Source organism: Thalassophryne amazonica, chromosome 17 (genome assembly GCF_902500255.1).
Source record: "Thalassophryne amazonica chromosome 17, fThaAma1.1, whole genome shotgun sequence".
In the NCBI taxonomy this organism is placed as follows: domain Eukaryota; kingdom Metazoa; phylum Chordata; class Actinopteri; order Batrachoidiformes; family Batrachoididae; genus Thalassophryne; species Thalassophryne amazonica.
In genome coordinates this window covers 15727207-16015564 of record NC_047119.1, presented here as the reverse complement: position 1 = coordinate 16015564, position 288358 = coordinate 15727207, and the positions used below count along the sequence as shown (strand labels likewise).

Below are 288358 nucleotides of genomic sequence, written 5' to 3'. Positions count from 1 at the left end.
CCATGAAGTCTTTGTGAGATAGCACATTTTAATTAAACAACGCTACATGGGTAAAGTTAATCATTTTGGCTAAAACGTCCCCGGCAGAAATGGTGAACTACTTGTACATAACGCTGCTTTAAAGCTTTTACACCAACTTGATTACGCCTCAGAAGTTGAACAGACTGATTTTTGTGCCTGATAAAACACTTCTTACAAGCAGAATCAGAGAGAAAATTGTATTTATTTGCCAAGTAGGTGTTTATGAATTTGACTGGAAATATTACGTCTCAGTGTGTCTGTGCAGCAACAACACACAGCAGTGTTTAGACTGATTCCTATGTGACAACTGAGGAATTATTACATAGTAAAGGAATGATAATATACATACAGGGCAAAAGGTTACATGGCAGAATAAGCTAAAAAAAAAATTACAAAAATAAATATATACTGCAACTGGAGTTTGTTTCTCAGGCAAAACTCACCATTTATCACTGTTGTTTAAGTTAAGGCTCAAAACAATTAACAGACTTTCGCCGCCATGAAGCTTAAAGTTGTCGTCCCTTTTCCACCATTGGACTTTCTACAGCACCAGTACATTTTTGTTCAAGTATTCAAATAAAGCATTCACAATCTTATAATCATTAATATAATCAAAAGAGTGGCCCAGTGTTTAGCACTCTTTCCTCAGAGCAAGATGCTCTGGGATTCAAGTCCACCAAAGTAGGGTTTTTCACTAAAACACCTTTAAACAGATATAAACAACTTAAATAACATAGAGATTCAATGGGAAGACCATTGCAGGTCACAGAAAACTAATTTGTGCCAAAACTAAATTCATTCATGGGTTTAAGATTCAAAATGGCATCCAAAATGGCCGCCAATAGACCCTTATCATGAAAATAAATAGTAGGAACAAACAGACTTAATGACAGAAATCATTGGTGTTGAAGTGAAAAAACCCTATTTTGGTGGCCATCTTGGAAAACTGGCTTGAGGCCAGTTTTTATTTTTGGGAACATCCTGATTGTGTTTTGGGATCATCTAAGGAACCTAAAAAAGTTGGTTGGGTTTAGTCCTGGGGGGTGGGTGCAAAGGTAGTGGTCATAGCTCCCCTAGTATCTTGAAACAGTTTAGAATTTTGACCCATGGTGATGTCATAGGTGATATGAGGGTGGTCGGGCAGATCAGTAATGTAACCTGTTTTCTCAGGAGTTCTGGGGCCTCATTTATAACAGGTGCACACACACACATACACACACTGGTACCTAAACGATGTGCATGACAATATTAACGGTGAAGTTCATTCCTCTTCAACTGCCTATCCGGGATGAGGTCACGGGAGCAACAGCTCCAGCAGGGGACCCCAGACTTTCCTTCCTGGGCCACATTTACCACCTCTGACTGGGGGATACTGAGGTGTGCCCAGGCCAGTATGGAGATAATCTCTCCACCTAGTCCTGGGTCTTCTCTGGGGTTTCCTCCCTAGGGAGGTGCCCAGGAGGCATCCTTACCAGATACCCAAACCACCTCAGCTGGCTCCTTTCAACACGAAGGAGCAGCAGCTCTACTCTGAGCTCCTCACCCTATCTCTAAGGAAGCCCATTTCGGCCGCTTGTACCCACAATTTAGTTCACTTTGGAGAGGGTTAAAATGTGAATGGCAGCATTAAACATATGAGGTCTGTTAGAAAAGTATCCGACCTTTTTATTTTTTGCAAAAGCCATATGGATTTGAATCACATGTGATTGCATCAGCCAAGCTTGAACCTTCGTGCGCATGCGTGAGTTTTTTCACACCTGTCGGTTGCGTCATTCGCCTGTGAGCACGCTTTGTGGGAGGAGTGGTCCAGCCCCCTCGGTGGATTTTCACTGTCAGGAAAATGGCCAAGCGACTGCCGCTTTCCTGCATCAAAATTTTTTCAGAAACTGTGAGAGACAGCCAGGTGGAAACACTTCAGAAAATTCAGATGGCTTTCGGTGAAGATCTTATGGGCATCACACAGATTAAGGAGCATTACAACCGGATTAAAGACGGCCCACAGTGGCTGAGGGCGCGCCGCGCTTTGAGCGACCATCAACAGGCTGAAACAACCAGATCATTTCCAAAGTGAAGGCTGTGTTGATCCGGGACGTCGTCTGGCTACCAGAGAAATGGCAAGAGAGGTGGACATAGCACTTTTTTGGCACATTACACTTTTTTTGTAATGAAAGACGTGCGGCGGAATTCACACATCAGGACGGAGCCGCGTAATGGCGCAGAACAAAAAGCACCTCCGTGTTGGAAGTCTCACAGAACATGCCCAGCTCTTCCACCATTCGGAAGATTCAGACAGCTTTGGGTAGCTTTTCAGTTGAGTGAGTATCCGAGAAATTGTCAAAGATCTGGGCATGTCACAACATGTCCTGTGAGACCAACATGTAGGTGCTTTCGTTCCGCACCATTAGCGGCTCCGAGGCGAATTCCTCCGCTCCTGTTTTCATGACAAAATCTCCTTTAACAGTGTAATGTGCCGAAAAAGTGCTATGTCCACCTCTCTTGCCATTTCTCTGGTAGTCAGACGACGTCCCGGATCAACACAGCCTTCACTTTGGAAATGATCTGGTCATTTCAGCCTGTCGATCGCCGCTCAGAGCGTGGCGCGCCCTCCGTCATTGTGCGCCATCTTTAAACCGGCTGTAACACTCCTTAATCTGTGTGATGCCCATAAAATCGTCCCTGAAAGCCATCTGAATTTTCCGAATGGTGTCCACCTGACTGTCTCTCACAGTTTCTGGGAAAATTTGATGCAGCACTGCTCCAGCCGTTCAGACATTTTCCTGACAATGAAAATCTGACGAGGGGGGAGGACCAGTGCTCACTCAAAGCCTGCTCACAGGTGAATGACACAACCGACAGGCGTGAAAAAACTCACGCATGCGCACGAAGGTTCAAGCTTGGCTGATGCAATCACACGTGATTCAAATCCATATGGTTTTTGAAAAAAAAATAAAAAGGTCGGATACTTTTCTAACAGACCTTGTATAATTATGCTGTATGCAAGTGAGCTATAACTCATACATTTAATTCCACGTGTCACATACACATGCATTGTACCATAAATTGTTAAATCAAGATTCAAAAATTCTTTGTCATCCCAACCATCTCAAACATGGAAGAACAAAACTGTGTACTCAGGTATCTGCGGTCCTAATGATCATTAATAGTAAGTAGAAAATGCAGTAGATAGAACAAACATAAAAGGAAACAACGTTAAATGTGATTATGCCAGAGTGACTGTTCAGTTCTCCCTTCTGCATAGTATTTGTTTTTTGCCTGAACTTGCTGAGATTCGCCAACCAATGTATTTCTGACTCAAGCACCTTTATAACCCATGGTGTTTTCAGAAAACAAAAACAACAAAAAAAATATATCAATTACATATAAATAACACTGGATTACCACAAGCAAAGTAGTAATAAATACATACCCTGAAACAGCCGCGCTCTGCTGATTTTACTTCTGTGTTTGCACCCAGTTGAAATTAAAGAAAATTAAATGAAATAAAGAATGAAAATGACATGAAAGACTCAAACAACACAAATGGGAAGACAGCAATCAGATGTTGACTGACCATCATGTGGAACTTCTAGAATTCAGAACTATCGAAAGGAGATAACTGTTTTATACGAAGCTGCTGTCTCCTGTTGATACTTCCAAATTCTGCAGGATGCAGGATTATAATTCTAAATTTCGGAATGTTGTACAGCCCTGATGTGTAGGTGGGCACAGGAACTGCCCATGTGAAATCAAATTTACCAAATGTGAGTCATTTATGGTTTTTCAGCCTGATTTACACCTGACGTGGCACACATATGGAAGTGGGTTCCAGAATTGCCCAGCAAGGACAAATTTGCCAAATGTTTATCATTTTTGGCCAAGGTCATGTGAAGAGTTCAGATGCAAAACTCAGTATTTTTTTAATGGATGTAATAACCTGATTTTTATTAAATCAGTTTATTTTATTTTTTTTCAAGGTTTATTTTATTACAAAAAAATTAATGAGTACTAGGTGGTTAATGTTTTCTCTTTGTAAAATAACTTACATTATTTCATGGTTTAATGATAAAATATTCACTTTGGTTCATGTTGAAAAAACATTGATAAATATTAAGGAATTCATAAAAAAAAAAAATTCATAGTTCAGTTGTAAGAAAAAAAAAAAAAAAAAAGGCTGAATTCCAGATCCATTTAATTTCTTTATTAATCTTTTAGGTTGTGATACTTTGAGTGCCTTACGTTAGACCGGAAGGGGAAAGAGAAAAAGTGGGACTTGCGATGCGGAGGAAGACGGAAGGTGTCGTGCAGGTGCAAGCAGGAGACATGCGTTTGAAGAGACTGAAAGTAATTAAAAGCAGAAATACCTTGAGCTTGGGTACGAGTTCCTCATATCCGTGGACTGCAGAGGAGTTTTTTGAACGACCCGCAACAAAAAGGAGTGAGTTTGAGCTGCAGTTCCAGGACAGAGCTGAGCAGGCTAGGCTAAGCTAACACTGAAGCTAACGCTGCTGCTTTGAAGTTTTACCTCGTTAAGAGTCGGGAGAAGAGACGGTTTTGTTCCCAGTGAAACCACCCTCACCTGCGTGGAGGACCAGGGAAAGGAGTTTCTGCATGCACATGGTCACTCTCTGGGTCTTGAGGACGAGGATTTGCTCCAGACTGGTAGGATTATTGTTTTCCAAAGGGTTCTTCAGTGGATATGAGCTCCAACGCGCCAACAGTCCTAATTCGTCTATGGATTGAGGATTATATTGTATGATGTACTGGAACAGGTCTTTGATCTCTGTACTGACAGGCAGGTTGGTGTATTCTGCAGGGTCGTACGCCCCCTCTGGGGCCTCACTCACTGGGTTCATCGTCATCATCAGTCTCTTCTTCATCAGAATCATCCTCCTCATCCTCCTCTTCTTTAGGACTTGCCCCAGCATGCCCACGGGTCGCATCTTTGGCATTTTTGGGCGTGCTGCCACTTTCGTCGCTGCTACTGTTGGCTGACATTAGGCCACGCCCCTTCATGCCCATCTTCCTGGGTTCTGCCTGATCCTGGCTGCGGGGAGTCGGACTGTAGACACTGGCCACTTCCTCGGAGTCCACGATATCCAGGCTCTCATCATAGGGCTGGTTCTTCACCAGCCTGGTCCCCCTTAGCTGGTCGGCCCTCTCCATAGGCCTCCAACACGGGAAAGTATCTGGGTTTTATTTCTTTATTTAAATACGTTTTCATCTAACAGCTGGCAAACTAAAGAAACTCGGTATCCAATAACGACGTGATCTCACACGTCACTCGCTGAACTGCATGTTTAAAAAAGTTTGTTTTTCTGAAACGATTGTTTTTATTAAAACAGTTGTAGTTCAAAGTCTCAACAAACATCAAAAATGAATCACTTAACAGCACAAAGGAGTAATAACAGGTGCAAAAAACAAATATGTTTTTTGTTAAGTAGATTAAATAACTAATCCTATAAATTGTATCAACAGAATTACAAACTAAAAACAATTTTATAATTATTAAATAATTTGCAAATAAACACACATTGCGGTAATGACAACAGTGTTTCGGAAATGAAATTCACTGTTTCGGAAATGAGACTCAGTGCAACACATTCATAGATCAGCAGTGATTCATATTTAACACAGAATGGCACTATTTATAGAATATATTTTTCTAAACAAAAACATTTCCATTCAATTAATTTCATTCATTCAATTCATTTAGTTGTATATTCAGTTATGAGTCAGTTGTATAACATACGAGTCAGTCACACAACATACAACAATTAAGCAAAAACAGTACGTAAACAAGTAATTTCAGTGTATCACAATCATACAAACACAACATTCAGTGCAAAATAGAACAGTAATGAATCTTAACCCATTTTTTATTTAGAACTATAGATTTAATGGAATAGTAGGCCAATTCATTTATGTACGCCTTTTGTGCTTTGCCCATATATCAGGCAAAACACAGAAATGGCGGGCAGAGGAGGTGACAGGAAGTGGTTCCGGAATTATGTCCCTAATGTAGTACCAGACCCTTTCTTCTGGAAATCTTATGCTTGGGACAAGGAACCGGTTTTCCCCAGCACAGATCATGGTGTCTTCATATTGGCCATCAGTGACCTGTTTTTATAAGTAAAACAAAAACATTTTAAAAGAGTGGCTTGATCGAGCATTTGCAACACAATATTAGAACTGGACTGACTAAGCAAGTCTAACAAGAATTAAGATGTATTTTTCCATTGATATAGAAATCCTGAAAGGAAATTCAGCTGTGTAACTATACCAGGGAACAACTCTGCATCATATTCAACTCGGAGCCACTGTCCAACCTCTATGTAGCCTCGGCAAAGATGTTTGTGTGAGAATGTCCTAAATGTGAAATTAACTTATTTATTAACTTATCAAACTTATTTATTTATAGTAATATTTAACTTATCAACCTTTGACTTACTTGATGTATTTTCCTGGTTCTTGGAACTGCTTTAATTTGTGGAGGAACCAATTCAGTGCTCTTCTTAATTTTTTCCTCTGACACCTAGTAGAGAGTCACAGATTAATTATTTTGTAGTTGTTCAAATAGAGAATCAGCATCTGGAATGCTGGTTTCATATGAGACGATTCTATCTGCCAAGTTTTTTAAGGCCCCACGAATGCCGTCTGGTGCACCTTTTCCATGTGAGGCCTCTGTGAAATTCCATGTTATCCACTGAAACCATACATGAACGGCACAGTGTAGGCCAGATAGAACGAGGTCTTGTTTCTATAATGAGAGGTTGGGCCATCTGATGTAATGTATTGTATTGTAATATATAATAATATATTCAATTCCTGATACTACGTTACATGTAATGCCAGTGCTACTTAAAAAGGGAACACTAGTGACCACTGCTGGAGAATTTGTAAAAACTATATATAGCAGTTACAAACTCTCCCGCAGTGGTCGCTAGTGTTCCCTTTTACTTTTTTATTAAGAGTTTTAGACAAATATCATGTTATATCAGAAATACACACAAGTGTATACATGTATACATCTATTTCTCATTACCGAAACAGTGAATCTCTCTACCGCAACCTGTCCTCAAGTGTTGCAGTGTATGATAATGCTGTTGCGGAGTATGAATGACCTTGAACTTTTCCTGCACTCTTTCAAGGCACTATGAGGCCTAGCTAAACTTTACCTAGCTGTTTATATTTAGACCATGATGAGGTAAATATTAATCAAGAATTTTAAAAAATTTTAAATGTTAAAAACTTTGCGTATCGGTAATGAGACATGAAAAGTTGTGTAGGCACTCTAACAAACGAACTTTCAAATTTTATTTGGAGAGAAATAAAATGAGGTGCTTAGCTGGTGGCCATATTGGGTGTCACTGGAAATTATGTCCCCCCATTCTGAATCCCTTGATTATAAAAGTTCCTTGTGGATTTAAATGATGATTAAAAATTGTTGCGGAGGATGAGAAAATTGGTGGCGGACAAAGTTCTTTTACTTAAAATTTTCACTTTTTTTTTTTTACAAATGAATACCAAATATCACGTTTATTTACTGTAACTATTTGTAGTATAACATGCACTGAAAGTTTATCATGTTTATTTTTATTAAGTATTAAAATTAGTATTTCGAAGAACCTAAATTCAGTAATGGACTAGTTATAATTGTGATAACATTTACTTTGATTGTCAAAATGCTTCATGCCACCAAGTAAGTCTGATTTCATGAGAATCACCCAACTGTCAAACTTACCTGTGTTTCGGCTGATACCAGAAGATGGAAATGGGCCTGTCAAAGTCCTTCACCGTAATCATATTCTGCCTCTGGGACAGGAAGTGTGTTTGGAACCAGCGCAAAACCCAGACATTGTCCCAAAGAGACGATTGAGAAGGATGAAAAGACACCAAACCAAAGTTGATGAAAAAGGCACAGTCAAAGTCCCTGAAGTGTCAGGACAAGAGGACAGGAATGATGAATACACAGATTCAGAGGATGGAACATTTTACATGCCATTCACAGTGCAACATACCAGAAAATCTGATGAAACACCAGAACCATTCAGTGTAGATCTCGATTTGCAACCTGAAGATCACGCTGAACATTTGCAAGCTGGTCAAGAAGCGCAAAATGCTGACAGAGAGGTTAGACCTGACCTGATTGAACAGTCTGACTACCAAGAGACTTGCACTACAGAGACAGAGACTCAAGACACAATACCTCTTTGTCCAGAGACTGACTCAGGAGAAGACTTGGAGACTGACAGTGAGACCAGAAGATCTCAAAGACTTAGGAAAGCTCCATCCAGAATTACTTACGGCACACTGGGTAATCCTAGTGTTTGTCCAGTGAAATTTGTTTCTTGTTTTTACAAGTGGATAAGCACCCTTTTCATACCTTAGTTGGGTTTCTCTTGCCTTATTCCTTACCAAGCCATGAGGGCATGACTTTTTTTGGTGAGGGGAGTGTGTAAAATATTCACTTTGGTTCATGTTGAAAAAACATTGATAAATATTAAGGAATTCATAAAAAAATTCATAGTTCAGTTGTAAGAAAAAAAAAAGTTGAATTCCAGATCCATTTAATTTCTTTATTAATCTTTTTGGTTGTGATACTTTGAGTGCCTTACGTTAGACCGGAAGGGGAAAGAGAAAAAGTGGGACTTGCGATGCGGAGGAGGACGGAAGGTGTCGTGCAGGTGCAAGCAGGAGACATGCGTTTGAAGAGACTGAAAGTAATTAAAAGCAGAACTACCTTGAGCGTGTGTACCAGTTCCTCATATCCGTGGACTGCAGAGGAGTTTTTTGAACGACCTGCACCAAAAAGGAGTGAGTTTGAGCTGCAGTTCCAGGACAGAGCTGAGCAGGCTAGGCTAAGCTAACACTGAAGCTAACGCTGCTGCTTTGATGTTTTACCTCGTTAAGAGTCGGGAGAAGAGATGTTCCCAGTGGGCAGCTGAAGTAATTACCTTGTTAAGAGCCAAACGGGAGGAGAGACGGTGTTGTTGCCAGTGAAACCACCCTCACCTGCATGGAGGACCAGTGAAAGGAGTTTCTGCATGCACATGGTCACTCTCTGGGTCTTGAGGACGAGGATTTGCTCCAGACTGGTAGGATTATTGTTTTCCAAAGGGTTCTTCAGTGGATATGAGCTCCAACGCGCCAAAAAGACAATCCTAAAACTGCATTTATTGTGTGTTTATTATTCCTTTGGTTTCAGCTGTATTCATTTACTTATTCACTGATTTATTGTTTCTGGGAGAACCCCTTATTATTAGTTGTGTGAGAGAGAGTCATAATTAACCCTAGACAAAAGTTATTTATACATCGGAATGTCTCTTTTACCATAGAATTCAAGGAAAAGGGGTGTACAATAAGAAATTAATCCCTTACCATAACGAGCCGGGTGGTAAAAGGGTTACATGGAGAAAAATGCAGTTGAAAATGGAGATTTAAAGGAAACCACATTTGGAAATGCACCAACTTTCATCAATAAAATGAAAACAGTTTAAATTCTTTAATATTTTGCACACTGATGGTCCTGTTGACAGCCAAGTACATGGTGGCCTCAATTAAAATTTTATGGTTTTGGAGATACTGGGTTTTGCATCTGAACTCTTCATATTTGCCTATATGTTTGATGTCCTACTGCTCCCAAGTCCAGGTGCGAATTTCTACCAAACTTGATGTGTTAATGTAGCTTGACCTCAAAACTGGCCTTAAAGGATTCATTTTGATGAATACATTTTGTTTTCAACTCCATTTGGACTGTTACGCATGTTGGTTTTGCCTTGCCTCCACGTCTCAGATCCGCCCAGCTGATCAGCCACACTGCCAGCTGATGCCCACCCGAGAGTATAAAAGTCCAGTGTGCCACATGCCCCAGAGCATCTGGGTTTCTTTTGCTGCAGCCTGTTTTTAATCTTTGTCGTCTTTTCTTTTCTTTTGTTATATTTCATTTATAATAGTGTTATACCTTTTTTTTGGAGCACCTTCCACTCGCGTTTTTTTTAATTTTTTAATTTTTTTGTATCTGTCAGTTGCGTTGCCAGTGCCCTAGACTTTGGCACGTAACAGAGTTGGGGGCTCGTCCGACATTGCCGTCAGGTTGGATCGGATCGGGGGCTGGTTTGTACGGCATTTTTCTGTCTGTGTGTGTGTGTGTGTGTGTGTATGCGCTCCGGTGTGGGCGTTTTTGTGCTTTTGTGGCTTTGTTTTTTTGTGAATCCCAGTTAGATTAGGGGGTGTCCAGCTTGGTGGATTTTTGTTCACCATTCCATCGGGCACCCGTTTTTTGTTTTAGTTTGTTATTTTCAGGGCGAATCCTGGGCGGTGTGTATTCACTGGCGGGGGCTTCACAGTGGCCTCGAGCCTGGCAAGCTCCAGAAGATAGACTAGGTTTTTTTTTTCCTCCTTTTTTCTGGGATTCTTTTATAATTGTTTGGGCTGCTGAGTAGTTATAGTGTACTGTTTTTGTCTTTTGTGGCTCTGTGTGAGTGGAGCGCGGGTGCACGTAATTGGCGTGATGTGGCTTTGCGCGCAGCGTTTTTTGTGTCAGCTGTGTGCGTAATTGGCTGTGGCGTGTTTGGAGACGGTTTGGTGAGGGATGGCTACGTTTAAGTTGAAGGAGTTTGTGGCACAACCGTCAATTTCTGTGTTTAACTCTTGTAGAAAGTGTGTTTCTGTGTAGGCTCTCAGTTGTCCAGGTGGTTTCCATAGTAGAGAAGCTTGAATCTTTGACTGGACTGGGTTGCTTGACACGAGGACATTTCGCTTCAAATCGCAGAAGCTTCCTCAGCTAAAATTCTTGCTCTGGAAGTCTGACTTCTGTCTGACTCTTGTAGAGAAGAATAAAACAGAAGCCAACAAAAGCTGGAGTTTTAAACCTAACCAGACCCCTCCTACTGAGAGGCAGACTGCTATAGGCTAGTGACTAAACAATAGCTCTAATTAGCAACTATTGTGCTGTAGTTAGCACACCTAATGGCAGGACAGCTGTCCCTCTAATGATGGGATGGATACCTTTTTTTTGGAGCACCTTCCACTCGCGTTTTTTTTTTTTTTTTTTTTTTTTTTTTTTTGTATCTGTCAGTTGCGTTGCCAGTGCCGTAGACTTTGGCACGAAACATGGACCAAATCTGGCACACACTTGGTGGATTACAGATTTACCCTGGCAAGCTCAGCCTGAGGTCAATCATTTGGGTGAAGGTCTCTGATTTTTACCGTCTTCATGTCCATGGGCACCATGACTGAGTAAACTGAATTGAATCTATGCGTGATTTGGTCAATACACATTATTTACGACTAATAACATTCTGCTATAGTATCTAAACATACCTTTTCAAACTTTAAAGTCGAATTTTGGATTTGTTTTTTTTTTTTTTTTTTACTTTTTCAACTCTTTTTAACCCACAAAGTGAAATTTGTTTTGAGTTTCTAATAGAGCCCGACCGATATGGATTTTTTGAGGCCGATGCCGATAACGATATTTGGATGAAAAAATGCCGATAATCGATAAATCGACTGATTTGCCGATAGCCGATAAATCAGCTGATATTTTTTATTTTTTTTTAATGAAGAAAATGTTCTTTTCTTGGACCCTTAACAAAAAAGGTATGAGCTAAAAGCTGAAGCTTTGTCCTCATATTGATTAACTTTATAACAGAAGAATTTAAGTTCAAAAAATGCAATGTGCTGGTAGAATATTTTAACAATAAAACATGGACCCTGATATAACATGTGAGGAAACTATCATATAACAGCAAAATAAGATTCTTTTCACAAGACCCTGTAGTATGTTTGTGCAATTTTCAAGATCAGTAACAAAGAACTGTCTAGTACAAAAAATTATGTGCAAAGTTGCATTAATCTCTAAGGAAAAGATAAATAACATTACAAAAAAAAACCCTCAACTCTACAAAAGTTATTAAACAAATCTTGAAACATTCACACTTCATTCTTGATCCCTTTGGGTGGAAATCAAACAGACGATAGGACTGGTAGGATATTTTTCATTATGTAAACATTATGTTAACATAACATTATGTTAACAGAACGGAATGGAAAGGGGGGCAGCTTTTGAAAATTTAAAGCTAAAAATTAGCCATTCTAGGGGTACCCAAAGGGGAAAAGCCAGGTACGACAGCCCAAGTCCCTTCATCATGTCCAGAACGCTGTGGAAGTTTGTTCAGTGGGCAATCTCATTCTGGGTTAGCCAGTACATGGCCCATTTTTAAGTCAAGACTTAAAACATATTTATTCACTTTCTTATGAGTAATTTTTATTTTATGTTTTATTCTTTTACTTTTGTTTTTAATTAGGTATTTGAATTTTTCTTTATTTAATTTTTTTATGTTGAACTGTTCTGTGTGAGGCACCTTGAGATGGCTTTTGTTGTAATTTGGTGCTTTAAAAGCTGATTACATTGAAATTGAACAACATTTTATTGAGTCTTAAAGTAAATAAATATGAAATTGGTTACTGGATCCTTAAACTCTGGACATAAACAGAAATAAAATCTGTTAGTTTTTGCATTTCTTTCAGACGTTATGAATGTATTCTATACCTATGAGCTGAGTTCTAGACGTCTCATTTTTTTGGAAAAAACATTTTAGTCGATTGTAGTTTATTGTCTGTATTGTAGTGAGCCTCCCAGGGGACATGGTGTGGAAAAAAATTAGGTGAGGGAAAAAAAAAAAAAAAATTCTCGAGAAAGTTTTGCGTTATCTCGAGAAAGTTTTGCGTTATCTCGAGATATCTTGACAAAGGTTTGCGTTATCTCGAGATATCTTGACAAAGGTTTGCGTTATCTCGAGAAAGTTTTGCGTTATCTCGAGAAAGTTTTGCGTTATCTCGAGAAAGTTTTGCGTTATCTCGAGAAAGTTTTGCGTTATCTCGAGATATCTCGACAAAGTTTTGCGTTATCCTGAGAACACAAAGTACTTCCTGTTTTTATAGTGTTTCCGGGTCAGTTGACAGGAGCAGCCATGGAGGAGGATGTCCTGCATTTTCTAGACTCACGACAGATCCCTAAAGAGGATATCATCTGTATGCAAAGGGACAAGGTGACAAATGTTCACGTGATTATGGCACATTTTAAATTTGCTCATTAATGGCAATCTAGTTAGACATTAGCGGACAATGAAAGAGCGTGTAGGTGAAAACTAGTGCTAACATTGTAGCCTCAAGGCAAATGAGATACTATCTTATTGTGTATATTTTAAATTACATAACTTTAAAATGAATGTTACATTACTACCACTAACTAGCTACAAATAGTACTATTTCTAACGGACTTTAGGCACTCGACTACAGAGGAGATCGATGGTAGACCATCATAGACATGGGAGACGTAGATTAACAACAAATCGGACCTTTTATTCGCTTTATAGTAAACACAACAAAAAGCTGGTACTAGACATACGGTGCACATTTTCGTTCAGCGGTTATGGCTGCTGCGCTACTAGGGTCTCAAGAGCAGCCACAGCCGCAATATGCTAAAAGCTAAATAAAATTGCTTTCTTTATTTTTAGGTTTTACTGGACAAGCACTTATAGAAATGTTGACAACCACAAATAGTTTGTCGGTGTCTGCTCAGCTTTAACCCTCCACTCTTCACAAATCCTACTTTCTCAACTTTAGAAAATGTAACAGACTGGCAGATCTTGAAGCTAACAATTCAGTGGATTATTTCGCAAATATATATATATATATATATATATATATATATATATATATATATATATATATATATATATATATATATATATATATATATATATATATATATATTTGCTGTTCCAGAACGTTGTATTTAATGTTTTTAGTTTACTCCCTTATTAAAATGAATGGTAAAGAACGTTCATTTGGTAGCTATGGCTTACAGAAAATTACAATTCTGTTTGTTCCACCTTCTTAAAGATACATGCTGCCCTAGCAAAACAGGCACAAAGATGTATGCCCACTAAAAAGAGAAGGCTTCAATTTACAGTTACACTCACTACACTATCCATACATAAATATATATATTGGTACTTTATTACATAACTAGCTGAAAACCTCCTCTGTATGAACTCTGATTATTGTGTTCTAGGATCAGTGTGGCATAGAACAGTCTACTTATCTTTTATTGAGCTATATATCTTATTTTCTTTTGTTCTAACAAGCCTATGTGTATGTGTTTCTTGTGTATTTTGCAGATTGATAAGGCAGTGCTGACCATCATGACGGATGAGCAAATGGCTAAATATCTCCCCTCATATGGTGATAGAGTTGCCACCCTTTCCTTTTGCCGCCAAAGAAATAGCAGCACCAACACTGACAAAGACATTCTACTTCAGAGACTGAAAGAAAAAATTGGAACACGGAAAATGAAATCAAAAACAAAAAGAGCACTCACTGACACACTAAATGCACCACAAACTAAAAAGGACATGACACGATCCGGGAATACCTCAGCTGAGAAGACTACCAGGAAGATTGAAGTTGGGTGGCTTCATTTTAGCAGTAACCAATATAATCAAGTGAGGACCAGAAATGGTGGTGGTACGAGACATACAACAGTGGAAAAAAAACAACTGTTGCCCAGATTTTGGAAATGGCAAAAGGACTATTTTTTCCAAATGGGAATTCAACGAAAGGACCTGTTGAGGACTTTACTTTCACTATCTGTGATTTTAAAAGAAACCAGATACCTATGGAGGACACTGTTGGCAACATCTATGAACAAACCAAACTGAGGCTGCTTAGATTTTATCTTTGCTCAAAAGAAGCAGAAGTGGATGAAGATGGAGTTTTTTCTTCTGAGGTTTTCAGTGAGGAAGAAGATCTGCAGGCCGCTGTACATGATGTCAGTGATCCCACTGGAGATGTGCTGGAACTGAGATCGTCATCTGATAGTGACAATGAGGAACAGGTGGATTTGAAAAATAAAATAACATATTGAAATCTGTTTAAACTTTAGAAGGTCTACCTGTAGGTGTATGTCAAACAGTGACTATTTACTAGCAACTAATAAAACATACTATCCTATAATATTTAAAGCTTTTTTGTTTTTTTGCTATAGGCTGTGGATTTTCCAGTACTACATCCAATTTCAAGAAAACAAAGAACATCTGAGACTGTGGCTTCTCAAAGTCCAGAGAGATTACATCATCTTTATTCAACCCCAACACACACCAGTCACAGTAAGAAAATTAAGTGCTTATGATGAACGTTCTGAATACTTAGTTATCTGTCATTTTTTTCTAAAAAAGTGATTTGACCATCTATCCCAAAGGTTCCAAACAATTACAACCTAACGATGGATGTTCTGAAGGTTTTGAGGTTCTAGGAATGGATGAAACTGTGGAATGGGACCCAGAAGATCACACCAGCAGAGAAAGTGATGACAACGTAGTTGTGATCACACTGAATTGTGACCAAGAGTATGAAGCACAGGTAACGTAATGTAAAAAAAAAAAAAAGGAAGATGATAAGGCAAGAGGCAAAAATATTAATAGTTATAAAAATAAAATGGAGCCCAGAAAAACATGTGATTTCATTATTATTGATTACTTTCCAGTCGGAAACATTAAAAAAATACATTCTGTTGAAATTTGTAGAATACTTTTTCAGAATTACGAGTATAATTGTATGTAATAAGTGAATTAATTAACACTTTGTCAATCCCTCAGAGTTCCCAGCACAGTGAATTACTGCTGAAAGGCTTACATTTCCAGCTGTCTGATGACCTGTATACCGTACAGAAGCAGTCCGCAGAGGAATCAGTCCAAAATGTACAGGTAAACTGCATGCATCATCACAGCATGATTCTACACACCGCAAATAACAGATGTCACTTTCAGTACTTTGCAAATGTTTGAGATAGGTTTGCACACATGTAGGGCTGCAGCTATCAATTATTTTAGTAATCAAGTATTCTATCGATTATTCTGGCGATTAATCAAGTAATCGGATAAAAAGTACTTTTGCGTTTTTAAACAACATCGATAGTCCAGGGCCAGGGCCGGTTGTAGCCTATTATGTGCCCTAGGAAAAGAAAATTATTGCGCCCCCTTCTGGCGCGGATGACAAGGCCTGAAGGGCTGCAACACTATGACAGTCATGTACATGTATACTGTAGGCCTATATCATCAAAATTTAGTGATTTTTATAACTGAATCCAACATACATATAAATGCATTAAATGCAAATGCATGTTACTAGATTCAATCTTTTATGTATTTTAAACATTGTCATATTATTATGTAATAGTGCCTTATGAGAATGGATTTCCAGTGAATTGCACTCAAAATATGTAATAAATTTCTGTAATAATTATTTGACAAGAACATCAAGAAGGTTAATATTTCTAATTAACTGTTAGTAAAGCTTTGCACACTAGCTCAAAGAGTCACAGAAAAGTGTCTATGCTCACAGTTATCTTAGTCAATAGTAATGGCTCATGTTATCAGCCTTAAAAATGAACTTTTCTGGCCTTGAGCTTAGCAAATTTTGCTACAAGTTCTTTGGTGTCTAGCTCAGATGCTAGAACATGCTCAATAGATATAGTGGCTAATCCAACTAATCTTTCCTGGCTCATGGTTGAGCGCAGTTTTTAATTAGTTTAAGCTTTGAAAAGCTACGCTCTCCTGTTGCTACTGACACTGGCAGGGTCAGTAAGATTCGCAGTGCTACTGCCACATTAGGAAGTGTGTCCAGTAGCTTGTTTTTCATCATGAAACCGAACACTTCCTGGGGGCTCATGTGTGACCTTGGCAGTCTTCTTGCGATTGCTTGCAATTCTCCACACAGTTCTTCTGCATCTATGTCTCTGGACTTGTTATCATCACTCAGAGCCCTTTCAAGTGCCTTGCAGGACTCTAGGATCTTTTTGACTGGCATGCTTACAAGATCACCTATATCATATAGGAACCCAAACAGAGCTGTGTGGTCTTCCATCTGCTTAAACCTCTCTTCAATAGAGGTAATTGCTGTGTCCAGCACAGCATAGTAGAATTCAATCTTGAATTTAAATGTTGGGTCTTCAGTGGTTTCATCTTCAGCTTTGTAATCAAACTGGTGCTTCTTTTTCCTTCTTCTTGTGGTCTCTAGCACCTCAAACTGTGCTGTCTACTACTGAAGTGACAGAGGCTGGATTGGCAGAGGCAACTGGTTTTGCAAGATATCTATGTAAGGAGCCCTCTTGTTTAGCTAATTCTTTAGCTCTTTCTGCCCGTTTTTTTCTGTACATAGCACCTGAAGGCCGTTTTCCAGGTTTACCTTCCATTGCTACCTAAAAGTCAGCACAATTAAATATCAATATTATTATCAATGCATATCATATTAAGACAACAAATTAAGTATATTTATTAGGGTGAAACAATTAGTCGAGTAACTCGAATAATTCAATTACAAAAAATGTTCGAGGCAAATTCTGTGCCTCGAAGCGTCGTTTAACGTTGTAGTACATATGCCAGACCTGTGTGTGGCGCTGCAACGTCCGCAGAAAAAAAACAGAAGAAGACTGGAGCATAACAGCTAACCAAATTAGCAATGATAGCTACCACTTTCCAACGTGACAGAGTAAAATAAAGCCTTTTAAGAGAAAGATGGTCCACGATGATCATCTGAAATAGACTTACTGTGCATTTAAAGGAGACCTGCATTGAAAAAAATGCAGGTCTGTTTTAAAGCGAAGCAGTGTGTTTGTCTATTTTTAAAAAAGCACAGTTTGCTCTACGTGGGGAGGGACTGTTGACCTGGTTTTGCTCAGACTCACACTGAGTGTTTGACTTTTTAATTTTTGCTTTTTTGGGCAACACACAACACTTCACAAACACAGTAACTTAAATAAAATAATAATTTAAAAAACTGTGAGGCTTGCATGTTCAACCTCCAGCTGAAATGCATCTGCTGAATTGCAGAGAAAGAGTGTTTAAAAACGCAAATGTACTTTTTTATCCGATTACTCGATTAATCGGCAGAATAATCGATAGAACACTCGATTACTAAAATAATCGATAGCTGCAGCCCTAATATGTATGTGTTATATAACGTTTACCAAGATATTTACAACTTTTCCCTTATTTTTATAGGGGCCAATTTTATCTTATTTTCAAATTAGGATTGTTTTTTTTTTTTGTTTTTTTCCACAAGTTTGCGCGCCTACCAGCTCTGCGCCCTAGGCGATCGCCTACTTCGCCTATAGGCAAAACCGGCCGTGTCCAGGGCTCTCCCTAAGCAATGACACAATGTCACTGTGCCAAAGTGTTGGTATTTTGCTGAAATGGTGATGGGATGTGGCTTTCTGTTTTGTTTTCTTCAACTTATAAAATGTAACCATTTTTAGGGCCCGAGTAGGCAACGTCCTCCGAGGACCCTATTGTAATTGCGCTGTTTATTATTATTATTATTATTATTATTATGACTTTTGAAATCGAAATTTCGGCCTCTTCCCATGCTCAAAAACTCACCAAACTTTCCAAAGTCGTCCGGCCGGATCCGAAATTTGATATTTTGGGGGCGTCGCACATGGTCGCAGAAAAATCGCAAAATAGCGGCCCCTAGAAATTTTCTAAAACCCCTCCGCATTGGGCTTTTTTCATCGTAGCCTCACAAAATTCAGTACACATATTTACCATGCCAGGACGCACAAAAAAGTCTCTTACTGTCATGGTGAAATATCGACAGGAAGTCGGCCATTTTGATTTTAAGTTTCGATTTTGAGCAAATTTTTGCCATTTTTGGCCATTTCCACTACTTACATTTGAACGAACTCGTCCTAGGGATTTCATCCGATCATCTTCAAATTTGGTCAAAATCATCACAACACAATGGTGATCAAAAGTTATCAAAAGATTCTAATTAAGTCAAAAGGCGTGGCTGCTAGGGTCGTCAAACTTTGGCGAGCTTTTGAGGAAAATGAGGTGGGCTTCATAGATAATTGGCAAAGCTTCTGGGGAAAACCTGGTCTTGTTAGGAGAGACGGCATCCATCCCACTTTGGATGGAGCAGCTCTCATTTCTAGAAATCTGGCCAATTTTCTTAAATCCTCCAAACTGTGACTATCCAGGGTTGGGACCAGGAAGCAGAGTTGTAGTCTTACACACCTCTCTGCAGCTTCTCTCCCCCTGCCATCCCCTCATTACCCCATCCCCGTAGAGACGGTGCCTGCTCCCAGACCACCAATAACCAGCAAAAATCTATTTAAGCATAAAAATTCAAAAAGAAAAAATAATATAGCACCTTCAACTGCACCACAGACTAAAACAGTTAAATGTGGTCTATTAAACATTAGATCTCTCTCTTCTAAGTCCCTGTTGGTAAATGATATAATAATTGATCAATATATTGATTTATTCTGCCTAACAGAAACCTGGTTACAGCAGGATGAATATGTTAGTTTAAATGAGTCAACACCCCCGAGTCACACTAACTGTCAGAATGCTCGTAGCACGGGCCGGGGCGGAGGATTAGCAGCAATCTTCCATTCCAGCTTATTAATTAATCAAAAACCCAGACAGAGCTTTAATTCATTTGAAAGCTTGTCTCTTAGTCTTGTCCATCCAAATTGGAAGTCCCAAAAACCAGTTTTATTTGTTATTATCTATCGTCCACCTGGTCGTTACTGTGAGTTTCTCTGTGAATTTTCAGACCTTTTGTCTGACTTAGTGCTTAGCTCAGATAAGATCATTATAGTGGGCGATTTTAACATCCACACAGATGCTGAGAATGACAGCATCAACACTGCATTTAATCTAATATTAGACTCTATTGGCTTTGCTCAAAAAGTAAATGAGTCCACCCACCACTTTAATCATATCTTAGATCTTGTTCTGACTTATCGTATGGAAATAGAAGACTTAACAGTATTCCCTGAAAACTCCCTTCTGTCTGATCATTTCTTAATAACATTTACATTTACTCTGATGGACTACCCAGCAGTGGGGAATAAGTTTCATTACACTAGAAGTCTTTCAGAAAGCGCTGTAACTAGGTTTAAGGATATGATTCCTTCTTTATGTTCTCTAATGCCATATACTAACACAGTGCAGAGTAACTACCTAAACTCTGTAAGGGAGATAGAGTATCTCGTCAATAGTTTTACATCCTCATTGAAGACAACTTTGGATGCTGTAGCTCCTCTGAAAAAGAGAGCTTTAAATCAGAAGTGTCTGACTCCGTGGTATAACTCACAAACTCGTAGCTTAAAGCAGATAACCCATAAGTTGGAGAGGAAATGGCGTCTCACTAATTTAGAAGATCTTCACTTAGCCTGGAAAAAGAGTCTGTTGCTCTATAAAAAAGCCCTCCGTAAAGCTAGGACATCTTTCTACTCATCACTAATTGAAGAAAATAAGAACAACCCCAGGTTTCTTTTCAGCACTGTAGCCAGGCTGACAAAGAGTCAGAGCTCTATTGAGCTGAGTATTCCATTAACTTTAACTAGTAATGACTTCATGACTTTCTTTGCTAACAAAATTTTAACTATTAGAGAAAAAATTACTCATAACCATCCCAAAGACGTATCGTTATCTTTGGCTGCTTTCAGTGATGCCGGTATTTGGTTAGACTCTTTCTCTCCGATTGTTCTGTCTGAGTTATTTTCATTAGTTACTTCATCCAAACCATCAACATGTCTATTAGACCCCATTCCTACCAGGCTGCTCAAGGAAGCCCTACCATTATTTAATGCTTCGATCTTAAATATGATCAATCTGTCTTTGTTAGTTGGCTATGTACCACAGGCTTTTAAGGTGGCAGTAATTAAACCATTACTTAAAAAGCCATCACTTGACCCGGCTAAAAATTCTTGAAAGGGTAGTTGTAAAACAGCTAACTGATCATCTGCAGAGGAATGGTCTATTTGAAGAGTTTCAGTCAGGTTTTAGAATTCATCATAGTACAGAAACAGCATTAGTGAAGGTTACAAATGATCTTCTTATGGCCTCGGACAGTGGACTCATCTCTGTGCTTGTTCTGTTAGACCTCAGTGCTGCTTTTGATACTGTTGACCATAAAATTTTATTACAGAGATTAGAGCATGCCATAGGTATTAAAGGCACTGCGCTGCAGTGGTTTGAATCATATTTGTCTAATAGATTACAATTTGTTCATGTAAATGGGGAATCTTCTTCACAGACTAAGGTTAATTATGGAGTTCCACAAGGTTCTGTGCTAGGACCAATTTTATTCACTTTATACATGCTTCCCTTAGGCAGTATTATTAGACGGTATTGCTTAAATTTTCATTGTTACGCAGATGATACCCAGCTTTATCTATCCATGAAGCCAGAGGACACACACCAATTAGCTAAACTGCAGGATTGTCTTACAGACATAAAGACATGGATGACCTCTAATTTCCTGCTTTTAAACTCAGATAAAACTGAAGTTATTGTACTTGGCCCCACAAATCTTAGAAACATGGTGTCTAACCAGATCCTTACTCTGGATGGCATTACCCTGACCTCTAGTAATACTGTGAGAAATCTTGGAGTCATTTTTGATCAGGATATGTCATTCAAAGCGCATATTAAGCAAATATGTAGGACTGCTTTTTTGCATTTACGCAATATCTCTAAAATCAGAAAGGTCTTGTCTCAGAGTGATGCTGAAAAACTAATTCATGCATTTATTTCCTCTAGGCTGGACTATTGTAATTCATTATTATCAGGTTGTCCTAAAAGTTCCCTAAAAAGCCTTCAGTTAATTCAAAATGCTGCAGCTAGAGTACTGACGGGGACTAGAAGGAGAGAGCATATCTCACCCATATTGGCCTCTCTTCATTGGCTTCCTGTTAATTCTAGAATAGAATTTAAAATTCTTCTTCTTACTTATAAGGTTTTGAATAATCAGGTCCCATCTTATCTTAGGGACCTCGTAGTACCATATCACCCCAATAGAGCGCTTCGCTCTCAGACTGCAGGCTTACTTGTAGTTCCTAGGGTTTGTAAGAGTAGAATGGGAGGCAGAGCCTTCAGCTTTCAGGCTCCTCTCCTGTGGAACCAGCTCCCAATTCAGATCAGGGAGACAGACACCCTCTCTACTTTTAAGATTAGGCTTAAAACTTTCCTTTTTGCTAAAGCTTATAGTTAGGGCTGGATCAGGTGACCCTAAACCATCCCTTAGTTATGCTGCTATAGACGTAGACTGCTGGGGGGTTCCCATGATGCACTGTTTCTTTCTCCTTTTGCTCTGTATGCACCACTCTGCATTTAATCATTAGTGATCGATCTCTGCTCCCCTCCACAGCATGTCTTTTTCCTGGTTCTCTCCCTCAGCCCCAACCAGTCCCAGCAGAAGACTGCCCCTCCCTGAGCCTGGTTCTGCTAGAGGTTTCTTCCTGTTAAAAGGGAGTTTTTCCTTCCCACTGTAGCCAAGTGCTTGCTCACAGGGGGTCGTTTTGACCGTTGGGGTTTTACATAATTATTGTATGGCCTTGCCTTACAATATAAAGTGCCTTGGGGCAACTGTTTGTTGTGATTTGGCGCTATATAAAAAAAATTGATTGATTGATTGATTTTCGGAGCACGCCATTTCACTTCGAATGGCTGTCACGCCCACATACTTCATCGTAGATCCTTCAAACTTGCTGAACATGATGAGGGCTCCGCCCTGAACGTCTACATATCTTAAGTTCCCACCTGCGCCATAGCGCCCCCCGGTGGTGGCGGGAAATGTCCTATTTTTACTTTAAGAGGTCCTGATGTCACATACTTAACCCAATCAACTTCATTCCACTTTTAAAACATGCAGAACAAATTGGTGAACGTAGGCGATGAACGCCGTGAAGTTACGAGTAACGGTGTCCGTGTGGCGGCGTGCCGAATATTGCCCATTCGCCGTGAAATTGCTTTCTTCATTTTGACGGCTTTAATTTTGTCACATCATCATGAAAATTGATACACAGGTCGAGCACGACAACCTCTTACAATTCATAGGGGGGTCGCAAAATGCCTCAATAGCACCCCCTTGAAACTTTCAAAAACCCCTCCCCATAGGGTTTTTTTGGAGTAGGGAGATGAAAATTGGTACACGTGTGACTTGCATAGACGTACAAAAAAGTCTCTTGCACGATGGGTCTACTCCAAACAGGAAGTCGGCCATTTTGAATTTTCTTCTCAGTTTGGCGTGATTTCCACATGTTGTATTTTAACGAACTCCTCCTAGAGATTTTGTCCAATGCACTTCAAATTTCTTTGACAGCATCCAAAGATGATACTGACCAAAAGTTATCGAAAGCTTTTCTCTATGTTGAAGGGTGTGGCCGCTATGGTGCCGCCATTTTGACCCTTTGCCATAGAACATCAAGTCATGATAACTCCTTCATGCCTTGCCTGATTGACTTGAAACTTCACATGTATGACGACGGTTGGCCCCTGATCACACCCAGCCCCTCTGTTTGTACACTGAGCGCCCCCTAGTGGATGAACAATCAACATGTCATAACTCCTTGATGCATTGTGTGATTTGTTTAAAATTTTAACTGTGTGATGAGTGGTTGCCCCTGCATGCACATGCCCACATGTGCTCACAAGGGCACCCACTGGCCTGGGTAGGCAGTTGCGCGGAACGAGGGCCCGTATATGACTGCTTGCAGTCCTAGTTAAGTTTTGTTTTTGTGTTTTGTTTTTTTTTAAGGTTGATGTACTGGGTCCCTGTGTGATTTTTTTTTCCCCCCCCCCCTTCTTTCTCTGCAATTCAGCAGATGCATTTCAGCTGGAGGTTGAACATGCAGCCTCGCAGTCAGTTTTTAAAATTATTATTATTATTATTATTTTATTTAAGTCACCGTGTTTATGAAGTGTTGTGTGTTGTCCAAAAAAGCAAAAAATTAAAAAGTCAAACAGTGTGAGTCTGAGGGAAACAGAAGAAAGAGTGGACTTCTGCTGTTTGTCAATGTAGCCGGGGACAGAGCTGTGACTCGCCCGGTCTGAGAGCCCCTCACACCGGGCAGAGAGCAGCCGGCCACCGTCCCTCCCCACGTAGAGCAGACCATGTGTTTTTTAAAACTACACAAACACACTGCTTCGCTTTAAATGCACAGTAAGACTATTTCAGATGATCCACGTGGACCATCTATCTCTTAAAAGGCTTTATTTTACTCTGTGTCACGCTAGAAAGCGGTAGCTATCGTTGCTAATTTCATTAGCTGTTATGCTCTAGTCTTATTCTGTTTTTTTTCCTGTGGACGTTGCAGCGCCACACACAGGCCTGGCATATGTACTACAACGTTAAACGAAGCTTCGAGGCACAGAATTTGCCTCAAACATTTTTTGTAATCGAATTATTCGAGTTACTCGACTAATCGTTTCAGCCCTACACACATGCTTTTAAATATACATTTATCTCCTTACTAAAGCCTACCCTATTAACCATCTTACATCATACAACATGGACAGTGGCCAAGGACAGATCACTAACATCCAGTGACTATAGGCAATTATAGTGACTATTGGCAATTACACTGTCCCACTGTAACACAAGGAAGACATGTAAACTTTACTCATAACTGCCAGTCTGATGATCAAGCTCACAACCTGATTATAGTATTATTCATTAAGCAATTAAGTGAGTTTATCTCAGAATTTCATCAGTGGTTTTACGCTGTTCACATATTTTTGACTCTCATGTTAATCCCAGACAGATTCTTTCATGCTGAGATTAGATTTATGAATCTAAACCAGATGAAGATACTAGGCTCACTAACTAGAGGCCAGAATAGACAACATACCGACTGTATTAAGGATCTATGTTTAAAAATGAATAATTTATTTCTTTGTATTCTGTTACAGAACAGAACCTGCATTTGTTGACATTACTTTTGGCTAATCATGTGGGATTGTTATGATGAATATTTTGTTTATAAGAATTTTCTTTGTATTTTAGGACAATGGACAACTTCCCGGACCACCTGATTTGCCTTTAGATTCAAGCAGCCAGCTCTCCCCATCATCTACAGCTGACAATTTGGAAAATTCAGGGAACTCACAATGTATATCAGTTCGCAGAATCAAGGTTGTTGATGATCTTTTGTCTGTCTTTATGGATAGCAAGATAATGAATATTAATCTTAAAATGGTCATTGTAAATGAAAAAGCTGTTGATGATGATGGAGTCTCTAGAGAAATTTACACAGCTTTCTGGGAACAGTTTCTAGACTACTGTGAAGGGGAAGATGAACGGGTCCCCAGATTGAGGCCAGATTTCTGGGATAGTGAGTGGCAGGCTGTGGGTAGGATCTGGGTGAAAGGACTACTTGACCATGGTGTGCTACCTGTGAGGCTGTGCAAGGCTTTCATTTTAGCCTGCATTCATGGCATTGACTATGTTGATGAAGACATTTTAATGTTGTCATTCCTTAACTATCTCCCTTTAGTTGAAAGATCAGCTGTGGAAAGTGCCCTTCAGGGTACAATGGATGACAGTAATGAAGATGATCTGATGGATTTGTTCACTAGAATGGGGTCTCATTCCCTCCCTCCAAAGAACAACTTTAAGGCAGCTATTGAAACAATGGCACATAAAGCAATCTTACAGGAGCCTAAATACGTTATTGACTGTTTCGCCATACCCATGGCACAGGTACAGCAAAAACTGTCAGACAAAACTAGTGTGCTCTGCCTGTATGACTCTAAACAGCCAACAGGCAAACGAGTGGCACAACTGTTAGAAACCACAAATGTAATGCTGTCCCAACGAGAGCAGACAACATTTAATTATCTGCAGCGTTATATTAAAAATGCAGACCAATCTAAAGCAGGCCAAATCCTCAGATTCTGCACTGGTGCTTCTGTCATTTGTGTCAGCAAAATAATGGTGTGTTTTAATGTTGAGACTGGGCTAAACAGGAGGCCTATTGGTCACACATGTGGAGCTACTCTGGAAGTGCCCTGTACTTACAGCTCATACCCTGAGTTTCGCAGTGAGTTTGATAACATTCTGTCAAGTGACTACTTTGAAATGGACATCCTATAAACTCTAAAGCCTTATGGATCTATATTGTGTGTGTGGCATCAGTGTTATTTTACTGTTATATTTATTCTTTGTTCTGTTGCATTCAACCTTGATGTAAGAAGTCAAGACTTCCTTTTGTCTGTGTTGTAGTTCACACGGTTGACACTTTTGGCACTGTTCGATGTCCCATGAAAAAGACTCATTAGATCCAAGGCTGAGGAAGTGGTTCTCAAACTATGGTTATAGGAACAACTGTTTGTATACGGGCCTCTGTTGGTACTCTGAAATCTTTAGCTGCTCTTCTGGTTTAGATTAATGTCAAGCCAATGTCAAGTTATATTACTGTTTTATTCCTGCTTTCTGGGCAGGTTCTGGTTACATCTTGGTTTTGACCTGGTTCAATCCTGGGCTAGTTTAAGGTGGTGCTTTGAAAGCCAAATATGTTTTTAGATGGTTCATGGTTTGAAACATCTGTCACAAAATCTGATACCTGTGTTTTTTTTTGTTTTTTTTACAAATTTGTTGGATTTATTTACAAATTCTGCGGTTTGTGTTATTAAAAAAAAAAAATCCACACTGTTCACATATTATTTTTTCTTCCTATGGGATATTGCCCTGTTTGTTACTACATGTAGCCTGCAATAATAGTGACTGACAAAATAGTTGTATCCCAATTCTAAACAGAAGCCATCACTTGTTACTACAAAGCTAGACAGTAGCTAGTCAGTCAATGGATTACATAATATGAACTGCATTCACAATTAAACCCTCTGTACTAATTTTAATAACTTGGCTTTACAGAGATGCTCTCACAGATTCTCTTAGGTGCATGTATAAGTTCACAGCTTGAAATGGATCAGTTGGTAGATTGAGATGGGACTCTGTCATTAAAATGTTGCACAGTCCATATACGTCTGGATCACAAGGTACTGTCAGTCTGAAGACACACTGACTTTTGCATAATTCAATATGCTCATCCTCAACTGGACAAAGGAAGTCTCTTGTCCCATACAGTTCTGGAAATGCATACATAACACTTGGCTGTCCACTAGGGACATGTACATTTTTTTGATGGCCTAATGTTGTGTGCGTTCCACACCTGTGCGGTGTCATCTAGTTCATCCTGTAAATAACAAAAGGATACAGTTAGTGATAATAGTACACGTCATCTTCAACAGCACAATGCTAAAGGCTAATTTAAAATGTTTGTCATATGTAATGTTAAATTATGGAATGGAGGTGTCAACTGGAGCAAAACTGGGTTAACTTTATGAAAAAATAGGTTTTGTAGTGAGGGATAGAATAAGTCTGAGCATACAATGAAAAAAGCTATCAACATCGTCAACATTTCTCTAAGTATTTGTCCAGTAAAACCTAAAAATATATATAATATATATATAATTTTTGTCACCAGCCAAAATGCTGAGTGAATACTAATTGGTACATTAAATAAAAATACAATGTGAGGTACATTCACTAATGCTTTCTAACCAGGCTCTGATTATACCTACAGCTGTTGGCATCTTAACTTGAAATATTTTGTGGCTAAATCTAATTTCTCCATTGTAGATGTATTATAATCTGCATTCAGTTGCCTCCATTCCATAACTTTCAGGGCCTGTACAGTACACACAGTTACAGTATTCATAAGGTATTCATTTGCACAGTGTTTATTCATAAATAAATAAATAACCTGCCCATGGCCTCTAGTGGGCGAGCCCAGCTATAGAGGCATCTATACTGTCTGTAGGACAACGTTAGTAAATTCTTTCATTAATGGATAGCGCGTCCTTCTGGTTATGTAACGTAACTATGTTTTATTTCTGGTTTTGTTTTGGACCTGGTTTTGCCTTGTTTAGGCAGACAGTGACACCAATGGTTCCAAAATTAAAAATATAAAGATAAACTCACCTGTATAAGTGCCATACAAGAAAACTGGAGAAGGTTTTTGTCAAGAAACCCGCCATCAAAGAACCCGTTGTGTCTCAGGTCTCCAAACAAGCACAACCAAAACTCCACACACTGCTTGCGAAGAAATTCCCACCAATATTCGATCCTCTGGTTGGCGGTACTTGCTCCCTCCAAGTAGCTATCCAGAGTGTCTTGTGTGGGCACGAGAAAACGCTGCAAACCTCTGACATGGCCATTTTCAGTTCCAAGATCACCTCTCACAACTCTGGGACAGCCCCCTAAACGTTTTACGGCCTCTAAGTAATAACCTCCAATCAACTTCGGATCGCTGCTTGTTCTGTAGGCATTAAGCCAAACTATTTTTCGTGAATAACCGTCAATACATCCATTCACACATATGCCATACGGCTTCAGTTTATCATAAGAGTCCAAGTGCCAGATGAAATTGGGCCCTTTTGAGAAGTAGTTTCGTCGTCTGAGACATCTGGCCTGCCTCATTTCCACACCTCTGGGATCTAGCTCCTTTAACACAAGTCGTACATCCTCTTTTCTCACGCGTAGTCCACTTTCTCTGCATTTGGCGTACATCCAGCGGTAGCCATGAAGCTGCCCAGAGTATTGCAATTGGTTGCTAACGAACTCAACCAGATCCACTAGTTCAGAATACTCTTTACGACGCGACAGTCCCTTTGAGCGCAGAATCCTCTTCAGATGTCTCTCACTTATATGAAAACCGTGTCTACAACTAAGCACTGATTCGCTCATTTCGCTGTCAATCAAAAAGATTCAGCCTAAGACAGATCATCCAATCATCATACAGAAGCTGGGCGTCCGGGCCAGCCCACTGCTCCATAGACCCCCATACACACTGAGCGTCCGATGGGCGGGACAAAGCCCATCATTTATCCAATGACTCGTCTCGTTTCGCTGCATGCTTTGTTTCGCTATTAAAGCACTGTGAAGCTGCGAGAATGAGTGAGAGGAAAGCCGCGTCGTTACCAGTGATAAGAAGCTGATTCTGAACAAAAGTTGAGCGCGTTGTAGCGCATATTTAGTCAATGACATGTACACACAACAGTATATATTTGATCAGTTATGTTTTGACATTTTAGGGGAAGCTGAACTTCCCTTGCAGTCTTAGAGCAATCACCTCTGAGACGGCGAACTACGGGGGTGGTGACGAACACATTTAAGCAGGGGTGTAAGCAGCTCTCAGCTGAATGGAGTCAGAGCTCCATCTACTGGACAAACAGTGCAAGGACATTTTACATGACCGACACAAACATTATTTCAGTAACTGTTCTGTTTATGAGAAATCATCGGCGTTGTATCGGCAAAATTTCGGCCGATGGTGAGTACTTTGAAAAGGGCTTATATCGGCCGATGTATCGGTCGGGCTCTAGTTTCTAATGCATTTTCCTCCTCTGCTGAATGTTCAAGGATGCGCCCTACCTGTCGAGTAGCCCCCAGGGTAAACAGCGTTTGAGACGTCTGTCCTTTACTGTGTAGCAGCAGGACCGCAGCACAAAATGAGTGCCCTCCCCTCCCAGTTGCAGCGCTTTCAGTAATTCAAGGGCATTCTCATTATTTTTCCACTGCAGCAACAACCGTTTGGAAACGTCAAAGTCATCGCTGTGTGTGTGTAATTGGCGCCCACCTGTCTTTGTGATTTTTGCTGGGCGATGGTGCAGAGATACAGCGGCTGAATGTGCTGTCATCTAAAACTCTTGTTAAAGTACAGTGCAGCTGGGTGATTTAGAAGGCCTCCATGGCGCTCGGGGCTTTAGGAAATTGATCATAGGGGCTGAGGATCAGTGACGTCATATATCATACACATCTCTGCACAGAATATTACAGATTTCAGCTTGAAATCTCTGAAAGTTTATACCTGAGAAAGACTTTATAACCTTGCATTGTGTCTTTACACTGAAAAAGACATTGCATTTTAAAGCTATAGTTTGCTGGATTTGTGGTGTTTATTAACAAAAAGAGTATAGCTTTCATAGCCATCTGATCATTCATGGATATTTACCTAATACAGTGAAACAGTACATTTTCATGAGTTTAGAATGAGCTGTTCATATCTATATGGGTGTGGGCCCCCTCATGGAGGCAGCCATGTTTCACCGCCATGTCGATACACTAGCACAAAAGAGATGGCTTACTGTGACTTTTGCATTTTTCAAAACAGCTGGAAGACTAAAAAAAGAAAAAAAAAAAGGAGGAATCTGTAGTTACTCCCCTGTACACTGTGTCCTGGTTGCCAGTGCAGGCTAATAACTCTGAGAACCCTCATTTTTGTTAAATGGAGAATCATGCGTACTGCACATCACAAGAGAAAACGAGATCATTGGCAAAGAAGTGAAAATGTGAAGTGACACAAAATCAGGATTGGCAATGACATAATACAATCTGCAGCTTCACCACTAGATGACACTAAATCCTATACACTGTAGCTTTAAATCACATAAGTCTTTTTCTGATTGTAAAGTCAAAATAAGAAAATTCAACATTCCACATTATGAAATTGTAATATTATGCAATGGAAACTAGTGCTGGGTGGTATACCGGTTCATACCGAATACCGGTGTTTTTTTTTTTTTTCCTATAATATGAATTTTAGAAATACCTCCATACCAGTGAGTGCGTTGCGCAGAGCGGCGGAACGCCATGCCCGCAGGGCAGGGTCGGACTGGGAACAAATTTCGGCCCTGGCATTTTTCCTCTGGACCAGCCTACTATTGGCCCGACGAATCCACCCCCAAACATGCACACCCACCCGTCCATACCGAACCCCCAATGAACAAATACTATACACCTAAACACCATGAACACACACTTTCACTGTCATTTCACCTTGATCATAGTACAAAATGTGGACCCGGCGCCACGAGGGGGCGTCCTGATAACATTAAAGGCAATTACATATTTTGATGAAATTACAAGTTTAAATGACTATATCTATATATATATCTATCTATATATATATAGATAGATATATATATATAAAAACATGAGGGTTATGTCACAGAAATCGTACTTTACAATCACACTGCAGTCATTGTTAAATTATTTCCTTTTGCATTTATAATAAACACTTGTATTTATTTAGTGTTTGTTTTTCTGGTTGAAATAAGATATAAATAATCTACCAGACTTCAAAAAATATACAAGTTTCCATGTTATTTTATTTGTCTAAAAATAAATGTCTGAGGTTCCTTATGTTAAACAAGAAATTATCTAATCTGAAATAACAGGTGGTTTTAATACAGATGAAAGGTTTCTAAAGAACCATTTATTGATTTATTTAGCTATTATAATTACAAGTGTTCTAAACTTTTTTTTTAACAGTAATCAGAAATTTTGAGGTAACAACAACAAAAAAAACATTTCCAATGATTTTTCTTCAGAAAACTGTTCTATAAATGAACAGTCCTGTCACACGTTAATGTTTTGTACAGATCAGTGGTTTCTGCACCAATCGGATTGGTCCGACCCCGCCCCCTGTGATATACTCAACGCCCCCTTAATATATATATTTTTTTTTTCTGGCGCCGGGTCTGACAAAACGGAAGCAAATGCACACAAGCGGAAAAAAGTTTTTGTGTCTCCAAAGTGTGTGTGTGAGAGAGAGAGAGAGAGAGGTAATGTGTAACCACTGCTAGGATTCACACAGCAGCTGTTGCATTTAAAGATTAACAAAAGTAAAGCACAGTTAATTAAGATAAAAGAAACGATTCCAACCTTGTATCAGTAGAAGAGCGGAGAGAAGTCCAGGCGCCGAGGACTCAATCCATTCACAGGGGCGGGAGCGGCTGCCTGCACTTCCTGCAATCTGATTGGCCACCCTGTATGCTTCTCCATTGTCATTGGCTGTTGGTCATGTCAATCATTGTGCTCGACGTAAGTCTCCGTTGTGTGATCAAACGGAAACAAACAAACGGTCCACGCACGTCTAAACATGCAGCGGCCCACCGGGCAAATGCCCAAAATCACAGATTATCAGTCCGAGCCTGCCGCAGGGCATTGTTTGAGTGGGGACAGTTTAGCGGTGACACCAAACAAGCAGCATGAGTACAGCCCGTCTAGAGTGAACGGATGTTTAGTGGTGAGCATAATGGCAAAACAGGGGGAAAGTTCTGAAACTAAACAACCAGAACGAGAAACTGAAACGGAAGTACTTGTACCGAAACGAGGAGCTGTGTCCGTTGTTTGGAAGTACTTTGGGTTTAAAAAGTCCGACGTCGATCAAACTACAATACTATGCAAATGCTGTCGCGCTAAAGTTGTAGCAGGAGGAGGAAACAAGAGCAATTTACTCCACCACCTCAGCAGCAAACATGCCCTGGAATATCAGGAATGTAAACTACGTGCTTCGTCCTCCTCGTCTGCAGGTAAAGTTAAAGCAAGCTGCACACCTTTTCTGTTTATTTATTTATGGATGATTTCTTACTGAATGTTCAGGGAATAAAGAAGTTTTACTTCAGTTACTTTGGAGTTACTAAGTTTACTTTGCAGTTACATGAGTCATATAGTTTACATTGTTTTCAAAAGATGTTTAAAGGAGACCTGCATTGAAAACATTGCAGTCAGATTTTTTGAACAAAAAATGACTTACATTTACACATGAGAGCCTTCTGAATGTAGTAAAGTAAATCTGCAAGCCCAGATCTGTCATTCAACAGAGAAATCTTAATTTGAAAATGACAAATTTACAGCTAACATTTAGCCCTCCGCAAATTGTCCCTCACATCATGGATGCTGCAGAGACATCACGGACAAGACCCTCTCCCAGCATGCACTGCGCCAATTGTAATTTGTGGCTTTACGTCAGTTTGCATCTGCACCTTTTTCTTGTCTTATACGGAAGGATCTACTTTTTTTTAAAACTTCATATTGTCTTACAGCATGTTTGGTGAGTACACATTTCTTTTATTTGTGCTTGAAAATTATTTTGGGGGACTTTTTCATACGCCCGTTTGACTGAGTGGTGTAGCATTGAAAATCTACTGTCTTTCGCCTCCGGTACCGTCACGGGGTACGGAGGCAGGACCCGCAAAGAATCCAAGTCATTAAAAAGTTATAAACCTCTCTCAGTGGCCACAGAGCTCTGCGGCTCCGATTACCGAGACGTGCGGCGCTGCGGAAAGTCTGTCCTTGCAGCAACAGGTATTACCGGCCGCTCGCATCAAAACAGCGAGCGTATTCTCTGGACTTGTGCCAAGTTGGCTGCACCTCCATTCAGTAGAGAGGGACGTGGTGCTGGCTGCACAAGACACGGGCGATGTGAGTGGCCTGCTTCTTTGTTTACCGAGCACGACTCAGTAAACGCAGCGGAGGCAGAAAGCGAGGCGTCGGTGAAGAACGGCGCCCACTGTTGACGTCGTTGCTGATCTGAGCACACAGATCTGTATCTCACATTCATTGCAGCTTACTTTTGGATGTTGAAACCAAGACGTGTATAAGTAACATTACTAACAGATTTAAAATCAATTTCAATGCGGGATCGGACTGAAGGCGGGAGCGCGTTGTCTTGTCCATGACGTCATGGAAATGATACGGCTGTACAAACTGTTTTCACAGAGGGCTAAATTTTAGCTGCAAATTTGTCATTTTTAAACGAAGATTTCTCAGCTGAATTACAAATTTGGGCTTACAGATTTACTTTACTGCATTCACAAGGGTCTTATAAATACATATCAGCTATTTCTTTCTGAAATCTGACCACATTTATTTCAATGCAGGTCTACTTTAAGTTGGAAAACTTGCATAATAAAAAGGTCTTCATTTTTAATACAACAATCAAGCATTCTGATTCCTCTTCATTAATACTAGTGTGGACATTCATTTTTCTACAATATTCACTCCTCATAACAGTGGAATACGCCATTCAAAGCCATTTTATTGCAGTAATTATTCTCTAAATCATTAGAAAATAAGGCAAACACCCAGTTGTGCTTGAAAAGAAAAAATACTGTCAAATACCGTGAAACTGATATAATTTAGGAAAATACAGTGATATACATTTTTGGTCATACCGCCCAGCACTAATGGAAAACCATGTATTTTCAGTAGATCCTGATGAGAGGTTTTGGTAGATCTCTAATAAAAGATTTCCAGATGAAATTAGTAGTGAGAAACCATTTATTAGATCTATATAAGCTCCGACTGTGAAAAATGCTGTCAAAGCCAGCTGTATTTTATTTTTCCTCAGTGGGACACAGTGGGGTGCTGATTATTTATTGATGGAGTGACATTTAGATAGACACTTTACAGTGCATATGAATATTAACATGCATTTTAAAATGATAGTCACCTTTTACAGCTGTAGTCATATTTTAACATTGTTAGCAATCATGCCTCTAATGCTCAACTCACAGTTGCTGATTACTTTGTGAGAAATAGAGATGGGATTTATGGCTCTTTGGGGGGATCCGGATCTTTATGGCTCGTTCCTTTCAAAGAGCCGTTTAAAAACTGGCTCATATGGCTCTTTTAAAAAAAAACGTATTTTAGGCTTAATTATCAATTTCTGCTATGTGTGCATTCGTGGTGGTGCATGCTGCAGCGTGCATGTGCACTTTGCCATTACAATGCATTCTGCATTCTCCCTCACCCACCCCCTCCCTCACAGTCTGCAGCCTGTTGACTCCGTGCACGCGCACACACACACACACCGACAGCACCTTCTGTAAACTCCGCATTTTAAACAGCTTTGAAGAAGACGGTCACTTTTAATCGGCCGTTTTATCCAAACGGCAGGACGGATCGCTCCTCAGCCTCCATGTTATTGTCCTGAGCGAGGCTGCAGCACAATGACGTCAGATTCTGAGTCGTTTTATGCTTTGTGAATAAAATAATTTGCGGTAATCGCGAATATGAAAAATAATTGCGATTTGCTAATATTGTAATAATTATTTGTGACTGCCCTACTCATGTGAAGGCACATGCTACCTGTGCCCCTCCTCCTGTAGCTCCTCTCTTTCTATGCGGGGGGGGCCACAGCCGCAACCGCATGTTCGGAGAGCTGTGTGAAACAAACACGCATGGCCACAACGGAGGACTGACAACATCTGGACTGAAAAAATCAACAAACCAGAAAGATGAGTAAGTAAATTCTTTTTTGGTTTAACAGGGTCTAATTTGACAGGGTCAAATTAGAAAAACAGTTACAGGGTGACTGTTAATGACGTGACAGGGTCATGTCAGTAAAATCTTTTATGGACTAACAGGGTCAGGACTAAAATTTGACAGGGTCAAATTAGAAAAACAGTTACAGGGTGACTGTAAAAGACGGACAGCGTCACGTCAGTCTGACAGGGTCAGAATAAAAAGTCCACTATACGACCAAACAGTTACAGGGTGACTGCAAAAAACATGACAGGGTCATGACAGAATAAAAAAGTCCACTATACGACCAAAGACGTAACAGTGTTACGCCAGAAACATCAAAGTCCACTATATGACCAAATTAACATCAAAAGACCACTATAAGATCAAAGTATTATCAAAATACCATCAACGTAACATCAAAAGACGTCTAACAGTGTGAAAAGTAATAGTGATCAAATTTACGCAGGATTTTATAACAGGATGTGACAAAATACAGCTGTCTGAATGAATGTGATTTGTATGACTGTATGGATGGAATGACAAACAATTTCAGGGGACAAAAACGAAGAGTCTCTGTAAATTGTAAAATCATTCATACGCACCACACCTGTTTGTGTTGAATGACGTGACTGAAAAGAGGCACTAGGCAAGGTCACCCACCTCCTCCGGGAGGTTGAAGTGGTTGACATTTTTCAGTCAAACTGTTGACCAAACAGTAAAAAAGGGAAAAAATAAATCGTCTGTTTAGGATTCCCTAGGAATCGAACCAACAGACGACCAAAATGGGGAATACACAATCGTGTTGCTATTGTTGCACAAAAAACAATTCAGCTGAAGGTGATGTCAAATTTATGATAAAATGCAATCCAGAAGGACAGAAATATGTGGAAAAATGGAAGCGAAAACACGACTTCAAGGGCAAACTGATTGTGTCGGAGTGTGAGACACTATCAAAGTAAATGAGGAAAAGACTGAAAATTCATAGAATATACTAATCTTATATGGTGTGTGTGTGTGTATATATATATATATAATATGCTAAATGAACAGGTTAATAGGCGTATTAAAACCAAATTCCAATGTAAAACAAATTATGATATTGCTTCAACAAAAAGGTCCATTTCAAAGGAAGGGCCCCCGCCCCATCAGCCCCTCCCTTTGAATAAAGACTAGAAGCTGCAAAAACTGCAGTATTTAAATCAGATGACATTCCTGTCACACCAACTAACAGGCAGGATAACTGATGATTCTGACAATGACAATTTGGATTCAGTGGACATTTGTTGAGGATGGACAATAGAGTATGAAAGACAAACCCACCATCACTTTGGTGGTAAATGATTTTCCTTTTGAGTTCTTGTGTGATACGGGCGCATGTAGAACAGTGATGAACACACTGCCCCTTAAAGCAAAAGAGTCACACAATAAAATTTATGTGAAATCAGCTAATGGTATGACTAACCAAGAAGTAATGTAACCAGTGAACATTACTGATCCAGACACCCACCGTGAAATAAACAAACCCATTGTCTTTTCTCCAACATGTCCAGTGAATCTCCTGGGACGTGACTTGTTACAAAGTCTAAAGATTGGCATCCTCCCAACTTCAGGAGGAATGAAAGTGGTCAGACTGACTACAGATGACATTTTATGACGCCACAGAACCGACTAGATGCTCATTGGACCAGACGGACATGACACAGGCTTCATGCCTACTTCAAAAAGTCTGTAAAGCAATTGACTGATTTACAGCATGCACTCCATCCTGAACAATTGTTGTTACAGTGTGAAAAATACATTTTTTTTTTCTGAGAAATTTACAAAAAATCCTTCAGAAATATTGACTGTTTGTAGTAAAACTTTGAAAAGTAGTAAGTTTCCTGACATATGATAGTGTTATAGACCTTACTAAACCGTATTGTTACTTGATATCACCTAAAAAGCTAAATGTCTAATTTTTTTTTTTATATGCTGCTGTGAAATTGCCTGACCACATTGTTGAAGCACGTCAGCTGCTGCCACACATCTGCAGAACTGATTGCACACTTGCACAAGGACAACCAGTACTGATTATGTTCCCAATGGCAACCGTTTAGCTGACAGTCGCCAAAACAGCTCCCTTCATTGACCTCGATGTACTCAAATCTCATCAATATGCTGCATCACACAATGAAAAACATTCATGATTGACAAAAGGTGCTCCCCTTCGTGATAACTTATACACTTATCAGGACTTAAAAGACGGACACTATTTGTGAGACCAGAAGACAATGAGACGTTTTAACTTTTTCTGAGCAAATTTATTTAAATGTTTTGTGGACGGATACATCAAACTTTTATTTTTGAAAACACAAAAGTGAATTCTTTTGGCTCCTATATGCTTCAGCCAAGCTGGAAAGCGAACATGATTTATGGACCTGTGACAAGCTACAGCCTCATATCGACGCGCTAAAAAGCAGCCAAACAACTATTAGCCGTTAACACGCGAGCTAACTTACCTTTAAAATAAGAAACAATTAAATTCGTCAGCGCAAACTGTCAATCAATTGAAGGGAAGCTAACGAACAGAAACGTCGAGTCCGCCTACCAATTTTAAATTTATAACACGCTAAAATTTAACAGCACATGGGCTAAGCTAGGCCACGCTACGCTAAGCTAACTCTGCTAACTCACTCGTAAAACTTCAGAAAGTCACCAAGCCCCTGTTGAAGAGCATTGCAGAAGGTTGCATTCCTTAAACACAGTCGTAGACCAGACCATAGCAGCCAGAAGATAGTTTTCCAAATTTATTTCTTTTCAAAGTATCGATTAAAAAAGCCCGCTTGCAACTGCGGACAGAACAGGAAGCGAGTGGGGGAACCCTCCCCCTTCCTTGAGACTCCAAGCCTATTGAACAAGTGATCCCACCTACAGGTGGAGGACCACATTGCATCCTTTTTGGCTTCAAAGGCATTGAGCCGAATTTGTAAATAGTTGACAAGCTTCCTTTTGTAAATACTTGACAGTGATCAGTGAAACTTATTGCGTCGTTTAACGATTTTTTAACCACTTTTAAACTGATTAAGCTGGTACGATCCTGATTCCAATTGAAAAATAAATAAATAAAAGTGTTAGTGATTAACTCCTTCACTTTAATAAATTGAGATAACACATCTTTAAAATCAAATTCATTTGGATTCTAATTTAGGACAATTGTCTAATTTTGGATTTTTACTGTTTGTGATTTTCCAGACTAATTCTTATTTAAACAGTTCTTTTTATCAAGGCCATAAAAAGGAAAAACTGGTCCAGCCCACGGTGGGAAGGCCCATTCCAAGTGTTGCTGACCACACCAACAGCCGTGAAGATCGCTGAAAGACCATCATGGATACATCTAAGTCACTGTAAGCTGCAGTGTGTGCCTGTTACCACAAATGAGTAAGGGCAAGTCTGACTACAAAGGGGATTCACCGTATAGAGGTGTCTCGTCTCAACGTCAGTGAAGCAGGGAGATCCTTACTCACTTAGAGTGGTCTATAGGTGGCGCTGCGGCCTAGCACCAATGACTGATCCGCAGAGTACACCCAACCCACGTGCCAAGCGCCATGGTTGTGGGTGAGTCTGGCAGACAGTCTGGTGTGTTGTGATCTCAGCATGTTCCTGTCTACTGGGACACCTCTTCTGGCAGATGTGGGAACGACATCCTCCGTCTGAAACCGCTCCTGATGAATCAGCTCCCGTTCAACCTCTCACCCGGAGGGAAATACAGTACATTGACCACCCTGATGAACCACAACATCCTTACCACACCAACATGTGGGGGTGCTATGTAAATTACACTTCACACCTAGTGAACCGTACCAACTGTAATGTCTGTACACATATGCCGGTTTCCACCACACATAATGGACTACATGTTACTCCAACGTCTCGAGCTAATACTGATTGTTTGATAGGCCTGTCAACCTACCCAGGAAATTATTCTGTACCTCTGAACAAAACCACTGCGTCTCCCTTGGAGGGAAAGAATTGTACCTGTTCCGGTTTACCTCCTATGTTATCATGGCCCCAGATGCAGGACCCCTACTGATAACTGATTTAACGCCTTATCATAGCTTTGATTATTGCGTAATTGGGAATGGCTCAAACCTACTTGGGTGGCTTCCACCTCACTCCTGCAATTTAACCTACACCTTCTGCGATTAAGTAAATCAAACAGCAAAAAATGAATGCAACAGAAATAAAACCAGTCAACAGGATAAGACCCAGTGGAACAAGGCCCACCTCGTCAGGGACGTAGACCGTTTCTGGTGTAACACCACCCAGGCCCCTTACATTAAAGCGCTGTTACTGTGCAGCCATAGCACCAACCCAGAAGGGCACTAGAGCCCTCACTGATTATTATTGGCTATGCGGGACCAATGTTTACGTTCACCTTCCTCCCAGTTGGGGTGGAAGATGTTGAATGATTAATTTACACGAACCAGTAGTACATATTCCTAAAGATCAATGATCCAAAGCCACCATCAAGTTCCGTGAACCACATAATGTTCGCATTAAACGAGAACTGTCTGATACCAGCCATATTCCTAGTGATAAAAGAATATTCAATCAGGGATGGAGGATACTATTCGGCATGCTTCCACATGTTGGGGTCAACCTCGTAGCTCTAGAAGTTGAGTTCACCCGCTGGAAGTTGCTGAAACTGTGGAGACTTCTAATTATGCAACCTTTCATCAAATTTCATGCAATCATTCTGTAAAGCGTCCTGTTACTGTGACTACAAAATATCCTTAAACAGATCAAGTAATGGGACACACCTCTGAGAACAACGTGCACCCAAGGTCTGGGAAATCTGGGAAATTCCTCATAATCTTGATAAGTTTCCACTGTAGCTTGTCCTATACAATCAGACGCACTTAGCTCAGATGTTGTTGCCACCCTGTTTGCTGGGAGCTGCATATTGTGAAGTTTTGCGAGTCGTTTCATTAATTTTGTCTTACGGTGAACTTGAATTCTCGGTGCAACAACTGAGCAAACAGCCTGGCTGCTGAATGATAAACCATCTTGAACGTAAAATTTACTCATCTACTGCATCATTTCTGAAAAAGTTCTAAACTGCCTTTTGGAATATTCCCTCAGGTCATCAGACTGTCCAACTCCTCACTCAGGGACAGGAGGAGTAACAGGAAGACAGAGGACAAGAAGGAGAGGAACAGTAGTAGCTCGTAGCGAGCAGTATTTAAATTTGTATTTACATTTTGCAAATTGTTTTTTACTTTTGATATTCTGTGTGCTTCTTACCCTGTGTGCTGCTACACAATGCTGCTGGAATCTCAGTTTCCCTGAGGGATTCTTCCCAAGGGATTAATAAAGTTCTATCCCATCTACATTGCCCAGCAACCTTAGTTTTAAGAGTGACAATCATGCAGTCAACATAGTTTTGGTCATATAGTAAAAGTAAATTCCCGTAGAGGATTAGCAATCTGTGCAGAGTGCGCCCCATGTCTGCTCAGTGTATGCTAGTGGTGTTTAATACTGCAAGATTTGGTATTGATCCGATACTAAGTTAATACAGGGCCAGTATCACAGATACCAATACTTAATAGTTGAGATGGCTGCATCATCAAATTGCTACATCTGAATGAATTTTAATGGACCTCTAACTGTTTTTTTATGGGCAAAGTTTTATAGATCAATAGAAAATACTTCATTTGCCATCTCAAGTCGGTTACGACGATGAACTGGAGTCAGGTCGAGACCCCGATGAGGACGATGAGCATGCAGATGAGCTTCCCTGAGACGGTTTCTGACAGTTTGTGCAGAAATTCTTTGGTTATGCAAACTGATTGTTCAGCAGCTGTCCGAGTGGCTGGTCTCAGACGATCTTGGAGGTGAACATGCTGGATGTGGAGGTCCTGGGCTGGTGTGGTTACACGTGGTCTGCGGTTGTGAGGCTGCTTGGATGTACTGCCAAATTCTCTGAAACGCCTTTGGAGACGGCTTATGGTAGAGAAATGAACATTCAATACACGAGCAACAGCTCTGGTTGACATTCCTGCTGTCAGCATGCCAATTGCACGCTCCCTCAAATCTTGCGACATCTGTGGCATTGTGCTGTGTGATAAAACTGCACCTTTCAGAGTGGCCTTTTATTGTGGACAGTCTAAGGCACACCTGTGCACTAATCATGGTGTCTAATCAGCATCTTGATATGGCACACCTGTGAGGTGAGATGGATTATCTCAGCAAAGGAGAAGTGCTCACTATCACAGATTTAGACTGGTTTGTGAACAATATTTGAGGGAAATGGTGATATTGTGTATGTGGAAGAAGTTTTAGATCTTTGAGTTCATCTCATACAAAATGGGAGCAAAACCAAAAGTGTTGCATTTATATTTTTGTTGAGTGTATGTGACGCAGAGAAATGCCTTTGGTGAGATGAGCAGTAGTAATATGAGGAGAGAGGATCACACCCCACTCCTGTCAGATTTAATATAGCTTCCATCCTGCACTTTTAAAGAACATTCCCACACCTGTAGTCGTCTTTTGTAGCAGTATACACAAAGTGTGGAGACAAACTGGACACAAACACACAGCACCAAGTCTTCTTCCTGAAAGGACCTTCATTAAAATGCAGGGTTTCCTTGTTTGAATTCTATGTTCTCAGCAAACAATCCAGTATCACAGTGCTCACACACACCTGCCTGCAATGGAAATGTGAATTGATGAAAATGCCTCCTCCCACACATGCACACACAAAGCTTATCGTGCCGCTGCCAGGCAACAGCGTACGAGTGTGTGTGTGTGTTTACACACCGAATGCATGAAACTTCCCATCAAGTCTTCCACTGTGGAAACACTGATGTTTGGTAGCAGATTGTAGGTTGTATTTACTTTGTACTTTTAGTGTAGAATGTTCTCATATCTTGGTTGAAGGCAGCCGAGCACCACTTCTACTGCACTGGTTAGCAGAAAGTAACATAACGAGATAAATGATTCATTTCTGCCACACCCCATCTTTATAGGCGCATCTGGAAACTATTCACTCCGCTTCACTTTTTCCAGGTTTTATGTTATAGCCTTATTCCAAAATGGATGAAATTCACCCCCCCCCCAACCCCTCATCAAAATTCTAATATAAAAAAAGTTTTGAGATTTTTGCAAATTTATTAAGAAGAAGAAAAACCGTATTCACAGCCTTTGCCAAGAAATTCAAAATTGAGCTCAGCTGCATCCTGTTTCCACTGATCATCCTTGAGATGTTTCTCCAGCTTAATTGGAGTCCACCTGGGGTTAATTCAGTTGAATGGACATGATTTGGAAACACACCTGTCTACATACAAGGTCCCACAGTTGACAGTGCATGTCAGAGCACAAACCAAGCATGAAGTCAAAGGAATTGTCTCTAGACCTCTGAGACAGGATTCAGGTTACTTTATTCGTACCCGTAGCTAGATTTGACTTGCAGCAGATTGTCTGGAGGTACACATCTGGGGAAGGGTACAGAAACATTTCTGCTGCTTTGAAGGTCTCAATGAGCACAGTGGCCTCCATCAACTTAAATGGAAGAAGTTCAGATCCACCAGGACTGTTCCTAGAGCTGGCCGTCCGTCTAAACTTAATGATGGGTTGAGAGAACCTGATGGTCATTGTCAGAGTTCCAGCATTCCTTCCAGAAGGATGGCCATCTCTACAGGAATCCACCAGTCATGGTAGTGACCAGACAGAAGTCACTCCTTAGTAAAGGCACATGGCAGCCTGTATGGAGTTTGCCAAAAGTCCCCTGAAGGACTCAAAATTCTCTGGTCTAATGAGACAAAGCTTGAACTCTTTGGTGTGAATGCCAGACGTCATGTTTTGAGGAAACCGGACACCATCCCTACAGTGAAGCCTGGTGGTGGCAGCATCATGCTGTGGGGATGTTTTTCAGCAGCAGAAACTGGGAGACTGGTTTTGAAGCGGGGTAGTGGTCACGTAGTTAGTAGGGATGGGTATTGATAAGGTTTTATCGATATCGATTCTGCTTATCGATCCGATTCCTTATCGATTCCCTTATCGATACCTCGTGAATTTTGTACTAAAAGTAGGCTTTACAGGTTTTCTATGTATTTCCTTGAGTCTTAAAGTAAATAAATATGAAATTAGTCACTGTATCCATGATTTCTGGACATAAATAAAAATAAACAAAACTGTGTTTCGCTTTGAAGTTATTAATTCAGACTGAATTCTATCATTCTATCTTGACTTGTCAGAGAGCCGCGCAACATTTGGAACTGTGTGAACAGAATGGAGGATGATTCTTGTTTCTTTCTCGCAACAAGACAGGAGTCCCAGTTAGTAACTTTAATCCGCACAAAGAGTGAATCACAACTCATTCAGGGATGAAAGTGGTGAAAAACAAAAAAAGCTGAAACCCAAAATTACCCCCCAACACCACCTGCACGAAAATGTTTGAATTCTAGAAGCTCTGAAATGCAATCTGGGACTATTCCAGACAATAAACGAGTGAGTGCAGCATCCATTTAGTGAGAAAAAAAAAAAAATACAACTTTCCTTTGAAGCAGCAGGACCTTCGTGGCCGGGACGACGGTGGGGGATCAAACCTACGTGGCTCGCACCAAAAGACCGTTCCTCTACCAGGTCAGCCAAAGGGGAACTCCCCGTTAGCCAAGCTAGCGGGAACATCTTTTCAACTGGGACCCGGGACTTTCATCCAGCTACACATCTCCCCACCATTTTTGACTTCGTCCCGAAGTCACAGGTGCATGTTAGCATACTCTGTGATCCACATCCTGTTCGTGACGCCAGATTGAAGCAGCAGGACCTTCGTGGCCGGGACGACGGTGGGGGATCGAACCCACGCGGCTCGCACCGCTGGGACCCGGGACTTTCATCCCGCTACACCTTATTCAAATTCATTCCAGTAGTATTCTGCTCTTACTAGGATGCAGCAGTTTTCTAGTTTGGCAGATAGTTCTGGAGGAAATCACTGAAGAAATTAACAAACTAAAAATATGGTTTGACCGAAACAAACTGTCATTAAACTTAAATAAGACAGGTATGAAATGGAGGTGTGAGAGTCACGAGGTGTTCACAGAAAACATTTATTTCTGTATGTATTTATTTATGTTAGTTGCTATTATATATTTTCTGTTGTGTTTCTATTCAGGTTCTTTTTGTCTCTTTCTCTAAAATTGTATATAATAATCATTAGATTATTAATATATAAGCAAAAATAAATTTAAGGAATATTACAATTTGAAAACAAATGCACCCGAACGTGATGACGGCTGCAATTGCTAAATGCTAACTTTTAACATTGAAAATGCCATAGACATGCTAACGCGTTAGCATCGCTCCCGTTTTTAAGTTATAAAATACATCTATCAACTGTTTCAGAAGACCATAACAGGTCGGTTTAACATAGAAAAGGTAAATAATACTCACAGACGTATGCTCTTTAGGGTTTTAGCGGGGAAAAATTAAGCGAAAGAAAGAAATAAACGAAGCAATCGACCGAAGCATTGCTTCAATCTGCGAACCACGCTTCGATTGGTTCAAGGTTCAAAGCAAAGCCGCGCTGCAGAAAAGTTGATTAAGGACCCGCTGCAGGGTCTGTAATCAATGTAAAGAAATGATCATTTTCCTGACAAACACCCGCCAAAACAACGGCCACTCTGAAGGACCGATAACAGAATCGTTAAGCACAAAGCTTATTGACGTCGGTGGATCGAATCATTTCTTAACGATACCCGAAAGGAACCGGTTCCCGATACCCATCCCTAGTAGTTAGTGTGCTTAGTCTCAATGCAGAAGGTTCTTGGTTCAAACCCCACCCCTGCCATATTTTTCCATATAATATGGAGTTTCTTCTGGTGTAAAACCTGTGCCAGTTCAGCAAGCCGATCTACCTTGGGTTTGCTATGGCGACCCTGAGTGTAAACAAGGGAGCGGGCGAAGGGACTTACTCATGATGTCTTTGAACTGAATGACTGTACAGTTTACATCATTCATGGACTTTAAAAAACAAAGTGTATGAGTTTGAATTTATTTTGGATCTTCTCTAATCCACACAGGGTCCAAATTATATGAACAGGCTCAAATATATACATACAGCCCACTATTCAGTTAAATACCCCTTCATGACGAGTGTGTGAGTGTGACACATCTGACCACAACTGTAAAGATGTTACAGCCTACATCTGACCGATCGAACGGCAAAAAAAGCAACCTACAGTATAACAACCAACATCACAGCAGATGCACATAATAAAGACACCAAACACCATTGGTGGCTTTAAAGGAGTCATCTGTCATTGACGAGTCACATAACAATGCTTATTCAGTTAGAACTTGCTTGATAGTATGCTTCTGCACTGGTCTGAGAAAAGCTGAACTTCTACAGTAAAGACTCTGAGACTAGAATACTTAAAGATTTTAATCCATAGTGATAATGTACAGAATGTAAGAACAGTCTCTGGCAGAGATGTCATGGTGTAAGGGAATGTAGCTCTCCAATACTGCCATCAGAAGGTGGCAGGGGTGGAGATTACCCCTAGGCATCAGGCAGGGACCGACTGATGGCGGTGCGGTGGAGGAGGCACCGTTCAGGTCAGTGACTGCAAGCATCAGAAAGCTGAGTGAGAGCTAGCTTTTTTAAAATTACATGTTTCCTATCAGTCGTGAGTTGATGACTGAAAGGGGGACCAGCTGCGTCCTATCACAGATCACAGCCGTTATTAGTTAGGTGAATCTGAGGCTTCCTGGAAAAAAAAAACATTGCTATGCAAAATTTCTTGGAGATTGTTCCGGATTTGAAAAAGCACCTACTACTTGCAGCTTGTGATGATTTCAACAAGTACCAGGGAACTGCATCTTATTCTTGGAGTGTCTTCACCACCTGCTCTTCCTTGCTAGCATTATGAGCAAGCATAAACCTCTGCTTACTCTGTGGTGATGTGGATGTGGCGAAGCGTGGCACCAGCTCTCACACTTGAACTGACTTGGCTTACAAACTGTGAGCTGGTTCACAATGCCCAGTTGCGCAATCTGCTTCTATACACAACAAAATTGAACTGAAAAAACTAAATAATCTTAACGTGTCAACACTCCGCAAAATTTAGCGCACTATTCGCCGATCCATTAACTCGTAGAAAGCCTTTCACTTGAGTTCACTGGTGAAATAGCAGTGCATCTGATTGCAGCACACCCCAGCTCTTAAAGGGAATGACAGCTGAAAATCGGATTGTTTATATTGTGTTTCAGTTTTCAATTTCAATTTATTTTCATTTAAATAGCACCTAATCACAACAAGGTTGCCTCAAGACGCTTCACACAAGTAAGGGCTAAGCTTACCAACCCCCAGAGCAACAGTGGTAAGGAACAACAGTGGCCTCTACTGGTGGTTGGCTCTCACTGCGGTATTGTATCACTTCCTGTTCCGGAGCACAGCGGTGTTTTGCTGTATCTGTTAGCTGTTTAATCTGCGCAGTTAGATTGATCTAGATAACTAGATAACAGTGTAATCTTCACGTGCCTTAATTAAAGCACTCCCTCTGCTGAATCACCTCTAAATTATTTACACATTATTCACTTTGTGTGTGTTTAGGAATCCGCTATCTTAGCGCAGCTACTAGCTCTTAGCCGGTTTAGCATGGCGGTATTGTTGTAAATTTAAAGTGATTCCTGTATTTTCTTTCTTAACACTTATATTTTATAACTTGCTTAATTTTCCGAAAGTTTTCATTCTTAGGGATACTTTAGTAGGCCTACCGTCTCGATGATAGTCTAGTCCGGATTGACCGGTCGATCGCGTTGGGGGAACTCCCGCGGTTCATTCTATCTGCGCATGCGCAGGGTCAAGAGGTCGTGAGGAGCTACAGTGGAGAGTGACGGGAGCGTGTAATGGCGGAGGAAAAAGATCCCAAACTTATCATTTTTCATCCAGAGTGGGAGGAAGATTATTTTTTCGTTTATTCAAATGGAAAATCCATCTGCCTTATCTGCAATGCAAATGTGGCATTACCGAAGAAAGGGAATTTGGAGCGGCAATGTAAGACGATCCACGAGAGCTACGATGCTAGCTTCCCAGCTAAAAGCCGGCTTGCAGCACAACAGGCCGTTTTCCCCCGGACAAATACCACCAGTAAGCCTGCAACCACAGCTTCTTATCGTGCCAGCCGTGTTCTGGCAAAAAGAAAGAAATCATTCAAGGATGGTGAAATTGTGAAAGCAGCTTTCATGGAAGCTGCAGATGTACTCTTTGCCGATTTTAAAAATGAGAAGGAGATCGTGTCTGCAGGATGTGCAGCTCTCAAGAAAGTCTGTTGCACGACGATGCGAGTTAATGACGAAGGATATTGATCGGCAACTGAGGAATGATATTGAGGTATGTCAGTGTTTTTCTCTGCAATTCGATGAATCCACTGATACTGTGTACGTGGCTCAGCTGTGTGTTTTTATTAGAATGTTTTTTGACAACATGAATGTAAAAGAAGAACTGCTGAGCATTTTACCTTTGAAAGGCCACACGAGAGGCACAGATATGTTTCAGGTTTTTATGGAATTTGTTAATAAGAGCCAGCTGCCCCTCTACAAACTCATTTCTATAACCGAGCTGCCAGCTCGATGCCATCTTAATAATGTATTTATACAAACAACCATGTCATCAAATTTCATTGCATGAGAGGCCTATTAACTGATAGAGTAGTTCTGTTGTGTTTATATACGTGTTCCTGCTTTCAGCAGCATTGTAGCTGTTTCATGTATACTAAACTTGAAGCAACTTTGTAACAGATGGTACACAGCAACGACTCGACAGACTGGAGTCAAAGGTGGACCGCATACTACAACTACTGGTGAGGAATCAGGCTGCTGAAGAAGCTGACTGCATTGGAGATATTGCAGGCCAGACTTAAAACAACGGAGGAACTGGACCAATTCAGCAAAACGTTGGAGGACCAGGAGTTTAGGAGGACAGTGGTAAATTATTGTTCCTAACACTTTTGCAGAAGTGGTTATTTTCATGAAAGTTGCATATTGCCATTGCACACATACTTCTTTTTACTCTGTCGTAGGTGAATCTGCTAAAACAGCTATCTGGATCAATGCTGAACTCCTTTGCCAGGACGATGCTCGGTGAAATTGGGATGTGGCGGTTGTGGGCTGGCGTCAGCCTCAAAGGATGGAAAGGGAAGAAAGCCCTGCAGCCTCTCACTCTCTAGAGTTTTGAAGAGTAAGTTATCAAGGTGTCTCACTGCATCATTTAATTTTAGTTAGCAATTAAAAAGAATTTTATCATTTCTCCAGTTAAAAAAGAGGAAAATACAAGACCATTTTGTTTTTGTGACAGAAGCCTTCAGCAACAAGATGGAAATTTTACCAGATGCTATGGATGATGCGTTAACTGAAACACTGCGCCATGCCACAAAGAGGGTAAGTAGTTAAACGTTTATGGCATCAGCAACTCACAGGTGACTTGTACTAGCACCATGGCCACACCTAGTCATTCCCTTCAATCAAATCCCGGTCCAGTGTTGACTGTTTCAAGAGTAAAGACCGTGACCGGCTCACATGCACCCCAGCTCTTTAGAACAATCTCTCTCTCTCTCTCAATCTGTTCCTCACATTCTGTATTCTCTTTCCGCAAACATCTTAAAACCTATCTGTGTGGGCTCACCTTCCCTCCATAGTGTAACTGTCACTCGGCTGTGTTGACAATTGGAATTCATTCATTCATTATTGGTTTATTTGACAGGGACAGTGCATATTAATGAACGTACAATTGTTTATAGACAGTATATATACGAGGTCTGTCAATAAAGTATAGGTCCTTTTTATTTTTTTCAAAAACTATATGGATTTCATATGTTTTTACGTCAGACATGCTTGAACCCTCGTGCGCATGCGTGAGTTTTTCCACACCTGTCGGTGACGTCATTCGCCTGTGAACACTCCTTGTGGGAGGAGTCGTCCAGCCCCTCGTTGGAATTCCTTTGTCTGAGAAGTTGCTGAGAGACTGGCGCTTTGTTTGATCAAAAATTTTTTCTAAACCTGTGAGGCACATCGAAGTGGACACGTTTCGAAAAATTAAGCTGGTTTTCAGTGAAAATTTTAGCGGCTGATGAGAGATTTTGAGGTGATACTGTCGCTTTAAGGACTTCCCACGGAGCGGGACGTCGCGCAGCGCTCCCAGGTGCCGTCATCAGCCTGTTTCAAGCTGAAAACCTCCACATTTCAGGCTGTATTGATCCAGGACGTCGTGAGAGAACAGAGAAGTTTCAGAAGAAGTCGGTTTCAGCATTTTATCTGGATATTCCACTGTTAAAGGAGATTTTTTTTAATGAAAGACGTGCGGGCGGATTGCAGCGTCGGCTCGCAGCGGCTGCGATGCTCCGCCACAGGAAAAACACCTCTGTTGGAAGCCTTAAGGACAAGTTGGAACATGTCCAACTGTTAAACAATTTCTCATATACTCACTCCACTGAAAGCCATCAAAAGCCGCCTGGATTTTACAAATGGTTATCAACACAGAGGTGTTTTTCCTGTGCCGCCGCACCGCGCCGGCTGCATCCCGATGCGCGGACCTGTCCGCACGTCTTTCATTAAAAAAATCTCCTTTAACAGTGTAGTGAATGATGATGCCATGGACGGCAGTGCCATGAGTGATGATGCCACAATTAGTCATGGGTCAGATGAGAAGTGATTCATTTTATACTGAGAACTTATGCCTCCCCCTCTGTAAGGTGCAGGGGAGACATGAAATAAGTGCCCAATTTTCCTTGCACAACTTTTTTCCTGGATGTCATGATCATCAACTCGACTGGACTGACGCTATGTTTGTTTTGATCCACCTTTGTGATCCACCCACCATTGTGGGAACAAATCAAAAGCTGTGTTCACCACGGGGATACGTTCGGCACTATTCAGGATTATTTGAGTTTTTTTTTTTTTTTTTTTTTTTTTTTTTTTTTTTTTTTTTTTTTTACCGATGACGAACAATGTGTAAAAAAAAAATCTGACCGATGCAACTACATCGGTCCAAACCGGTCTGGATCCGGGACTGATGTTGCTGCTTTAAAGGGTGGGCGGTGGAGACATCTTCAGTTTTTGTTTCTAGTTCTTCTAGTTCATTTTATACTGAGAACTTATCCATGGCTTAATGCTATTGTAACTGTAATATTACTGGATGATGTCACCTGGCTTAGTACCTGAAAGATTGGAGTGTATTTTACCTGTTTCTATGACTGTATTATTTTATGTGTTTGTTTATTTATGTAAGGTAAATTATTCTATTGAAGTTTTATTGCACTGAAGTCACTGATTGAGAAAAGAAATTTCATTTTCTAGTGTATACAACCCCTGGCAAAAATTATAGAATCACCGGCCTCGGAGGATGTTCATTCAGTTGTTTAATTTTGTAGAAAAAAAGCAGATCACAGACATGACACAAAACTAAAGTCAAATCGCAACTTTCTGGCTTTAAGAAAAACTATAAGAAATCAAGAAAAAAAAGATTGTGGCAGTCAGTAACAGTTACTTTTTTAGACCAAGCAGAGGAAAAAAATATGGAATCACTCAATTCTGAGGAAAAAATTATGGAATCACCCTGTAAATTTTCATCCCCAAAACTAACACCTGCATCAAATCAGATCTGCTCGTTGACATTGGTTGGCAACGTTCTTGGCAACATTCCTGGAACGTTCTGGAGAGTCTACAAATGAACGTTCCTACAACGTTGTGATGCAACGTTACTGCTACTTTGATGTAACGTTCAGGCAACGTTCCATTGTTAGCTGGGTATTAACAGTATTCCCTGAAAACCCCCTTCTGTCAGATCATTTCTTAATAACATTTACATTTACTCTGATGGACTACCCAGCAGTGGGGAATAAATTTCATTACAGTAGAAGTCTTTCAGAAAGCGCTGTAACTAGGTTTAAGGATATGATTCCTTCTTTATGTTCTCTAATGCCATATACCAACACAGTGCAGAGTAGCTACCTAAACTCTGTGAGTGAGATAGATTATCTCGTCAATAGTTTTATATCCTCATTGAAGACAACTTTGGATGCTGTAGCTCCTCTGAAAAAGAGAGCCTTAAATCAGAAGTGCCTGACTCTGTGGTATAACTCACAAACTCGCAGCTTAAAGCAGATAACCCATAAGTTGGAGAGGAAATGGCGTCTCACTAATTTAGAAGATCTTCACTTAGCCTGGAAAAAGAGTCTGTTGCTCTATAAAAAAGCCCTCGGTAAAGCTAGGACATCTTACTACTCATCACTAATTGAAGAAAATAAGAACATCCCCAGGTTTCTTTTCAGCACTGTAGCCAGGCTGACAAAGAGTCAGAGCTCTGTTGAGCCAAGTATTCCTTTAACTTTAACTAGTAATGACTTCATGACTTTCTTTGCTAACAAAATTTTAACTATTAGAGAAAAAATTACTCATAACCATCCCAAAGACGTATCATTATCTTTGGCTGCTTTCAGTGATGCCGGTATTTGGTTAGACTCTTTCTCTCCGATTGTTCTGTCTGAGTTATTTTCATTAGTTACTTTATCCAAACCATCAACATGTCTATTAGACCCCATTCCTACCAGGCTGCTCAAGGAAGCCCTACCATTATTTAATGCTTCGATCTTAAATATGATCAATCTATCTTTATTAGTTGGCTATGTACCACAGGCTTTTAAGGTGGCAGTAATTAAACCATTACTTAAAAAGCCATCACTTGACCCAGCTATCTTAGCTAATTATAGGCCAATCTCCAACCTTCCTTTTCTCTCAAAAATTCTTGAAAGGGTAGTTGTAAAACAGCTAACTGATCATCTGCAGAGGAATGGTCTATTTGAAGAGTTTCAGTCAGGTTTTAGAATTCATCATAGTACAGAAACAGCATTAGTGAAGGTTACAAATGATCTTCTTATGGCTTCGGACAGTGGACTTATCTCTGTGCTTGTTCTGTTGGACCTCAGTGCTGCTTTTGATACTGTTGACCATAAAATTTTATTACAGAGATTAGAGCATGCCATAGGTATTAAAGGCACTGTGCTGCGGTGGTTTGAATCATATTTATCTAATAGATTACAATTTGTTCATGTAAATGGGGAATCTTATTCACAGACTAAGGTTAATTATGGAGTTCCACAAGGTTCTGTGCTAGGACCAATTTTATTCACTTTATACATGTCTCCCTTAGGCAGTATTAGACAGCACTGCTTAAATTTTCATTGTTACGCAGATGATACCCAGCTTTATCTATCCATGAAGCCAGAGGACACACACGAATTAGCTAAACTGCAGGATTGTCTTACAGACAATCAGGTGACCCTGAACCATCCCTTAGTTATGCTGCTGTAGACTTAGACTGCTGGGGGGTTCGGAGATGCTGGACTTAATCCGACATGATGAAGTGGCATAGCTATTGGACCAGGATCTTATCTGACATGGTGGAGGGGCAGTGGACTCAATGCATACTTTTGGGGTGTGTCACCTCTTTAAAATACAGGCTACAAGTTGGCGTAACATTAAAGTACTGTTGACCAAAAGCCAACTCCAAACTAGAAGAGCACGCATACATTCTGAACTCTTCCTTATAATTGCAGTTAGTGTAGTACATCTTTGCACATTCCTCGTATTTTGTATATTGTGTACGGTTTCTTGCTTTCCTTCATTCTTATTATTCTGTTCTACTTTATTTCAACTCTATCATTTATTTATCATCAACCACTGCACTGGTAAGAGAGCGGCTACTTTTTAATCTCATTATATTTTGTACTGTGTACACTGTAAAATGACGAAAGAAGGATTCTGATTCTGATTCATTCACCCAGGTTTGTTTATGTCGCTGTTAAGGTCTTGTCTTTTTTCATCCTTTGATCCCTTCTCCAACATTCCCATATCGTGTTTTTGAACCTTTGATTGTGATTAATAACCTTTGATCTAGAGCCCGACCGATATTATCGGCCGATATAAGCCCTTTTCAAAGTACTCACCATCGGCCGAAATTTTGCCAATACAATGCCGATGATTTCTCATAAACAGAACAGTTACTGAAATGTTTCTGTCGGCCATGTAAAATGTCCTTGCACAGTTTGTGTAGTAGATGGAGCTCTGACTCCATTCAGCTGAGAGCTGCTTACACCCCTGCTTAAATGTGTTCGTCTCCGCCCCCGTAGTTCTCCGTCTCAGAGGCGATTTAGACTGCAAGGGAAGTTCAGCTTCCCCTAAAATGCCAAAAAATAACTGATGAAATATATACTGTTGTGTGTACATGTCATTGACTAAATATGCGCTACAACGTGCTCAACATTTGTTCAGAATCAGCTTCTTATCACTGGTGACGCGGCTTTCCTCTCACTCATTCTCGCAGCTTCACAGTGCTTTAATAGCGAAACAAAGCATGCAGCGAAACGAGACGAATCATTGGATAAATGCTGGGCTTTGTCCCGCCCATCGGACGCTCAGTGTGTATGGGGGTCTATGGGGCAGTGGGCTGGCCTCGGCTGGCCCGGACGCCCAGCTTCTGCATGATGATTGGATGATCTGTCTTAGGCTGAATCCCTTTTTGATTGACAGCGAAATGAGCGAATCAGCGATCTTTTGGTGTAAACATGCGTGGGAGCATTTTTATTCTTTTCTGAGTTGAAACGGAGACTTTCCTAATCCTCTTAGCGGCATTCTCTTTGTTAAAAACGACTAGCGACAAATCGAGCTTCTATTTCTGGTGGGGTTTTTTTTTGTAGCTGCTTGTGTTTGGAGACTGACTTCTATCGCAGTTTCTGTCCCTACCGAGCAGCGGGTGCTGCTGAGCTCATCCACCGTCACAAAGCACTCACAGGCGGACACACTTCACACTAGCCTCACGCCAGCTAGCGAGCTATCGTAACAGGCGTTACGGCCCGTTACGATATAATTTTGGACCGTTACGCTTATTTTGGACCGTTTAATCAACCGTTTCTGAATCACTGAAGCAATGGTTCGATTTGGCTTGTGGCTCTTTGATTCGCTGCTCTTCAGAAGCGTTAAGTCCACTTCTAACCGCTCTCAAAGCCATTAAAATATCATGAGTCATTTTTGTGTGTATTAAAGTCATTTACTAGGACTGTTGTCTTGTTGCGGTCAACAAACGAGAATCATCCTCCGTTCCTTTCTCGCAGATTCAAACGATGCGCGGCTCTTTGCTGAGAGTCCGCTCGGAATTAATAACTTCAAAACGAAATGACACCTCTTACAAAACGTTGCAATACAGACAATAAACTACAATCGACTAAAACGCCCCCCCCCCCCCCCCAAAAAAAAATGAGACGTCTATGAGCTGTAGAACTCAGCTTATAAGTATGGAATACATTCATAATGTCTGAAAGAAATGCAAAAACTAACAGATTTTATTTCTGTTTATGTCCAGAGATCAAGGATCCACCATGTAGAGTTTATGTCCAGAGTTTAAGGCTCCAGTAACCAATTTCATATGTATTTACTTTAAGACTCAATAAAATGTTGTTCAATTTCAATGTAATCAGCTTTTAAAGCACCAAATTACAACAAAAGCCGTCTCAAGGTGCCTCACACAGAACAGTTCAACATAAAAAAAAGAATAATTCAAATACCTAATTAAAAACAGAAGTAAAAGAATAAAACATAAAATAAAAATTACTCATAAGAAAGTGAATAAATATGTTTTAAGTCTTGACTTAAAAATGGGCCATGTACTGGCTAACCCAGAATGAGATTGCCCACTGAACAAACTTCCACAGCGTTCTGGACATGATGAAGGGACTTGGGCTGTCGTACCTGGCTTTTCCCCTTTGGGTACCCCTAGAATGGCTAATTTTTAGCTTTAAATTTTCAAAAGCTGCCCCCCCCCTTCCATTCCGTTCTGTTAACATAATGTTTACATAATGAAAAATATCCTACCAGTCCTATCGTCTGCTTGATTTCCACCCAAAGGAACCAAGAATGAAGGGTGAATGTTTCAAGATTTGTTTAATAACTTTTGTAGAGTTGAGGTTTGTTTTTTTTGTAATGTTATTTATCTTTTCCTTAGAGATTAATCCAACTTTGCACAGATTTTTTTTTTTTGTACTAGACAGTTCTTTGTTACTGTTCTTGAAAATTGCACATACTACAGGGTCTTGTGAAAAGAATCTTATTTTACTGTTATATGATAGTTTCCTCACATGTTATATCAGGGTCCATGTTTTATTGTTAAAATATTCTACCAGCACATTGCATTTTTTGAACTTGAAAATTCTTCTCTGTTATAAAGTTAATCAATATGAGGACAAAGCTTCAGCGTTTAGCTCATACCTTTTTTGTTAAGTGTCCAAAAAAAAAGAACATTTTATTCATTAAAAAATAATAATAATTACGGCTGATTTATCGGCTATTGGCAAATCAGCCGATTTATCGATTATCAGCATTTTTTTCATCCAAATATCGGCATCGGCATCAGCCTCAAAAAATCCATATTGGTCGGGCTCCACAGGAGACAATCTGGGGCCTGTTAAGAATCTCTCTAGTTCCACCAACTTGAAACAAACAAAAAATACAACTACTACTACTAATAATAAGAAGAATAACAACAGCAATCCAGATACAGATCACCTCCAAAATTCAGTGGAGTACTCCATGCCCTAATATCTAGCTGTGGCTCAAATTTAGTGAGACTCTGTGAAGTAGTTTTGACATAATCCTGCTGGCAAACAGGCAGAGAGACAAAGAAATAAATAACACCAATGATTTTATTACATCCTTGGTGGACATAATAATTTATTGTAAAATGCCACTTTGATCAAAGTAAAGAATTGTCAGCTTCATTTTAAGATAATTGATTCTATGCTGCCTTTGGTGTTTGCAGTTCACAGATATTGCCTTTAATATAAAATGTGTTTAAAGCTACTGACTAAAGGATCTGCTTTTATCTTTGTAAATACATATATTGAAGTATACATGTATCTCCATAAATCTTTTTGACGTGTACTTTGCTGTCTACTTTAATCTTTTTGAACTGTGTGAAGCTGTCCTTTCATCATCATTGCTTTGGTTTTGATTAAAGCAGCAGTAATATCCTGATCTCCTGCATCTGAACTAAATCACTCTATTGGACTTCAACTCAGAGTTTTATATACAAATTGTCAATCTTTACTAAGTGGAAAGTGGACTTTTGGAATTTTACACATTCTATTTAAAATTAGCTAAGTTAGCAGCACCACACAGCAGCAAAAACATCTTTGACATTTTCATTTAGCCCTGAAGATAACATTTGCTTAGCTCTTCTACTAGTTGATCCAGATTTATTTGAGGTAATCTCATGAATGCAGTTTTTTTTCCAGAAGTAGTTTTTTTTTTTTTTTTTTTTTAATGTTGGGTCTTTGTCAGCTTCCGAGCATTCTGAACGCAGCCTTTTTTCTGTGGTTATGTTCATTCTCAGCAAGTGCTCCAGCTTCCTCTCAAAAACATGCATGTTCTGTGAACTGGTGACTTTAAATTGGCAGCAGCAAAAAAACAATTACAATAGGGTCCTCGTAGGACGTTGCCTACTCGGGCCCTAATAATAATAATAATAATCAGCGCAATTACAATAGGGTCCTCATAGGACGTTGCCTACTCGGGCCCTAATTAGTTCACAAACTTCAACCAATATAAAGCAACTGTGCACCATAAAAAACACACACCTCTGGACTGCAACTGCAAGTCACTGAGAAAACAGAGCTAACTAAGCTACAGCTAACCGAGCTAGCTAAGCTACAGCTAACAGAGCTAATGCTAACAGAATTAACTAATCTACAGATAACACAGCTAATTAAACTACAGCTAATAGAGCTAACTAAGCTACAGCTAACAGAGCTACTGCTAACAGAATTAACTAATCTACAGCTAACCGAGCTAACTAAGCTACTGCTAACAGAATTAACTAAGCTACAGATAACAGAACTAACTAATCTATAACTAATAGAGCTACTGCTAACAGAATTAACTAATCTACAGATAACACAGCTAATTAAACTACAGCTAACGAGGTGTGAGTGCACTCACTCTGTCACTATTTCCCAGAATCAACAACAGTGCAGAGCACATACTCTGACAGAAAACAAGCCACTCACTTTAAACACAGTTTTAACTCACTCATATAAATGATTAAATTGGTAACCTGTCCCGGCTGTACCCTGTCTCTCACCCAATGTTTGCTGGAACAGGCTCCTGTCCCTCCATGACCCTTAATTTGAATAACTGAGTTTGGAAAATGAATGAAAATTTCAGAGGAGAAACATGACCACAACACATTGATTCCTGCAGTGTGCTTATACTAAAAAAAAATACTGACAGTTGTGTAACTACTCTTCACCCGGGCGAAAACGGGTGCCTGTGTTATTTTTAATGTTTGCTAAGGCAGTGCTAGAGTAATACTCATGTTTATCCATATTATGTTTTATTTATGTTTTTGGTTATTTTTCCATTTGTGTTCATTGTTTCTTTAGAAAATGGACAGATTGAAAAAAGCACTGAAATTGCCAAAGCTTCCCATTGGAGCCAAAAGGAAGAGCATCAACGCGAGCAAAATCACTGAATCTGTGTTCTATGGAAAGGTGGAGGACGTGAAGAAGCTCGCACAAGAATATGCTCATGAGAAGGAAACATTTAACAGGTAAGTGAGTGTAATACAGCTTAAACTGGTATCCTCTTATGCTCTGATACTTTTTCTGATATCATTAAATAACACACAGTGCAGCTTGAACGTTTGTGAATCCCTTGAGCTTTTACATATTTGAAAATTTTTAAATTTAGTGAAGTTGTTTTTGAAGGAAAATGTTTATATTTCATATTATTGCCTTTGCTATTATAGAATAGCACTTCATTGTGCCTGTCAACATGGAAAAGTTGCCGTGGTTCGGTTTCTGGTGGAAAACAAAGCCGACCTCAATGCTTGTGACGACTATAATCGGAGTGCCCTCATGAAGGTAAGACTAAATGATATGATATTTTAGACAAAGCATGTCTTAATTATGAAGACAACACTCTGTGTTGAAATGAGCATAATTAAATATTTACATCATGCATTTATTTCTTTATATCTGATTTCCACATTCATGTCTGTATTCCACAATGTCAGGCAGTCGAGCACCAGAGGGAGTCCTGTGTCAGGATACTACTGGGCAGTGGTGCTGACATAAACCACGTGGACAGTGATGGTCGAACTGCTCTGCATTTAGCAGTGGCAAAGAAAAGCATGCGAATTGTTGAGCTGTTGATTAAGAAAAAGGCTGACATCCATGCAAAAGACAAGGTGAGCTTCCACTCACATTGAGTTAGCGCACACTCATACAGATACCGCTTCCATCAAAAAGAGGAATCTGGAGGTTATGCAATCACACTTTCTAACCCTGACTATTCTTTTTATGCAAAGTGAGGATCACCTCCCTATGAAAAACGTTTGCTCCGCCCTACCCCGATAAAATGTCGGATTTATATATAAAAGTTTGGACTCCTTCCCTGCTAGACAGGCAACGTTTCGCATTCCAAAAGTTAATCATAACCTGGTGTCAGTCCAAATGGACATTTGTCCCTGTCTACTGCCCGTAACACAGCGTCCCACAGTTGCACATATACGCGGTTATATTTCTTTGTTTCTGTTGTTGCTGCAAATCAGTCAACAAGATGCCGTTTGCCAGGTTTATTTACTATGACAAACATTCATGAACATTCAAAAATAAGACATCAGAGCTTCTTCTGCAACCTGTGATATTTAATTGTTGTCTTATTGCCTCCTCTGATTCCCAATGTCCAAGTGAATATGTTACTAATTGTGATCTGTTTTTTAGAATGGTCATACGCCTCTGGTTCTGGCTGTTCTCGATGGTCAATATGAGGTGGTCAAGTATCTCATCGAAAAGGGTGCTGACGTTGATGTTAGGGACCAGCAGCTAAGGTAACTAGTGAACCATGGTACTCTGTTGATCCATGTGAAATCATGTTTCAGACTTAACTGTACGTTTACACTTGATTTTTCTTGCAGGACGCCACTAATGTTAGCAGTAGTCGGTGGTTGTCAGAAGACGTGGCAGTTGCTGCTGGACTCAGGAGCTGATCGCACACTGAAAGACATCAGTGGACAGACCGCTGATGACTACATAGCTGATCTCCCCAAATTTTTGTGAGTTGTGCTTCTTAACTTATTTTTTTAATCTAGTGGTGTTACCTTTGTAACTCATCTGCGGCATGTGCTTGAAAATTTGAATTTACTTTTTGATTCTGTGAGTTTTATCTATACTGTGTAGAATGTGTAATGGTCAAAGTTATCATTGCTTGTTAAAATTACAATTGAATTTGTTACAGATTTATGGAAAATGGGAAAGATTTTATTGTATCATGTGTATATTCAGGTTGATAATTCATATAACTTTTGTGTAGTTTAGAAAATAATAAAATACCAATACACAAAGAAACCAAGGAGCTAAAATGTTACAAATGTTTTGATGCTGTAGTTGCCATTTCTGCACATTACAGGGTGCTTTTCTGACAAATATACCTGAGTGCCAAATTAATCCAGCTTTTTCTCTGTGAAAACACTCAGGATGAGTCATTATTCAAATCAGAACTTTAACAAATCCAACATACAAGAATCTCTTGTTTACAGTTTTTCTCAATTGTTAATTGTTTTCTCTGAACTGGCTTCTTGTATATGTTCCCTCACATCATTGGCCACAAGTGTGATCAATTCTGAGTTGTTGTGTTCAACCGGTGACACCAGTGCTTTAACTGGGTTTGACTTTTTTCATGATGCAACACAGGTGCATCACAATGAAAATGTCTTGGCAAGTTGTGTCCAAACAGATGAAAAGTACTTATGGTTTTGCCAAAAGAGCGACTGATTCAATCAGTGGGTTCAGTGTGTTAGAAATTGAGAAAAACTGTAACCACATTTCAGATTTTTTTTAAATTACCAGTAATATATATTTCGTTCAATTCTTTTTTTCCATCCTTTGTTCATGTAAACAAACCCCTTAATTTTTGCAGAAGAGACAAAAGCATTTTCAGGCTTAAGTTATTATCATATTTTGCTGTTCTGAATCTGTTATAATTTTATGACTGACCGCAGATCAGTGAAGAAACCTGCATCGCAAGAGTCATCAAACACGAGCACCAGGTCATCAAAGAGGAACACTGAGTCAAAAAAGAGGAGCACTAAAAACAAAGAGTGTGACAATTCTTGTGAAGTCCAGGAAGGGTTATTTGGAGGATTGGCCAGTGACTCAGATGGTAGGGAGACCATTTTTAATCATCTAACAATGAGTCAAAGTTATTCTTTATCACTGGTGTGATTATTTGTTATTGATGATTGTTTGATTTCTTTTTTCTTCATGCAACCTTCACTCCATCCAGAGCTGACAACACGTGAAGTAATGAAAGGTAATATTTCACACTATAGAACATTTCTTATTATTATATGTGAAGGATTGTTGTGTTGTTTGTGCACTCCATGGGAGTGACTCTGCTGCTGCTTTCCATTGGTGGACATGTGAGCTGATAAAATAATGTTGATGTAAATAGTGTAGTACTCTAGGGCAGTGATTCTCAACCGGGGTGCCGCGATCGATCGTCAGGGGTGCCGTGGGTATTTTTCATATTTGCGATTACCATGAATTATTTATTTTATCCATAAAGCATAAAACGACTCAGCCTCGCGTGCTGCAGCCTCGCGTGCTGCAGCCACGCTCTCGTCTTAAGGCGGGACAATAACAAGGAGGCTGACGGCCGATTAAAACAGTGCCGTCTCCTTCAAAAGCCGTCTAAAATGCGGAGCTGTTGGTGTGTGTGTCAGTGCCTGTGTGTGTGCGCGCGTGCGGAGTTAACAAGCTGCAGACTGCGAGGGAGGGGGTGGGTGAGGGAGATTCCTGAATGCAGGCGCGACACGTTCAGTGCGCATCGAGCGCGGAGCAGAGAGAGGATTTTAACCCAAGTGAATGTTAACAAAACGGAAACATGAATCTGCCTTTACTTCTCTCTGAACTTTCTCTAAAGGTGTGATTCTGCCGTTACCATCCTGTTCACACCATGTGCGCGTCGTATGCTGAATTTATGAGATCATGAGATGAAATAAATGGTCAAATATCTTTAAAAACATATTTAAAAAATGAGAATATATGAATGAACTGAGCCACAAAAAAAAAAAAAAAAATGTTCAGACGCAGAGATCACAAAAAGCAGGTGAGAACTCTGAACTTTAACAGCTGTTATTTTCCAAAGGTATTTATTTGTTCAGTCTTGAGCTTAATGCAGTGTTTAAGCACCAAACGTGACTGATGAGAAACAATTTCAGAAATGCAGCAGAAACAACCACAAATCAGAAAAAGTTGGGACTGTATGTAAAATGAAGATAAAAATAATAAAAAATTGCACCATTCCCAGTTTCTCCACTCACAGAAGCCACACATTCTTCCAGAGTTGTGTAATTATACTACAATAGTAGAATATAAAGAAGCGAAAAAAAAGAAAAAAATAGACAATATATTCGTCAATCGCAATTATTTGTCTGACAATTAATCGTCTCCAGAAATTCGTAATCGTGACAGCCCTACTTGAGATCAGAGCGCAAAATGCTTGAGGATTTTCAAAATGCGGTGTTTTCTGTATCGATTTTCTATTGCGATAATTGGGTTCTGCGCAAAACCAGAGATAATAGCATTATAATATTATTTTGGTTGGTGGTGTGCCGCAGGATTTTGTAAATACAAAAAGGGTGCCGCGGCTCAAAAAGTTGAAAATCACTGCTCTAGGGTAAGTCTGTCTGGACTCAGCAGATCTCAAAAACTAACTGATCATGACAGAAGACAAGTGAGAAAATCCACCAAGACATTTTTGAAGGTGTTATAGGTAAAAAGCAGTCACTGCTTCATGGTGGAGCGGAGGATTTGAAGACAAAAAAAACACATCAAATCTCAGCTTTTGTCTCCCATTTGTCTTTTGACAAACTATAGCTGAAATGTTTTGTGTTCTTTTTCAGACAGGCCTTCACTGTCTCGTCTTGCAAATACGTCAACAAAATGATTGTTCTTGATGTTGTTCACATACACTTGACCTTCCTCGGACAAATGTTTAATGCTAATTAAAAACCCGTCTAAGTAATTTTTCACATTTTTCATTTGTAACCTTCACTAATGCTGTTTCTGTACTATGATGAATTCTAAAACCTGACTGAAACTCTTCAAATAGACCATTCCTCTGCAGATGATCAGTTAGCTGTTTTACAACTACCCTTTCAAGAATTTTTGAGAAAAAAGGAAGGTTGGAGATTGGCCTATAATTAGCTAAGATAGCTGGGTCAAGTGATGGCTTTTTAAGTAATGGTTTAATTACTGCCACCTTAAAAGCCTGTGGTACATAGCCAACTAATAAAGACAGATTGGTCATATTTAAGATCGAAGCATTAATTAATGGTAGGGCTTCCTTGAGCAGCCAGGTAGGAATGGGGTCTAATAGATATGTTGATGGTTTGGAGGAAGTAACTAATGAAAATAACTCAGACAGAACAATCGGAGAGAAAGAGTCTAACCAAATACCGGCATCACTGAAAGCAGCCAAAGAGAACGATACGTCTTTGGGATGGTTATGAGTAATTTTTTCTCTAATAGTTAAAATTTTATTAGCAAAGAAAGTCATGAAGTCATTACTGCACGTGAAAACAAGCCTCAGGTGTTCAGGGTGAGGTCCTAATGCTCAGCCACTCAGTCCTGAATGCATACCACCTGGTGGGAAAAACAGAAACCAAGCCAGCCAAACACCCCAGCACACAACACCTTCAGTTAATTCAAAATGCTGCAGCTAGAGTGCTAACAGGGACTAGAAGGAGAGAGCATATCTAACCCATATTGGCCTCTCTTCATTGGCTTCCTGTTAATTCTAGAATAGAATTTAAAATTCTTCTTCTTACTTGTAAGGTTTTGAATAATCAGGTCCCATCTTATCTTAGGGACCTCATAGTACCATATCACCCCAATAGAGCACTTCGCTCTCAGACTGCAGGCTTACTTGTAGTTCCTAGGGTTTGTAAGAGTAGAATGGGAGGCAGAGCCTTCAGCTTTCAGGCTCCTCTCCTGTGGAACCAGCTCCCAATTCAGATCAGGGAGACAGACACCCTCTCTACCTTTAAGATTCGGCTTAAAACGTTCCTTTTTGCTAAAGCTTATAGTTAGGGCTGGATCAGGTGACCCTGAACCATCCCTTAGTTATGCTGCTATAGACTTAGACTGCTGGGGGGTTCCCATGATGCACTGAGTGTTTCTTTCTCTTTTTGCTCTGTATGCACCACTCTGCATTTAATCATTAGTGATTGATCTCTGCTCCCCTCCACAGCATGTCTTTTTCCTGGTTCTCTCCCTCAGCCCCAACCAGTCCAGCAGAAGACTGCCCCTCCCTGAGCCTGGTTCTGCTGGAGGTTTCTTCCTATTAAAAGGGAGTTTTTCCTTCCCACTATTGCCAAGTGCTTGCTCACAGGGGGTCGTTTTGACCGTTGGGGTTTTTCCGTAATTATTGTATGGCCTTGCCTTACAATATAAGGTGCCTTGGGGCAACTGTTTGTTGTGATTTGGCGCTATATAAATAAAATTGATTTGATTTGATATAATAAGAAGCAGTGTTCTATAGTGTGAAATATTACCTTTCACTACTTCACGTGTTGTCAGCTCTGGATGGAGTGAAGGTTGCATGAAGAAGAAAGAAATCAAACAATCGTCATCAATAACAAATAATCACACCAGTGATAAAGAATAACTTTGACTCATTGTTAGATGATTAAAAATGGTCTCCTAACCATCTGAGCCACTGGCCAATCCTCCAAAAAATCCTGGACTTCACAAGAATTGTCACACTCTGTTTTCAGTGTTCCTCTTTGATGACCCGGTGCTCGTCTTTGATGACCCGGTGCTCGTCTTTGATGACCCGGTGCTCGTCTTTCGTGACTCTTGCGACGCAGGTTTCTTCACTGATCTGCAGTCAGTCATAAAATTGTAACAGAATCAGAACAGCAAAATATGATAATATCTTTTTTAGCAGTTTTTCTCAATTTCTAACACACTAAACCCTGTTGTATGAATCAAATACTCAGTTGCCTGAACCCACTGATTGAATCAGTCGCTCTTTTGGCAAAACCATAAGCACTTTTCATCTGTTTAGACACAACTTGCCAAGACATTTTCATTGTGATGCACCTGTGATGCGTCATGAAAAAAGTTAAAGCACTGGTGTCACCATCAAAGACCAGGTCATCAAAGACGAGCACCGGGTCGTCAAAGACGAGCACCGGGTCATCAAAGAGGAACACTGAAAACAAAGAGTGTGACAATTCTTGGATTTTTTTGGAGGATTGGCCAGTGACTCAGATGGTTAGGAGACCATTTTTAATCATCTAACAATGAGTCAAAGTTATTCTTTATCACTGGTGTGATTATTTGTTATTGATGACGATTGTTTGATTTCTTTCTTCTTCATGCAACCTTCACTCCATCCAGAGCTGACAACATGTGAAGTAGTGAAAGGTAATATTTCACACTATAGAACATTTCTTCTTATTATTATATGTAAAGGATTGTTGTGTTGTTTGTGCACTCCATGGGAGTGACTCTGCTGCCGCTTTCCATTGGTGGACACGTGAGCTGAAAATATTTTCCTCTGGTCTGTTGCAGATATGGAGAAGAAAAAGGAGTTAAAGTCATTCAAGTGGTGAGAACATTTTCTTGTTATGATCTAGAAATTACACACACACACACACACAAGTATATATCAGATTTAACAAGTCACCTTCCTCCTCAGGACAAATCCTGACTCAGACCATTGTTCATCAGACATCATGGAGTTCAAACCAGTTCCACATCAACAGGTTAATGCAATTTGCTTATTCATTCAGACATTGTGTTCATATACTTTGCAGTGTTTTCTAAAATTCATTCATTCTTATTTGTTGTGTTACTTTTTTAGAAACTACCAGAGGAAATGTTGGAAATTGATCTTGGAAGTGATGAAAGTAAATCAGATCTTTTTAGTTTATTTTCTTGTATTTCTTCTTGTTTTGTGTTTGCTTGGTGATAATGTTAATCTCACTCTCAAAAAAAAAAAAAAAAAAAATCAAACCTGTTCATTTTGGAATGTGTACAATGGTATGTATCTAAAGTAGATGTAATCTTCAGCTGAAAAGAACTTTCTGTGATTTGCTGCAGAATCTGTAGTGGAGTCAGAACCACAAGAACCTGACTCATCGTCATTAGAAGAAGATGAGGTTTGTAGACCAAATATTCTTATTATTTACTTATTTATTTATTTGCTCACACTGTGCTGATGTACAGTATCATGTTCTCAAAATCTTTCTGTTCCTTTTTTCTTTTTTGGTTTTGCAGTTTACTCTGAAGTGCCCAGAAGGGCTCCAAAGCCTTGTACCTCAGAAAAACATCTCTCAAGGTTTGTATTGACATCAAAGACTTTCTGACAGCAAGAGTTGAAATGAAACAAATAAGATAAACTTATCTAAGTGTGAATTTCCACTGTAATTCAAGGGTTTAGCCAAAAAGTAACATTAATTATTTATGTATTCCAGCCATTTTTTAACACAGTCGCTCCATTTTCAGAAGCTATAAGTAATTGGACAAACTTAAATATAAGGATTATTAAAGCAGCCATCACTTTTACAACCAGACACATCAGGGGATGGACATGTGAATGTTTCCTAGTCAGTGAATATGTCTGGTCTTTATTCAATAATTAAAAAATGTAAATAGTGTAGTAGTGTAGGGTAAGTCTGTCTGGAGTCAGCAGATCTCAAAAACTAACTGATCATGACAGAAGACAAGTGAGAAAATCCACCAAGACAGTTTTGAAGGTGTTATAGGTAAAAAGCAGTCACTGCTTCATGGTGGAGCGGAGGATTTGAAGACCAGAAAACACATCAAATCTCAGCTTTTGTCTCCCATTTGTCTTTTGACAAACTATAGCTGAAATGTTTCGTGTTCTTTTTCAGACAATCCTTCACTGTCTCGTCTTGCAAATACGTCAACAAAATGATTGTTCTTGATGTTGTTCACATACACTTGACCTTCCTCGGACAAATGTTTAATGCTAATTAAAAACCCGTCTTTAAGTAATTTTTCACATTTTTCTTATTGATCAGACCCCATAAACAAGATGAAGCAGCCAAACCTTTCTCCTGATGTTGAGGCCTCCATCCAAAAGAAAAAGAGCAGCCCTCCACCATTACAGACGAAGTTTCAGCCTAAAGTCAGAAGCACCAAGTAAGAACAAATTATTCAACTGAAACTTTGAACTCTTTCCTGCTTTTTCTTACTCATTATCTTGTCTTTTTTTTGTGCATAACTCTTGTGTCTCTTGATGGCAAAAATTACAAATATTTTAATGACTATATTCCTTTATTTTAATATGTATTAATACCTTTTGTTTAGAGTCCCACTGAAACAGGAGGAGGACAAACCACGCAGTGGCACCAAAATGGACCAGACCAGAGAAGACCAGAGGAAGGTGGACAAGAATCAACAGTCAAAGATTCAGGTAAAAGTAGGCAAATGTGACACTTACCCCAAAATTCTGTCTTTGTGATGTCATACGACATGTACTTTAAATTAGAGAAGAGGAAAAAATATTGCTCAATACTAATCAATGTCACTACTACTTGTTGAGTTTTAGAGTCTGTAAACAAATATATGAAATCATATAATCTTTGTCATCTAAGTCAGACAACAACTTTAGCAACATCAAACGCATCACAAAAAAAAAAAATATTTAGCTGTTTAGACAAAATGTGCACTGATTTTATTAGGACTTTTGATATAAATAGTAATTACATATACATATTTAAAAAATGTAACAATACTTTGGGACATTAGTAATCACAGTTTTATGACATTCATGTGGAATATATGAGGAGGTGATAAGATACGCAAAGTTGTATTGATAAAATTTTCAGTATGTGCACATATGTAGGTTATAACACCAGGCTGTGTCTTATATGTATCAATTATGCAGCTTTGTGTGTTTCAGTGACACACAAACAGCTGGAACAGGAGAACATTGTGCAGGACAACGCGACAGAGCGAGTGGATTATAAATGTTCAAAATGCTGTGTCACCACAGATTTTGTTGATAAACTAATTTAGCATTTTGTTATGCACAGTGCAGGCTGATCAGCATGGGGCTGCTAAATAAAAAAACATATTACTTACTTACATATTACTTTGGGAACTACTGATATAAAGTATACAATAGAACGAACAAAAGTGTAAAATAATGTTGATTTCCTTTTGTTCGTTGGCTTTGTTTCAGATCCCTAAGGTCTCTGAGAAGGAGAAGATGCTCCAACAAATTGCTTTGCAGAAGGACCAGCTTGAAGCCCTGAAAGCTGAACTTGAAAGTTCACAGGCCAACAGTCTCCTCAAAGAACAAGGCCTTATGGAGGAGATTGAAGCACTCAAACAGCAGGTACAACATGTTAAATGTTCAAATTTTTAAGGATGTTTATGTTGTAAGGAAATGTTTTACACGAAAACGTCCTTTAAAATAAATAACAAAGCTGAACACGTTTTAAAAAAAAAAGTTGTATGCAATGGAACAGAATGAACCAAAGTGTAAAATAATGTTGATTTCTTCTTGTCGGCTTTGTCTCAGATGGCTGTGTCCTCTCAGAAGAAGAAGATGAGGCTCCAAGAAATTGCTTTGCAGAAGGACCAGCTTGAAGCCCTGAAAGCTGAACTTGAAAGTTCACAGGCCAACAGTCTCCTCAAAGAACAAGGCCTTGTGGAGGAGATTGAAGCGCTCAAACAGCAGGTACAACATGTTAAATGTTCAAATTTTTAAGCATGTTTATGTTGTAAGGAAATGTTGTTTTACACAAAAACTTCCTTTAAAATAAATAACAAAGCTGAACACGCTTTTAAAAAAAAAAGTATGCAATGGAACAGAATGAACCAAAGTGTAAAATAATGTTGATTTCTTCTTGTTCGTCGGCTTTGTCTCAGATGGCTATGTCCTCTCAGAAGAAGAAGATGAGGCTCCAACAAATTGCTTTGCAGAAGGACCAGCTTGAAGCCCTGAAAGCTGAACTTGAAAGTTCACAGGCCAACAGTCTCCTCAAAGAACAAGGCCTTATGGAGGAGATTGAAGCGCTCAAGCAGCAGGTACATGTTCAATGTTCAAATTTTTAAGGATGTTAATACTATAAGGAAATATTGTTTTACACAGAAACTTTATTTAAAATAAGTAACAAAGCTGAACACAGTTTTTAAAAAAAGTTGTACACAATGGAACAGAATGAACCAAAGTGTAGAATAATGTTGATTTCCTTTTGTTCGTCGGCTTTGTCTCAGATCGCTAAGCTGTCTGACAGGGAGAAGATGCTCCAAATAAATTCTTTGGAGAAGGATCAGCTTGAAGCCCTGAAAGCTGAACTTGACATTTTACAGGTCACCAGTCTCCTCAAAGAACAAGGCCTTATGGAGGAGATTGAAGCGCTCAAGCAGCAGGTACAACATGTTCAGTGTTCAAATTTTTAAGGCTGTTTATGCTGTAAGGAAATGTTGTTTTACACAGAAACTTTCTTTAAAATAAATAACAAAGCTGAACACACTTTTTTTTTTAAAAAGTTGTATGCAGTGGAACAGAATGAACCAAAGTGTAAGATAATGTTGATTTCTTCTTGTTCGTCGGCTTTGTCTCAGATCGCTGAGCCCTCTGACAGGGAGAAGAAGCTGCTCCAAAGGAATACTTCACTGCAACAGCGGGTGACCTCCCTGGAGATCAAGCTGAAGGATTCAAAGAGGAGCAGAGGACTCAAGGAGAACCAACTTATGGAGGAGAACGAGGCCCTCAAGAAACAGGTAGGAGATGCTGACTGTGAGCTGTAAGGAAATGTTGTTTTACACAGAAACTTCCTTTAAAATAATTAACAAAGCTGAACACACTTTTTAAAAAAAAAGGTGTACACAATGGAACAGAATGAACCAAAGTGTAAAATAATGTTGATTTCCTTTTGTTCGTCGGCTTTGTCTCAGATCGCTAAGTTGTCTGACAGGGAGAAGATGCTCCAAATAAATTCTTTGGAGAAGGATCAGCTTGAAGCCCTGAAAGCTGAACTTGACATTTTACAGGTCACCAGTCTCCTCACAGAACAAGGCCTTATGGAGGAGATTGAAGCGCTCAAGCAGCAGGTACAACATGTTCAGTGTTCAAATTTTTAAGGCTGTTTATGCTGTAAGGAAATGTTGTTTTACACAGAAACTTTCTTTAAAATAAATAACAAAGCTGAACACACTTTTTTTAAAAAAGTTGTATGCAGTGGAACAGAATGAACCAAAGTGTAAGATAATGTTGATTTCTTCTTGTTCGTCGGCTTTGTCTCAGATCGCTGAGCCCTCTGACAGGGAGAAGAAGCTGCTCCAAAGGAATACTTCACTGCAACAGCGGGTGACCTCCCTGGAGATCAAGCTGAAGGATTCAAAGAGGAGCAGAGGACTCAAGGAGAACCAACTTATGGAGGAGAACGAGGCCCTCAAGAAACAGGTAGGAGATGCTGACTGTGAGCTGTAAGGAAATGTTGTTTTACACAGAAACTTCCTTTAAAATAATTAACAAAGCTGAACATGCTTTTTAAAAAAAGGTGTACACAATGGAACAGAATAAAATAAAGTGTAGAATAATGTTGATTTCCTTTTGTTCGTCGGCTTTGTCTCAGATCTCTAAGCTGTCTGACAGGGAGACGATGCTCCAAAAAAATTCTTTGGAGAAGGATCAGCTTGAAGCCCTGAAAGCTGAACTTGACAGTTTACAGGTCAACAGTCTCCTCAAAGAACAAGGCCTTATGGAGGAGATTGAAGCGCTCAAGCAGCAGGTACGACATGTTCAATGTTCAAATTTTTAAGGCTGTTTATGCTGTAAGGAAATGTTTTACACAGAAACTTTATTTAAAATAAATAAAGCTGAAAAAAAAGGTGTACACAATGGAACAGAATGAACCAAAGTGTAGAATAATGTTATTTCCTTTTGTTCGTCGGCTTTGTCTCAGATCGCTAAGCCGTCTGACAGGGAGAAGATGCTCCAAAAAAATTCTTTGGAGAAGGATCAGCTTGAAGCCCTGAAAGCTGAACTTGACAGTTTACAGGTCAACAGTTTCCTCACAGAACAGGGCCTTATGGAGGCGATTGAAGCGCTCAAGCAGCAGGTACAGCATGTTCAATGTTCAAATTTTTAAGGCTGTTTATGCTGTAAGGAAATGTTTTACACAGAAACTTTCTTTAAAATAAATAACAAAGCTGAACACGCTTTTTAAAAAAAGTTGTATGCAATGGAACAGAATGAACCAAAGTGTAAAATAATGTTGACTTCTTCTTGTTCGTCGGCTTTGTCTCAGATCGCTGAGCCCTCTGACAGGGAGAAGAAGCTGCTCCAAAGGAATACTTCACTGCAACAGCAGGTGACCTCCCTGGAGATCAAGCTGAAGGATTCAAAGAGTAGCAGAGGACTCAAGGAGAACCAACTTGTGGAGGAGAACGAGGCCCTCAAGAAACAGGTAGGAGATGCTGACTGTGAGCTGAAGAGAAAAGCTGAAAATGAAACTGGCTTCAGGTGCAATGAACAGGTGTTCACCTTAATGTTACAGCTGGAGACAGTAGCAGCTGAGCTCACGCAGGAACAGAAGACTCGTCACCTGCTGGAGACAGAGGTCAAGTCATCTCAGACCTGCTTGTCTGAAGTCATACAGGAGGCTGAACGGTCCAAGGCAGCCCAAGAAGACAGAGAGAAAAGTCTGCTGAAGGAAATGGACGAGCACAAACAACTGACAGGTTAGATATGCTGAGTGGAGCATAATCCAATCAAAGAATTTCTTAAAAATGTTATTACTCTATCAGCATCAATCTGTCCAACATTGTGATTTCTGGTACTAAATTAAATTGTCATGTCGTCCTTTCCGGGCAGCATGGTGGCTTAGTGGTTAGCACTGTTGCCTCACAGTGAGAAGGTCATGGGTTCAGTTCCCACCTGTGGGAATTGAACCCATGGAGTTTGCATGTTCTCCCCGTGTTTGCATGTGTTTCCTCCGGGTGCTCCAGTTTCCTCCCACGTCCAAAGACATGCGGGTTAGGTGGTTTGGAATCTTTAAATTGTCCGTAGGTGTGTGTGTGTGACTGTGTTTGTTTGTCTGTTTGTGGCCCTGCGACAGACTGGCACCTGTCCAGGGTGTACCCCGCCTCACGCTGTATGACTGGTGGGATAGGCTCCAGCCCCCCCGCGACCCTTAATTAGACTAAGTGGTTGAAGATGCGTGTGTGTGTGTGTGACTGTGTTTGTTTGTCTGTTTGTGGCCCTGCGACAGACTGGCGTCCTGTCCAGGGTGTACCCCGCCTCACGCTCTATGACTGTTGGGATAGGCTCCAGCCCCCCGTGACCCTTAATTGGACTAAGTGGTTGACGATGTGTATATATGTGTGTTTGTGTGTCGTCCTTTCCAGCTGAAGCTGCCAGTCTGCGTGAGTCAGTCAGAAGTTTGTCTCAGCAGCTGATTAGTGCAGAGGAACGTGCAACCAGCCTGGAGAAGGAGATCCATCATTTGACACAGCAGCTGTCAGAGAAAGACCTGCTCCTGGACACCCTGCAGCAGGACAAAGACCAGGCAGCTGCAAGTGTCAAAGAGCTGGAAAAGGCTCAGAGGGAGCTGGTCAGTGCACCAAAGGAGGCTGTAAACAAGCTGCTCACCCAAGCCCAGAGGGAATATCAGTTGCTATGGCAACATCTGGAGATCGCCCAAGAAAAGGTAACTGAAAAAAACAGTGGCACCTTGTGGCTTCAGATTCTCACAGAGTCTGATAGAAGCATTGGTAATGATGTGTTTGACCCATCCCATTTTTTCCCCTAAATGTAGAACTGATCTGACCTAAAAAATTCTGTTTTGTAATGTCTGCAGATTGATGAGCTGCAGCGAAATCTCAAAAAGAAAACGTCACAGTGCAGCCATCTCCAGGAAGAGAATAAGCTGCTGGAGGATGAGTTGGCCTCCCTGAAGAACAAGAGCAACAGAATTGAGCAACTGGAGAACAAAGTGAGGAACTTGGAGGATGAGTTGGCCTCCCCAAAGAACATGAGCCACAGAATTGAGCAGCTGGAGAACAAACTCAGTAAGTTGGAGGATGAGTTGCTGGTCCTGAGGAGTCAAGCGGAGGCTGCCAACAGGGAAAAGGATCAGATGACCCAGTACTGCAGTGACCTAAAGGAGAAGGCACGGAAGACGATCCAGAAAAAAGAGGATCAGATCAGCTTGCTTAAGGTAAAATCTTTGACTAATTTTATGAACCTGTAACTGGTCTGAGGACGACTTAGAGTCCAGGTCCCACTTTAAGTCACAGGATGACATCACTGTGTTGCTTAAATAACTCTGTTTATGTTCTCAGTCCCAGGCGGCGGCCCGACAAAGCCCGAACCCACAGAATACCATGTACCTACAGCTTTCTAAGAAGAACAGAGAGCTGGAGGGTGGGTCGGCCTCCCCGAAGAATGTGAGCTTCAGAAAGGAGCAGCTGGAGAAGAAACTCAGCAAGTTGGAAGTTGAGTTGCTGGTCCTGAAGAGTCAAGCGGAGGCTGCCAACAGGGAAAAGGATCAGATGACCCAGTACTGCCGTGACTTAAAGGAGAAGATATGGAAGACGATCCAGAAAAAAGAGGATCAGATCAACTTGCTTAAGGTAAAATCTTTGACTAATTTTATGAACCTGTAACTGGTCTGAGGACAACTTAAGAGTCCAGGACCCGCTTTAAGTCACAGGATGACATCACTGTGTTGCTTAAATGACTCCGTTTATGTTCTCAGTCCCAGGCGGCGGCCCAACAAAGCCTGAACCCACAGAATCCTGTGCACCTTCAGCTTTCTAAGAACACAGAGCTGGAGGATGCTACGTTTAACGGCTACACCACCTACGAGGAGCTCCTCAAACAGAGAGACTCTGCACGAGCTGAGGTGGCACAAGTGAAGGAGGTCTATTCACAGGAGATGCAGGTTCGCCTCGCCGCAGCTAACCAAATCGATAGGTGAGAACACATTGTTCCTTATGCCTTCATGCCAAGTTTTACATGTGGATGTTGGTCACAGGTGTCAATATTTTCACAGGTTCTTATGTCATGATAGCGCATCAAAACAAAAAGCTCATCTGAAAAGTCACAGATTTGAGTGTTTTGAAGCGCCACAATGAATACTAAGAGTGACGACAAGATCACTCCATGAGTGTACTTTGCCGATCAGCACCTCTCCTCAATGGATGATTTTCAAGTTGCTGCTAGACAGCGCCTCTGCTCATGCGTGATGATGTCACAGCTCTGGTGTTTCTAATGACACCAAACACGCGAGCGAGGCTCCCTAACCAGAAGTCTCGGTTTCAAGATGGCGACACAACTTGGAAATTGTCCATTCAAAGTGGTTCTCATTCAGAGTTGGTCACCTGCAATATATACCTGGTTTACATTTGATCACTTGGTGTCCAATCTCAATTCACTGATTTATTCTTTAAGTATTTGTTCTTCAGTGTTACTGAACCTTTGCTGTGTTTTCCGTCTGCAGTTTGGGCCTTCAGCTCGGAGAATTGGCACATGAGGTGCAGCGGATGGTTGCAGCAGGTACCAGCAATATGAAGAAATCATAAAGTGTGAAGGGCAGAGCAACAGGAAGGACGACCATCTATCCAGAATAAAGCTTGTGCCAAATCTGCACGCAGTGCTTGCTGTATCAGTTGTGGTGACGCAAGAGAAGACTGGGAGCAGCCAGAAGACTGAATCTAAAGAACCTTCATGAGTTAAATGTGCAATAAAAATTTTAGGTTAAAGAAGTCTTTTATTCCCTTTGTGAATATTTTTACAAAGTGGTTATTGACGAAGTGGCAGACCACTTCATCATTTTAATCATAAAGATTTTATCTGTAAATAACCATGTTAAAAATCCCACAGGGGCTTTGGATTAGAGGTTGGGTTATGGTTTATCCCATAGTCATTCATATGTGGCATGTATGATAGCTTCAAGGTATGATGCATTCCAGACTGTGACTGCAGTGTGGGGTAAGGTGTCTGACGTTTGAGCCAGACACCCTGGGTTGGAATCCCAGTCATAAGCATTTAACATGGTTCACATCCCCCAAGTGGCATTGAGTACTTCTGTGTACAGTACCATAACAATGGAAATACTTTAAAAATGGGAACTCTAAACATGGGATCCATACATACAAGTACCTGAATGAAATGCTCCTTTTAATAATGCCTGATATATTTATGAGTAGATTTGGAGCTTTCACTGTAAATACCTTGTAACTCAAAAGCCAAATTCAAAATGAAGCTTTCTTGATATACACTTTGGCACTTTACCATCAAATATTGTTTATATCCAGAATGGATTATAATGGAAATTGCATATTTCAACCTTTTTTTTTTTTGTCAGTGGTGGTTTCTAAGTAACTTAAAATATTTTTTAAATAAAGGATTAATAAAGAAAGTTAAAATGATAAATGAGAGTAAAACAATTTAATGCAAGGGGAATACATTAAAAAAGTGGAATATATATATATATATATATAGTTGGGTTTGCACCCTGTTTTTAAAGAAATGAGAGGCACAAACACTGAAAAGAAACCAGTCAGAGAGACAAATATATATTTTTTGCTCTGCGCAGAGGAGGAGAACAATGAAGCAGCTTGTAAGTGCTCAGCTACAAAGCTCTCCTAAAATCTCCTCCTCTGGCCCAGCCTTTTATTTAGTTCAACATGAGAAAAAACAAGGACAGTCGGGAGAGGTTACACATGAGTCATGTCTGCAAGAGGGAGATATTGGGACAAGGTGACTGCTGGAACCTTCCATTCCTGCGACATGAACCTTGCGGCTCCCACAGCAGGATAAAATGAAAAAGTTTGCTCACTCATGAAGAATGCAGTCAACAAGTCTTTCTAAAATCTCTTCTCACAAAGAGGAAAAATAAGCATAAACTATAAGAAAATAAGCATAAACTAAAGAAAATAAATGATAAGAGCATGAACTATATAAAATCCTTGACATAATCCTCCCTGTTTATCGTTTATTTACATAAGTTTGTCATGTCCAAAACACACTTCAATAGAAAATTTGTCCACTTTAACCACTTGTCTTTACATTTTCAGCTAAAGCTTCATAGGCTAAGAGTGTGTTAACTCATCACGTCAACAGTTCAAGCTTGAACTGGAGTTGTGAACTTTTCAATATCATCATAATTCTCAACACAGTCATTATAGTTTTCTCCACTAAGGTCTGACTGTTTCAATGCTTGATATTTTGGCATAGTTTGTTGGAAAGCCAGATTACACTGTACAAATGTATTTGACACCATTTTGCCAACCATTGTTTTGATACAAGGATCACACAACACATGCAAAGTCCAATCAGAATTAGGACTATAATAACTGGTGTCACCATTTTCAATAGTAACTGCCACCATGGTCCTGAAGTCAACCAGGACCAGGGATTCCACCGGTTCACGGCTAGGGTGTCTTTATGCATTGCATCACAAAATTTATTCAGCTCTTCCAATGTGTCCTGCACATCCACTGAATGACTGGAGTCTGGGATGAAAGTACAGCATGTTGTGTTCAGCAGAACACAAACTCCTCCCTGTGAACCAGTAAGCAAGTCTAAAACCATGCGATTTTGCATCACCATGGTACGTAAAGCATCTATTTCAGTATTTTGAGCTGTTACTATTTTCTCAGTTACATTCATGAACAGACCCAATCGATAATTCAGAGTTTCAATCATTAATGAATTTTTTACCACTCCTATCCAGGGGAACAGTGAATGTGCTATTTTATCTCCTACAGACCACAATTTTTGGTCCTTTGGTACATCCGAGCCCCACATGTGATCATGTGGTAACACATCTGGGTATATCAATCTCCTCCGTCTGGTGCTGACATTCTTCTCTGTGGAGGTCCTTGGCACTACCACATATGTATGGTCAGTCACCTGGGTAGGTGCACACACACCACCCCAATTTGGTGGGAGACTCATGTACAGTCTGGAACCACAAAGCCAACAATGTCATCATACACCGGAGTACCATTTACAGGTGGTAGCAAAAACCTACTAACATAAGCACATGATTCATCCGTTCCCCATGGACAGGAGCCTGTATAATTACATCCCCGTCCAATGTGATGAAGATAAGTACCATCCACATATGTTTTGGTTAGGCTTAAATTATTTGATAAAACATATGTTTGGGTACACAGACGTTTCTTAATTTTACCTACAGTTTTATTCCCTGTCCCGTAAAAGCAAATCGGGAATGGCCGTTGTGATGACAATTTAACGTGATGATATTTTTGCATTTCCCTTCAGTCTAGTCAATAGAGCAGCACTTGGGCACGCTTGTACGTCCTCTGTTGAAATACCTATCATATAAGTGGTTGCACTGAGGCAAGTGGTGTTACATCTTATCAGATTTGCTGAGAACTGCTGCCCCCGAAATAGTTTGATTATGCATCCGTATGATAAGACATTCTGTCACCCTAGCAGGGTACGGTTTAGCCGTCAGAGCTGGGTGTGTTGAGGATATAGGCATTTGCGAACAAACATAACAATTAGTAACGTAATTCCATAGCCAATAAATGAACATATCTGTACCACATATTAGTATGGTATATATGAGGGTGTCCATCTGTCTCATTCACATTATGAATAAACCTCTTCTGACGTTGCTTGCGTTGTTCTCTGGCTCGGTCCACAGTGAGCTGCAATTCTTGGGTCAACCACCAGGCCAGGAATCTGAGGAGCACGAAACACACTAAGATCACAATGCAACCGGCTGCCCTACCAACAGTCCGGCAGCGGTGGCACTGAGCACGCCGCTCCGGGGTCTGCTGTAGTTCAGTCATGATTGCTAGGATACAGTGTTGTTAACCAACCTCACCTAATAGTGCAAGGATCTCCCTGCTTCACTGGCGTTGAGACAATCTATTGCTAATTAAATAGACTCCCTTTGTAGCCAGACTTCCCCTTACACTGTGGAGGCAGCCAACACACGCTGTATCTTTCAGTGACTTAGATGTATCCACGTTGATCTCTCCGCTATCTTTACTGCAGTTGGTGTTGTTAACAGCACTTGGTATGGACCTTCCCAACGCGGACTGGACCAGTTCTTCCTCTTAATCACTCTGATGAACACCCAGTCTCCTGGCTGGACTACTGGAAGGCCGTCCTGTGGAAGATCAAAATTATTCGGCAGTAAATGTGTTTGAGTTATCTCTTTCTGTGTTAATGTCTTTTTCATAAAATCTGCTAATGTTTGAACAGTATTTGGTAATTGAACAACAGCATAGCCTGTTAATGTCTGTCCTTTCTGATCTTTGAAACATGAGCCATCCACAAAGTAATATAGTCCATCTGTAAATGGTTCGTCTGTTAAGTCTGGTCGAGGTAATTGTTGTTTCTGTGTGTCTGCCAAACAATCATGCGGTTCACCGTCTGTCTCAGTAGGTAGGAGCGTGGCGGGATTCAAGGTGTTGCATCTTTCAATGGTAATCTGTGGCTGAGACAATAGCATTGCTGTATATGCTATCTGTCTAGCAGGCGATAAGAATGTATCCAAACGTTTGGAATAATAGCCAACTGGTTTATTTTTATTACCGTGTTGTTGTAGCAAGACTGCACACATGAATCCCTGTTTTGTGTCCACCATGAGAGTGAATGGCTTGGCATAATTGGGCAGAGATAATACTGTGGAACTCACAAGTTCTTGTTTAAGAGCTGTAAACTGTTCTTCAGCTTCTTTATTCCACTGTATTTTGTCACTCATAGCCATTGGTATAGAGTGTATTAAATCCTGCAATTTCTGCACCTTCTCTGCATAACATGGAATCCAGGCTCTGCAATAATTACAGATACCTAAAAAAGTCATCATTTCCTTTTTCTGCTTCAGGTTTTAATGGATATTGTTTGATCCATGGTCTCCAATCAGTTCGTGGCTTCATTTTGACTGGCGGAATATTTTTCAACAGTCCTACATCTGTGGGTGCATTCACCCAGAGATGAGGAAGCAGTTTGGCCAATAAAGTCTCATCTTCCTGTGTCAACAACACAGATGTTGTTAAATTTCAATCGTCCAGATCTACTTCATATATCACCGGTGTCGTCCAAGCACTTACAAACATGTATTTCCGATACAAGCCTGTGGATGGACTGAAATCCCACACCGACATTGCATCTGCTTCATGCCAATCAGTTGCTTCCTCAGCTATTTTAGCAATTCCTCCAAGGTCCTTCCAGGACTGAGTGTCTGCCCTTATCAGTGAAATATGCGGCACAGCCTCAGGTTTTCCTCTGTACCATTTGTCTGCACTTTGGGTCAGCACTACACTACACACAGAGGTGGTTTTTCTGTCTGTGTATAGGTGTGCTACTGTCTGTAATTCTGATGGAATTTTCAGAAATCCTGCTCCATACCTTTCATCCTTTTGTGGAGTGAATAGCATAGTTATGTGTAGATCTTTTGGTGACATCATTACTACGTGTTCTCTGTTTTCACAGGTCATCAGACCTTCCTCCAATAATTGTTCAGTTTGTCTCAACTCCGACAGATCCAAAGAGTACTGCCAGGCCTGGGCCAAATTTGTATATACAGTAGCGGGCTGTCTCACAGCTCTCATACCACCTACTGTTGGCGTGACTCCTATAGATAAGGCAGTCATCAAATCTCGTCCCAGTAAATTTACTGGACAATGGGGCGAATAAACCACAGAGACACAAGCAGTTTGGTTCGTTTCAGGATCTTCAAAATTGACAAACTTCAATATTTTCTCTGAATTCACCTGTCCATTTGCAGAATTTACCCAAACGACTTCTTTTGCAAATTTAGTTCCAGGAGGTCTGTCTGTTATCACTGTCCTACATGCTCCTGTGTCACAGAGAAAATCCATGTCCTGTCCATTTACCTTTAGAGTCACCCCAGGTCTTTCTTTCAGGAGTGGTAATGACCATGCTCCATGAATATCCACTGTGATTGTTATCTGTTTTTCTGGTAACTCATTAATGTTGTCACTTATTGGTGTGTTTGTTGTTACGTCCAGTATTTTAATCATATCATCTGAGTCAGTGGTCTCATTGTGCTTTCTAATCCATGCACTAATTTCTGGCTTCAAACCATTCAGGAGGGCTTGTTTCAGCTGATTTTGATATGCTCCCGCTTGATCATTATTATGCGGTATACCGCTGTTTGCACGGAAAACTGTCCCTAAACACTGATTATAATCATCCACATCCTCATCTGCCTTTTGTTTACACGCATTTATTTTACCATAGTCCGCTTTCTGTTTAAACTTGTTTTTAACTCTGGTCATTAGATCAGTTATTTGAGCCTGTAACACCGCTGCCGGATCTTCCTCATTCCCGTACGGCAGGACCGTGCTGTCTGCAGCACGTCCTGTAAATGTCCCTCTCACGGCCATCTCATTATCTTCAGGTTTTACAAACATTACTTTCCCCTCTGACTTTCCTTTCTCATCTTTCTTCCTCTTTATAGCCTCTACTCTCATCCGTGCTTCACTGAGCCATACTTTTGCACTTTCTCTCTCTCCTTTTCTACTTTCCTGTTACCCTTTTTATTTGCTGCTGCTGCTGTAAGCTTTAACACCTTTAAACCTTCACAATCTGGCATGACCAATTTACCTGAAAAGCCGTATTTCTTTTTTCATTTAATTATGTACTTCAGATTTTCTGGATTGCGTTTGTGCATGTATTTTTTGTCGCCAAAATAGGGGTTTATTTTCTGTGCATGTGTTTCCCATGTTGTTCACCTATTCCCCTTCACTCTGCAAAGTTCAGGTCAAGCTTCTACCCCGTGGGGCGGACCTTCCTTGGAATCCCCCTCTTTGCAGACTCGTCGGGAATATGAGTGTGGTGCATATGGACTTAAAATGACCTACTTTGCAGACAACGGCTCCACTTTTATCCCCTGATAAAATGGGATATCAAGCTGTCCGTGCTTCAGTCACTCACAGTCTCATTCTTTTATCATTACTAAGGAATACTCAGTCAAACAATACCACACATACAGTCCGACACTGTCACACACACATACACTCCCACAACCGCTCCAACTCTCACATATACAAAATAAATTACAGATTTCATCAATGATTACAATTACAGACAAGCCCTCATCTAAAAAAAAAAAAAAAACATAACAACAAAATCCTTACAACAAAACAACAGAATTTTCTCTCATTCATACCACAAACAGTTTCACTTTTGAAATAATCAATTAATTTGCGTCTCTCTAACTGCTTCTCCTGAAATTTATTCTTACTCCTCCTGTATTTCTCAGCCGGATGGGGACTCGAACCCCTCCGCCACCTGTGCCGGCAGGACCGGAGACTCTAACTCCCTCCCCCGCACGTTATTCTGGATGGGGACTCTAACCCCTCCTCAACATATTTTCCTCACAGGCAGGCAGTAATTACTTACGTTAATTTGTTGCGCCCCTCATTTGGTTCGGAGGCGTCGTCAATCTACTGCGGCGAGCGGAGGTGGACGTCTAGTCACCGGCCCGACGGAGAATTCACTCCTCAGGACTTTCCTTCGATCCCTCTAGTGGAATCGGCTGTGCACGGTCTGCGGCGTGTCTCCCTCCGTTCGCTCGAGAAGATCTGTCGACGCCCCACGTTGGGCGCCAAGAAAAAACTGTTGGGTTTGCACCCTGTTTTTAAAGAAATGAGAGGCACAAACACTGAAAAGAAACCAGTCAGAGAGAGACAAATATATATTTTTTGCTCTGCGCAGAGGAGGAGAACAATGAAGCAGCTTGTAAGTGCTCAGCTACAAAGCTCTCCTAAAATCTCCTCCTCTGGCCCAGCCTTTTATTTAGTTCAACATGAGAAAAAACAAACAAGGACAGTCGGGAGAGGTTACACATGAGTCATGTCTGCAAGAGGGAGATATTGGGACAAGGTGACTGCTGGAACCTTCCATTCCTGCGACATGAACCTTGCGGCTCCCACAGCAGGATAAAATGAAAAAGTTTGCTCACTCATGAAGAATGCAGTCAACAAGTCTTTCTTTCTAAAATCTCCTCTTCTCACAAAGAGGAAAAATAAGCATAAACTATAAGAAAATAAATAATATAAGCATAAACTAAAGAAAATAAATGATAATAAGAGCATGAACTATATAAAATCCTTGACAATATATATATATATACACACATAAAATTTATTCAACCAGGTTAGTCCCAGTGAGTTCAAGACATTTTTGCAAGGAAGACCTGGACAATTATAAAGTTTCCAACTCACTTAACCTGTATGTCTTTAAATGTGGGACAGAACCAGAGCACCTGGAGGAAACCCACGCAAACAGGTTGAACATGCAAACTCCACACAAAAAGGCTACAGGTGGGAATAGTAAATTCATGTTTTCTCTCAAAATTCTACTCACCACACCCCATAATGACAACACCTATGTTTGGGCAGTTTTGTCCATTTGCTCTGGTGTAGAGAAGCTTGAATCTTCGACTGGACTGGGTTGCTTGACGCGAGGACGTTTCGCGTCAAGCAACCCAGTCCAGTCGAAGATTCAAGCTTCTCTACTATGGAAACCACCTGGACAACTGAGAGCCTACACAGAAACATTTGCTCTGGAGCACATTTTCATGCCTGAAGCATGATGCTGCCACAGACCTGTTTCACTGTAGGGATGCCACCTGGTTTCCTCCAAACATGACACCTGGCATTCATGCCAAAGAGTTCAATCTTTGTCTCATCAAAACAGAGAATGTTGTTTCTCATGGTCTGAGAGTCCTTCAGGTGCCTTTTGGCAAACTTGAGGTGGGCTGCCATGTGCCTTTTACTAAGGGAGTGGCTTTCATGTGGCCACTCTACCATACAGGCCTGATTGGAGGATAGCTGCAGAGATGGCTGTCCTTCTGGAAGGTTCTCCTCCTTCCACAGAGGAATGCTGGAGCTCTGACAGAGAAATGTTTATGTGCCCTTCCCCTTCCCCAGATTTGTGCCTCGAGACAATCCTGTCTTAGAGGTCGACAGACAATTCCTTTGACTTCATGCTTGGTTTGTGCTCTGACATGCACTGTGGGACCTTAGATGTATTATAGTGGGGACAGAAAATGCCTGAAAATTTCATTAGGAGAGATTTTATCTGAATAAAGACAGCAGATTGGTGATGTCACATGAGTGCAAAGGATTCTGGGACAACTTTCAAATTGGGTATTTTTAAGTTGAGGGGTGGAACATAACCAGAAGAAGAGTAAACAAAAATCCCACATTAAAACCAAAAAACCAGTTGAAATGTACACTCAGCAAGTATAAAATAACATGACATCACTCCACACTGCTCAGCTGTGCATGTGCCCCACAGAGGTCACAGAACAACCAAATTTAAAGTTGACATGGAAGACATCAAACTGCAGATGCTGGTGGGTGTGTTTCACTTCTGCAAGTTTCTCCTTGCACAAGTGAGTTGCATCAGGAAATGTCCAGCGTAAAAGTTGTGTCACATCACAATGCAGATCTGTTGTTTTGAGCCACAACAAACTGCAGTCAGCTTTAAAGTTGATATCAATCGGTCACTGGATTTTTACAAAGGCGTAGTGGAGCAGATAAGTATGACTTTTGACCAGAATTGTTCACTTGGTGATACAAGCAACAAATTTTGCATTTAATGTTTTTCGTAAATCAGCTTGAGAAAAAAAAAAAAGTGTTGGGCACTTGAAAATCCAATATGGTGGCCAGTAGGGACCAATGAAGAATTACACAGGGGTCAAAATTTAAAAGTGCTCCAATTATATTGAAAATTATACCACATTATTTGGCTGATCATAAATATTCCAGAAAAGGTATAGTTTGGACTATCTATGACTGAATGTTATGAAGTTATGGGGTAAAAACAGCAAGAATGGTGACAAAGGTCAATTTCAGTTTGTACAAAGGTCAAGAGTTAAAGTTGCTCTAATGAGAAATGTGATGCAAATTATTGGTTAATAGGGTCTTAAAAAAGATTAGTTTGCACGAGTCATGCTTAGTTGTCACATTACGGCGTAACATACGTCACATGCTGTAGAATCCAATGGACGTCGACATTGTTTGACCTTTACTTTGCAAATAGAGCGTTCAACAGTCAAAACTACTCCGTGGCGTGCACAGTGCACTATGACTATGCATGTATAATGTAATGTCACTGCACAAACACTGGACAGGTTAGGGAAAAAAACAACTAAAAATACAAGAGGAAAAAAAAAAAAAGATAATTCATGTACTGAAAGCAATCATGATCTGAGAGTTGGCATAATATTCATTTGCAGTGTGCACTTCAATGTGAATAAAATGGAAATTAATTCTTGTGACATCTGTCAACTTCAGATGCAACTGAATGAGCATGTGAGGAGGTGAAATGTAATCTTTTCCAAACACCCTTGTCCTGGTATCCATCTGTCTGCAGGAGACGATGGTGTAGCATCCAGTTTGTTCTGTTTTTTGCTTTTTTGTTTGTTTTTATTGAGGATACAATGATGCTGCGGGAATTATTTGTAGTTGTCTCTATACAGCAGCGGCGTATCCAATAAAATCATTCACTTTACTTTCTTGGCCAGTTTCCTCATCACTATACTCTTGCTTCCAAGTTCTCCCCCTTTGTTGATTTAGTTCACTTGTTTTCTTCCTGCAATAAAACTGCAGTCGTGCATTGAAGAAATTACTTATAAGTTTTTCCTTGAGATTGTGACATGCTGGTAGAGAAATGTCAGAACACAGTTCCTGTGCCTTTTCCATCAACATCTTCTTGACATTGTTCTTGTTCATGAGGCCGTTCTCTACCCTACGAAACATAAGTTCAACTCTGTAGACCATGTCGAACACAGAATCAGACACCTTAATGAGGTTTCCTTCTTCGTACTCTTTTAGTTGGGTAAGCTTTGAGGCCTGGTGTGCTTTGTCATGTGAGTTTTTCATCACTGCCTGGATGCATGACTCACATGTTTTTTCATTTGCTCTTACATTACTCACACAGTATCCTGTCAAATTATACAGGCTATCACGCTCAGCCTGCCCAAGTTCAGGTACCCCTTCTTGGTCAACTAAGAATCTGATGCTTTCAGTGTTCAGTTCACACGGGACCCGCGAATGCTGATCGAGGAAGTCAGCAAGAAACTCTCCATCATCCTGTTGGGAACTACCCGTTCGCATTTGACTAAGGAACTGTGCGCTGCTTATCAGTTTCAGTGCATGTTTAAACTCCAATGGAGATGGTACTGGCTTCCTCAAACCCACGACGGAGAAGATATTTTCAAGGCAATCCTGTGTTAGCCTGGATGTCAGCAGGAATTTGTATCCAGCATCTAGTAATTCTTCCGCCAGTTCAAGTACTGAAATTGTAGACAGGACAACCCCTGTCTGGAGTGGCTTCCAGTCTCCATTCCCAATTCTGGCCCCATTGAACAAGCAGATCACAGTTTGAAGACAGGTGACAGCCTCCTGGTACTTCTCTTCATTTAACCTGCTCAGTGCAAGCACTGGATGGCGACTCGTCATTAGCTGAAACCATTTGTCCATGAGTTCGATGAACCATGCGGTTGTTAGGTAGCTCTCGTCACGCTCCTCTCTTTCCACAAGATATCTTAATGCACTGCTAATGTCACGGCTTAGTACGCGTGTTGCATTCCCTATTTTCATTTTGTCAAAATGAGTAGGGGTCAGAGCTGCCTTTGTAAGCTTTGGTGCAAGCTTCAAGTCCAGGTCATCTTGAAAGTCAACAAGGTCTTTCAAAGGCTCAATGCTCACATGATGCGAATTCAGCCCATGCTCCCTGACGAGGCTGTCTGGCAACGTGAAGGTTTGGCCGTTCACGAGTGAAGCTTTAATGTTTTTGAAAACATGAGGTACATCGGCTAGAAAGTAGAGCCACATGTCACTTGCTTGAGGATGAGGAATTCTGTTGACACTGTTATGTTTACTGCAGACAACTCCAAAGCTCGTCCACATAGCACGATTTGCACTACCCATGTTGCTAGTAACAGCTGCTACATGTAAACCAATGTTGGAGGCCAGCTGAATGATGTCCAACACGATGTCATGAAAAACAGCGCCATCTGTGGAGCTGCCGGTGAAGTGGTAGGCGACTGTCTGCTTCCAGTGACTAGTGATGCTTCCCAACATGAAAACAAGTGCATGATCTGCATTCCCAGAGTGTTGAGGAAGAGTTATATTTCCTAACAAATCTCCACTGTCTAGATCGAATTCTACCTTTGACGTCAGTGACATTTCCTCAAGAGTGAGGCAACATGTACGCTCCTCTTCTCGCATATCTTTCACTTTAATTTGCAGAAAATCAAATACCTGTGCCAATACACCTGGCTCAAAGGGCATCTTTTCCATTCTTTTTTGTATTGTCCTATCTGATTCGAGAGGGAAGTTCTGCTCAAGGAGAAGTGCAGTACCACCTCCGAATCTCAATTGCAGAGCTTTTTTCACATCACCTGTGGTCCATTTACATTCTTGTATTCCCCCTCTGGATAGGCTTTGAAGTTGGTCCCTCCTGAAGAGTCTGGATATTTTAGCCTCTTGTTTCCCCTTTGCCGTAACAGTTGTTCTGTACTTCATCTTTGTTTGATGGAACTTAGCTTTCCGTCCCTTGATTTGAGTCTGCATCTTTGTCTGGCGTTTTGAAGTTCTGCACCTTCCACATAGCGCTGGAATGTTTTCAGATTCAGAAGCTCTGCCTTCAGCTGCAAGAAAAGAAACAGTGGGGAGAACAATTAGGAAGGATAGTCAGCTATATACAAACAGGGTTGATACATTTTAACCTTTCATTTTTTATAGAAACAAGTGAGCTGATAACAAAATAAGGAAACAAGTTAAAGAAATAATGAATAAAAGAAAACAAGTGGAGTTCTTACTGTCCATTTTCATCATTTGAATATTTCATCAAAGAAAAAAGATTTAAACTGATTTAAACTTTTATCTGGAAGGGGAAAACATTTTCAGTTCAAATTCAAACAAGCATAACCTTCTGGTCTTAAAACTAAAAAACAACAACAAAAAAAAATTAAAAATTTAAACAAGAAACATGTACATACAAGAAACTGAACATCTCTGAAGTTGTGGGCCAGCAACATAGTTATGGTCTTCAAGCATAGGTGTCACATGTTGCTTGGGTGAACGTATTCCTTTTGTAGGCTGACCACCCTTTTTTGGAAACTTTCGTGACTTTGGGGTTCTTTGCTGACAGAAGATGGTAGGCACTGCAGAATTCTTCAGCTTCTTTTTCTGATCAGCACGCCCATTTTCAAACTGATGAGGATCAAAATGTGCCTGTTTATTAAAACAGAAGAAAATTGACTTTTAATGGACAGTAATGTGTATTCAAGATGATCCAGGCTCCATCCCATAACAGGTTTATACAGAAAACCTAGGTCATCCACGTTTACACCGGACCAAGACCTATTTAAGTCTACAAGATCATGATATTTTGTCAACTCTCACAGATCTTGACTAGTTTCCATTGTGATCTGTTATTTGTGTTTACACCAAAATTGTATTGCAAGTGAAGTGTGTGAGTAAAAAATCTGTTAATATCCACGATCATTGATGCAACCCCATGCAGAGTCAACTGATTCTATTACGACCCGCAGGATCCAGTTGAGAGTGAGTTGAGATGTGAGTTTATCAAGACCAATTATGAAGCCCATGTAGGGATGGGTATTGATAAGGTTTTATCGATATCGATGCCATTATCGATTCTGCTTATCGATCCGATTCCTTATCGATTCCCTTATCGATACCTCGTGAATTTTGTACTAAAAGTTGGCTTTACAGGTTTTCTATGTATTTCCTTGAGTCTTAAAGTAAATAAATATGAGATTAGTCACTGTATCCTTCATCTCTGGACATAAATAAAAATAAACAAAACTGTGTTTCGCTTTGACGTTATTAAGTCAGACTGAATTCTATCATTCTATCTTGTCAGAGAGCCGCGCAACGTTTGGAGCTGTGTGAACAGAACGTTTCTCACAACAAGACAGGAGTCCCAGTTAGTAACTTTAATCCGCACAAAAGTGAATCACAACTCATATTCAGGGATGAAAGTGGTGAAAAACAAAAAAGCTGAATCCCAAAATGACCCCCCAACACCACCTACACGAAAATGTTTGAATTCTAGAAGCTCTGAAATGCAATCTGGGGCTATTCCAGACAATAAACTGGAGTGAGTGCAGCATCCATTTAGTGAGAAAAATAAATAAATAAATAATAATAAAAAAACTTTCCTTATTCGGATTCATTCCATTAGTATTCTGCTCTTACTAGGATGCAGCAGTTTTCTAGTTTGGCAGATAGTTCTGGAGGAAAACACTGAAGAAATTAACAAACTGAAAATATGGTTTGACCAAAACAAACCGTCATTAAACTTAAATAAGACAGGTATGAAATGGAGGTGTGAGAGTCACTGGGTGTTCACAGGAAACACTTATTTCTGTATGTATTTATTTATTTATGTTCATTGTTAATTGCTATTATATATTTTCTGTTGTGTTTCTATTCAGGTTCTTTTTGTCTCTTTCTCTAAAATTGTATATCATTAGATTATTAATATATAAGCAAAAATAAATTTAAGGAATATTACAATTTGAAAACAAATGCACCCGAACGTGATGACGGCTGCAATTGCTAAATGCTAACTTTTAACATTGAAAATGCCATAGACATGCTAACGCGTTAGCATCGCTCCCGTTTTTAAGTTATAAAATACATCTATCAACTGTTTCAGAAGACCATAACAGGTCGGTTTAACATAGAAAAGGTAAATAATACTCACAGACGTATGCTCTTTAGGGTTTTAGCGGGGGAAAATTAAGCGAAAGAAAGAAATAAACGAAGCAATCGACCGAAGCATTGCTTCAATCTGCGAACCACGCTTCGATTGGTTCAAGGTTCAAAGCAAAGCCGCGCTGCAGAAAAGTTGATTAAGGATCCGCTGGAGGGTCTGTAATCAATGTAAAGAAATGATCATTTTCCTGACAAACACCCGCCAAAACAACGGCCACTCTGAAGGACCGATAACAGAATCGTTAAGCACAAAGCTTATTGATGTCGGTGGATCGAATCATTTCTTAACGATACCCGAAAGGAACCGGTTCTCGATGCCCATCCCTAGGCCCATGTATCTGTTAATTGGTCGCACAACTTGAGACCTATGGAGAGTGATGGCGACCAAGAGGGATCTTTATTCTGACAATGCATCCTACCGAGGTTTCAAATTTCACAAAATCTCAGAGAGATGGCTTTCACTGCAAGATGTGAACAACACTGGGAACTGCACTGAGAAACTCGGATAACGATGCAATTTAACAGCTGCACGCAGCCAATGGCATTAACATTGCAAGGTAAAACTCTTTGTATATTGTGCCTAAAACTCTCATGAATATATTATCTACGTCTTTAGAAGTTGTATTGTGTTTGTTTTATGTAAACATGCGAGAATTTCAAGTGATTTCACCATTATTTTCCAATGGGAATTGCTGTGAGCTGCGATTGCTTCCTATTCATGTTATTCTGGCAGAAAGTGAAGTTTGCTCTTAACTCCCTGCTTATTGTCCCGTTTGTTCTAGAGTAATATATACAAGATGTCTGAAATTCAGTTTGCATTTATGAAGTTCCATGCTGGTAAATGTAGCAGACATGCAATATTTGGAATATTTGTTTTAGCAAGTTTGCAGGGTCTCATGCATACAGTCTCTTAATAACGTGATGAAAAGCATAAAAAATTACATTTTGGTAGTATAATTTCATTTGTAATTGTTGTCATGTGGATTCTCTATATTGTTTAAACTGCTGCGACTCTCTGGCGCACAAGGGATTATAGGGCGAATGTTTTTATGTTTATATCAAACGCAATATAATCAGCATGCGCACTGCAAAAACTCTTCAAATATGATGGGAGACGGAGTGAAAGCAGAAAAGTGTCAAATCAGCCTTTTGCTGTGTCTGATTTAACAGGGGCACGGCACGCCCAGGCTGCAGGTCCAAGTCTCGGTCGGGCTTTGAATCACGGAAATGACTCTGGTCCCACATGCGAGTGGTTTTAATGGAAATACACTGCAATCGGACGGAATATTTTATCCGATGTAAGTGAAAAATCCGTTATATACGGTGTTTATTACATGGAAAACAACACAAAAACAGTTTGTTCGGTGACTGCAACTGTCTGGTTTATACGATGACTGTTTAGGTGAGTTTTACTGTCCATGGCACCGAACATTAAGTTTACCTACCTCGCAAAGCTTTGACGATGTCGTCGGCTTCCATCCCACACGGTTGACTTTATTTTCCCAAATTTTTCTTCTGTTTGGATCTGAAGGGAATCTGTACATCTTGAAGCCCTTGCTGTGTCTATTTGTGCATCCAAGCGCACAACAACCCGTCATCTTCAGCGAATAAATAAATAAAAAGATGGATTTACATGCAGATTAACAGCAAACGCTATTTTGAACCCAAGATGGCACCACAGTCACGTGGCCGTTGTGTTCCCCAGTTGTGAATCTCGCGCCGTCTCGCGGTCCGAGACTCACGCGAGAGTTCGGTTTCAGCAGCGTTCCGGTTTAGGGTACACAGTATTCACGTTTACATGGGCACTTTCTTGTTGATGTGATTGAATTCTGTCCGATTGGTTTATTAGACTGTCCTGTTTACATGAACGTGCCATAAAGTGATTCGCTTGCTGTGCGGGGTTACGTGCACCGTGAGCAATCCCATAATGCTTTGCGTTGTGACGTTTGCCGTTTGTGTACCCGGAAGCCCGCTCGTATAAACAATTTATCTGGAGTAATCAAGATTATTATTCTTTGCGCGTTTCTTTTGAAACTGCAGCATTAGAGGAACATACTTCTTCAGGACTTGTTTAGAAAGATTGAGCGTGACGGAATGTGTTTTTACGCGATGTGGCACAGAGCACGGTTACATCATGTACATGTTTTGTTAAAGCCCTAATGAAAAGACCGTTCGATTAAACAGCCGATTTACGTGCCAAAGAAAAATGAGCCTTGCAGATCGGACGGAGCTTTGGGGAAACGCATATTGCTTAAATAATGGGACAATTGAAGGGACACAAAGCCACATGCAGGTAGGTTATTTCGTTTTCATGGTCCCACAAATCATATCACATCTAGGGCAGACGGGGGTAATTCCATACCCTACTTTTATAAATTTGGATATTTTAACCATGTGGAAGCAGAATCATTTCAGATTCATTCTAACAAACAATACCTACTAAACAAAAACATAAATGAACTACACCTTTGCACATGCACATAATATTTATTCATTAAAATTACAAAAATCTCAATAAAATTTGGAACGGGGCAATTCCATACCCCATTAAAGTTAACAGTAAAACATTCAACAATGTCAGAAATTCAGTCATATATCTTTGTCAATCTTGAAATTTAAATTCATAATGTGTAATATGATTGTATATAACGACACATCTTAACAAATCATAACATAACAATAAAAACAGCTATTAACAATTTTAAAATCTGGTGGCATTCATTATACTGTAATACAGATCATAATTTGCTTTAAAAATATCTGTACTCGAGGATAAGATCACTTCAGGTGGCAAACTATTCCAAATCTTTACTGCCCGGTTACTAAAGAAATTTTTTCTCACATTCAATCTAGATCTATTAACTTCCAAGCACAATTCATTGCCTCTAAGGCCAGTATACCTTCTCATTTCAAAAAAATACAGCGGGGTCAAATCTCAAAGCTATGCAAAATTTTATTTTATATATTTCAATCAAATCACCTCGGGTTCATCTGTCTTCAAGACTTGTGAGACTCAGATGCAAGACCCTATCCTCATAAGGCAAATTTTTTAATTCTGGAACCAACTTAGTGGCCCTTCTCTGTACTTTCTCTAAAATATTTTTGTCTTTCTGCAAATATGGTGACCATGCCTGCACACAATATTCAAGGTGAGGACGAATGAACGTTTTGTATAAAAGAAGAAAGGAGTCTCTGTCAAACAAAAAGGCCCTTTTTATCATGCCAAGAATTCTATTAGCCTTAGCCGCCGAAAGAGCAATGTGGCACGAAAAGGACAAGTCCTTAGAAATCAACACTCCTAGGTCTCTTTCTTCTGAAACCGCTTCTAATTGTTTTTCATTCATAAAATAACCGTAACATGGATTTTTTCTACCAATATGGAGAACTTTACATTTTCCTTCATTAAACCCAAGAAACCATTCTTCAGACCAACTTTAAGGAAACAACTAGCTAAACCCATTTTGGTTTCACATTCCAATAGAATATCAAAACATATATTAAACACACAAAACTTTGAAAGATAGAAAAAAATAGTAATTTAAAAAGACAAAATTCACATTTTTTAATCAAATGTATGTGTGAGTAATCCCATATCACTTAATGTATTCCTAAGAAATTAAGTGTTTCCCAACAACAAATTGTTTACCTCTGGGGTAATTCCACACCCAAGGATATGGATTTACCCCGGTCAGTGTCGAGAATATTTCAAATCATTTTATAACAGTCTGTAGGTCAAGATGTAATATCTACTTTTACATTATTAGATCCTTTATTTTGAAAACATATCAATTCTATACAATTATTTGAGCGTTTATAAAACATACTTACCAAAATGCAAGCTTGGATGGTGTAGTTTTGGACCCTAAAAATATGGAGTTTTTTTTTTTTGTTGTTGTCTGCTCAGCTGCCATATTTTTGGCCAGACAGGTTCAAAGGTCAACAGCCAATCAGAAGACTTGTTATAAAATATACCTGAAATATAACTTTCTCCCCTCCAATCCTAAAGACCCATAACCAGGAGAAAAGAAATCTGGTTATGGAATTACCCCAGTCTTTCCTACCACTTTTTATGATTTCTGCTCAATTTTTTTTTTTGTGGCTTTTCGGTAGATAGCCCACTATGAGATCTCACAAAATTTATTTTAAACAATGACCCATTTCAAAATATGACAATAAAGCAGTTTCATGAATAAATGAAACAAACCTTGTGTATGAGGTCTTTTTACATTTCCTACTTACTTTACTCAATGAAAACAAGTTATGTTCGCTTTTAGATTTTGGAGCATCAGTTGCAAAATGCCTGTAAATGCCCACAGTACCACTGCCAATGTTTTGTACCATTCTGTCCTTTTTGAGAGCTCATCTTCTGCCGAAAGTTACCTTTCAGACTTTTAAGAGGAAAAAAAAAAATGTCATCCACTACATCCTGTACTCTTTTCCTGATTTATTCTTAAGGATATAACAACTCATTAAACATCAGAATAAAAAAAAAAAAAACCATTTTCTGTTTTAGGGTGTGAAAAACATTGAGAAGACTTACAACTACTAATAATTGGTGACCCTGCCTATCCACTCCTCGACTGGTTGCTGAAAGACTACATAAATTGTACATATCTGACCCCAGAGAAGAAATATGTTAACATGAACCTCAGCTCACTCTGTAGCAGAAGAGAACACTTTAGGGATTATAAACTCAAGGTGGAGGGGGGCTACTGAAAAGAGAATTTCAGTTCTCCTTTTCACCAGCTGCGATAGCAACCTGCTGTGCACGTCATAATTTCTGTCAAAATGAGAGGAACAAGGCAAGCAACAACTGGTTGGAGAACGCTGGTCACTTTGATGGCATCTTTCCACAGCCTGGACCACAAGCCTGGATGCAGAGCAGTTCCGGTGGTAGCAGGACAAGGATGGCATTTAAGGAATACATGTCCAATCACTTTCCTCTCCGAAATGGTCATCTCCATTAAGAAGAAAAAAAAAAGAAAAAATCTGCCAAACACATTTTCATCTTTTTTTTAATTATTATTGAAGTGAATACAACTTTCTTCCATACACAGATATAAAATAAAAACCTGGCAGGACCACAACAATCTGATTAAAAATAAAATATAGTGCTAAAACCTTTTATTCACTTACATCAGAGCTTGGCATTACTTCTTAAACTGGGGTTACTGTGATGTTAGAACATAAAACCAAGGCCTAAAGTCATCTCTTTTTGTCAGCACAATAACATTCTGCCAGGAAAGATTGGAAGAAACTAAACATCAGGGCCAATTTCTTATATTCAATTTCTACACGTTGTGTGGGCTGTAATCAAAGTTTCCACTGTTATTTTGATTATTCTGAATGTATATTAGGGGTGCCGAAAAAACAAAAAAAAAACAAAAAAAGATTCACGTCAGAATCGCGATTCTTATTTATTACGATTCTGAGTCGATCCAAAATGTCCAAGAATCGATTTTTAAAAAACTACTACAGCGTCCCCGCGAGGGGAGGGTCCAATGTGCTTCAAACATTCATGAGCTGCAGCTTAGCATGGCGGAGGAAGAGCTAATTAAGCCAGCACCGTCTTTGCTGAAGGCAAATGTTTGGGCGCATTTTGGATTTTATTATTTGCTGCATAAGAAGGAGCTTGACATGACTTATGCAGTGTGCAAAATCTGCAAAATGAAAGTCAAGTACTTCGGAAACACTTCAAATCTGCAAGCCCACATGTGACGCCATCACCCGGAGCTAAAAGGGGAGCAGCAGTCTCTGCCGACTACTGACCAGCGCTTCGCTAAACTGCCAGCCAACTCTAAACGAGCAAAGCAGATAAGTAAATTTACATCTAGAATCACTTGATTAACCTTGTAAAGCTGCATTTTCTTAAACATAAACATTTTTAAGTAATATAACTTTCTCAGAGCTCTCTGAATCGAAAATCGATTCTGAATCAAATCGTCACCCGAAGAATCGGAATCGAATTGAATCGTGAGTTGTTGTACGACTCACATCCCTAGTGTAGATGTGGCAGGTGGTAACTTGGGTTGGGTGGTCAGGTGGCTCACTGTGATTGGTGATGAAATAGTGGACTTAGTAGAGGACCTGGCTGAGATGTGTGCACATCATTTACGAGAGGTTAACTCACCTGTTCCAGACTAATATGACCCCAATGAACAACTTGAGATATGTGCCAAAGTCTCTATCCAGGACAAATAGCCCAAAAATTGCCATGTCCATTTTCATCCTGTTACTTCAATTACAGCTGTATTTTCTAAACAGCAGCAGCTATAGATTTTCCAAGGTTCTCAAAATGTTCAGAATGACCAGTACATGTTTTGGAGGGTCAAAGAAAAGTGTGAAATTTCTATTTTGATATTTTAAGAGAAATTGTCTAAAATAAGTGGGTCAACATATTACGTACATTGAAAGAAAATGAAGATTTTCCAAATTTGAAATTTTTATTTTCAGTCATAGTGTTATCAATGGAATATTCATTTAAATTGAAAAATATAAAACAAACCTTGTTTCTTTGGCAGACAGCAGTATCTAAAGGTCTTAAATATTTTAAAGATTATCAGGAAACATCCACAACAGAAAATTTAAGTTACTAAATATGTATGTATGTCGTTTGACCTAATGTTTTTTCTTAAAATACCAAAATTAGAAATTTTACACTCTTCTATGACCCTTCTAAACATGTACTGGTCATTCTGAGCATACTGAGTATGCTCAGAATGCTCTTACTACTCATCACTAATTGAAGAAAATAAGAACAACCCCAGGTTTCTTTTCAGCACTGTAGCCAGGCTGACAAAGAGTCAGAGCTCTATTGAGCCGAGTATTCCTTTAACTTTAACTAGTAATGACTTCATGACTTTCTTTTCTAATAAAATTTTCACTATTAGAGAAAAAATTACTCATAACCATCCCAAAGACATATCGTTCTCTTTGGCTGCTTTCAGTGATGCCGGTATTTGGTTAGACTCTTTCTCTGCGATTGTTCTGAGTTATTTTCATTAGTTACTTCCTCCAAACCATCAACATGTCTATTAGACCCCATTCCTACCGGGCTGCTCAAGGAAGCCCTACCATTAATTAATGCTTCGATCTTAAATATGATCAATCTATCTTTATTAGTTGGCTATGTACCACAGGCTCACAGGTGGCAGTAATTAAACCATTACTTAAAAAGCCATCACTTGACCCAGCTATCTTAGCTAATTATAGGCCAATCTCCAACCTTCCTTTCCTCTCAAAAATTCTTGAAAGGGTAGTTGTAAAACAGCTAACTGATCATCTGCAGAGGAATGGTCTATTTGAAGAGTTTCAGTCAGGTTTTAGAATTCATCATAGTACAGAAACAGCATTAGTGAAGGTTACAAATGATCTTATGGCCTCAGACAGTGGACTCATCTCTGTGCTTGTTCTGTTAGACCTCAGTGCTGCTTTTGATACTGTTGACCATAAAATTTTATTACAGAGATTAGAGAATGCAATAGGTATTAAAGGCACTGCGCTGCAGTGGTTTGAATCATATTTATCTAATAGATTACAATTTGATCATGTAAATGGGGAATCTTCTTCACAGACTAAGTTTAATTAAGGAGTTCCACAAGGTTCTGTGCTAGGACCAATTCACTTTATACATGCTTCCCTTAGGCAGTATTATTAGACAGCATTGCTTACATTTTCATTGTTACACAGATGATACCCAGCTTTATCTATCCATGAAGCCAGAGGACACACACCAATTAGCTAAACTGCAGGATTGTCTTACAGACATAAAGACATGGATGACCTCTAATTTCCTGCTTTTAAACTCAGATAAAACTGAAGTTATTGTACTTGGCCCCACAAATCTTAGAAACATGGTGTCTAACCAGATCCTTACTCTGGATGGCATTACCCTGACCTCTAGTAATACTGTGAGAAATCTTGGAGTCATTTTTGATCAGGATATGTCATTCAATGCGCATATTAAACAAATATGTAGGACTGCTTTTTTGCATTTGTGCAATATCTCTAAAATTAGAAAGGTCTTGTCTCAGAGTGATGCTGAAAAACTAATTCATGCATTTATTTCCTTTAGGCTGGACTATTGTAATTCATTATTATCAGGTTGTCCTAAAAGTTCCCTGAAAAGCCTTCAGTTAATTCAAAATGCTGCAGCTAGAGTACTGACGGGGACTAGAAGGAGAGAGCATATTTCACCCATATTGGCCTCTCTTAACTGGCTTCCTGTTAATTCTAGAATAGAATTTAAAATTCTTCTTCTTACTTATAAGGTTTTGAATAATCAGGTCCCATCTTATCTTAGGGACCTCATTGTACCATATCACCCCAATAGAGCGCTTCGCTCTCAGACTGCAGGCTTACTTGTAGTTCCTAGGGTTTTTAAGAGTAGAATGGGAGGCAGAGCCTTCAGCTTTCAGGCTCCTCTCCTGTGGAACCAGCTCCCAATTCGGATCAGGGAGACAGACACCCTCTCTACTTTTAAGATTAGGCTTAAAACTTTCCTTTTTGCTAAAGCTTATAGTCAGGGCTGGATCAGGTGACCCTGAACCATCCTTTAGTTATGCTGCTATAGACTTAGACTGCTGGGGGGTTCCCATGATGCACTGAGTGTTTCTTTCTCTTTTTGCTCTGTATGCACCACTCTGCATTTAATCATTAGTGATTGATCTCTGCTCCCCTCCACAGCATGTCTTTTTCCTGGTTCTCTCCCTCAGCCCCAACCAGTCCCAGCAGAAGACTGCCCCTCCCTGAGCCTGGTTCTGCTGGAGGTTTCTTCCTGTTAAAAGGGAGTTTTTCCTTCCCACTGTCGCCAAGTGCTTGCTCACAGGGGGTCGTTTTGACCGTTGGGGTTTTTCTTTAATTATTGTATGGCTTTGCCTTACGATGTAGAGTGCCTTGGGGCAACTGTTTGTTGTGATTTGGCGCTATATAAATAAAATTGATTTGATTTGAGTACCTTGGAAAATCTATAGCTGCTGCAGTTCAGAAATGTATTTGAAGTAACACTTGGGATGAAAAAGGAGGTGGTCATTTTTGGGCTGTTACATGCATGTCTCAGCTAGGTCCTAGACTAACTTTGTTCATGTAAATGTGGAGCTGTTGAGTAGGATTCAGGAAGGACAGCCTGAAGGCCAAACAGCTGCCCTAAAATGAGTTCAGTCGAGTGGGTACTTTCTTCCATAAACCTCTCTTGTCTTTCCAGATTCCTCTCATGCTGCTGTTGCATATTGTCCAGGAAAGATCTCTGCTGAACTGACCGATCACCCAGGAGCTTGGCATCACCGGATGATTGCTTTCGTTCTAGAACGAATGTATAATTTCAGTTAGCAAAGAAAAATAATGTTCTTCATATTTTTCTCGTTGTGGTTCTCTCACAGTCCTGTCTAATACCAAAGAATCATCCTACTTCTGTATTCAAATATGTTGAAACTCATCCACACAGGTTTTGATTTCACAAATTTCAAGAACTCACTGGTTTTATTTAGCAATATGATATTACTCTTTAAAAAAAAAACCACACTTTTTTTTGGGCTGGAGCCTCCTCTGTGTCATCTTCAGGTTGTGGAGAGCTGCTGACATCAATTTCCTCCGACGTTCTTTGTGCATCATCTATATATGAGAACAGTAATTAACGTGACACACCAAAGTGAATGAGGAAAAAGAGCCTTGGCTAATTCGATGACAGACTGTGTTCATGCACATTACAGTATCACTCTGCTAATAAACTCCTGCGATAACTTAACATGAACCACCAACATTAACTTGAACTAAATACACACATTTGACTAACAGTAAGTCTTGTAAAAAAAAAAAAAAAAAAAAAGGAATGATGCGTTTGCGTGATTTTATCAGGACTTACCTCCAGGCTTTCCGGTGTTTCGGGTGAACTTTCCTCCGGTGGAAAACAAACATCTACTCCAGTGTCCTCCTTGGCGAGCGGTCGTCCTCCAGTTATTACTCCATTAATTAATAATAATAATAATAATAATCCAGAAGCTGGTTGGAGCTGTGCGCCGCTTCTGCTTGTTTTAAGCTTCTCCTTGTAGAAAGCGCTCTTCATTGCTTCCTAGCGGTTTTTAATTTTCTCACCTGACCTGACTTCGGACACAAGTCTGTGCTGTGAACTTTACGTCCGTCAAGCTTTTCTACTATTTTAAATTCTTTTAATACATTGAGGAGCGTTGTCTCTCGTAAAGATAAGATAAGAAAAGCCTTTATTCATCCCTCAATGGGGAAATTTCAGTGTCACATCAGAGCACAGAACAGTAGGAATAGAAGGGCATGCAATAAAACAAACAAGTATCTCTTAAAAAACAAGAACTAAAAAAAAGCACTGAGTGCCGGGTAATGCTAAGGCTACCATTGTTCAGTTCAATGCTGCACTGCCGGGATGATATACACTGTCGGGATATAAAAGTGATCAGATAAAGTGACTTCAGCGTGAAATGTATGATAAGTTACTCTGATATTTACAATATGGACAGGTTAAAATATAGTAGGTAAAGTGACTTAAGTTTGCACCATAAGTTAAATTATTGCACCTAATAAATACAGCAGGTAATGACATGGTTATTGTCCTGGTTGCTATGGTTACCACAGTACTAGCTGTGTCCAGCTGTGTTTTGCCACTGCCATTTTCCCGAACACAGAGCAGGAAGCCTCACATGGTGATGTGATGTAACAGACATTTGCAACAAGGCTCCACAGGGGCGGACAACCTGGCCGTGCTGTTTACATGGAAGCCGATCAGATTACAAAGAGGCTTACACCACCTCCTCTGACCCGATCGTAATTTCGATCGGATTGGGCCAATCTAATCAGATGGAGTTGTTTACATGGCGTGATTTTGATCTGATTGTTCAATCACATTACTTGTGGTCCATGTAATCACAGCTAATGTAAACACACCTCGTGAAGCGTGGACAACAAGACAACATCGGGGCACGGCAGACGTTTATCATAGGTGCTACACTTCTTCTAGCTAACCCTCTCAACTTGAGAGAACGTGTCATCATCATAAGCACTCGTGAACTCGCTGATTTGGTGCTTTGCCATTGTTTACGTGCGTGGTGAGACGCTGGAACTTAGCCCAACAACCGGCCCGGCTATGAATTGGGCTGGATACTGGCCTCCATTTTGGAGTGAGATTTCCCACTCCTAAATGGCTAATAGGAGAGCAGCACTGGAATTCTCTCTCCTAAACGACCAATAGGAGAGCAGCACTAGCACCACATCAACATGTGGCTGATGCATGGGCTGACGTCAATGTCTCGGCCGACAACCAATCAGGCTAGGAGAGAGAGGCCAGTATCTGGCCCAATTCAGGGCCGGTTGTCGGGCTAGACGGAACTAGAATGCCTTGATTGGAGAGTGGCGTCAACTCAGAACATGGTGCCATTTTTAAAGTTCTCCGTCTCTGGATTATCCTTTATTCTGGACTAATTTGACCCTCAACAAGTTTCTGTTTCTACAGTCATCACCTCCAAATCAAAGGTAAGCTGTACAATTTCCTCTTTTACCGGCTTTGTGCTGTAAATGTGATGCAGACTTTTCTGATCCATTTATCAGTGTGTGTGCGCTATATAATATGATGGCAGACGAAGGATTAAAAACAGAAAAGTGTCAAATCAGCCTTTTGTGTTTGATTTAACAGATGCACGTTAGGCTGCGGGTACGAGTCTGAATGCTGTTTGAGAAAACTAAATGGTCGGACTTTTAATCACAGAAATGATTCCTGTCCCACTTTCCACAAATCGGCAAGTGTCAGAGCTGAACTTTAATTTGTACCTCTGCACGTCCAGACTGCTTGGAGTTTTTAATGGCAATACATTGTGATCGGATGGGACATGTTAACCGATGTGAGTGAAAAAGCCGCTACACAAAATCCGTTATATACTGTTTTTATTACATGGAAAACTATACAAAAATTTGGGGACTTTTTTTTTTTTTTGGTCTGGTGACTGCGAATATCTGGTTGATACGATGACAGTTTAGTTGAGTTTTACTGTATATGGGACTGAACAATAAATTTACCTACCTCGCAAAGCTTTGATGATGATGTCGGCTTCCATCCAATACGGCTGACTTTATTTTCCCAAAGTTTTCTTCTGTTCGGATCTGAAGGGAATCTGTACATCTTGAAGCCCTTGCTGTGACTATTTGTGCATCCAAATGCACAGCAACCCGGCATTTTCAGCAAATAAATAAATAAAATAGCTGGATTTACATGAAGACACATTAACAACCAATGCTATTTTTGCCCCAAGATGGCACCATGAGTCACGTTTTTCGAATCGTCATGTCGCCACTCTGCTGGCGCCGCGGTGCATTCTGGGAAGCGCAAGGGGATTATGGGAAGGGACTTTGCTTCGCACCCTTGGCGCTCGGTAAATTCAAATTTTAGCAGGTGAAAAAAAGACAACCGTGTCCTCTTAACATTCAAAAGACTAAACTTTTGCCGTGTCTACTTATGAAGCAGAAATTTAAACACTAAATGCACCTACCTCACAAAGCTTTGAAGACGAAGTCAGCTTCCAGCCCACACGGCTGACTTTATTTTCCCAAATTTGACGTCTGTTGGGATCTGAAGGGAATCTGTACATCTTGAAACCCTTCTCATGTCTATTTGTGCATCCAAATGCGCAGCAACCCGGCATTTTCAGTCAATAAATAAACTCGATAAACACCCAAAGCAAAGGCGAATATGGCCCCAAAATGGCGCGCATCGCGTCACGTGACCGTATTTTTTTTCCGCCTGTGTAAAGGGACTCGAAGCTAACAGGCGGTGTTCGTGTATGTTTTTAATAAGTGGAGAGTAACTTTGTTGTAGTTTGTTTTGCGCCATTGCTAGAACCTTGTGAGCGAATGCTTGTTATTGTTAGTTACATTTATTGCTCAGCGGCAGCTGACGGTGGTGCGTTTCAGCCTCAGCTAGCCGGGGTTAGCTAGTTGTGACGGACAGAGAGGCGGTGAGAAGAAGAGACAAAAAGAAAAGAGGTCTTTTAAAAAAAAGTTTAAATGACTTGTGATATCACCAGCGTAGACCGTTAAGTTGTAGTAAGTCAGGAGTTGGTGTACCGAGACGAGCAAAGTCGTATTTATTTAGTGGTCTGAGGGTGTCGCTTTAGCGAAATTAGCCAGAACAAACAATGAGCTCTGAAGAGGCTACAGCCAACAACAAGAGCGTCCCGGAGGACGACGGCATGACCTGGTGGTACCGATGGCTCTGCAAAATATCTGGAGTTTTGGGAGGAATATGTAAGTATATTGTCGGTGTAACTGTGCAGCGTGCTGTGTGGTTCCGAGTCAACTCGCAAACTACCAACTCGCCCACCCCTAAGTCTTGTTTTGTTTTTGTCTCGTCCGATACCAACTCGTATCTTTGCCAATTTCTCCTCAGAAAGGAGCGCACACATGATATACGTAACCCACTCAATGAATTAATAAAATGATCTTCACGCAATGATAATTTAATGATGTCATTTTTGGTGAGTAGTCGAAGCTAATGTGCGACCAGCGAACTCATCCAAACCTGATTGATTGATCTATTGGAGTTTACTTTGTAAAATCAGTATAAGCACAGAAAGGTGAATATATCAATGATACCCGAATGACACAATAAAGCATAAACGGTTATTTCCATTGTGGTCCTTGTGCACACTGAATCTCATCCATTAATATAAGTAGCAATAAATATGTAATTGGTAGAGGTGGGCGGATCAATCCTAATATCGATAATATTGATACCAACGCTGGTATTGATATTGAACGATCCTCGTGTAAAAAGATCGATACTCAAGCTTTTTTTCTCTCCCGCACGCACTGACTGCTGCACATGCAGATTCATCAAAGTCTACTCTGTAAGAGCAGCGCTGCGCTGTCACACAACACGGAGCAGTGCACCCTTGTATTGTGGTTTGTCAGCCTTCTACCTCAGGAGATTTTGTTTTAAGTTGTGTTGAGTGATATTTTTTAAACAAAAAATGTTGATTGTGATAAAGTATTTATAAAAGTGTAGCCTACAACATATTTAGCACTGAGATTTGGGCTAGAAAATGATGGAAAAGAAGATAAGCTAGTCTTCTGGACTAAAAATCACATTAAAAACAAATTAAAGGGTTGAATTCCTCTTTCATTAGCTGACAATGAAAATGACTGTCTTTCATCCTAGCGTGTACAATGCATTTGATTACTCACGTGAATTACTTTCACCATTAATTACTCTTTTTGGCAAATGATCTGGCTTCATGGGCAATTGCATGGAAAAATATAGCATAGCAGTATATCAGACAAGATTAAAAAAAAAGATTACTTGGGAGTGGGCGAGTTGGTAAAATGGTGAGTTGACTGTGCACTCTCTGTGTCAGTGTAATGGTGGGTTTAAAATGTACTTTGCTTCGGCGGCTGTAGTTTTGGTAACCTGGCACCTAATTGGATGACATGGAGTTTTGCATATTCTGTTTTTTCATTGTATTCTCAATTTCAATATTCCATGATCCTTTGCGCATGTATAGAGTGGTTCCAGTGTCACGTACTGAGATGATCCCCATATACCAGATTTTTGTGTTCATTATCTGCGCATGAGAAAGAATCCGTGACACCGGTCGCGTACGAACCTGGCATTGTCAATGTTTGTGGTTGTTTCCTAACAATTATCAGGAAATTAAGGCCCTTCTTGAAAGGGGATATTGATGGCATGTAACCTGGATGTGATTTGTCCTGTGATTTCATACCTCAAAAAGGGGAGGGGGGGATTCATTTATTTTTGTCAATTGCCAGGACCCGGGCCAATGAAAGCTCTCTTGTGTCCTGTTGTTCCCACACTGCAGCACTTGTTGCTGGATACTGTTTTTTCACTCACTTCTTGAACACCTGTTCTAAGATTAACACCAGACTCACAGGTGCTTTGAGTCCCTCCATCATATCGGCAGTTCAAGGAAATTGCTGCTGGCTTTATAGTTTTTCCATCAGCATTGTAGTCCTCTTTCCTTGGCCTCTGTTCTTCTTTCCGTCAGTGTGATACCAGAGTAGACAGTACCAGTATCACATTCACCCTTGCAGTACTGCATATTCAATAGGCTCTGCATTATTAAGGAGGCTGGATGGCGTTGTGCTGCTGACAATTCATATTAGCGCCAAATATATTTATGTTTTAGTGTTTTATTAGTTTCAGGCTGGCACGCCCAAATGTGAGAGTTCTTCAACAATTGTGATTGCTTCACCTCCAACAGTCCATTTTTTTTGTCCCTGGATTCGATGGTGTAATGGTTTGAGAAAAAAAATTTTTGAGGATGAATACTACTTTGCAAAAGCCGCTGACTCTAAACTTTAAAGCATCGTTTCCACCGAGCGTTCTGGGTCGGCACAGCACAGTTTGGAATGGTTATGCATGGCTTGGCTTGCATTTCCACTGCTAGCAGTACCCTTTGTTTGGTAGGTGGAGCATGGTAGATGTCAACATACATATCATTGAGAGTGCGTAAGCTGTTGTGCGGCCCTGCCCCGTCCACATGAGTGCTTGTTTAGGTCAGGTCAACGATAAACCATCTGCATAGGTTTTGTATCGTATAGGTGTTTCGTCCACACAGTGTAATTTAACTTGTTTTTTTTTTTGTCTTGGTGGATCATTAATAAAGGATTGTTAATCAAGTGAGAGGTTTGATGTCCCCGTACAGACCGAGCAAGAAGGGTTAATAATTTTATTATATGGCGCATTATATATATAGCCCAGCCCTAATATATATATATTAGGGCTGGGCAACGTTAACGCGCTAACGTTGCGTTAATTAAGGTCATTATCGCCGACAATTTTGTTCCTCCCCTTAACGCTGCGGGTTTTTTTGTATTTTTTTTTTTAGCCTTTTATGACTGTTGCTCGTTGCCTTTTATTTTGAAAGCGTCAGTCGGGGGCGAGCTTATGCTGCTGCTTCCTGCTGATAGCTGAGTTCACACAGAAAACGACACGAGGATCGAGAAAAGTACAGGCTATGCAATGCACAACAAAACAAAATGCAGAAAGTCGCCGAACTTTTGAATGGACATTTTCGGTACAAAGTTCTACAGGATCAGGCCCGGATCCAGACCGGTTTGGATCGGTCAAATTATTTTTTTACGCATAGTTCGTCATCGGTAAAAAAAAAAAAAAAAAAAAAACTTGAATAATCTCGAATAACGGAAGGTGTCCCCGCGGTGAACACAGCTTTTCGGTGGTTTTCATGTCAGGCTATAGTCCGTAAATTATACGTATTTTTCCGAGTTTGAGTCATACGGACGTACAAATAAAGTCGGATATTCAGGGTTTGGTCTGTAATAAACTATTACTGCAGCGCGGCTCCACTTTGAAACCATGAACCATTGAAGCAATGCTTCGATCCAGTAGCTCGTAGGTTCTTTGATTCACTGCTCTTCAGAAACGGCAAGCCGCTTCTTAACCCCTCGCAAAGCCATTAAAATATCGTCAGTCACTTTTGTGTGGATTAAAGTCACTAACTGGGACTCTTGTCTTGTTGCTGTCAAGAAACGAGAATCGTCCTCTGTTCCGTTCACACAGCTCGAAACGCTGCGCGGCTGAGACAGTCCGGTCGGAATTAATAACTTCAAAATGAATCGCCGCTTTAAATAAAATGACACCTCTTTCCAAATGTAATACAGACAAGAAACATGAAATCGACTAAAACGTTTTTTTTCCTCCCAAAATGAAACGTGATGTATTTTCTTTTCAAATTACATCCTGAAGTGAAGCACAGCAGCTCTAAGCTCAGATATATGGAAACACATTCATGCCAATGTCTGAAAGGAAATGCTTTTGACAAAAACTACAGATTTTGTTTATTCCTATTTATGTCCAGAGATCAAGGATTCACCATGTAGAGTTCATTATGTACAAAGTTTAAGGATCCAGTGACCAAATTCATATTTATTTACTTTAAGACTCAATAAAATGTTCAATTTCAATTCAATTGGCTTATAAAGTGCCAAATCACAACAAAATCTAAATATACTAAAACAAATACATCACAATTGTACACATATCAAATTGTGATAATTGTGACGTATTTGTTTTAGTACATTTAATCTTGGACATGAATATTATTTTGATATGAAACAAGATAACAAATGACCTGCCAGTGGTTTTATATTTGATTTCATTAGTGTGTTTCAGTTGAAATTTACATTTTCAAATTTATGCAATGTTCATTTACGTTTTCAAATAAAACTGCTTTTAAGCGGCTTTTGAATTCATTTTTGGGTTTCACATATACCATGCAATTAATCATGATTAATCAAAGAAAGTCATTGAGTTAATGCGATTAAGATTTTTTATGTTTGCCCACCCCTAATATATATATATATATATATATAAAAACACACAAACTTACAGTATCGCCTGAATATGCTACTGACGGTGTGGAGTTTGTTTGCTTTCTTCATCTCCATGAAGAACTTGATAACAGATGGTCTGGTCATTAGCTGGTAAGATTTCAATCTGTATTTTTTTTTTTCGATGCTGTGTTGATATACGCTCACGTCCAACTTGGTTTTTGTAATTGTATTTTTAGCTTCCTGGTTTGTAATGAAAATGCACTTTGCGGGCCGAATGTCATGGTAACCAGACCGATATGGGAAAATATCAATCGGTAATCAGCAAATCAGAATGCGCATAGCGTGCCAGCCATATAATAATAGGATTTATTTTCATTGTGAGCAAAATACTGAACAGACGACAGATGGCCAAATGCTGGCTTAAATAAATGGAGCACTGTGATGCTTTTAAAAAAGTTATTTTTCTTCTTGTTGATTGGACAGAACACTAGCGTCCTCTGGTTAAAAGCTGAGAAACACACCCAGAGCAGACAAACATAGAGGACTTCATTAAAAATGCTATGTTTATTCAGTAATTTCCCCAATAAGGAATTAAAGTATTTCCCGATGTTGTCTTCCAAAACTAGGGCATCTTATGTGGATAACAGTTCTCATCAGGCTCTGATGATGGCATTTGGTCAGTTATAACGGCGCTGTTTTGTCTTTTTAAAAAAAAAAAATACATTCATCTCCTTGTTGATTTTAGCCATTTTATGCTCCTGTTATGTGATTGTAGCGCAGTGGTAAACTTTCCATCTGGTAATCTGAGCTTTTGTAAATTGCAGGTTTGAATCCCGTGAGTGGCAGTTATTTTTTATTTAACGGGGTTAATTAACCACGGGGTTCTGTATTCCGTCCCCTTTTATTTATTATATCAACCCAGTGATATTCACTAATTATACAGCTGGTTTCCATCTTATTTTTCTCCACATCAGCCGCGCGATGTGGTGCGACACGTCCCATCTGCTCACACTGTGTTTGTGGTTCCCCATTTCGTTTTTCGTTCGTGGATTTTCTTCTGGTTTCTGTGTCTTTCATGTGTGAAGGGACCCTGAAGAACGTTTGTGGAAACACTGAGAGAAAAACTGACTTCATTCATCCTGTGTTTGCCCTGTTAATCAGGAGCAATGTGTGCCACAGTCTTTGTTATCTGACAAGCAGTCTTCTTGGTCTGTTTACATTCTGTCTGTCCTTTCTTGCAGCCTGTGCCATCTCAGGCGTGTGGAACTGTGTCACTGTGAACCCTTTAAACATTGCTGCCGGAGTGTGGATGGTGTAAGTTTCTAACTATAACAGCATATGAAGTTAGTTCATTCACCTTCAGTTGGTCTCTGTTATATGTAAATATGGTACTAAAATTAAATTCAGTTCAAATAAATTAGTGTTTTTCCTTTAAACTCTGCGCCAGATCTGTTTTGTTTTTTCTTTGGCTGATCATTTATTTCATGTAATGTCTAAGAGGACATTGTTTTGTTTTGTTTTTTTTTCTTCTTTTTTACAGTTTGACAACCTATTATCCTAAGTCATAGTTGTAATCTCATGGATATTTCAAATTGACACATCAGAGCATCACTGTGCAAAGTTACAATTTTTGTAAATGCATCATGCACCTGTGTATAATTTTTTACATCTCTGTGTGGAATTTTTTGTGACAAGATAAAGTTTCTGCTTGGGACTATAAATAAAGATTGAAAAGTTGACATTTTTGCTTGAAAGAAGTTGAACTTACTATCCTTGGTTGGTTGGTAAGGTTAGATCTTACTCGTGTGAAGCACCTAGAGGCAGCTTTTTTGTGATTCGGTGCTATATAAATGAAATAAATTTAAATTGAATTATTCTCGCTACATTTTAAGGCTGTAGATTTTACATAGTTATCGAGAATATACTGACATGTTGCTTTTCTGTCACTGTACTATCTTTGATGGAGAGCCTGGCTCCACTCAATAATTCCACGTACTTCTTAAATATGTTGAATAGTGATGATAGAATTCTTTTCTAAGCAGGTGCTGTGTTTATTTGAAGATGACTCACTGCTGTATCGTCATCCTGTCTCAAGGTTGAACGCCTTTGTGCTCTTCCTGTGTGAAGTACCGTTTTGCTGCCAGTTCGTAGAGTTTGCTAATGCCGTTGCAGCCCGTGCAGACAAATTCAGACCCTGGCAGAAATCCTTGTTCTACTGCGGGTAAGAACAACTACACAGTGTATAAGATTTACATCAACAGAGTCGGTGCTTCATGGACTCATTTAAATTTAGAAAGAATTTCTGAATATTAACATTGCATAAAGTCGTTGGACCTGTTCTGAGAATGTTTGTTTATCTAGAGTTGGGTTCATCAGAATTTGGACAGTGGCACAATTTTTGTGGTTCTGTCTCTCTACAACGCCACAGTGGAGTTGAAATGAAGCAACCAAAAAGTGCTCATAGTGTAGAGTTTCATGTTTAATTCAACTAGGTTTAATACAACCCCTGGCAATAAGTATGGAATCACCTTGGAGGATGTTCATTCAGTTGTTTAATTTTGTAGAAAAAAGCAGATCAGACATGACACAAAACTAAAGTCATTTCAAATGGCAACTTCCTGGCTTTAAGAAACACTATAAGAAATCAGGAAAAATAATTGTGGCAGTCAGTAACAGTTACTTTTTTTAGACCAAGCAGAGGGAAAAAAATATGGACTCACTCAATTCTGAGGTATAAATTATGGAATCACCCTGTAAATTTCATCCCCAAAACTAACACCTGCATCAAATCAGATCTGCTTGTTAGTCTGCATCTAAAAAGGAGTGATCACACCTTGGAGAGCTGTTGCACCAAGTGGACTGACATGAATCATGGCTCCAACACGAGAGATGTCAATTGAAACAAAGGAGAGGATTATCAAACTCTTAAAAGAGGGTAAATCATCACGCAATGTTGCAAAAGATGTTGGTTGTTCACAGTCAGCTGTGTCTAAACTCTGGACCAAATACAAACATGGGAAGGTTGTTAAAGGCAAACATACTGGTAGACCAAGGAAGACATCAAAGTGTCAAGACAGAAAACTTAAAGCAATATGTCTCAAAAATCGAAGATGCACATCAAAACAAATGAGGAACGAATGGGAGGAAACTGGAGTCACGTCTGTGACTGAACTGTAAGAAACCGCCTAAAGGAAATGGGATTTACATACAGAAAAGCTAAATGAAAGCCATCATCACCTAAACAGAAAAAAAACAAGGTTACAATGGGCTAAGGAAAAGCAATCGTGGACTGTGGATGACTGGATGAAAGTCATATTCAGCGATGAATCTCGAATCTGCATTGGGCAAGGTGATGGTGCTGTAAGTTTTGTTTGGTGCCGTTCCAATGAGATTTATAAAGATGACTGCCTGAAGAGAACATGTAAATTTCCATAGTCATTGATGATATGGGGCTGTATGTCAGGTAAAGGCACTGGGGAGATGGCTGTCATTACATCATCAATAAATGCACGAGTTTATGTTGATATTTTGGACACTTTTCTTATCCCATCAATTGAAAGGATGTTTGGAGATGATGAAATCATTTTTCAAGATGATAATGCATCTTGCCATAGAGCAAAAACTGTGAAAACATTCCTTGCAAAAAGACACATAGGGTCAATCTCATGGCCTGCAAATAGTCCGGATCTTAATCCAATTGAAAATCTTTGGTGGAAGTTGAAGAAAATGGTCCGTGACAAGGCTCCAACCTGCAAAGCTGATCTGGCAACAGCAATCAGAGAAAGTTGGAGCCAGATTGATGAAGAGTACTGTTTGTCACTCATTAAGTCCATGCCTCAGAGACTGCAAGCTGTTATAAAAGCCAGAGGTGGTGCAACAAAATACTAGTGATGTGTTGGAGCGTTCTTTTGTTTTTCATGATTCCATAATTTTTTCCTCAGAATTGAGTCCATATTCTTTTCCCTCTGCTTGGTCTAAAAAAGTAACCGTTACTGACTGCCACAATTTTTTTTTTCCTGATTTCTTATAGTGTTTCTTAAAGCCAGAAAGTTGCTGTTTGAAATGACTTTAATTTTGTGTCATGCCTGTGATTTGCTTTTTTTTCTACAAAATTAAACAACTGAATGAACATCCTCCGAGGCCGGTGATTCCATAATTTTTGCCAGGGGTTGTAAAAAAAAAACACATTCACCATTTCAGAATTACAGCTTTTTCTGTGCTCAGTACATCCATTTTTAGAGCCCATAAGTAACTGGAAAAAGTAAATATTAAGGATTAATTTTCAAACAAATCAGTTTTCTTTAGGTATGTCAGGAACATTTTCACGTCACTGAATATGTCTTTGACCTTATGTCAGTCATTAAGAAATATAAACAGTATGGTGTTCTGTGGTATGTGTAAACATTCTCAAAAGAGACAAGTGAGGGAAGCCACAAAGAGACCTATGACGACTCTGAAGTAGTTATAATTTTCTGGTAGTGATTGTACAAACTATGCATTGTGCAGTTTTTTCCTGTTGACCACCAGTTGCAGCTTCATGGTGGGCTGGCACAGAGACAGATTGTCTTAAAAAGAATATGGGAAATTTCAGCTGCAATTTGCTAGAATGCACATGGGAGACCTGAGATGAGATATAATCTGTTTCTTCGATTAAATCCTTCTGTGTTCAACACCACTTGTGCTGTAAATAGTGCAGGAAGCATTAAAAATACATCCAATAAGTGTAAACCAGATTGGACAAACTAAATAATGAATACATACCTTGCAACACAACCACAGCCTGCTGATTTTAGTGACAGCAATTACAGAGAATATCATACTGCTGTCCAACATTGCTTCCTGCTTTACAGGGCTTCTTACGCTTTGATATTTCAAAGTTCCACATGACTGGCATTAAGTCTCTGATTCCCATTGTCACCTTTGTGTCTTTTGATTCTTTCATTTGTCCAGCCACAATCAGTAAGCTGATAACAGCTTTAAAGTGTCTCATGTCTTGTTGAGATCTCTAACCCAGTGTCGCTTCCTCTCCAAGCCTTCATGGTCACACTTGCAAAATCATATAAACCTGTGCAGCTTTCTGCTAGACACGCGAAAATAAAATGTGGACATCAAGCACAGTAAACAATGGGACTCAGTTGTGGTGGTGTACAGAGACAGAGTTGTTGTCCAAACACTTATGGATCTATGGATTCATCTCTACAGCATAAATTGTATGTGGTTTTTATTGACTTCGGTTTTTGTCTCTTGTTGGCTGCGGCCGGCTGGGTGTCGACCCTTCAGGATGGCTCTGTTTCCTGTGTTCTTGAGTTTCTCCTTTACAACCTTGTTTGGAAACGCCATCGCCTTTGCCACAGGAGTCCTGTATGGACTTGCTTCTTTAGGCAAAAAGTAAGATATTTGTAATTTGTTACAAAAATTAGTAATCAAAGAGCATTTAAAATACTGTTGTTTAGGTATTTTTACATGCTATAACAGTGGTTTTCAAACTGAGGTGTTCTTCGGGGGTGCAAGAAATGGGTGTCGAGAACCAGTTCTTTTCGAGAATCGTTAAGACATGATTCGATCCCCCGACATCAATAGCCTTTTGCTTAATGATTCCCTTATCGATCATTCAGAGTAGCTGTTTTTTAGGGTGTTTATCAGGAAAAATTATTATTTCTTTACATTGGTTACAAACCCAGCAGTGGGTCTGTCATCAACCGCTTCTGCAGCGGCTGTTCTTGAAGTTTGAAGCAACGAAGCAGTGGGTCGGAGCACTGCTTCGTTGGTTCATTGCTTCGCTGCTTTTCCGAAGTGGCAAGTTCGCTTCTTAACCCCTCTGAGCCATTTAAAAATGTCAATCATGAGTCGCGTTTGTGTGGCTTATAGTCACTTACTGGGACTCTTGTCTTGTTGCTGGCAAGAAATGCGAATCATCCTCCGTTCCATTTGCGCAGCTCCAAACACTGCGCCGCTCTGCTGAGTCAAGTTAGAGTCCGTCCGGAATTAATAACTTCAAAGCAAATCATGGTTTTAAATCAAATGACACCTCTTTCCAAATGTTGGAACACAGACAACAAACTACAACAGACTAAAATGTTTTTTCCTCCAAAAATCAGACGTCCTGCGTTCTTTATGAATTTCATTGATGTTGACTTGCAGTGCAGCCAGCAAGAGCTCAGCTCAGAGGTTTGGAGTGACTTTCATGCCATTAATGTCTGAAAGGAAATGCTTTTGAGAAAAACTACAGACTTTGTTTATTTTTATTTATGTCCAGAGATCAAGGATCCAGTGACCAATTTCATATTTGTTTACTTTAAGACTCAATAAAATGTTATTGACATAGAAAACCTGTAAAGCCTACTTTTAGTACACAGAAAATTTGCAGGAGGTATTGATAATGGAATTTAAATGTTTAAAAAAAGCAATGTTTAAAATATGGTAAAAGGTAAAAATAGAATAGAAGGTTCTTTTAAAAACACGTTTAAAATGTTTACAAAGGCTGTAAAATGTGTAAATGCGTAGACAGTTTCTTAAAAACACACACATACTTTTAAAATGTGTTTAAGATGTTTAAAAGAATAAAAAGAAACATATGAAGATGTTGAAATTGTGTGTCGTGGGGGGGCAGCTATTCATTTGTTCTGAGGGAGGGCTCACGCTCCCACACTTTGAAAACCCCTGTGTTAGAACATTTCACTTTCAAAAATAATGTTGTGCAATACAGCCTATAATTAATTACTGATGTATTTTGATGTCCTCTTTTTATAACCAATCTCCTAAAACTGGACCTCGTATTAAACCAATTATTCTACAATTTATAGCAAACTAATAAGATTTTGATTTTATGTTTGGATGGTCTCACAAATTTAAGGAGCAACTTTAATCCTGCAAATTAACTTTTGACAAAATAACCCTTGTCATAATGTTTTCATTAACAGTGTCATGTACTCATAACATACTCGCTGTTCCTTTTCTGCTTCTCCTCCCTCTGCCTAACTTTGTATTACCGTCCTTCTCCTGCGTCTTTTCTTTTGCTTGCTTTTCTTTTTTAGGGGAGATGCAGTCACCTACGCCAGACTGCAGCATCAGAAACAGGATGAAGAGAGAATGACGGGGACGACAAACGGGGCCCCAGAGTGAGGCTTCTGCCTTTCCTGTAAAATCTTCCATCCACCATATGTGTACCTCCTTCATTTCATTTTTTGAACCCTCATTGTGGCAGTACATAATTTATTTATTTATTTACTGGAACTCTTGACCTCCTGGTGTTCTGACTTAATTTAATCCACACAGTATGATGTTGGAATCATGTTCGGTACTGGGAGTTTAAGTGGAATTTCTTATTTTGACTTCATACATTAAAGGGGGATTTAGCTTTAATGATTTTTGATTCTTATTTATTTTATCTCCCTTTTGTTTTTTTCTGCTTCGTCTCATGATAACAGGAAAATAGAAGGGATCTCCTCATCGCCTGCTGAGACTTTTGGTAAATCTGAACAGAATTTAATGTGACTAAGAGGTGTTATTTCATGTCACATCATTCAGCCAGATTTTGAGGCTGTGATTTATTTATTTTTTTTTCCCTCTGTAATCTCGCGTGTGAACTGATACTGTAGGCACACTGCAACTTTAGAATCAGACATCGGCTGTGCAACTCAGACAGGTTGTGCACAGAACGCTGTGTGGTCACATCTCTCCTCACACACTTCATCAGATCGATTCTCTAACCGTGTGCACGTCTCTGTACCCACAGCTGCATCTGTGTTAGGGTCGGCATGCAGACACAAAATATACCTCAGGTCTTTGCTTATTTTATCATATTTGAAGAGGATCTAAGACCTAATGTTTTATTTCCAAGGAGAGTGGAAACACTAGTTTTTCGTAAAAGTAACTTGACACACAGCAAATTGTGGAATGTTTGCAAAATTATTTGTTTTAACCTGATCTACCAATCAGCTTTTATTTACAATGTTGTACAACTACAAACAAAATTTAGAGTGGACTTGCATTTTAACAGGTTATATTTAATAAATTTTAGGCCGTGGGTGTTCACAGAGCATCCAGAAAGATGTTTCTCTAATCTTAAAGGGGCACTTCAGAATAATTTGATGTGAAATTTTCACATTTTTCTTCTTTCAAAACAAAAGCTACAGTGGGGCTTAAACTGGATTTTTCTTCAGTATGTGATTATGAAATAAAGCCCCTTCATCCCATAAAGATTTTAACGTGAACTTCACGGATGCAAAAATTTAATTTGACGGTCAACTATTGTGCTCTTCTGATTTTCCGTCTTGATTTTACCTAAATAATAATTTTAAAGTAGCTTTGACTTTGATTACGAGTTATAGGCCTCTACATTTTTATTGTATGAATTCTTGAACAGTGTCTGTGGTGAAAAGATGGGATTGAGACCTTTTTAAGGAACCTGTGGTCTTTGCTTTTCCCTCTTTATTTTCTGTCTTAGTGGGACTGCAGTGAACCACTTTGGAGAATCTGGGAGTTACCTGTGTTTACAAAAAGTTACTGAAAATAAAATGCACACAAGTATACGTATATGATAAAAGCAATGAGCTGCAGATGCTGAAGTGGACAAGTGTGAAGGTATGACCTTTGATAGGTCATAATTTTGATAGGCAGTATGTAGGGGATATAATTTAGTAATTAAAGAATTTGTCTCCTCAGATTAACATGAGCTGCTGAGAGGTAATGTAGGCTCTCCCACATGTGGCTCACTTTGAGATATTGGGCTTTAAATGTGTAGTTCACTTTGATTACTTAATGGTGAAATCAGTTTATTTATAAAGTTCCTTAATTTCTGTGATCTATCATGAATTAAAGCTAATTTTACTGCTGGTAAGTATATCCTGAGAAATGAGGGGGAAAAGTATCTTTCAGTTTTACTTTTTTGTTTACTGTAGAGGAATAATGAATGGTGGGTCTCAGAAGGATATTGGGGGATTCTATGGCAAATACAATGAGGTTTTTTTCCCTTGAGATCTTGCAGACAGCATGGAAGTGCGCGCACACGGTTGAAAGTCTGATGCATTTGATGGAATCTGAGAGTTCAGAATTTCCAATTCCAAAAAATACATGGGTGATTCTTAGACTACGGGCACTTATGTCCTTTGATCATATTGTATGAAAAACAGAAAAAAGGGGAAATTTCACACTTTTATAGTTATCTTTTACAATGAAGTGTGTTAAGAAATGTTCTAGTAGTCTACTTTCAGCATCATTATATGCAAATATTGCCGTTTTGTGCTTGTCCCACACCCCAGACTTTTGATCTTCAATGATAAAAATGAATGGTAAAGAAACGTTTTTCTAATGTTTTAAAATATCTCTGAATAAAATATCAGTAAAATAATCAAAACATAATTGGGGTATTCAATGTCATACAACTGTTGTGATTTTATTAAACAAAATGTAGTTGTCCCACACTATTGCCAGAATTTCCACCACAACACTGTAATGTCCCTTTAAACAGTTTGTACAACCCCTGGCAATAATTATGGAATCACCGGCCTTGGAGGATGTTCATTCAGTTTAATTTTGTAGAAAAAAAGCAGATCACAGACATGACACAAACTAAAGTCATTTCAAATGGCAACTTTCTGGCTTTAAGAAACACTATAAGAAATCAGGAAAAAAAAAATGTAACCGTTACTGACTGCCACAATTTTTTTTCCTGATGTCTTATAGTGTTTCTTAAAGCCAGAAAGTTGCCATTTGAAATGACTTTAGTTTTGTGTCATGTCTGTGACACAACTGAATGAACATCCTCCGAGACCGGTAATTCCATAATTTTTGCCAGGGGTTGTATGAAAGATTGTTTGGGTAGTTTCTATGGAGATAAACAGTGACATCAGAGCACATGTATATAGCGCCAAATCAGTCCGAAGGCGCTTTATATTGTAAGGCAATGGTGTGGTGGAAATTACATTTACAAGGCAAATAGTGCCCATAGTTAAAGAATCACCCACATATCCTCATGTCAATGCCTTTGTGGTGAGGAAAATCATTTTTTGGTCGATTCCTGGATGGGATGGTAGAATTCTATTTCCAGGGTTGATCCAGAGATGCCTGTGCATGGGTTTAACGTGGAAATGTCCTTGCATGCCATCAAACACAGCCCTTGACAGATCCTTAGCCTGGTCTGGGAAATCCCAGATGATCAGGGTCTGAGGACCTGCTGCAGCCTTCACAGCCGTTGTTACAGAACATCACCCCCTCTGCCTGAGCCGCTGTTGAGGATGTCTTGTTTCACCGGAACCCCCATTACCCATCTCATGTTCACGGTTCCTGTTGAGCCTTCATGGGTACCATAGCGGCTGCAGGGCATACATGGTCCCCACTGTAGTTTACCCCAACAGGCTATCCCCCTACATGAGCCCATTTGAGGGCTTAGATTTTAACACATTTATAGAGTTGAATAAGGCTATGAAAAAGTGTTTGTCTCCCCACTGAATCTTTTCTGGGGAACAAAGTAAAAAACACTGTAAATACTTGTACAATTGTTAGTACTGACACTGCAAACCCCTTTGAGAGACGCCTTACCTGTCCAGTGGATATCCAGCAAAATGTTTAAATGTATACAGATTTTATCCTGAGTGCTTACCAATGAGGTCTGTGTGGTGGACTGTTTGTCTGTCACTTTAAGGCTCCAGTGTTATGTCTATTTGGTACTTTCACTTAAAATTGAAGGTCTACGCTGGAATTCCTTTGGCTGCATCATGCCGATGCTGGCAGTTTGCTGTTTGAGGGTAGGAAAAGTCCATCTGAGTTATTATTGCCTCAGAATGTGTGATTTTTATCATTTTGGCCATATAAGTTTGTGAATCTTTTATAAGAATACTGAGGAATAAAATTATAGTAGTGCTGAAGAAAACCTTTTATTTAAATACTAAAAAATGAAAAGGGGCTGCACCCTTTAAAAAATAAATTTAATGACATCTTTTAGGGTTAAAAGAAAGTGGAAGCATAACATTCTCTCATTTTAAATCATTGGAAATATTAATTTTGTGGGATGGGCAATGTTACCTCTCAGTTGCTTCAGAATGGGAACAGTTGCTAATCTGTGCTTGAATGTCCATCAAAAAAGCAACTCCAAATCATTTAAAATGATCTTCAGCTGCTACTTTGAGTCTTAATTTGTGCACATCTGAGCTTGTCTCTTAAACTGTGGGCATTATGGACATGTTTACCAGTTACATACTGAAAAATGAACAGTTGGACTTGACTTTTCTTTGCATTAATGTGAACTCCCACCCACCCACATTTTCCTGAAATTTGGAAATATTCCAGTATTGGTATTTGGGTGGCATGAGTGATACAGATGACATGTTTTGTGTACATGGCTGATAGGAGTTGTGTGTCATTCCTAATTAGAAAGCAGCCAGTAGCGATGTTTTTTGACTGCAGATTCTGCAAAAACTGGTGATGTGTGCTTTTTGTGCTCATTTTTAATCCATATTGCACCTATTTGTATTTTTTCCTGTTGAATATCTGTTCATCACTTCGAGTTTGCGAGTCTGTTCAGAATAAGCAAGTTCTAATGAGAGTTGTTGAAATTTAATGTGTCTTGATTTCGGGAGTAACTGCCCTGTTCCTCACAAACCATGATTTGCCTTCATCACAAATGAGATATGCAGCATTGAGCTTTGTGCGATTTGTGCTCTTGCCTTTGGTGTGTCATTGCTATGAAAATGATTTGAGGAGAAAAAAAAGATGATGCGTGTCCTTATAGTTGTTACTATGTTGAATCTCTTACTCGCTGGTCAGCGATTTGGTCAGTTAGCTATCAGATTGTCAACAGCTCTCAGGTATCATAATCAACAACAACACAAAAGTTGCTCATGCAAAACGTGACTATTTGGCGGTTAATGTGAACTTTGTGATTGGAGCAGAAAAGCATTTGTTTAACAGTTTAAAGACAGACATTTTATTACATCTAAATTCAGTTTTGAAACATGTACACCAGTGATATGCTAAAATGTGACACTACTCAGCAATTCACTATTTAAGTAAACAGTGTTGTTAAAATGTTTTACTGGTGTTTTTTTCCATGTTGGTTTTATTTCAGTGCAGTGACGTGTTTTCAGGATTTACTGACTCCACCTTCAACTGGAAGGCATGTATGTTTTAAAGTATGTTGTGAATCCTGATCCTCCTGGGAATTGGTGCATTAAACAAGTTTGCTCCTACAGATATGATGGCCGTGTGTGTGTGTGTGTGGGGGGGGGGGGTTATATTTGAACTGTTAAATTATGAAGAGAGCACACTCCAGGGTCAAAGTTGCCCAAGCTAAAGCCTCAGGGATGTGACAGTATCATGAGATTGTCCTTCACAAACTATTAACATTTTTTTCCAACAGACAGCCAGCAGAAGGCAGAAAAGTGCTTCCAAAAATTTTTTTTGGCATTTTTTGTTACAAGTAGGCATCTATGCTAGATCAAGTCCTTATATAGTAAGGTTTCACATCAGGGCAATGCCAAAAATAAAAATCATTTTGGGCCAAAATAATAAAAAAAATGGTCCAATCCTTTTGATATGCATATCAGAGTTCAAAAATATATAGTTTGACCTATTTCTGACCTTGCGTTATGTCACAATGACCAAAAATGTGAAAAGGTCAACGCACTTTTTGTGAAGGGTCAAATTCATAAAATCTGTGATGAGGTCCAATTATGCAATTTTATGTCTATGTTTCTTGCACAAGAAAACCAATAAGACAACTACATTGTCAATTTGGTACTAACAACAAAAAATAATGTCAGTGGGTGTATTGAACTTATTTTAAATGGTTCTGATACTTGAGGTATCAAGTGTACGTATGTTGTGTAATGGAAACAATGAATCATAAAAAATGATTTTAATAAATTACTATAGTGTACTCTAAAATGTCTGTCCTCTTTGCTTTTGTATTCTGATTTTCTTTATATTCACAAAAAAACATACTTATGCAGTTTTTATATTGTGCTTGATGTAAAAGAGGCCAATTATCAATTTTGATGTCATAACCATTTTGAAGTTGGATAAAGTTAATCAATAGACCCATCTTATCTGACATAATTGTATTTTCATAGCTAAGACTGGCATAATGGTCTATGTAAGTTCTCTTATTGGTTTTTGTGCAAGAAAACATATAATTAGACAGTAAAATTGTCATAATCGGACCATCATAACAGATTTTATGAATTTGACCCTTCACGAAAAGTGCGTTGACCTTTCCACATTTTTGGTCATTGTGACATAACGCAAGGTCAAAATAGGTCAAACTAATATTTTTACTCTACTCGTAAAGACGAGTAATTTGATATGCATATCAAAAGGATTGAACCATTTTTTAATTTTGACCCAAAAATGGGGGTTTTTGGCCCAAAATGGCCAAAAATTATTTTTATTTTTGGCATCGCCCCTGATGTGAAACCTTACTATATAAGGACTTGATCTAGCATATATGCCTGCATGTAACAAAAAAATGCAGAAAAATTTTTTTTGAAGCACTTCACTGCCTTCTGCTGGCTGTCTGCAAGTAGAAGTAGATTTTATGCCACGTTAAAATCACAATAATGATCTCTAAAGGGTGAATGAATTGGTTGTTAAAGTATTCCTGTATGATCTTAGTTATTTAATTAGGGCTGCTTTTTAACATATTCCAGAAGAGCTTTTTGTGCAGTTCTGTTGTAGCTGCATGTATGATAAATCGCCACCAGGTGGCAATATTGCTCTATTTCAAGAACCTTGGATACAGGCTGCCAAGGGGCATGGCAAAGAACCTGGCGCTCATAGCAGTAGTAGATGAGACTGAGATTACCTACTAAATCACTCACAATAGTACAACAGGCAATAATCAACATTTTTGTAAAAAAAAAAAAAAAAAAAGTACATTTGTTGCCTCTGATCAACATCTAATTGTAGGGTGGCTTGCTAACATCCCATTGTGAGATTATGATAAAGTGGTGGCATAAAATTTAGCGATGTGGGCTTGTGATCATGACATCATAGATTCAATTTGCCCTCAGGAAAGTTTTAAGGTACATTAGTGTTCAGAATAATAGTAGTGCTGTGACTAAAGATTAATCCAGGTTTTGAGTATATTTCTTATTGTTACATGGGAAACAAGGTACCGGTAGATTCTCACAAATCCAACAAGACCAAGCGTTCATGATATGCACACTCTTCAGGCTATGAAATTGGGCTATTAGTACAAAAAAAAGTAGAAAAGGTGTTCACAATAATAGTATTATGGCATTCAGTCAGTGAGTTTGTCAATTTTGTGGAACAAACAGGTGTGAATCAGGTGTCCCCTATTTAAGGATGAAGCCAGCACCTGTTGAACATGCTTTTCTCTTTAAAAGCCTGAGGAAAATGGGACGTTCAAGACATTGTTCAGAAGAACAGCATAGTTATTTTAAAAAGTTGATTGGAGAGGGGAAAACTTATACGCAGGTGCAAAACATTATAGGTTGTTCATCTACAATGATCTCCAATGCTTTAAAATGGACAAAAAAAAAAAAAAAAACAGACGTGTGGAAGAAAATGGAAAACAACCATCAAAATGGATAGAAGAATAACCAGAATGGCAAAGACTCACCCATTGATCAGCTCCAGGATGATCAAAGACAGTCTAGAGTTACCTGTAAGTGCTGTGACAGTTAGAAGACGCCTGTGTGAAGCTAATTTATTTGCAAGAATCCCCCGCAAAGTCCCTCTGTTAAATAAAAGACGTGCAGAAGAGGTTACAATTTGCCAAAGAACACATCAACTGGCCTAAAGAGAAATGGAGGAATATTTAGTGGACTGATGAGAGTAAAACTGTTCTTTTTGGGTCCAAGGGCCGCAGACAGTTTGTGAGACGACCCCCAAACTCTGAATTCAAGCCACAGTTAACACTGAAGACAGTGAAGCATGGTGGTGCAAGCATCATGATATGGGCATGTTTCTCCTACTATGGTGTTGGGCCTATATATCGCATACCAGGTATCATGGATCAGTTTGGATATGTCAAATACTTGAAGAGGTCATGTTGCCTTATGCTGAAGAGGACATGCCCTTGAAATGGGTGTTTCAACAAGACAATGACCCAACCACACTAGTAAACAAGCAAAATCTTGGTTCCAAACCAACAAATTAATGCCTCGCAGATGTGAAGAAATCATGAAAAACTGTGGTTATACAACTAAATACTAGTTTAGTGATTCACAGCATTTTGAAATAGTTTTGAGTTTGTAGCGTCAACAGCAGATGCTACTATTAATGTGAACATCCCCTTTTCTACTTTTTTTTACTAATAGCCCAAGTTCATAGCCTTAAGAGTATGCATATCATGAATGCTTGGTCTTGTTGGATTTGTGAGAATCTACTGAATCTACTGGTACCTTGTTTCCATGTAACAATAAGAAATATACTCAAAACCTGGATTAATCTTTTTAGTCACAAAGCACTACTATTATTCTGAACACTGCTGTACTTTTGAGTGAGGTCCTTACACCTGAAGTTGCTCCAGGTGTGCAGTTGTGTGCCTTATATGGGAGCAGTATGTGTAAAGTGCATTGAACATTTCTATCAGATGGAAAAGCTCTACAGAAATACAGTTCTTTTATGAAATTGTTTGATAATATAGCAGAGGTATCCTGACAGTAGCTCAAACATTCAAGCTGCATGACAGACAAGTTTAAGCCAAGATGAAAAAGAAATGGAAAACTGCGCAAGTTATGTTCCTTTGTCATTCTAAATAGTTATTTGGTTTCTTGCCTGTGAGTTACAGTCTGATTTGGCTTCTTTGGAGCTTTAATTGCTATTGTTATAAAAACTGACATATTGAAGTGCTTCTTTGGCCGCCTCCTTTTTCCACTAATAAATGCTGTTAATTTGCACCAACCTAATGTGATCCACTTTGTCCTTAATGATGATTAAAGAGGCAGCATAATGAGATGTTAAAATACATTACAAACTGTGACATGAATACTTGATTACTGTGAGGGACATTATTGGAAATGAGTTGTCCTTTGATCAGCCAAATGGGGCGTATTTACTAACAGAGATGAGCCAAATGTATTGTATTCTGCCGGATTACTTTTCAACAGGATTCTTACATCATAATGAGGAAAATAAAAAAGAAATCAATTAACTGATCAAATTAATAATGTGATTAATTATTCATTACCATTTATAGCTGATGTGTTTGTTGATAATGTTTAGCACATTATACACTTAACAGTTTGCAGGTGCAGCATAATTTAAGGATTTTTTTTTTCCCCCAAAATTTCTTGTATATTTGTGTTGTCAATCCTGTTGGTAGCATGGCCCAAGCAGAGGGTCACCCCTTTGACTCTGGTCTGCTTGAGGTTTCTTCCTCAAATCATCACAGGGAATTTTTCCCCTTACTGCTGCCGCCTGTGTGCTTGCTCTTGGGGTTGTGTGAAGCACCTTGAGCCAACTTTGTTGTGATTTGGCACTATATATAAATGAAATGAAAAGATGAAAGATGATTTGTACATGAAAAAAAAAATCAAAGAACATCTTGCATATCTCAATCACGTCACAATCTTAAATTTTTATGCTTCCAGGTTGTCAAAGATTATTTCTTTTTGTGTCCTTTATGATCAAAGAGCTAAATGCAAATGAGGATTTTCAGGAGAGGCAGAGTTGTGACACGTCTCTTCAAACAAATCCAGGCTATGCTAAAGTTATTTTTGTTTACAGTCTGTTGCATCATTTTACATTTGATTGATACCTCAGTAGTTGTCATGGAGATGATCTGTGTAATTTAATCTGACTTGACATACCAGCAGCCTTTCTGGAAGAGCTTCCCAGAGTGTAATTACCAAGACTTGAAATATCGGCACCAGGCAAATTTGTCATGTACAAATATTACTTTAATGTTTTTTTAATTGTTTTTGAATCTTCAGGTGAATCTGCCTCATCACCTTCTGCCTCCAGATTGTGCAGACTCCAGCTCTGTTTTATCACTTTCTTTGATGAAATGTGTGAAACCCAGAACAGTGAGGTTTGTTAAAAGTGTGCAATAAAGCCATCTGCTCCACTACACCCACTGCCATTCTGACAGCATCTCATCCACTGCTGGTGGTTACACACATGCACAGCGGTAGTGCATGTGCCCATGTTTTCCTATGTGTGTGTGTGTGTGTGAACAAACTTGAGAATTTTGAGTCAATGTGGAAGAAAAACGGTGGAATAGTTAAAGGTCATCCAAGGACAAAGTGCTTTGATATTGAGAAAAATCTGTGAAAAGTCAAGGTCAGACCAAGGTCAAAATTTGGTACCGCTGCATAAAGTGTATATCAGGGATATTTTCAATGGCTAATCAAGGAATGGGTTCAAGATACATCTATGGTTTCTGTTAATGACTAGCAAGCAGTCAAGCATCTCTTTTCTGTTGGTCATAATTAACACATTTTGTGCAATATGACATTGTTATTCATGTAACAGCCATATTTGCAAAGTATAATTTATGTGCTAATAAGCAAACTATTTCTATCAACCTTTTTTTTGTCTGTCTGGTGCACTCACCACTTCACAATGATGCCGCCGTTGTCGTGCGTTACCTGTGCTGCTCCACAGCCTGTCTAGTGGATTTTTATTTCATTTTTTGCCGCCGTTGTCGTGCGTTACCTGTGCTGCTCCACAGCCTGTCTTATTTATTTTTTTTTTACCACCGTTGTCGTGCGTTACCTGTGCTGTTCCACGGCCTGTCTAGTGGATTTTTATTTTTTTTTATTTTTTTTTTACCACCGTTGTCGTGTGTTACCTGTGCTGCTCCGCAGCCTGTCTAGTCTGTTGTCGTGTGTTACCTGTGCTGCTCCACAGCCTGTCTAGTGGATTTTTATTTTATTTTTGCACCGTTGTCGTGCGTTCGCTGTTGCCGTGCGTTACTTGTGCTGCTTCATGGCCTGTCTGGTGCCTTAACTAAAGCACTCCTTCTGCTGAATCACCTCTAAATTATTTACACATTATTCACTTTGCGTGTTTTTAGGAATCCACTAGGTTGCGTAGCTACTAGCTTTTAGCCGATTTAGCATGGCGGCTTCTCCTGTCTCTCCCGCACTTTTCTGCTCTGGTTGTGAAATGTTTAGCTGTTCCTCGGCCTCCTTTAGCAGTAACGGTACTTGTAATAAGTGCAGCTTATTCGTAGCTTTGGAGGCCAGGCTGGGCGAATTGGAGACTCGGCTCCGCACCGTGGAAAATTCTACAGCTAACCAGGCCCCTGTAGTCGGTGCGGACCAAGGTGGCTTAGCCACCGTTAGTTCCCCCTGGCGGATCCCGGGCAGTCGGGAAAGCAGGCCGACTGGGTGACTGTGAGGAGGAAGCGTAGCCCTAAACAGAAGCCCCGTGTACACCGTCAACCCGTGCACATCTCTAACCGTTTTTCCCCACTCGACGATACACTCGCCGAGGATCAAACTCTGGTTATTGGCGACTCTGTTTTGAGAAATGTGAATGTTAGCGACACCAGCAACCATTGTCAATTGTCTTCCGGGGGCCAGAGCAGGCGACATTGAAGGAAATTTGAATTGCTGGCTAAGGCTAAGCGTAAATTTGGTAAGATTGTAATTCACGTCGGCAGTAATGACACTCGGTTACGCCAATCGGAGGTCACTAAAATTAACATTAAATCGGTGTGTAACTTTGCAAAAACAATGTCGGACTCATACCATGCAATTCATGATTAATCAAAGAAAGTCATTGAGTTAATGCGATTAGATTTTTTATGTTTGCCCACCCCTAATATATAATATATATATATATATATATATATATATATATAATATATAACACAAACTTACAGTATCGCCTGAATATGCTACTGACGGTGTGGAGTTTGTTTGCTTTCTTCATCTCCATGAAGAACTTGATAACAGATGGTCTGGTCATTAGCTGGTAAGATTTCAATCTGTATTTTTTTTTTTCGATGCTGTGTTGATATACGCTCACGTCCAACTTGGTTTTTGTAATTGTATTTTTAGCTTCCTGGTTTGTAATGAAAATGCACTTTGCGGGCCGAATGTCATGGTAACCAGACCGATATGGGAAAATATCAATCGGTAATCAGCAAATCAGAATGCGCATAGCGTGCCAGCCATATAATAATAGGATTTATTTTCATTGTGAGCAAAATACTGAACAGACGACAGATGGCCAAATGCTGGCTTAAATAAATGGAGCACTGTGATGCTTTTAAAAAAGTTATTTTTCTTCTGTTGATTGGACAGAACACTAGCGTCCTCTGGTTAAAAGCTGAGAAACACACCCAGAGCAGACAAACATAGGGACTTCATTAAAAATGCTATGTTTATTCAGTAATTTCCCCAATAAGGAATTAAAGTATTTCCCGATGTTGTCTTCCAAAACTAGGGCATCTTATGTGGATAACAGTTCTCATCAGGCTCTGATGATGGCATTTGGTCAGTTATAACGGCGCTGTTTTGTCTTTTTAAAAAAAAAAAAATACATTCATCTCCTTGTTGATTTTAGCCATTTTATGCTCCTGTTATGTGATTGTAGCGCAGTGGTAAACTTTCCATCTGGTAATCTGAGCTTTTGTAAATTGCAGGTTTGAATCCCGTGAGTGGCAGTTATTTTTTATTTAACAGGGGTTAATTAACCACGGGGTTCTGTATTCCGTCCCCTTTTATTTATTATATCAACCCAGTGATATTCACTAATTATACAGCTGGTTTCCATCTTATTTTTCTCCACATCAGCCGCGCGATGTGGTGCGACACGTCCCATCTGCTCACACTGTGTTTGTGGTTCCCCATTTCGTTTTCGTTCGTGGATTTTCTTCTGGTTTCTGTGTCTTTCATGTGTGAAGGGACCCTGAAGAACGTTTGTGGAAACACTGAGAGAAAAACTGACTTCATTCATCCTGTGTTTGCCCTGTTAATCAGGAGCAATGTGTGCCACAGTCTTTGTTATCTGACAAGCAGTCTTCTTGGTCTGTTTACATTCTGTCTGTCCTTTCTTGCAGCCTGTGCCATCTCAGGCGTGTGGAACTGTGTCACTGTGAACCCTTTAAACATTGCTGCCGGAGTGTGGATGGTGTAAGTTTCTAACTATAACAGCATATGAAGTTAGTTCATTCACCTTCAGTTGGTCTCTGTTATATGTAAATATGGTACTAAAATTAAATTCAGTTCAAATAAATTAGTGTTTTTCCTTTAAACTCTGCGCCAGATCTGTTTTGTTTTTTCTTTGGCTGATCATTTATTTCATGTAATGTCTAAGAGGACATTGTTTTGTTTTGTTTTTTTTCTTCTTTTTTACAGTTTGACAACCTATTATCCTAAGTCATAGTTGTAATCTCATGGATATTTCAAATTGACACATCAGAGCATCACTGTGCAAAGTTACAATTTTTGTAAATGCATCATGCACCTGTGTATAATTTTTTACATCTCTGTGTGGAATTTTTTTGTGACAAGATAAAGTTTCTGCTTGGGACTATAAATAAAGATTGAAAAGTTGACATTTTTGCTTGAAAGAAGTTGAACTTACTATCCTTGGTTGGTTGGTAAGGTTAGATCTTACTCGTGTGAAGCACCTAGAGGCAGCTTTTTTGTGATTCGGTGCTATATAATGAAATAAATTTAAATTGAATTATTCTCGCTACATTTTAAGGCTGTAGATTTTACATAGTTATCGGAATATACTGACATGTTGCTTTTCTGTCACTGTACTATCTTTGATGGAGAGCCTGGCTCCACTCAATAATTCCACGTACTTCTTAAATATGTTGAATAGTGATGATAGAATTCTTTTCTAAGCAGGTGCTGTGTTTATTTGAAGATGACTCACTGCTGTATCGTCATCCTGTCTCAAGGTTGAACGCCTTTGTGCTCTTCCTGTGTGAAGTACCGTTTTGCTGCCAGTTCGTAGAGTTTGCTAATGCCGTTGCAGCCCGTGCAGACAAATTCAGACCCTGGCAGAAATCCTTGTTCTACTGCGGGTAAGAACAACTACACAGTGTATAAGATTTACATCAACAGAGTCGGTGCTTCATGGACTCATTTAAATTTAGAAAGAATTTCTGAATATTAACATTGCATAAAGTCGTTGGACCTGTTCTGAGAATGTTTGTTTTATCTAGAGTTGGGTTCATCAGAATTTGGACAGTGGCACAATTTTTGTGGTTCTGTCTCTCTACAACGCCACAGTGGAGTTGAAATGAAGCAACCAAAAAGTGCTCATAGTGTAGAGTTTCATGTTTAATTCAACTAGGTTTAATACAACCCCTGGCAATAAGTATGGAATCACCTTGGAGGATGTTCATTCAGTTGTTTAATTTTGTAGAAAAAAGCAGATCAGACATGACACAAAACTAAAGTCATTTCAAATGGCAACTTCCTGGCTTTAAGAAACACTATAAGAAATCAGGAAAAATAATTGTGGCAGTCAGTAACAGTTACTTTTTTTAGACCAAGCAGAGGGAAAAAAATATGGACTCACTCAATTCTGAGGTATAAATTATGGAATCACCCTGTAAATTTTCATCCCCAAAACTAACACCTGCATCAAATCAGATCTGCTTGTTAGTCTGCATCTAAAAAGGAGTGATCACACCTTGGAGAGCTGTTGCACCAAGTGGACTGACATGAATCATGGCTCCAACACGAGAGATGTCAATTGAAACAAAGGAGAGGATTATCAAACTCTTAAAAGAGGGTAAATCATCACGCAATGTTGCAAAAGATGTTGGTTGTTCACAGTCAGCTGTGTCTAAACTCTGGACCAAATACAAACATGGGAAGGTTGTTAAAGGCAAACATACTGGTAGACCAAGGAAGACATCAAAGTGTCAAGACAGAAAACTTAAAGCAATATGTCTCAAAAATCGAAGATGCACATCAAAACAAATGAGGAACGAATGGGAGGAAACTGGAGTCAACGTCTGTGACTGAACTGTAAGAAACCGCCTAAAGGAAATGGGATTTACATACAGAAAAGCTAAATGAAAGCCATCATCACCTAAACAGAAAAAAACAAGGTTACAATGGGCTAAGGAAAAGCAATCGTGGACTGTGGATGACTGGATGAAAGTCATATTCAGCGATGAATCTCGAATCTGCATTGGGCAAGGTGATGTGCTGTAAGTTTTGTTTGGTGCCGTTCCAATGAGATTTATAAAGATGACTGCCTGAAGAGAACATGTAAATTTCCATAGTCATTGATGATATGGGGCTGTATGTCAGGTAAAGGCACTGGGGAGATGGCTGTCATTACATCATCAATAAATGCACGAGTTTATGTTGATATTTTGGACACTTTTCTTATCCCATCAATTGAAAGGATGTTTGGAGATGATGAAATCATTTTTCAAGATGATAATGCATCTTGCCATAGAGCAAAAACTGTGAAAACATTCCTTGCAAAAAGACACATAGGGTCAATCTCATGGCCTGCAAATAGTCCGGATCTTAATCCAATTGAAAATCTTTGGTGGAAGTTGAAGAAAATGGTCCGTGACAAGGCTCCAACCTGCAAAGCTGATCTGGCAACAGCAATCAGAGAAAGTTGGAGCCAGATTGATGAAGAGTACTGTTTGTCACTCATTAAGTCCATGCCTCAGAGACTGCAAGCTGTTATAAAAGCCAGAGGTGGTGCAACAAAATACTAGTGATGTGTTGGAGCGTTCTTTTGTTTTTCATGATTCCATAATTTTTCCTCAGAATTGAGTCCATATTCTTTTCCCTCTGCTTGGTCTAAAAAGTAACCGTTACTGACTGCCACAATTTTTTTTTTCCTGATTTCTTATAGTGTTTCTTAAAGCCAGAAAGTTGCTGTTTGAAATGACTTTAATTTTGTGTCATGCCTGTGATTTGCTTTTTTTTCTACAAAATTAAACAACTGAATGAACATCCTCCGAGGCCGGTGATTCCATAATTTTTGCCAGGGGTTGTAAAAAAAAAACACATTCACCATTTCAGAATTACAGCTTTTTCTGTGCTCAGTACATCCATTTTTAGAGCCCATAAGTAACTGGAAAAAGTAAATATTAAGGATTAATTTTCAAACAAATCAGTTTTCTTTAGGTATGTCAGGAACATTTTCACGTCACTGAATATGTCTTTGACCTTTATGTCAGTCATTAAGAAATATAAACAGTATGGTGTTCTGTGGTATGTGTAAACATTCTCAAAAGAGACAAGTGAGGGAAGCCTACAAAGAGACCTATGACGACTCCTGAAGTAGTTATAATTTTCTGGTAGTGATTGTACAAACTATGCATTGTGCAGTTTTTTCCTGTTGACACCAGTTGCAGCTTCATGGTGGGCTGGCACAGAGACAGATTGTCTTACAAAGAATATGGGAAATTTCAGCTGCAATTGCTAGAATGCACATGGGGAGACCTGAGATGAGATATATAATCTGTTTCTTCGATTAAAACCCTTCTGTGTTCAACACCACTTGTGCGTAAATAGTGCAGGACGCATAAAATACATCCATAAGTGTAACCAGATGGACAACCTAACTACTGAATACATACCTTGCAACACAACACACAGCTGCTGCTTTTAGTGACAGCAATTACAGAGAATATCATACTGCTGTCAACATTGCTTCCTGCTTACAGGGCTTCTTACGCTTGATATTTCAAAGTTCCACATGACCTGGCATTAAGTCTCTGATTCCCATTGTCACCTTTGTGTCTTTTGATCTTTCATTTGTCCAGCCACAATCAGTAAGCTGATAAACAGCTTTAAAGTGTCTCATGTCTTGTTGAGATCTCTAACCCAGTGTCGCTTCCTCTCCAAGCCTTCATGGTCACACTTGCAAACTCCTATAAACCTGTGCAGCTTTCTGCTAGACACGCGAAAATAAAATGTGGACATCAAGCACAGTAAACAATGGACTCAGTTGTGGTGGTGTACAGAGACAGAGTTGTTGTCCAAACACTTATGGATCTATGGATTCATCTCTACAGCATAAATTGTATGTGGTTTTTATTGACTTCGGTTTTTGTCTCTTGTTGGCTGCGGCCGGCTGGGTGTCGACCCTTCAGGATGGCTCTGTTTCCTGTGTTCTTGAGTTTCTCCTTTACAACCTTGTTTGGAAACGCCATCGCCTTTGCCACAGGAGTCCTGTATGGACTTGCTTCTTTAGGCAAAAAGTAAGATATTTGTAATTTGTTACAAAATTAGTAATCAAAGAGCATTTAAAATACTGTTGTTTAGGTATTTTTACATGCTATAACAGTGGTTTTCAAACTGAGGTGTTCTCGGGGTGCAAGAAATGGGTGTCGAGCAACCAGTTCTTTTCGAGAATCGTTAAGACATGATTCGATCCCCCGACATTCAATAGCCTTTTTGCTTAATGATTCCCTTATCGATCATTCAGAGTAGCTGTTTTTTAGGGTGTTTATCAGGAAAAATTATTATTTCTTTACATTGGTTACAAACCAGCAGTGGGTCTGTCATCAACCGCTTCTGCAGCGGCTGTTCTTGAAGTTGAAGCAACGAAGCAGTGGTCGGAGCACTGCTTCGTTGGTTCATTTGCTTCGCTGCTTTTCCGAAGTGGCAAGTTCGCGTTCTAACCCTCTGAGCCATTTAAAATGTTCAATCATGAGTCGCGTTTGTGGGCTTATAGTCACTTACTGGGACTCTTGTCTTGTTGCTGGCAAGAAACTGCGACTATCCTCCGTTCCATTTGCGCAGCTCCAAACACTGCGCCGCTCTGCTGAGTCAAGTTAGAGTCCGTCGGAATTAATAACTCAAGCAAATCATGGTTTTAAATCAAATGACACCTCTTTCCAAATGTTGGAACACAGGACAACAAACTACAACAGACTAAATGTTTTTTTCCTCCAAAAATCAGACGTCCTGCGTTCTTTATGAATTTCATTGATGTTGACTTGCAGTGCAGCCAGCGAAGAGCTCAGCTCAGAGGTTTGGAGTGACTTTCATGCCATTAATGTCTGAACGGAAATGCTTTGAGAAAAACTACAGACTTTGTTTATTTTTATTTATGTCCAGAGATCAAGGATCCAGTGACCAATTTCATATTTGTTTACCTTAAGACTCAATAAAATGTTATTGACATAGAAAACCTGTAAAGCCTACTTTTAGTACACAGAAAATTTGCAGGAGGTATTGATAATGGAATTTAATGTTTAAAAAAAGCAATGTTTAAAATATGGTAAAAGGTAAAAATAGAATAGAAGGTTCTTTAAAACACGTTTAAATGTTTACAAAGGCTGTAAAATGTGTAAATGCGTAGACAGTTTCTTAAAAACACACACATACTTTTAAAATGTGTTTAAGATGTTTAAAAGAATAAAAAGAAACATCTGAAGATGTTGAAAATTGGTGTCGTGGGGGGGCAGCTATTCATTTGTTCTGAGGAGGGCTCACGCTCCACACTTTGAAAACCCTGTGTTAGAACATTTCACTTTTCAAAATAATGTTGTGCAATACAGCCTATAATAATTACTGATGTATTTGATGTCCTCTTTTTATAACCAATCTCCTAAAACTGGAACCTCGTATTAAACCAATTATTCTACAATTTATAGCAAACTAATAATGATTTTTGATTTTATGTTTGGGATGGTCTCACAAATTTAAGGAGCAACTTTAATCCTGCAAATTACTTTTGACAAAATAACCCCTTGTCATAATGTTTTCATTAACAGTGTCATGTACTCATAACATACTCGCTGGTTCCTTTTTCTGCTTCTCCTCCCTCTGCCTAACTTGTATTACCGTCCTTTCCTGCGTCTTTTCTTTTGCTTGCTTTTCTTTTTAGGGAGATGCAGTCACCTAAGCCAGACTGCAGCATCAGAAACAGGATGAAGAGAGAATGCGGGACGACAAACGGCGGCCCCAGAGTGAGGCTTCTGCCTTTCCTGTAAAATCTCCATCCACCATATGTGTACCATCCTTCATTTCATTTTTGAACCCTCATTTTGGCAGTACATAATTTATTTATTTATTTACTGGAACTCTTGACCTCCTGGTGTTCTGACTCTAATTTAATCCACACAGTATGATGTTGGAATCATGTTCGGTTACTGGGAGTTTAAGTGGGAATTTCTTATTTTGACTTCATAACATTAAAGGGGGATTTAGCTTTAATGATTTTTGATTCTTATTTATTTATCTCCCTTTTGTTTTTTCTGCTTCGTCTCATGATAACAGGAAAATAGAAGGGATCTCCTCATCGCCTGCTGAGACTTTTGGTAACTCTGAAACAGAATTTAATGTGACTAAGAGGTGTTATTTCTGTCACATCATTCAGCCAGATTTTGAGGCTGTGATTTATTTATTTTTTTTTCCCTCTGTAATCTCGCGTGTGACTGATACTGTAGGCACACTGCAACTTTAGAATCAGGACATCGGCTGTGCAACTCAGACAGGTTGTGCACAGAACGCTGTGTGGTCACATCTCTCCTCACACACTTCATCAGATCGATTCTCTAACCGTGTGCACGTCTCTGTACCCACAGCTGCATCTGTGTTAGGGTCGGCATGCAGACACAAAATATACCTCAGGTCTTTGCTTATTTATCATATTTGAAGAGGATCTAAGACCCTAATGTTTTATTTCCAAGGAGAGTGGAAACACTAGTTTTTCGTAAAAGTAACTTGACACACAGCAAATTGTGGAATGTTTGCAAAATTATTTGTTTTAACCTGATCTACCAATCAGCTTTTATTTACAATGTTGTACAACTACAAACAAAATTTAGAGTGGGACTTGCATTTTAACAGGTTATATTTAATAAATTTTAGGCCGTGGGTGTTCACAGAGCATCCAGAAAGATGTTTCTCTAATCTTAAAGGGGCACTTCAGCATAATTGATGTGAAATTTTCACATTTTTCTTCTTTCAAACAAAAGCTACAGTGGGGCTTAAAACTGGATTTTTCTTCAGTATGTGATTATGAAATAAAGCCCCTTCATCCATAAAGATTTTAACGTGAACTTCACGGATGCAAAAATTAATTTGACGGTCAACCTATTGTGCTCTTCTGATTTTCCGTCTTGATTTTACCTAAAATAATAATTTTAAAGTAGCTTTGACTTTGATTACGAGTTATAGGCCTCTACATTTTTATTGTATTGAATTTCTTGAACAGTGTCTGTGGTGAAAAGATGGGATTGAGACCTTTTTAAGGAACCTGTGGTCTTGCTTTTCCCTCTTATTTTCTGTCTTAGTGGGACTGCAGTGAACCACTTTGGAGAATCTGGAGTTACCTGTGTTTACAAAAGTTACTGAAAATAAATGCACACAAGTATACGTATATTGATAAAGCAATGAGCTGCAGATGCTGAAGTGGACAAGTGTGAAGGTATGACCTTTGATAGGTCATAATTTGATAGGCAGTATGTAGGGGATATATTAGTAATTAAAGAATTGTCTCCTCAGATAACATGAGCTGCTGAGAGGTAATGTAGGCTCTCCCCACATGTGGCTCACTTTGAGATATTGGGCTTAAATGTGTAGTTCACTTTGCTTTACTTAATGGTGAAATCAGTTTATTATAAAGTTCCCTTAATTTCTGTGATCTATCATGAAATTAAAGCTAATTTTACTGCTGGTAAAGTATATCCCTGAGAAATGAGGGGGGAAAAGTATCTTTTCAGTTTTACTTTTTTGTTTTACTGTAGAGGACATAATGAATGGGTGGGTCTCAGAAGGATATTGGGGGATTCTATGGCAAAATCCAATGAGTTTTTCCCCTTGAGACTTGCAGACAGCATGGCAGTGCGCGCACACGGTGAAAGTCTGATGCATTTGATGGAATCGAGAGTTCAGAATTTCCAATTCCAAAAAATACATGGGTGATTCTTAGACTACGGGCACTTATGTCCTTTGATCCTATTTGTATGAAAAACCGAAAAAGGGGAAATTTCACACTTTATAGTTATCTTTACAATGAAAGTGTGTTAAGAAATGTTCTAGTAGTTACTTTTCAGCATCATTACTATGCAAATATTGCCGTTTTGTGCTTGTCCCACACCCAGACTTTTGATCTTCACTGATAAAATGACTGGTAAAGAAACGTTTTTTCTAATGTGTTTAAATATCTCTGAATAAAATATCAGTAAAATAATCAAAACATAATTGGGGTATTCAATGTCATACAACTGTTGTGATTTATTAAACAAAATGTAGTTGTCCACACTATTGCCAGAAATTTCCACCACAACACTGTAATGTCCCTTTAAACAGTTTGTACAACCCCTGGCAATCATTAGGAATCACCGGCTGGAGGATGTCCTTTCAGTTAATTTTGTAGAAAAAAAGCAGATCACAGACATGACACAAAACTAAAGTCATTTCAAATGGCAACTTTCTGGCTTTAAGAAACACTATAAGAAATCAGGAAAAAAAAAAAGTAACTGTTACTGACTGCCACAATTTTTTTTTCCTGATTTCTTATAGTGTTTCTTAAAGCCAGAAAGTTGCCATTTGAAATGACTTTAGTTTTGTGTCATGTCTGTGACACAACTGAATGAACATCCTCCGAGACCGGTAATTCCATAATTTTTGCCAGGGGTTGTATGAAAGATTGTTTGGGTAGTTTCTATGGAGATAAACAGTGACATCAGAGCACATGTATATATGCGCCAAATCAGTCCGAAGGCGCTTTATATTGTAAGGCAATGGTGTGGTGGAAATTACATTTACAAGGCAAATAGTGCCCATAGTTAAGAATCACCCACATATCCTCATGTCAATGCCTTTGTGGTGAGGAAAATCATTTTTGGTCGATTCCTGGATGGGATGGTAGAATTCTATTCCAGGGTTGATCCAGAGATGCCTGTGCATGGGTTAACGTGGAAATGTCCTGCATGCCATCAAACACAGCCCTTGACAGATCCTTAGCCTGGTCTGGGAAATCCCAGATGATCAGGGTCTGAGGACCTGCTGCAGCCTTCACAAGCCGTTGTTACAGAACACTACCCCTCTGCCTGAGCCGCTGTTGAGGATGTTTGTTTCACCGGAACCCCCATTACCCATCTCATGTTCACGGTTCCTGTTGAGCCTTCATGGGTTACATAGCGGCTGCAGGGCATACATGGTCCCCACTGTAGTTTACCCCAACAGGCTATCCCCCCTACATGAGCCCATTTGAGGGCTTAGATTTTAACACATTTATAGAGTTGAATAAGGCTATGAAAAAGTGTTTGTCTCCCCACTGAATCTTTTCTGGGAACAAAGTAAAAACACTGTAAATACTTGTACAATGTAGTACTGACACTGCAAACCCCTTTGAGAGACGCCTTACCTGTCCAGTGGATATCCAGCAAAATGTTTAAATGTATACAGATTTTATCCTGAGTGCTTACCAATGAGGTCTGTGTGGTGGACTGTTTGTCTGTCACTTTAAGGCTCCAGTGTTATGTCTATTGGTACTTTCACTTAAAATTGAAGGTCTACGCTGGAATTCCTTTGGCTGCATCATGCCGATGCTGGCAGTTTGCTGTTTGAGGGTAGGAAAAGTCCATCTGAGTTATTATTGCCTCAGAATGTGTGATTTTTATCATTTTGGCCATATAAGTTTGTGAATCTTTTATAAGAATACTGAGGAATAAATTATAGTAGTGCTGAAGAAAACCTTTTATTTAAATACTAAAAAATGAAAAGGGGCTGCACCCTTTAAAAAATAAATTTAATGACATCTTTAGGGGTTAAAAGAAAGTGGAAGCATAACATTCTCTCATTTTAAATCATTGGAAATATTAATTTTGTGGGATGGGCAATGTTACCTCTCAGTTGCTTCAGAATGGGAACAGTTGCTAATCTGTGCTTGAATGTCCATCAAAAAAGCAACTCCAAATCATTTAAAATGATCTTCAGCTGCTACTTTGAGTCTTAATTTGTGCACATCTGAGCTTGTCTCTTAAACTGTGGGCATTATGGACATGTTTACCAGTTACATACTGAAAAATGAACAGTTGGACTTGACTTTTCTTTGCATTAATGTGAACTCCCACCCACCCCACATTTTCCTGAAATTTGGAAATATTCCAGTATTGGTATTTGGGTGGCATGAGTGATACAGATGACATGTTTTGTGTACATGGCTGATAGGAGTTGTGTGTCATTCCTAATTAGAAAGCAGCAGCCAGTAGCGATGTTTTTTGACTGCAGATTCTGCAAAAACTGGTGATGTGTGCTTTTTGTGCTCATTTTTAATCCATATTGCACCTATTTGTATTTTTTCCTGTTGAATATCTGTTCATCACTTCGAGTTTGCGAGTCTGTTCAGAATAAGCAAGTTCTAATGAGAGTTGTTGAAATTTAATGTGTCTTGATTTCGGGAGTAACTGCCCTGTTCCTCACAAACCATGATTTGCCTCATCACAAATGAGATATGCAGCATTGAGCTTTGTGCGATTTGTGCTCTTGCCTTTGGTGTGTCATTGCTATGAAAATGATTTGAGGAGAAAAAAAAGATGATGCGTGTCCTTATAGTTGTTACTATGTTGAATCTCTTACTCGCTGGTCAGCGATTTGGTCAGTTAGCTATCAGATTGTCAACAGCTCTCAGGTATCATAATCAACAACAACACAAAAGTTGCTCATGCAAAACGTGACTATTTGGCGGTTAATGTGAACTTTGTGATTGGAGCAGAAAAGCATTTGTTTAACAGTTTAAAGACAGACATTTTATTACATCTAAATTCAGTTTGAAACATGTACACCAGTGATATGCTAAATGTGACACTACTCAGCAATTCACTATTTAAGTAAACAGTGTTGTTAAAATGTTTTACTGGTGTTTTTTCCATGTTGGTTTTATTCAGTGCAGTGACGTGTTTTCAGGATTTACTGACTCCACCTTCAACTGGAAGGCATGTATGTTTTAAAGTATGTTGTGAATCCTGATCCTCCTGGGAATTGGTGCATTAAACAAGTTTGCTCCTACAGATATGATGGCCGTGTGTGTGTGTGTGTGGGGGGGGGGGGGGGGGGGGGTTATATTTGAACTGTTAAATTATGAAGAGAGCACACTCCAGGGTCAAAGTGCCCAAGCTAAAGCCTCAGGGATGTGACAGTATCATGAGATTGTCCTTCACAAACTATTAACATTTTTTCCAACAGACAGCCAGCAGAAGGCAGAAAAGTGCTTCCAAAAATTTTTTTGGCATTTTTTGTTACAAGTAGGCATCTATGCTAGATCAAGTCCTTATATAGTAAGGTTTCACATCAGGGGCAATGCCAAAAATAAAAATCATTTTTGGGCCAAAATAATAAAAAAAAATGGTCCAATCCTTTTGATATGCATATCAGAGTTCAAAAATATATAGTTTGACCTATTTCTGACCTTGCGTTATGTCACAATGACCAAAAATGTGAAAAGGTCAACGCACTTTTTGTGAAGGGTCAAATTCATAAAATCTGTTATGATGGTCCAATTATGACAATTTTACTGTCTATGTTTTCTTGCACAAGAAAACCAATAAGACAACTACATTGTCAATTTGGTACTAACAACAAAAAATAATGTCAGTGGGTGTATTGAACTTATTTTAAATGGTTCTGATACTTGAGGTATCAAGTGTACGTATGTTGTGTAATGGAAACAATGAATCATAAAAAATGATTTTAATAAATTACTATAGTGTACTCTAAAATGTCTGTCCTCTTTGCTTTTGTATTCTGATTTTCTTTATATTCACAAAAAAACATACTTATGCAGTTTTTATATTTGTGCTTGATGTAAAAGAGGCCAATTATCAATTTTGATGTCATAACCATTTTGAAGTTGGATAAAGTTAATCAATAGACCCATCTTATCTGACATAATTGTATTTTCATAGCTAAGACTGGCATAATGGTCTATGTAAGTTCTCTTATTGGTTTTCTTGTGCAAGAAAACATATAATTAGACAGTAAAATTGTCATAATCGGACCATCATAACAGATTTTATGAATTTGACCCTTCACGAAAAGTGCGTTGACCTTTCCACATTTTTGGTCATTGTGACATACGCAAGGTCAAAATAGGTCAAACTATATATTTTTACTCTACTCGTAAAGACGAGTAATTTGATATGCATATCAAAAGGATTGAACCATTTTTTAATTTTGACCCAAAAATGGGGGTTTTTGGCCCAAAAATGGCCAAAAAATTATTTTTATTTTTGGCATCGCCCCTGATGTGAAACCTTACTATATAAGGACTTGATCTAGCATATATGCCTGCATGTAACAAAAAAATGCAGAAAAATTTTTTTTGAAGCACTTCACTGCCTTCTGCTGGCTGTCTGCAAGTAGAAGTAGATTTTATGCCACGTTAAAATCACAATAATGATCTCTAAAGGGTGAATGAATTGGTTGTTAAAGTATTCCTGTATGATCTTAGTTATTTAATTAGGGCTGCTTTTTAACATATTCCAGAAGAGCTTTTTGTGCAGTTCTGTTGTAGCTGCATGTATGATAAATCGCCACCAGGTGGCAATATTGCTCTATTTCAAGAACCTTGGATACAGGCTGCCAAGGGGCATGGCAAAGAACCTGGCGCTCATAGCAGTAGTAGATGAGACTGAGATTACCTACTAAATCACTCACAATAGTACAACAGGCAATAATCAACATTTTTGTAAAAAAAAAAAAAAAAAAAAAGTACATTTGTTGCCTCTGATCAACATCTAATTGTAGGGTGGCTTGCTAACATCCCATTGTGAGATTATGATAAAGTGGTGGCATAAAATTTAGCGATGTGGGCTTGTGATCATGACATCATAGATTCAATTTGCCCTCAGGAAAGTTTTAAGGTACATTAGTGTTCAGAATAATAGTAGTGCTGTGACTAAAGATTAATCCAGGTTTTGAGTATATTTCTTATTGTTACATGGGAAACAAGGTACCGGTAGATTCTCACAAATCCAACAAGACCAAGCGTTCATGATATGCACACTCTTCAGGCTATGAAATTGGGCTATTAGTACAAAAAAAAGTAGAAAAGGTGTTCACAATAATAGTATTATGGCATTCAGTCAGTGAGTTTGTCAATTTTGTGGAACAAACAGGTGTGAATCAGGTGTCCCCTATTTAAGGATGAAGCCAGCACCTGTTGAACATGCTTTTCTCTTTAAAAAGCCTGAGGAAAATGGGACGTTCAAGACATTGTTCAGAAGAACAGCATAGTTATTTTAAAAAGTTGATTGGAGAGGGGAAAAACTTATACGCAGGTGCAAAACATTATAGGTGTTCATCTACAATGATCTCCAATGCTTTAAAATGGACAAAAAAAAAAAAAAAAAACAGACGTGTGGAAGAAAATGGAAAACAACCATCAAAATGGATAGAAGAATAACCAGAATGGCAAAGACTCACCCATTGATCAGCTCCAGGATGATCAAAGACAGTCTAGAGTTACCTGTAAGTGCTGTGACAGTTAGAAGACGCCTGTGTGAAGCTAATTTATTTGCAAGAATCCCCCGCAAAGTCCCTCTGTTAAATAAAAGACGTGCAGAAGAGGTTACAATTTGCCAAAGAACACATCAACTGGCCTAAAGAGAAATGGAGGAATATTTAGTGGACTGATGAGAGTAAAACTGTTCTTTTTGGGTCCAAGGGCCGCAGACAGTTTGTGAGACGACCCCCAAACTCTGAATTCAAGCCACAGTTAACACTGAAGACAGTGAAGCATGGTGGTGCAAGCATCATGATATGGGCATGTTTCTCCTACTATGGTGTTGGGCCTATATATCGCATACCAGGTATCATGGATCAGTTTGGATATGTCAAAATACTTGAAGAGGTCATGTTGCCTTATGCTGAAGAGGACATGCCCTTGAAATGGGTGTTTCAACAAGACAATGACCCCAACCACACTAGTAAACAAGCAAAATCTTGGTTCCAAACCAACAAAATTAATGCCTCGCAGATGTGAAGAAATCATGAAAAACTGTGGTTATACAACTAAATACTAGTTTAGTGATTCACAGCATTTTGAACATAATAGTTTTGAGTTTGTAGCGTCAACAGCAGATGCTACTATTAATGTGAACATCCCCTTTTCTACTTTTTTTTTACTAATAGCCCAAGTTCATAGCCTTAAGAGTATGCATATCATGAATGCTTGGTCTTGTTGGATTTGTGAGAATCTACTGAATCTACTGGTACCTTGTTTCCATGTAACAATAAGAAATATACTCAAAACCTGGATTAATCTTTTTAGTCACAAAGCACTACTATTATTCTGAACACTGCTGTACTTTTGAGTGAGGTCCTTACACCTGAAGTTGCTCCAGGTGTGCAGTTGTGTGCCTTATATGGGAGCAGTATGTGTAAAGTGCATTGAACATTTCTATCAGATGGAAAAGCTCTACAGAAATACAGTTCTTTTATGAAATTGTTTGATAATATAGCAGAGGTATCCTGACAGTAGCTCAAACATTCAAGCTGCATGACAGACAAGTTTAAGCCAAGATGAAAAAGAAATGGAAAACTGCGCAAGTTATGTTCCTTTGTCATTCTAAATAGTTATTTGGTTTCTTGCCTGTGAGTTACAGTCTGATTTGGCTTCTTTGGAGCTTTAATTGCTATTGTTATAAAAACTGACATATTGAAGTGCTTCTTTGGCCGCCTCCTTTTTTCCACTAATAAATGCTGTTAATTTGCACCAACCTAATGTGATCCACTTTGTCCTTAATGATGATTAAAGAGGCAGCATAATGAGATGTTAAAATACATTACAAACTGTGACATGAATACTTGATTACTGTGAGGGACATTATTGGAAATGAGTTGTCCTTTGATCAGCCAAATGGGGCGTATTTACTAACAGAGATGAGCCAAATGTATTGTATTCTGCCGGATTACTTTTCAACAGGATTCTTACATCATAATGAGGAAAATAAAAAAGAAATCAATTAACTGATCAAATTAATAATGTGATTAATTATTCATTACCATTTATAGCTGATGTGTTTGTTGATAATGTTTAGCACATTATACACTTAACAGTTTGCAGGTGCAGCATAATTTAAGGATTTTTTTTTTTCCCCCAAAATTTCTTGTATATTTGTGTTGTCAATCCTGTTGGTAGCATGGCCCAAGCAGAGGGTCACCCCTTTGACTCTGGTCTGCTTGAGGTTTCTTCCTCAAATCATCACAGGGAATTTTTCCCCTTACTGCTGCCGCCTGTGTGCTTGCTCTTGGGGTTGTGTGAAGCACCTTGAGCCAACTTTGTTGTGATTTGGCACTATATATAAATGAAATGAAAAGATGAAAGATGATTTGTACATGAAAAAAAAATCAAAGAACATCTTGCATATCTCAATCACGTCACAATCTTAAATTTTTATGCTTCCAGGTTGTCAAAGATTATTTCTTTTTGTGTCCTTTATGATCAAAGAGCTAAATGCAAATGAGGATTTTCAGGAGAGGCAGAGTTTGTGACACGTCTCTTCAAACAAATCCAGGCTATGCTAAAGTTATTTTTGTTTACAGTCTGTTGCATCATTTTACATTTGATTGATACCTCAGTAGTTGTCATGGAGATGATCTGTGTAATTTAATCTGACTTGACATACCAGCAGCCTTTCTGGAAGAGCTTCCCAGAGTGTAATTACCAAGACTTGAAATATCGGCACCAGGCAAATTTGTCATGTACAAATATTACTTTAATGTTTTTTTAATTGTTTTTGAATCTTCAGGTGAATCTGCCTCATCACCTTCTGCCTCCAGATTGTGCAGACTCCAGCTCTGTTTTATCACTTTCTTTGATGAAATGTGTGAAACCCAGAACAGTGAGGTTTGTTAAAAGTGTGCAATAAAGCCATCTGCTCCACTACACCCCACTGCCATTCTGACAGCATCTCATCCACTGCTGGTGGTTACACACATGCACAGCGGTAGTGCATGTGCCCATGTTTTCCTATGTGTGTGTGTGTGTGTGAACAAACTTGAGAATTTTGAGTCAATGTGGAAGAAAAACGGTGGAATAGTTAAAGGTCATCCAAGGACAAAGTGCTTTGATATTGAGAAAAATCTGTGAAAAGTCAAGGTCAGACCAAGGTCAAAATTTGGTACCGCTGCATAAAGTGTATATCAGGGATATTTTCAATGGCTAAATCAAGGAATGGGTTCAAGATACATCTATGGTTTCTGTTAATGACTAGCAAGCAGTCAAGCATCTCTTTTCTGTTGGTCATAATTAACACATTTTGTGCAATATGACATTGTTATTCATGTAACAGCCATATTTGCAAAGTATAATTTATGTGCTAATAAGCAAACTATTTCTATCAACCTTTTTTTTGTCTGTCTGGTGCACTCACCACTTCACAATGATGCCGCCGTTGTCGTGCGTTACCTGTGCTGCTCCACAGCCTGTCTAGTGGATTTTTATTTTATTTTTTGCCGCCGTTGTCGTGCGTTACCTGTGCTGCTCCACAGCCTGTCTAGTGGATTTTTATTTTATTTTTTACCACCGTTGTCGTGCGTTACCTGTGCTGTTCCACGGCCTGTCTAGTGGATTTTTATTTTATTTTTATTTTTTTTTTTACCACCGTTGTCGTGTGTTACCTGTGCTGCTCCGCAGCCTGTCTAGTGGATTTTTATTTTATTTTCTACCACTGTTGTCGTGTGTTACCTGTGCTGCTCCACAGCCTGTCTAGTGGATTTTTATTTTATTTTTGCACCGTTGTCATGCGTTCGCTGTTGCCGTGCGTTACTTGTGCTGCTTCATGGCCTGTCTGGTGCCTTAACTAAAGCACTCCTTCTGCTGAATCACCTCTAAATTATTTACACATTATTCACTTTGCGTGTTTTTAGGAATCCACTAGGTTGCGTAGCTACTAGCTTTTAGCCGATTTAGCATGGCGGCTTCTCCTGTCTCTCCCGCACTTTTCTGCTCTGGTTGTGAAATGTTTAGCTGTTCCTCGGCCTCCTTTAGCAGTAACGGTACTTGTAATAAGTGCAGCTTATTCGTAGCTTTGGAGGCCAGGCTGGGCGAATTGGAGACTCGGCTCCGCACCGTGGAAAATTCTACAGCTAACCAGGCCCCTGTAGTCGGTGCGGACCAAGGTGGCTTAGCCACCGTTAGTTCCCCCCTGGCGGATCCCGGGCAGTCGGGAAAGCAGGCCGACTGGGTGACTGTGAGGAGGAAGCGTAGCCCTAAACAGAAGCCCCGTGTACACCGTCAACCCGTGCACATCTCTAACCGTTTTTCCCCACTCGACGATACACTCGCCGAGGATCAAACTCTGGTTATTGGCGACTCTGTTTTGAGAAATGTGAAGTTAGCGACACCAGCAACCATTGTCAATTGTCTTCCGGGGGCCAGAGCAGGCGACATTGAAGGAAATTTGAAATTGCTGGCTAAGGCTAAGCGTAAATTTGGTAAGATTGTAATTCACGTCGGCAGTAATGACACTCGGTTACGCCAATCGGAGGTCACTAAAATTAACATTAAATCGGTGTGTAACTTTGCAAAAACAATGTCGGACTCTGTAGTTTTCTCTGGGCCCCTCCCCAATCAGACCGGGAGTGACATGTTTAGCCGCATGTTCTCCTTGAATTGCTGGCTGTCTGAGTGGTGTCCAAAAAATGAGGTGGGCTTCATTGATAATTGGCAAAGCTTCTGGGGAAAACCTGGTCTTGTTAGGAGAGACGGCATCCATCCCACTTTAGATGGAGCAGCTCTCATTTCTAGAAATCTGGCCAATTTTCTTGGATCCTCCAAACTGTGACTGTCTAGCGTTGGGACCAGGAGGCAGAGCTGTGGTCTTATACACCTCTCTGCAGCTTCTCTCCCCCTGCCATCCCCTCATTACCCCATCCCCGTAGAGACGGTGCCTGCTTCCAGACCACCAATAACCAGCAAAAATCTATACTCAACAAAAATATAAACGCAACACTTTTGGTTTTGCTCCCATTTTGTATGAGATGAACTCAAAGATCTAAAACTTTTTCCACATACACAATATCACCATTTCCCTCAAATATTGTTCACAAACCAGTCTAAATCTGTGATAGTGAGCACTTCTCCTTTGCTGAGATAATCCATCCCACCTCACAGGTGTGCCATATCAAGATGCTGATTAGACACCATGATTAGTGCACAGGTGTGCCTTAGACTGCCCACAATAAAAGGCCACTCTGAAAGGTGCAGTTTTGTTTTATTGGGGGGGATACCAGTCAGTATCTGGTGTGACCACCATTTGCCTCATGCAGTGCAACACATCTCTGTCGCATCATCCGTGAAGAGAACACCTCTCCAACATGCCAAACGCCAGCGAATGTGAGCATTTGCCCACTCAAGTCGGTTACGACGACGAACTGGAGTCAGGTCGAGACCCCGATGAGGACGACGAGCATGCAGATGAGCTTCCCTGAGACGATTTCTGACAGTTTGTGCAGAAATTCTTTGGTTATGCAAACCGATTGTTTCAGCAGCTGTCCGAGTGGCTGGTCTCAGACGATCTTGGAGGTGGACATGCTGGATGTGGAGGTCCTGGGCTGGTGTGGTTACACGTGGTCTGCGGTTGTGAGGCTGGTTGGATGTACTGCCAAATTCTCTGAAACGACTTTGGAGACGGCTTATGGTAGAGACATGAACATTCAATACACGAGCAACAGCTCTGGTTGACATTCCTGCTGTCAGCATGCCAATTGCACGCTCCCTCAAATCTTGCAACATCTGTGGCATTGTGCTGTGTGATAAAACTGCACCTTTCAGAGTGGCCTTTTATTGTGGGCAGTCTAAGGCACACCTGTGCACTAATCATGGTGTCTAATCAGCATCTTGATATGGCACACCTGTGAGGTGGGATGGATTATCTCAGCAAAGGAGAAGTGCTCACTATCACAGATTTAGACTGGTTTGTGAACAATATTTGAGAGAAATGGTGATATTGTGTATGTGGAAAAAGTTTTAGATCTTTGAGTCCATCTCATACAAAATGGGAGCAAAACCAAAAGTGTTGCATTTATATTTTTGTTGAGTATATTTAAGCAAAAAAATTCAAAAAGAAAAAATAATATAGCACCTTCAACTGCACCACAGACTAAAACAGTTAAATGTGGTCTATTAAACATTAGGTCTCTCTCTTCTAAGTCCCTGTTGGTAAATGATATAATAATTGATCAACGTATTGATTTATTCTGCCTAACAGAAACCTGGTTACAGCAGGATGAATATGTTAGTTTAAATGAGTCAACACCCCCGAGTCACACTAACTGTCAGAATGCTCGTAGTACGGGCCGGGGCGGAGGATTAGCAGCAATCTTCCATTCCAGCTTATTAATTAATCAAAAACCTAGACAGAGCTTTAATTCATTTGAAAGCTTGTCTCTTAGTCTTTTCCATCCAAATTGGAAGTCCCAAAAACCAGTTTTATTTGTTATTATCTATCGTCCACCTGGTCGTTACTGTGAGTTTCTCTGTGAATTTTCAGACCTTCTGTCTGACTTAGTGCTTAGCTCAGATAAGATACTTATAGTGGGCGATTTTAACATCCACACAGATGCTGAGAATGACAGCCTCAACACTGCATTTAATCTATTATTAGACTCTATTGGCTTTGCTCAAAAAGTAAATGAGTCCACCCACCACTTTAATCATATCTTAGATCTTGTTTTGACTTATGGTATGGAAATAGAAGACTTAACAGTATTCCCTGAAAACTCCCTTCTGTCTGATCATTTTTTAATAACATTTACATTTACCCTGATGGACTACCCTGCAGTGGGGAATAAGTTTCATTACACTAGAAGTCTTTCAGAAAGCGCTGTAACTAGGTTTAAGGATATGATTCCTTCTTTATGTTCTCTATTGTCATATACCAACACAGAGCAGAGTAGCTACCTAAACTCTGTAAGGGAGTTAGAGTATCTCGTCAATAGTTTTACATCCTCATTGAAGACAACTTTGGATGCTGTAGCTCCTCTGAAAAAGAGAGCTTTAAATCAGAAGTGTCTGACTCCGTGGTATAACTCACAAACTCGTAGCTTAAAGCAGATAACCCGTAAGTTGGAGAGGAAATGGCGTCTCACTAATTTAGAAGATCTTCACTTAGCCTGGAAAAAGAGTTTGTTGCTCTATAAAAAAGCCCTCCGTAAAGCTAGGACATCTTTCTACTCATCACTAATTGAAGAAAATAAGAACAACCCCAGGTTTCTTTTCAGCACTGTAGCCAGGCTGACAAAGAGTCAGAGCTCTATTGAGCTGAGTATTCCATTAACTTTAACTAGTAATGACTTCATGACTTTCTTTGCTAACAAAATTTTGACTATTAGAGAAAAAATTACTCATAACCATCCCAAAGATGTATCGTTATCTTTGGCTGCTTTCAGTGATGCCGGTATTTGGTTAGACTGTTTCTCTCCGATTGTTCCTTCTGAGTTATTTTCATTAGTTACTTCATCCAAACCATCAACATGTTTATTAGACCCCATTCCTGCCAGGCTGCTCAAGGAAGTCCTACCATTATTTAATGCTTCAATCTTAAATATGATCAACTTATCTTTGTTAGTTGGCTATGTACCACAGGCTTTTAAGGTGGCAGTAATTAAACCATTACTTAAAAAGCCATCTCTTGACCCAGCTATTTTAGCTAATTATAGGCCAATCTCCAACCTTCCTTTTCTCTCAAAGATTCTTGAGAGGGTAGTTGTAAAACAGCTAACTGATCACCTGCAGAGGAATGGTCTATTTGAAGAGGTTCAGTCAGGTTTTAGAATTCATCATAGTACAGAAACAGCATTAGTGAAGGTTACAAATGATCTTCTTATGGCTTCGGACAGTGGACTTATCTCTGTGCTTGTTCTGTTGGACCTCAGTGCTGCTTTTGATACTGTTGACCATAAAATTTTATTACAGAGATTAGAGCATGTCATAGGTATTAAAGGCACTGCGCTGCGGTGGTTTGAATCATATTTGTCTAATAGATTACAGTTTGTTCATGTAAATGGGGAATCTTCTTCACAGACTAAAGTTAATTATGGAGTTCCACAAGGTTCTGTGCTAGGACCAATTTTATTCACTTTATACATGCTTCCCTTAGGCAGTATTATTAGACGGTATTGCTTAAATTTTCATTGTTACGCAGATGATACCCAGCTTTATCTATCCATGAAGCCAGAGGACACACACCAATTAGCTAAACTGCAGGATTGTCTTACAGACATAAAGACATGGATGACCTCTAATTTCCTGCTTTTAAACTCAGATAAAACTGAAGTTATTGTACTTGGCCCCACAAATCTTAGAAGCATGGTGTCTAACCAGATCTTTACTCTGGATGGCATTTCCCTGACCTCTAGTAATACTGTGAGAAATCTTGGAGTCATTTTTGATCAGGATATGTCATTCAAAGCGCATATTAAACAAATATGTAGGACTGCCTTTTTGCATTTACGCAATATCTCTAAAATCAGAAAGGTCTTGTCTCAGAGTGATGCTGAAAAACTAATTCATGCATTTATTTCCTCTAGGCTGGACTATTGTAATTCTTTATTATCAGGTTGTCCTAAAAGTTCCCTAAAAAGCCTTCAGTTAATTCAAAATGCTGCAGCTAGAGTACTGACGGGGACTAGCAGGAGAGAGCATATCTCACCCGTGTTGGCCTCTCTTCATTGGCTTCCTGTTAATTCTAGAATAGAATTTAAAATTCTTCTTCTTACTTATAAGGTTTTGAATAATCAGGTCCCATCTTATCTCAGGGACCTCGTAGTACCATATCACCCTAATAGAGCGCTTCGCTCTCAGACTGCAGGCTTACTTGTAGTTCCTAGGGTTTGTAAGAGTAGAATGGGAGGCAGAGCCTTCAGCTTTCAGGCTCCTCTCCTGTGGAACCAGCTCCCAATTCAGATCAGGGAGACAGATACCCTCTCTACTTTTAAGATTAGGCTTAAAACTTTCCTTTTCGCTAAGGCTTATAGTTAGGGCTGGATCGGGTGACCCTGGACTATCCCTTGGTTATGCTGCTTTAGACGTAGACTGTGGGGGGGTTCCCATGATGCACTGTTTCTTTCTCTTTTTGCTCTGTATGCATCACTCCGCATTTAATCATTAGTGATCGATCTCTGCCCCCCTCCACAGCATGTCTTTTTCCTGGTTCTTTCCCTCAGCCCCAACCAGTCTCAGCAGAAGACTGCCCCTCCCTGGGCCTGGTTCTGCTGGAGGTTTCTTCCTGTTGGGAGGGAGTTTTTCCTTCCCACTGTTGCCAAGTGCTTGCTCACAGGGGGTCGTTTTGACCGTTGGGGTTTTTCATGATTGTTGTATGGCCTTGCCTTGCAATATGGAGCGCCTTGGGGCAACTGTTTGTTGTGATTTGGCGCTATATAAAAAAAGAGTTAAGAGTTAAGGTGTAAGGTCATGTGGTGTGATTGGGGAATTGAACCTGTGACCTGGGTACAAGCCTGTATCTCTAACGTTAAGCCTTCCTGATCGTAGATGAGGTGAAATAATGAGCAGGCAAGAAAACATGCCAGACTGCCATTCGTCATGACTTCTAAAACAGGAGAATTTGTTCCTTCTTTATTTTTCTTCTCACTATAAATTTGGAATCTTGGTTTTTGGACTGTAAGTATGGAATCTGAAGGCATGTGTGTGTGCTTACATTTTTGAATGTTTTGTGTGTGTGTGTGTGTGTGTGGATGAGTGAAAGAAATGGGCATGTTTTTATTTTTTATTTTTGTCACCAAATGACAAATCAAAAATTTAATTTATTATAAACATAATATTGAAATGGGATTAGTTGTGGCTTGTAAAGTGATCGGCCTGCATCTTTGTCACATTAACACGTGCGTTTTATTATATTATCATGGATTAGGTTGGGTAGCAGTGTTTAATGCTTCTGGCAAAATAAATTAGAAAGCATTATAAAAATACTGAAAAATGCTTCACTTAGTTGTTATAGTTTAACCAGCAGAGGTCGCAATTGTGTTTAAGCGGTTCCAAAATACCTAATTAAATATCTACCTATCTGTCTCTTCATATGGAAATACACTTGACATCCAATTGACCACATGTGTTATTTGATTAAAAATGGAACAGGTGCTAGGTCAGGTTTTAGATCATGCACTTGTGTCATGCATCCACACTTGGGTTCTGTGCAAAACTACCTGGTCACACAACTGGTGGAAAACTGAACTTGAAAGATTAGAAGTATGGAAGCATATCACTGCATATCTCTACTGTTGTTGTATGACACAATACCCTGTGCCAGTAAAACCTGTGTGTTTATTCTGGACTTGCACGTGTATGGCGTAGGTTTAATGTTAATACCAGCAAAAGCAGTGGTGGCAACAAAAACAGACAACAGCACACAGTGTTGCAAATCTGATAGTCGAAGACTGAATATGATGAGCGGTGCGTTGCATCACTTCCACTTTATAACAAATCATTTGTGTCTTGAGGGAGCTGTCATTGTGTTTGGGTTTGTGCATTGTGCACTATTGTTTGGTTGCGTTTTGAAATTTTAGTTCTTTGATTAAGTTATATTGCTCATGCAGACTTCTTTGGTATTTGTTGTTATGAGTATATATATTTATATATATGTATACATTCTTTATTTTTTATAGTATAAGGGCTGGGTATTTCGGCCACACGGGTACACTGTTAAGTTGTTCTTTTTATGAGTTTTTGTCATTGTGATCTGTGTGCCGAATAAATAAAAGTCATTCATCCATTCATTCTTCACTCATATGACTTGTCATACAGGTAACAGTGACTGAACTCTCTGTCATCTGGTCAGAGACTTTCATCACCATCCTAAACTTACTGGTCCACTGATCAGTGGCAGAATAAAACACTGTAGGTTGCGAATACAGCACAAGGGCGTAGCTAGGATTTCTGGAATGGGGATGGGGGGTGTGGCTAACTGAGCTTTAAATGTACACAAGCTTGCAAAATAATGATTATTCAAAAATAATGATAATTAAAAACAAGTTTCATGTAGAGCAGGTGAAAATGTACTAGAGTTTATTCTTCCATGTCTGGCTGAGAGTCAAAACGACTTTTTTTTTTTTCGAAATTTTCTTACAAAGAAGTTAAATTTCAAGTGCAGATTTCCAGAAAGCACATGTAAGACTCAAATTTAGATTTGACCTGTTTTGTATAAAAATCCTCTGTTCTACTGCAGTGTTTATTTTTTTTTAATTAATTTTCAGTATTAATGAAACGTTTTATCATCCCGATCCACACGTTGTCAATTTTTTAGTTATCTTGTGTCATGTTTTGACCACAAGCCAGAAGTAAGCATCAATAGAGTCAGAGGAAACCCTACTGGAAGAAAAAAAAGTTGCAGTTCCTTGACTGGCCACTTGAGGCTGGCTCTAAAAGCAAGCAAGTTCCGATTCAAGTCCATGTTAAAATGTCCAACTTTACAGCAGAAATAAACGTGTTTACAATCTGGTATGAACACAGATTGTCTCTAGATAGTTTCCTCACCATGACAAGTCTACAGTTGTGAATTTTTTCTAACTTCTTAGTTTAAGACAGCCCTATGGCTGACTACCATCCTATCCAGGGTGTACCCCGCCTCACGCCCAGTTGGGGTAGGCTCCACCCCCGTCACCCTTATTTGGAGTAAGAGGTTGAAGACAAGTGAGTGTAGTTTGACATTATAAGTGACAAAGTTATGTATAATTGGGGGCATGGTCGCTTTGACTGACAGTTTCTGAGCCAAGTTCCGACTCACTGTGTCCGTAACTTGTGTGTGTCGTTTGATGCATTAGAAGAACGGTCGCACAGTCCCCAAAAATATTTCATAGACACCCAAATCAAGGTTAGCCTGTTAGCTTAGCTGTTTCAGATTTGAAGAGAGGCCTGTTCAGGCTTCTCTTGTCACACACCGAGTCACCCATGTTCCACCTCTTCATGCATTAATGAGTTCATTGTGATGGAGGCAGAATCTGCGCTACCAACATGGTAATGGCCAGGCATGGACTTCATGTCGGCTATTCCGGGTCTATAGAAAACGTATGGATAACGCCATAAAGGTTTTGTCCAGTCTATGGAAAATTTTCACATTTAAGATGAAATTGGGCAGTTTGTACATTTAAAAAACACAAACTATAAAATGATTAATAAACTATCAAAGTAGTTGCTGATTTACTTAACAAAATTAGTTGTTTAATCATTGTAGCTCTACTCGATATATTCTTGTAATTTTATGAAGATGATGGCTTTGATTGCTTTGAGTTTACACAAGTTGGCTGGATCTACCACACACACACACAAGTTAATTTATACTTTTGTGAGTGTCTTAAATTTTAAGGGTCCAGACAGGACTGGACCGTTATTTGGCGATGGACTTAAACGCAGGGAACAATACAAGACGGAATGCGAATGAAAGAAGATTTATTATTGAAAACTAAAAAGTGGTCTGCTGAGGAGAGAGCTGGCCTGCCTTCTAGCGGTGGAAATCCAGGTGCTGCTGGATACAGGGGCAGTCTTGAAGGAATGTGTCAACTAAGGATTCTAGGACCAGAGGGACACTTGATGCCCAGGCCAGTGTTAACTCAGTATAAGGGCACTTCGGCGTCTGAGCACACAGCTGGTGACGCGTTAAAGGTCACGGTGCAGCAGTCAGGTAAAATCCTCTGACCTCCGTCTGGAGCGTGGACGAGGCGTGGAGGCTGGAGAGGCTAACAGTTAAGCAAGGCACAGAGAACAGACGAAGTCTACAGTAGTATCTGGCATCGACTGGCTTGATAGCACGGAGAACAATCAACCATAGCATGGACAGGACATGTACCAACCACCTGGCTTCATGGCATGGAGAAACAATCAAGAATCCAGCAAACATGAACTGAAAGCCCAGGTTTAAATAGTCTATCGAAATCAGTCACTCATGTGATCCAGGTGTTCTCTCAGAAATCAGTTACTCAGATAATCCAGGTGTAAAACAAAAACTGATGGCGCCATCTGGTGGACAAAACAACACATGACAATGGAATCCTGACTGCAGAGTAAATACAGCCAGATGAACAAAGATTTACTTGAAAGAACAATTGTACAAGATCATTTCAGTTGTGAATGGGGTGTTGCTACTGTAATCTTACTATTCACGGTTTGAGAGTATCCCAGAATCCTTTGCACGCTGGGGAAGGAGGCTTTTTGGTCACACATGTCACTGCTGAATTGTCTTGTGTATCAGTTTTTGTTATTGTCAAGTTTGTGTGCCAAAATAAATAAGTTCAAGTTCAAGTTGATGATGGCTCAGCTTAATGCTAACTTTAACACTGAAAATGCCATAGACATGCTAATGCGTTAGCATCAGTCCCGTTTTTAAGTTATAAAATACATCTATCAACTGTTTCAGAAGACCATAACAGGTCGGTTTAACATAAAAGGTAAATATTACTCACAGACATATGCTCTTTAGGGTTTTAGCGGGGAAAAATTAAGATAAAGCGAAATAAAACAAAGCGCCAACGAAGCAGCAGATCGAAGGTCGAAGCACTGCTTCACTGGTTCAAGGTTCAAAGCAAAGCCGCGCTGCAGAAATGATTGATTATACAGACCCGCTGCAGGGTCTGTAATCAGTGTAGAGAAATGATCATTTTCCAAAAACAACGGCCACTCTGAAGGACCGATAAGGGAATCGTTAATCAAAAAGGCTATTGATGTCAATGGATCGAATCATTTCTTAAGGATACCCGAAAAGAACCAGTTCGCAACACGCAACCCTAACAACAACACGCTTTTTTTTAGTTTTATTTATTTATTTTTTTTATAAAACTCACATTAAAGACTCACGATTATCTTAGTTAAACACCTAAATACATATTTTGGTTGAACTCACCTCCATAACGACGTAATGTTGCAAACAATTTGCCACAAACGCTTGTTTACACTGACAACGAAATCTCGGCCTCCCCAGCGAGAACGTGATTACGCGTGAGATTTGACACCATAAAGACCACCCTGCTCAGAGTGCCGCTCTCACTGGACTGACATCTCTGCTAATTTGGAATTGTGGGATAATTTGCACCCACAGATTGAGTTTGCCGGACTACTTTCGCCTGCTCAGCGCGCCGTTCTCGTTGGAGCAACAACACACAGAATGTGTCTCTTTGTCCCAGATAGTTCTCTTTCAGTGCAGCTTCTTGTTCTGACTTTAACACGAAGTTACCACCTAAGTCTTTCATCGCCAACTGTAAATGGTAATCAAACCATTCCAATCGTATCTTTCTGAACTCTTCCGCGTCAAACTCCATCGTGTCAGTGTTTACAATGTGCTTGAGCAATAACAGGTGAAGTTGCTCATAAACTTTAAGTTTCTTAAATATTTATTATGGCCACTCTTAAAATTTCAGTTATCTTTATAATTTTATTACTACTAAATTTTAGAATTGATTTATTTGAGATATACTCATTATCTCACAGGAATACATCACAATTATCTGGGAACTACTTTTTGCGCAGGAATTCTTCAAGTGTGTTGGTGGGCGCGTACTAACACAGAATACCCAGAAACTGGACAGTTGTTCGGCCATAACGAGAGCGTCCACTTTTAGCTTGCCATAATGCCAGCAATGCCATAATATATACTTTTTTCTTGAGCTGCTTGGGTGGGTAGGGAGAGTTCCCATGGGATAAAAAAGCTTTTTAACCTACCATCCCTGGTTCTCAAGACCAGGCACCTAAGTGCCCTTACCAAAAAATAGTACTGATAAGTATATAAAAAGTAATCTAGAAGTATACTTGAAACATACTTGCATATACTACTTTTTGGTAAGGGTGGCTCTACTCTACTCTTCTCTACTCTCCTGTTTTACTCTTCCTTTTTAGATATTTAGATATACCTTTGTATACTGGCATAGTTCCACCTTAGAATTGGAATATAATATATAAGATATACCTTACTGAATTTTCACAAGCTAAGATAGTGGCGCTCGTGAAAGTATGCGTAAAGCCGGGCAGACACTGTACGATATTTTCAATTGTTGTACTCAGCTCCAAGTCAAACTGTATGACAAAAGTGCAGGGTGTAAAAGTTCAGAGCGCACGATTTATGTTCTCACACTGTACGGCCCGATGCTCTGATGCAATCTGACTACTCACATTGGGCCTCATGTATCAACGTTGCGTACGGCGATATTTGAGCGTATATGGGGTGTACGCCAAAACGGCTGCGCTACTTGGCATTTATCAATGTGGTCGTTGGCGTACGCTGCGCTGAAAATATACACCAGGTCAAGAGGTGGCGTAAATTATACACCAAAATGAACCAGCGCTGGAATCCACATAAAAATGAAGATGATCAACATGATAAACAGTGCCATTATACAAATCAATGCATATGTTAGATAAATAACACTTTCCTGATTATACTACATAATAATCAATAGGGATTGTTATGGAGCACGAACCGTGGCCACAGCGCTGACTGCAAAGAAAGCGCTGCTCGCCTTTTTCTCCAGACTTCGAGCCTGGAGCCAGAGCAGCGCTGAGCTTAACTTCATGTAGTGTGATCGTTTTAGACTATGAAACTGATAATAACAACTGTAGTTTCGTCATTCCCTTAATTCGTCCGTGCTGCAACCAGGTTTTGTCGTCTCCATTCGGTTGTCACAATAAAATAAATACAGAAATACATTTAAAAAATAAAGAAATCTGACAGATTAGGCGTGTCTTATTAATTGAGCGAGCAAATATCCACATGTCAAGAATTACTGACATGTGAAAAGAGAATACAGTGGTCCCTCGCTATAACACCGTTCACCTGTCATGGCCTCGGAGTCTCGTGGAGTATTTAGTCCAATTTTGCATGCCTTTTTTTTTTTTACAGTGTTCTGTGTTCTGCGTATCTGTTTATAAGAATCTTGTCGCCCAGAGGAAAAAAGAGCGCCAACAACCACTCATAACTGTGTTTGTTACACGGAAACAAACACCTGCTGCAGCGAGATGTGAGTGGAAAAAGGTGTAGCGTCAGGACGCAGAGGAGCGATCTGTGAAATACTGGTCAGTCACTATTAATTTCTTATGTGTCCGACCTCGTTTGTTGATCGTTAAAATTAATTTGTTAGTTCTAAATGCCATCATAATTATTTATAGGAAAACGTTCTATTTTTATTTCTCAAACAAATGTTTGGGCCTGAAACAGTTTGGTATTATTTTCCTACTAAGGTTTGAACTTTGAGAGTGTTTACACACGAGAGAAAAGTGAGAAAATGTCCATGCCTGATTGAGAAAGTGTATAAACTGTGTAGTGAGGGCTTTTACAGCTTTGAAACGTCTATAATAATTGTAAAAAATAACGCTGACTACGTCGCGGTTTCGCGTATTACGGGCTATTTTTTAGAACGTAACTCCAGCGATTAATGAGGGACCACTGTAACACTTTATTGATTATATACTACAAAACAATTGATACGACGGCCGCTTTTGACGCTCTATTGGCACGCGTCGTGTTTGGTGGAGTTCTTTTTCATTGCCGTCTTCCTGGCTTTCATGTCGTAAAATGAGGGTGTGTCTGAAGCGGAGTCTGAATATTTATGGGCGTGTTTATTATAATTACGATCGTTTCCACCCACCGCATTTATCAAGATCACGTCAGGCGTACGCCAGAAATGGGCAGGTGCGCACTGCTTGATACATGTCACGGCGACTTTGGTGTATTTCAAGTTTACGCCGTAAATTTACGCCACAAGTGCGCAACATTGATACATGAGGCCCAATGTACTTTCAAAAACCACACATCGGACTTGTGTTTCCGGAAGCAAAATGTAAACAGAAGCTTTTTTTCTTTTAGACTTTATTTACATTTCTTATTTTTACAAAAACTCTCCATTGGAGACAACAAATTAACAAAAACAATAACAACAACAACAACAACAAAAAAACAATACAAGACTTTACATGAGTTGAAGAATAAGGGGAAAGTAACAGAAGCTGCTCTCCCAAAGAGATGATCACTGTTTATGCTCTCTCCGGTGTTTGCACATGCACAGTGTAAGAGGTTGGGGTAAATCAGCTCGTAGATGCTTGTAGTGCTGCTTCAACAGCGCGATACCCTCACGAGGGCAGACCAGAATATCAAACAGGTTTGATTTTCATCCAACCATACGATTGCCGATCGGGAGGTGGTCATGAGAGGTTAAACGTAGCTCCTTACTCCATGTATACTACACGATGCAGGATTAAGCTGAAACTTGGCGCGAGCCAAAAAATTCTCACACGAGTGAAAAATCGACTCAAAAAGGGCCAAAACTCGCACAGTGTAAACTAGAGGTGAGCGTATCGATCCTAATATCGATACCAACGCTGGTATTGATATTGAACGATCCTCATGTAAAAAGATTGATACTCAAGCTTTTTTTCTCTCCCGCAAGCAATGACTGCTGCGCACACAGATTCATCAAAGTCTGCTCTCTGTCTGTAAGAGCAGCGCTGTGCTGTGTCACACAACACGGAGCAGCGCACCCCTGTATTGTGGTTTGTCAGCCCTCTACCTCAGGAGATTTTAAGTTGTGTTGAGTAATATTTTTTTAAACAAAAATGTTGATTGTGATAAAGTATTTTGTTGTCATGTCATTCTATCCTAGGTCTTTTGGATCCTTTGGGTCTATGAAGCTTAAATATGAAAAGGTATCGGTATCGATATTGGCAATACTGGGCCTGTATTTACTTGGTATCGGATCAATACCAAAATTCCTGGTATCGCCCACCTCTAGTGTAAACCCAGCTTAAAGGCATCAACTGGGGTGAGGGGGGCGTGCGGACGTGGTGAGCTCCCTCAACCCACCCACCCTTTCCCCTTGCTACGCCCCTGCAGTAGATGCATTTCCAACATGATTCCAAACACGTAGTAACGCACAAGAGAGACCATGCCATTTCACACTGTAAATGTATTAAAATAGCGCCATTAAACGATTTTCGAATGCGTATTTGAAGCATTTAGGGGAACTCCGGTTTATCAGAGGGTTGCATCATTCCTGGGAATGGGAAGTTTACTCCAGCAGGGAGTAGCTGCTTTATGTGGAAGGAGGAACAGGACGGGACTCAAACAACCACTACTTCGCCCCCCCCCCCCCCCCCCCCCCCCCCCAAAAAAAAAAAACCCCCAAACAAACAAACAACAACAAAAAAAACGAACATTCTAACGTTCTTAAGTGAATTTCCAATCGTGAAAATCCACACTTGTATGCTGTTTCTGGCGCCTAAACCTGCGCCCCCCCCGCCCTCCTCCCCACCTCGACAACAGGACGTTTGGGATCCAGAGAAACAACAATGCGCCGGGAAGCCGCTTCCCAGCAAAAACTCCGAGGACCGCACCGTGTGTAAGCCGCGGTGCTTCGGTGTTTTAGCCGGTTACGGAGCGCTGTTAGCGGCTATGCCCGCCAGGAACAGGTACAACCTGGTGGAAGATGTGGCGGATTCCAGGCTGCCGCTCCACAACGAGGAGGCTTACCAGCAAGGCATCTGCTTCCAGGCAAAGGTAACACACACAAAAACTACACTTTTCCTGCCGGTTTGGCTTTATAGGACGCCGTTTTCTAGTACATTTGGACTATCCACTATCATGAAGTTTCAGCACATGGTGTCTGTTCCATCTGGATTCTTGGCTTCCAAACTCCACAGTTTTAGGATAAATCTGAATAAAACTGACGTTTCATTTGTAAAACATCCGTATCTCTTGGATTTGAGTTGGTTTGTTTCCTTATAAACAATTATTCACAGTACAGCTAAAACAAATTACAATAAAATTTAATTACTAAGGTTAAAAATACAATAACACTAATAAAATATTTGGACAAAAGAAATTGATAGATAAGGAGCACCATGGACTAGAGCCAAACCGATATGGATTTTTTGAGGCCGATGTCGATAACGATATTTGGATGAAAAAAATGCAGATAGCCGATAAATCAGCCGATATATATATTTTTTAAATGAATAAAATGTGCTTTTTTGGACCCTTAACCAAAAAAGGTATGAGCTAAAAGCTGAACCTTTGTCCTCATATTGATTAACTTTATAACAGAGAATTTTCAAGTTCAAAAAATGCAATCAAGAATTAAACCTTTGTGAAATTAGCAAATACATATCCTTAAAAAGAGTTGTGAAATACATCTGATCTTGTACCTCTTGTTGCTGCAACTTAGACATAGGTTCAGGATAAGGATATAGATCCTTATAAACTTACTTGCATGCTTTTGTCAGCCAACCAGTGCAGTGTGACGGCGAACTACGGGGGCTGGTGATGAACACATTTAAGCAGGGGTGTAAGCAGCTCTCACTTGAATGGAGTCAGAGCTCCATCTACTGGACAAACGGTGCAAGGACATTTTACATTGCCGACACAAACATTATTTCAGTAACTGTTCTGTTTATGAGAAAATATCGGCCGATAGTGAGTACTTTGAAAAGGGCTCATATCGGCCGATAATATCGGCTGGCCAATATATCGGTCGGGCTCTAAAATATACCATACATGTGCATGATAATGTTTCCACCTAAAAGTCTGATTTCACAATAAAAGCATTTGTAGCAGCGTATTTGTTATATACATGCCAGGAGGTGTGTGGATGAACTGTTAATGGTGCTGATTTTACACTGACAAAGAGAGTTAAAACCCCCATTTTCCTGTGAGGAAACCGTTCCTCTGCAGCTCTGACTTTATAACAACTCCAGCAGTCTTGTCTTTCCATTTGTCAGCTCTTTTGCTGTCATTTGTCCAGCTGCAGATAATTTTGTCCTGGCTATTCACACATTTTCATCCACAGATGGACACGAGGCATCCATCATCAGTCACATTGTGAATTTTTCCACCAATGATCCAGGTGCAGACCAATAATAAGGGTATAGTTTTTTGTTATGAAACCGCCGTCTGATTCAATCCGCTGCCGTCGTTACCTTCTTTTTGGATTTGAAGACATTACATCGGAAGGAGTTGCTGGAGCCGTCTCGTGCAATATAGCTGAAGATCTTTAAGTCCTGAGAGTCATGAGACACGTAGAAAATCCTGAGAAATATGACAAAGTTAATGAGACATTAAAGGTTTTACTATCAAAACTTCAAAAGACAAAGGACACTTTACCCACAAGTCCAGCAAAGCTGTGTGGGTTTTGTCATCACGTTGATTGGCTAATTAACTCGAAAATTTCAGGATAATTCTGGGACAGGTTAGCAGTGTTTAGAAGGACATAAGAGCAAAGCTTTTTTCAAACTACTAATTGTTTGAGCGCAATAACTCCTGCTGTACAAAAGTGATCGTGACCAAACTTGGTCTGAATAAACAGAAACCCAAGTCTATTAATTTGAGGGTCAGAGGTCAAGGCCAATGGAAGCATTTCATAGTTATGTTAACAATCCCATTGATATGACGATCACAGGGTCAAAGGGTAAGGCCACTGGAATGGTCTTTTTTTAAACCCCAAATAGATTGATAAGATTCCCTCTGCAATGCCTATTTTTTCATAGCTCACCACTTTGTTCATTTGATCCCAAAATGACAAACAGCAATTCAAATAAACAGATTTTTACAACTTTAAATATTTGCATTATTTATACGAACAAGCATGTACATGATAGTACACATACAGACTTTGCACCGACTGCAGCGTTTCAATATTAATTTCATAATCTGACACAAATGCACAATTGTGAACTGTCCAACAGGTGCCAGTGTTCAGCATGTCTTCATTTTCATGCAGACTCTGGGCACAAAGATGTTGCAAAAGTTTCAAAATGTTGCAAAACAGTGTTTTGAGTTCGCCATCACTAATTTACAATATCAGTGAAAGGTTTTGGGATCATTCCCAGCCTGCACCAGCAAATCATCTGGAAAATTTGAGAGTAGCGCCTTCAGTGCATAAAACCTCCATCACAGCAGCAAATTTCATTGACAACAATGCGAATGTGTGTGTGTGAGAGAGAGAGAGACATTGAGAGAGAGAAAACACAGCAATGGCTGAGAGTTAGTGTGAATGAAAAGAGAAACCATTGCAATATCATTGACACAACCTGGCTGAGACAGATTGACTCACATACTCACTCGTCTACATTTTTGCTGCATAAGCCCGAAGCTGTTACCAGGGCAGAGAATATGCAAATATATCCTAGAATACCTTCATATACTGTAACCATACTATGCACCTACGCTGTCCTACCTGGGTTTTGTCCTTGACTACAGTCCGGCTATGAGGCTCTATTTGTTCTCTGAGGGGGGGCTCACTCTCCAACACTTTGAAAACCCCTGAGATATACAAACCACCTCAGCTGGCTCCTTTCAGTGTGAAGAAGCAGCTCCTCCTGTCCAGGAGTGTAAGCCCAGATACCCGACGGAGGAGTCTCATATCCCTGCTTGTATCCATGACCTTATTTTTTTCAGTAATTACCCAAAATTCATGACCAAAGGTGAGAACAGGAGCATGAATTGACTGGTAAATTGAGAGTCTTGCCTACTGGTTCAGCTCCTTCTTCTTGACCATGATGGTCTGGTGCAGAGTACATTAAAACAACAGATCTCATCGCAATTTGTCTATAGATCTCACACTCTACCTCCACTCATGAACAAGACTCCTCCACTTGGAGCAGTAACTCTTCCCTGACCCAGAGGGGACATTCCAAAGTTTGCTGACAGAGGACCGTGGTCTCAGGTTTGGAGGTGCTGATTCTAATCTCAGATGCTTCACCCTCTGCCTCAAACCTGCTTAGTGAGCATCGGAGGTCACTGCCTGATGAAGCCAGCAGAACCGCATCATCCACAAAAAGCAGAGATGCATTTCTGAGGTCACCATACTGGACACCCTCCAATCCCTGACTGTGCCTTAAAATTCTGTCTGTGAACCTCATGAACAGGACTGGTAACAACACAGGAACCAAATGGTTCCTGTGTTGTTACCAGTCCTGTTCATGACACAGTTCCATTTTGAGAGCTCATAAATAATTGGACAAGGTAATTCTAAGGATCCATTCATTCTCTATACCAGGGGTGGGCAACTTGTTCCAGAAAGGGCCAAGAGGGTGCAGGTTTTCTTTGCAGCCACTGATTCCACCAGGTGATTTCACTGATTAACTGATTCCATCTGCTCAAAATGATATTAATCAGTGAAATCACCTGGTGGAATCAGTGGCTTCAAAGAAAACCTGCACCCTCTTGGCCCTTTCTGGAACAAGTTGCCCACCCCTGCTCTATACCCATTTATTGCAGTTAAGGGTCAGAGGATGGGTATGTTCCATTCAGTTTGAAAATCAGAAATATTCTTGGAAAACACATGAATTCTGCTGTAATACAAGACCTCTGGATGTGCGGACAGTCGTGGTCCCAAAGCAGAAGTATTCAAATTTTCCATCTTATTTTGCCTTTCAAAACACTTTAACCCAAAAAATAACTCTTTTCAGATAAAGTAATTTCCAAGGTTGTTAGGTGAGACATCAGCTTTGGAGCCTCGTTTGGCCTTCCAGGAATGTCTGCCAGTTTTGGTAGTGCAAAAAAAAAAAAGTTTGCTTGTCCCAGTTATCATACTGCATGAAACACATACATAAACATTTTTAAATCAGTGGGTGTAGATGACTGGCATCAATAAAATAAATAGAAATAATCAGATCAGAATCAGAATTGAATTTATTGCCTAGTAATTTCGCACATACATGGAATTTGATCTGGTGTTATTGGTGCATCAACAGTAACAAAAGAAAACACTTCTGTAAGAAGTAAAACACTCATATAGGAAAAACTATATTCATTGTTAAATATAACGCAATGAAATGGGAGTGTACAAAAACAGGTGACTGGAGTACAGATGTACAGTACCTTTCACTGCATAGCTGCTGTTTTTGTGTCGAGGTTTTGATCCTGATGGACCTCAGCCTCTTCCCAGAGGAGAGGGTGACAAAAAGTTTGTGTCTTGGGTGGGAGGGATTGAGCACAATCTTCCTTGTTCACCTCAGGGCCCCAGAGACATACAGGTCCTGTAGGGATGGCAGACTGCAGTCGATCACCTTCTCTGCTGCGTGGATGATACGCTGCAGTCTGGTCCTGTCCTTAGTAGTGGCAGCAGTGTACAAGATGGTGATGGACTCAATAATGGCAGTGTAGAAGTTCACCATCATTGTTTTTGGCATGTTGAACTTCCTCAGCTGCCACAGAAAGTACATCCTCTGTCTGTTGTGCTCTCTTGAGAGAGCTGACGTTCAGCTCCCACTTGAGGTCCTGGGTGATGCTGATCCCCAGGTAGTGGAAGGACTCCACACTTGTGACTGGAGAGTCGCACAGGGTGACAGGGTGGCCAGGACTGGGTTCTTTCTGAAGCACATCTCCACTGTCTTGAGAGTGTTGAGCTCCATATTGCTCTGTCTGCACCAAGACACCAGGTGGTCCATCTCCCGTCTGTAGGCAGACTTGTCCCATCACAGATGACCCACTGACAATATGGTGCTGTATGGAAAATCTGTCTAGAGGAGGCAGTTTTCAAAAACAGAGTGATCGTGCAAGAAGGAGATTAGTGATGAATCCACCAAGACAACCATGACAACTCTGATGGAGTTATAGGCTTTTGTCGATGTGATTGTAGAAAGTGCATAGTTCAACGTTATTCGTTTGTTGCATCACTGGTTGTACAGCTTCAAGGTGGAGTGGAACAGAAAAGTGTTTTCTTAAAAAGACGTGAATTGTTATCCAAAGTTGGCCAGAAAGCACATGCGAAGCTCAAGCGTAGTTTAGCTTTGTCGTCGTGTATGAAAGTCCTCTGTTCTCTGTTTTTCTTTCTGTACAAAATTGGAATTCCGATATTGCTCATGATGTCCAGAAGTGAGAAAAGCTGTTGTATTAATCTGAAAGTGGCTGTACACAGTTTCAGGACTTGAACCATAGTGCTCTTTGTCAGGTTCTTTTATCTTTTTATCTTGTAGTGGTTATGAATAAAGAACATTTTGTGTCAAATTGTCTTTATCTGGGCATATTTTAGGGTCTCCACATGATTTTTATCATAAACTATTTAAATATGATGGTGGATCTGCCAAAAAAGGGTGGAGCCAAGAAATCTTAAAGACATGTTTATTATTGTACGCTTGCTCTCATAAAAAAAAAATAAAATAAAATGTCTTATTTGTAATAAGCTACTCGTACAATCTCCATATGGCTTGGAATCATCAACTAAATTTATACTTTACTGTTACAGTAAGCAGGGCCGCATGGTGGCTTAGTGGTTAACACTGTTGCCTCACAGTAAAAAGGTCATGGGATCGATTCCCATCTGTGGCATGTTCTCCCCGTGTTTGCGTGGGTTCCCTCCAGGTGCTCCAGCTTCCTCCCACATCCAAAGACATGCAAGTCAGGCAGATTGGAAACTTTAAATTGTCCGTAGATGTGCGTGCGGGTGTGAATGTGTGTGTTTGTCTATACGAGGTCTGTTAGAAAAGTATCGGACCTTTTTATTTTTTGCAAAAACCTGATGGATTTGAATCACGTGTGCTTGCATGAGCCAACCTGGACATGCTGTGACATGCCCACCTCGTCCAACATTCGGAAGATTCAGACGGCTTTCGGTGGCTTTTCAGTCATGTGACTATCCGAGAAATTGTGGAAGAGGTGGGCATCATTTTTCAGAGTCCAGCATGTCCTGTGAGACTTCAACATGAAGGTGCTTTTGCTCCACCGTCAGCTTCGGCATGAATTTCACCACCACTCTTTTCATGGCCAAATCTTCTGTCACAGTGAAATGTGCCAAAAAATTGCTGATGTCCACCTCTTTCGCAATTTTTCGGATAGTCACATGACAGTCCCGCATCACCACAGCCTTCACTTTGGAAATGATCTGGTCATTTCAGCATGTTGATGGCCGCCCGGAGCGTGGCTCACTCTCCACCGTTGTGCGGATGTTTTTAAACTGGTTGTACCGCTCCTTAATCTGTGTGATGCCCATAGGATCGTCACTGAAAGCCGCCTGAATAATCTGAATGGTTTCCAGCTGGCTGTCGCCCAGTTTCTAGCAAAATTTGATGCAGTCGCGCTGCTCCAGTCGTTCTGCCATTTTCTTTGCAGTGAAAATCCGACGAGAGGACTACACACAACCTCACACAAAGGCTGCTTACAAGCAAATGACGCAATCGACAGGCAGGAAAAAATTCACACATGCGCACGAAGGTTCAAGGTTTACTCATGCAAGCACGCATGCTTCAAATCCATCAGGTTTTTGCAAAAAATAAAAAGGTCTGATACTTTTCTAACAGACCTTGTATGTGGCCGTGCGTCAGACTAACGTCCTATCCAGGGTGTACCCGCCTCACGCCCTGTGGCTGCTGGGATAGTCTCCAGCCCTCCCGTCACCCTTAATTGGAGTAATTCTGCTAAGTGCTTCAAATAAATAAATAATTTCCCGTCTTGCCTCAGCATGGCCGAACTCTCTCGTTGAGTCCACTGAAGGAGCCTCAGATTTGGTAAGAGAGCTGTGAATGTTGAACTAGCTACACATTCTGAGGGACTTTGTCAGGTTTTCCAAGTGAGTAGTTGAACACCTTCTTGACGTTGCTCAGTTTATGATGGGAGGTGTTACGCACTGCTGCAATGAGCGCTACAGTGTCTCTGATGCTCCGTTCATGTGATTGTTCACTACAGTACGTGGGGAGTCTTGACATACCCAGACCCAACAGTCGGATGGAGATCGTGGCAGCGATGAGGAGGATCAGGGTAAGACCAACACAAACAAAATTATACACCAGGCTACGAATCATTACTTCCAACTCTTTAACTTGTGTGGGGGCTGATAAAAGTAAAATTAGCCTGCAAAATTAACAGATTCAGAGCTATTAGCTCTATTAGCTGCCTGAACTGAAGGTGAGTGGCAGTTACAGCCCACTTCATGACTTCCACCAGTACACACACAGTCAGTCTGGGCTGTTTTTTTTTTTGTTTTTTTTTGTCTGCAAATGTAATATGGCTTTAATTTTGCTTTCAGGTCAAATTCTTTTATTTTGGGATCAACATATGTCCGTCTCCGCCTCTTTGTAACCCGCGGTGTATTCAGAAAAAAACAAAAGAAAAGCTATCACATACGTCTCAATAAGACTGAATAATCATGATGATTACATACTGTGAAAGTGGTGTCGCTGATTTCACTCCTGCTGTGTTCAAACACAGAGCCATGTAGAATTATTGTTCCACCGTGTGGCGGTGTATTTTTGTACACAGAAAAACTCAGCCTTCTCCAGACTTGCCGGTGTCACTGACACCGGGGCTGCCTGTAGCGTTTAACTTAGCCATAGGTTTAGCTCAGCTTAACCAGTAACTCAAAGGGCTGCGAGTTGGTCCACATCACAGGTGTCCTGCTAACAGCGATCACTCATCGTTGCCCTTCTGTCCAACTTTGTGGTTACAGAAGTGGCTTCCTCAGCAAGACTCGCCAGCGTAACTCATGTAGCATCATAGCTTAGCTTAGCATGAGCCCACGGCACAAACCACAAACGTGGCCGGTTCCACGCTTTCGGGAGACGAAATACGTTTTTTCTCCTGGCCACACGAATGGAAGGAATAAATTTTGTAGTTTGATGCATATTTTGAAAAAAAAAATCTGTCTCACTTTCCTCCTCAAAATATTATCTTTGGAAAATCTGTCCACGTAATAAGCAGCACTAGTCGTTTTAGTGCATCCTCATAAAACACACATTTTAACCATTTTGACGTATTCACTGCCAAAGTCCACAAAAACAACATTGATTTCACACTGTAATAAAATTCCATTGTTCCCATTCTTTTCAAAAGAGGCCCTCGAGGGGGCGTTACTGTACGTGATGTCATCAAAGTCCAGTTTTATGGGAGGTTCACCAGCAGGTGAAATCAGGCTGAATTCCCCATGTTTGTGACTTAATTTCTCTGTGCATATGGAACCAAAAATAAAATGCAAGTCATCAATATTTTCACAATTCTTTATTTATTTAGAATAGTTAGCTCATTTTGCAATTTTTTTTACTAGCGACATGCACTTTAATAACAGCAGTTCTCTTGTGATTAAGACCAGAAGAACGCACATGCTTTTTTTTACTCCTGTGGGGAGTGTTGCTTGGAGAAGTGGAAAAACACCATGGAGTGTGTGTGCTGTTAGATTAAAAGGATGTTTACAAGAAATCAGTACCTCTAATCTGAAAAGAACACACACACACACAGCTTGTTTCCCTTTTTAATTTAGAGTGTATTATAGCCGGTCCTGAACGTATTTGTGCACATCGTCACTGTGGTTGTAGTAGTTCTGCTTGGTGCTTACTACTTTTAATACCTGTTGAGTCGTCTTCACTTGACTGAAAGCAACAACTGTTTTTGTAAACCTTTTGTGTTAATCAGCTTCAGGAGACTTTAACTCTTTCACCCCACTTGGACCAAGGGCCCTTACTTATTTTCCAGTCAGGCTGGGATTTGAACCGAGGATCCTCTGGTCTCAAGCCCAACACTTAACCGCCAGACCATCACCTCCCCTGATTTATCACAGTGATTTCAAAAGTGTGGGCTGCAGGCCCTGGAGAGTTCTAAATGTATTGCAGGTGGCCCATGAGAACTCATTAAACATAATTACATAAAAACATCTTTGATTTGCAGTTTTGTAATAAAGTTTAAGAATACCTAAAAACATATGAATTTGATATGTATTTCCCATAAAAAAGTGCTCATATCCTTTTGGCTTTCCAAGTTTTTATTATTTTTTGACAAAAACAATCAATCGTTTGTGTATAAAATAATAATAGTAATAATAATAATAATAATAATAAAAAATCATGTCTTTTAATCTCAGTGACAACATGTAGGTCGGGGAGTGGCCAAGTGGTTAGTGCACTTGGTTTTTGTGTGATCAACATGCAGATCCACCTCGGATTTGCTGTGGGGACCCCGAGTGAAAAACAAGGGGGCAGTCGAAGAGACTTACTAATTAAGCTCAATGAAAAATCATATCTTGTGTAAGTATTTAATACTATTTTAGCTGTTATATTTTGACTGTTCATGGTTACTTGGGGTCACCACCACAGATCTGCAGTGGGATTTGGCACAAGTTCTACACCGGATGCCCTTCTGACTCCGCCTGCTGCACTGTGTGAACAGACAGAATGTTTCAAAGAGATACTGCAGTGGTGAAACCTCACAGCAAAGGAAGTGCGACTGTCTTCAACTTTAACAAAAAATGTGAAACAGTCAAAGAAAACATTATTTTGGGATTGTTTCACAAAGATTAAGATGTAAAAACAAGTAAACATGGAAACGCAGACAGGGAAAAGTTCTTGCTTCTGTCTTTCTGTGGCTGTCCAGCTGCTTGTGCAGGGCTGCCCAATGTGTGGCCCGCAGGCAACAAGCAGCCTGCATTTCCTTTGTTTTGGCCCTCTTTAGCAACTGACAAGCTTACTGTTAAGCAAATGAAATAGACAGGATTTTATGGTGTTGAAACTTCATGATAGATTCAGAATGATAATTTTATATAAAATACAATGCATTTAATTGAAATTGCGTGTAATTCACACAAGATAAATATTTGTGGGCTGTCGCCCTTCATTTAGGTTAATTTATAGCCAAAGGGAAGAATTTGATCACATCTGTTTTAATGGAACAAAACTAATTAAAATGAACAGAATCATATCACACACTTTAATTTATTTTTTCATAATTTTCTTGGAGCACCACCTAGGGTGAATTCCAGGCTCCGCTCCGCTCAGTTATACAACACTCTGCTGTGCTGTAATACTACTGTAGTACTGTTTAATATTTTTCTTTCTGTCCCACATTGTTATTCGGGTTCAGGGGTTTTGGGGGGGGGGGGGGGGGGGGGGGGTGGTTCCAGAACAAGATTAAGCAGTCTCAGATTTTGGTCCTTCTGCAGTGGTGGGCACAGCTAACCGAAAAGTTAGCTTCCATGACCATTGAACCACTAACTGAAAAGTTAACTTTTATAACGCTAAACTGATAAAGAATTTAGGAGAAGTTACCCCTAACCACTGATTTTTAATATTGACTCGGTACACTGTCGGCCACTGATAAGCCAGTTTCCAGTTTAAGCACCATCGGGGCTGCTGGGTAAATTCAAAGGCGATCACAAACACAAAGTGAACATACAAAAAATAAATATATAAAAAATAAAACCCCAAACACTGTCATCATCTTTATCAAAAGCAGTAAATTGCAGTATTAGAAGTCACAGTTTATCTCTGTTATATATTTATAAGCCATGAACAGAGCTACGGGTCACCCGTATTGCGTTCACAAATACAAAATAAATGCATGAAAAATAAATAAATAAAAATACTGACTTTTGAGCTGCTTACATCCTGTTTTTGTCCACAGTGTAACTTCCTGTCTTCTTATCAGCACTTGTGTACTTTGACCTGTGAACTGGAAGTGTTAGCTAGCTCTCGGCATTCATAAACAGGAACTAACATGTCTGATTTTAGGGTTTACAAATCTTTTTACTGTTAAATTTACTCACTTTACCTGTAAAAAAAAATGTTAGCGGAAGCTAATTGGGCCACTGATGGTTTTCAGTTAGCTGAAAACCTGATGAAAATGTTAGCTTTGCTAATTAGCGATTAGCAGATTAGCACAACTGTGCCCACCACTGGTTGCCTGTCATCTGTCTGTCAGTGGGTTAGTGAATCAGATAGATACCTTAAAGGATATGAATGGATTTGATTACAATTTGTTGATGAAGACAAGTTGAAGCTGAAGTCTGAAGGATATTTACTGATTTGGCAACATTCCGTCCCCTGACTTGTCTGAAGCCAGCTGGCTACAAAAGTGATGATTTAGAGTGGACCCTTATGCAGTTCCTGATGCTGTGTTTGATTCATTTAGATCATGTTGTTGTGATTCGCTTTTGCTTTGAGAGTGAAGTATAACAATATTTTACATAAAAAGATGTTTGTTTGATGATTTGATTTCATAAAACAAATACATGCAGAGCTTCCTGGAGATGAAGAGTTTTTATAGGTGCATCATATCAGTGTGAGTCATCAACTTGGCTGATGCACAACAAGGTTCTTAACCCAAGATGACTGACTGCAAAAACTACATCTGCAGTTGTTTTTTAAGTGACATATGTAACTCTTCCATTTGTTTTGCAGATCCCTAATTGGGTTCTGTCATGTACCAGAGCAGGTTGCTGCAGAGTGTGTGTGAGTGAATTCCTGCCATTGACAAACACTCCAGCAAGGCAGAAGAAAATATTGTGGGCAAACTAAAGCGACCTGCAGAAAGTAGGTCGTAGGTCTGCAGAATAGAGGCTGAGGCAGACTGATGATGAGTCTGTCTTCCTGTGTGTTTGGGCTGAGTGTGCAGATTGAACTATCTTACACCTCCTTTGAGACCAAACTGACGAGGTTGTAAACATATTTTGATCAAGTACAAATAGAAAAGGAAGATTGACAGACAGCTTGAAGTAAAAAAAAAAAAAAATCATTCTTAAAGCTGTGCAAGCCGGTATCACTGACCGAATGGTTCCCCCTAAAAATCGGTCCCCCTGCCTTCACTGTGCATGCGTCAGCAGCGATTCATGAATATCACCTTGTTTCTGTTTCAAACTGCACTCCAGTCATCATCTATCTCAGTGACAGATATCTAAAGCTTTTGTACAACAATAATTTCCACATAAATTCAGCATTATTTCATCATAAAAGACAGGGGAGCGATCAGAGCGCCACAGCAGCACGTCTGAGTCTGACGCTCTGAGTCTGACTCTCTACACCCAAAGCGATTAAAGGGAATAATGTTATTATTAACCATCAGATGACAAAATAAAACCTCTTAAATCAGGGGTTTTCAAAGTGTGAGAGAGTGAGCCCCCCCCTCAGAGAACAAATGAATAGCTGTGCCCCCCACCGGCACACACACAATTTCAACATCTTTGTATGTTTCTTGTTATTCTTTTACAGACACATTTTAATTATATTGAATGTGTTTTTAAGGAACTGTCTATGCATTTACACATTTTACATCCTTTGTAAACATTTTAAACATTTTTTAAGAACTTTCCCTTTGTTTACACGTCTGTTTCAAGTCAAGTCTGGGAGCATGTGGTGGTGTTGCTCTTCACTGCATCCAAGACACCACAGCAATACTTGACTTTGGTTCTGGCTGGCAACCACCCAGGCAGACAACCAGTCCATCCCCACATCTTGAAAGTAACCACCACGGCCAGGTGAAGGGTGGGCGTGGCATCGGCCTTCTTGAACTACCAGGGTCCTTACCTTGGGCACCCAAGTGCTGGGTCATGCACAGAGAAACACGCCATGTGGCCAAAATTTCAAAGCGGACTCGCTTTCATGACTTTCATCTGTGTTCACAAAACTAAATGCTTCATCTTCAGATTAGAAATGCAGCCTCTTTGTGAAGTTAACGGTGCAAAGAATCCAAAGCTGAGTGGGACTGAACAGAGTGAGAAATGCACTGATTGCACAGAGACAGGAACTAGACAGGCAAACTGGGAGCTGGGGAAGCGTTGTGCGCTAGAAGGCAGAGCCGGCGTGAGTTCATCTCCTTTGGTGAATCTAATAGGAGTAAACCGAAAACAGACTGATCACCTGTGAGCGAACGTTGAATTGGGATTGCTTTAGCCCTTTTACAAACACACATGAAGACACACAATTTCTTGTCCTGTGGATCTTTTCCCAGCGGTATTTGTTGAACCGTCTCCTATTATGGCTGAGTGGGCCTGCCGTGCTGCTTTATAGGAATTTGTTCCATTCATTTTGTTCAGCGACATAGAAACCACCGGAGTGCTGTGTGCATTTCTGTGCAAATGTGCACGTGTGCGTACCATAATATTGAGAGCTTCGTGCACTTCAAACAGCCTCTGTAATCAGTTAATGAAGCTAAATGACAAAGGCTTGTGTTGCAGAGAGTTTGTGTAAAGCATCCAAAGCTCAGGGGCTCAGAAAACGATGTGTCTATGCGGTGGAATGTCTTATGCAAACAAGCACACTATTTACAGCAGGCCGCTTTCTCCACAAAAAGAAACATGTTAAAGGACTTTCCCAGTCCACTCCCACCTCCCCAACAGTGATGCTTTTGTTCCATCCCTTCCACTCTCCTCCTACCAAAATAGAAGGTCTTGATTTAGCCCATCTCCAGCTATCTGCTCAGAGCTGACAGGAATAGATTTCAGGCTGAGGGCAGGATATGCATGCATCTCTTTGAATTTTGATTGGCTCTAATGGGATTTTAAGCCTCTCTCACATGTCCGTCAGAGTGCCGTCTCTTGCCTCGGAGTGCTGAGATCTCCCTGGAAATTAGTTTCTCTCCCTCTCTCTCTCTCTCTCTCTCTCTCTCTCTCTCTCTCTCTCTCTCTCCATTTGTGCTCATGTTTGTCTAAAATATCTTGTGAGAAAGTCTATCCGTGTAAGACTGTCAAGAATTTTATATAGTTCATGCTTATATTATCATTTATTTCCTTTTATGACTACGTGTACTTTTCCTCTTTGTGAGAAGAGGATGATTTCAAAAGAAAGACTTCTTGTCTGCATTTTTCATGATTGAGCAAACTATTTTTCATTTGCACAAGTGCCTTATCCTGTTTTTGACAAGCCACAAGGCTCATGTTGCAGGAATGGAAGGTTCCAGCCGCTACCTTGCTTTGCTATCTCCCCCATGCAGACATGACTCATGTGTAACCTCTCCCTGACTGTCCTTGTTTGTTTTTTCTCATGTTGGTGAACTAAATAAAAAGCCGAGCCAGAGGAGGAGATTTTAGGAGAGCTTTGGAGCTGAGCACGTACAAGCTACTACTGCCCGCTCCTACTCTCCTCCTCTGCGCAGAGCATAAAATATATTTGCATCTCTCTGACTGGCTTCTTTACAGTATCTGTGCCTCTCATTTCTTTAAAACAGGGTGCAGACCCAACAAAGACCTAAGGGCAAACCTTCTGTTTTTCCATCCGTGCTATTTCTAAACACCACATTTTGAGTCAGCATCAGTCTTCAGAGATCCCGCTGAACTTCTGTGGATCAGTCAGGAGCAGATGCTTGAGTTTGCTGAGCAGGCTCTCCAGACCTGTCCATCCGTCCATCCGTCTGTCCAGTTCTATTACCACCACAGTCTTCAAATTTACAGGGAACATTCTTGGGACACAGACCTTGGACAAGTTTGAAGATGGCTAACCTTGACATATGATAAGAGGTATTTTTAAAGGTTAAAAATAGAGCCCGACCAATATATCAGCCGGCCGATATTATTGGCCGATATAAGCCCTTTTCAAAGTACTCACTATCGGCTGAAATTTTGCCGATAGAACGCCCATAATTTCTCATAAACACAACAGTTACTGAAATAATGTTTGTGTCGGCAATGTAAAATGTCCTTGCGCCTTTTGTCCAGTAGATGGAGCTCTGACTCCATTCAACTGAGGGCTGCTTACACCCCTGCTTAAGTGTGTTCATCACTGGCCCCTGTAGTTCGCCGTCACACTGCACTGATCAGCTGACAAAAGCATACAAGTAAGTTTATAAGGATCTATATCCTTATCCTGAACCTATGTCTAAGTTGCAGCAACAAGAGGTACAAGATCAGATGTATTTCACAACTCTTTTTAAGGATATGTATTTGCTAATTTCACAAAGGTTTAATTCTTGATTGTATTTTTTGAACTTGAAAATTCTTCTCTGTTATAAAGTTAATCAATATGAGGACAAAGTTTCAGCTTTTAGCTCATACCTTTTTTGTTAAGGGTCCAAAAAAGAACATTTTATTCATTTAAAAATATAATAATATCGGCTGATTTATCGGCTATCGGCAAATCAGTCGATTTATCGATTATCAACATTTTTTTCATCCAGATATCATTATCGGCATTGGCCTTAAAAAATCCATATCGTTGGGCTCTAGTTAAAAACTCACAATCTGTGTGAACCTGTTCCCTTTTGTTTTTGAGTGACGGGTGTGACAGCCAGAGTAGAGCTGTACAGTGAGGTCAGTGGCCAGTTTATCAAAAAACTGCTTTGCTTTGTGTGTTTATATACGTTTTTCATACCACCCCAATTCCAGTGAAGTTGGGACGTTGTGTGAAATGTAAATAAAAACAATACAATGATTTGCAAATCCTCTTCAACCTATATTCTATTGAATACACCACAAAGACAAGATATTTAATGTTCAAACTGATAGACTTTCATTTTCTACTTCTTATTGGTGTAAAATTCATGAGCCAGCCAACCAATGAGGAAGAAGGAGTCATATTTCTTCCCACCGCTGTCGCTGCTGCAGTAGAGAAGGAAATGATCCTTTTGGCTGCATGTGTGTACATAAACCCGTGGCGAAAAATGACAATAATATTCATGAAAATGCATGGCGTAAAAAATACTCATAAGTCAAGTTATACTAGGCCTATTAACAAAATTTAAGAAGTGCTGTAAAGGTTGAAGTCTCCACGTTTAACACGCATTTAAAGGGAGCCTCAGAGTGGAGCAGATTGAGTGTAATGTCCACTTAATTACGTCATGTGACTTTTTACGCGAGGGCGCGTCAGTTGACTCCAGAGGGTTAAAGGACTTGGAGCCTTATTTTAGTGGGGATCAGTTACCACAAAATGTGGATGAATATGGAGCAGGTGCAGAGCTGCCAACCGTCCCGCATTGGGCGGGATTTACCCCTGTGTCCTGCATCGCATGAGTGTGTGTGGGATGCATATTAGTCTCACAGTTGTGTGGGACCGGGCATGCCCCAGATCCCTAGTTACACTTCATGCCATAGTTTCTTAAAATACTGAGCAAAAAAGTGGCTCATACCTGTGAATAAAGTGTATAATCGATTAGACCCGGTCAGTAGCCAGAACCAGGAGCGGATGAAAGCACAGGTTTGACCGGGCGGAAGAATAATAGAATACTATCACTAGCAACTACCAGTCATTGCAACAGATTGTATCAAGGAGCAATAGTTCAGAGAGTCTGAGTGAGGCCACGAGGAGACTAAATGGTATAGCCATTTATATGAAAGTGTATGAGCTGACTTGTATGTTGTTTGGAATTTGCACTTGTGCGTATCTGCATTTTTTTTCTTTTGAATGGGTGTGTGGCTAATCAACTTTACAACTTCACCATCCCTGGTTCTCAAGACCAGGCACTTAAGTGGCTCTACTCTACTCTTTTCTACTCTCCTATTTTACTCTTCCTTTTTAGATATTTAGATATACCTTTGTATACTGGCATAGTTCCACCTTAGAATTGGAATATAATATACAAGATATACCTTACTGAATTTTCATGTGGCTAACAGTTTTTGTACTCCAGAGAGAGCCCTGAATGCGTATGCACAACTATACAGTTTTATGAATGAACTCCCTGGGGTGTCTTAGATTTATTTATTTATTTATTTATTGTTTGCCATCAACATTTAAAGGCAGAAGATTTTCTACCTGTTCGTCATAAGGTCAAGTGCACATAAGTCAAGATCCAACATTCTATCAGTCTGTTGTTGTTTTGCATCATAATAGCATAATTTCTCTGTCCCACAAACCCTCAAGAGAAGTGAGAGCAGGGCTTAAATCCTCGGGGTGCAGGTCTGCAGCAAAGTGGGGTCAGCGGGGGGGTGTTTTGTGCTGTGTGCGTTGTGTCTGCATAGAGGGATGAAGACATAATGGGGGTCATTGTTGATGCAGTATAATGGCAGATGATTGTATTGACCTATATGTGTAGTGGATTAAATGTGATAAGTCATTAAAAAGGTTACCGTTACCCCCTGTTTATCCAAGCACATGCAGAATGAGTCATTGTTTATGTACATATGTTAATTTTTATAAAATTCGGCAACTCTGTTTTGGCGTGTGAAGAAAAAATTCAGATGATCTCTCATTTTAATTTCTGACTTGCTAAATCCCATAAACATCACAGCGTGAGACATCTTTCACACTGAGGTGGGAATTTCTGTTTTACCTTCCAATTTTGTATCAGCTGGCATTTACCTGACTGTGACGGTACAGTTTAGGTTTGTGTTTCATTCTGTTGTTTTTGGTCTTAAAAATGAGAGTGTGGCTAGAAACCGAAGGGACGGCAGATCCTTGCTGACAGAGATGCTGAGTGGTTCCTGCATCTTCTTCCAGCATCATGTCGCTTAGAAAGTCAGGCAGCGTGTACCAATAAGCCATGCCATATGTCTCATTTTGACAAATCATGATTGTTCTCATCTCACTGTTCTCAAACTCAGTTGCTTACAAACTCAATCATCTTTCTGAGCCTGAAGGCACATTTTCTTTACAGACATTCTGACCATATTTTGATCACTGAAAAAACCAGGACACTCGGCCCGGTAGTGAGATACTCGAGGATTACTCAAAGATGAAAAACAGTGAAACCCAGAACATTGTCATCACTTTCTACAAAACCCAGGACGGCCAGGATGGGACGTGAAAACAGGACATGTCCTGGGAAAACAGGATGTTTGGTCACCCTATTATGCATAGACTTTAGTGTTGCCACTATAAACCAATTTATGGAGGAGATACAAAAAAATTGTTGATAATCAGTTAAGTGTTTTTATCAGTCAAAGCCAAATAGTCTGTGGTTCCATATTGCAGTGTCCATGATTTGTTGTTTTTCTCTGTTTTAAATAATTATGAATTTAATGCTTTTCAGCAGAAAGAAAAATTTAGATTGAAGAAATCATTTTCAAATTTGGGAAGTTGTGATGTGCATTTATATACATACATACATACATACATACACACACACACACACACACACACACACACACACATATATATATATATATATATATATATATATATATATATATATATATAAAATCTCAGACTCAAAAAGCGTCTTATTGAGAATTTAAGCTTTTAGAGGTTTTGTTATAATGGTAACAATTGATTAGTGGGTCATATTTTTTAATTAATTGTTAAAAAAATACTCTTAGAAACATGTAAATTTCAATGGTGCACATTCATATTCCCAGATTTTAAAAAATCATGCCCTTTTCCCTACTTTGATTAAGAAATACATGTATTTTGCACAAGTACAAATAACCCTAGTGTTTCTTTATAAACTTAGTTTCTTTGATAGTTTTTCCTGCTTACTATCTCAACAACCCTGTGAAACCCAAGTATAGTAAAGTGAAACTCCAGAAACAGTCAAAACATGCAGGTTTTGTTCCTTCTATTACTTCCAGGAACATAATGTGTAAAAAAAAATGAAACAGAAAAGAATTACATTTTAGATTCTAAGTAATAATTCAGTACAATTAAATTTATTTATATAGGCCCTAATCACAGCAACATAAGTCAGGTCAAAGCCAGGATGGAAAGCAAAGAAATCAGGCCTAGTGTTAGTACACTTTTCTAATCAGTGAATCAACAGGAATAGTTTATATGACAAGAATAAAAAAAGATAAATAAGATAAATACACACCTTCTATGTCTTAAATCAGTTGGATTTGCTATTTTGGCAGGTGTAGAAAAGCAGCTCCTCTTGGCCCTCATAATTTAATTTTGACAGTAGACCTGTATTCTATTTTCACTGTTCAATCTACAATAGGAAAGATTTCTATCGTAAAAGGAGAGCAGTGAAATCACACCATCTGGTTGTTCTCTCTTCTTTCTCCACGTCAGACCAGACTCTGCAGCAGGGATCGGTGGTTCATGTACATTACTGAAGTCCTCCTTCTGTTTGTTTGTGGCCATTGACATTTTTAATTCTTTTAAACCTCTGTCCTCCCTCGTCCCTTTGAGTGAAAGAACTTTGCAGACCCTTAAACACAGAAAGCCTCCTCAGAGAATAAAGTCTGATGTCACTGTGGAACTTATGATCATGCACACAAAAAGTTCCAGCAGTAAACGGCATCTTACTAGGTGTTTACATGGCTACTAGCTGCCAATAAATACCTTTTTAACAGGTTATAAAGATGTTGTACCATCCTTGTAATTCTGATTGCAATTCTCATCACATCCAGTTATTTCATTCTTATTGAGTTTAAATGACTTTTCCATTCAGTTTATCAATCAGTCTTTAACACACTGCAACACCCGTTTTAATCTGAAGTTGCTGTAAGGCACTCAAGAAATGTTTGCTTCTAAATGTACATGTTAATTTCCGCAACACTGATAGTCAAAGCTATTTTGTGTGTAATCAGATATACTCTAGAGATAATTGCAGCCTAAAGTTGTTAAGCCCCGGTCCTGATCTGGCTCTGAGATGGGAAATATCAACCAATTCATATCAGCTTGGATGTATATTTGATTATAAGTATTCACAGAATGATCTTATAATAAAACAGTATTCCACAGACGTTATATTTGTGTAATTACACTTGATTGAAAAACTGAGTCACTTTCTCGTTGTACCTGCTGTTTTCTGTTCTCATGTTCACGTACCTCAAACCAGAACTGTATTTTTTCCCCTGCAGCCTTTTATTGATCCTGTATTTTGTAAAAATCCAATTTATCTTCATATCTGTTCAACCAAATAGCAAATAGAAATATTCTCTTTATGGTGCACATAAAGGTTAGAGGTGATTAGGCAATGGATTGAGTTGAGCATTTTTTAAATATGACAGTCACAGTATCAGTTGCTTAAAGGTGCTTCTTCTGAATAAAGTTTAGCCCTACAATCCCCTGAGTAAGCACATTGGGAATAGTGTTAAAAAAAACTTCCTTAAGAATTTTGATTATAGCAAGGAACCTCAAGCACACCAGACTCAGTGTGGTGACTGTCCTTGCACATATCATGCAGCTTCCTCATATACCTCTCTGCCACACCAGACTTCCTTATACAATACCACACCTTTTCTCTTGGCACTCTGTCATAAAAAAAAAACAAACAATGCAACTTCTTCTGGGCTTCTCTAACTTCTCCATGAGCACTTTGAGCAAATGTTGCATCTGCAGTGCTCAGTACTTCTTCTTTAATCATTACTGATCTTTGATGGTATAACTCACAAACTCGTAGCTTAAAGCAGATAACCCATAAGTTTGGAGAGGAAATGGCGGTCTCACTAATTTAGAAGATCTTCACTTAGCCTGGAAAAAGAGTCGTTTGCTCTATAAAAGCCCTCCGTAAAGCTAGGACATCTTTCTACTCATCACTAATTGAAGAAAATAAGAACAACCCCAGGTTTCTTTTCAGTACTGTAGCCAGGCTGACAAAGAGTCAGAGCTCTTTGAGCCAAGTATTCCATTAACTTTAACTAGTAATGACTTCATGACTTTCTTGCTAACAAAATTTTAACTATTAGAGAAAAAAATTACTCATAACCATCCCAAAGACATATCGTTATCTTTGGCTGCTTTCAGTGATGCCAGTATTTGGTTAGACTCTTTCTCTCCGATTGTTCTGTCTGAGTTATTTTCATTAGTTACTTCATCCAAACCATCAACATGTTTATTAGACCCCCATTTCCTACCAGGCTGCTCAAGGAAGCCCTACCATTATTTAATGCTTCGATCTTAAATATGATCAATCTATCTTGTTAGTGGCTATGTACCACAGGCTTTTAAGGTGGCAGTAATTAAACCATTACTTAAAAAGCCATCACTTGACCCAGCTATCTTAGCTAATTATACATGCTTCCCTTAGGCAGTATTATTAGACGGTATTGCTTAAATTTTCATTGTTACGCAGATGATACCCAGCTTTATCTATCCATGAAGCCAGAGGACACACACCAATTGGTTAAACTGCAGGATTGTCTTACAGACATAAAGACATGGATGACCTCTAATTTCCTGCTTTTAAACTCAGATAAAACTGAAGTTATTGTACTTGGCCCCACAAATCTTAGAAACATGGTGTCTACCAGATCCTTACTCTGGATGGCATTACCCTGACCTCTAGTAATACTGTGAGAAATCTTGGAGTCATTTTTGATCAGGATATGTCATTCAAAGCGCATATTAAACAAATATGTAGGACTGCTTTTTTGCATTTACGCAATATCTCTAAAATTAGAAAGGTCTTGTCTCAGAGTGATGCTGAAAAACTAATTCATGCATTTATTTCCTCTAGGCTGGACTATTGTAATTCATTATTATCAGGTTGTCCTAAAAGTTCCCTAAAAAGCCTTCAGTTAATTCAAAATGCTGCAGCTAGAGTACTAACGGGGACTAGAAGGAGAGAGCATATCTCACCCATATTGGCCTCTCTTCATTGGCTTCCTGTTAATTCCAGAATAGAATTTAAAATTCTTCTTCTTACTTATAAGGTTTTGAATAATCAGTCCCATCTTATCTTAGGGACCTCGTAGTACCATATCACCCCAATAGAGCGCTTCGCTCTCAGACTGCAGGCTTACTTGTAGTTCCTAGGGTTTGTAGAGTAGAATGGGAGGCAGAGCCTTCAGCTTTCAGGCTCCTCTCCTGTGGAACCAGCTCCCAATTCAGATCAGGGAGACAGACACCCTCTCTACTTTTAAGATTAGGCTTAAAACTTTCCTTTTTGCTAAAGCTTATAGTTAGGGCTGGATCAGGTGACCCTGAACCATCCCTTAGTTATGCTGCTATAGACGTAGACTGCTGGGGGGTTCCCATGATGCACTGTTTCTTTCTCTTTTTGCTCTGTATGCACCACTCTGCATTTAATCACTAGTGATCGATCTCTGCTCCCCTCCACAGCATGTCTTTTCCTGGTTCTCTCCCTCAGCCCCAACCAGTCCCAGCAGAAGACTGCCCCTCCCTGAGCCTGGTTCTGCTGGAGGTTTCTTCCTGTTAAAAGGGAGTTTTTCCTTCCCACTGTAGCCAAGTGCTTGCTCACAGGGGGTCGTTTTGACCGTTGGGGTTTTACATAATTATTGTATGGCCTTGCCTTACAATATAAAGCGCCTTGGGGCAACTGTTTGTTGTGATTTGGCGCTATATAAAAAAAAAATTGATTGATTGATTGATTGATGGATAAGTTGTTGAGATATGAATTTTATGCATTTCTATACATCTAATTTCATATTACTTCTCTGCTTGTGGCACCAACTTGTGACCGACGACTACAAAATTTGACAGGCAGCTTTTGGTTCATTTTTCTTTGTCACTGGACCATTTTTCATGTTTATTGGACTTAATCATCTTAATAACAAACATGTGAGTGTCCATTGAATGTAAGTACAGGTTGTGGTACGTACACGGACCGCCTCCCAAACCCGTGCAAGGGTCATTTGATTCCCTTCAGTTCAGATATTGGGATGTCGGTCTTACCTACAGATCCACATGGGTGATGGCACTATCACAAGTTTAATGTCAAGAGGACAAAATTAAACCAAGATGTCCTTTTTTTCTCAGCACATCCACTGAATAACAGTGGTCAGCATCCTGTGGTGGGTCCTTCTCTCTGTGACTCTTCCGAGACACTCCAGTTCAGTGTTCACATCACATGCCACCTTCCTTACAAGCGTGTCCACTCATCCAGTGTCACTTTTTTTTAGGCTTTCTCGTCAGCACACAGCAGCATAAAACAGGAGTGTTGTTTGCATAATAAGGCATGCCCCCTTTATGCAGTCATCACCACATTGTCGGATTGAACTGAGATGTAATCCACAATTACAACATAGTGAACTTAATGCAATTCGGTGCATGTATTTTAAGTCAATTTTTGCCATTTTTCCATTTGTGGTGCCCCTTAGGGACCTACGTCTACCAAATTTGGCAGATGCTCATTGCTGTGTATCATTATGCAAAGTGTCATGTTTATCTCAAGTAAAGCTGGGAAGATGTGCTAGATTTTCTGTTTTGACTTCTCCTTGCAGTAGGTTCTTCTGTATAAAGTTGCCAGCTTTTGACCTATCAAGCTCATTTTAATAACTTACGCTCCTAATTGTCCAAAGATTCCACTTGGAAAGACTAGTGTTGATCAAGGTGACAGCTTGGTACAAGTTAGATTTTAGAGGTTTTACATATTTTGCAATACTACTTAAAAATGGAAAACAGAAATGGTATGGGCCACATTGTAGCCCATATCGGAAGATTTGTCCCATTCCACAGAATCTGGATATGTATGAATTTTGATTGTACAATGAACCGTTTAAGACAGTGGTGTCCAAACTATTCCAGAAAGGGCCGAGAGGGTGCAGGTTTTCCTTGCAGCCACTGACTCCAGCAGGTGATTTCACTGATTAACATCACTTTGAGCAGGTGGGATGAGTTCATCAGTGAAATCACCTGCTGGAGTCAGTGGCTGTAAGGAAAATCTGCACCCTCTCGGCCCTTTCTGGAATAGTTTGGACACCACTGGTTTAAGAATTCTGTTTTTTTTTTTAAAAAAGGTTAAGAAAATATATTTTTCTTCATGACAGTGTCACCTGGAGGCACAAAAATGTAAATTTTGTTGTGGCCCTACCTTGTTGGTCTGTATCATCCCTGAAAATGTAAGTTTGATAGGTTGAATGGTGTGAGCCACACCCACTTTTCCAATTTAAAAGGCAATAGGTCACAACCCTTTCAACAATCACGATGTTCTTAAGCTTTTCAACTAAGACCTTTCCCAAGATTATCCATGTCAAATTTGGTACAATTCTGAAAACCTAATTTTGAGATATAATTTATAGAGTTTGATGGCGCCTCCTAGTGTTCAATCGAAAGTATTTTAATCAGGCTGGCTCTCTGTACTATCTGCATTAACCACATAGGTTTTGTGCAGATTGGTGTTACCGTTACGAAAGTAGGTCCAACTTCCCGTGTCCTTTATTTCTCAGGTAGGTTAAGGCCCATCAATCTCATATTAATAACATGAACGGTCTGGGTTGCGTCTCAAAAACAAAGTTTTGGTATATTTTACTAATTTGTGAAACACTATATTTTCTGCTTTGCCAGTGAAAGCATCCATGTAAGGCACTTGAATATGATCTACAGTTTGGGAGTTATAGGCCAAAACTCAAACGTGCTGCTATAGCGCCCCCTATTGTTGGATTTATTAAATTTTTTTATTTATGTGCAGGGTTTTGTACTGCCACGTTCACACCGGGCGCGACGAGACGCCACAAATTTGCCACCATCGCCCGGTGTGTCGCTCTGCTTTCGGTGCGAAAATTCACCCCAGTGTGTCATCAAATAGGAGGAGCTTCCATTCCGGTCGCCAGCTCCGGTTGTCAGTCAAGTTAACATGACGGACCTTGATCACACGGAGCGGGTTGCTGTGCTCTATTTGTTGTGGAAAGCTGACAAATGTCGCCAGTGGCGCCGTTGCTGGTTTCACAACATCCTCATGAGACGTTCCCAATTCGGGGAGCATCATTATTTGCTGCAGGAGCTGCATCTGGATGACGGCCGCTTTCAGCGGTCCTTCTGCCTCTGCAAGATCCAGATGTAAACATGTAAACAATTAAAAAAGAAAATTAAAAAATGTTTGCTGCCCCTGCTGCAGTGCTGCTGCTCGCTCTCTGTCATAATTGTGTTTATAAACCAGTCACCATTTGTTTTATTATACATCTGTGTAGTTAAGAAATAAAATAATCTTCACGGACGATTCGCTCGCGCATGCATGTGAAGAAAAAAAAACTCCACTGCTGCTGCTGTGGGGCTGCTGCTCGCTCTTCCCCCAAACTCTGTCATAATTGTGTTCATAAACCAGTCACCATTTGTTTTATTATACATCTGTGTAGTTAATAAATAAAATAATCTTCACGGACAATTTGCTTGCACGTGAAAAAAAAAAACTCCGCTGCCGCTGCTGCGGGGCTTCAGCTCGCTCTTCCCCCAAACTCTGTCATAATTGTGAATTAAAGGACAAAAGGGACACAAGTCCTGCTCACAGGCTGGCCACCAGAGACAGGACATGTTCACATCCAACTCAGTCAAACTCCAGACATCTCCACGTCACTACATATCCAGTCCCTGATTGGTCATCGCGGCGCGACAAGATGAAAAAGTTCAGATTTTTCAACTTGGGGAGGAGGGCAGCGCGACACGATATTGCACCACAAACCTGCCAATCGCTCAAAATCGCTTTACTCGCATTGCTTCATTCGCGTCCGTCGCGTTGCGTGGCTTGGCGCCACAATGCCTCCTTCTATAGGGATTACATGGCAACCTGTTGCTGCTGTTGCTTGCGTCGCACCCGGTGTGAACGCGGCATACCACTTCTTAAAGTGGCACTTCTTCAGCTTGGAGGGTTTAAGGTCCAGTAAAAATAATATTTTTTTAGAATAATAATTATTTTATTTTATTTTTTTAAAAATTAATGAAAACAATAGGATTCACAGCCCCGCTGGGACTGGGGACAGCGGTGCTTTGCAGCTACTGTCCCCAGCCCTCTTCGGGCTTGGACCCCTAAAAATACAAAAACAATATGGTTCCCAGCCCCGCTGGGACTGGGTGGCTTTGACTGGCAGTTTATATTTGGACCTGTTGGGACTGGGAACACCTCTGTTTCCAGCCCTCGTTGGGCTTGGACCCGTAATGATTCAAAATAAACATGCCAGGTTTGTACGCTCTGCTTCTCTGCCTGAGATTTCTTTCTTTGCATGAGTAGACCATATAAACGAGCCGTCTTGTGTTATGATATCGTTTGTTGGCTAATGATTGAGTAAAGTGCTGCAGGCTTCTGAGTTGGCATATAGGCTGCCCTACTTCCAAATATGATTTGGAGTTTGTGTGTGTGTGTGTGTGCATCTCGCTCCTCTCATCTTGTTCCAGCGTGCTACATATAGAGCCTCAAGGTCTCATTCTCTGGCTCCCGCTATGCCTCTCCTCCACTCTGATTCTGTTTATGTTGCACTACAGCTCTTTCGTTGTAGATTTATTCCTCTCCTGTGCTTTCTTTCTCCTGAATGAAGTTGGCTTTCGTTGGAAAATGCAGCGAAGCAGCTGAGTTTTGATTTCTGTCATGTCCAACAGCTGTGATGTCAGCACTTCTATGAGCTAGTTACCTGGTTTTTCCATCTCCTGACTGATCTTTCATAATAACTTTATCTCTGAAATTAAGAAATGGTTATTAGCTCCATTAGAGCAAGTAGCTTAGAAGGATAAGGAGTTGAGTCATCAATATGTAGACTTAGGTTTGATTCACGCTTGGATGAGACACTTCATTTGCATTCTCTCAGACCACCCAGCTGTAAATATATCAGCCTTGGCTGGGCAAGAAACCTGCATCAAGCTGAAGTCCTATCCAGTAGGAAACGTGGACTCTTTCTTTTCACACTGCAGAATCCCTGGATTAGCACCAGCACCAAAAAGCCTCAGAACCTATGAAGGATTTACTTTGCAAATAGTCCAGAGGCTGCAAACATGCAAATTCTAATTACAGGGCTGCAAATAATTATTATTTTCATTATGAGTTGAAAGATTAGAGCCAAAGAAGCATGAATATTCACATAAATAACATTAAAATATAAATCTACTTTTGATGGACGACATGTTGTTGAGATTTTTCGACTTTGATCTGCGTGATAATGCAAGTCCATCCTTTCAAGATGGAATTTTTAAGCATATTCAGACATTGGAATTGGAATGTGAAACATTAAAATACACTAAATATATAAAACAAATAAAAATACACATTCACCACAATAAATAAAATTGACAACTGACAAATATTGTACTTAAATGGACAGGTGATATAGTGGCTAGTTCCAGTTTCCAGGTTCTACTGTCTCATTTTGCTTGACTTCAAAATGTTTTCACACTGGTGAAGTTTTTGACTGGAATTGTGCAGTTAATTGTTAACAAAACACACCTATTAGCCTCAAATCACAAGTTATTTTCACTTAGCCTAGTTCACTGTTGGACAGCATGGTGGGTTAGTGGTTAGCACTGTTGCCTCACAGCAAGAAGGTCATGGGTTCAATTCCCACCTGTGGCCTTTCTGTGTGGAGCTTGCATGTTCTCCCCTTGTTTGCGTGAGTTCCCTCCGGGTGTTCCGACTTCCTCCCACATCCAAAGACATGTAGGTAAGATGGATTGGACCTTATCAGCCAGGCAGAGAATTGGTCCATCACACTTGTTGAAAGTAGCCATCTATCTACCAGGTGAAGCATGGACATCCTCTTGGCTTTCTCCAGTTGCTGGGATCTTCAACACTAAAGCACCTGTGTGCTGAATCAGGTGCAGAGAAACATGCCACCTGGCCTCAAAATAAAAGTGATACTCCTCATCTTTATCACCCTAATTAATAGTTACATTTTACATGACGTCATTCTGGCGATACCAAAGGATCCTCTGAAGAGACTAGGACCAGAGTTATCCAGCCTTATGTCACTGGTTAGTGTTCAAGTCTCACAACCTCTCCTACAAACATCTCAGCATCGTGAAACACCTCTGATGAGCAATCCTCAGGGCTTGCAGACCAAACACTCAGAGACGTGACTGTCACTGCAGAGATAAATGAATGCCTCTACAAGTTCAACATCTATACTGCATACAGGCACACTTCTGATGGCTGATATACAGATGAAAGCCAAAATAACTGATGTCCTTAGATCGTTCAATAAATCAATAATTATATAAACTGCATACACATGTCCCCTTTCAATAAACTTGCTGACCCTGAGTGACCTTTCATATATGCATTTTTACTTGAGGCTATTAAATATGGCCATCGGGTATTGCAAAGATTTTGCGTCTGTCTGTCTGTCTGTCTGTGCTCAGCATAAGTCCAGTCCAATTACTGCCACAGTGTTCAAATTCACAGGGAACATTCTTGGGACACAGACCTTGGAGAAATTCAGAGATGAATAACCTTGACCTATTTTAAGAGGCTAAAAAGTCACATTCTGTTTCATTCTGTTCCGATTTATTTATGTATTTAATTTTTTTGAGGAGCGGGGGTGACAGCCAATCAGAGTAGAGAGGCACCATGACATCATTGGCTGAGCTAGCTAGCTGCAAATTCCATTTCATTTGTGTGTAAATAAAATATCTTGTCATATACAAGGTCTGTTAGAAAAGCATCCAACCTTATTATTTTTTTAAAAAACCATATGGATTTGAATCACGTGTGATTACATCAGCCAAGCTTGAACCCTTGTGGGCATGCGAGAGTTTTTTCACGCCTGTCAGTGATGTCATTCGCCTGTGAGCACGCCTTGTGGGAGGAGTGGTCCAGCCCCCTCGTCGGAATTCCTTTGTCTGAGAAGTTGCTGAGAGACTGGCGTTGTGCTTCATCAGAATTTTTTCAGAAACTGTGAGGCACATCCGAGTGGACACCATTCGACAAATTAAGCTGGTTTTCGGTGAAAATTTTAACGGCTGATGAGAGATTTTGGATTGTTTCTATCGCTGTAAGGACTTCCCACGGAGCGGGACGTCACGCAGCGCTCCGAGGTGACGTCATCCTGTTTCAAGCTGAAACCCTCCAAATTTAAGCCTCTGTTGACCCAGGATGTCGTGAGAGAACAGAGAACTTTCAGAAGAGGTCGGAATCAGCAGTTTATCTGGACATTCCACTGTTAAAGGAGATTTTTTTAATGAAAGACGTGCGGACGGATTGGCGCGTCGGCTCGCAGCCGGCGCGGCGCGCCCGCCACAGGGAAAACACATCCTTTAGAATCCTTAAGGACAAATTGGAACATGCCCTGCTGTTAAACAATTTCTCAGATACTCACTCAACTGAAAGCCACCAAAAGCCACCTGGATTTTACAAATGGTTATCAACACTGAGGTGTTTTTCCTGTGGCAGGCACGCCGCGCCGGTTGCGAGCCGACGCGCCAATCCGTCTGCACGTCTTTCATTAAAAAAATCTCCTTTAACAGTGGAATGTCCGGATAAACTGCTGATTCCGACCTCTTCTGAAAGTTCTCTGTTCTCTCACGACGTCCTGGTTCAACAGAGGCTTAAATTTGGAGGTTTTCAGCTTAATGTTGGGAAAGTGTCGGTACACGGACCCACAACAGGGGGCGCAAAGGAACGGACAATGGAGTAGGTCAAATAACAACACTTTACTGTTGTGAATGTGCACAACAAATACAACAGATTACAACAATAGATCAGAATCAATTCACAAAGGTGTCGTGTGGGCAGGCTCGAAGATAGGAGACACCTGTCCAAAGCAGAACCGGAACCACACGATTTCTTCCGCCACCAGACCCCGGGAATACTGGAGCCGCCAAGTCCCGAATTCCCAGGTGGCCACTGCCTCCGCGTGTCGGACCTGGTACTGCTGGCGAGGAACAAAAACACAATTAAAGGTGGGCGCGTTTGCACCCAGTAATCCGCACGGCAGGAAAGCTACCTCCACCTCTCGTTGGAAAAAGGTCTGTTATCACTCACAAAAATCACAAAAGGTTACTGTCAAGCAGTCAGCTGAGAATATTACCTTCCAGGTAGAACGATATCTCGGCAAAGAGGTGGAGACGTCGTCCTGCTGATGTATCCCTGCTGATTGGTAACAGCTGTTGCAGGTGATGCGTGACAGCTGTCACCCTGGCTGCTCCTGTGAGGCGGCTGCGCCCTCTGGTGCCTGGAGCCCGCACTCCAGGCAGGGCGCCCTCTGGTGGTGGGCCAGCAGTACCTCCTCTTCTGGCGGCCCACACAACACTTAAAACAGGATGACGACGTCGCCTCGGAGCACTGCGCAACGTCCCGCTCCGTGGGAAGTCCTTACAGCGATAGAAACAATCCAAAATCTCTCATCAGCCGTTAAAACTTTCACCGAACACCAGCTTAATTTCTCGAATGGTATCCACTCGGATGTGCCTCACAGTTTCTGAAAAAATTTTGATGAAGCACAGCGCCAGTCTCTCAGCAACTTCTCAGACAATGAAAATCCGACGAGGGGGCTGGACCACTCCTCCCACAAGGCGTGCTCATAGGTGAATGACGTCACCGACAGGCGTGGAAAAACTCACGCATGCGCACGAAGGTTCAAGCTTGGCTGACGTAAAAGCATATGAATCAAATCCACATAGTTTTTTAAAAAAATAAAACGGTCGGTTTCTTTTCTAATAGACTTTGTATTATGTAAAAGCTCGCAAGAAATAAACACTTCTAAAACCGAAAACTCTGTTTTTGGGACCTGATAACACCTCTGAAGTGATTTACAAGACATTTTGCGGATGTTAGCGTGCTGACGTTATAGGCTGGTCTAGCTAAGCTGCAAACTCCATTTCGTTTTTGATTAAATATAACCTCTTTGTCATATATTATTTAAAATCTAGCGAGGAATAAACACTTTGAAAACTGAAAATGCTGTTTTTGTAACCTGATAACACCTTTGGAGTGATTTACAAGACACTTCGCAGACGTCAAAGTGCATGCTAACGTCTGCTTCTGCAAAGCAAAGTTCCGCTCATGTACACATAACATACACGTCAAAATGTAAATATGGTCTATGATTGATTGATTGACTGACTGATAGAGGGGCTTTATTGAACATGTACAAATTGTACGTAAGACAATAGGATCTTAACCTGTTTTGCCCCACTGGCAACAATTGTTGCCAAAGTGTATCACTGTCATTTTCTACTCGCAATAAAAAAATCTCAAAGGTACTAATGCAACTTTTTCCACTTATAAAAAAACAAATCTGGGCATAAATGGGTTAATAATTAATGTAAATGACAATAAATGCATAGTTATATACATATATTTTTACATGCTTTGCTCTGTATGCACCACTCTGCATTTAATCATTAGTGATCGATCTCTGCTCCCCTCCACAGCATGTCTTTTTCCTGGTTCTCTCCCTCAGCCCCAACCAGTCCCAGCAGAAGACTGCCCCTCCCTGAGCCTGGTTCTGCTGGAGGTTTCTTCCTGTTAAAATGGAGTTTTTCCTTCCCACTGTCGCCAAGTGCTTGCTCACAGGGGGTCGTTTTGACCGTTGGGGTTTTACATAATTATTGTATGGCCTTGCCTTACAATATAAAGCGCCTTGGGGCAACTGTTTGTTGTGATTTGGCGCTATATAAAAAAATTGATTGATTGATATATATATATATATATATATATATATATATATATATATATATATATATATATATGTATAGTCAAGAATTTTCAATATATTATCAATTATTAAAGTCTTTGCTTTGATTTGCTGTCTTTGATTATATATATAAAAAGTGTATTAATAGTGTATTAATATTATATTAGTGTATTAAAATTGTGTATTAATATTATATTATAACATTATAATAATTACTTACTATACATACTTATAAATTGCACTGGGATACCAATTAAACAATTGCAAATTATAAAGAAGGTAGTGCTCCTACTGCTGAGGGTATTTTAGCATTGCGTTATATTTGAAGAAGGTAGAAGTGATCACCCCTGCCAGTTGGTGCTCAAGATATTTCAAAAAACTACTGGAATCGTTTTTAACAGATGTTTGTGGGTTAGAATAGTTGATTAAATTTTGGTGGCAATCTAGATCTGCCTCACCATTTTTTTCCCATCTTTGTTTGACATTGCAAGATCTGGTATTTTTCAAGAAATCTGCCTTATAATGTCATAAATATCAATCAATATCATACTTACAACCGGACTGATGAGTGTTGGCAGAGGTATGCACTCTGTGAGTGCCATGTGATGCTAACCATGGCTGTGTCACAAAAGGTGAGTGACTTTAGAAGTCCAAAGAAGTTGTTTTTCACTTTAGCCCACTGTACTGCAGTTGAAGTTTGAAAATGTTGCTGGATTCATTCTTATCTACATCAGCATTGGGGCAGAAAAACTGAATGGATAATGAAGGGAGAGACAGCTCATGGGCCGATTAAAAACACGCATCAGAGTCATTAGCATGTGTTTGGGGCAGAATCCCAATTTCCAAAATGCCTCACTTTTTCATATTTACTTGTGTTTCTCATAAATAATTTGATCCCAGTTGGATTTCAGTGTAATTTTGAAGCCTTTAAATAGTCGACTGATCCAGTTTCTTGCTTGTGTGTGCGCGCGTGTGTGTGTGCGCGTGTGTGTGTGTGCGTGTGTGTGTGTGTGTGTGTGTGTGTGTGTGTGTGTGTGTGTGTGTGTGTGTGTCAGAGGGTTAACAGTTTAAGCAGTTCCTTTATGCAGCTTTATGCCAGCGAGTCCTGGCCTTGTTACAGTCAGAGAAAATAATATAAAACTTAAGAACTCATTCTGGTGAAGGGGGCTGTCTTTAGTCTTTACTGTGGCACATTTTGGCACTTTTTTGTCGTAACACGAGGAGTTGTCTGTCCTGTCATATGAGAATTTAAAGACTGAGTTTTATAAAAGCTCCTGTACACACTCAAAGTCTTGTCAAGGTCAGTTTTGGGGACATTTGCATATGAGGACACAGATGGCGGCACTGATTCATGGGACACGTTTACCCGCATTAAACGGTTAACTGCATGGGCCTTGAACGTGGTGTTGTGTCCTTCTGGTGTACCTTGGCTTAACATCGTAGTCATACAGAAATTTATTTTACAGCAGAAGAAAATATTGTAAGGAATGAATAGTTTCCAACAAAGGAGGTGTATGTTGTTCACCCATTTTCAGTCACAAGCAGCAGATTCTAGGTTATCTTTAATCTCCTTTTAGGAACCGAAAGAACAAAGTACAGTGTGCATGCTTAATCCACTATTGTTCTGTTTTTTTAAAAGCCAGTTTTCTTTTAAAGCTGTAGTATGTAGGATTTAGGGGCATTTATTAGCAGAACTGGAATATAGCATCTGTTTGTTCGTGTATAAATTACCTGCAACAATGAATCAGTGTGCTTTCATAAGCTTAGAATAGAGCCAGACCGACATGGCCAATACGATACCGATATTGGGGAGTAAAAAAACTTCTGATACCGATATATCTGCTGATACATACATAAACTATGCAGTGATTCCTAACATTTTGTTGTTAAATCCTTATGACAAAGAAATATAACTGACATTTCAAATCAAATCAATTTTATTTATATAGCGCCAAATCACAACAAACAGTTGCCCCAAGGCGCTTTATATTGTAAGGCAAAGCCATACAATAATTACGGAAAAACCCCAACGGTCAAAACGACCCCCTGTGAGCAAGCACTTGGAGACAGTGGGAAGGAAAAACTCCCTTTTAACAGGAAGAAACCTCCAGCACAACCAGGCTCAGGGAGGGGCAGTCTTCTGCTGGGACTGGTTGGGGCTGAGGGGAGAGAATCAGGAAAAAGACATGCTGTGGAAGAGAGCAGAGATCAATCACTAATGATTAAATGCAGAGTTGTGCATACAGAGCAAAAAGAGAAAGAAACACTCAGTGCATCATGGGAACCCCCCAGCAGTCTAAGTCTATAGCAGCATAACTAAGGGATGGTTCAGGGTCACCTGATCCAGCCCTAACTATAAGCTTTAGCAAAAAGGAAAGTTTTAAGCCTAATCTTAAAAGTAGAGAGGATGTCTGTCTCCCTGATCTGAATTGGGAGCTGGTTCCAGAGGAGAGGAGCCTGAAAGCTGAAGGCTCTGCCTCCCATTCTACTCTTACAAACCCTAGGAACTACAAGTAAGCCCGCAGTCTGAGAGCGAAGCGCTCTATTGGGGTGATATGGTACTATGAGGTCCCTAAGATAAGATGGGACCTGATTATTCAAAACCTTATAAGTAAGAAGAAGAATTTTAAATTCTATTCTAGAATTAACAGGAAGCCAATGAAGAGAGGCCAATATGGGTGAGATATGCTCTCTCCTTCTAGTCCCCGTCAGTACTCTAGCTGCAGCATTTTGAATTAACTGAAGGCTTTTCAGGGAACTTTTAGGACAACCTGATAATGAATTACAATAGTCCAGCCTAGAGGAAATAAATGCATGAATTAGTTTTTCAGCATCACTCTGAGACAAGACCTTTCTGATTTTAGAGATATTGCACAAATGCACAGTATTACTAGAGGTCAGGGTAATGCCATCCAGAGTAAGGATCTGGTTAGACACCATGTTTCTAAAATTTGTGGGGCCAAGTACAATAACTTCAGTTTTATCTGAGTTTAAAAGCAGGAAATTAGAGGTCATCCATGTCTTTATGTCTGTAAGACAATCCTGCAGTTTAGCTAACTGGTGTGTGTCCTCTGGCTTCATGGATAGATAAAGCTGGGTATCATCTGCGTAACAATGACAATTTAAGCAATGCTGTCTAATAATACTGCCTAAGGGAAGCATGTATAAAGTGAATAAAATTGGTCCTAGCACAGAACCTTGTGGAACTCCATAATTAACCTTAGTCTGTGAAGAAGATTCCCCATTTACCTGAACAAATTGTAATCTATTAGATAAATATGATTCAAACCACCACAGCGCAGTGCCTTCAATACCTATGGCATGCTCTAATCTCTGTAATAAAATTTTATGGTCAACAGTATCAAAAGCAGCACTGAGGTCTAACAGAACAAGCACAGAGATGAGTCCACTGTCTGAGGCCATAAGAAGATCATTTGTAACCTTCACTAATGCTGTTTCTGTACTATGATGAATTCTAAACCCTGACTGAAACTCTTCAAATAGACCATTCCTCTGCAGATGATCAGTTAGCTGTTTTACAACTACCCTTTCAAGAATTTTTGAGAGAAAAGGAAGGTTGGAGATTGGCCTATAATTAGCTAAGATAGCTGGGTCAAGTGATGGCTTTTTAAGTAATGGTTTAATTACTGCCACCTTAAAAGCCTGTGGTACATAGCCAACTAATAATGACAGATTGATCATATTTAAGATCGAAGCATTAATTAATGGTAGGGCTTCCTTGAGCAGCCTGGTAGGAATGGGGTCTAATAGACATGTTGATGGTTTGGAGGAAGTAACTAATGAAAATAACTCAGACAGAACAATCGGAGAGAAAGAGTCTAACCAAATTTAAGTTGTATTCCTTTAAAGTTAAAGGAATACTCGGCTCAATAGAGCTCTGACTCTTTGTCAGCCTGGCTACAGTGCTGAAAAGAAACCTGGGGTTGTTCTTATTTTCTTCAATTAGTGATGAGTAGTAAGATGTCCTAGCTTTATGGAGGGCTTTTTTATAGAGCAACAGACTCTTTTTCCAGGCTAAGTGAAGATCTAAATTAGTGAGACGCCATTTCCTCTCCAACTTAGGGGTTATCTGCTTTAAGCTGCGAGTTTGTGAGTTATACCATGGAGTCGGGCACTTCTGATTTAAAGCTCTCTTTTTCAGAGGAGCTACAGCATCCAAAGTTGTGCTCAATGAGGATATAAAACTATTGACGAGATAATCTATCTCACTCACAGAGTTTAGGTAGTTACTCTGCCCTGTGTTGGTATATGGCATTGGAGAACATAAAGAATGAATCATATCCTTAAAGCTAGTTACAGCGCTTTCTGAAAGACTTCTACTGTAATGAAACCTATTCCCCACTGCTGGGTAGTCCATCAGAGTAAATGTAAATGTTATTAAGAAATGATCAGACAGAAGGGGGGTTTCAGGGAATACTATTAAGTCTTCAATTTCCATACCATAAGTCAGAACAAGATCTAAGGTATGATTAAAGTGATGGGTGGACTCATTTACATTTTGAGCAAAGCCAATCGAGTCTAACAATAGATTAAATGCAGTGTTGAGGCTGTCATTCTCAGCATCTGTGTGGATCTTAAAATCGCCCACTATAATTATCTTATCTGAGCTAAGCACTAAATCAGACAAAAGGTCCGAAAATTCACAGAGAAACTCACAGTAACGACCATGTGGACGATAGATAACAACAAATAAAACTGGTTTTTGGGACTTCCAATTTGGATGGACAAGACTAAGAGACGAGCTTTCAAATGAATTAAAGCTCTGTCTGTGTTTTTGATTAATTAATAAGCTGGAGTGGAAGATTGCTGCTAATCCTCTGCCTCGGCCCGTGCTTCGAGCGTTCTGGCAGTTAGTGTGACTCGGGGGTGTTGACTCATTTAAACTAACATATTCATCCTGCTGTAACCAGGTTTCTGTAAGGCAGAATAAATCAATATGTTGATCAATTATTATATCATTTACTAACAGGGACTTCGAAGAGAGAGATCTAATGTTTAATAGACCACATTTAACTGTTTTAGTCTGTGGTGCAGTTGAAGGTGCTATATTATTTTTTTCTTTTTGAATTTTTATGCTTAAATAGATTTTTGCTGGTTATTGGTGGTCTGGGAGCAGGCATCGTCTCTACGGGGATGGGGTAATGAGGGGATGGCAGGGGGAGAGAAGCTGCAGAGAGGTGTGTAAGACTACAACTCTGCTTCCTGGTCCCAACCCTGGATAGTCACGGTTTGGAGGATTTAAGAAAATTAGCCAGATTTCTAGAAATGAGAGCTGCTCCATCCAAAGTGGGATGGATGCCGTCTCTCCTAACAAGACCAGGTTTTCCCCAGAAGCTTTGCCAATTATCTATGAAGCCCACCTCATTTTTTGGACACCACTCAGACAGCCAGCAATTCAGGGAGAACATGCGGCTAAACATGTCACTCCCGGTCCGATTGGGGAGGGGCCCAGAGAAAACTACAGAGTCCGACATTGTTTTTGCAAAGTTACACACCGATTCAATGTTAATTTTAGTGACCTCCGATTGGCGTAACTGGGTGTCATTACTGCTGACGTGAATTACAATCTTACCAAATTTACGCTTAGCCTTAGCCAGCAGTTTCAAATTTCCTTCAGCGTCGCCTGCTCTGGCCCCCGGAAGACAATTGACTATGGTTGCTGGTGTCACTAACTTCACATTTCTCAAAACAGAGTCGCCAATAACCAGAGTTTGTTCCTCGGTGGGTGTGTCGCCGAGTGGGGAAAAATGGTTAGAGATGTGAACGGGTTGGCGGTGTACACGGGGCTTCTGTTTAGGACTATGCTTCCTCCTCACAGTCACCCAGTCGGCCTGCTTTCCCGGCTGCTCGGGATCTGCCGGAGGGGAACCAACGGCGGCTAAGCTACCTTGGTCCGCACCAACTACAGGGGCCTGGCTAGCTGTAGGATTTTCCAAGGTGCGGAGCCGAGTCTCCAGTTCGCCCAGCCTGGCCTCCAAAGCTACAAATAAGCTACACTTATTACAAGTACCATTACTGCTAAAGGAGGCCGAGGAATAACTAAACATTTCACACCCAGAGCAGAAAAGTGCGGGAGATGTTGTGTGGGCCGCCAGAAGAGGAGGTACTGCTGGCCCACCACCAGAGGGCGCCCTGCCTGAAGTGCGGGCTTCAGGCACGAGAGGGCGCTGCCGCCACGGACACAGCCGGGGGTGACAGCTGTCACTCATTATCTCTTGACAGCTGTCACCCATCTACACTACATCATCTCACTCCATAAAACCCGGACGTCATCTCCACCTCATTGCCGAGATATCGTCGACCTGCTAAACCGGCTAAGAGCTAGTAGCTGCGCCAAGCTAGTGGATTCCTAAAAACACACAAAGTAAAATAATGTGTAAATAATTTAGAGGTGATTCAGCAGAGGGAGTGCTTTAGTTAAGGCATGTGAAGATTACACTGTGAAACAAATCGTTAACTAGATCAATCTTACTGCACAGATTAAACAGCTAACAGATACAGCAAACCACCGCTGTGCTCCGGAACAGGAAGTGATACAATACCGCAGTGAGAGCCAACCACCAGTAGAGGCAGCAAAAGGTTAGTGCAAAAAATGTATTAAAAAAATACATTTAACATTAACTTTATCATATAACTACAATATATATATAATAAAATCAGTCAATGTGTTTCACACTGACTACGCGCTAGGGCTGTGCGCAATATATTGTTTGAACAACTTTTCCATGTGGAATAATTAAATTAAGTCTGCACATTTACATTGCCAAGTGATAAGGGTAAAAATCCGCTTTTGTTTTTCATGACTAACCAGCAAAAGACACTGAAGATGTTGAATTTACTCGAATAAAGGAATCTGGTTTCTCCCTCGCTGCATGCTTCAGTCACCTTCTCAGCTGAAAAAAGACAACTTGTCTTGTTTTCGGTGCCTGAAAACAACGCACACACAACACTGTATTATAACATAGAGAGTTTAGCTCTCCCTCTCTCTCTTTCAGCTGCATTTGGTCTCAAATTTCAGTGGAAAGTTGAACAAAGAGAAAAACGCCTGAAAAGCAGAGCAGTGATAAAAAGAGTAAATCCTCCACTGTCCGTAACTGCACGTTCCGTGTGTTGTAGGCGTCGTTAAATGGACTGCTGCTGCACAAAGAGGAGGGGGTGGGAGGAGGAGATTTGGGCTGGGTGGAGCTTCACGTCAGAACATGGCGCTATTTTGGTTCCAACTGCGCTGAACTACTGAATGAACCTTTTATGTTTTCAACATTTTTTTGTAATCATTTAACCACATACAGCAACACACCCAGGTACAGGTGCTATCAAAATAAGTATAAAAATAGTTAAGCTATCAAATTTACAAAAATTTGCAATTTATGATGATTTATTTAATTAATTTAAAGCCTGATTTATGCAGCTGCACAGCTGTAATTCCGTGTCATGCAATGACGTGCGTGACAGTTTTAAAGTTCTCTGTCGCTGGATTATGCTTTATTCTGGACTAAATTGACCCTCAACAAGATTTTCTTTCTACAATCATTGCCTCCAATTCGAAAGTAAAATGAACAATTTCCTCAGAGTGCGCACTGCAAAAACTATTTAAAATATGAAAGAGTGAAAGCAGAAAAGTGTCAAATCACAACCTTTTGTGGTGTCTGATTTAACAGGTGCACGTCAGGCTGCAGATCCAAGTCTGAGTACGGTGTGAAAACACAAATGGTCGGACTTTTAATCACAGAAATGACTCCGGTCCCACTTTCCTCAAATCAGCGAGTGTCAGAGTGCTGGACTTTAATTTGTACCTCTGTTACTGTGCATGTCCAGACTGCTCGGGATTTTCAATGAAATTGCTTTGCGATCGGACAGGACATTTTATCCGATGTGAGTGAAAATCTGTTATCCAAAATCCCATATATACAGTGTTTATTACATGCAAAACAATACAAAAACATTGGGATTTTTTTGTCCAGTGACTGCAAATATCCGGTTTATACGAAGATGGTTGAGGTGAGTTTTACTGTACATGGGTCTAAACAATAAATTTACCTCGCAAAACTTTGACGATGATGTCGGCTTCCATCCCACATGGCTGACTTTATTTTCCCAGATGTTTCTTCTGTTCAGATCTGAAGGGAATCTGTACATTTTGAAGCCCTTGCTGTGTCTATTTGTGCATCCAAATGCACAACACCCCGTCATTTCAGCGAATAAATAAATAAAATAGCTGGATTTACATGCAGATATATTAACAGTGAATGCTATTTTGGAACCAAGATGGCACCATGACTCACGTGACCGTTTTTTTTCTCTGACTTGTCATGTCGCCACTCTCTCAATTAAGGCAATCTAGTTCACGTTATGTTTATCCAATGTTAATATCTTTTGAACCTTTTACGAAATATGACATTTGCATCATATCTAACTTGCTCTTACTACAACGTTTTCAGACAGTTTGAATGTTAAGACACTGGCATTGAGAACAAAAGTGAGATTTCGGCCTTGTTCACAAAATAGACATGATAACATTACAGTGACTGATGACATCACCAAGAACATGTTTAAATGGTCATGGCTGGAGAAAAAGGAGGAGCTTGGAGATTATTTCTTGGAACTACAGAGGATCTTCAGACAGCACAAAATTCCAGTTTACTTTAAACTTTTTAACACCTTGAGACAGAAATTAGTTCACCTTAAGGACAGGATCCCTAGTTACAAACAGAGCAATGTAGTGTATTCTATCAGATATCAGGAAAACTGTAATGAACACTACATAGGTGAGACTAAGCAGCCGTTACACAAAAGGCTATACCAGTACCGCAGAGAGGGCGCCAGTGGACCTCAGTCTGCAGTTCATCTCCACCTTAAAGACACTAACCACACGTTTGAGGACAAGGAAGTTAAAATCTTAGCCAGAGAGAAGAAATGGTTTGAGAGAGGGGTGAAGGAGGCATTCTTTGTGAAACGTTTGAAACCCAGCCTTAACCGGGGAGGGGCTCTGAGACACGCTTTGTCCCCTGTTTACAATGGAGTACTCAGGTCAAAGCAGTTTCAGTCTTTTGTTCATGGTAATGAGTCCTTCACGTCATCAGGAGACTCGTCAGGAGAGGCGTCAGGAGAGACGTCAATCCCGTCCCGTACAGCTACCCTGTCATTAGGAGGGTGCTAACTAGAGCACAATAGGTGCTAATTAAAGCAGTTGTTTAGTTACTAGCCAATAGCAGTCTGCCTCTTGGTAGGAGGGGTCTGGTTATGTTTAAAACTCCAGCTTTTGTGGCTTCTGTTTGTTCTTCTCTACAAGGCTCAAGACAGCAGTCAGACTACCAGAGCAAGAATTTTAGCTGAGGAAGCTTCTGCGATTTGAAGCGAAACGTCCTCGCATCAAGCAACCCAGTCCAGTCGAAGATTCAAGCTTCTCTACTATTATTTCTTGGACTACGTGAGGAACCTGAATGCTTCTGGTGTTACAACCACTTGAAGTAGGCTTCACATAGAAAACAGTTCCTCCATCACCACGACAAAATGGTGAAACACAAAGTTTCCCAAAAGTTCGTGCAGTCAATGCAACAACTTCCAGCAGTGTTTCTCACCACAATGAAGGCCATCAACGATCAGTTCTTTGTAAAAATTGATTCTTGAAAAATATTATTTCCTCAATTTCTTGTTTTCATGAAGTGATGGTTTTCCCTTGGATACTGGTTTTTTGCTGAAAGACGGATCATTTGTTTTCCATGTGTTGCCAGTGCTTAAAAAGCTTGTCGCCCACTCGCTTAATGCAACCTGATTTTACTGTGAGCAACCTGGAAATGGCTGTGAATGACTTAAAGGACATGTTGCACCAAAATCATAACAACTTAGATTTAGGGTGTTAGTGACCATCTGAATACATCAGGACTACTTTGTGCAGTTCTGTGACTGGTCTCAAAGTATACAGCATTCACAACAAGCAGCTACGGAGACTGACAAAAACAGAGTGCTCATGAGTACTCATTTTTCTGAGTGTTTCCAACAGTGTTTACAATTTCCGACAGTGTTTAGCTTTGAGGAAAATGTTCCAGCGTGTGCATAAATGGTAAAATGGTAAATGGACTACATTTATATAGCATTTTCCATCTGCATCAGACGCTCAAAGCCATTTACAATAATGCCTCACATTCACCCTGATGTCAGGGTGCTGCCATACAAGGTGCTCACTACACACCGGGAGCAACTAGGGGATTAAGGACCTTGCCCAAGGGCCCTTACTGATTTTCCAGTCAGGCTAGGATTTGAACCTAGGATCCTCTGGTCTCATGGCTAACACTTAACCACTAGACCATCACTTCCCCCTGCTGAAATGCAAAATTAATCTTAAGAACTGAACCGCAGATTAATTCCAGAGTTTAAATAAATGTGATGTTGTGTTATGATGACTCGTTTATAAGTGATAACTGTTCATTTTGATGCAGTCATGGTAAAAGCAGCAGCCACTCTCCAATGTGATAAGACTTAGTGGGCATGCACGTCCATTAGTCATAAATGCAGCCTGTTTAAAAACAGTCTCTGCTGGAGGCTCCAGCAGTTATTTTTTAACCAGGAAAATGAAACGCACCTCGTATTTAACCGTTAGGATTTTAAAAGATTTCTGTTGTTTCTGATTGTTTTCTTAGCTGTCTTCACCTTGCTTTACCTTAAATCCTAGGACACGATTGCAAAAGGGTTTCTACAAAAAAGGTAGATGGTGAGCAGCTTATGATTTAGCCATAAAAAATTCTAGTCAGAAGATTTTTTTTTTTTTAATTTTTGCTTTAATCCTCATGCATTGAAGCAAAAGATTAAAGCTCAAGGGTCAAATTAGGGTTCTCAAGCTTTCACAAGAGAGGGTTCTCAAGCTTTCATTCTCAATGCTTTTCACAAGAAGAGAATGAAGCATGAATCAACTTTGCCACAAAACAAAGGGAAACTATGTCCTGATTGGCAGTGGTATAATGCAGACTGCAACCTCACTACTACATGACACTAAATCCTACACACTGTAGCTTTAAGTATTTTTAAGACATTTGCAAATATGTATGTCTGGAGCAGCATTTTGACACTTCTGAATTTTGAAATCCTGCATGTTAGAGTTTTTACAACTGGGCAGAGACATTTTCCTCATATGCCAAAATGCCCAAAATGCAAAGTGTGTCCTGTCATTACTGGAATGTTTGTGTATGGATGTAGATCAGCAATTGTCCTGCACTGAGTGTTAAGGGGATTTTGAAGGCATTCGTTCCACTAAGCTGAAGAAGGAGTCCTACTTACCTGTGGGGTGTGCTCCGGGAGTACGGGGTCCAGGGTCCTTTGCTAAGGGCTATCCGGTCCCTGTACGACTGCAGCAGGAGCTTGGTTCGCATTGCCGGTAGTAAGTCAAATCTGTTTCCAGTGCACGTTGGCCTCCGCCAGGGCTGCCCTTTGTCACCGGTTCTGTTCATTATTTTTATGGACAGAATTTCTAGGCGCAGCCAGGGTGTAGAGGGGGTCTGGTTTGGGAACCACAGAATCTCGTCTCTGCTGTTTGTGGTTCTGCTGGCTTCGTCAAATCAGGACCTTCAGCGTGCACTGGGGCGGTTTGCAGCCGAGTGTGAAGCGTCCAGGATGAAAATCAGCACCTCCAAATCCGAGGCCATGGTTCTCGACCGGAAAAAGGTGCTTTGCCCTCTTCAGGTTGGTGGAGTGTCCTTGCCTCAAGTGGAGGAGTTTAAGTATCTCGGGGTCTTGTTCATGAGTGAGGGACGGATGGAGCGTGAGATCGATAGACGGATCGGTGCAGCATCTGCAGTAATGCGGTCGCTGTATCGGACTGTCGTGGTGAAGAGAGAGCTGAGTAGGGGGGCAAAGCTCTCGATTTACCGATCGATCTACGTTCCGATCCTCACCTATGGTCATGAGATTTGGCTCATGACCGAAAGAACGAGATCGCGAGTACAAGCGGCCGAGATGAGTTTCCTCCGCAGGGTGGCTGGGCGCTCCCTTGGAGATAGGGTGAGGAGCTCGGTCACTCGGGAGGAGCTCGGAGTCGAGCCGCTGCTCCTCCACGTCGAAAGGAGTCAGTTGAGGTGGCTCAGGCATCTTTTCTGGATGCCCCCTGGACGCCTTGCTGGAGAGGTGTTCCGGGCACGTCCCACTGGGAGGAGGCCCCGGGGAAGACCCAGGACACGCTGGAGGGACTACATCTCTCGGCTGGCTTGGGAACACCTTGGGGTTCCCCCGGAGGAGCTGGGGGAGGTGTGTGTGGATCGGGAGGTCTGGGCGGCTTTGCTTGAGCTGCTGCCCCCGCGACCCGACTCCGGATAAAGCGGAAGAAAATGGATGGATGGATGGATTGTTCCACTAATCCTATTATTCTGACTGCTGCTTTGACAGACAACTGCATCAAAGACACATCTCCATATCACCCGTATTGTCAGGTATCCATATCACTCGTCCCCGTATTGTCCAGTATCCTGGTGCATGATGCAGTGTTTTGTTCTGCACAATTAATCAGACAACTAATCAGAAAAAGCAGAATCAATCTAGATGCAAAGCCATTTGATATTATTAACCATGAAAAAGAGATGTCTTATTGTAAATTATTGGTATACCTGTGGCTGAATGGATGTTGAGATCCAGATTCCAGACAGCCTTGTTTATTGAGCCAACAAAGCGCTTTATGAATGATGTTACATTTTATGAGTTTTATAAGAAAGACTACATCACTGTTACAGCACATCTGATGGTGAACATCCATACAAGTGTACTTAGTCAGATTGCTGTCTGCTTTGTTTAATCACATGCCTTGTTTTAAAGTTAAGCATGACATAAAAACTTATTTGGCAAGGTGTAGTTACGATTAATGACAAATAAAGCTAATAAAAATAGCAGAAGACTTATAATTATTCAATCAATCAATCAAGTTTTATTTCTATAGCACTTTACAACAGTTTTCACTGAACCAAAGTGCTTTCCAATAGCACCAGCTAGAGATAAAATAAAAAGAAAAGTACGAAAAAACACAATAAAACACAATAAGAGCATCCAAAATAGAATAAAAATAGACAAAAAAGTGTCAAAGCAATTATGTGCAAAAAGCTGCCCTGAACAAGTATGTTTTTAACTTAGCTTTAAACAGAAGCAATATATTAATGGACCTCAGTTCAGGAGGTAATGCATTCCACAACTTAGGACCTGCTACTGCAAAAGAACGGTCACCCCATTGTTTGGACCTGGACCTGGGAACCTCAAGAAAGTTTTGGTCGGCAGACTGAAGTGCTATGACAGGGTTGTGTGTTTTTAACAGGTCACATAAATAAGAAGGTGCAATGCCATTTACAGCTTTAAAAACAAACATTAACAGTTTAAAATCAACTCTAACCAGTTAGAGTCGGTTTAGAGAGCCTTGAGTGATACCAACATAAAGTGCATTGCAATAGTCAATCCGGGAGCTGATAAAAGCATGCATAGCCTTTTCAAGGTCCTTTTGGCTTAGAAAGGGTTTGACTTTTGCCAGGAGTCTCAGCTGGAAAAAAAACTGGCTCTTACAACACTGTCAATTTGTTTCTCAAATTTTAAACAGTCATCAAACCGCACACCAAGGTTCCTTACCACAGCCATACGATAAGGAGCCAGGGAGCCTAGATCTGGATTAGAGTTAGTTTTAGCTCCAAACAGAATACACTCTGTTTTGGCTTCATTAAGGGGCAGAAAATTCTGAGCCAGTCTGTCCTTAATATCCTTAAAAAAGCTATGTATGGAGTCCAAAGCACTTGTATTATTAGGCACAACTGGCATATAAATCTGGAGGTCATCGGCATAAAAATGAAACTGAAGATTGTGTTTGGTGATGACTGAACTCATTGAAAGCATGTACAAAGAGAACAAGAGCGATCAGAGGATACTGCCCTGGGGCACACCAGTGGTCAGAGGAACTGTGGAGGAGGAGAAATCATTAACCATCACCCTGAAAGTCCTGTTGGTCAAATAAGACTGAAACCACTCCAAGACAGTCCCCCGGAGGCCAACCTGCTGGGACAGACGTGTGAGGAGGATTGAGTGGTCCACAGTATCAAACGCAGCTGTTAGATCCAACATCACCAGCAGCACAGGTTTTTTAGAGTCCAACGATAAAAGAATGTCATTTTGTACTTTTAAAAGAGCTGACTCAGTGCTATGTCGAGATCTAAAACCCGACTGAAATTGATCTAAAACAGAGTTGTGTTCTAAAAACGATTGCAACTGATTGAAAACAACTTTTTCTAAAACCTTAGATAAAAACGAGAAATTTGACACTGGTCTAAAATTAGATAAAACTGAGGAATCTAGGTTGGGCTTTTTAAGAAGAGGCCTAACTACAGCATGTTTAAAATGGGCTGGAACTGTCCCGGAGCTGAGGCAGCTATTAATAAAAGAGAGCAAGCTCGGACCCACAGTGTTAAAAACCTCTTTAAAAACCTTTCCTGGAATTATTGTTATTATATGAACAGTTTTGAACTCTCACACAGTGGTTGCTAAACTAAAATGAGTGGAGAGAAACAAAAAAGTTAAGTGCAGCAAAAGTAGAATTAATCAAATGTAATGTAAAGTTTCCAATTCACCTAACCTGCATGTGTTTGGATGTGGCAGGAAACTAGAACACCCGGAGGGAACTCACACAAACACAGAGAGAACATGCAAACTCCACACAGAAAGGCTCCAGGTGGGAAGCAATCCCATGACCTTCTTGCTGTCCGAATCACAAAGACACTGTGCTCCTATATTGACTACAAAAATAATTATTGGTTAATCATTTTAAAATTCATTTGAATTTGAAATGTTCAGTACCATATTTTCTGGAGTATAAATCTCTAGGTTTTTTTTTTTTTTTTACTAGTTTGAGAAGCTCTGCAACTTATATGCAACTTGTATATGGGGAAAAAAAAAATCACGATTCACGACCACAGATTTTTTTTTACACTTGAAATGAGAAACACGCCATTAAACTGCCTTTTCATTTTAAAAAACGAGAGAGATGGAAACGTCCTAACAGGGCTTGATTATTTTCAGCACGTGTTTAAAACTGAGACGGGTCACACTTAACACGCTCTTTAAACGAGCGATCGTCACGGCGTTACTATTTTGAGCTTTTTCTCATGTCGGGCTCCAGATAAAATACAATTAGCAGTCATGCTCACTTCAAGCAAATAAATATTTTTTATTTTGTTTAAATTTTTTTCCAAAGAGGCGTTTTTCGACCGGTGTGACTTATACTCCCGAAAATACAACAAATAAAGTATGTCCTCCTTAATTGAAGACATCCCAGCTTTAATAGTCAGAGAACTATGAGGGCAGTCCACAAGAGACATATAAAATAAATATTTTTTCATGAACTGTAATCAAGGTGAAAGTATGAAATTATCCTGATATTGACTTGGAGGCATATCGCCCAGCCCTAGTTTACCTGAACAGCAATTGAATTGTTCAGAAACCTGCATGTCCGGCATATTTTCTACCCTGCTGTGCTTTGTGCACCCCTGATTATACAGTAATTAGAAGCCAGGTGAGTGCTACCTCACGTGCCAGTTTTTTTTTTATTTTATTTGTATTCTCATCTTCAGATGATGGTTCAGATGAGGTTGTGTCCATGCAGTATTTCTTTTTGTTTTTGTTTGTTTTTGCGCTTCAGCAGACTGAAGGTGTGAGTATTTCACTTTTGTCGTCTTTCCAGCAGTTCCAACTTGCCTGTTGACTCATTTTGAAGCCCATTTTGTGTATACAGTAGAAATTACATTGTTATATCACCTTGATTTTTTTGAAGTAATGTAAATAATTTCTGATTAAATGTCTGCACATTATGGGTGAGTAAATGTTTATTCTGAGCGAACGTGTGTCTATCTGAGTGGGAATGCCGACCTTATGAATGCGATTGTGTAGCACATTCAGTTTGCGGGTTTGTATGTCTTCTGCTTCCCGTGTGACTAACCCTGAGTGGCCTCTGTTGGTGCTCTGGGACTGGCTGTCCTTTCACTGCCTGTCAGCAAGTTGCTCAGGCGTGGATCCATTCTTACTACAAGGGCAAAGACGCTGGAGGAGTGTCTGTCTGGACCCGCACTGGGGCTTAGCTGTTTCCTCTGACAAGCCTGCGTCAAGTGGAGTGCATTTAATTGTGTTCCAAAGCTGCAGGTTGACTCATCCCATCATGTTTACCGTTTCCATCAGATGCAGATTTTCTTCTTGAACCTCAGCTTTAATTGCTCCCAAGAGCTGATGTGCTTTGACTCTTTGCTTGCATGTGTCCAGACCTACAGTATGAATGCGGGTGATGTTTGATCAGTTCTTTGTCAGACTAAATAAACACAGTTGCAATAATGAAACTCATTTATCTCAACACATTGCAGCTGTTGTTGTCGGAGCTGGTGCCGTGTGGGCGCCAGACGTTTGGCACTGCAGTCAAGAATAATGGTGTGAGGTAGTCGCAGTGATGAATGCTTTTGTGCATTCTTTTTTGAAAACTTATACAAAAACTTCATATGGTTGTTAATTCATGGAATAACCCCCTTCGGTTATTCCAGAGGAAGTTCCCATTTATCAGCCCTGTGCGTTCTTAGCAGCTTCAGACTGCTTCTCACGGAAGGCTGCTAAGACTGGAGATTTAGGAGTCCAGTCCATGAAATTTGTAGTTCAGAGGAGCTCAGTTACACAGGCGTTAGAGTCCAAACAGACTGTGTTTGGTCTGTGGCTTTCTCAATATCTTGGTGTTCCTCAGACAAAGCAGTCAGTGTGTGCAAACAAGAATCATTTTATTATCTTGGCCAAGGTCATCTAGCATACTGCTAAAGGTTCCTACTGTCTGTATGTACCGGTACTTCGTAGGGGTGTAACAAAATCTGTACAAAGTACATATTGGTCATCCTTGCACTGAAAGGTACTGTACACCTGCACACTAATCATATGCTTTTGCACAGCCCCATTCCATGACATATTTATTTAACAGCAAACATATTGTTGCCTATTGGACTTTTACCTTTTTATTATTGTTGTTTATAGACCAATAACACCAGATCAAATTCCTTGTATGTGAGAACTTGACAGTAAATTTGATTCTGATTCTAGTATACAAATAATGAATGTTTATGAGTTCAATGAAACAAATATTTCATGAGGTGAAAGCTGGAACAAACCATTCAGCGAGGCTCATTGAATGGTTTGTTCCAGCTTTCACCAAATTAAATATTCGTTCCATCGAAATAATGTAAAAATAGTCACTATTTGTTTTATATAACGGCTAAAATAGATCCTTGTCATTTGATATTTTATTAATTTATAAACCACAGAAAAGGGACTTACATTTTGGTGTTCCACTGCTGCTAAAGACCAACACAAACTTTAAATAGTTGCCCAAATTGTGACGTGTAGTCCGGTGATGACTGACTTCATACTTCCATTTAAAAAAAAAAGACTTAGTGTAGTTCCTCAGTCCAGCCAAAAATCACGTCAGCTTTTCATCTGAACAGCTCTTCATGCAAGCAGACAGCTTACAGTGGAGTGGATTTGTGTGTGTGTGTGTGTGTGTGTGTGTGTGTGTGTGTGTGTGTGTGTGTGTGTGTGTGTGTGTGTGTGTGTGTGTGTGTGTGTGTGTGTGTGTGTACGTGTTAGAACTAGCACTGTCAGTTAGCTCACTCACACAACTGGGACAGCACTTTTGTGTGCATATATTACCAAAAAAAAAAAAAAGACTGTACTTCCTTGGTGGAGCGAAAAAAATCATTTCAGAAATTAGTCCAGCTTTCATTGTAACGACCTACTAACAGCCTCCAGATGGCTTACAGCGCAGTGGATTTGTTTTGTGTGTGTGTGTCTGTGTGTGTGTGTGTGCGCAATGGTACCAAATGTATGGAACCAAATTTGCACTCTAAATGGAACCAAACTGCACTCTAAATGTAATGCAACACAAATGGGACGAATAATCCATGTCACATGACATACAAAGCACCAATCAAATGACAAGGATCCACTCAGTCGTTATATAATATAGTATAGTACTCTCTTATATCTTCATCCATTGGGCTGAGGAGAATATCTGTACATCCTACTCAGATGATAGGAGACTATTTTAGCTGTTGTCATTATTTATTTTTATTTATTTAACCAGGTTAGTCCCATTGAGATCGAGAGCTCTTTTACAAGGGGGATCTGGACAATTATAAAGTTTCCAATCCATCTAACCTGCGCCTTCAGACGTAGGAGGAAGCCAGAACACCTGGTGTAAACCCACACAAACATGGGGAGAACATGCAAACGCCACACAGAAAGGCTACAGGTGGGAATCGATCCCATGAACTTCTTGCTGTGAAGCAACAGTGCTAACCACTAAACCACTGTGCTGCCTGTCATTAGAACTGCAAATCACTGAGAGGACAGCACACAAGTTCTAGTATTAAAAAAAAACACCCACAAATGGAGTATAAGATCAAAAGCAATTTGCTAATTTATCTTTAAAAGTCTTGCACCACTTTGATTTCCAATAAGTACCCTCTCAACCGAATAGTCAAGCTGTTGGGCAGCTGTTGTGTTTTTCAGCTCTACTTCCAACAGTCGTGTCTTTGTACGCTGGACGGCCCAATTTCATTTAAACTTCTCAGTCCTGAGAATTGCAATGAAGTGGTTGCTAGGCTGCGATCTATAGGGCCTATTGTGGAATCCAGTATGGATTTAGTTGTAACAGGGAGCATCAATGACCCACAATGCACTCTGCATTCCTTTGCCTTTCAGCATCACTAAAGAGGAATGGGGGTCGGAGAACACTTGTTATTTCTTTAATTGGGTGGAAAAAGCGCAATGATTGTGGATTGTTCCTCCAAGAAAAAAAAAAAAAAAGAAAGCCAAAGGAAACAAGTATGCTAAATTCCAGTTTTTTTTTTGTAAAATGTCTCTGAAGCTTGAAACAAATAAAAAATTCATAGAGCATACAACAGTCATCGGATTTTCATGACATTTTTGTTTTTGTTTTTGCAGACAAGAAAATTATTTATGTCAAATACAATCACCACTATTTGGAGCTAGAAGATTTACTTCCTGTGTGGGAACTGTCGTTTTTGAACTGCTCTGGCTTCAATGAATGATAAAAATGTTGTAGAGCAATATAATAAGATATTGCTCTACTATAAATCAAAATATAGTAGGGCGATAAGATATTGCTCTACTATAAATCAAAATATAGTAGAGCGACATAAGATATTGCTCTACTATAAATCAAAATATAGTACAACGACATAAGATATTGCTCTACTATAAATCAAAATATTGTAGAGCGATATAAGATATTGTTCTACTATAAATCAAAATATTGTAGAGCGTTATTATAAGATATTGCTCTACTATAAATCAAAATATTGTAGAGCGACATGATAAGATATTACTCTACTATAAATCAAAATATTGTAGAGCGACATAAGATATTGCTCTACTATAAATCAAAATATAGTAGAGCGACATGATAAGATATTGCTCTACTATAAATCAAAATATAGTACAACGACATAAGATATTGTTCTACTATAAATCAAAATATTGTAGAGCGATATAAGATATTGTTCTACTATAAATCAAAATATTGTAGAGCGATATAAGATATTGTTCTACTATAAATCAAAATATTGTAGAGCGATATGATAAGATATTGCTCTACTATAAATCAAAATATTGTAGAGTGACATAAGATATTGCTCTGCTATAAATCAAAATATAGTAGAGCGACATAAGATATTGCTCTGCTATAAATCAAAATATTGTAGAGCGATATAAGATATTGCTCTACTATAAATCAAAATATTGTAGAGCGATATAAGATATTGTTCTACTATAAATCAAAATATTGTAGAGTGATATGATAAGATATTGCTCTACTATAAATCAAAATATTGTAGAGAGACATGTTAAGATATTGCTCTACTATAAATCAAAATATATTAGAGCGACATGATAAGATATTGCTCTACCATAAATCAAAATATTGTAGAGCGACATGATAAGATATTGCTCTGCAGGCCCCAGTTTGCACTTCAGCATGATCAAGCAGCAGAATTGTGCAAAAGGTCAGAAGGTCAAAAGGTCCTGTAGTGTACAACTTTTGAAAATTTGAGATGTTAGTGAGGAATTCTGGGAGCATTTTTAATGCAACTTTTTTGCCACTGTGTGAAATGATTTTAAACACAACAAAGTAAATGTCAAAATTTGCATCAACATTGCTACAATGCAAAGGTCAAAAGACTGCGCAGTCAGCCAAGCTTGTACGTATGTACAGCTTTCTAAACTTTGCAATGACATCGCAGTAGTGAAGAAAAAACTGGCAACTAATCCCTTGTGATTGCGCTGCTGAACCTCTTCACTCGTACTGTAGTTTTCAGCTTTTTCTAGTTGACTTTATTTTTGTAGTATTTGTCGACTTTTTGTCAAGCAAGAAATGTACTTACTCGCAGAAATTTAAAGGTCTTCACTGAGAAGGTGCTGTTAGCTTGTCATGCAGCAAACCTGAGGTACAGCATCCAAGAAAAAAAAAAATTGAGATTTATTATATATTAAATCCCTATCCTTTAACATTGAATGAATTTTCAAAAATTCATAACTGTCAAAAAAGATCCACCCCTGCCACATTTCTCCATGCAAAGTGGAGTTGCGTCAGGAAGGGCATCTGGTGTAAAACTTGTGCTAATTCAACATGCCGATCCACCTTGGATTTGCTGTGGTGACCCCAAGTTAAAACAAGGGAGCTGTTGAAAGCTTTTTTTAATTACTATTATTGAGGTTGATGTTTTGAGTTAAGGTTTGTGAAAGTTGTTCCACAAACCTTGAATTGTATTTTTCATGGTTTAAAGCCTGAATATTTCAAAATACTTTGCACTTTACAAAAAAGAAACATAAAAACTTAATACCTGCATGAAATAGCAAAATCCCATTTTGCTTCAGCTGAGAGCTGACTTGAATTGTAAATTATAAAGGCGCTCGTGTGTGCTTTGACACAACATGTGGCACTAAACGTGTGCTTGACTTTAGCAGGAATGTAGCACATTGTGCATAAATGGTAAATGGGCTGCATTTATTTAGCGAGCCGCTGCTCCTCCACATCAAAAGGAGCCAGCTGAGGTGGCTCGGGCATCTTTTTCGGATAACCCCTGGACGCCTCGCTGGAGAGGTGTTCCGGGCACGTCCCATCGGGAGGAGGCCCCGGGGAAGACCTAGGACACGCTGGAGGGACTATATCTCGCAGCTGGCTTGGGAACGCCTCAGGGTTCCCCAGGAGGAGCTGGGGGGAGGTGTGTGTGGATCGGGAGGTCTGGGCGGCTTTGCTTGAGCTGCTGTCCCCGTGACCCAACCACGGATGAAGCAGAAGAAAATGGATGGATGGAAATGGATGAATATATAGAGTTTTTCCATCTTAATCAGAAGCTCAAAGCGCTTTACAATAATGCATCACATTCACACAGACACACCGATGCCAGGGTGCTGCCATGAAAGGCGCTCATTAATTACACACTGGGAACAACTTGAAGATTAAGGTCTTTGGCCCTTAGTGGGTTTTTTTTTTTGTTTTTGTTTTTTTGTTGATGTTTTTTTGGTCAGGCTGGGGTTTGAACCAAGGATCCTTTGGTCTAAAGCCCAACACTTAACCACTAGACCATCACCACCCCATAAAGTTGAAATTTGGTTTTGTTGTTTTGTTTTTTTTTCTTGTGAACACATTCATAAGCATTCATAATAATTGCACAACAGAAACAGGTGAAATGTGTTATGTCCATGATTTGAAAGTACAAAGTGATTTTACTCTTCCCTCAAATCACAAGTACTCGTAGAATTTTTACATGAGAAAATCATGCAGAGTGGCAGATAATATTTACATGACGTCTGCACCCACACACCCCTGAAACGTTACTCAGGTGCACGTAGACTTCAGCGAACATGTAGTTTAGTCTAGTAGTAAGTTTATCTCATGATAAAGTCTGCAGTTGGGTTGGGAGATATCAATTTAATAAGGAAAACATGATCTACAGTAAAATGGGAGGGGGTATGTTTTGTGCATACTTTTACTTTTTTAGATCTTACATGGTTTAAAATGTCTACTCATAAATTAAATCATAAATTTGTGTATTTACTGTTATTGCTGCACTAATTTACCTAAGCAGGTCAAGTAACACTGCACCTCAGCTGATCTTCACAAGCAGCTGTTGCATGGCTGAGTTAATCAGGGAATATCATTAATCTCCAGGCAGCTAAACTCTTCTTGCTATCAGAATATTTTTTTCTGTGCCTAGCAAGAAAGGTGTATGCTGAGTTTTGCTGACAGTGCCTGCCTACTTTTATCCTGCACACATGGATGGCATTTACAGTATATAGCACTTTTTTACATCTGAAGCAGATAGTCAAAGCCCTTTACAATGATGCCTCTCATTCACCCATTTATACTCATCAGTGGTGGGCACAGGTAACCAAAAAGTTAGCTTCGACAACTGCTAATCAGCTAACTGAAAAGTTATCTTTTATACCGCTTAACCAGTAAACCACCAAAAAATTTATCGGAAGCTACAGCTAACCGATAACTTTCAGTATTGTCTCCGGTACACTCTCAGCTACTGACAAACCGATTTTGAGTTCAAACACCACCAACGCTTCTGATAGAATCAAAGGCAATCACAAACCCAAACACAGCCAATGAGTCAGCGCTTCTGTCTTCCCACTGCTGTAGGGAAGTGTCATTTACCTTGACAGCATGCAGCGGTCCAGCTGTGAGGCAGACATCTTGAAAAGGAAAGCAGGTTTGACTTATTGTTTGGATTTATAAACCAAATTAATCCAGATAGTTTAACTACATTAATGCCAAGTCTGTCATTTGTACAAAGTGAAACTATAACACATATCTTTTAATTTTAAAATAATGAACTAATTCTGAAGTTTTAAAATAATAACACACACAGATGCCAAACTGCATTATGGGTAAATTGAGCCTCAGTTTCAATTCAATTTATTCACTTTATATAGCTCACAACAGAGTTGCCTCAAGGTGCTTCACACAAAACAATTCAGAAAACAAAATACAATGAATTAAAATATTACAAGGCATAGTAATAGAGAAAAAACTAAAAAGCATAGTAACATAATATGCCAGTATGTAATATGCCATCCAGTAGATGGGTCAAAATGCATAGAACACTGCCATCTATTGGATGGCAGTATGAATGACGCCTGGTTATATCACTTGATTGTTGTTGCCTGGCTGAATCACAACTTAAACAGAATTTTCAGTTTTGCAAATGCCTTTTTTAACAAATGAAAAACATTACATATTTTACAAATACACATTTATTTGTAAAAACCAACACGTGAAGTTTTGTGTTGGTTAAATTAGTCAACCAATCGGTGATCACAGGTCTCACGGCTATACCGCTGTATGCTGTAAAGGGTAATGACTTTTGTTTTTTGTTGTTGTTGTTGTTTGTTTGTTTTTTGTGGCAGTATGGCAGCCAGGCTCCTTCTGCTGGGGTAGAGTTGAGCTCAGCTCCTCTTAGCTGCCTCATTGCTGCAAAATGCATAGCAGACAGGAGCCAACAGGGTTTATAAATGATTTTCACCATTACTACCTATGTTAAAAAAAAACAAAAAAAAAACGTTAATGGTCTAAGAATTATCGGAGCTATATTTATCGGAAGCTAATTGGTCCGCTGATGGTTTATGAAGTTAGCTGAAAAACTTATTCGCGAACAAAAAAATTAGCATCAATAATTAGTGGATTAGCAAAACTGTGCCTACCACTGATACTCATACACCAATGTCAAAATACTGCCGCTATGCACACTGAGCGCAGCTTCATCTATCTGCCCAGCCCTCGTCTGGAGGTCTTGATTTACTTTAAATGATCAGCCAGTTGTCATATCACATCACAGCTGACTTAAAAGGTCATAGTTTGCAGGAGGCTGCATTTGTATAGCATGTTTCCATCTAGCAGATGCTGAATGCCCTTTACCATGATGCTTCACTTTTACTTCCCTTTTGTTGCTGTTTGTCTGTGCATCATCCTTACTTTGATCCTTATTACTACACCTAGATTGCTGATTGCTTTGACACTGTAATTGGGATCACAGGAAGCAGAATCAAGAAGCAGATCTTGAACTTTAATCCTTATTGCTAAAGTTAAATGATGATTGCTTTGATCCTTTAATTAGGATCAAAGGGTTCAGGATCTATGGACACATCCTCACCTTTGATCCTTGTTAGTAAACTTAACCCTGTAATCAGGATCAAATGAATCAGTGTCAGAGGGCAATGCCTGACCTTTGATCCTTACGGGGGTACTTCAAAAAGTACTGAGCCTCACCCAGAAAGTTTCACAGGAGAAAGATTGCTCTTGCATTATTTTTCAGCACAGTCTCTCTTAATGTCAAGCTTCACTACCTCTTTGAGGAAGAAGGTCAAATTTTAAGCATCCAGACACTTTTGTTTCCAGGTGAGGCAGAGAACCTTTTGAAGTACCCTCATATTGCTAAGTTTAGATCCTGATTGCTTTGACCCTGTAGTCCGTGTCGCCGACTGAACGATCTGCCCCTAAAAATCTGTCTGCCTTTTGCATCTGCACATGCGTCATTTCGGACCACAGCAGCGTGTCTGAGACGGAGTCTCTTCACCCAAAGCAATCAAATGGATTAATGGGATTATTAACCATCAGATGATAAAGGTAAAACCTCTTAAATCATTCTAAAGTCAGTTTTAAGCAGAAACTCTATGAAATTCCGTGACGCTTTGAAATGACTGATGCACAGTGAACACATCACCTAGCAGCTCGTGTAGCTGTGGCGCTCTGATCGCTTCTGCCACCTTTTATGATGAAATAATACTGAATTTATGTGGAAATGATTGTTGTACAAAAGCTTCAGATATCTGTCGCTGAGATAGATGATGACTGGAGTGCAGTTTGAAGCAGAAATAAGGTGCTACCGCACCTTATTTCTGCTTCAAACTTTGGGGGGGACCGTTCGGTCGGTGACACCTGATTATAGGAATTAGGACCAAGGGGCAGATCTGTCAACTCCTTTGATACGTATTGGCAATAATGCTGATTGCTTTCATACTGTATTCAGAATAAAAAGAAACAGGATAAAAGGGAAGATCCGATCTTCGATCCTCATTGGTAAACTTATATCCAGATTGCTTTGACCCTATCACCAAGATCAATGCAGTCAGGGTCAAGAGGCAGAGCCTAACATTTGATCTTTATTGCAAAATTTAGGTCCTGATGCCTTTGACCGTGTAATAATGTTAAAAGGAATCAGGATTAAGTGGAAAATCTGTCTTGACTTTTTATCCTTATTGATTAGGTGGAGGTGATGGTCTAGTGGTTAAAGTGTTGGGCTTGAGTCCAGAAGATCATGGGTTCAAATCCCCACCTGACTGGAAAATCACTAAGGGCCCTTGGGCAAGGCCTTTAATCCCCTGTTGCTCCCGGTGTGTAGTGAGCGCCTTGTATGGCAGCACCCTGACATCGGGGTGAATGTGAGGCATAATTGTAAAGTGCTTTGAGCGTCTGATGCAGATGGAAAAGCGCTATATAAATGCAGTCCATTTACCATTTACTATTGATCAAGTTAGATTCTAATGTTCTTACCCTGTAATCAGGATCAAAGAAATCAAGATCAAAAGGCAGAGTCTGCCTGTCTCTTTTTGTTGCTAAAAACTTCCTGATTGATTTGACCCTGTAATCAGGATCAATGCTATAAGGCTCAATGATATTCAGAATGAAAGGAGTCAGGCTGAAAATCAAAGGCTTGTTCCACTCCTTGATCAGCATCAAAGGGCACTTTTAATTTACTTTGTTACAGGTGCCAGTATACATTCACTTACTTTCAAGCTAAACAGTTAAGTTACTTCCTGAGTGTGATTTTAGGTGCCTTGTTTAAGTCACTGAGGTGGTTACTCTCAAGGTGTCCAACCGCTGTTATTCATTCAGCTAACCAAAACCAACCAGATAATTAACGAAGGTATTGGTGCTAAGCTACTTTGAAAGTGATCCTCACATTCAGTTCCTGTTATTTTTAGGTAATCAAAAGCAGTACCAGCCTCTTGATCCAGATCAGCACCAAGAATTATTTAGCTCTTCCTTGGCCTAAGATCTACATCTCTACCGAGCTACATTTAAATTCCTTGAGCGTTTTTTTTTTTTCCAGATACCCTGCTGACTGACTAACAGAAATAAAGATAAAACCTCATTAGCAAAGGTAATGACAAGATTTGGTGTTGTCAGTCACTTATAATAGGAGTCACACTACACAAGAATTGGGGGCTTGACTTGTACTTTTAACATCCTTGTCTTTGGTCCATACTATCACACGTGTCTGTCTGTATGTCACTCTACTCTCTTATCCAGATGGATTTCTTTTACTGTGTTTTCTCAGTATGAATTCAAGGCCAAGAACATCAAGAAGAAGAAGGTCAGCATTGTGGTATCTGTGGACGGCGTCAAGGTGACGCTCAGGAAGAAGCAGAAGGTAAATATAAAGGTACATTAAAAAGTCATTTTATGACTTCTTCTATACACTCAACAAAAATATAAACGCAACACTTTTGGTTTTGCTCCTATTTTGCATGAGATGAAATCAAAGATCTAAACCTTTTTCCACATACACAATATCACCATTTCCCTCAAATATTGTTCACAAACCAGTCTAAATCTGTGATAGTGAGCACTTCTCCTTTGCTGAGATAACCCATCCCACCTCACAGGTGTGCCATACCAAGATGCTGATTAGACACCATGATTAGTGCACAGGTGTGCCTTAGACTGCCCACAATAAAAGGCCACTCTGACAGGTGCAGTTTAATCACACAGTTTTATATTTTTGTTGAGTGTACTTTTCCACCCATGCACCTCATCGGTATACACAGAAGAGTCCCATGAGGCGCTTTAGTTTATCAATAATACGAGGTCTGTCAATAAAGCAACGGTCCTTTTTATTTTTTTCAAAAACTATATGGATTTCATTCATATGTTTTTACGTCAGACATGCTTGAACCCTCGTGCGCATGCGTGAGTTTTTCCACGCCTGTCGGTGACGTCATTCGCCTGTGAGCACTCCTTGTGGGAGGAGTCGTCCAGCCCCTCGTCGGAATTCCTTTGTCTGAGAAGTTGCTGAGAGACTGGCGCGTTGTTTGATCAAAATTTTTTCTAAACCTGTGAAACACATCGAAGTGGACACGGTTCGAAAAATTAAGCTGGTTTTCAGTGAAAATTTTAACAGCTGATGAGAGATTTTGAGGTGATTCTGTCGCTTTAAGGACTTCCCACGGTGCGAGACGTCGCGCTGCGCTCTCAGCCGCCGTCGTCAGCCTGTTCAAGCTGAAAACGTCCACATTTCAGGCTCTATTGATCCAGGACGTCGTGAGAGAACAGAGAAGTTTCAGAAGAAGTCGGTTTCAGCATTTTATCTGGATATTCCACTGTTAAAGGAGATTTTTTTAATGAAAGACGTGCGGACGGGTCCGCGCGTCGGGACGCAGCCGACGCGGTGCGGCGGCACAGGAAAAACACCTCCGTGTTGATAACCATTTGTAAAATCCAGGCGGCTTTTGATGGCTTTCAGTGGAGTGAGTATATGAGAAATTGTTTAACAGCAGGACATGTTCCAACTTGTCCTTAAGGCTTTCAACAGAGGTGTTTTTCCTGTGGCGGAGCGTTGCGTCGGCTGTGAGCCGACGCGCGGACCCGTCCGCACGTCTTTCATTAAAAAAATCTCCTTTAACAGTGGAATATCCGGATAAAATGCTGAAACCGACTTCTTCTGAAACTTCTCTGTTCTCTCACGACGTCCTGGATCAATAGAGCCTGAAATGTGGAGGTTTTCAGCTTGAACAGGCTGATGACGGCGGCTGAGAGCGCTGAGCGACGTCTCGCACCGTGGGAAGTCCTTAAAGCGACAGAATCACCTCAAAATCTCTCATCAGCCGTTAAAATTTTCACTGAAAACCAGCTTAATTTTTCGAACCGTGTCCACTTCGATGTGTCTCACAGGTTTAGAAAAAATTTTGATCAAACAACGCGCCAGTCTCTCAACAACTTCTCAGACAAAGGAATTCCGACGAGGGGCTGGACGACTCCTCCCACAAGGAGTGCTCACAGGCGAATGACGTCACCGACAGGCATGGAAAAACTCACGCATGCGCACGAGGGTTCAAGCATGTCTGACGTAAAAACATATGAATGAAATCCATATAGTTTTTGAAAAAAATAAAAAGGACCGTTACTTTATTGACAGCCCTCGTATATGTTATGTCTTGATTGTCTTTCTCATACACAGAGAAAAGAATGGACATGGGATGAAAACAAGATGCTGATCATGCATGACCCCATATACAGGTCCGTTACACTTCTAAGTATGTCAACATTTAATAATAATATTGTCTAAGAAACATTATTAATGAAGGACATCAGAGAACTGATGAATACCCTGTGCACTCTCCACACTACTACATAAGTGTACAAGTAAATATACATGTCTGTAATGGTGTTTTTGACTATGTAAGACTTAATTATGAAGGTGTTCATGCCAGTCAATCGTAAATATGTTGCCGATCAATACATGCTTTAACGTAATCCATGTAGGTTTCTTGATTGTTGAGATATATAAAAATGGGGGTTTTCAGACCATGTTTTCCTTGATCTTCATCTTTGAATGAACTAGTCCAGAATTTAACCCTCTGGGGTCCAAGGGCATTTTTTGGACAGTTCACTCACCTGGCATAAATTATTTATTATTGCTGTTAACAACTCTCCCTGCATCCCACAATCAACTTTTATAAGACTGCGCAACAAAAAGGTTCAAACAATAAACACATAGACTCATTTATATTTGGTTTTATAGTGGGAGGGCTGGTGCTTTTTGGTTTATGTGCTGCCCTGAACTACCGGAGAAGTGGCAAGACGGCTGCTACCAGAACCACAACCCCTCACCTGTTTGTCATGATTAATGAGTTGAGCAAGGCAGTACAGTCTCAGACTGCGTTAACCCTTGAACTCAGACGTAAGTTGGAAAACATCTTGGAGCAAATGTGCGCAAATGAAGATGTCGGAGACCAGGGAATACTGATAAATTGAATTTGGTCGCTCAGAGGAGATGTAAATGGTGTGTCTCTGCTTAACCCTAAACATTGCAGGCTTATCAGCCTCCGAAGGTCAAAACGCCCTGCTGTTTTCCTCCAGAAGAATCTCTATGGCCTTGGTGAACCATTCGGCTACCCCTGTTATCTTTCTGCACGGTTGCTTCTCACGATCTCATTTCCCAACTTCCTCTCTCACCACTGTCTTTCTGGCTCTCTCCCACCATCTTCCCTCTCTCGCTCCTTCCCCCATTCCACATTCACTCACTCTGTCTCCCCTTTCTCTCTCTCCCTCTCTCTCTAAGACATCACAGGATAAAAAACAAGCACTTACAGTGAAGTAACCTCTGGGTGAAACTGAAAACCACAGAGATTCCTCAGAAGTTCTGTATAAAAAAAATAAACAATCCACAATTAACATCAGTAGTTATCGATCAACTGAATGAATTACCACAGCGTTTGCTCCCAGTCTGTGTGTGATTCCGTGATCTTAAAGATTTCAGTGTTGTGTGTTTTAAATCATGTATCTGTCTGTAGGAGGATTATATTCGGCAAAGTCACAACTTACTGAGGAACAGTGTGTTTTTGTGTCGTCTGAGATTATATGTATCTGTGTTCATGCACAGTGAAGAGATGTAGGTTGTGCACATTCTGTAATGTGCCTTTCAGTAATAGACTGCCATAATTAGTTCGGCTGGTTCCCAGTGGTGATGTTTTATAGCAGTGTAACTACAGATGGAGATGCAGGTCCGACTACTGCAGAGCCTCATAGCCGGACTGTAGTCAAGGACAAAACCCAGGTAGGACAGCGTAGGTGCATAGTATGGTTACAGTATATGAAGGTATTCTAGGATATATTTGCATATTCTCTGCCCTGGTAACAGCTTCGGGCTTATGCAGCAAAAATGTAGACGAGTGAGTATGTGAGTCAATCTGTCTCAGCCAGGTTGTGTCAATGATATTGCAATGGTTTCTCTTTTCATTCACACTAACTCTCAGCCATTGCTGTGTTTTCTCTCTCTCAATGTCTCTCTCTCTCTCACACACACACATTCGCATTGTTGTCAATGAAATTTGCTGCTGTGATGGAGGTTTTATGCACTGAAGGCGCTACTCTCAAATTTTCCAGATGATTTGCTGGTGCAGGCTGGGAATGATCCCAAAACCTTTCACTGATATTGTAAATTAGTGATGGCGAACTCAAAACACTGTTTTGCAACATTTTGAAACTTTTGCAACATCTTTGTGCCCAGAGTCTGCATGAAAATGAAGACATGCTGAACACTGGCACCTGTTGGACAGTTCACAATTGTGCATTTGTGTCAGATTATGAAATTAATATTGAAACGCTGCAGTCGGTGCAAAGTCTGTATGTGTACTATCATGTACATGCTTGTTCGTATAAATAATGCAAATATTTAAAGTTGTAAAAATCTGTTTATTTGAATTGCTGTTTGTCATTTTGGGATCAAATGAACAAAGTGGTGAGCTATGAAAAAATAGGCATTGCAGAGGGAATCTTATCAATCTATTTGGGGTTTAAAAAAAGACCATTCCAGTGGCCTTACCCTTTGACCCTGTGATCGTCATATCAATGGGATTGTTAACATAACTATGAAATGCTTCCATTGGCCTTGACCTCTGACCCTCAAATTAATAGACTTGGGTTTCTGTTTATTCAGACCAAGTTTGGTCACGATCACTTTTGTACAGCAGGAGTTATTGCGCTCAAACAATTAGTAGTTTGAAAAAAGCTTTGCTCTTATGTCCTTCTAAACACTGCTAACCTGTCCCAGAATTATCCTGAAATTTTCGAGTTAATTAGCCAATCAACGTGATGACAAAACCCACACAGCTTTGCTGGACTTGTGGGTAAAGTGTCCTTTGTCTTTTGAAGTTTTGATAGTAAAACCTTTAATGTCTCATTAACTTTGTCATATTTCTCAGGATTTTCTACGTGTCTCATGACTCTCAGGACTTAAAGATCTTCAGCTATATTGCACGAGACGGCTCCAGCAACTCCTTCCGATGTAATGTCTTCAAATCCAAAAGAAGGTAACGACGGCAGCGGATTGAATCAGACGGCGGTTTCATAACAAAAAACTATACCCTTATTATTGGTCTGCACCTGGATCATTGGTGGAAAAATTCACAATGTGACTGATGATGGATGCCTCGTGTCCATCTGTGGATGAAAATGTGTGAATAGCCAGGACAAAATTATCTGCAGCTGGACAAATGACAGCAAAAGAGCTGACAAATGGAAAGACAAGACTGCTGGAGTTGTTATAAAGTCAGAGCTGCAGAGGAACGGTTTCCTCACAGGAAAATGGGGGTTTTAACTCTCTTTGTCAGTGTAAAATCAGCACCATTAACAGTTCATCCACACACCTCCTGGCATGTATATAACAAATACGCTGCTACAAATGCTTTTATTGTGAAATCAGACTTTTAGGTGGAAACATTATCATGCACATGTATGGTATATTTTAGAGCCCGACCGATATATTGGCCAGCCGATATTATCGGCCGATATGAGCCCTTTTCAAAGTACTCACTATCGGCCGATATTTTCTCATAAACAGAACAGTTACTGAAATAATGTTTGTGTCGGCAGTGTAAAATGTCCTTGCACCGTTTGTCCAGTAGATGGAGCTCTGACTCCATTCAACTGAGAGCTGCTTACACCCCTGCTTAAATGTGTTCATCACCGGCCTCCATAGTTCGCTGTCACAATGCACTGATCGGCTGACAAAAGTATACAAGTAAGTTTATAAGGCTCTATATCCTTATCCTGAACCTATATCTAAGTTGCAGCAACAAGAGGTACAAGATCAGATGTATTTCACAACTCTTTTTAAGGATATGTATTTGATAATTTCACAAAGGTTTGATTCTTGATTGCATTTTTTTAACTTGAAAATTCTTCTCCGTTATAAAGTTAATCAATATGAGGACAAAGCTTCAGCTTTTAGCTCATACCTTTTTTGTTAAGGGTCCAAAAAAGAACATTTTATTCATTAAAAAAATATAACAATATCGGCTGATTTATCGGGTATCGGCATTTTTTTCATCCAAATATCTTTATCGGCATCAGCCTCAAAAAATCCATATCGGTTGGGCTCTCGTATATTGGTTCGCTGATGTTTCATTGCTCACCCCATTTGTGTCCCATTAAATAATCGATTAAACTGTCATTCAGCTGTCATACACTGTAATTATCAGCAAACTTTGGGCCGTTCTTCAGTCTGAGCTGTTTTTATCTTTCTTGCTGTAATTGTTGTAGGTGCTCTTTGGTGTCATCAATCAGCATGAATGAGAACTGTCCCATCAGCTCTGTCCATCCCTGGGTGACTCAGAGTGCACGTTTGCAGTCCATCCAGATACACATGATGCAGTTTGACAGATGAACTCATTTTGTAGCCGACAAAAACAGCTAATAACTGAAATTGTCCTGCTGTGCTATTTTGGTGGGGTGAACAGAATTTAATGCTTCTTCTGGACTTTGACCTTCAGATCTTTTTGTTCGACTCTCCTCTCAGACTCAGGCCATGCGCATTGTGCGGACGGTGGGTCAGGCCTTTGAGGTGTGTCATAAGATCAGTCTGCAGAATGCTGAGCAGGATGCAGATGGAAAGGCGGATGGAGAGAGTGACAAGTCCACAGAGGATGCCAGCGATCACGGTGAGGCCTGTATGATCTACAAAAGCAAATACAACTTGTACAGAAATGTACAGTTTGATGACTTTTTTCTGGCTTTGCTGTCATGACACCACGTTCTGTAACTTTAGCTATGAAAATGCAAAAAAAAAAAAGCCGTCTTTTTGCTCAGCAAAGAGCAGGCATGTGCTGTTTGTGTCAGATGTTCAGCTGAGAGGTAAAATATTTAATCCAAAATACTTTGTCACTCTGTTGTAAAATTATATTTTATGGATTATTTTAATGTAATTTTCTACATCAGGCACTCGTTTTTGTGCACCTTCAACTCTTTGGTGCTATTTTTTCAACATTTGTTGCTTAATATTTGTATTGCAAACCGTTTTTCTTTTTTGCTTTCAATTTTGATACTCTTTGTGCTTCTTACCCTGTGTACTGCTATACAATGCTGCTCAGTTTCCCTGAGGGCGTCTTCCCAGGCAATCAATAAAGTTCTATCTAATCTCTAATCTAATATATTTTCATTTGCATGTAATCTAGAAAATGCAGAGGCTATTGATAGATAATAGATAAATGGATGGATGGATAGAAGGACGGATGAATCAGTCTCCTCCAGTTTGTTAATACAATGATTAAAAAACAGTACGTGTTAACATCTTGTACTTCTCCAATTTAAAAGGGCAGATAATGAGGATAAACCAATTAAAATCTGTAGAAATTTGATGTACCAGATCCCATCAACCTGCCTGCCACACGCTGCATCGTCACTGGATTTTGGGTAGATGGTAGAAAATTAGGAGCAGGTGTAAATCTCAGTGAGAGCAAAAGATACCGTTACTGCACACACATTTATTAATCAGAGGAATCCAATCCACCCTGTCCTGATTGTTTAACATCGTTTACATTCTAAAATGCAACACAGTCACACATCGACACAACCCTTCAGAAAGGACTTCATATGAACGTACAAAAAGCAGACACTTCTTCTTTCTGTCTTGTTCTCTCTCAGCATATGTGTTGTTTTGAAGTTACATCTAACTTAAGATGTGCTTTTAAGATGACGATATCAACAGAGAATGTGGCATTTTATTCATTAGTGATTGTGGAATAGTTTTTGAATTCAAATTTAAATTCACCATATCAGATTTTAATTTTATCCTTTATTTAACCAGGTTAGTCTCATTGAGATCGAGCTCTCTTTTGCAAGGGAGAACTGGACTATTATAAAGTTTCCAGTTCACCTAACCTGCATGTCTTTAAATGTGGGAGGAAACCGGAGCACCCGAAGGAAACCCACGCAAACAAGGGGAGAACATCCAAACTTCACACAGAAAGGCCACAGGTGGGAATCGTTCCCATGACCTTCTTGCTGTAAAGGCGACAGTGCTAACCACAAAGCCGCCGTGATGTAGACATGAACAGTAGCCTGGTGGAATTTATTTTGGCTTTGGGACAATGTGGCCCACCAAAGCTTATTTCAAATCCAGTACATGTAGCCACGGCCAACAATGGTCCAAAATCTTTATGTCTAGAGGTCAGTATATTCCTGCTGGGTGTCACAGTGGCTTCGTGTTTGCCATCGTTACCTCACAGTGAGAAGGTCTTGGATTTGCTTCTGACCTGGTCCAGTCTGTGTGTAGTTTGAATCTTGTCCCTTGTGCCTGCGTGGGTTCCCTTCAGGTGCTCCCACGTGCTCTCACTTCCAAAGACTTGCTGGTTGGATACACACACATTTAGTATATTTTCAAACTGAAGTAATTTAGAGAAAATATCAGGTCCTGGTGGAATCTGTTTTCTGTGAATCCAGTTTAAAATCTAACCAGGCCTTATGGAAACCCCTCAGTGGCAACAACAGCAAAGGAGCCACTGTTTTATTTTTGGTAGAAAATGTTTACAGTTCATACATTTTTCAGGTTATTGCTGCTGCTTCATTTTATTGCATAAGTGACTGCATGAACAGTCAAGTAGCCTGCAGTCATACATTCATCAAGACAAAAGATTTATCACCAACCTGTCAAGGGGGCTGGGAGCACGTAAATTTAAAGGCTGCCACTAATTCTAAAAGGCTCACTGGCTTCCTGAGCCAAACACTTAACGTTTGGTCTCTGTAGGCCATAAAAAGTAATAGACAAAAATTTGCGGTACTCTCTTGGTGCATTTACACATAGGCAGGACGTGTTGCGAATGTCATATTTGCGTCATTCTTGGCACATTAATGACATTCTTAATGTGACTTAATGCACCTGAATAGGTTTCTTAATAGTGTGTGTTGGTGTGTGATATTCGTGAGTTTAGTGGAGGATGTTTTTGGCTGTCAAAAAATCTCCCACGAATGTCACACACCACCCTCATTTCACCTCATGTCAACTGAGCATGTTGATCTGCCTTGATTAGTGGTGATCCTTAATAGAGTGTGACAGCATTCTTCTCTGATGTGCGCACAATTAAACCCTGCTGCACCGCATTCAGTTTCATTGCTGCAGTATGCTGAAGAAGGACATTGATGCCAAGTCAGCTAAAAGTCTTGTTCCAATGCTCCTCAGCACGCTCCTGCAGGTGGTCCACCTGCTGCATGTGCCTGATGTTTGGGAAAATGTACGAGACGAGAGCCTCCTCTCTGTGCCACTCCATGGCACAGAGCCCAACTAAGCATGCAGTCACAAAGTTCTTCTGCTGTGGATTTTGAGGAGCAAACTGGAGTGATCTGAATTGTTCAGCAGCTGATGGATGAGTATGGGTGTGTGTGTGGAGACAATTTGCCTCATTCACAACGCGACAGAGCGTAACGATGCGCTGTTACGTGCAATAGCGTGAAACAGCGCGAACATTGTTCTTGACCATGCCTAATGGTTCCTGATAATTCTCCAGCAAGATGTGCCAGTTCCTGAGGACACCTGATGCCTCTGCCTCAAATCATCACATTTGTGATCAGCGGCCAAGAATGTATAATTCATGGCATTCGTGACTTGTCATCATTATGTGTAAACGCAGCATTAGCTGCTTTTTAAATTTTTTATATATAAACTTAATAGATGTTTTCTATTTCAAAAGTTGTCAGTGTTGTGGCAGCCAAATTTGGAGTCACTTATTACAGGAATTATTGCAGCTGTTGTTCACAGTAGAACATGGTTATGAAATTACATTTGTATTTTAACACCGAGTGTGAACATTGTTAAGTACAAATCCTTGCATTGGTGAGTCATATGGCTGCCGTTGCACTCTGGATTCTTCCCAGATAATGTTTGACCTTCCTCGTGTTCGCGACTATTACATGCCTCTTTATGGCTTAAATGAAATTGTCAAGCCTCGGTGCCTCTTTAATTTAATTCCTACAGTTGCAGCACAGATGTCCAGTTACTCAGGATTGTCAACAGGTTTTAGGACTACAGGACTATTCTCTTTGGCATCATGCAGCATTTAACCGTGGGACTAATTCCCACAGTTACAGCTAATAAGCGTCCACTTTAAGAAACAGGGGAAAATTTGTGATTGTCAGGGGCACCAGTAATCAAATAAATAATTATCCCATGTTGGATGATTAGTGGAAAGTTGGTGTGCATATTCAAGTTACGTTAGCATAGATTAGGATTGAATTAGCTAAATTAATGCATCAGTATTTGTTATTTACACATGGTGATGGTTGTAATGGAGCTGTCAGTCAAATCTTAAAGTTTCAGTTCTAGTTTCACTCTGTTTCACTTTGGATAAGCAACAAATGTGTTTTGGACAGATATTCCATCTGTTATTTTTGTGACTGGCCAATCAGGCAATAATTTCCACACAAATTCACAAATTTTTCTTGTCATCCTATCTTGTCCAAGTATGGTACAGGCCCGTAGCCAGGGGGTGTGGTAGTTGGGCAACACCCCCTTCCTTTTTTGGTAGGGGGGGGAGCTGTCCTGCATCAAGTGACTATTACAGCATGAAAAAGAATTTGGATTTTCAGATGAGAGCCCACTTAATACCGGTATCTACATGGGTGTGTACAGTCCTGATAGTTCCAGATTGAGCTTTAGTGTCAGAGCTTGTGGTGGCTTGGCACAGAAAACAGTTGGAGGCAAATGTAGACTCCCAGACATGATTGGTTTGGATGAATAGAAGGCTTTTTCTGATAAATTGGCAGGAGATTCAGTACACAGGAATTCAGATAAAGAGGCAGAGGTATCAGGCAAGGTATAAGCAGGGAAGGGGTCCAAAAAAATGCACTGAGGTCAAATACATGGCATTGAGGAGTACAGCAGGCAAAAACAGAGGCAGAATCCAAAAACAAGCAAAGTTCAGGGTTACGGTGAGGCGGAGGTCAGAGCAAACAAGCAAGGTAAAAAACAAACAAACTACAGAGCAAATAGGACATAAATAAGAGGCTGTAAAGTGAACAAAGTCAACAATCAGGTGAGGAACTGTGGGGCCATGAGGGATTAAATACTGGTGGACTAATCAGGGCATGAAATGAGGAACAGGTGTGCAGAAGGTTCTGGAATGGATGTGACTTTCAAACACTAAAGCAGGTGCAAGATTGTGAAGGGAAACGAAAGCAAAGCAGACAGGACCAAGAGAACTAAGTGACAGAAAAAACTAACGGTGAAAAATGTGACCAGCTCAAGACAATAATTAACGTGAGCAAAGCAAAAGGGGCAAAACTAAAATAACGTGACTAGTCTAAAAAGTGGAAAACAAGAGAACTACTGATTATAACCAAAACTAGAACGGCACTGATACTGTCTGAAACATAAAACCGAATACAATAAAAATTGGCAAAACAAGCTATGGGTAAAACAGAATTAAATGATGAACAGAAAACAAAACCGGTGACTACAGAATAATGCAATCAATAACTAAACAAACTTGGACAATAAGAAACTGAAGATGAATAAGAAATAAAACTAGAGAACACATAATCACTAAGAGAAGACCATAAATAAATGAATGACTACAAAATAAATGATAACCAAAGATTGAAACCTGTGACTAAAGCATAACCCAAAGAAAAGCAATAAACAGAACCAAAATATGAACAATAAATCCACAGTGGAAATTAAGCAGTGAACCCAGACATAAACCCTGAGCCGAGGCAGAACCTGACATTTAGCAGCACTGAATATGGTTTCCTTGACAATATCAGTGGCATTGTGGGTAAATGCCAGACATTAAAGCTAAAGTTGAAACTTGCCAATTATAAGTGTAGAGGTGCAATAATCATTAAGTCATTTTTAGGGTTGACCCTGCAGCAGCTCTGTAATCAACCGTTTCTGCAGCGCAAAGCGAGAACCAATGAAGCAGTGCTTTGCTCTGGTGGTTCATTGATTCTTTTATTTGCTGCTCTTAAGAAGCGGCAAGTCCGCTTCTTAACCCCTCTCAAAGCCATTAAAATATGACAATTGTGAGTCACTTTTGTGTGGATTAAAGTCACTAACTGGGACTCTTGTCTTGTTGCAGTCAAAAAATGAGAATCGTCCTCCGTTCCTTTGGCACAGCTCTAAACGCTGCGTGACTCTCTGTCGAGACAGAGTCTGGTCGGAAGTAATAACTTCAAAACAAATTGCCTCTTTAAATAAAATGACACCTACAGACAATAAACTACAATTAACTAAAACTTTTTTTTTCGCCCTCCCAAAATGAGACGTCCTGCCTTCTTTATGAATTGCATCCTGACGTGGAGCACAGCCGGCTGCAAGACCTCAGCTCAGACGTATGGAAAGACATTCATGCCAATAATGTCTGAAAGGAAATGCTTTTGACAAAAACTACAGATTTCATTTATTTCTATTTATGTCCAGAGATCAACGATCCACCATGTAGAGTTTATTATGTCCAGATTTGAAGGATCCAGTAACCAATTTCATATTTATTTACTTTAAGACTCAATAAAATGTTGTTGACAGAAAACCTATAATGCTTACTTTTAGTACACAGAAAATTCACAAGAGGTATTGGTAAGGGAATCGATAAGCAGAATCGATAATGGAATCGATATTGATAAAAGCTTATCAATACCCATCCCTAGTTGTTTTGGTTGTGAAATGAATATCATAACACTTAGCCTCCTTAGGAAAAGGCTGATTTCATTATTCCGATAGATCATCGTACTTAACCGAAATGTTAAATTCTGTTTTGCTTTTAATAAATTAAGCTGTAATGTATGTGCATTTGTGTACGTGCACTCATACTCCATACCACCCCTGCAAAAATCAATGCCCCCCACCCCAGTTACATGAGCCTGGACACTCCATTTGCTTTAGATACTGAAAATGGCACACTTTCTATCTGCATTGGTCTTCAGTTTGTAAACTGACAGGAGCAGAGCCAGGAGGTGAGGAGGTGACTAGGCACGGAGGGACACAAGAAGAAGAGACACCTCCCACTGCCACATCAGTGTGTGAAAAAGCAGTCAGTGAAATTCTCCAAAGTCTGGCTGAGCTGAATGTCCTCAAACCTGGACAGACCATTATGGTAAGACACACACACACACACACACACACACACATAGTCGGACTCATTACGGTTATTTCACAGCTGACAACAGGAAGATTCTAAGTGTTTCGATGTTTGTAGTCTTGTACTCAAGTGTCTTCTCAGTCTGTGACTTTTCCCCATGTTTTGGAGCCATAGTCGGGGATCAGACCCGAGTACCCTCCAGCTAGTGGACTGCTTATTTTTCTTAATATATTGCCAACTTTTTGTAAGTTTTGTAAGTCCCTTCGGTTGCTCCCTCGTTTGCACTTCCAAGGTCCAAATTCCAAATCCAAGGTGGATCTGCATGTTAAATTGGCACAGATTTTACACCGGCTGCCCTTCCTGACGCAACTCTGCATTACATGGAGAAATGTGGCAGGGATAGGATTTGAACCGGGAACGTCCGCACTGAAACCAACAGCACTATAACCACTTGGAATAACAAGTGGTTTTAACATTCGCTAATTAATTTTTCCAGTAACTACAAATTTCTGTGTTTTATATTACTGAGCATATTTCAAATACAAAATACTAAAATGTCATTCTGTATTTTATATTTAATCTAATACATTTCTTATTATTATAGATGCTTTTCTGTTGGGGAGGGGGGAGCATTGCCATATTCCTCTTTAGTGGCTGGCAACTACAGCATTTAAATTAGCAAGCGAAATAAATAACGGTGCCCTGACACTTGCACAACTTTGATCCTCGCACTTGCACGCACTCTGCCGTGCACGAGAGTAAACTTGTCTCAGACTCATTGTAAACCGTTGTAAACTGTGTGCGGCCTCGTGCACGTACGCAAAGAAAATTTAGAAATGTTCAAAATCTCCATCACACATTCATGATGTGAACTTCAAGTGATCATTATGCAAACAATTCAAAAACACTGCGTGTGAGTGCGAGTGATTGCATCAGCGCACCGCATCAAAGCGCAGCTCATCTGAACGATTGTAATGAGATTTTATATGTCATAAACATACTTTTACAGCTGCACATAAGAAGGAATGAACAGGCAACTGTTTTACCAAGCCAATACAATATAAACATTACGAATAATTATGGGAGTAGGTGTGTGTGTGTGTGTGTGTGTGTGTGTGTTTGTGTGTTTGCAGTACTTATGGCCCAGGGGGGAGAAGCTTTTTATCAGCCTTTTTTAAATTAGAATTATTTACAGTTCTCCCGGGAGCTCTTGTGCAACCTGTCCCCGTCGGAGTCAGTACCTCAGGTGACAGCTCTGTCAGCTTCTGTTGTCCCCAAATTAGGTCTGGGAGCATGTGATGGTGTTGTGCATCACTGGCTCCACCACACCACTTAACTGCCCTGGGTCCTGAATAGAAACCAACCAGGCAGACAACTACTCCATCCCTACAGCTCAAAAACAACCATCAATCTGCCACAGCCAGGTGAAGCATGGGAGTGCCTCTGGCTTCTCCAGCTGCCGAGCCCCTCAGTGCTGACCTGCATGCTGAATCATGCAACTGATGCATCTCATCCGAGTCTCCATCTTCTTTAACACAAAGTCCTTGCAATGATACCCAAGGATCCTGTGAAGAGACCCGGTACCAAAGACATTCATTCAGTCACTGCCTTAGATAACAGGTTAGTGTACAAGTCTCACAACCTTTGCTCTCCTGCAAAATGATTGGAATCACCAAACCCTGACCAGCGACCTCATGACTCCATAGGTTTTTTCCATGGATCTCTCCATCTCCACGACTGAAGTCTCTGTGCCATTTTATTTCAACAATGGACCTGTGGTATTTTTGCTGCTCAAACTGCATCAAGAGACATTTTCTCTTCATAAAAGATTGCAGCAGAATAACACTACAAAATGCACTTTTTACCTCTGTGTTTTTCTCCCTCAGACTCTACAGCTGCCCCTTCTACAGAGTTCATGGACGTTAAGTAACAACTCCTCAGTCTGATTGTTGTTGCCTATCAAAACAGCTAAAGATTTGTGTTTAAACTTCCTTAACATTTTAACATCCCTTCACTGAATGAGCAAAGTGACTGATGCATCCCCAAAATACTATCTGTGAGGACATTTTGGACCTGGTGATTCATCTATTAGAAAACTCCTGCATTGCAAAAAAATGTGCTTTTCTGAGTATTATGTTAAAGTAAATTTTGTAAAAAAAAAAACAAAAACAAAACAGAACATGTTTCACAAAAAAAAATGAGTCTGTGTGGGTTTTGTCTTATGACCAGAGCCCTGTCATATCCAGGTTATTATTGTATTTGCTGCTTTGTAACTTTCTGAACCCACTCTCTTTTTCCATCCTTACGATTTATTTTTTTTTTTTCATATTGGACAATAATTGTTGCAAACGCTAAATGCATTTCTGGGTGCTTTCTTACACTTACAGTGTATCCAGAAAGTATTCACATTGCATCAATTTTCCACATTTTTTATGTTACAGCCTTATTCCAAAATTAAGTAAATTCATTTTTCCCATTTTTCTACTCACAACACACAAGTACATAAGTATTCGCACCCTTTGTTCAGTACTTTGTTGATGTACCTTTGGCATCAATTACAGCCTCGAGTCTTCTTGAATATGATGCCACAAGCTTGGTGCACCTATCTTTGGGCAGTTTTGCCTATTCCTCTTTGCAGCACCTCTCAATATCCATCAGGTTGGATGTGGAGCGTCTGTGCACAGACAATTCAGATCTCACCAATGCAGAGATCTGGGCTCTGGCTGGGTCACTCAAGGACATTCACAGAGTTGTCCTGAAGCCACTCCTTTGATATCTTGTCTGTGTGCTTAGGGTCATTGTCCTGCTGAAAGATGAACTGTCGACCCAGTTTGAGGTCAAGAGCGCTCTGGAGCAGGTTTTCATCCAGGATGTCTCTGTACATTGATGCATTCATCTTTCCCTCAATCCTAACCAGTCTCTCAGTTCCTGTCACTAAAAAACATCCCCACAGCATGATGCTACCACCACCATGCTTTCTGGTTTCCTTCAAACTTGAGACCTGGCATTCACGCCAAAGAGTTCAATCTTTGTCTCATCAGACCAGACAGTGTTGTTTCTCATGGTCTGAGAGTCCTTCAGGTGCCTTTTGACAAACTCCAGGTGGGCTGCCATGTGCCGTTTACTAAGGAGTGTCTTCTGTCTGGCCACTCTACCATACAGACCTGATTGGTGGATTACTGCAGATGGTTGTCCTTCTGGAAGGTTCTCCTCTCTCCACAGAGGAATGCTGGAGCTCTGACACAGTGACCATTGAGTTGTTGGTCACCTCCCTGACTAAGGTCCGTCTCCCCTGATCACTCACTTTAGATGGGCGGCCAGCTCTAGGAAGAGTCCTGGTGGATCTGAATTTCTTCCACTTGTGGATGATGGAGGCCACTGTGTTCATTGGGACCTTCAAAGCAGCAGAAATGTTTCTGTACCCGTTCCCAGATTTGTGGCTCGAGACAGTGCTGTCTCAGCAGTCTACAGACTATTCCTTTGACTTTATGCTTGGCTTGTGCTCTGACATACACTGTCAACTGTGGGACTTTATATGTAGACAGGTGTGTGTCTTTCCAGATCATGTCCAATCAACTGAATTTACCCCAGGTCGACGCCAATTAAGCTGTACAAAAATCTCAAAAAAATCATCGGAGCCAGCCTGCCCTCCATCCAGGACTTATGGCAGTCCAAGACCAGGAAGCGAGCTGGTCTGCAAAATCTATTTAAGCATAAAAATACAAAAAGAAAAAATAATATAGCACCTTCAACTGGACCACAGACTAAAACAGTTAAATGTGGTCTATTAAACATTAGGTCTCTCTCTTCTAAGTCCCTGTTAGTAATGACATAATAATTGATCAACATATTGATTTATTCTGCCTTACAGAAACCTGGTTACAGCAGGATGAATATGTTAGTTTAAATGAGTCAACACCCCCGAGTCACACTAACTGCCAGAACGCTCGTAGCACGGGCCGAGGCGGAGGATTAGCAGCAATCTTCCATTCCAGCTTATTTATTAATCAAAAACCCAGACAGATCTTTAATTCATTTGAAAGCTTGACTCTTAGTCTTGTCCATCCAAATTGGAAGTCCCAAAAACCAGTTTTATTTGTTGTTATCTATCGTCCTCCTGGTCGTTACTGTGAGTTTCTCTGTGAATTTTCAGACCTTTTGTCTGACTTAGTGCTTAGCTCAGATAAGATAATTATAGTGGGCGATTTTAACATCCACACAGATGCTGAGAATGACAGCCTCAACACTGCATTTAATCTATTATTAGACTCAATTGGCTTTGCTCAAAATGTAAATGAGTCCACCCACCACTTTAATCATATCTTAGATCTTGTTCTGACTTATGGTATGGAAATTGAAGACTTAACAGTATTCCCTGAAAACTCCCTTCTGTCTGATCATTTCTTAATAACATTTACTCTGATGGACTACCCAGCAGTGGGGAATAAGTTTCATTACACTAGAAGTCTTTCAGAAAGCGCTGTAACTAGGTTTAAGGATATGATTACTTCTTTATGTTCTCTAATGCCATATACCAACACAGTGCAGAGTAGCTACCTAAACTCTGTAAGTGAGATAGAGTATCTCGTCAATAGTTTTACATCCTCATTGAAGACAACTTTGGATGCTGTAGCTCCTCTGAAAAAGAGAGCTTTAAATCAGAAGTGCCTGACTCCGTGGTATAACTCACAAACTCGCAGCTTAAAGCAGATAACCCGTAAGTTGGAGAGGAAATGGCGTCTCACTAATTTAGAAGATCTTCACTTAGCCTGGAAAAAGAGTCTGTTGCTCTATAAAAAAGCCCTCCGTAAAGCTAGGACATCTTACTACTCATCACTAATTGAAGAAAATAAGAACAACCCCAGGTTTCTTTTCAGCACTGTAGCCAGGCTGACAAAGAGTCAGAGCTCTATTGAGCCGAGTATTCCTTTAACTTTAACTAGTAATGACTTCATGACTTTCTTTGCTAATAAAATTTTAACTATTAGAGAAAAAATTACTCATAACCATCCCAAAGATGTATTGTTATCTTTGGCTGCTTTCAGTGATGCCGGTATTTGGTTAGACTCTTTCTCTCAGATTGTTCTGTCTGAGTTATTTTCATTAGTTACTTCATCCAAACCATCAACATGTCTATTAGACCCCATTCCTACCAGGCTGCTCAAGGAAGCCCTACCATTATTTAATGCTTCGATCTTAAATATGATCAATCTATCTTTATTAGTTGGCTATGTACCACGGGCTTTTAAGGTGGCAGTAATTAAACCATTACTTAAAAAGCCATCACTTGACCCAGCTATCTTAGCTAATTATAGGCCAATCTCCAACCTTCCTTTTCTCTCAAAAATTCTTGAAAGGGTAGTTGAAAAAAAAAAAAAAACTGATCATCTGCAGAGGAATGGTCTATTTGAAGAGTTTCAGTCAGGTTTTAGAATTCATCATAGTACAGAAACAGCATTAGTGAAGGTTACAAATGATCTTCTTATGGCCTCAGACAGTGGACTCATCTCTGTGCTTGTTCTGTTAGACCTCAGTGCTGCTTTTGATACTGTTTACCATAAAATTTTATTACACAGATTAGAGCATGCCATAGGTATTAAAGGCACTGCGCTGCGGTGGTTTGAATCATATTTATCTAATAGATTACAATTTGTTCATGTAAATGGGGACTCTTCTTCGCAGACTAAGGTTAATTATGGAGTTCCACAAGGTTCTGTGCTAGGACCAATTTTATTCACTTTATACATGCTTCCCTTAGGCAGTATTATTAGACGGCATTGCTTAAATTTTCATTGTTACGCAGATGATACCCAGCTTTATCTATCCATGAAGCCAGAGGACACACACCAATTAGCTAAACTGCAGGATTGTCTTACAGACATAAAGACATGGATGACCTCTAATTTCCTGCTTTTAAATTCAGATAAAACTGAAGTTATTGTACTTGGCCCCACAAATCTTAGAAACATGGTGTCTAACCAGATCCTTACTGTGGATGGCATTACCCTGACCTCTAGTAATACTGTGAGAAATCTTGGAGTCATTTTTGATCAGGATATGTCATTCAAAGCGCATATTAGAGGGAGCGTGCAATTGGCATGCTGACAGCAGGAATGTCAACCAGAGCTGTTGCTCGTGTATTGAATGTTCATTTCTCTACCATAAGCCGTCTCCAAAGGCATTTCAGAGAATTTGGCAGTACATCCAACCAGCCTCACAACCGCAGACCACGTGTAACCACACCAGCCCAGGACCTCCACATCCAGCATGTTCACCTCCAAGATCGTCTGAGACCAGCCACTCGGACAGCTGCTGAAACAATCGGTTTGCATAACCAAAGAATTTCTGCACAAACTGTCAGAAACCGTCTCAGGGAAGCTCATCTGCATGCTCCTCGTCCTTATTGGAGTCTCGACCTGACTCCAGTTCGTCATCGTAACCGACTTGAGTGGGCAAATGCTCACATTCGCTGGCATTTGGCATGTTGGAGAGGTGTTCTCTTCACGGATGAATCCCGGTTCACACTGTCCAGGGCAGATGGCAGACAGCGTGTGTGGCGTCGTGTGGGTGAGCGGTTTTCTGATGTCAATGTGGTGGATCGAGTGGCCCATGGTGGCGGTGGGGTTATGGTATGGGCAGGCATCTGTTATGGACAAAGAACACAGGTGCATTTTATTGATGGCATTTTGAATGCACAGAGATACCGTGACGAGATCCTGAGGCCCATTGTTGTGCCATACATCCAAGAACATCACCTCATGTTGCAGCAGGATAATGCACGGATGGCCCCATGTTGCAAGGATCTGTACACAATTCTTGGAAGCTGAAAATGTCCCAGTTCTTGCATGGCCGGCATACTCACCGGACATGTCACCCATTGAGCATGTTTGGGATGCTCTGGACCGGCGTATACGACAGCGTGTACCAGTTCCTGCCAATATCCAGCAACTTCGCACAGCCATTGAAGAGGAGTGGACCAACATTCCACAGGCCACAATTGACAACCTGATCAACTCTATGCGAAGGAGATGTGTTGCACTGCATGAGGCAAATGGTGGTCACACCAGATACTGACTGGTATCCCCCCCCCAATAAAACAAAACTGCACCTTTCAGAGTGGCCTTTTATTGTGGACAGTCTAAGGCACACCTGTGCACTAATCATGGTGTCTAATCAGTATCTTGATATGGCACACCTGTGAGGTGGGATGGATTATCTCAGCAAAGGAGAAGTGCTCACTATCACAGATTTAGACTGGTTTGTGAACAATATTTGAGGGAAATGGTGATATTGTGTATGTGGAAAAAGTTTTAGATCTTTGAGTTCATCTCATACAAATGGGAGCAAAACCAAAAGTGTTGCGTTTATATTTTTGTTGAGTGTACATGCCCGTGCATAGAGATTGCAGCTCAAACCGGAGTCAAATTCTTTGTATTCTTGTGGATACAAGGCTATTCTGATTCTGATTTTGATTCGTGTGATCAGTGGAAACAGGATGCACCTGCATTTTGAGCTTCATGGTAAAGGATGTAAATACTTATGTAAATGTGATTCCTTAGTTTTTAATATTTTTCATAAATTCGCAAGAATCTAAAAATAAATAAATAAATAAATACTTTTTCACATTGTCATTATGGGGTATTGTGTGTACAATTTTGAGGGGAAAAAATGATTTTCATCCATTTTGGAATAAGGCTGTAACATAAAAAAATGTGGAAAAAGTGAACTACTGTGACTATTTTCCAGCTGTACTGTACATCAATTCTTGTCACATTCGCATAATTCTTTTCTTTTTTCTGTCACAGCTGCAGTGAACAATTGTCACTAACGGGGAGACAACAGCAATATTTTAGATACAGCAGATTTTGCTGCAGATTCCTAGTGACCTCACAGCTACAGGACCTATCCTTGGCCCTGCCTTGACTTACTGCTTTGGCTATCCAAATATTTTGATGACGTCATCTTAGTGTACTGCTGCCAAATACCCGACACACACACACGCACGCACACATTTTGGAATACAGTGTAGTGCTGTGTCATCTCCTGCAGCACCTGAGCTGGTCAGTGTCTGCAGCTCTCAGCTTCAGATTAGTCTGCATATTCCTCTACACACATCCTACTGTGTGTACAATAAGTTGGTCGGTGTGATGAGGTAACAAATGGTTCAGTGTGATTGGATGTTACGTTTCATTAATATTTTGACTATTGCAGAAAACTTTTTAAACACTATATGTCACAGCATATTTCTTTGAATTTGTCACCAGAATAGCTGTGCATGACAGTTTTCTCATCCACTCTGTTGACACTATGAGTGAGCAGAAGAAGAGCGAGATTTAATTGGAGAACCTGAATATTCTCACTGACACTGAAGGGGGGAGGATTAACTCCCCCCACACTCCCGAAAAAAGAAATCCTTTGATTTTTTTTTTTTATGTATGAAACGTAGCCAGGAGCCCATTGAGACGTTCACAAACATCTGTTCTATGGAGATAAGCACAGAGCAAGAGATGGAAAGAATGAAAGAAGAGGAGGGGGAGGGATGGATTAGGATAAAGGGGAAGAGGACTGTCCAAAAGCTACATTACAGACGACACACAAGGTGGCGGTTGGGTTGTGTGGAAGTCAAACTGACAATCCTCTGTCTCAGATGAACTGTAAGGAACCGAGCCAAATGTGCAGGGCTCCCTCCAGAGGCCTGACGTCAAAGTTATAATATGCAGCCTGTTGGTGATCGCACTGTCATCATTTCAATTTCAATTTATTTCAATTTATTTTCATTTATATAGCACTAATTCAAATCAAATCAATTTTATTTATATAGTGCCAAATCACAACAAACAGTCGCCCCAAGACGCTTTATATTGTAAGGCAAAAGCCATACAATAATTACAGAAAACCCCAACGGTCAAAACGACCCCCTGTGAGGAAGCACTTGACGACAGTGGGAAGGAAAAACTCCCTTTTAACAGGAAGAAACCTCCAGCAGAATCAGGCTCAGGGAGGGGCAGTCTTCTGCTGGGACTGGTTGGGGCTGAGGGGAGAGAATCAGGAAAAAGACATGCTGTGGAGGGGAGCAGAGATCAATCACTAATGATTAAATGCAGAGTGGTGCATACAGAGCAAAAAGAGAAAGAAACACTCAGTGCATCATGGGAACGCCCCAGCAGTCTAAGTCTATAGCAGCATAACTAAGGGATGCTTCAGGGTCACCTGATCCAACCCTAACTATAAGCTTTAGCAAAAAGGAAAGTTTTAAGCTTAATCTTAAAAGTAGAGAGGGTGTCTGTCTCCCTGATCCGAATTGGGAGCTGGTTCCACAGGAGAGGAGCCTGAAAGCTGAAGGCTCTGCCTCCCATTCTACTCTTAAAAATCCTAGGAACTACAAGTAAGCCTTTATGTCTGAGAGCAAAGCGCTCTATTGGGATGATATGGTACTATGAGGTCCCTAAGATAAGATGGGACCTGATTATTCAAAACCTTATAAGTAAGAAGAAGAATTTTAAATTCTATTCTAGAATTAACAGGAAGCCAATGAAGAGAGGCCAATATGGGTGAAATATGCTCTCTCCTTCTAGTCCCCGTCAGTACTCTAGCTGCAGCATTTTGAATTAACTGAAGGCTTTTCGGGGAAGTTTTAGGACAACCTGATAATAATGAATTACAATAGTCCAGCCTAGAGGAAATAAATGCATGAATTAGTTTTTCAGCATCACTCTGAGACAAGACCTTTCTAATTTTAGAGATATTGCGCAAATGCAAAAAAGCAGTCCTACATATTTGCTTAATATGTGCATTGAAGGACATATCCTGATCAAAAATGACAAGATTTCTCACAGTATTACTAGAGGTCAGGGTAATGCCATCCAGAGTAAGGATCTGGTTAGACACCATGTTTCTAAGATTTGTGGGGCCAAGTACAATAACTTCAGTTTTATCTGAATTTAAAAGCAGGAAATTAGAGGTCATCCATGTTTTTATGTCTGTAAGACAATCCTGCAGTTTAACTAATTGGTGTGTGTCCTCTGGCTTCATGGAACCTTGTGGAACTCCATAATTAACCTTAGTCTGTGAAGAAGATTCCCCATTTACATGAACAAATTGTAATCTATTAGATAAATATGATTCAAACCACCGCAGCGCAGTGCCTTTAATACCTATGGCATGCTCTAATCTCTGTAATAAAATTTTATGGTCAATAGTATCAAAAGCAGCACTGAGGTCTAACAGGACAAGCACAGAGATGAGTCCACTGTCTGAGGCCATAAGAAGATCATTTGTAACCTTCACTAATGCTGTTTCTGTACTATGATGAATTCTAAAACCTGACTGAAGTTCTTCAAATAGACCATTCCTCTGCAGATGATCAGTTAGCTGTGTTACAACTACCCTTTCAAGAATTGTTGAGAGAAAAGGAAGGTTGGAGATTGGCCTATAATTAGCTAAGATAGCTGGGTCAAGTAATGGTTTAATTACTGCCACCTTAAAAGCCTGTGGTACATAGCCAACTGATAAAGATAGATTGATCATATTTAAGATCGAAGCATTAATTAATGGTAGGGCTTCCTTGAGCAGCCTGGTAGGAATGGGGTCTAATAGACATGTTGATGGTTTGGAGGAAGTAACTAATGAAAATAACTCAGACAGAACAATCGGAGAGAAAGAGTCTAACCAAATACCAGCATTACTGAAAGCAGCCAAAGATAACGATATGTCTTTGGGATGGTTATGAGTAATTTTTTCTCTAATAGTTAAAATTTTATTAGCAAAGAAATTCATGAAGTCATTACTAGTTAAAGTTAAAGGAATACTCGGCTCAATAAAGCTCTGACTCTTTGTCAGCCTGGCTACAGTGCTGAAAAGAAACCTGGGGTTGTTCTTATTTTCTTCAATTAGTGATGAGTAGAAAGATGTCTTAGCTTTACGGAGGGCTTTTTTATAGAGCAACAGACTCTTTTTCCAGGCTAAGTGAAGATCTTCTAAATTAGTGAGACGCCATTTCCTCTCCAACTTACGGGTTATCTGCTTTAAGCTGCGAGTTTGTGAGTTATACCACGGAGTCAGGCACTTCTGATTTAAGGCTCTCTTTTTCAGAGGAGCTACAGCATCCAAAGTTGTGCTCAATGAGGATGTAAAACTATTGACGAGATACTCTATCTCACTCACAGAGTTTAGGTAGCTACTCTGCACTGTGTTGGTATATGGCATTGGAGAACATAACAAAGAAGGAATCATATCCTTAAACCTAGTTACAGCGCTTTCCGAAAGACTTCTACTGAAATGAAACTTATTCCCCACTGCTGGGTAGTCCATTAAAGTAAATGTAAATGTTATTAAGAAATGATCAGACAGAAGGGAGTTTTCAGGGAATACTGTTAAGTCTTCAATTTCCATACCATAAGTCAGAACAAAATCTAAAGTATGGTTAAAGTGGTGGTTGGACTCATTTACATTTTGCCAATTGAGTCTAATAATAGATTAAATGCAGTGTTGAGGCTGTCATTCTCAGCATCTATGTGGATGTTAAAATCACCCACTATAATTATCTGAGCTAAGCACTAAGTCAGACAAAAGGTCTGAAAATTCACAGAGAAACTCACAGTAACGATCAGGTGGACGATAGATAACAACAAATAAAACTGGCAAAGACACACGACAAAGTATTCACAACAAAGTTGCCTCATGGCACTTTACACAAGTAAGGTCTAATCTTACAACCTGGTCTCACGGCAAGTTGTGATTCAGCAGCACGAAATATACATTAATCTATTGGTTTGTGATATTGTGACAAAAAGCGCCTCATTTTCGACATGGCAGCACAAATTCATTCTAATTCATTCCATGATGGCTGCACGAAATTAAAAGTGAAGCAGGGGGGTGAGGGGTGGTTATGGTTAGGGTGCTGGGAAAGAGTAAGATTACGTTATGGTTAAGGTTAGGGTCGGGGTAGGAGTTGTGTTAGTAATAGTTAAAAAAAAAAAAAAAAAACCCCCGTCAAAAATTTGACTCAATTCGTCACGGGAGCACAAAAAAAAAAAGGGAGACTGGGCTGAACCTTACCAGCCTCCAGAGCAAGCACACAGGCGACAGTGGTAAGGAAGAACTCCTTCTGAGGAAGAAACCTTAAGCAGACCAGACTCAAAGGGGTGACCTTCTGCTTGGGCCATGCTACCGACACAATTTACAAAACAGTTCACAATACAATATCCAGGAAATGTTTGATACGATCATGTTTGACACTTCATATTTAGCATATAACAGAAGTGAGTTACTTGATAACTGTGCCAGGTCCTTATTAATTTGGTTTTGCACATATATATATATATATATATATATATATATATATATATATATTATACAAATAATGAATGTTTATGAGTTATAAATAATGGTACAAATATTTCATTAGGTGAAAGCTGGAACATACCATTCAACGAGGCAAAGTCCAAATTGTGACATGTAGTCCATGATGCTGTGCACTGACTCTGGACTTCCATTAAAAGAAGACTTTGTGTAGTTCCTCAGCCCAGCCAAAAGTCACATCACCTTTTCATCTGAACAGCTCTTCATACATCCAGATGACTTACAGCGGAGTGGATTGTGTGTTCCACCGTCTGTTCCTCTGTAGATGACCCATGGTCACAGACATACTGTCATGAAGGGGCTGTTAAATGACCCTGGTTAAATAAAAACAAAAAACATCACAGGATTCGAACCCACACACTCTGATTACCAGATGGAAACTTTACCACTGCGCTACAATCACTGTCTTGTAACAGGAGCATGAAATGGGTAAAATCAACAAGCAGATAAACATATTTTTGAACAAAAAAGTGCTGCGATAACTGACCAAACATTGTATGATACGGTGGATTTCTGCTGATACATGACTGAAAGTGGCGTATTTGTCATACTGCTGGCTTTTCCTGGTGCTGCGGTGAGCCGCTCATGGCCTGACACACATGTCCTGTCAGATTTGACATTCAGATCTGCATGTCCATGGACTGACGGCCCGTTTCTCCTCCCATCGCAAAAGCCATATATGTTTTTATGTATTTCCACACAAGCACACACGCAGGTCTCTGTCAAAACATGGGATGTGTGGTGCAGCTTTGACAAGGACTGGTGATGTCAGCTGCGGACAGCCAGCCACGCCCCCTGTCCTGTCAGTGCATAGACCAAGATGTCACTCTGTGATCAGATGAGAGATACTTCGCCTGCAGGGGGGAATCACATGCACAGATGTCTTGGGGGGTGGCGGGGGAGCGCGCGAAACACACCCACACTTGTTGTGGGGGGAGCCAACACTCTGGCACGCCACATGTACACTCGGCAACTTCACAGTCGTGGGGCACTTAGACAAATTTCACTGCCAGCTCAACAATGATTGTCTGCAGATTGTTTTCATGATGATAGTATGAATGGCCACACATTCTCTAAGTGCCATGGGAGCGTTGTAGGATGTTTGTGCGTTTGTGCGAATTTGGCTGACTCCTGCCGCGAGAGGGATCGATGGGCTCGCACAGCGCACACTCTGTCTTTCAGCCGCTGGTGTGCTCAAATAGTTGTAGCAACAGGTGTACGAAGTGTTGGAAACAGCTCCGAAGTTACACGTTTTGCACCCGATTCCTGCTTCATGCGCACTTTATGCGTAATTCGACCAAATTCATACTATGCATGAAGGGGCCCTGAATGTGGTTCATGTCAGTTTAACAGTGTTGTTAGTGCTATTGATTTATTGTGTTTTTGTAGTTCAAATAGATTAGTCAGTTTGTTAGTTTAGTCAGTTTAGTTAAGTCTCATGTTGCCGGTACCATGAGTGAAAAGTGTATTGCATTTGGATGAATGCCGCCAAAACCGACCATTGATAGACCTAATATTTTTGGAGAAGGTACGGATATTAGCTTAGAATACTGAGCAATGGACATTGCTAACTACATTCTGGACTCACACGCCATTCCAGCAAGGGGCGATAAATCATCTATATATTAAATTGCATGTGTGCGTGATGTTATTTAGTAAGTTCAGTGTAAGTACATAATATAATTGTAAATACATTAAAAATACATGGATGACACAAGAAAGTGAAAACACATTTCCATTGTGGTCCATTTAAACATCAAATGACAAGATAGAAATAATAATGAAAATAATAATAGTGTGTATATGATAACAAGAACCTAAACAATTTATAAATACATTAAGATGGTAAATTAACATTTAAAATATTACACAATTAACAGGAAATAAAAAGGGTTGAGTTCCTCTTCTAAAAATTGTTGAGGTCTAAGGTTCTAAAAACATTCTGGACTCACACGCCATTCCAACTCATTATAGAAACTTAATTTATTAACACCCTTGACAAATATCAGCTACCTATTTTGTAAACACTACCCAGTCTAGAGCCTGTGGATCCCCACAGGCAACACACCAGTTCAGTTTTAATCCTCTTCTCTTTTGCTTTGTTCCTCCTGTATTTTCTGTGAGCTCTTTGAGAAAACCTGCACATCTTTAGCGCCACACACATCTGCATCCTTTTGTGGCTAAAGATGGGAGTAGACAGCAGACATGCACACATTCCCATGAAGGGGAACCACGTGTGCACACAGTGTTATTACTCTGGTGAAAAGAATACGTGTGCATGTTTCTGCTTTTGTGTGTACACAGAAATTTGGGCCTGTCACTTTAATGTAGCAGACGGGTTATGGGATTTATCATATTTAAACGAGATCCATGGAGTGTTGCAGGATTATGGGGTGCTGAGCGATCCGGTCTTGTACACCCACAGTGAGGGTTAATGACTGTGTCCATGGCAGAAAGTCAAACATTTTCATGGTGGATATTTGGCTCCAACAGAGAACTGCAAAGTCACCCATGTTTTTTTGGCTTTTCATTCATGAGTGACAGAGCAGGAAGGTGACAGTTGATCAGACTGCTGCAACACAGGCTTTGCTTAAACTTGCTACGCCCACAGCCTCTGCAGCTTGGACCCAGCTTAGTCGTGGGAAATGAATGAATGGTTGGTTGGAAGTGCTTAAAGAATAGTTATTCATGTTGTCTTTCAGAATAATCAGGTGTTGGCGGTTTTAACAAAGCAGAGAATTTCTTCTTCACAGGGCTGACGATGAAAAAGTGACATGTGAATCAGGGGTTGTTGTCAGGCAGGATCAGCCCACAAATTTAAATTGTAATTCTTTGCATTAACAGCCTGTATCATAGCCATACCAGATAAAAAAGAAATAAAAATCAGATGCCAAATGACTGTATGCCTGTCAGAGAAAACACTTCTTTTTGCCGTTTTCCTTTCATTAGTAAAATGATTGTGTATTTTTTTTTCTTTTCTGTGTCTTTGTTTTGCAAGGACTTTGATCGAAGGTCCCGTTTCACTGTGACATCACAAGGCATTTCTCCCAGCAGCCCTTGCTCTCCATCACTCACTCCACTGGCATCACAGCACTACCTGCAGTTTCTCCAGCAGCAGCTCCAGCAGCAACAACAGCAAACACAAGTGGCCATCGCACAGGTAAACCACACAAACACACACTGGCTCTTACACAGCCCAGTCTCATATTTTTTGTTTGGTTTGTTTTGTTTTGTTTTCGTGATCCCATCACATAATATATTGCATTTTCATGATATGGTCTCCCATTGCTGACTAGTTTAACCCTAACCCTAAATGCAATGGTTTTCCCTTCATTGCTTTGTTTTTACATTTGAAACAGATTCTCCAGTCATTCATCCATTTTATATACCCACTTACTTCAGTTAAGGGTCACTGGAGCCTATCCCAGCAGTCATAGGGCATGAGGCGGGGTACGTCCTGGACAGGATGACAGTCTGTCGCAGGGTCACATACAGTTGTGCTCAAAAGTTTGCAGAATTTTAGATTTTTTTTTTTTTTTTTTTTGGCCACTTTTCAGAGAATATGAATAATAACAATCTTTTTTTTTCACTCATGCTTAGTGGTTGCATGAACCCATTTATGTTTACTCCTTTTAGATCATAATGACAACAGAAACTACCCAAACAACCCTGATCAAAAGTTTACTACACTGATGATTTTGGCCTGATAACATGCACACAAGTTGATACAAATGGGTTTGAATGGCTACAAAATGTAATTGTCCTCACCTGTGATCTGTTTTCTTGTAATCAGTGTGTGTATGTGTATATAAAAGGTCAGGAGTTTCTGGGCTCCTGACAGACCCTTGCATCTGTCATCCAGTGCTGCCCTGACATTTCTGGTTTCTGAGTCACAGGGAAAGCAAAAGAATTGTCAAATACAAAGTAATTGAACTGCATGAAACAGGAAAGGGATATAAAAATATATACAAGGGACTGAGAATGCCAATCAGCAGTGTTCAAACTCTAATTAAGAAGTGGAAAATCAGGGATTCTATTGGAACCAAACCACGGTCAGGTAAACCAAGAAACATTGCAGCAACAACTGCCAGGAAAATTGTTTGGGACGCAAAGAAAAACCCCCAAATAACTTTAGCTGAAATACAGGACTCTGAAAAAAAGTGGTGTGGTTGTTTCAACATGCCCAAGGACCTAATTGTCTACTTTCACCTGGTTTTACACAAAATTATTCCCCTGATCTGTACTAAGTAAATACAGTTTTTCACTTTTGTTAGATTAGAATTCATCCCAATGTCACAAATTATTGAAATATGTTTAAAGCTTTCCTGATTGCACATGTTCCACAACAGTACTTTCATCACCAATTACACCTGATTTCAGCAACTCCCCCCTCAAAATCATGGACACAAATTGGTAATAGGAGATAGGTTTTAGCCATCTTGAGGGAAATAGCGTTTCAAGACATCGAGTCACTTTGTAAAGTCATTTCCTATGTATTATGTACAGGAGTGATTAATTTCTACAGCAGTTCATTCATACACTTAAAACTTTTAAAGACCTTCATGTGGATTATTTGTGGATCGTTTTAAACTCTGAAATCATTTCATTAGGAACAGATGGTAAGTTTGCAAGTTCCCACAGACTGAAATGTTTTTGCAGTCTTTCTCTATCCAGTTCATCTATTTCTTCTTTGATCTTACTAATGGAAACCAACCAACCTGCACAAATACACTCTGCATAATATTAATAATATTACCCTACTTTGCCACATAATTAATGACAATGTTTTGCAGAAAATTTTGGTCAAATCAGATTTTTTAAAGTTTGCCAATCGATGGGTTTGTTTTAAAACAATATAAGTAAGTAAAAGGTTTTATGAAGCTGTGTTTAATCACATTACTTTACTCCACAATGGCACAGTCTGCACTTGCAGTTTCACAGTAATAACTGAGGAGCTCTTTTGTACTGAAAAATTTTCATCATTCTGGTGCTATTAATCATAACATCTTACTGATCAGTGCAAACTTTGGAATATATTTGAGCTCTTTGCAACCACTGCCAATTTCAGTAGTGCTAAGTGAAACTAGTAGATCAGTGGGGAGTCAGTAGGATGAGGCATGACCAGATGTAAATCCAAAGCAGTGTTGCATATTTTGCATGATTCAAACCAGTAAATAATGAGGCTCACACATATTGTGTTTCGAAACTGCTTCAGCAGGGTTTAGCAGAATATAAGCCAGAAAAGGTGATCTACATCTTGGTGAGTGGTGCACGTTGCATTGCTTTGACCCCAGGTTGTCTCACTAAAGTGCCAGTAAGATGTGTGAGCCTGTCAGATGCTGTTCCACAAGGGGGCATCATTGGAACACATGTGGACAGATAATATTCACAGCATTAGAAACCAACCACAAGCTATGTTAAAAAAACAGAACCCTCAGCAGCAAACAGTTAGGCACAGATGAGTGCAAGAAAATATCTCTTTTCCTGCAAGATTAATCAAGATTTTCTTCTTATCAAATTATCTGAAGAGCATAGGCACCTCTGCTTGCGGTTTCTTAGTGTTTCCTGTCCAATACAATGCCATAAATAGCCATTCCGTCGTTACTTCCAATTTCAGTGTTGACAATATACAGATACAGAACCAGAACATGGATCAGACTCTGATCCATAATCTCTTTGGACAGAAACAGGCATGAGTTCAGGCCAGTGTTGTGAAAGTAACTTTGACAAGTTACTTTTTTAGTTACTTTTTTAATTGCTTTATACAGTTACTTCATTAGCAGCATTATGCAATTACTTTATTAGAATCTGCCAAAAACTTGCAACTAATAAGTAATGTAACTAATAAGGTAACGAGTAACGTAACTTGGTTACTCGTAAGATTGAGCAACAGCAAAGTAACTCATCAGCAAAGTAACTAATAGTTACTTTTCTGAGTACTAAATAACCAAAATAAAAAAATAACCAAATTAGATTATGAGTAACTTTATTAATTACATTCAGCAGCTACCGACAAGGTGTCCGCAGCTGCTAATGAACTAACTGTATGAAGTAACTGTAAAATAAAACTGTATAAATTAACTAATGAAGTAACTGGTTCTGGTCCATCCGGACCAGAACCTCCCGCCGTAAGAACAGTTTCTTCCCCTCTGCCGTTAGACTCATGAACACCTCATAACTCAGTCACCTTAAGCTTAACTCTGTCACTTTATCATTTTATCACGGGTCACTTTAGACAATGTACTTTGGTTTTTAATTGCACTCCTCCCACTGCACTGTTTTTTCTGTTTCTCTGTTTTTCTGTTGCACACAGCCTTTCATATTTCATATTTCTTTTTTTATCTTATATTTTATCTTATTTTGACACATATATTATATTTTATCCTAGCATTTTATCTCTTCTTAATGTTGCACCATTGTACCGAAGCAAATTCCTAGTCTGTGAATCCTGTTCACTGGCAATGGCAATAAACTTCTTCTGATTCTGATTCTGATTCTGAACTTTCCAAAGTTACTTTCCCCAACACTGGTTGAGGCTGGGTTGAGAAGAAATGAGGCAAGGAGATAACAGAAAGGTTATGATTAGTATAGGTGGGGTAGCTGTGGTTCAGGTTTCTGTCCTCATTTTCTTTCTAACTGACCATGCTTTTCTTACAATATGTAGTTTTTCCACATAAATAACATCAGCGTTTTGACACTCAGGTGCAGCTACTGAAGGATCAGATGGCAGCAGAAACTGCTGCTCGTATGGAGGCTCAGGCTCGTGTCCACCAGCTCTTGTTGCAGAACAGGGACTTACTGCAGCACCTGGCCCTGCTCGTGCAGCAGCTGAAGGAGCTGGAGAGCTGCTGTCCAAAAGGAGCACAACCAGGGCTGCAGACGCAAGAGGAACTTCAAGGTAATGGCCACAGTAAGTGACAGCCTGTGAGGGCAGCAGGAAACTATCAAACCCCTCAGATGCTATGAATTCAGGAGCATTCTGGTGTTATGAGAATACACTCCAACCCAACGGTCCAAATACTGTTGTTGACCAGTACTAAGAACTCACCATGTTGACTGGTGTATTTATAAAATGCTGCACTGTTTTCCTTTGTCAACCACAGGGAGAGACCGTTTAGTGTTGTTTACTGTTAATTGTTAACAATAACATGACCATAAATTCATGTTCTTAGCAGTTTCATTCAATTAATTAAATCCCTGTAATTGTAGTTTAAATCAGGTGTTCCCAACCCTGGTCCTCAGGGACCCTCTAACCTGCACGTTTTCCATCTCTGTGGTGTCAAACACTGATGAGTTCATTTAAGCGTCTGTTAGCTCTTGATTGGCTGAACACACCTGATCATCTCACACTTAAATTGCATAAATAACACAGAGACACACACACACATACACATAAATAAAAATGCAATAGTATTCTTTGGTCAAGGAAATACAACCCAGCAAATGTACGACAGGGGATCCAGGTCTTTGAGTGTAATTTCAGAGCATTACATCTAAAGGTGCTTTCACACACATGGCGTGTGCATGGCGTGCTGTACTTGCTGCACACAGCAGCAGTCACTGGTACACTGTAAAATTTTTGACCAATGGTTATGTCAAAAAATTGTGGCAACAAAGCGACACATAATAAAATTGAATATATTTTAAGTTCTACAATTTTGATTAAAAATATTGAATACATTAACTGAACTTAAAAAAAATTAAGCACATGTAACAGGAGGTGGTAAAATCACAAGTCAGAATTTCAATACATCCACTTGGGAAATGATTCACAATATTAATACCAGCATTTTGGCATCAAAATTAATCCTATATCTTGAAAATAACCCCCCACCCCTTGAATGTAACAAATTATGGTCTATTTTCAATTATCTGGCTAGTCCGCTATGTGTAAAGTTTGCCCATGCTCTTCAAAAACTTTATAAACACAATTCTTTCACAAAGGTTTTATTTCAGTAACACTGAATAACTTAGGAGGAGGCTCTTCAAAAACTTTAAAAACATAAACCATTGTCAAAGGTTTTATTTCAGTCACACTGTGTGAATAACAGAACTTAGGAGGAGGCCATGCTCTTCAAAAACCTTTAAAAACATAAATCATTGTCAAAGGTTTTATTTCAGTCACACTGTGTGAATAACAGAACTTAGGAGGAGGCCATGCTCTTCAAAAACTTGTAAAAACATAAATCATTGTCAAAGGTTTTATTTCAGTCACACTGTGTGAATAACAGATCTTAGGAGGAGGCCATGCTCTTCAAAAACTATAAAAACATAAACCATTGTCAAAGGTTTTATTTCAGTCACACTGTGTGAATAACAGAATTTAGGAGGAGGCCATGCTCTTCAAAAACTATAAAAACATAAACCATTGTCAAAGGTTTTATTTCAGTCACACTGTGTGAATAACAGAACTTAGGAGGAGGCCATGCTCTTCAAAAACCTTTAAAAACATAAATCATTGTCAAAGGTTTTATTTCAGTCACACTGTGTGAATAACAGAACTTAGGAGGAGGCCATGCTCTTCAAAAACTTTAAAAACATAAACCATTGTCAAAGGTTTTATTTCAGTCACACTGTGTGAATAACAGAACTTAGGAGGAGGCCATGCTCTTCAAAAACCTTTAAAAACATAAATCATTGTCAAAGGTTTTATTTCAGTCACACTGTGTGAATAACAGAACTTAGGAGGAGGCCATGCTCTTCAAAAACTTTAAAAACATAAACCATTGTCAAAGGTTTTATTTCAGTCACACTGTGTGAATAACAGAACTTAGGAGGAGGCCATGCTCTTCAAAACCTTTAAAAACATAAATCATTGTCAAAGGTTTTATTTCAGTCACACTGTGTGAATAACAGAACTTAGGAGGAGGCCATGCTCTTCAAAAACTTTAAAAACATAAACCATTGTCAAAGGTTTTATTTCAGTCACGCTGTTAGCCTGAGATCTTGTTTTTGGCTTGGCCATGACACTTGATTTACTACAACTTGCCATGCTGTGACTTGAAATTACATGTGTAATTGCATGATCACTGTAATAATATCAGTACTTATGTAGCTTTTGTGACGTCTCTAAAACAAGTACTACCAAGTCAGGAGCATTATATATCATAAACTTGAACGTTGTGTTCAATGCAGGGTTCATCAAAACTAATCATGAAGTCAAAACAATTGCATTCTAATATTTCGAAAGATGTTACAATTACAGTATATATTGCAGTTTTTTTGTTGTTTTTTTTTGCATGGGGTGGGGTTTTTTTGTCATGGTAGACACCCACTTCCAATATGAAATATCTCCCAAATTACACAATGCACAATCTCTAAAGTGGATGTAAGCATATTTGAAAAAATATATATTTTCTACCATTGCCACCTCCTGCTAGTATGTGTTAATAAAAGCAACAGATGAAATGTGTTGGATTTAGTGATAGCACGCTAAATGATGAGTTATATCACCAAAACATATTTAGTAAGTCCTAGTCAATTTCACAAGGACAGCATCCGGCGTAGGATTTACGTCGAAAAGACGTAAATCCAAAAGAAACCAAAAGAAAAACTGAATCAAATATTGGCACTTATCTTGAAAATAGTCATGAGAGCACTTCAGCCGGTTAATAAGTTACCAACAATGTGGTGGGTTTGATCCCATGACTGTTGTTTGGTTTCAAGCATCAAAAGTAATGAAAAAATAATTTAATTTGATTGATTTGATGTGTTGCAGGTCGCCACGTGTCACTGCACAGCTCAGTTTCTGCATCGGCTAATTCTCTGTCTCTGAGCCTGAAGGACCACTACAGCCGGAACCCGGAACAGCTCATCACCTCCACACCCACACGGCTGCTCCAAAACACGGCCCTTTCTCCCTCGCAGGTGCATTCTGCCGAATTGTACTTCAACCTGCTCAATCTGGAGAACAATACCAAACCAGCAGCATCACTGCTAACACACCTGGACCCGTTCATTAGAGCCACTGGGTCGCCAGGTCATACTGAGAACTCTGAAGTGACCTGCAGTGGCCTTCTCCCGTTTACGTCCAGAAACTCTGCCAACATGGATGACAAGTAAGTTGTAAAGTTTATTGCACAAACAGTTTTCCACCTGGACACCTGCATGATGCTCACGTGCAGTCCGCTGTTAGCAGGTTGTGTAGTAATGAAGTTGTTTTATATAAACGCACACAGACTTACCTCGAATGTTAATTAGCCACCAGTCACTTTGTGTTTGAGGTAACCAGGCTACGCGGCGACAAATAGTGCCAGGAGCATTCAGTGTTATTAGTGGAGAAAAGCTCAACTCAGCAGAAACAACCTCCAGCTAATGAAAGTGTGACTATAATCAGGGGATTACAGAACTGCTTCAGATACAAGCAGAGAGGGTTCGACTCGAGGGACAAAATGGAAATCTTAAAAGCTACTAAGAGAGGTTTGAAGAACAACACTGAACATCTTTTTATTTTTTAGTTTTTTAGTTATTTTCATTTATATAGCGCCAAATCACAACAAAGTTACCTCAAGGCGCTTCACACAAGCACGGTCATCTTTGAAGCAACTAATAACTTCCAAACCACAACAGTTTCAAACTCCGTTTTTACATATTAAGTTATTTAAAAACACATTTGAAATTTAAATTTACATTTGTCATATTTACTGCTTTCTAAATCTTAATCCTGTATAAAATCTATATACACTGTAAAACTCAATGAGGAAACCAATTGCCTTAAACCATTTGAGTTTGCCAACTTAAATAAAATTATTTTCAAAAATTTAATTGTTAAAGTTTTAGTAACTTAACAATTTATAGTTAATTAAACTTATGTAAATCTCATTTGTTTTTCAATACAGAAAGTGACAAATGTCTGCCTAAAAAATTTGCATTACATTTTGGATTAGATTTTTTTGATGCATTCTTTGGTTTACTTGTTGACTCTGCGTTGTGTTGTTATGACTCCGCCTATTCGCTCCTCTCAGGACGCGAACTCACGATCTCCGGCATGGAAGTTAGACTCTCTAACCAGAAGGCTAAAACCCAGGGCTCTGGCCTTGTGACCAGACAATTCTTTTGAGCTGTTGGAGTGAGGTTTACTAACTATATATGCACAGCGACACCTGCTGGCCTCCGTTACATAAACTCAATTAAAATGAGTGAATGGAATGCACTGGAAATACATCACCAACACTAAAATGCCCCAAAACCTTAAGTGCACTTAAAGGAACTGATTTGTTATGGCAACAATTCATTTTTGAGTTAGTTTAGTTAATGGAAATGAGTGACTATAACTTTTCAAAGTTTGAGTTACATTAACTCAAACTGTTCAACTAACTGGGTGATTTGTTTTTGGTGCTGCTGCTTTGTCGTCATAGAGGTTTGGCCGATTCTGTTTTACTGCTGCAGACAGGAAGTGAAAGGTGTAAAACTGCTGCCAACAGCTGATGTTTTAATGGATGTACTTCACAGTAAAATATAAATATTAATGCAGTCGTAGCTCTTGACTGAAAAGGGATGAGAAGGCAGTGGTGCCAAGGTAACATTTAGTACTTTTAGCTGTACTTTGTGGGCTTTTAACAAAAAAATATCACATAAAACGTTTAGGAAATACACCTATTTTTATACACAATTTAACTTTTTGAGCCAATAAGTAATAGAACAATCTAAATATGAGGAATATTTTTAATAGCAAGCATCACTACATCAAACGTCACTAAATATGTCTTAGACTTGATTTCACTTGGACTTACCATCCATCTCTGAAAAATACAAACAGTGTGGTACTGTATGGTAAATCTATCTGGCAGTTCTGTAAAACTAAGTGATCGTGTAAGAAGGAGACGAGTGAGGGAAGCAACAAGTGTAACAAAGAGTAACTTTTTTATTTGTTCTGGAACAACTTCACAGGTTTGCAAATCTTGATTTTTGCTTCCACGCAATAAGTAAAGAACTCCTGTTCTGATTGAAAGCCATTTCTTGGTGGTGTATCGGGGAGGCTAGAGGAAGTATCCTTTTGAAAATTGGGGCCAGTACACCACATACCGGTTGTAAAAGTAAGTCCTTTCGGCTGCTCCCTTGTTTGCACTCGGGGTCGCCACAGCAAATCCGAGGTGGATCTGCATGTTGAAATGGCACAGGTTTTACGCCGGATGCCCTTCCTGACGCAACTCCACATTACATGGAGAAATGTGGCAGGGGTGGGATTTGAACCCGGAACCTTCTGCACTGAAACCAAGCGCATTAACCACTTGGCCACCACCCCTGCTATGTTTGTAACGTGGTATATAAAGCACCAGTCTTTCCTTATAGAGATCATTTCCGGACTTCATTATCACCCCTACTATAAAACCATACACCAACTTATCATACAAGTGGGGACATATGCCACGCTTTGCGTTGCTCATGTCATACCACTACACCCGAATGCTCCTAATATATTCACATTGGTTGGGGATGTTATTAAAAGCATTCATTTCAGCTGACTTTGTAGCTTGACAGAATCTCTGCTTTAATCAAATAGCTCTAATTCCACTGAAATACCAACAACACAGCTTGTCGTGTGCTGGCACAAACATGGCAAACCAGATGTGCAAAGTGCTTCTCAGTGTGACGAAAATGCCATTAAGCAACAGTGAAGACTGTGTGTGTGTGTGTGTGTGTGTGTGTGTGTATATATAAATACATACACACCCACACACTGTGTATCTTAACAGTGTGTGTGTGTGTGTGTGTATATTTATACCATGGTCAGTGAGAATTCCATGTCTAACTGGCGTGCATTATTTTCGTGTATACGCACACGTAGTTCGGCGAGTTAAGTCACTGTTATAATCACTCCGCTCTGGTCATCACCATAGCAACGCGCAAGTCAGTTGATGCAGATCAGCTGTGTTTTGACAGGTGAATGACAGAAACGCGATAAAACATGGATTTCCAAGTGAATTTTAATATTTTTGACAAAATAAAATGTTTGAGGAATGGAAAGAGGAGGAGAGCAAACGAGAAGAACAGCAAAGCAACAACATAAAGATTTAACATCGGACGAACTGGACAAGATTGAAGACGGGAAAGAAGAAGAGAACGGTTCTATCCTTGCAGGCTGCTGAGCGCTCCGCATCAAAACAGCGAGCGTAGTCTCTGGACCTGTTGCCGGAGTTTGCCACAGCTCCACACAGCAGAGAGGGGAGCGGTGTGAGTGGCCTGCTGCGGTGCAAGCCCGCAGACTCGGTAAGCGCATCGGAGACAAAACATAAATAGTCCCAAATACTCACACATTTTTATCAAGTTCTGTTAACTTAAATAAATATTTGTGTGTTAGCTCACTGTGTGGGACTGTGGTATAAACAGATTAAACAACTCGAAGCCGTGCATTATACGGTTTAAATGCACTGTTTAGACGCCGCGTTGTGCATTCAAACTGTATAATCCACGGCTTCTCCTTGTTTAATCCTTACACACACACACACATATATATATATATATATATATATACATACACACACACACACACAGATCTTCTCTAGATCTTTCAGGTTTGGAGTTTCAGCTCCCTCCAAAGATTTTCTATTGAGTTCAGGTCTGGAGACTGGGCAGGCCACTCCAGGACCTTGAAATGCTTCTTACGGAGCCCCTCCTTAGTTGCCCTGGCTGTGTGTTTGGAGTCATTGTCATGCTGGAAGACCCAGCCATGACCCATCTTCAATGCTGTTACTGAGGGAAGGAGATTGTTTGCCAAAATCTTGCAATACATGACCCCATCCACCCTCCCTTCAATATGGTGCAGTCATCCTTGTTATGTGTCGACGCGGGTTGAGGAGCGGACCTGCGTCAGACGGAACCCAGCGCTACAAATAACCAGAAAAGCGGTTCCAAAAACAATATATTTATTACACCCACTGTGCATAAAAGGTGTAAAAACAAAAATAGCGTCCTTCTGGTGGAGTGACTGTTGGCACGCTCTCCAGCACCCGCAAGGATCAAAGCCCGGCGCTCCTGGACTCACTACCACCGCCAAACACCCCCCCAGGTGGACACGACAAACTGACTCTCTGTGAAGCAAAGAAGAGGTGAGGTAAGTCAGCAGTTACAACAATATCTTTCAAAAGACACACGCTATCAGCAACACATTCAGGTCTGTATCTTTTTTAACTTTATGCAAATGAGCAGCTTCTCACAACAGGTGGAGGATCACTTATCCGCACGCCACAGCAGTGAGAAGCAAGCTGCACAATTCTCATCACAATTCAAGTATACTGTGTAACAAAACACCAAGTTACTATCAACAATTAATCAAACACTTAATTACCTTTAATGTGTGCTGACAGCATGTGTCCTCACCCTTCCTTGCTTCACGGGCTCGATGTGTCAAACCCAGGCGCGGTCCTCAGCGTCTCACAAACGAACATCACAAGGTCGAGTTCCCGGCAGTTCTGCTTGAATCACACATGACTTAAATGCAGAACGCCATCCAATTATCTGCTTCAGCTGAATGTCTTTAAGGTTGCATGTGAGCACCAGTCACAGGTGCTACACATGATGTTGATGAGGGTGAGGACTCTTCAGCCAGCACCTTCTCCACAGACAAATCAGTTTCCATGCCACCTGAAGAGCAAAGAAAAGAAAAGAACACCAAAATATCCAGCCACACCCCCCAACACACAACAGTACCCCCCCATCAACGGGAAGCCTCCCGGCGACCGAACAGACCAGGCCCGAGAACAGCACCTCCCTCCGGGGTCCACGTCAGGAAGCAGACAGCACCACGCTCCCAAGGTCCACCACAGACAGCAGGACAGGCACCGCATCTGGAAGGCCGGCTGGCATCAACAAAAGCCCCAAAACATTCCCCAGTACAATTCAACACACAGAAAAAACATAAAACCCACCCAAAACCTCCCCAGGGGACCGTCCCATCAAACCCCGGGAAGAAAAGAAAAACTCCCAAACGCAAAAACCCAACACAGCCCCACAAACACAATACAAACGTAAATGCATAAAAGAAAAATAACAAACAACCCCCCCAGAATGACCTGCAGAGCCCAACCCCCCCCAGAAGGCCTTCATCGCCAGTTCCAGGAGGAACAGCCAGAACCATAATCCCACAAAGGTCCCCAGGTGTACATGGAGCAAACGGCGCCCCCCAGAGGACCGTACCATCAACCCCAGGAGGTACCCTCCCCACAACCCCGGAACCCCAGACCCGGTCACACTTGGCTAGTTGGCCCCAAGCCAATTCCCCCCCAGAGGACCGTCCCATCAACCCTGGAGGTGGAACCCGGAAGGAAACAGAACAAAATCAAAAATCAACCCCCGGAGGACTACCAAAAACAACCCCGGGGGCATATAAAACGACCGTAAACCCTGTTACCCTCCCCGGCACCCCAAAAGACCCCGGGTCCCTCCCAGAGCCCCTCGGCGGCTCAACTTTGGCGAACGGCTCAAAACATTAAGCCGGAGAAGGGAACAGGAAAAAACTAACCCAGCTCCAACCCCAAGGCGCAGCAGAGAACCGGAAATACGTCCGGTGCCCCAACTCGACCATACCCCAGCCTCTCGGGAGGGGTGGAACTACCGAAATGGCGAACGGCAACAGATCGGCCCACCCCTCCGACTGAGGTAAGTCTCCGCTGCACCACACCCCGGCAACACCAATGACGAACGGTACAAAGGCTCACCGAGGCTGGAGTGGAACTGGGCCCTAACCAAACCAAGAAAAACGCCTCTAACACCCCCCCCCCCCCCCCCCCCCCCCCCCCCCAGGTGCAGAGGTCTTCTGAGAATGCTCAGCGTGACCAACCTGCACCACCCCACAACCCACAAGACAAACGGTCTTGGGGCAAGTGAGGTTGGGGTTAGGGATGTAGAGAAATAAAAAACAACAAAATAAAATGACCCAACAACCCAAACAGAAAATACCTAAAAACATATAAAAAATTAACAATTAAGTGAGCCCAGGCAGACTTCTAACCGCCTGACAATCACTCCACCAGATACGCCTCTGACTCCCCATACAATTATAACCCCTATTTAAAGAAAACAAAACATTTACCCGTGCTAGATTTTTTATTTTTTTTTATGTGTGTTATTTTGCCTGTCCCAGAACACTTGGAGACACGTCACCATTATTTCTCTTGACGCTTACATGTCAGGGCAATACAGTAATCTCTGCTCGTCCGAGCTGCATGGGCTCGTCAACAGGAGGAGCCAGAGGTCCCGTCGGAGGAGCATCAGTGGGGCGAAGAAGAGGTGGCCCAGATCTGTATCGGGGAAAGCCCCGGGACGAAAAAACCCGCTCTGATGGGCGTCCTCTCTTGCGTCCACGCTCCTTCATCTGATCATCTAGACGAATCACCAACGATATTAGCTCATCTAAATCGTTTGGCTCGTCACGGACTGCCGGCTCATCTTTTAATGACTCATTTAACCCATCTACAAACATTCCTCGTAAAGCTGCGGCGCTCCAACCTGACTGAGCAGAAACCAGAGAACATTGCATCACCACACAAGGCTCCGGACGACAAACAATCGGTTCGGACGCCGAATCTCTGGGTGACGGAGTTATCTGCACTAGTATCGATGATGCCGCAGCTGGAGCAGCAGGAAGCGGAACGGCCTGCGCTGCAAGCTCCGTAACACGGGCGTCTGTTTGTTTAATTTGGTTTGCGAGATGGTGTAATTGCTCCCATATTTTCTCCAAGTGTTCTTGAACTTTTTCGGCAAAAGGAACCGCTTCTGCCGCTGGGTCCATTATGGAATGGCCGGGAACTACTGTTATGTGTCGACGCGGGTTGAGGAGCGGACCTGCGTCAGACAGAACCCAGCGCTACAAATAACCAGAAAAGCGGTTCCAAAAACAATATATTTATTACACCCACTGTGCATAAAAGGTGTAAAAACAAAAATAGCGTCCTTCTGGTGGAGTGACTGTTGGCACGCTCTCCAGCACCCGCAAGGATCAAAGCCCGGCTCTCCTGGACTCACTACCACCGCCAAACACCCCCCCAGGTGGACACGACAAACTGACTCTCTGTGAAGCAAAGAAGAGGTGAGGTAAGTCAGCAGTTACAACAATATCTTTCAAAAGACACACGCTATCAGCAACACATTCAGGTCTGTATCTTTTTTAACTTTATGCAAATGAGCAGCTTCTCACAACAGGTGGAGGATCACTTATCCGCACACCACAGCAGTGAGAAGCAAGCTGCACAATTCTCATCACAATTCAAGTATACTGTGTAACAAAACACCAAGTTACTATCAACAATTAATCAAACACTTAATTACCTTTAATGTGTGCTGACAGCATGTGTCCTCACCCTTCCTTGCTTCACGGGCTCGATGTGTCAAACCCAGGCGTGGTCCTCAGCGTCTCACAAACGAACATCACAAGGTCGAGTTCCCGGCAGTTCTGCTTGAATCACACATGACTTAAATGCAGAACGCCATCCAATTATCTGCTTCAGCTGAAAGTCTTTAAGGTTGCATGTGAGCACCAGTCACAGGTGCTACACATGATGTTGATGAGGGTGAGGACTCTTCAGCCAGCACCTTCTCCACAGACAAATCAGTTTCCATGCCACCTGAAGAGCAAAGAAAAGAAAAGAACACCAAAATATCCAGCCACACCCCCCAACACACAACAATCCTGTCCCCTTTGCAGAAGAGCACCCCCAGAGTATGATGTTTCCACCCCCATGCTTCACGGTTGGGATGGTTTTCTTGGGGTTGTTCTCATCCTATAAACATGGTAAGTGGAGTTGATTCCAAAAAGCTCTATTCTGGTCTTGTCTGACCACATGACCTTCTCCCATGCCTCCTCTGGATCATCCAGATGGTCACTGGTGAACTTCAAACGGGCCTGGACATGTGCTGGCTTGAGCAGGGGGACCTTGCTGCCCTGCAGGATTTTAAACCATGACAGCATCATGTGTTGCTAATGTAATCTTTGTGACTGTGGTCCCAGCTCTCTTTAGGTCATTGACCAGGTCCTCCTGTGTAGTTCTGAGCTTTCTCAGAATCATCTTTACCCCACAAAGTGAGATCTTGCATGGAATCCCAGACTGAGGGAGATTGACAGTCATCTTGTGTTTCTTCCACTTTCTAATAAATAATCATAACAGTTGTTGTCTTCTACCAAGCTGCTTGCCTGTTGTCCTGTAGTCCATCCCAGCCTTGTGCAGGTCTACAGTTTTGTCCCTGGTGTCCTTAGACAGCTCTTTGGTCTTGGCTATGGTGGACAAGTTGGAGTGTGATTGATTGAGTATGTGAACAGGTGTCTTTTATACAGGTAACAAGTTCAAACAGGTGCAGTTAATACAGGTAAAGAGTGCAGAATAAGAGGGCTTCTTAAAGAAAAATTAACAGGTCTGTGTGAGCCAGAATTCTTGCTGGTTGGTAGGTGTTCAAATACTTATTTGCAGCAGTAACATACAAATAAATTATTTAAAAAATCATACAATGTGATTTCCGGATTTTCTTTTTTTTTTTTTAGATTATGTCTCTCATAGTGGACATGCACCTAAGATAAAAATTTCAGACCCCTCCATGATTTCTAAGTGGGAGAACTTGCAAAACTGCAGAGTGTTCAAATACTTATTTTCCTCACTTTATATATATGTGTGTGTGTGTGTGTGTGTGTGTGTGTGTGTGTGTGTGTGTGTGTGTGTGTGTGTGTGTGTGTGTGTGTGTGTGTGTGTGTGTGTGTGTGTGTGTCAAAGCCGTGTTTAGTTGTAATATTCAGTTTTTATTGGTCCTATTTGTAACTTCCTGACTTATCTTCATCTTTGTCCAACACTCATGAGCAAGTTCACACTAATTCTTGTTTTCATCTGACTCTTCACAGTTTGTTATTGTTGCTATATTCCTTTTTCTGTTATTTTTCTTCTTTTTTTTGCAATTGTTTTTGTCATTCTGGGAAATGGGGGCACAAAAGACCAATTTTTCAGAGATTGGATAATAGACCTTTAGTGTAACAATCACATTTCCAGGCCTTTCTCATGTGACCTCCTCTTCCTGCCAATCTCTTTTAATCTTCTGGCTGCCTGTCCGGTACTGGCACCGTCATTCCATGGATTTAATGAGCATAGGTAATGATATTTCCAGTCATTTCAGCAGCACCAGGTTTATCAGCTGGATTTCATGGGTTGTTATTCAGAGATGGAAGCTGACGTTTTCCAAAGGTTTGCACCAGGTTTCTCAGACCCACGTCAGATCAGATGTCAGATGTCAGATGTTGGACAGTGAATATGGCCGACAATCATTGAATAATGTTTGGCAGGTCCTGTCATGAGGATGGTTGATGATTTAAGTTTCATGGACAGTTTCCAGTTGTTACTCTCTCAGAGACACATTCACCCAACCACATTGTGCAACAGGAGTGAGTCAATTCTTGGGCAAGTTTGAGCTGAAATTGCTCATTTTAACCAAGTCCTTCTTTGTGATACACTACCATGAACCTGTAACTGGTGAAGCCACAGACAAAATGTGTCTTATTCCCAGTTTTTCCAGTCACATCCACAGAAACTACAAACCCAAGATGCTGTTACAGTCTGCTCAGTATTAAATCTGTTCAGTGTCATTCATGTGAAGCAGCTGTACATAGTTCAAATGATTGGACCTGCTACAAAAAGATTTAGCAATCAAACACTTTCTTTCAGTGACTTAACTGCTGATATAACCACTAATATTTTCCTTCTCTTCATTCCCTATTATATATTCAGTGTAGAAGTTGATTAGCTTGCTGTATGTACAGGTCACACGCCAAAGGCACTGTTAGTGACTTTGATACAAAGATTTCCACCTTCTTGGTCATTTTATTGATTTCAATGTGACCTTTAATTTACTCAGAAAATAAACAAGTGTCGGCAGTGAATATAGGCTGACATGACTGTAGTTTGAGTTTAAAAATAGTGAGGCAGTGACTGTGAAATGTCATTTAAGTGCTTCTCTTTGCAGTGATTTTGTATAAATCATTATATTTTCGCTGTGGCCCAAGCAGAGGGTCACCCCTTTGAGTCTGGTCTGCTTGAGGTTTTTCGTCAGAGGGAGTTTATCCTTCCCACTGTTGCCTTTGTGTTTGCTCTGGGGGTTGGTAAGGTTAGACCTTACTTGTGTGAAGCACCTTGAGGCAACTTTGTTGTGATTCGGTGCTATATAATTTAAATAAATTGAACAAATAAATTGCTGTGTGTACATTTGTCTCTGCACTGTTTGTATTTATTATAGTGCAGAATGAAAACTGCAAAGACATTTATTTGCTTCAAATAAAAACATTTCCCTTCATGTTCGACATCTGAGGCTGCAGAGCTTTCATAAAAATCAAAGATGAGAAACTAATTAGGAACAAGGACTGTGGATTTGGTAGCTCATATTTGATATCAATTGTAAAAATGTTTTCTGTGATGGCTGAGCCGGTCCTGACCCCTCTGGGTGACTGAAACAGAATCCTGATCAGGGCCCTCGTACTGTGAGCTATGTACACCGTTTGCCATTAATGCACAGTCATACCAGCCACTACAATCCTATGCCACTACAATAATTTGGACCTTTCAAAGAGGCTCCCTCAGATTTCTTTCAATACATGTTCAAATGTACAGTACTGTTTATACTATGGTTTTTCTTTATACTTTAGGCTTATTATTTACTGAGAAGTGTGCATCCATATTGCCCAGCTTTTAATTTCATGTTTACTCAATAGTCACTGTCAATCAGCTGCTTTCCAGTTTGCCTTGGTCCAGAGTTCTAATTAAACCCTTGAGAGGCTAGATAATCATTGTCTTATTTTAAAATTAGACGTGCCTGAGAAGGGCCATCACATCCATATGTCATCTGGACTCTGGTCCTCGCAGCTGCTGGAAAGCAGAACTTTCATTTCTTGCATGTGATTATGAACATACATTTGCACCCAACACAATGATCTTTATCTAAGCTACAGTTTATGAAGATCATCACCTGTCAGCATTCATCAAACATAATAAATTGTTGCATTTCCCTATGAATTTTTCAGGCGCACACAGCCAGGCCAAGCAATGCATCGCCCCGCTAGCTAGGTGGCATTAGGGTAGCAATAGAGCTGCACAATTTCCATTCATTGTGGGAAATGTTGCATTTGCGATATAATAAAAGCATGGTCCTTTCTACAGAATTGAGAGAACCTTTGTGATAATCGTTTCACATTTATAGACATACCGAATAACAGAAGTACAACATAAAATTGGGGGGGGGTTAGATGTAACCATCTCCTGAAAATTATGACCCACGTCAGGGTTGACATCCCCAATGAACTCATGTTGGACAATTCTGACAGAAGAGACACAGGACCATAGAGTGCATGATTACTGTACATGAAGAAGAGTAAGAAAAATAACGTTTAGAAAAAGTCAGGTCAGGTCAGGTCTGGGAGCATGTGCCAGTGCTGCACATTGCCATATCCAAAACACTACAGACCTGCCCTGGGTCCTAGATGGGAACCACCCAAGCAGAGCACTGCTCCATCCCCACATTCTAAAGGAAGCCATCTATCTGTTGGGCGTCTCCTTGGCTTTTTCTGGTTGCTGGGGTCCTCAGAACTGCAGTACCGGGATGCTGGATCATGCCCAGAAACCTGTGCCATATATGGTGAAAATGTCTTAGCAGACCTTCCCTCAAAATGTGTTTGATACACCTCATCCGAGTCTTCCTATGTAACATTCATTTGACACATTCATTCAAGCGGCACCCAAGAATACTCAGAAGACATCTAGTTCCTAAACATCCAGTAGTCCTGTTGAAGCAGTGGTTAGCGTCCAAGTCTCACATCCGTAAAGTAAGACAGAACAATCAGGGCTTTAAAGACATGGACCTTTGGTCTCCTTCAAAGATATCAACATTGCCAAACACCTCTGAACAGTAACCTCATCGCTTCCAAGCCATCTCTTGATCTCAAAGGCCAAGGACCCAGAGACATGAAAGTCACTGCCAAGATAAGTGAATCTCTTCCGTTTCAACACTTTCACCCCTTCCGGATGCACCTCTGATGGACAAGCCAAGGAAGTCATTAAAAGCTTGAATCTTAGTCTTGATCTAGGACAGATGCAAACCCAGACACTCAGATTCCTTAATCATCTTTTCAGTTGCTGCAATCAGGGTATCCACTGATTCATCTGCAAAGTCAGTGTCAGTAAATCTTTCCATACTGACAAAGGCACTTAAGCTGTTGTTCTCCAGACCTCTGCCCAACACCTCATGCATTCAAGTACTGAAGAGAATAGGAGCTACAACACATCTCTGAGGAACGCCAGAATTCACTGGGAAGAAATCAGAGATTCACTCCCAATCCCAGTGCTGTGTGCAGACCGACTGATGTCCAGGAACTTGCTGAGGATCTCATGAATTCTCAGGATGCCCCATAGAAGTAGACAGTAAGGTGAATTAAATATTTTGGAAAATGACACAAAACAAGCTTAACTAATGCTTTTTTGTCAGCAGACAGGTTATGCCAAAGTAGAAAGAACTGTAACTTCTTTTTCACCTTTGGAATTACTTTTTGGAAATTTATGAATGTTACTTCAACATAGAAAAATGGGCCGTATTTCATAGTCAGTAATACTTTGTTTGCATGACCCCCTGTAGTCTAACCTTTGGCTCTTTTTGGTGCAGGTGTGAGGACCCTGTCGTGCTCATCCTCTTCATCCTCTAACCATCCTTCATGTTCCAATGAGATATCACCAATCTTTCCAACAATCTGCCCAAACAAACTGAACCGCAGTGTCAAAACCACGGCTAATTCGCTCCATGCCATCCTCGTCTTTCTCGCTGTTTACTACACCAGCCTGCTGCCTCTCCCCAGAAACCTTGGGGAGCTCTGCCACTGCCTAGCCCTTTCTTGTCCTTCCTCCTTCTCTTCTCTCTGCCCTTTCTCCCCCCTCTGCGTGAGTATTACTCATGACAACCAGTATGCAGAACCAGCAACTGTGGCTGTTTGTGTGGCGGATGAACGCTGTGGGTGATTGTTGGCTTGTGCATCAACTCCTCTGCAAATGGCTGTGTCGCAATCTCCATTTGTGTGCATATAAAGCTTTGCTAATTGATAACCATATTAGCACATTTGTTACATTTCCAAAAAGTCCCATATTGGAGATGTTTTTAAGTGAGTTTAGCGAGAGTCAACAGCAGAAGAGACGTGAGTCTGAATGGGCCTGTTACGGTTTGTTCGTGTCTTTACACACAAGAGTTTTATTGTTATTCGCATAGTTTATTTTGCCATTTGATTAAATGTCCATCTTCTAGATGGACGGAAGAGGAAACCCAGTTCCAGGCTTTTAGCATCAGAGATCAAACATACAGTTACACGATTCAAAAACAGCCAGTAGTCATAAAGCAGCATCGTAAAGGGAACCCATTTGTTTTTATGGCTGCAAATGAATGACAGAGCGTGCGTGAACATGTGAGCTACTGGGATGGTAGATCTGAAGAACATTGTATTTAAAATCTGATCCTGAAAGCTGTCAGGTATGATTTGATCATTTTAACTGTAAAAGTTTATTATATTATACAATAGGTGCAAGAGAAATACTTATGCAAACAAATACAAATCATACTCTGATATTTTGTGAAGGATGAAGTGAGTTATGTGGCTTTCCATTTACTGGATGTAAGGTAAAGGGTTCATTAAAACCACTTCAATTCTGAACAAAATTGATCCAATTTATCCCTGACTAACATACAGCCCTTTTGCCATCTTTAATCCATGTAGGCGCTAATCTGTTTGAGTTTGATTTTGAAGGTCAAATTTCATATAACCAATACAAAGGTGATATATGAGTAGTTAAAAGGAAAGTAACCCACCCCTTGCATACAGTGCATCCGGAAAGTAGTCACAGTGCTTCACATTTTCCACATTTTGTTATGTTACAGCCTTATTCCAAAATGCAATAAATTCATTTTTTTCTCCTCAAGAGTCTGCTCACAACACCCCATAACGACAACATGGAAAAGTTGCTTTGAGTTTTGTTTTTTATTTTGCAAATTCATTAAAAATAAAAACCAAGGAATCACATGTACTTCACACCCTTTGCTCAATACTTTGTTGATGCACCTTTGGCAGCAATTACAGCCTCAAGTCTTCTTGAATATGATGCAGGTTGGGACACCTGTCTTTGTGCAGTTTTTGCCCATTCCTCTTTGCAACATCTGTCAAGCTCCATCAGGTTGGATGGGGAGCGTCGGTGCACAACCATTTTCAGATCTCTCCAGAGATGTTCAATCAGATTCAGGTCTGGGCTCTGGCTGGTCCACTCAAGGACATTCACAGAGTTGTCCTGAAGACACTCCTTTGATATCTTGGCTGTGTGCTTAGGGTCATTGTCCTGCTGAAAGAAGAACAGTCACCCCAGTCTGAGGTCAAGAGCGCTCTGGAGCAAGTTTTTATCCAGGATGTCTCTGTACATTGCTCCATTCATCTTTCCCTCAATCCTGTCTAGTCTCTCAGTTCCTGCCACTGAAAAACATCCCCACAGCATGATGTTTCCACCACCATGCTTCACTGTAGGGATGGTGCCTGGTTTCCTCCAAACATGACATCTGGCATTCACGACAGAGAGTTCAATCTTTGTCTCATAAGACCAGAGAATTTTGTTTCTCGTGGTCTGAGAGTCCTTCAGGTGCCTTTTGGCAAACTCCAGGTGGGCTGCCATGTGCCTTTTACTAATGAGTGTCTAACGTCTGGCCACTCTACCATACAGGCCTGATTGGTGGATTGCTGCAGAGATGGTTGTCCTTCTGAAAGGTTCTCCTCTCTCCACAGAGGAATGCTGGAATGCTGACAAAGTGATCATTGTGTTCTTGGTCACCTCCCTGACTAAGGCCCTTCTCCCCCGATTGCTCAGTTTGGATGGGCAGCCAGCTCAAGGAAGAGTCCTGGTGGATCTGAACTTCTTCCTTTTATGGATGATGGAGCCAACTGTGCTCATTTGGACCTTCAAAGCAGCAGAAATGTTTCTTTACCCTTCCCCAGATTTGTGCCTCGAGACAATCCTGTCTCAGACGTCAACAGACCATTCCTTTGACTTCATGCTTGGTTTGTGCTCTGACATGTACTGTCAACTGAGGGACCTTATATGTAGACAGGCGTGTGCCTTTCCAGATTATGTCCAATCAGCTGAATTTATCACAGGTAGACTCCAGTGGAAACAGGATGCGCCTGAGCTCAGTTTTGAGCTTCATGACAAAGGCTGTGAATACTTATGTACATGTTATTTCTTAGTTGTTTTTTTTTTGTTTTGTTTTTTTTATAAATTAGCAAAAATCTAAAAAAAAAAAAAAATTCCCGTTGTCATTATGGGGTATAGTGTGTAGAATTTTGAGGGGGGAAAAAATGAAGGCTGTAACATAACTAAATGTGGAAAAAGTCCAGCGCTGTGAAGAATTTCCGGATGCACTGTAACACTTTTTATGTATTACCATCAGTTCTCTGCTATAATGTACACCTAACCAAGAAAAACACCTACCACCATAAGAACCTCTTGGATTAACACAAAATATCAACTTCACTGGGGAAAAAAATCCCAGTGACCTCACTTTGATGAGTTACTCCACCCCCCACCCCCACCACTTTGAAATTAGTTCAACCCAGAAGAGGTTGTGCATCAGAAATCCAAAAATGCTGGTTATGCTACAGAAATGCAAAAAATGTAAACAAGTTATGTTCAGTAGGATGGGGGGATTAACAGGTCTCAATCCAAACCTGTTTTCTGTCATATCGGACTAGTATCAAAGACAATAAGGTACTGAGTTTTACATCAGTCTGTCTTGGCTCTCCTTTGTCTTATTATTGTCTGAGGTGGAATTTAAAGTGAGCGAAATGATGTCTGTTGGAGTAAGCAGACTAAATCTGTCAATATGAGATGCAGATACGTTGAATGAGATGAGATGAAGTGCAGAAACTTATATAAAGAGAGAGATAAGGCAGCTAAGTTGGGATTTTTGTTGGCTTGGAGCATTATGATGAGACTGAAGGAGCGAGGAAACAATGGTACTGGATCCAGCTCCAGATTTAACTCATGTACACCACATGCAACCACAGTATCAGATGAATTAAAAAAACTCAAACACAGACAAGATACCAAACAGAATAAAAATGTAGATGGTGCAAATTATGAGTGCTATGAGGAGTGAAAGCTGAATTTTCCCCAGTGAATACTGGTGTCCATCAGGGATGTGTTCTGTCTCTTACACTGTTCTATGCTTGCGTGGACTTGGTGTTTGGTAGGGTTGTGGAAACCAGCGGCTTTGCTGCTTTTGTTGGTGAGGAAATGTTTGCTGATCTCAATTCCGCAGACTTTGCTGTGAGTTTTGCTGAATCAGTTTTATAGCTTGATTGCATCACTTGAGCAGAGTGAGAAATCGGAGTGTCCAGACTAAGATCCAGGCTTTCTGTACCTTCCTGGACTTGGCCATCAAACGTGTTCGTATTCGTGGAGAAGTTGTGCATATAGCAAGTTTTGTAGCACCACTCCCAAGTTTCATAGTGGAGTGGAATAGAGGATTTTCAACAAAACAGATCAAATCTAAGCTTGTATCTTCCATATGCCTTATGTCAGACTGTAGCTGAACGTCCAAGTCTTATTTTTAAGAAAATCCTTCTCTATACCACTTCATCATGAAGTTGTAACTGGTGATGAAAAATTAAAGACTTGCCCTATAATTTCTCCAGTCAAAGCTACAGAAGCCTATAACTTCTCAAGGCTTGTCTGGGTGTCTTGATGGCTTTCCTCATTTGTCTCATTGCACAGTCAGTTTTTGAGAATTGCCTCCTCCAGACCATCGACTTCTATTTAATCCACTAGATTCCACTAGATGGCAGATGCAGCCTGTGAGCTGTTGCCAGGCTGCTGCCACCTTGCTTAGTGTTATTCCACGTCTTCACACATTAGATTCAGTAGAAATGTGATGCACTGACTTACACTTGGGTAAAAGTGATCTGAAAATGCTGTTTTGTGCAGCGTTCGAGTACAGCGACATTAAATTAAGGTTAAATCAATAAAAAATAAATAATAAATTGTGGAGTGAGCTTTCATAAGCGTGTATTATATGTAATATAATATAAATGATGTGGAGAAATGACAAATTGCAGAGGAAAAGGTTAGAAAATGATTTATTTTTTGTGTCGATCTGTATTCTGTAGTGACTTCAATTTTACTGTCTGAATACTTTGTCGTGATAAATATCTCACTATTCATTTTGCGAATCAGTTAGAAGTCTCACTTTCAAAGTCTCAATTTATCCCTTTTTAATTAGCCTCGGTTTTTTTCTTCATATCACGTTTTCCATCCTGAGATATTCTGAAAGAGCTAAATCATAGAATGGAAATGTTTTTCTCTCAATTTGGTGGGTCACATGACAGTCGCTTTGACATTCTATGTTCTACTAATATAAGAATATACACGAATGAGATTAATTTCTCTATGATATACTGAATATTCCAGTGTCGTGTTTTCAGATTTCTTTCAACTTGGTCCAGAAATGATTGAATAATCTTGCTTTCACCCTGGCTGGTGTGGCTGTTTCATTTTATTTATATTTTCGCGGAGAAGCACTCCATAAAAGCGGTGCCACAGGTAGGTTAAGAGCCGTTTTTAATGTTAATATCTTTAATATGATGCGAGAACGTGCAGCTCTTACTTTCACCCCTGATTATTTCCCATCTTGTACTTCCATCCATCCATCCATTTTCTTCTGCTTTATCCGGAGTCGGGTCGCAGGGGCAGCAGCTCAAGCAAAACCGCCCAGACCTCCCGATCCACACACATCTCCTCCAGCTCCTCCGGGGGAACCCCAAGGCGTTCCCAAGCCAGCCGAGAGATGTAGTCCCTCCTGTTATGTGTCGGACGCAGCTCGGAGAACCGACCAGCGTTTGAAGGACCCAGTATGAAATAAGCAGAGCACGGTACAAAGGCTAACTGAATTTAATACATAACAGTGATCATAACAAACGATAATATAACAAAAAGGTGCGGTCTGGCGTGGTGCGCTCCCAGCAGCGCTAATGGTCCGGAGCCAAAAGCTGTTTCGGACCCAAGGACCCCGCCGACACCCCCCAGGTGGCCGCAACAACCGAGTCTCAGGAAGTGTGCTGACGAGCGTGAGACCTCACCCTCTCCTCTTTCACAGACCGTGCATCAAACCTGGACGTTTCTCAGCGTCCGCTGCTGATGAGATGGCTCCCAAGACGACGATCTCACCCGTCTGGTCACAAGGTCGAGTCTCTGGCAAATGCACACTGTGCACTTCAGTCTTAAATGCCAACATACTCCAATCCCTCCAGATGCACCTCAGCTGTGAGTCCTGACGAGTCGCAGGTGATCAGGGTGAAGTCCTAACAGCCTCAGCAACACAGCCACTCAGTCCCAAATGCACGCCACCTGGGAGGAAACACAAAAGGCAAACAAACCAGCAGCCAGGCCCCCCCAGCCATACAACAGTACCCCACCCTCACGGGAAGCCTCCCGGCGACCACACACACCTGGCCCAGGAGAAACACCCCCCTCCAGGGACCATGGCTGGAAACCACGTCCGCGTTAGTCCTCCAACAGACTGGTTGAACTGGCTGCATCTTTGCCTTTGTTTCTGACAGTCTTAGCACAGGTGTGGCCAGGAGTTCCTACACCTGTGCGGTCAGCCTTTCACCAAAACATGTGTGATTAGTCAAAAACAAAACAACCAAAACATCCCCCCCCCTCCCCAGGGGACCGTCCCATCAAACCCCAGGGAAGGGGAGAAAGGAAAAACACCCCACCAACAAAAACGCTAAACACCCCCCCCCCCCCCCCCCCCCCCAAACGACACGCCGGGACCAACACCCCCCAGAGGGCCACTCGCCAACTCCAGGAGTAATAACCACGGCCGAGGTCCCTCTGGGATCCACCGTCACCCACGGGGACTACCAGCGCCCCCCAGAGGACCACTCGTCAACCCCAGGAGACGCCTCCCCACACGACCAATGGACCCAGCCCCGGCCGCCCACGGCTAGATGGACCCAACGCCCGTTCCCCCCCAGAGGACACCATAGTCAAACCCTGAGGGCGGAAACTGGGGGAGGGAAAACAAAACAAAAACCCCAAAAACCCCCCCCCTCCCCTCCCGGGTGCAGAGGCCACCTGGGAAACGCCCAGCACAACCCAACTGCACCCCTCCAGCAATGCCGACACTACGGCACCCCCGGCTGGAGTCAGAGGAGAAGAGAGGGCATAACAAAAAACAAAGAGAAAAAAACAACCCCAAATACCACCCCATCACCCCCCCAGGGGACCGTTCCACCTAATCCTGGGGATGTGAAACAAAAAGAAACAAGAAAAAAAAAAAAACAGACCAACACAGTTATTTGGGTCCCCGTCTTTCCTTTTTTTTTTTTTTTTTTTTTTTTTTTTTGTTTTGTGTAGCAAAGGCCGCAGGATCGCACCCCCAGACAAACAGTGGACAAAAAAAACAAAAGCCCACAAAAACCCACTCAAAAAAGACACCCACACAAAATGAACCAACACAAAACAAATCAGTGAGTTATACCGTCAAGCTCAACCAAATGGAACACACCTGTTCCTACTCAAGAGCTTGACGGTACCGTGATTCAGTCACCACAAGGGGGAACCAGAGTGCTAAAAAATGAAAAACCCCCTTTGGTGACAAAAAACAAACGAGCTGCATCTTCGTGCGCAGCTGTGTGCAACAACCAAAATGTGCTCAACTAAATAACGCCGGAGCTGAAACAACAGACGCAGTAGTTACCTTCTATCCGGGGAAACGGGGCTACGACTGTAGCACAGGAAGCCCAGCGACCCGTGCTAACAGAGCTCCGCCGTGCGCGTGAACCCATTACAAACGCACTCTTGCAGCTCCCGTTTAAGCCTCTTATCCGGTCGGAGTGTGACGCGAAGCTGTCGCCAGTCACACTCCACCACGACCCACGGATGAGGCACAAACACAGGACACGGCTGCACAAATTAGTATCCAGTAATGGGTTCTCAAACACGCACCTTCCGGGCGGAGAGCCCCGCAACTGATCCGGATAACCACTGAACGTCTGCTGCCGCCTTCCCGGCGCGTAACCGTCTCTGCTACCGCTGGGTCCGTGGTGTTTGGCCAGAGACTACTGTTATGTGTCGGACGCAGCTCGGAGAACCGACCAGCGTTTGAAGGACCCAGTATGAAATAAGCAGAGCACGGTACAAAGGCTAACTGAATTTAATACATAACAGTGATCATAACAAACGATAATATAACAAAAAGGTGCGGTCTGGCGTGGTGCGCTCCCAGCAGCGCTAATGGTCCGGAGCCAAAAGCTGTTTCGGACCCAAGGACCCCGCCGACACCCCCCAGGTGGCCGCAACAACCGAGTCTCAGGAAGTGTGCTGACGAGCGTGAGACCTCACCCTCTCCTCTTTCACAGACCGTGCATCAAACCTGGACGTTTCTCAGCGTCCGCTGCTGATGAGATGGCTCCCAAGACGACGATCTCACCCGTCTGGTCACAAGGTCGAGTCTCTGGCAAATGCACACTGTGCACTTCAGTCTTAAATGCCAACATACTCCAATCCCTCCAGATGCACCTCAGCTGTGAGTCCTGACGAGTCGCAGGTGATCAGGGTGAAGTCCTAACAGCCTCAGCAACACAGCCACTCAGTCCCAAATGCACGCCACCTGGGAGGAAACACAAAAGGCAAACAAACCAGCAGCCAGGCCCCCCCAGCCATACAACACCTCCAGCGTGTCCTGGCTCTTCCCCAGGGCCTCCTCCCAATGGGACGTGCCCAGAACACCTCTCCGAGGCGTCCAGGGGCCATCCGGAAAAGATGCCCGAGCCACCTCAACTGACTCCTTTCGACGTGGAGGAGATACTTGTCGTCAGTGATTAAAATTGTTCAACAAGAGTGGGGATTTTTTTTAAATTGCACCTTAAAATAATGAGATTATAATGACATGCGCTGTGCCGCTCACAGTCACACCCACACTTAGAGATGTGTACCCGCCACTGACTTCATGAATGAAACTCGGTCAATAAAGGATAATTGTGTAAAAATATAATATGTATATAAATGTATTGTAATGGTTTTAGGAGCTGCACTGAACAGCAGGTGCAGGACGCCTCAGCTCAGCAGCTTGAACAGCGCAGATCCGTGTAACTTTCAACACTAATATTTGGGAATGTGTGTGTGTCAGAGTACATTTAATACTTTCCTGACATAGTTTAATGTAATTTAATTTTACTGGCTCAATATCCAGGTCCAAATGGCATTTTAAAACGTATTTTGCGAGCATTTTTCTGAGTGTGTTCAGTCGCGAATCTCCATTGAAAATGCATTAACATCCAGGTACTTCATCAATATTTTGCCCGGTTCGGAGACGTCATGTCGTTGTCCATGGAGAGACGTTTTCGTTTCAAAGAAAAAAATATATACAGATAATATCATAAAATGCATTAAAATTGTAATCCTGCGAACTAATCCCCAGTTTTACTAAATATACCTGTAATCTGAATACGTCTTTTTTTTTTCTGTAACTGCAGCGGAATACAGTTACCCTTTTTTTGTATCCTAATTATGTAACGCTGTTACATGTATTCCATTACTCCCCAAGCCTGAATATAAATAGTCTGATCTTCTTCTGCGTTTGGATATTGGGTGTACAAATGAGGGATTGAGTTTGAATAAATGTCACAGCACAGTAATAGCACGGAAAATGCATATTTATGGTGAAACTCTCTCTTGAAAACATTGATCATGGCCACATTGATTTCCATTTATTTCTGGTTGTTAAACACTAACCAAGATGGCGGCGCTCTGGCAACAGCCAGCCAATGAGCGGATCGGCCTGGTCCTGCATCTAGTGAGTAAATAGAAATCGATGCTCCAGATATATTTAGCATACAGTACTGGAGTCTTTGTATTTCTAATCATAATTCATTGTAAATGAATTCCAAAAGATGTTCATTGACTTGGAAATGTTCATGTGTCCATCCCCTGTCCTGTAAGAGAAAACTGGCTTTAAAGGTGATGACTTCCTTGTTACACTAAAGGGTGCAATTACTTATGCAACCCATCATTTTGGCTTTATTTCAGTCATGATGTAGGGATTAGTTTTTATTGTAAGTTTAAAAGTCATAGTCTTATAATCAGAGCCATCTTATACTAAATCCAATAGTTTAATAGGCTGCATACCATCATCTCAAAAAGCCCAAAGCCCCCTGGTGCCTACAGTAGAAAAAGAAGGAGAGAAGAGAATTAAAAATGTGAAATAGACAGGGCAGAGACTAGAGGTGGGCGGAACAATCCTAATATTGATAATATCGATACCAACACTGGTATTGATATTGAACAATCCTTGTGTAAAAAGATCGATACTCAAGCTTTTTTTTCTCTCCCACACGCACTGAGTGCTGCTCACGCAGATTCATCAAAGTCTACTCTCTGTCTGTAAGAGCAGCGCTGTGTTGTGTCACACAACATAGAACAGTGCACCCTTGTATTGTGGCTTGTCAGCCCTCGACCTCAGGAGATTTTGTTTTAAGTTGTGTTGAGTGATTTTTTTTTTTTAACAAAAATGTTGATTGTGATAAAGTATTTTGTTGTCACGTACAATGTTTGGCGAAATTCTATCTTAGGTCTTATGGATCCTTTGGATGAATGAAGCTTAAATATGAAAAGGTATCGGTATCAGCGATACTGGGCCTGTATTTAGTTGGTATTGGATCAATACCAAAATTCCCAGTATCGCCCACCTCTAGCAACGACTCATCAATCAATCAATCAATCAATCAATCAATTTTTTTTTATATAGCACCAAATCACAACAAACAGTTGCCCCAAGGCGCTTTATATTGTAAGGCAAGGCCATACAATAATTATGTAAAACCCCAACAGTCAAAACGACCCCCTGTGAGCAAGCACTTGGCTACAGTGGGAAGAAAAAACTCCCTTTTAACAGCAAGAAACCTCCAGCAGAACCAGGCTCAGGGAGGGGCAGTGTTCTGCTGGGACTGATTGGGGCTGAGGGAGAGAACCAGGAAAAAGACATGCTGTGGAGGGGAGCAGAGATCGATCACTAATGATTAAATGCAGAGTGGTGCATACAGAGCAAAAAGAGAAAGAAACAGTGCATCATGGGAACCCCCCAGCAGTCTACGTCTATAGCAGCATAACTAAGGGATGGTTCAGGGTCACCTAACCAGCCCTAACTATAAGCTTTAGCAAAAAGGAAAGTTTTAAGCCTAATCTTAAAAGTAGAGAGGGTGTCTGTCTCCCTGATCTGAATTGGGAGCTGGTTCCACAGGAGAGGAGCCTGAAAGCTGAAGGCTCTGTTATGTGTCGGACGCAGCCCGGAGAACCGACCAGCGTTTGAAGGACCCAGTATAAAATAAGCAGAGTACGGTACAAAGGATAACAGAGTTTAATGAACATAACAGTGCTGTGAAAAATATAAACGTGCGCGGTCTGGCATGGTGGATTGCGGTGCGCTCCCAGCAGCGCTAACGGTCCGGAGCCAGAACTGGTTCGGACCCAAGGACCCCGCCGACACCCCCCAGGTGGCCGCGACAAACCGAGTCTGTGAAAGAAGGAATCATTATGTGAGTCCACACTCCACACACAGAGAGAACGCTCAAAGGTGTACAGACAGCAAACACTTCCTGGCTTAATTACTAATCAGCTTCCCACCCTGCAGGCATGGAACAACCAGTTCACAAACTCACTGCAGCGGAAGCTGATTTAAACGACCAACATACAGCTCAATATAATAAGGTGTGAGGGACACCACATTTACTGACTGTATAAATGTTAGTCACAAAATCTAACGTACCTCAGGAAGTGTGCTGACGAGCGTGAGACCTCACCCTCTCCTCTTTCACAGACCATGCATCAAACCTGGACGTTCTCTGCATCCACTGATGATGAGATGGCTCCCGAGACGACGATCTCACCCGTCTGGTCACAAGGTCGAGTCTCTGGCAAATACACACTGTGTACTCCAGTCTTAAATGCCACCATGTTCCAATCCATGAAGATGCACCACAGCTATGAGTCCTGACGAGCCGCAGGTGATCAGGGTGAGGTCCTGATAAACTCAGCTACACAGCCACTCAGTCCCAAATGCAAGCCACCTGGAAGGAAAAACAAAAGACAGAAACAAAAAGGCAGCCAGGCCCCCCAGCCATACAACAGGCTCTGCCTCCCATTCTACTCTTACAAACCCTAGGAACTACAAGTAAGCCTGCAGTCTGAGAGCGAAGCGCTCTATTGGGGTGATATGGTACTACGAGGTCCCTAAGATAAGATGGGACCTGATTATTCAAAACCTTATAAGTAAGAAGAAGAATTTTAAATTCTATTCTAGAATTAACAGGAAGCCAATGAAGAGAGGCCAATATGGGTGAGATATGCTCTCTCCTTCTAGTCCCCGTCAGTACTCTAGCTGCAGCATTTTGAATTAACTGAAGGCTTTTTAGGGAACTTTTAGGACAACCTGATAATAATGAATTACAATAGTCCAGCCTAGAGGAAATAAATGCATGAATTAGTTTTTCAGCATCACTCTGAGACAAGACCTTTCTGATTTTAGTGATATTGCATAAATGCAAAAAAGCAGTCCTACATATTTGTTTAATATGCGCTTTGAATGACATATCCTGATCAAAAATGACTCCAAGATTTCTCACAGTATTACTAGAGGTCAGGGTAATGCCATCCAGAGTAAGGATCTGGTTAGACACCATGTTTCTAAGATTTGTGGGGCCAAGAACAATAACTTCAGTTTTATCTGAGTTTAAAAGCAGGAAATTAGAGGTCATCCATGTCTTTATGTCTGTAAGACAATCCTGCAGTTTAGCTAATTGGTGTGTGTCCTCTGGCTTCATGGATAGATAAAGCTGGGTATCATCTGCGTAACAATGAAAATTTAAGCAATACCGTCTAATAATACTGCCTAAGGGAAGCATGTATAAAGTGAATAAAATTGGTCCTAGCACAGAACCTTGTGGAACTCCATAATTAACTTTAGTCTGTGACGAAGATTCCCCATTTACATGAACAAATTGTAATCTATTAGACAAATATGATTCAAACCACCGCAGCGCAGTGCCTTTAATACCTATGGCATGCTCTAATCTCTGTAATAAAATTTTATGGTCAACAGTATCAAAAGCAGCACTGAGGTCTAACAGAACAAGCACAGAGATGAGTCCACTGTCCGAGGCCATAAGAAGATCATTTGTAACCTTCACTAATGCTGTTTCTGTACTATGATGAATTCTAAAACCTGACTGAAACTCTTCAAATAGACCATTCCTCTGCAGATGATCAGTTAGCTGTTTTACAACTACCCTTTCAATAATTTTTGAGAGAAAAGGAAGGTTGGAGATTGGCCTATAATTAGCTAAGATAGCTGGGTCAAGTGATGGCTTTTTAAGTAATGGTTTAATTACTGCCACCTTAAAAGCCTGTGGTACATAGCCAACTAACAAAGATAGATTGATCATATTTAAGATTGAAGCATTAAATAATGGTAGGGCTTCCTTGAGCAGCCTGGTAGGAATGGGGTCTAATAAACATGTTGATGGTTTGGATGAAGTAACTAATGAAAATAACTCAGACAGAACAATCGGAGAGAAAGAGTCTAACCAAATACCGGCATCACTGAAAGCAGCCAAAGATAACGATACGTCTTTGGGATGGTTATGAGTAATTTTTTCTCTAATAGTTAAAATTTTGTTAGCAAAGAAAGTCATGAAGTCATTACTAGTTAAAGTTAATGGAATACTCAGCTCAATAGAGCTCTGACTCTTTGTCAGCCTGGCTACAGTGCTGAAAAGAAACCTGGGGTTGTTCTTATTTTCTTCAATTAGTGATGAGTAGAAAGATGTCCTAGCTTTACGGAGGGCTTTTTTATAGAGCAACAGACTCTTTTTCCAGGCTAAGTGAAGATCTTCTAAATTAGTGAGACGCCATTTCCTCTCCAACTTACAAGTTATCTGCTTTAAGCTACGAGTTTGTGAGTTATACCACGGAGTCAGGCACTTCTGATTTAAAGCTCTCTTTTTTAGAGGAGCTACAGCATCCAAAGTTGTCTTCAATGAGGATGTAAAACTATTGACGAGATACTCTATCTCACTTACAGAGTTTAGGTAGCTACTCTGCACTGTGTTGGTATATGGCATTAGAGAACATAAAGAAGGAATCATATCCTTAAACCTAGTTACAGCGCTTTCTGAAAGACTTCTAGTGTAATGAAACTTATTCCCCACTGCTGGGTAGTCCATCAGAGTAAATGTAAATGTTATTAAGAAATGATCAGACAGAAGGGAGTTTTCAGGGAATACTGTTAAGTCTTCTATTTCCATACCATAAGTCAGAACAAGATCTAAGATATGATTAAAGTGGTGGGTGGACTCATTTACTTTTTGAGCAAAGCCAATTGAGTCTAATAATAGATTAAATGCAGTGTTGAGGCTGTCATTCTCAGCATCTGTGTGGATGTTAAAATCGCCCACTATAATTATCTTATCTGAGCTAAGCACTAAGTCAGACAAAAGGTCTGAAAATTCACAGAGAAACTCACAGTAACGACCAGGTGGACGATAGATAATAACAAATAAAACTGGTTTTTGGGACTTCCAATTTGGATGGACAAGACTAAGAGTCAAGCTTTCAAATGAATTAAAGCTCTGTCTGGGTTTGTGATTAATTAATAAGCTGGAATGGAAGATTGCTGCTAATCCTCCGCCCCGGCCCGTGCTACGAGCATTCTGACAGTTAGTGTGACTCGGGGGTGTTGACTCATTTAAACTAACATATTCATCCTGCTGTAACCAGGTTTCTGTAAGGCAGAATAAATCAATATGTTGATCAATTATTATATCATTTACCAACAGGGACTTAGAAGAGAGAGACCTAATGTTTAATAGACCACATTTAACTGTTTTAGTCTGTGGTGCAGTTGAAGGTGCTATATTATTTTTTCTTTTTGAATTTTTATGCTTAAATAGATTTTTGCTGGTTATTGGTAGTCTGGGAGCAGGCACCGTCTCTACGGAGATGGGGTAATGAGGGGATGGCAGGGGGAGAGAAGCTGCAGAGAGGTGTGTAAGACTACAACTCTGCTTCCTGGTCCCAACCCTGGATAGTCACGGTTTTGGAGGATTTAAGAAAATTGGCCAGATTTCTAGAAATGAGAGCTGCTCCATCCAAAGTGGGATGGATGCCGTCTCTCCTAACAAGACCAGGTTTTCCCCAGAAGCTTTGCCAATTATCTATGAAGCCCACCTCATTTTTTGGACACCACTCAGACAGCCAGCAATTCAAGGAGAACATGGGGCTAAACGTCACTCCCGGTCTGATTGGGGAGGGGCCCAGAGAAAACTACAGAGTCCGACATTGTTTTTGCAAAGTTACACACCGATTTAATGTTAATTTTAGTGACCTCCGATTGGCGTAACCGGGTGTCATTACTGCCGACGTGAATTACAATCTTACCAAATTTACGCTTAGCCTTAGCCAGCAGTTTCAAATTTCCTTCAATGTCACCTGCTCTGGCCCCCGGAAGACAATTGACTATGGTTGCTGGTGTCGCTAACTTCACATTTCGCAAAACAGAGTCGCCAATAACCAGAGTTTGATCCTCGGCGGGTGTGTCGTCGAGTGGGGAAAAACGGTTAGAGATGTGAACGGGTTGGCGGTGTACACGGGGCTTCTGTTTAGGGCTACGCTTCCTCCTCACAGTCACCCAGTCAGCCTGCTTTCCCGGCTGCTCGGGATCTGCCAGGGGGTAACTAACGGCGGCTAAGCTACCTTGGTCCGCACCGACTACAGGGGCCTGGCTAGCTGTAGAATTTTCCACGGTGCGGAGCCGAGTCTCCAATTCGCCCAGCCTGGCCTCCAAAGCTACGAATAAGCTACACTTATTACAAGTACCGTTACTGCTAAAGGAGGCCGAGGAATAACTAAACATTTCACACCCAGAGCAGAAAAGTGCGGGAGAGACAGGAGAAGCCGCCATGCTAAATCGGCTAAGAGCTAGTAGCTACGCTAAGCTAGCGGATTCCTAAAAACACGCAAAGTGAATAATGTGTAAATAATTTAGAGGTGATTCAGCAGAAGGAGTGCTTTAGTTAAGGCACGTAAAGATTACACTGGGAAACAAATCGTAATCTAGATAACTAGATCAATCTAACTGCACAGATTAAACAGCTAACAGATACAGAAAAACACCGCTGTGCTCCGGAACAGGAAGTGATACAATACCGCAGTGAGAGCCAACGACCAGTAGAGGCAAGCCTCATCACAAAAGACAATGACAGTTGGTCTAACAAACATGGTAATTTGAGTCTTTTGCACAAAAATATTAATTTGATGTTCAAACGATACCTTTATAAATTGAAAATTGAGTTTAAATTTGTCATAAATGTCATCATACAAATTGTGAATACAACTGTACTAATAATTTGTATGATGACACTTTTTTACTACTCTTCTTTTTTGTTTATAAAATAAAAAACATCAGACACCGTCTTTGCTGTAACTGTGTAAGAGTATGAACACGGTAATTGATTGGTTAATTAGCTGTGATGTCGTGTACACCAGATAAAGATCTTGCCAAAGGCAGCAAATTGGTTCGTGCCGGCTCTGGGGAGTTTAAACATTAATGGCCTTCTGTGGTGACCAGAAATGGATCCATGTTCCTGTTGTAGTGGTGTAGGTGAGGCGTTTAAGCACACAAGGTTCCATTACAAAAATGGTGATATCAGCAGGTGATTTCAATTGAGAGCTCCTGCTTACAGTTGTGCTCATACGTTTACATACGATGGCAAAATTTTTGATTTTTCTGGCCATTTTTCAGAGAATATGAACGATAACACAAAAACCTTTCTTTTCCCTCATGGTTAGTGGCTGGGTGAAGCTATTTATTGTCATACAACTGCGTTATCAGTCACAAAAACCACCTGAGGAAGTGATTGGTTGGAATGAAGTCATGCACTCCACATACATGGTTTGAGGGTTCTGATTGGACTCACTTTGGCAGAGACAACTCTGTTACTGATCTTAATGAAATCTGTCAATCACTGTATCCAATCACAGATAAGAAACGAGTGAGTTTGGGGAGTGGGAGGGGTGGGGGAGGTTAACTTTGGAGAGTACTGTTGAAATGACCTTGTGCCAAACCAACAGTTATTTGGGGAGATTCAGATGGGGAATATTGCTTACAGTATGAGAGAACATCAGGTATGACATTTTGGCCATTGTGCACTTCTTGGGTCAGGATCCAGCAGGGAGGTTCCCCAGTGTTGAGGAACTCAGCAGCTGGAGAAGTCCAAGAGGAAGCCCAAGTTTCACCGAGCTGCAGCAGATAGATGATTACTTTACAGAGGTGGGGTTGGTCTGGTTGTCTGCTTTGGTGGTTGACATCCACTACCCAAGGTGGTTTCATAATGTGTTGGATGCGGCACCTTGACCTGACCTGGGGCATTATGCACAAAGACACGTGGATTTCCTACTGAAACATGGTGTACACCAAAACCCAGAAACTGGCATAAAACACAGAAATATTCACATGCATCAAAGTGTGCAAACCCATGGATCCAGGCACGTTCCGTTTGAACATCCCAGTCAACGTGGAAATGAGTGCACACGCACTGCACTCCTCTCTTTCTATGCCCCCATTTACGAAAAATCCGGCGAGGGGGTGGACCACTCCTTACTCAAAGCCTGCTCACAGGCGAATGACGCAACCAACAGGCTTGGAAAAACTCACGCATGCGCACGAGGGTTCAAGCTTGTCTGACGCAATCACACGTGATTCAAATCCATATGGTTTTTGAAAAAATAATAAGGTCGGATACTTTTCTAATAGACCTCGTAAATATGCAACTGTATTTAAATAGTTTGATTGGGTTATTTGCCGGTACCATAAGTGTGGAGTGAAGTGTGTTTGACGTCTACCACTATCTCTGTGTTGTTGTGTGTAAAAATTAAAGCACTCTTAAAGGCGGCGTGCAAAAACATGAAAGCTGTGACTCAGTCGCCGTTCTCCCACGCAGCTCGCCGCAGTGTGAAATGAAATGAGTGCGTCCGTGTGTGTAAATGCTGAGGCTCAAAGCAGCGCACACACACTGAAGTTAAACCATATTAGGTGCGCGGCAGCTGACATAGTGTGATATTCACATTACACACTGTGTTTACTGACAAATACTGAACACAGGATGACAATCAGGGCCTTTTAAGAAATTCTCTAGTTCCACCATCAAGAAAAAGAAAAGACATTAATAATAACAAAAAAAAAAAAACATATTTGAATGCACACATGCCCAAATGTGCCCGCGCTGGTTTTCGTTCGGAATAATTACACAAATAAACTATTTAACCACTAAGCAGCCATCCATCTCGCACCGTGCCAGCCTCTCGCCTGATGTGCAATTGTGCATCACATATGATTTGAACATTAATGGAATGAAAGTGTTTCCTATTAAAGACAAATTTGTCATGTGATGGCACCTTTATAGCAATATGCGTGCAGTCAATAGCTCCGATTACATTAGGGAAATCAGCACTTGCTGCAAATTGAACTTTAATGTTGGAATGTGATGTACCTGGACGACATACGGATGATTTTGTTCCACACAGCTGCCATGGCTCGGCTCAAGGTTGACCGGCACATGCCTGACCGGTCGGCCAGCTCCCGCTGGAATGCCCCTGTTGGCAGGAAACCCAGCATGTTCAGCACCTGTGTGGGCACAGACAACCCCTCTGGGCTGGTCGCGTTCTGCCCACAACTCCAGTAACAGTGACCTTGGTAATTGAAATCAGCTTATGAGCCAATTATCGTCATTTGCAAGTAAATCCTAACATTCCCTGAATACACGCCCACCTCGGATTGCACCATTTGCAAGGTCCTCTAACAGCTAATGCAGCCACTGTCAATACCATTTTATGCATCACTTTGGACGTGCTTTTATATCCACCCATATGTGGGTGTGTTAATTGCTCAGTGTGTCTCTGGTGTGCAAATCACTCTGATGACTTCTTGTTTTCACACTTTTAACAGTTCCCGGCATCACCTCTACATGTCGGCAGTAGACCAGTAGCTGTAGAAACATGCGTACGCCAGCCAGGATTTTTGCATGAGGCACCGCACATTTCCACAGTCATCTCACTTTTGATACACCTGAACGTTGGCGTGGAGACAGACGGACGCCATGTCTTTTTGCGTACGCACGCTGGGAACATGAGACCCCTGACCTGACCTTACCTCAGGGAGCATTTTAGGCTTTGGTAGACTTCTGTGCTCTATTGAGTGCTTTCGGACTTTCTTGCCACGGTTTACTTTCACGGCTATAAGAAGCCAGCTGTTGTTGTTGCAGACAGCAAAATGTCTCATGAGGTTACAGCAGCACATAAGTCAGTTACCGGGGCCAGGATTCATCAACAGGCAGGATATCAGGAGAGAACCCAGTTAACAGCTTCCACTATCATGTCAATGGGAGGAGTTGGAGGAAGCAAAGCTTGTTAGCAGGTTTATGCCAGATCTCATTTGAAAGCAGACTGGGATTGTGTGCATGTGCACTGGCCGCTCATGTCGTTATTGTGGTGTAATCAGGGAAAATGTAATGTGACTATTTATGGCAGCAAATGAGAGGAAAGCCAGCAGCCCTTCTCCTCACTTTCTTTCGCTGTCCCTCTGTTGTCTTACCAGGGGAGCAGTGGGATGGAGATAAGTGCCTCGACAGGCACGGCCGCGTAGAGCATGAGAAAGATAGTCTTGTCTGGTAACAGCTGACGTCACGGCGTGCTCAGTTAAATGGGGCTGTAATGTGAGAGCTAATCTGGCTTCAGGCTTCGTCTCAGTGCGCCAACGAAACACACCAATGCGTTCACAGAGCTTCAGTCCTCACCTTGATCACAAAATGTATTCTGTCAAATTTCACTAAGTAGTGTCTCTGCTCTGTCACTGGCAGGTGTAAGGAGACAATCCCCAAGATCGACCCTCCTCCACCAACCACAAACCGCAAACGGGCCAGTCGAACCTTGTCTCCGGGGTCAGAAGTCACAGCTGTGCCCACAGAGGTCACCGTTAATGATGTGGTGCCCAGCCGCAGCAGCAGCCTCTCCTTCCCGGACATCACCCCCAGCTCCCTGTCCTCCGCTGACTTCCACTCCCTCAGCAACGGCGAAAGCAGCTCATCCTCCGCCAGCGAGGACTCGGGGGTTCGCTCCGAGACCAAGTCCCTGCTGTCGCCCCTGGTTGACAATGACAACCCATCAGGGAACCGAGGGACGTTTTTAACGGCGTCCAGCGGCTGCGACAGCCCCCTAGAGGTGCGGAGTGACTCGCACTCTGCCACGCCCCCTGCTGTCAAATCATACGCAGACAGCCGTGAGCGCTCTCTGCCCTTCTCGTCTCCCATTAACGAAACCTGTCTTCACATCAGTTTTTCTGAGGACGAGCTGCTGGACAGCAGCCAAGACGACCCTCACGTCCCGCAGCGAAGTTAGAAGACATTATTTTTGGGAGCTCCTCTACGTTTGCACTGGACTCCGTTTCGGGGCTCACTCGATCCAATCCACTCGTGACACAATGCAGGCAAAAGTAAAATGATTTATTATGTAAAATATTCACACGTGGACATATTTTAGTATTTTGTAATGAGGTGAATTCTCTAATTTAGTTTTTAGACAGTAGAATGCTGAGCAGAATACATGTAGCCTATCTTGCACTATTTAGGACGAACTCTAGAATTCAAAACCAACAAGGGAACATGTTTTATTTTTGCTAACAGTCGACGTTAAAGCTAGTTCATCAACAAATTACACACAACACAGGTGATGTTCGGAAGAGCCTCGTCTTCTTTGAAGCACTTCACTGGATGACAGTTGGAAAGAAAGAAACAGGAAAGTCAGAGAGGAGCCAAAGAGAGGGAAGAACTGAGCAGACTGAACTGTGTTTATGCCCGTCCATCTGTGGCTTTCGATTGCTTCTGTTCTAAAGGCGCCTCACACAGAACAGTTCAACATAAAAATTCAAATGCATAATTAAAAACAGAAGTAAAAGAATAAAACAGATAAAAAAAAACCTTCAAAAGAAAGAGAATAAAAATTGGTTTTAAGTCTTGACTTAAAAATGTCCACGGACTCTGACTGCCTCATGGTCGCAGGAAGACCTTTCCACAGAACAGGTGCACAATAACAAAAAGTTGTTTACACACCCGCTGACTTCTTCTTCACCCTGGGAGCCAAGAGAAGTCCCGCATCCTGCGACCGCAAAGCCCGGGCCGGCATGTAGAGTTCCACCAGATATGTAACAATCATGGGCGCAATTTGGTGGGGGATAGGGGGGACATGTCCCCCCACCTTTTCAACCAGGGGGGACAGAATATGGTACGTCCCCCCCACCTTCTGACATATATGTATGTACTTGAAACATGCTATGTCAGTCTTATGTGCAAACCATGTTAGAATAGTATCTTTGTTTCTGCAAGTTTGTATTTTTAGCAGCATTGACTTGTTTACACCTGTTTCTTGTTTGTCACATTCAGAATTTTCTGGGACTGCATTTGCCCAGATTTGAAACCAAAAATAGTTGCCTTCAGGGACTAGTGTCTACACATAAGTATCAATGGACCATATGCTAATTTACTAAATTCTGAAAGTTAGAAAAGGAAATCAGAAAAGCTATCTGGGACCTCAGCACATCTGCAATTATTGCTTGATCTCCAAAATCAGTCTATGCAAGCGAAATTATGTTCAGTATGAGTGCCGTCATTAGTGCCACTTTGAAAATTAAATTCATGATAAGTAATTTATCCTAAACTTATGATCTATTGTTTTTTCAAACTTATGCAAAAACAAATCTTGAGGAAAAAAAAATACAGTATGCGATAGTTAATAATTATTAAGAGCCTGTTCTTTCATATTTATGAATACATTTTACCACAATGCAGTTGTTTTTTTTATGAAAACTCAACCTATCATTCTTTTTGAGTTCTACACATGTGGTAAAACCTTATTTACACCAGGATGTTAATAAAATCAGTGCTGGCTATTCTCAGAATAGAGTACTTATATCCACACTTTCATATTGCATAACTCAAATGGTGTCCACTTTATGGTCTTCTCAAAACATTAAAATTACTGTTCTGGATGCTCAGAATGCATCTGAGCTTATCTAGAAACCGTTGGCTTCTGGGGGCATAAAGCGCCCCCAGACCCCCGGCCTATGGACTTCGGCCCTGCGGGCCTCGCACTTTGCCCCACCCCCAATTTCTAGTTCTAAATTGCGCCCTTGGTAACAATACGTAACACATTGTTACGTATGATTTGCTATTGTGTGTAGCCACATCTCTACTTCAGCAATGTTGTTTCAGACTTAAATATCATGTATCGATGTGAAAAGAGAACATACAGTCTGATCATACTGGACGTCCCAAATATAGCCCAAATGTACAGTCCCATCATGTATGCAGTAGAAAAAGCCTGCACACTGTTTACACACACAAAAAAGTAAAAGTACTCATTCATATCAAGCATGTGGCTACAGGTACAGACATTTCTGTACATTTTGATCATTAGTACTGCGCAGGGATCAAATCAAATCAATTTTATTTATATAGCGCCAAATCACAACAACAGTTGCCCCAAGGCACTTTATATTGTAAGGCAAAAGCCAAACAATAATTACAGAAAACCCCAACGGTCAAAACAACCCCCTATGAGCAAGCACTTGGCGACAGTGGGAAGGAAAAACTCCCTTTTAACAGGAAGAAACCTCCAGCAGAACCAGGCTCAGGGAGGGGCAGTCTTCTGCTGGGACTGGTTGGGGCTGAAGGGAGAGAATCAGGAAAAAGACATGCTGTGGAAGGGAGCAGAGATCAATCACTAATGATTAAATGCAGAGTGGTGCATACAGAGCAAAAAGAGAAAGAAACACTCAGTGCATCATGGGAACCTCCAGCAGTCTAAGTCTATAGCAGCATAACTAAGGGATGGTTCAGGGTCACCTGATCCAGCCCTAACTATAAGCTTTAGCAAAAAGGAAAGTTTTAAGCCTAATCTTAAAAGTAGAGAGGGTGTCTATCTCCCTGATCCGAATTGGGAGCTGGTTCCACAGGAGAGGAGCCTGAAAGCTGAAGGCTCTGCCTCCCATTCTACTCTTACAAACCCTAGGAACTACAAGTAAGCCTGCAGTCTGAGAGTGAAGCGCTCTATTGGGGTGATATGGTACTAAGAGGTCCCTAAGATAAGATGGGACCTGATTATTCAAAACCTTATAAGTAAGAAGAAGAATTTTAAATTCTATTCTAGAATAACAGGAAGCCAATGAAGAGAGGCCAATATGGGTGAAATATGCTCTCTCCTTCTAGTCCCCGTCAGTACTCTAGATGCAGCATTTTGAATTAACTGAAGGCTTTTCAGGGAACTTTTAGAACAACCTGATAATAATGAATTACAATAGTCTAGCCTAGAGGAAATAAATGCATGAATTAGTTTTTCAGCATCACTCTGAGACATTTCTAATTTTAGAGATATTGCGCAAATGTAAAAAAGCAGTCCTACATATTTGCTTAATATGCGCATTGAAGGACATATCCTGATCAAAAATGACTCCAAGATTTCTCACAGTATTACTAGAGGTCAGGGTAATGTCATCCAGAGTAAGGATCTGGTTAGACACCATGTTTCTAAGATTTGTGGGGCCAAGTACAATAACTTCAGTTTTATCTGAATTTAAAAGCAGAAAATTAGAGGTCATCCATGTCTTTATGTCTGTAAGACATTCCTGCAGTTTAACTAATTGGTGTGTGTCCTCTGGCTTCATGGATAGAGAAAGCTGGGTATCATCTGCGTAACAATGAAAATTTAAGCAATGCTTTCTAATAATACTGCCCAAGGGAAGCATGTATAAAGTGAATAAAATTGGTCCTAGCACAGAACCTTGTGGAACTCCATAATTAACCTTAGTCTGTGAAGAAGACTCCCCATTTACATGAACAAATTGTAATCTATTAGATAAATATGATTCAAACCACCGCAGTGCAGTGCCTTTAATACCTATGGCATGCTCTAATCTCTGTAATAAAATTTTATGGTCAATAGTATCAAAAGCAGCACTGAGGTCTAACAGGACTTGCACAGAGATGAGTCCACTGTCTGAGGCCATAAGAAGATCATTTGTAACCTTCACTAATGCGGGTTTCTGTACTATGATGAATTCTAAAACCTGACTGAAACTCTTCAAATAGACCATTCCTCTGCAGATGATCAGTTAGCTGTTTTACAACTACCCTTTCAAGAATTTTTGAGAGAAAAGGAAGGTTGGAGATTGGCCTATAATTAGCTAAGATAGCTGGGTCAAGTGATGGCTTTTTAAGTAATGGTTTAATTACTGCCACCTTAAAAGCCTGAGGTACATAGCCAACTAATAAAGATAGATTGATCATATTTAAGATCGAAGCATTAATTAATGGTAGGGCTTCCTTGAGCAGCCTGGTAGGAATGGGGTCTAATAGACATGTTGATGGTTTGGATGAAGTAACTAATGAAAATAACTCAGACAGAACAATCGGAGAGAAAGAGTCTAACCAAATACCGGCATCACTGAAAGCAGCCAAAGATAATGATATGTCTTTGGGATGGTTATGAGTAATTTTTTCTCTAATAGTTAAAATTTTATTAGCAAAGAAAGTCATGAAGTCATTACTAGTTAAAGTTAAAGGAATACTCGGCTCAATAGAGCTCTGACTCTTTGTCAGCCTGGCTACAGTGCTGAAAAGAAACCTGGGGTTGTTCTTAAATTGCACCGATCTCATATATTAGGGCAGTATTAGTCCAATATTGGGGGAGTGTGAAACTACTGCGTGTCAGAGTGCCACACACTCAGCACTACTGCTGGACATGTGCAGAAATGTACTTGTAGCCATTCACATTTGAGATATGTTTCATACCTGTAGCCACGCCCTATTCCAAATGCTGTTATATGTGATTTTAAAAAAAGCCAAGCAGCCAAGCAGTAATGGCCAATTAGACACAACAGGGGATAAAACAAATATGTTGTGTTAGTGTGTGTGTCTGTGTGTCGTCGAAGAAGTAAGTCCTTTATCAGCCTTGAGGCACACTGTTACCTGTACTTGTCCCCAAAACACCGTACAGGATGCCAGTCTGTCGCAGGTCACTTCATTGTACAAGGCTGGTGTCAATTTACAATTGGGTGAGCTTAGACAATGCAGATGAAGTATCCAAGATCACAGACAGGTAGTATGAATAACATACTTGGAATTGAACCCTAGTCTGTAGTCCAATTCCAGTCCCACAGAGCATTCCGCAAAAGTCAACATCATATATTTTCTGGACTATATTTCGCACCAGATTATTAGTTCCATCTGTTGAAAAATGCTTCATGAAGAGGGAAAAAACCACATACATGTTGCATCGCTTATGTTTATTTTTCAAAATACTTACTTCAGCACTTCAATATACTTGTGCTTCATGCAGTAAGAAGTGAAATTAACTAATCAGGACATTGTTCATAACGCAAACACTGCATTATCAAGCAGAAGCTAAGGAGCTAATTAATGTTATGTGAGGCACAAAGTGTTTAGGAGTAAAATGCTTCTTGTGGCCACTGAGTAGCTAAATGTGTGCACCTTGTATGGCAGCACCCTCACATTGGGGTGAATTTGAGGCATTATTGTAAAGCACTTTGAGCATCCAAGGCAGATGGAAAAGTGTTATATAAATGCAGTCCATTTACCATTTAAACTTTTTAACTAATCACCCATTTTTAAAACATTGTAGTAAGCCTTACCTTAGCCTAACCGTCTTCCTTGTTGCTTTTCTGGCTGTTTGCAAACAAGTGTGGTGAGAAGTCTGAAAGTTATTCCTTCTCTTTATTCATGGTCAATCGCTTTGAGAGCATGATTTATTCACTTTGTTTTGGTCACTAAATCCCAGCATACCGTTGGTGACTGGCATCTAGCTTAATGATACGTTACTGCTACATTCTGCTCCAGAGTGTGGACCACACATAAGCAGGGCTGCTTATCACCCATACAGATTGTGCCATCTTATGGCCAGAGATGGTAATGCAATGTTCTTTTGATGTATAAGTCAATTTGAAATATAATTTGCCTGTCCAGGTGAACAAGTAAAAAAAAAAAAAAAAAATGTGGATCATAGATTGGAAAACATGTTCATGAATTAGTGGAAAAAACAATGTTTAAGCTTCTTCCTGGGTCATTAGCTTTACAGGAGCGTTCAGGTTTCCCTGTCAACACTCCAACTGTATGACAGAAACAGTCTGCCTTTGTACATGAAATTTACTTCAGCGTTAACTTTTTTCTGACATATCAGTGTGCCCCCCCAGATACACACACACACACACAAAGAGGTTGTGCAATTTTAATCCCAGTCTTTTTTTTTTTTTTTTTTTGGCTCTGTTTTATTAAATTAGTGACACTAATGTGACCTGTGACAAGTAGAACTGACAATAAATCAATGTGCGGGAAAGTAGGAATGTGAAGGTGTTGGAAGAAGGTTGGGGGGTGTTTTATCCATGAACATCACTTGTGATTGGGAGCCAAACCAGCAATTTAAATAATATGTAGTAATAAAGAAGAGTTGAACAAATTCAGCACTTAGTGGTGTTTTTTTTTTTAACACAGTAGGTAGTTTATTTTGCATTTTCCCTTTTTTTCTGCCCAGGGTCGGCAAAATAAATCTGATGGATTCGCACATTCATTTGGCACAAAATTTACACCGTGCCCATTGTGACATGACTCCAGATGAACATGGAGGTGACCTTGAACCAGGGACCTCCTTTGGATGTAAACGCGCTAATCACTTATGACGCTGTGAAAAAATTAAAAAAACTATGTATTGTGTAAAATAATCAATGGCACAATCATGGTATTTTGATGATAGCGGAGTCTTGTTCTTAAAGAAATTACATGAAATATAGCCACAATTTGCTGGTTTTATCCTGGGCCTTATGTATTTTTGAGAT

The 288358-nt window shown here is 40.4% G+C and overlaps 6 protein-coding genes and 2 long non-coding RNA genes across 20 annotated transcripts; 7 read left to right on the top strand and 1 right to left on the bottom strand.

The window, feature by feature from the left end:
* The first annotated feature begins 7707 nt into the window (after positions 1-7707).
* On the top strand, positions 7708-26505 carry LOC117529683. 3 transcript variants are annotated; one of them, XM_034192527.1, is made up of 7 exons: positions 7708-8835; positions 8932-9116; positions 14205-14920; positions 15071-15191; positions 15284-15444; positions 15681-15788; positions 24880-26505. In XM_034192527.1, exons 3-7 carry the CDS (start codon positions 14603-14605, stop codon positions 25966-25968), a joined length of 1797 nt encoding a protein of 598 aa, XP_034048418.1. In that variant the 5' UTR covers positions 7708-8835; positions 8932-9116; positions 14205-14602; the 3' UTR covers positions 25969-26505. The 3 variants fall into 3 exon arrangements, with proteins under 3 accessions (XP_034048418.1, XP_034048420.1, XP_034048419.1); XM_034192529.1 differs by lacking the exons at positions 7708-8835; positions 8932-9116 and adding an exon at positions 12439-13070; XM_034192528.1 differs by lacking the exons at positions 7708-8835; positions 8932-9116 and having other exon boundaries at positions 13797-14920.
* Positions 26506-47187: 20682 nt separating this feature from the next.
* On the top strand, positions 47188-73930 carry LOC117529929 (ankyrin repeat domain-containing protein 62-like). Of its 9 annotated transcripts, none has more exons than XM_034192831.1 (34): positions 47188-47341; positions 47749-47934; positions 48030-48187; positions 48308-48387; positions 57435-57601; positions 57800-57914; positions 58067-58240; positions 58776-58882; positions 58970-59107; positions 60053-60213; positions 60337-60363; positions 64635-64671; positions 64762-64828; positions 64927-64972; positions 65166-65224; positions 65343-65403; positions 66110-66230; positions 66399-66504; positions 67276-67431; positions 67618-67776; positions 67968-68126; positions 68316-68471; positions 68667-68825; positions 69000-69155; positions 69349-69507; positions 69680-69835; positions 70010-70165; positions 70355-70513; positions 70604-70787; positions 71454-71755; positions 71906-72265; positions 72390-72680; positions 72806-73023; positions 73550-73925. In XM_034192831.1, the coding sequence occupies exons 4-34, from the start codon at positions 48322-48324 to the stop codon at positions 73629-73631; spliced, it is 4464 nt and encodes a 1487-aa protein (XP_034048722.1). In that variant the 5' UTR covers positions 47188-47341; positions 47749-47934; positions 48030-48187; positions 48308-48321; the 3' UTR covers positions 73632-73925. The 9 variants fall into 9 exon arrangements, with proteins under 9 accessions (XP_034048722.1, XP_034048721.1, XP_034048726.1 ...); XM_034192830.1 differs by having other exon boundaries at positions 47189-47341; positions 48305-48387; positions 73550-73924; XM_034192835.1 differs by lacking the exon at positions 68316-68471 and having other exon boundaries at positions 47205-47341; positions 48305-48387; positions 73550-73926.
* An 8961-nt stretch (positions 73931-82891) lies between these two features.
* Positions 82892-100503, bottom strand: LOC117529457. 2 transcript variants are annotated; one of them, XM_034192252.1, is made up of 3 exons: positions 100328-100503; positions 86078-86312; positions 82892-85726 (listed from the first exon to the last, which is right to left on the bottom strand). In XM_034192252.1, exons 1-3 carry the CDS (start codon positions 100478-100480, stop codon positions 83544-83546), a joined length of 2571 nt encoding a protein of 856 aa, XP_034048143.1. In that variant the 5' UTR covers positions 100481-100503; the 3' UTR covers positions 82892-83543. The 2 variants fall into 2 exon arrangements, with proteins under 2 accessions (XP_034048143.1, XP_034048142.1); XM_034192251.1 differs by lacking the exon at positions 100328-100503 and adding an exon at positions 89270-89487.
* LOC117529460 lies at positions 89814-97150 on the top strand. Its single transcript, XR_004566020.1, has 2 exons — positions 89814-90117; positions 97027-97150. It is a non-coding gene; the product is annotated as an uncharacterized LOC117529460 (long non-coding RNA).
* Positions 100504-100681: 178 nt separating the features above from the next.
* LOC117529459 lies at positions 100682-116825 on the top strand. Its single transcript, XR_004566019.1, has 2 exons — positions 100682-100820; positions 116013-116825. It is a non-coding gene; the product is annotated as an uncharacterized LOC117529459 (long non-coding RNA).
* LOC117529458 (calcium channel flower homolog) lies at positions 100816-112325 on the top strand. 2 transcript variants are annotated; one of them, XM_034192253.1, is made up of 5 exons: positions 100816-101081; positions 106388-106460; positions 107242-107367; positions 110427-110534; positions 112181-112325. In XM_034192253.1, the coding sequence occupies exons 1-5, from the start codon at positions 100973-100975 to the stop codon at positions 112266-112268; spliced, it is 504 nt and encodes a 167-aa protein (XP_034048144.1). In that variant the 5' UTR covers positions 100816-100972; the 3' UTR covers positions 112269-112325. The 2 variants fall into 2 exon arrangements, with proteins under 2 accessions (XP_034048144.1, XP_034048145.1); XM_034192254.1 differs by lacking the exon at positions 112181-112325 and adding an exon at positions 111950-111983.
* An 8130-nt stretch (positions 116826-124955) lies between the features above and the next one.
* Positions 124956-129282, top strand: LOC117530051 (calcium channel flower homolog). Its single transcript, XM_034192985.1, has 3 exons — positions 124956-125194; positions 125974-126099; positions 129154-129282. Exons 1-3 carry the CDS (start codon positions 124956-124958, stop codon positions 129263-129265), a joined length of 477 nt encoding a protein of 158 aa, XP_034048876.1. The 3' UTR covers positions 129266-129282.
* Positions 129283-156285: 27003 nt separating this feature from the next.
* si:dkey-34e4.1 (carboxyl-terminal PDZ ligand of neuronal nitric oxide synthase protein) lies at positions 156286-282396 on the top strand. The gene is made up of 13 exons (XM_034192984.1): positions 156286-156507; positions 163630-163701; positions 214222-214314; positions 216121-216179; positions 218867-218974; positions 220206-220269; positions 220462-220603; positions 226857-227021; positions 236875-236879; positions 242370-242531; positions 246074-246281; positions 249090-249429; positions 281319-282396. The coding sequence occupies exons 1-13, from the start codon at positions 156403-156405 to the stop codon at positions 281854-281856; spliced, it is 2061 nt and encodes a 686-aa protein (XP_034048875.1). The 5' UTR covers positions 156286-156402; the 3' UTR covers positions 281857-282396.
* The last annotated feature ends 5962 nt before the right edge of the window (positions 282397-288358 follow it).

Bases quoted from the DNA above. Each gene is read 5' to 3' on its own strand.
- LOC117529683 (XM_034192527.1), top strand. From the start codon at position 14,603: ATGGCAAAAGGACTATTTTTTCCAAATGGGAATTCAACGAAAGGACCT. The intron at 15,192-15,283 runs GTAAGAAAATTA...TCTATCCCAAAG, and splicing joins CCCAACACACACCAGTCACA to GTTCCAAACAATTACAACCT. The intron at 15,789-24,879 runs GTAAACTGCATG...TTTGTATTTTAG, and splicing joins AATCAGTCCAAAATGTACAG to GACAATGGACAACTTCCCGG.
- LOC117529929 (XM_034192831.1), top strand. From the start codon at position 48,322: ATGGAAATTTTACCAGATGCTATGGATGATGCGTTAACTGAAACACTG. The intron at 67,777-67,967 runs GTACAACATGTT...GCTTTGTCTCAG, and splicing joins TTGAAGCGCTCAAACAGCAG to ATGGCTATGTCCTCTCAGAA. The intron at 69,508-69,679 runs GTAGGAGATGCT...GCTTTGTCTCAG, and splicing joins ACGAGGCCCTCAAGAAACAG to ATCTCTAAGCTGTCTGACAG.
- LOC117529457 (XM_034192252.1), bottom strand. From the start codon at position 100,480: ATGCCGGGTTGCTGCGCATTTGGATGCACAAATAGACATGAGAAGGGT. The intron at 86,313-100,327 runs GTAGGTGCATTT...TTTAATAAACAG, and splicing joins CGTCTTCAAAGCTTTGTGAG to GCACATTTTGATCCTCATCA. The intron at 85,727-86,077 runs GTATGTACATGT...CTTTTCTTGCAG, and splicing joins TCAGAGATGTTCAGTTTCTT to CTGAAGGCAGAGCTTCTGAA.
- LOC117529458 (XM_034192253.1), top strand. From the start codon at position 100,973: ATGAGCTCTGAAGAGGCTACAGCCAACAACAAGAGCGTCCCGGAGGAC. The intron at 106,461-107,241 runs GTAAGTTTCTAA...TCCTGTCTCAAG, and splicing joins GCTGCCGGAGTGTGGATGGT to GTTGAACGCCTTTGTGCTCT. The intron at 107,368-110,426 runs GTAAGAACAACT...TCGACCCTTCAG, and splicing joins AAATCCTTGTTCTACTGCGG to GATGGCTCTGTTTCCTGTGT.
- LOC117530051 (XM_034192985.1), top strand. From the start codon at position 124,956: ATGTGTGAAGGGACCCTGAAGAACGTTTGTGGAAACACTGAGAGAAAA. The intron at 125,195-125,973 runs GTAAGTTTCTAA...TCCTGTCTCAAG, and splicing joins GCTGCCGGAGTGTGGATGGT to GTTGAACGCCTTTGTGCTCT. The intron at 126,100-129,153 runs GTAAGAACAACT...TCGACCCTTCAG, and splicing joins AAATCCTTGTTCTACTGCGG to GATGGCTCTGTTTCCTGTGT.
- si:dkey-34e4.1 (XM_034192984.1), top strand. From the start codon at position 156,403: ATGCCCGCCAGGAACAGGTACAACCTGGTGGAAGATGTGGCGGATTCC. The intron at 163,702-214,221 runs GTAAGACCAACA...GTGTTTTCTCAG, and splicing joins CAGCGATGAGGAGGATCAGG to TATGAATTCAAGGCCAAGAA. The intron at 220,604-226,856 runs GTGAGGCCTGTA...ATTGGTCTTCAG, and splicing joins AGAGGATGCCAGCGATCACG to TTTGTAAACTGACAGGAGCA.